Source organism: Dermacentor andersoni, chromosome 9, assembly GCF_023375885.2.
Source record: "Dermacentor andersoni chromosome 9, qqDerAnde1_hic_scaffold, whole genome shotgun sequence".
NCBI classification, from domain to species: Eukaryota; Metazoa; Arthropoda; class Arachnida; order Ixodida; family Ixodidae; genus Dermacentor; species Dermacentor andersoni.
In genome coordinates this window covers 119,673,625-119,961,982 of record NC_092822.1, presented here as the reverse complement: position 1 = coordinate 119,961,982, position 288,358 = coordinate 119,673,625, and the positions used below count along the sequence as shown (strand labels likewise).

The 288,358-nt window shown below is 46.9% G+C and overlaps 1 protein-coding gene and 1 long non-coding RNA gene across 2 annotated transcripts; one reads left to right on the top strand and one right to left on the bottom strand.

Annotated features, from left to right (window-relative positions):
• The first annotated feature begins 74,455 nt into the window (after positions 1-74,455).
• Positions 74,456-261,945, top strand: LOC129384468 (uncharacterized). The gene is made up of 7 exons (XM_055069932.1): positions 74,456-74,638; positions 107,000-107,100; positions 139,878-140,076; positions 153,638-153,790; positions 223,704-223,798; positions 244,939-245,170; positions 261,831-261,945. Exons 1-7 carry the CDS (start codon positions 74,543-74,545, stop codon positions 261,855-261,857), a joined length of 903 nt encoding a protein of 300 aa, XP_054925907.1. The 5' UTR covers positions 74,456-74,542; the 3' UTR covers positions 261,858-261,945.
• On the bottom strand, positions 195,142-198,533 carry LOC126529657 (uncharacterized). The gene is made up of 2 exons (XR_008612190.2): positions 198,191-198,533; positions 195,142-195,308 (listed from the first exon to the last, which is right to left on the bottom strand). It is a non-coding gene; the product is annotated as an uncharacterized lncRNA (long non-coding RNA).
• Positions 261,946-288,358: the final 26,413 nt, after the last annotated feature.

The window sequence follows — 288,358 nt, the reverse complement described above, 5'->3', positions numbered from 1 at the left end:
CCTGACCGCGATTTACCCCTTCCCCGCCAAAGCCTTCGTCAAGTTTCTGACCGCCGTTCTCCTTCTCCTCGTCGTCGCTCGCCCTCCCCGATGCGTCGACGTCCCTCTCCTGCTGACACGGAAAACTAAGTGGCGCAGTTCCTGAGGCAAGAACTGCGTCATCGCCGCAACGCTTAAGCCCTCTTCTTTCGCCGCCTAACGTTATTGATGTCGCTGTTGAAGGTGTCTCTGTGCTTGCCCTCATTGACACAGGTGCCGCCATATCTGTAATTGCCGAAAAACTTTGCCGCTCAATACGAAAAGTCACGACGCCTTTCTTCGGTCCTTTACTCCGCACGGTCACAGCACAGCACGTCCAGCCGGTGGCTGCGTGTACCGCCAGACTTGAAATTCAAGGTGTGCTCTACACAGTCGAGTTCGTCGTTCTTCCCCACTGTTCCCACGATATTATTTTAGGTTGGGACTTTCTCTCCCGTCACCAAGCTGTTATTGATTGCTCCCGTGCAGAAGTCGCCTTCTCTTCGCTTGGCAATGCCATATTTGATGACGTTTCGCTTTCCTGCACCAAGTTGTCCCTCACTGACGACATCCTAATACCTCCACACGCATCCGTTCTGGCATCTGTATCCTGTTACGTTGCCTCCGACGCCACCGTACTCTTTATACCTTCGACTGCTTTCGTTCATCGCCACCTCTCACCACTCCCAACTGCGCTGCTTGGCCTTCAAGCTGGCGCGACTCACCTTCCTGTATACAATTACTTCCCGTTCCCGATTACGTTGCTTCGCGGTGAATCTCTCGGCACTGTGGAGCCTTACGACACCATTGCTACGTTGCAACTTCCTATTGGATCGTCAGAAGTCAGCACCCTCTATTGTAGTCCCGTGACTGCCACATCGCCTGAAGACGTTTTCAACCATGTCATCGACAATGCCTTAAACCCCAAGCAACGCCATGACCTTCTTCGTCTCCTCGAGAAATTTCGTCCTGCTTTTGACAGCCATACCACTTCTCTGGGCCGAACGACGACTGTATGTCACCGGATTGACACCGGTTCTCACTCACCGCTACGGCAGCGACCATACCGCGTATCGTCGACCGAACGGCGCGTCATTGACGAGCAAGTAGGTGACATACTAAAGCGTGGTGTCATTGAACCATCCGACAGCCCATGGGCATCGCCAGTAGTTTTAGTTAAAAAGAAAGATGGCTCGATCCGCTTTTGTGTAGATTACCGTCGCCTAAACAAAATAACCCGAAAGGATGTTTATCCATTGCCGTGGATCGACGACGCCCTAGACTGCTTACAAGGCGCAGAGTTCTTTTCCTCCCTCGATCTGCGCTCTGGTTATTGGCAGGTGCCTATGGCTGCAGACGATAAGCCTAAAACTGCTTTCATCACACCAGATGGCCTATACGAATTTCGTGTGATGCCATTCGGACTTTGCAACGCGCCCGCGACTTTTGAGCGGATGATGGACAGTTTCTCCGAGGCCTCAAATGGAACACGTGCCTGTGTTATTTGGATGATGTAGTAGTGTTTGCACCCGATTTTCCTACTCACCTACGTCGCTTGGAGCAGGTTTTACGCTGTCTCAGTGACGCTGGCCTCCAACTAAACCTGAAGAAATGTCACTTTGGCGCACGCAAGCTGACAATTCTCGGACATGTCGTGTCGAAGGACGGCGTTCTCCCTGATGCCGCTAAGCTCCGTGCTGTTACAGAATTCCCGAGGCCAACGTCACTAAAAGACTTGCGTAGTTTCATTGGCCTCTGCTCGTATTTCCGCGGCTTTATTCGAAATTTCGCTTCGATTATGGCACCACTGACAGAGCTTCTTCGAGGAGACCCCAATCTTTCCTTATGGTCCCCGGCTTGCGATCATGCCTTTGCGACGCTACGTCGCCTCCTCACAACACCACCGATACTACGCCATTTCGATCCAACTGCTCCCACAGAAATCCATACGGATGCTAGCGGTGTTGGTCTTGGCGCTGTGCTCGCCCAGCGAAAGCCCGGCTGCCAAGAATATGTTGTTGCTTACGCGAGCCGCACCCTGACGAAAGCTGAAGCCAACTATTCCGTCACGGAAAAAGAATGTCTCGCGATCATCTGGGCCATCACAAAATTTCGCCCATACCTGTACGGCCGGTCCTTCGATGTCGTTACCGATCACCACGCACTTTGCTGGTTGTCGTCTCTCAAGGATCCCTGCGGCCGCCTAGCCCGGTGGGCACTGAGGCTCCAAGAGTACGATATCCGGGTTGTCTACCGCTCAGGCAAGAAGCACGCCGATGCCGATGCTCTTTCGCGCTCGCCTGTCCACGCCGACATTGTCAGTGTGTCCGTCCTAGACGACCCACTTCTCCCATTCGCTTCTGTCGACATGGCTTTGGAGCAGCGCAAGGACTCCTGGATTTTATCTTTGATTGATTACATCTCTAATTCACCTACACGCCCACCATCCCGAGCGTTACGCCGACAAGCTTCGCACTTCGCCATCCGCGACGCAATTGTCTATCGCCGTAACTACAGTTCCGACGGCCGCAAATGGCTGCTTGTAATACCTCGGCAGCTCCGCACTGATGTATGCGCCGCTTTCCACGCCGACCCTCAGTGCGCACACGCTGGTCTCTTAAAGACCTACACCAGACTACGTCATAGGTTTTATTGGCGTGGTATGTACACATTTGTGCAAAAGTACATTCGCTCTTGCACAGAATGTCAACGCCGGAAGCCTGATCCTTGCCGCCCTTCTGGACCAATGCAACCTTTGCCGTGCCCTTCGCGACCCTTTGACCGGGTTGGGATAGACCTCTACGGGCCTCTGCCATACACAGCTGCTGGCAATCGCTGGGTCATTGTAGCTGTAGACCATCTCACGAGGTATGCAGAAACGGCCGCTCTGCCAGCCGCGACGGCTCGTGACGTTGCCTCCTTTCTCCTTCAACGCTTCGTTCTACGTCACGGCGCTCCCCGCGAACTCCTGAGCGACCGTGGCCGCGTCGTTCTCGCCGATGTCATTCAAGAACTTCTCGCTGAAAGCCGCATTATTCATCGCTGTACCACCGCATATCACCCGCAAACAAACGGATTGACAGAGCGCTTTAACCGAACTCTTGGCGACATGCTTTCGATGTATGTCGCCTCCAACCACACCAACTGGGACCTCATCCTTCCCTATGTCACGTACGCCTACAACACGGCACCCCAGTCAACGACGGGCTTTTCTCCCTTCTTTCTTCTATATGGCCGCGAACCATCATTTCCCATTGACACTATTCTCCCTTACCGTCCCGACTTATCAGAAGGTACACCGGTTTCCGAAGCCGCCCGGTATGCAGAAGAATGTCGGCAACTAGCTCGCTCCCTTACAACGCAAGAACAAGCGCTACAGAAATTTCGTCATGACGACGGGCGCCCCCACCACCAGTTTTCGCCTGACGCTCTTGTTTGGTTGTGGGTGCCTCCTACTTCGACACAAGGTGTCTCTTCCAAGTTTGTATCCCGATACCATGGACCTTACCGGGTTCTACGCCAAACTTCTCCGGTGAACTACGTTATCGAACCTCTGACGCCCCTACGGACCTGCGTCGCCGAGGCCGTGAAATTGTGCACGCAGATCGGCTCAAGCCGTATCACGAGCCCTTCGTCCTCACGACGCCTTAGGCCTCCTGTGCAGCTCCGTCTTCAGCGAGGGGGGAAGTTGTAAGGAAGAAGAAGTGCGCCGTGCCGAGCTCCGCAGCCGGATCGCCAGCGCTACTGAAGTGGGGCTCGGGCTAGACGCTGTTCCTGGTGTGACTGGCTAAGCCTACGCTGCTGCGTCTTCTTGTCCGCGTCCTTCGTGTCGTCCACAGCCGTGTCGGACTTCTTTGCCATAGCAGCATCAATGGTAACCCAACAACCATTCAACAAAATGAACACAACGAGTCGTTTAAGCGCGATGGAATTTCAATGGTACCTTAATAATTATTCAACATTGAGACACCCAATGGTGTTTCAAATAAATTTTAGTGGCCAATATTCAAAACTACGCAACAGTCAGCCCAACAATTCTCCAACAAAATTTCCACAATTCCTCAATGGAAAACTCAACATTGACCAATAATAATTCTATGCCTTCCCAATAATTTTTTTGTACGGGATCACGCAAGCTATTTTATCTCCGAAGATGTCTCCGCCTTGCACCGACGTCGACTAAGCTTCTCGCGTATACCACTTTCGTTAGACCGGTTTTGGAGTACGCTAACACAGTTTGGTTTCCCCACTCAGTAACTAACAACGAAACTGGAAAAAGTACAGCGAAAAGCGCTGCGGTTTATTCACAACAAGTATAAGCGCACAGATTCGCCCACTAACCTTGCGGCTATATCGGATTTAGCGACGCTCTCATCAAGGGCGAAGCAAGCACGGCTCAAATTTTTATTTAACTTGATTCACAACTATTATAACATTGACCCAACAAAATACATGCGTTTTTCGCATTAGCGATCATCGAGACATAAACATGCACACGCTTTAACAGAATATTCATGCCATAATGACACATTCATGTACTCTTATTTCCCCCTCGTGATAAGGGAATGGAATCGCCTCGATCCGTCAGTCATTTCTGCAGACTCATTATGTCAGTTCACATCACAGTTAGAATCCACATCTAGTAATCAGTAACGCAGTCTTATTCACATAATATGCTTTGCAATTCTTGTAAGCCATGCTGATTATCGTGAAGGTGTTTACTGTTATTTTTGTTCCCGTTTGCTGTTCTTTTCATGACGTATTCTCTCTATTGCTGCGCATGTCTCCTAGAAATGTGATAACTACATTTGTTTTGCTTTTTTATGTATTCTTACCTTGTTTCTTTACTTTCCTTGTTTGGCTTATTGACACGCAATTTGTATGTGCATGTTTATTACCATGTCTTTCATTTCTGTATGTCCACCTGCTATGGTGCCTGATGGGACTGGCAGTATTGAAAAGAAATAAATAAATAACTTTCCTTCACATGCTACTACCACGTCGACCCAAGAGGCCAGTGTATCAATTCCTTTTTGCAGGATTGTGCCAACTCGTTGGATTATTTCCCTTGCCGTCAGATCCTTGGATTTCTAAGTACTTGTGCACTCCTTGATTTAGCAAATAAATAAGCACACAATCGTGACAGAATATAAGAAATTGTATTATATTAGCTTGATCACTTAGGGGAGCTTTCTGTATCCTTGGTATTGAGATTTGTCAGCAGCCATTTGTATTATTGGAAAACAGGATTAGTTGTATTTTAAACCAATGCACATGATGCAACAAAATAGCATCACTCTGTTGCTTCCAATGGCCGTATGTTTTCTCTATTTTCTCATAATTTCATCCTTTGCTCATGTCGCTATGAACTTTAGCGCAGCAATTAAAATTAATCCAGGTTATTTTAAGTGTCATGTTCTCATACGATTCTATGTACAATGCACTTAGAATATTCTGCTTCTAAGATGCCTTACGAACCACCTGAATTGAGTATTTTGCAACTGATTATATGGCAGGCATGTTGTAATATACACATATTGTAATATCAATTATTAATAATGGCTGAACAAGGTAAGCCTCAGCCCGGAACGAGCCTTCCATTGTGTGACCCTTTTTAATGTTTTGGATATCAGTTATATTGCTTATTCTTTGTGTTGTTTATTATTAGCTGTGATACTTCCGTTTATTACATGTCACTTCCACTGTAATTTATCTGCCCAGTATGCAGTAAAAGTAATTACCACTTAATTAAAACTGGAAGGCCTTTTTTTCCAGGTTATTGCACCAAACAAGCAGGCAGCGACCATTGTGTGTGCAAAGGACTCCAGATCATCGGGCAGCCAGTGTTTCTGAAAATGCATTTCGGGATGGCAACCTAAGCATGTTACCAGACATGGCTGCTAGTTGCCTTGATGATGAACCGCCAATGCCTTATGCCAGCAACACATGTTAAAGAGACGAGAGAGACGAAATTGAATGCTCTGTTCCTGCCCCCAGTGTTGCCATGCAGGATGTCAGCTCTGAAACAGAAGAGGCCGACCATAGACAGGTGCAACATGACAGCGAAGGTGACAGTGCAGCCGAAGAAGGTTGTGACACGGAACAGTTCGGTTTGGATGATGCCCCTGAGCAGTACTTCTTGAAACTCTCAAAGGAAACGCTCCCTTCGCAGTCGACGACAAAGCCAGAGGCACTTGCTCATCTTAGCTTATGTTGTCAGTGCTGGACTGACGTGGGCTCAAATTAGAGGTCTGCTAATTTTGATAAATGCCCTTTTAGGAAGCAATGTGGTGCCTGGAAGCACATATTTCTTCCGAAAGCTCTGGAAAGACAAGAAAGAACTGATAAAGCTACATTTTTTTGTCACATTTGTCATGAATATTTGGGAAAGTTCTCAAAATCTGAAGAAAATGTGTCAGTGACTTGTCAGTCATGTGGCACAGAGAAGACGCTTCAGAGCCTGAAGCATTCTGGGAGTTTCTTCTTGATGTTTGATATGAGGCAGCGGATGCTGGATATATTGAAGAACGTTGGTGGTGCACTGCTTCAGAACTTTTTGTTGCTGGCGTCGCGACGCTGTATACCAGGAACATACAGTGACATCACTGACGGTGATTTGCATAGAAGCATAAGGAAACAGTTTAATATGAGTTGGTCAGATTTGACACTGTGCTTCTTACAGATGGTGCACCAGTTTTTGAATCGAGCAAATTTGGCCAATTCAAATTCTTTTGAACGAGCTTCCTGCTCAAGTCCGGTGGCAAAATATAGCAATTGGCACTCTGTGGTTTTCAAAAGTTCACCCTCCAATGCATCTTTTCATTGGCAAATTTGTTGAAGAGCTTGCCAATATTGGGACTCTTACATGGTCCCAGGGTGGAAGACGAATTAAATCAGCGGTCCATGCAGTTTCTTGCTGTGTTGATTCGCCAGCTAGAGCTGCAGTTCTGAACATGAAGCAATTCAACGGCTACTTTGGCTGCAGTTGGTGTTTGGAGAGAGGCACAGCTGTAGAAGGTGAATGCATGCATGGTACTTAGTGCCCATAGCTACAAAGCAGTTTGAATTGCTGTTGTCAAACTCTTATTGGCAACAGAAACAAAAATATTGAGTGAGTACTATGAACCAGCAAGTGGAGGGCAAATTGAGTGCAAGCTTAAGTTTACACATTTATCCTAGAAAGTGCATTTATTTGTCCAGCACTGAGGCTAGAGCTGGAGACCTATCTTGATAGATGGAAAAGCTGGGTGGGTGAAGTTTTGTTGCATATGTTCCCATCTACTAAATGGTCTGTATAGTTGCGATGTTTTTGTGCCACATTGGGCAATTTTTTACTAGTTTTTCTCAAAGCAGTGCATATATTGTTTTTCACAGGACATTTTCTATAGAACATTTCTTTAGAGAACTGTTAGTGGAATTTAACATAATTTATCTCTGTATGAGCAAGTTATTTGTGGCTTAGAAGTATGGTTCTTTGGGCTAGTTGCTTAGATACATCAATGGGGATTATAGCGATATAGGACATAGACTAGAGTGAGACAACAGGACAAGCGCTCACGGTATTGCCTCCGTCTTCTCCGTGTCCTATAGCGCTATGATCCCCATGGATTAATTTGTGGCTTCAGCCAGACGATATACAAATTTATTACTTGCAGAACATACAATTCAGCTGAACCTGTCAGTGATGGCAATATGACAGCATGCTATCAAGCCACAGGAACATTAGTATTCCTGAGCCAATTGACGTTTGTATTTTTTTCAAAGTACTTTTTTCAGAAGGTACTTGAAAGCCCTTTTTAGGACTAGTGTGTAGGTCAGCAGAAAAGTTAAGTGCTTTTGTCTGTGCATGGAACGGGAGTTTAAGCAGTGCCGCTTGCAATATTGATGCATCTGAGCACCTATGCTGCTCCATTCACAAGCTCAATGGTCTTGGTAAGCCGACAATTCTAGATGCATTGCAAAAACTGTGGCGAAATTCGCATGTAATTTTAGGTCTTGTTGCCCTCGTTTATGGAGCAAATCGCAATGGTTGCTCTCCGATGTGGCTTTGGTTGGCGTGGTGCAAAGCGTGGAGTAGGCATGCTTAGCTCGGAGATCACAGAGGGCATGCATAGAGAAGCTACTGCCCTACAAGTTGCAGATGCTTTCTGTTCAGGAAGGGCTCGTCTTCATTGCAGAGTACAGCTCTTAGGCGCTTGTTCTGCGGTGAGTATCGGCGTTGGCGTAACTGAGCAAATGACCGCAGTGTAGGATGAAATAGTGAATACGGACTGCAGCAGGGGACGAGATGCGAGGAGGAAGGCTGTGGAGGAGGGTATGGCGAATGCATGAGAAGAAAAGTGTAGTGTAGCGATGATGGCTACGAGTCGGTGCCAGAGTTGTGCGCGTCGTCTAGGAGGTCTGCCGGCGGCTGCTGCTGTGAATCGCAAGCACGCGTCACACACGCGCTGGCTCCCGCAATCTCTAAATTAGCAAGGCAGTCGCGCCATACTTCACTCTGTTTGCAGTGGGCTGGACAAGACAGATTGTCTGTGCCAGCCAATATATTGCGAAATTGCAATTCCAATTCTGCATTAGGGAGTATCCTGATCGTCGGTGAATTTTTCTTTCTTTCTTCATGCATTGCACTTTTTCTTTTCAATGTGCCATGCTGGAGTGATCCAGAAGAAACTTCCAAAAAATAAGCCAAAAGATGGTAATGACAGTAGTTGTGCTGCGATAAGTTATGTTGTTGGGTTGAATAGTTGCTTCCCACTAAAAAAGACCAAGGTTTGAGTCTCAGCAGAACATTGGTTCTTTTGCTTTATTACTTTATATTTATATCTTACTTTATATGCTGGTGCTTGATACTTGTTTCCATTGTTTCCATTGCTATGCAATGTCAAAATAAATCAAGCAGAAATTGCAGAAAAAAAGTGATACGTTTTAGTAGCACGAGCACCGAGTGACACTCTAGTTTCTTGCGCAGCACTTCCGATCACCTCCTGGGATGACCGGGAACGAAATTGAATATAAAAAAATTTAAAAAAAAACATGGTACAGTGCAAAATTCATGCGTACAATTATAGGTATGATATCAAAGCATATGTTTAGAAACAAGTTGAGTTACTGAAATGTCTGGACCGCGCAAACGTATGCACAAGTTGCCGCAGTTACTCCAATCATCGTTCCACCGATGCCTTCAAAACCAACGCCGGCCCACGTGGCTTCCATGACTACCAGCGCACCTAGCCAAACCAGATATCCGCAGTGGCATCCTCCTCGTCCCATCTGCTACTACTGCGGCTATCGTGGCCACATAGCACATTTTTGCCGCAAGCGCCAGCAAGACGAGCGTCGCGGATATGACGTATACGAACGGAATGACTTTTAGCCGAAAGCTACTTTCCATTGTCTAGGGAGCCTCCATGACCAATGCCATCCTTATGCTCCATCACGCGGCCGCTCACCATCGCCTACTGTAGCATCCAAGACGGCTCGGACGTACCGTCCTGCAAGACGCTGCTCGCCATCACCCCTTCGCCACTCTACGTCCCCACTTGGACCTGCTTCTCAATTCGCAGAGCGTCGTCCGGCTTTTGGAGGAAAAGCTGCATCGAACGCCAGGACAGAAATTCCTCCATCGCGTCCGTGCAACATGATATTGGTTGTAGTAGAAGGTGTACAAGTAGAAGCTTTGATAGACGCTGGTGCTAGTGTTTCAGTTATTCACCGTGAATTGTGTTCACGACTTCGGAAAGTTACGACCCCCTATCATGGACCTACGCTACTCGCTGCTGAAGGGGCCGCCATTCGACCTACCGCCATGTGCATTGCTCGTATATCCATCGATGGACTTCTGCATTACGTATAATTTGCAGTGCTAAGTTCGTGGGTGCAGCAGCTCATATTGGATGGGATTTTCTTTCTATGGCCTCCGCCTCCATCTGCTGCGGGCAACGCGTTCTCCACATGACCGACACGACCTATTCACTTCATGCAGATGATGCTCCACTTCACTTGCTTCCTGCAGAAGATACTGCGCTACCTCCTCGCCATCAAAGCATTGTTATTATCACGTCTGATGTCATTGACTGCGGCGACGTGCTCGTATTACCATCTGCAAGCGGTCTCGCAAGAGGGATAGCCTTTGCATCAGGGCTGGTTTGGTTTTATCATGGCTCTGCACTTCTCTACGCTACAAACATGACATCTGAAGATATTCTCATCCCTAAAGGCACTACATTGGCTTGCACCATTGAATTGGAGTCTATCTCTGTTCTTTCCTTTGACAGTTGTTTACTGCAGGTTTAGCTGCCACATGTATGCGAATAAAGTGGGAATGCACTGAAAGGTAATGTTTTAAATGATTGAAATGTAGATGAAAAATAAGTGGTTCATTACTTGGGCATGGTAGCTATCTGCCTAAAAAGCGCACATCAATTTATGCTGAATGCTTGGATTTTGGAGCTAGTGTGCTAAACCACTTATAGAAACATAAAAATCATTGTGGTTTAAACAGTGGTGCATTAACTGCAGAGTCCATCAAGAATTCATTTAACCCTCTTATTTACATCGCTGATCATTTTCCCACTGTACTGCCAAAAGCACCATTGCTGCAATGCTCTGTGCTGCCAGCAGTAGTACTGGTACCACATCACATTATCTGCGTAGGTGGCATGCTCTGCATGCTTTACCAATTTTAATAGCTGCAATCACCATATTTCATCTGGTTTTGTTAGGCTATATGGACAAAGGCCGATTGCTGAGTCACTTATTTTGCAGGAATACTTACTGCATGTGAGTGAAGACTTACTAAAGCTGAATGCTGATACTGCCATATGATGTAATTCATAGCTTATTCTGATGCATTCAGGAGATGACCTTTGCATTTGTGCGCTTATATTTGCAGGAACACTGAAGTACTTGTGCCATGCAGAGCCAGCCCCAGAAAAGACGCATGAAGGTGTTTTCAAGGCGATGCTTCAAGCTGTACACCAGAGAACTACAGTCGCTGCTATTAAGGGCATATACTAAGGGCTGGCAACTGCTACACTTGCCGAAGTCAACGCCCATGTTTGGTCCACTTTGGGCAACATTGACATTTCCCTTTGAAGATGGGAATGGCTTTGTATTGCGTCTTATTTCTGCGGCGAAGTTTGTGCCAATGCTGAGAGGTGCATTATGCGAGAGATGTATCGTAACTTGGAAAGAACAGTGACTATGTCTGCTCGCATAGCATCTGCGAAAGCGAAGATGGAAATTCATTTCAAGGCATGCTTTCAGACATGTGCTCTTGGTGTGCCCCAGCCATTTTCAGGGATGTCAGAAACTCTGCAGGAATTGTTTATTTCTAAATTTGAAAAAGTACCTGAAGTTTCAAGGTTCTTCCGAGCACAGGTTGGCACAGTAGTCGTACATGCTGCAAACTATTTAGTTCCGCGAAAAACCTCTTCATATTATGTCAGCATGAAGGATGGCAAGTACGTGTATGTCTTGGGAATTTATGCGGACACAAGCTGCATATATTTTCATTGTCAGCACATGCTCATTGGTGCTTGTGCTTTGGATGTACCTCACATTATGCACTGCCAACACCCACCGCCCTCAGAAAATCACTGCCTGTACAGCAGTGATGACTTGCAGGCATAGTGTGTATTCTTCACTGTAGGCAGCTCATCCTACATCTGTGATGTTGGGAACTCTAGAGAAGTTTTGATTCCACCTGTAGATGTACAAGGCCTACAGGGACTGACTACTAATCTTCTAAAGGAATCCTTTGTGGTGAAATGGCGAGTTTACGAAATGTGTTCAGCGAGCTGAAAGTATTCTTGCCTGCAGTAGTTAATCGTATGAACTTTCTTGATGTGCATCAACACTAGCAATGTTTGAACTGAGAGAGCATTGGGGACTTCATTCTGCATAATTTACACCATAGTCTCTTGTATAGTTTCTGTGCCGCCTCGCATATCAATCCAGGCTTGCAGCGCTCTCTCTGTCGAAGCATCTATGCGGAAAAGTCGCAATGGCAGTGTATGCACTTCTGGAAATCTTAAAATGTGATAAAACCTGTTTGCCTTACTAAAACTGTGGCTTGGGATTAAGGATATAGTAATGGAGCAGTGACTGGGGGGGGGGGGGGGGCGCTGTCTGTAAAGTAAAGCACAGGCATATCCCTCACAGTAAAAGTACACATTAGCCTGTCATAGCAAATTTGTTGTTTTGCATTCAAGAGCCCCTTACTTCGCTGTAGAGTTCCAGTGGCTTGCTTTTGTACAATGAACTAGCTGCATTGGCCGAGAGCCCCAGTCGTGTGCCACATGCAAAAAAAATATATATCGGTTAGTGTTCTTGTTTTGCACATTGTCAACAAGTAGCAAGGTTAATGTGCTTGTGTTTCAACGTGTAATGGAGTCATCGTCGACTGTGTACCGGGTTTGAAAGCTTAGATTTCTAATTATTCTTGCTGATGGATGCCATTTTGCGATCAATGCAATTTGATCAATGCGGCACCATAAGCAATGGTGTGTGATATTGGCAAAAATGGTGCTCAAGTGCGGCGACAGCATTACGTCTTAAGTATTCAGGCCCCAGCGATCACGAGAAGTTGTTCAGACAACTGTGACTACGTTTTTACCCCCTATGCCAACTAACTTTGCCCTGGAGGTCGTAGACAAGAATGACATTGCCAGAATGTTTGCACAGAAGCTCCTGTCATGAATGGTCTAGAAGCTGTAGATGCAAATGATAGCAATACCTTTGTTTGTGTCGCACTTCATATTGACTTTTTGCTAGGCAAGCTTGCAATATTGTTTCCAAGTGAAACTAAAGCACAAGGAACCATCTTATGATAAATGAGGACAATCTCTTACATTTGTTCCTGTACACATATTTTTTGCAGCAGATTCAATTTTTATTTGTGGCAATCTCTTTGTTCTTGCCAGTGGGGATTACAGGCACGTAGATTCAGTGAAGTGAAGCTGCGCAAAAAAAATGCTAACTATTAGGTGTCTGTTCTACTCTGAGCTTTTATTGCTGAGTGGTATAATCGAAGCCTATATTTCTTTTGGACATGGTGGAAAGATTAACATCGCGACATTTGAAAATTGAAAATTGCCTTTATTTTTCCCATATAACAAAAATCGGGAAAGTACCACAGACTAAAAGCTGCGAAAGTGTTTTCAACTTTTGTTAGGAATGTTATCTGCTGATGCTGCATGCATGTTGGCCACTCATTTGTCAGGGGTTCTGTTTTCTGTCATTGTGGGCGAACTACAGTTTGTTTATTTTGCCTGGCAGTGGCAAGCAGGCAGGCTGTCATGGCTATTGGCTTGCGCTATGTGCAGTGCTCAATTGCTCTTTAGCACGGCCAAAGTTTAGCCGCCCGTTCTAGTTCTCAGGAATCTTTTCTATTTCACCATACAGCCATGGATTGCTTGAAAACTGTGCCCAGTATACTATTGATGTTGGTGACTCTAGAGGCAGGCATGTCCTCCTTTTGGCATCTGCACATCCATGTTCTTGTAGAAATCTAACTGCAATGGTTCTGCGCCAAGTCTTGTAGACTGCTGCTGAGAAGGGAGCTGCCTTGTTACGTGCATGTGCTCTGGTCATAAAATTGAGTTTTTCTACCTTATTGATAGCTTTGAATTGGGGCTTGTTGGTCTGGCCACAAGCTGAAGTAATGTGAGAGTATAATTAATTTTTTCCCCTTTCTCGATCACCGATGTGGCATTTTTATTTATTTGTATTTTGCATCTGGTCATCAACATGCTTAAAAACTGATCAATAGTCATGTCTGCTGACATTGTTTGCAAAGTGTCTATAGTAGAACACTTTGTACAAACCATTGGACTGTTTATTTTATTATGTATTTTTCACTGTTATTGTGTGCGAGTAATGACATGTGAAAGCTGTTGTTAGTGAAGTGTGTCAATCATGGTATGCCTTGTACAAACTGTTTTAATGCTCTTTTTTTCTCAGTGCCTTACACTGCTGTATTGCTACTTCGTTTCTATGCGGCATTGCATGGTGTGTCCTGAGCTTTTGCAGAATAGCTAGTTTTCTATTGCTGTTTCTTGTTTATTGTATCATTTACTTCTAGTGGTCCTTTTAGAAAATGAGAATCGATCAATATGTAATTGTTTATCTAATTTATTAACCGATATTCCACAAGTTGTATTTCTTTTTTTACACCTGTATTAAGAAAGGCTCTTTTCATGCATTGCATTACCTAGATATGTACAGTGCTCACGGATTGAAACACGACACTGTGAGAGCGTGGCCGCCAGTACATGCAGCACTGCTCGTGGAAGCAAGGTGTTCCATTGTGGTACTTCGCGAGAGAGTTTGTTTTGAGCGTATGCTTACTGCTTCTGGCTGCCTATTAATGGGTCTGCGGTTCTCTGCAGCGCCGGAGGGGCACTGCAAGCCTGGTGCGCTGGAGCGTGCTTGCGTGCCGATGGTTTCGCGACATTATTTGCTCACGCACTCTTTTTATACGTGCATGCGGCAGGTGTGTTGTCCACGTAATGCACATTTACGTTCATCTGAATAGAACGAATGTCTGCACGAAGGAATAGCAAACTTTATTGCAGAATGTAACCTTCTAGAAAAAAAAAGAAAGAATAACATTTGCTATTCCTTCATGCAGACATTCATTTTATTAAGATGAACGTAAATGCGCCTCACGTGCACAGAATATCTGCCATATTGGAAGTGCATGTGTAACAAGAGCATGCGAGCAGACAGTGTGACGATAGTGGCGGTACACTCTAGCGCGCCAGGCATGCACCATCAGTGGGGGCGCTGCGGGGAACCGCAGTCTCATTCATTGCCAGCTGGAAGCAGTAAGCCTATGCAGAAAACACTCTCACCCTCGCAGTATACCACACTGCATCACCTTGCTCCCACGCGACATTGCATATACCGGCGGCCACCTTCTTGCAGTGTTGCGTTTCAACCTGTGAGCACCATACATCATGCTTGCCATGTAATAGGGTGTGCAGACCTCATCAAGCCTTTGTTGCTTCTTGTCTGTTTCCTCGTCAGTGCCTGTTACTGAAATCACATTGGAACTTGGAATGGTCGGATAAAAGAAACTTGAAGTAAGCATTTCAACAACAGGACCTAATCGGGATGGCAAATGTAGCAGCTCATGTTCCAGCACTCTTGACGTAGATGCACCAAGGTGCAGGAGCTGTGTGCCTCTATTACTATGCCAATTTCTGGTAAGGCGGGCGAGCGGATGCATCTCCATAAGATTCACTAATGGCTGCTCGGTAGCAATTTCATCAAGTGTGCCATGCCTGTCATTGTGACCTGTCTAGAATAGCAAGCAGAGCCGGCTTTTATGCCACCACATGTAACAAATGGGACCATGGCAGATGAGAAAACTGGTTGTGGGAATGCCATGAAGGCTATTACTGGTTGTATGGGATTATGGATCACTTATGATGCATGCAAAGAGTGCAGCCATTGCCTCCTCTTACGACATGTAGAATAATGCCATAGGCTGCTAACCAAGACAGAGTTGAAAAGCATGTGGAGGCATTTGAGCAGAGGGAGTTGCCACGGTCACGGTTCGTCGAAGCCAACCAGCCTTGAAGCTGAGAGCATTTCGCAAGTACAGCTGCACAGGCCAGTTGTGCTAGCATTTTATACATGTACAAATTTGCATACAGCTTTCTTCGTCCTTGGCAATAATGTAGCTGATTGGTGGATTTCTGCTAAGGTACTTCCCCTATCATGCAGTGCGATTGAATAATATATACGGAAGAAACACTCGAACAAGAGAGTGCGTACACATGGTGGCAGTTCATAGGGCCAATTGGGCTGTCCTGGTCGAGTTCATGTTGGGGTGAATGGTACATACGGTTCTTTAGAGGTCAAGGCTGAGAGTGGTGCTAGGGATCGGCAGTGTGTTGCATAGATTCAAGAAGTACGTACATGCCGGTGGTATTTGCCTATCTGAAGGTTGTCAGCTGCGGGCCTGCAGGAGGACATAGCCATGGGAAGACCAAGCCTGTGGCCATACATGAAACGTGCAGTCTTGCCCACTGACAGTGTTATGTTGAATATACATCTGTTTTTCCAGTGTGAGGGATCTTGGAATCGGGGCCGAGGTGCACCAGGCAGGTGTATGCTGAGGGCAAGGGTCCAGCAAGGGCTGATGTTGAGGACCGTGTAATCCATTGGTGCTCTGATGGCACTGGCATAGTACAGCAAAAGCTGGTGTCTGCACGATCAGTCGCAGCTGATGCACGCTATTTCACAAGCTTAGGTGCAGGTACAATGCGAAGGACAGGTGGAGGTGGCTGGTGCGAGAAGCCGTCGGGAGTGGTGTCTTGGTGTGGTAATCTCGGTGTATCTGCAGTATCAATGTCTCTTGAGGGATTCTGATTGCTGTCATTGCTTAATTAAGAGCAGGTTTACTTGTTGCTGCGGACATGAATATAGAGTACATGAATTTGGCGGCAGCAGTGATACCAGAAAAAGCGGCACTTGTGTAGGGCTTGCAGCTGCAGCATGGTGGCATGGTGCCTTACTCATGCTGAGGTAGAATTGACACTCAAGCTGAATGAATACATGGCAAGGCTACATCTGTGAAACTTTTGCAGTTCAGGCATCTGTGGGGATCAAGAGCACTGCTCTTCAGAAGATGGTCTACTTGCTACTGCTTGCTAGGAGAATTCCTATGACAACAAAGTTGGGGCGGTGGTGGTGGTCGCCATTCCGTGAAGGTGGTTAGGGAGAGGTAGCAGTCAGGTGCAACTGTTCATTGAATTCACCAGCCATGGTACCAATAGTTTGTGAGAGTGGTTGGCAAACTCTGCTGCCTAGGCTGAACATGCTAATGTGTTTTATTGATGTGCAAATCTGCATGTGGCATTCTCCTTCCTCAGTAGAGCTGTAGCCGATTGGCGCACCGCTGCGATCCAAACCCAAGCTTGTGCGTTTATTTGCTTTCGTGAAGTGCCTAATAAAATGAATGCCCCTCAACATGCTCTGATGTAAAAAAAGTGCTTACTTAGAGACAAGCATGGTAAGAAAATTTAACAATCATATCACTACATGCACATTATCTGACAAAGGCTAAGTGACATTTACCTATACATTGGTGCATTTTTTGTAGGCTTAACTGTTGGGTCGCACAGTTATGCAAGTTTATTTATTCGCGTTGCCCCTAAGGGCCCAGGAGAGGGTATTACATAGGCGGGGGAGGGGGTACCCTTGCAAGTACTCTTGCATGCCTATTTATGACACTACCACTGAGTGCTAGCATACATGTTGCATTATCTGCGGTGTTTGTTTGCATAGTGCTTGGTCTGACTGATGTGGATTTTAAATAGGCTATGTTGCTCATTTTTGAGACGTTCTTAAGAAAATTGCTTTATCACCTCTAAGCAACTGTTTTGTTAATGTATCTTGTCACCTCATGGCAATTGTTTAGCCCGTGCTTTGTTGATGTACATCTGTGGATAATTTTTATTCACCAATAAAAAGTGAAATTTTTTGAACATATTGTGTTCTTTAAAATGAAGCGTGTGAGACACCGACAAATGAGGAAAGACAAACACAGTACTGTGTCTTTCTGTCTCTTGTGGTGTTTTTATTTTGAACATGTACTACCAACATGCCCAAGGCGACCCTTGATATTTTCTTTTAGCTCTCTGCAAGCCTGTAGGATAGTTGTAGACCTGTCGAGACGAGAGGAAAGGTACGACCTTCGGCTGGACGGGCAACAAACGAAGTGCCTGGTACTGTTTATTGACACAATATATTCACAAATGCCCGGAACCACTATGGTGGTGTCCTCTATTAGATGGGTAAGCCGCATTAGTGTTGTCAGTGGTGTTCGTGGCACCCCGTGGATTAAATGCAACGACGCACTAGATCTTACTTTCCGTGATCGGATTTATAAGTTCAGTCTCTTGGGTGGCACCACGCACCTCCCAGGTCTTGTAACCTTTCCGGGGATGCCACCCAATATAGAGTAGATATTTGATTTGAGCTTACTCTAACTTGCAGGTGCAAGTTAGAATTGGCTAGCCCAAGACGTGTATTTGGATATAGCAGGGAGAGGCCTTCTTCCTGCAGTGGACACCAAAATAGGCTGATGATGACGAGAATGAACATATATGTAAAGAATCCACTATGAGTGCACTGTATTTCCTGTAAAATATTTCACGTAAAATGTTTAACAAACTGTACAGTTACGGGATATTTGTTGTAGACCATTGTGAATTAGCGGACTATTGGGATAATCTCCATGTAAGATCAACAGATTTTCAAGTGAGACCATATGTTTTACGAGCTGGTTCAACACGAACGACTACAGACTATGCTGGCAGAACAGGGTTGAACGGGGATGTAAGGATAAATGTGCTAAACTTGCAGCAAGTATTCTAAAAGAATCGATATGACAATTGGTGAAGCATCCTTCATCAAACGTGTGATGGGAGATGAAAAAAAAAGAGAAAAATTATATTTTCCTTGAAGAAACAAAAGCAGCTTGAAGTGATCACAGAAATGAAAGCTGAATATAAACAAAAAAGAGGGGCAGTTGAATAAGCTGCCACTAGCAAGTGTTTGTGAAATATTTTTGTTCAAAGACTATCAGGTACAACAAAAGTTCTTGCAGTTAACAAGGGGAAATACTGATGCAAAGTGAGGCTTGATGCAAATGAGGTGTGCAATGGTATGATTCTAATTTAGCAGAACCACAGTTGTATAGAGACACGAGTTTCTGGATAAACACATGGAGGGGGTCACTTATGCGTAATAGTTAACAGCCCTTGAGTGAGCATGTCTTGCTTTAGGCTGCCTATAATTTCACTGTCTCGATCTAGACACCAATTTATTATTTGGGAAATCTTGCTACATTTGGATTCCTTCAAAATGATGAATGCTGCTTTATATTGCACTTAGCTCTCAACGAGAACTACACACTAATATCTATATATGCATCTGGCATGTGCTGTTCCTTTTTTCTTGACTCTAATGGCACTACATCTATAAAATGTGAACAAGCCATTTATTTCTGCACAGACACCATGAAACTTTTTTAGGTTTTGTTCATACATTGGGCCTGTTTGATATTTGAAGGTGGTTTTTCTTCAATATTTGTATCCAATACAATGATAAAATATTGCTCTTTGTACACTATTAGTTAAAATGAAAAGCATGAAGCCAAAGGGAAAGCTCGTACAATATATTGCACATGCTGCAGCGACGGAGCTGAAGCCATCTAGTGTTTGAGGCATGCCTGCCTAATAGCAATCCTGTTTGTATCTGCTGCTGAATTCAAACATGAAACCTGTTTTTCATGCATTTATCACCTTCCTAAAGTACTGTGGGGCAAAGCTGTTGCTACATTAAGCACTGATTGACATTGAAGCAGCACTTGTAACATCTGTGTCAAATTTATTTAAGAAGCATCAATTGCTGAAATTCTGCAGGCATGTTGGTAAAGTGCCGTGGTATCAGGCAGCATGAAATTGATGAGTACACAGGGTAAATGTAGATGCAAGCGAGCACTGACTTCAACCAATTTTATTACACAGTACTAAAATGCTGAAGTCTTGTGCACCTTACTGATGATCTATACATACAATTTCTGATATACAACACTGCTACAACTACCAGCAAAAAGAGTTTGTCACAGCCTTTGCTTAAATACTGAACACATTACACATTATGCATTAATTATTTTGGTGCACTTTTTTTGGGGGCATTGACATGGTCACCAGGCTGCTTCATTATTGTCACTTGATAATAATGAAGCAGCCTGTAGAGGTTGCTAAAATTTACCAGAAGATATAATTGTGGGCTGCATGTATAGATAACAGCCTTTATCATGGAAAAAGTAAGTCGGCTAGCTGTTACAGCATTTGCCAGTGTATGTGGCATATGGCATATTCTTCAGGCTCACATATGCATCTTGGGGGCTTTAGAGCATATTTTCACCGGCTGGCTGTGTGTTATATGTTAACCTTGCAGTTTACACATTTTGTGACAGTTGCATTGCATGGGTGTGCTACATGTCTACCAATAATCAATTGATGCACTGACTCAAAGCTAGACTAAACACACAATGTCTGCAGGAACATTGAGCCTACTGCCTGAAGATAGCTCGGTGCACCCACAGCAACGATATGAGAACCGTATCCAATTGCTGTATATCCTGATGAAAATTTGTTAGATGTTAAATTGTTGTGCTGATAAAAATTTTGTTAACTAGCTTCAGGATGAAAGGCGTGCAATAGAAGTCTGTTCATGCAGCATTTGGCGCTCATGCATGCAGAACTATCGCATATGCTATAATTATAGGCGATAGCATATATAGCCCAGTTAAGTACATACAGACATATAATTTCCCGTTTGTAATCGAATTGGGCCGTACGCAACATACGGCAGTGCGTATACATTGGGAATGCTCTTCGTTTTTCTAGCGGACGTATGTTTGGTGCATGAGGCATACATCACACAACTGCACAATCGCTCGCGCTTAGGGAGGTCGCGTTTCGACCACAATTCTGCTTGTGAACTGCGCCCCGCAGCTGTCGCAGCACTGCATTCAGATGGTGCTTTCATACACTCGATTCGCTGTAAGACGTCGACAGCCGTTTACGCCAGTTCTGGACCGTTTCTTCACTAAATGATGCCTTGCCGATATACCGCTCCTCGCCGTCACGGGAATGTTTTGATCTTTTACTGAAAACGTGTTTGTTTAGCTGCCAAAGCTAGGCACGCGCCGCCGCGGCCTTATTGCAGTGTATATATAGCGCAGTGACGTTGTCAGAGCGGACGGTTCGGAAAGACGCGCACACGGAGAAAACAATTAAGCGAGAAGCGAAGTCGCAACGCATAGATGCATGGTGTATTGCTCGGCAGCCGCAAAAATAGAGTACGAGATCTTAATCACCCGCTGAGCTTTTGAGTTGATGACAAGTCACCGAAAAAATTCAGTTTGTAGCGCAGCCTTCATTCTGCTTCTAACTGGCCCAAGTTTGTAATGTCGCTTATATATGCTATATATGCATAATATAGTCACGCGGTAACTGTGCTAACAGCGGCAATTAGTTTCTGCTGTCCTCGACACTCTTAAGGTAGCGCAACTCATGTTATCGTAACTGTAATTAACATGAGGTGAAGAAACCCTTCGCCTAGTGTGCTGTGGAAAGCCACTCGGTTGCGAGTTGCCTCACGCATCTGCCGATCTCGGCAACACAAAGAGTAAATAAAAGTAAAAGCACCAAACAAAGACTGATCGCTTTTGATGACTGCAGCTTTTTCACGAGGTTTTTACACATTCAGCTCAGTTAATCGGCCGCGCGGACGCTTTTGTTTCGGACGGCCATGATGCCCGTAGAAATCTATCTAACCTTTAGGCACCCTATTGGTCTACGAAAGCTACATGTAAAGTATCTCTAATAAATGACAAGACTCTTAGTTGCATTGGAAGGTTGCCTGTACGAGTTTTTACATGACTTTTAAGAGCCCTATTTGTATTGGGAGGGTGCATATAGACACTCTTCACTTACCTTTAAGAATCTTATTGGTATTGGGAGTGTGCCTGTAAGAATTCCTGAGTGAACTTTAGGAATCCTATTAGTATTGGGAGAGTGCCTGTAGGAATGCCTGACTGACCTTCAAGAATTCTGTTTGTATTGGGAGAGTGCCTGTAGGAATGCCTGACTGACCTTTAAGAATTCTATTTGTATTGGGAGAGTGCCTGTAGGAATGCCTGACTGACCTTTAAGAATCCTATTTGTATTGGGAGAGTGCCTGTAGGAATTCCTGACTGACCTTTAAGAATCCTATTGGTACTGGGAGAGCGCCTGTAGAAATTCCTGACGGACCTTCAAGAATTCTACCAGTCCATCAAGATAGCCCTGACGGATTTTTTGACCGGAACGGGAGAGCGCAAATCCGCACTGCTCTAGCCATGGTCAACGCCCCTCGCAATGCTTTGTTTTGAATGGAGACTCGGAATCCCCTGTCCATGCCAGATGAAGCACACTGAACCGTGCAAAGCTGCACTGCTCTAGCCATACGTCAAAGGAGTCATAGTCACTCCTGCCGTTTAGCCGTACCTTGTTGAATTTCCTCACGTTGACATTTAGAGCAATGGGCAGAAATCACATTGCGTCAGCACGATCAATGGCCAACGCAGTGCTGTTTTTTATTTAGACAGTCGGATTCCCCCGGTTCATGCCTGTAGAAGTATCCCGGAGGGCGCAAAGCCACACTGCTCTAGCCATGGTCAACGGCCCTCGCAATGCTTTGCTTTATATGCACAGTCAGATTCCCCCGGTCCATGCCACTTGAAGCTCACCGGACCGTGCAAAGCCGCACTGCTTTAGCCATAGAAACGATTTTTATTCATTTTCCCCTTTAAGGTGGTGAAGGCGTAGCATCCGTCCGCCGGTAGGCAAATCGTGGCAAAAAGCCGACGTCACTTGGGGCTGCAGGGATCCTGAAGCCACCATTGTTTTTTTTTTTTCCTTGAAACCTTGGTGGGAGGGCCAGTGAACCGGACAGACGGCACGAACAGCCGCTTTAGCAGGACGTACTAGAATAAACAAAAATTTAAACGAGAAAAGACAAAAGGCACCAAAAAGAGAAGCATGCAAAAAATATTTTTAAATGAAGAACGCTCAGGCGGCTTAAAGGGCTGGGGTCGACTTCCACGCTGTATTAGCTGGAAGCCTCTGTATACGTATTAATATCCAAGCTATTTCCCCAGTCAGGCCATGAAAATTGGCCAGAAGATAATGCAGCATTGTACTGCAAGAATAATAAAGATAAAATCGATAAAAGAATAAGGGTAAAGATAAAAGCCGATAAAAAGAAAAAAAAAGATAAAAGCGTTAAGAGGAATATAGAATACATGTATAAAGAAAAAATACATGAAATTATGGGGTGAAAATGAAATGACATGAAAAACATGGAATGCAGATGTGCGATTATGGATGATCAGATGCAAGCACGTAAATGGGCTGCCAATACCCAGTCATCAAACGACGACTTGTTTTGAAAACCGGTTAAGGCACACTAACTGCCCACCAGTGTTCTGGCTGCTAACCAAGCCAGTTCCCCTTCCCGAAGTCCAATTTCCTTGGCAGCCCGCTTGGTGCTTGGACAAATTAAACCACGTGCACCGAACGCCAGGCCCAGGACCTTCACCTCCTTCTGAGGCTGACGCTCTCGAAAAAGTGACACAAGGGGCAAATATTTGCGCTTCTTGTGGGTGCACATGGCCTCAAGGGTGTCAGTCCTGGCATCCCAAGCAATCGCCACATCCAATATGAATGTTTTATCCCTGAGGTCAACCACGATGTCAGGCCGGAGCCTGACACCGTCATGGGCCACAATGAGGCGTTCACTTGAGATGTCAGCATATGGATGACGTGCCTGAAGTTTGTTAGTTATAGCTTTCGCAATGAAGTTATGCCGTGAGCAACGCGGCTCGTGGACTGCCTCACACACCTGGAGGATATGATAAGTTGTTTCTTGGGCCTTATGGCATCGCCTGCATAGTTTTGCCGAATCATCACTACTATGCCGATTGGAGAGTGTCCGCGTAGGGAATAGGTTAGACCTCAGTAGAAGGGCCTTGATGCGGTCCCCGTTACTCATAAACTTTGCATTCGGACTGAGCCACCTATTCCCGATTGGATCACTCTCAAAAGCAAAAAGGCTTTTGTTGGTGTATCTTTTCTTGACATCAACCAAGTGCGATTTTCGGGCTGTATGCAATGCCCTATCCAGAGACGCCGACTCGACGATCCCCGACGGCACGCCCACCTTCTCCTCTAGTTGCTGCCGGAAACCGGCAAGTGCGCCATCCAGAACGGCGTCCACGACCGGAGTGCCTAGACGCTGGAGCCTCGCGAAGGACTTGACTTGAGATTCGGCCGATACGCGAGAGAGCTCCAAGACGCCCAGGCCACCTACTCGATGCGGGGCATGAACCATGAAGTCGGGAAATGATGCCGGCAGGTGCAGAATTTGCTTGATCGCCTGCCGGACAGACCTATCAATGTTTGCAGAGATAGGTAGAACTGAGAGGGAGCTTGACGTGGCATATAACAATTTTGGGACCAGTAAGGTCGAAATGCAGTGTAATTTCTGGAAAGGCTTCAATTTGGCCGAATTAATGAATGCCAATTCTTTCTCAATTACTGTAATTGAAGCCTTCGGAGGTTTATTAACGAAGAGGTCAAGACCCAGATACCTGATAGGTTCATTTCGGCTCTTGGGGCTGACCACGGCATCCCCCAGATGAAGCTGGGGAACGCCGTAGTCAAACCACTTGAGCCGATGGGCCTCGTACCTCCACCCAAAATACTGGGTTTTGTTAGGATTTAGAGCCAATCCAATCTTTTTGAAGTGTTGTAAAGCCACGTCGAGGTTCCTCACCAGTTCTTCATAGCTAGAAGCCGTTAAAATTAGGTCGTCGGCATAGGCAAGGGCCGACACAGTCTCTCCCTCCACTTTATACCCGCATCCGGACGAGTTGAGGCTGTGCAGAAGGGGATCAAGGGCCAGATTAAACAAAAACGGTGACAGGGGATCACCCTGTTTGATCCCCCTCTGCACAAACACTCTGATCCCGTCGGACCTGCCTCGGTAAGAAAAGGTAGTGGATTGACCGTAGTATTGGTCAGCGATCGACAGTACGTAGTCATCATGCGCCCCTCACTCTCGCAAGGAAGAGAGAAGCGCATTATGACTGACGGAGTCGAAAGCCTTCCGAAGGTCAAGCGAGGCAGCATAAAAGTGGCGATTGAAGCTTTTTGCATGCTTCATCAATCCTTGCAACAGCAGAAGGTTAGACTGCGCCGACCGATCCCTGGAAAAGCCACTCTGTAATGGATGAAATTTGTAAGGTTCTTGCAATCTGGCCAGAAGCACACGGGCGTACAAACGTAATAAGGCAGATGAAATTGTGATCGGCCTCAGTTCTGACGCAGAGGACACATCGGGTGACTTCGGTACAAAGACTGTGCGCGAGATTCGGAGCTCATCAGGAATGTTGTGGTGAGTCAGCCAATTGGACATTATTAAAGCTAGGACCTCCGACGGAATCTTTCGAAGTTCGCGCACAGTAATTCCGTCGGGACCAGGGGCCGACGAAGCAACCATACCTTTAAGTGCCAGAACCACCTCCTCTGCTGAAACTCTAGGACAGCTCCGGGGTAGTCCGCCCTTCACACCGACTTCCTCAACGCGAGGAGACTCACAGGAGAAAATCTTGTCAAAAGCGTCATGTATGTCCTCTAGAGTTACAGGTTGCAGAGAACCGGCGCCAGAGATTAGTTCTTCCATAAGAACTTTTGGGCCCAAGGCATAAAGGCGCTGATGTTCAGCGTACAGTCGCCGTTTAAATGAGCGTGCACTCTCGTTAGGGCGCCTCAGTACCTTAGCATTTAAATCGTCTAGCCTCCCACCCCGCCTCCGGCCGCGTCGAGTTTTTAATCCAAAGTACTCATAAATTAAGCGAAGGTCGGTCATTGTAAGAGGGGAATTTTGACAAGATTCACTGCTAGGCCACGGTCATCGACGCCACAGGATAAAAGCAAGTCCTGAACCTCATCGGTCCAGAGACTCAGGCCGTCAGAGAGCACATTATCAGTGCTAGTGTCGCTCTGTCCAGCATCGTGCTCAGTAGACCCCAACGGCACTGGAGTGACAGCCCGTGCTGACTCCTCGGCCAGAATCTCCCGATACCTAGTTTGCCTCCGCAGGCACTTAATGGCGTCAAGGGAACGTGTGGTATATATTGCGGCCAGAGCCGCATTAACCAGGCGCTCGCCGGGCGGCAACCCAGCCTCAGCCTGGGCCAGAATGCGGATTTGCTGCTCGGTCCAGGGTTGGTATGCGCTTGCAGTAGCAGCTGCACGGGACCGTGACCTTCTTATCGGCTCCGCCGGATCGCTGGGACTGGCACTCTCGGGAGATGAGCCAACTGGAACCTGAGGCCCATTGGAGAAATCTCTAATGTCCTTGCTGATGCGGACATCTTGTGGCAGCGCATCCAGATCCACCCGATCCCCCTCAGCAAGCTGTGACAAGCAAACAGTTTCGTCGTCATGCGGCAAGCTCTCAGCCGTTCCTTCTCCGCCCTCCTTTTCCTGAAATTCTTGAGCTTCATAGAAGCGATCCTCTCGCTCAGGTGCCACAAAAACACCTCCCCCCATGAAGCCGGTTTGGGGATCTGGTGAGGCGGGCGACGTCGGCCGGGGCCTAAGTCCACTGCACTCTAGCACGTCCCTCCCGGCAGAGGGCGGCGAGTGCGCAGTAGTAGCACCGTACCCCGGCGACGTACGGCCAGACCCACCACTCATCCCAGTGGGTGGTGACTGGGGAACCCCCTGGCGATCAGCTATGTCCACCTCTTTAGTCTCGCCCCCTGGTGGCACCCCAGCATCGCTGGCAGGGGAAACAGTTTGGCCCTTAGCACCACAGTTGTCACTGGGTAGCTGCCCAGGGGTGGGTGGCGGCTCTTCCCTGCCCAAAGAGGAGGAGGAAAATAACGGCATACGAGCGTGTAGAGGAGCTTTAAACTTCCCAGATTGCCTGCCGTGAGAGGCTAAGCCAGCATTACGGTTTTGAAGTTGAGGGGGGTCGGATTTCTCTTTCAACGCGCCTCGGGAATATTCCGCCGAATGCCCTAACCTTAATTGTTTTTCGACTTCTCCATACTGGGCCGAGGAAAGGAGGGCGTCGATCTCCACGGCAGTCCTCCCAGCGATCCAGAAACTAATGGCATAACCTGTAGCACCTACACCCAGCTTAAGCCGAACAGAGGCCACTTTGCGCAACTCCGAGGGGCTCCAGTCCCGAGCAGAGGCATTCGCCCGGAGAGTTCCATCACCAGTAACTGCCCCAGTAGTTCCAGTGCGACCAGGAGGGATAGTCTTAGTACTTGTGGCGCCAGCACGACCGGTGGCACTTTTGTTGGCCAATGCCCCCCCTTCAACCTCCGCAATGGAGGGGGTCTTTTTTCTACATTTAGAAAAATGCGCGGAGGCCGAGTGGGAGGTTATATAAGTGGCCCGGGAGCAGGATGAACAGAACCAGCGAACCGCAACGCCATGCTTTTTCTTATAGTGTACCTCAAGGGCCACTCTGGAGGAAAATAGCGTTAGGCACCGGCTACACTCGTTTCTGAGTGGAGGATATGCTAGAGTGATGTCATTGACACTGGTATTAGAGCCAGGATCAGCTTGTAGTCCTGAGGTAGATAATTCCACTCCCGTTTTGTCCAAGGAGACCTCGTTAACACTATCGACTTGACTAGAGGTCTCAGCTGCAGAACTCGCTCTACTAGAACAGTGCCAACGATGTGCCGCAACGCTTCGCGAGCTCCGAAAAACGCATGCACACACCGAACATTTCCAGGTAATAATAAGGCCGTGCTTCTGCTCATAGTGACGCTCCAGAGATGCCAGCCGACGATCCGAGTACAAACACAAATGACACTTTATATTTTCCAAGGGATAAGGGAGTCATGGTCACTCCTGCCGTTTACCCGTGCCTTGTTGAATTTCCTCACGTTGACATTTAGAGCACTCTGCAGAAATCACATTGCGTCAGCATGATCAACGGCCAACGCAATGCTCTTTTTTTATTATGCAGTCGGTTTTCCCCGGTTCATGCCTGTAGAAGCCCACCGGAGATCGCAAAGCCGCACTGCTCTAGCCATGGTCAACAGCCCTCGCAATGTTTTGTTTTAATTCGAGAGTCGGACTCCCCCGGTCCATGCCAGTTGAAGCACACCGGACCGTGCAAAGCCGCATTGCTCTAGCCATAGTTACTCATTTATTCATTTTCACCTTTAAGGTGGTGAAGGGGTAGCATCCATCCGCCGGTAGGCAAATACGTGGCAGGAGGCCAGCGCCGTTGGGGCTACAGGAATCCTGAAGCCTCCATGTTTTCCTTGTTTCTTGAGGACTTGGTGAGGGGGGCCAGTATACCAGACGGATGGCACAAGCAGCCACTATAGCAGGACATTCTCTAGAAAAAAGAAAAGTTAAAGCGAAGAGACAGACGGCACCAAAAAAAGAAAATCATGCAATTAGAACTAATTAAACAACGCTGAAGCGGCTTTGGGGCTGGGGTCGACTTCCACGCTATATTTGCTGGAAGCCTCTGTAAACATATGTTTATACAAGATATTTCCCCAAATGGGGCCACAAAAAATGGCCAGAAAATAAATGCAGCATTGTACTGCTAAAATAATAAAGATAAAAGCGTTAAAGAAAACGAGGAGGGTAAAGGTAAAAAGCGATAAAAAAGAAAGATAAAAACGTTAAGAAGAGTATAGAGTACATGTATAAAGAAAAAACACATAAAATTATGGCGTGAAAATGGAATGACACGAAAAACATGGAATGGAGATGTGCGATTATGGATGATCAGATGCAAGCACGTAAACGGGCTGCCAGTTCGCTGGTCATCAAGCGATGACTTGTTTCGAAAACCGGTTAAGGCAGATTAAACTGCCCACCAGTGTTCTCGCCGCTAACCACGCCAGTTCCCCTTCCCGAAGTCCAATTTCCTTGGCAGCCTGTTTGGTGCTTGGATATATTAGACCACGTGCACCGAACGCCAGGCCCAGGACCTTCACCTCCTTCTGAGGCAGACGCTCTCGAAAAAGTGACACAAGGGGCAAATACTTGCGCCTCTTGTGGGTGCACATGGCCTCAAGGGTGTCGCTCCTGGCACCCCAAGCAACCGCCACATCCAATAAGAACGTTTTATCCTTGAGATCTACCACGATGTCGGGCCGGAGCCTGACACCGTCATGGGCCACAATGAGGCGTTCACTTGAGATGTCAGCATCTGGGTGACGTGCCTGAAGTTTGTTAACTATGGCTTTCGCAATGAAGTTATGCCGTGAGCAACGCGGCTCGTGGACGGCCTCGCACACCTGGAGGATATGATAGGTGGTTTCTTGAGCCTTATGGCATCGTCTGCATAGTTTTGCCGAATCATCACTACTATGCCGATTGGAGAGTGTCCGCGTAGGGAATAGGTTAGACCGCAGTCGAAGGGCCTTAATGCGGTCCCTGTCACTCATAAACATGGTATTCGGACTATGCCACCTATTCCCAATTGGATCACTCGCAAACGCAAAAAGGCTTTTGTTCGTATATTTTTTCTTGGCCTTCTCCAAGTGTGATTTTCGGGCTGTACTTTGCGCCCTATCCAGAGACGGAGGCTCAACGATCCCCGACGGCACGCCCATCTTCTCCAGCTGCCGCCGGAAGCCGTCAAGCGCGCCATCCAGAATGGCATCCACGATAGGAGAGACTAGACGCTGGAGCCTCGCGATGGACTTAACTTGTGATTCGGCTGATACGCGAGAGAGCTCCAAGACCCCCGGTCCACCTGCTCAATGCAGGGCATGAACCATGAAATCAGGAAATGATGCCGGCAGGTGCAAAATTCGCTTAATAGCCTGCCGGACAGACCTATCAATATTTGCAGAGATAGGCAGAACTGAGAGGGAGCTGGACGTGGCATATAACAATTTCGGGACCAATAAGGTCGAAATGCAATGTAGTTTCTGACAAGGCTTCAATTTGGCCGAATTGATAAATGCGAATTCTTTCTCGATTAGTGTAATTGAAGCATTCGGGGGTTTAATAAAAAAGAGGTCGAGAACCAGATACCTGATAGGTTCGTTTCGGCTCTTTGCGCTGACCACGGCATCCCCCAGCAGAAGCTGGGGAATGTCGTAGTCAAACCGCTTGAGCCGATGGGCCTCGTACCTCCACCCAAAATACTGGGTTTTCTTGGGGTTTAGGGGCAATCCAATCTTTTTGAAATGTTGTTGAGCCACGTACAGGTTCCTCACCAGTTCTTCACAACTAGAAGCGGTTAAAATTAGGTTGTCGGCGTACGCAAGGGTCGACACAGTCGCGCCTTCCACTTTATACCCGTATCCGGCCGAGTTGAGGTCGTGCAGAAGGGGATCAAGGGCCAAGTTAAACAAAAATGGAGACAGGGGATCGCCCTGTTGATCCCCCTCTGCACGAACACTCTAATCCCACCGGACCTGCCTCGATAAGAGAAGGTAGTCGATTGACCGTAATATTGGTCAGCTATCGACAACACGTAGTCAACGGGCGCCCCTCCCTCCTGCAAGAAAGAGAGAAGCGCACGATGACTGACGGAGTCGAAAGCCTTGCGAAGGTCAAGTGAGGCAGCATAAAAATGGCGGTTGAAGCGTTTAGCATGCTTCGTGAGTCCTTGTAATAGTAGCACCTTCGACTGTGCCGGCCGATCGCTCTAGAAGCCACTCTGTCATCATCATCATCATCATCAGCCTGATTACGCCCACTGCAGGGCAAAGGCCTCTCCCATACTTCTCCAACTACCCCGGTCATGTACTAATTGTGGCCATGTTGACCCTCCAAACTTCCTAATCTCATCCGCCCACCTAACTTTCTGTCGCCCCCTGCTACGCTTCCCTTCCCTCGGAATCCAGTCCGTAACCCTTAATGACCATCGGTTATCTTCCCTCCTCATTACATGTCCTGCCCATGCCCATTTCTTTTTCTTGATTTCAACTAAGATGTCATTAACGCGCGTTTGTTTCCTCACCCAATCTGCTCTTTTCTTATCCCTTAACGTTACACCTATCATTCTTCTTTCCATAGCTCGTTGCGTCGTCCTCAATTTAAGTAGAACCCTTTTCGTAAGCCTCCAGGTTTCTGCCCCGTACGTGAGTACTGGTAAGACACAGCTGTTATACACTTTTCTCTTGAGGGATAATGGCAACCTGCTGTTCATGATCTGCGAATGCCTGCCAAACGCACCCCAGCCCATTCTTATTCTTCTGATTATTTCACTCTCATGATCTGGATCAGCAGTCACTACCTGTCCTAAGTAGATGTATTCTCTTACCACTTCCAGTGCCTCGCTACCTATCGTAAACTGCTGTTCCCTTCCGAGACTGTTAAACATTACTTTAGTTTTCTGCAGATTCATTTTTAGTCCCACCCTTCTGCTCTGCCTCTCCAGATCAGTGAGCATGCATTGCAGTTGGTCCCCTGAGTTACTAAGCAAGGCAATATCATCAGCGAAGCGCAAGTTACTAAGGTATTCTCCATTTACTCTTATCCCCAATTCTTCCCAATCCAGGTCTCTGAATACCTCCTGTAAACACGCTGTGAATAGCATTGGAGAGATCGTATCTCCCTGCCTGACGCCTTTCTTTATTGGGATTTTGTTGCTTTCTTTATGGAGGAGTACAGTGGCTGTGGAGCCGCTATAGATATCTTTCAGTATTTTTACATACGGCTCGTCTACACCCTGATTCCGCAATGCCTCCATGACTGCTGAGGTTTCGACTGAATCAAACGCTTTCTCGTAATCAATGAAAGCTATATATAATGGTTGGTTATATTCCGCACATTTCTCTATCACCTGATTGATAGTGTGAATATGATCTATTGTTGAGTAGCCTTTACGGAATCCTGCCTGGTCCTTTGGTTGACGGAAGTCTAAGGTGTTCCGGATTCTATTTGCAATTACCTTAGTAAATACTTTGTAGGCAACGGACAGTAAGCTGATTGGTCTATAATTTTTCAAGTCTTTGGCGTCGCCTTTCTTATGGATTAGGATTATGGATTAGGATTAGGGTGCAGCGGTGGCGTAGAGGTAGAACACCCGCCTCGCGTGCAAGAGGTCCGTGGTTCGAATCCCGGTGCCGCGCAATTTTCCACCGGATTTAAAAAAAAAAAAAAAAAAATCCGCGTGTTGATAAAATTGCATAAACAGGCCTGGAGTGTGGCCTGATGCCGGTGACCAGAACCGGTAACGCACTCCCTCACCAGAGCAGGATTGGCCACCCTGGTGCAGTACTTGGCCACAACCTCCTATATGAACACAACAATCAAAGCCACTCTGTACCCGGTGACATGTGTAAGATTCTTGCAGTCTGACCAGAAGCAAACGGGAATACAAACGTAATAAGGTGCATGAAATTGTAATCGGCCTAAGTTCTGACGCGAAGGACACATCGGGTGGTTTCGGTGTAAAAACCGTGCGTGAGATCCGGAGCTCTTCGGGAATATTATGGTGAGTAAGCCACTTGGAGATTATTAGAGCCACGACCTCCAAAGGGATCTTTCGTAGTTCGCGCACCGTAATTCCGTCGGGACCAGGGGCCGACGAAGCAGCCATCCCTTTAATAGCTAGAATCACCTCCTCCGCCGAGATTCTAGGACAGTTCCTGGGTAATCCGCCCTTTACTCCGACTTCCTTAACGACAGGAGACTCACAAGAGAAGATGTCATCAAATGTATCGTGAATATCCTCCAGAGATACAGGTTGCAAAGTGCTAGCGCCAGAGATTAACTCTTCCATTAGCACCTTTGGATCCAAGGCGTAGAGGCGCTGATGTTCGGCGTACAGTCGCCGTTTAACTGAACGTGCGCTCTCGTCAGGGCGCCTCAGTACCCTAGCGTTTAAATCATCTAGCCTCCCACCCCGCCTTCGACCGCGTCGAATTTTTACTCCAAAATACTCATAGATTGAGCGTAGAACAGTCATCGTAAGGGAGAATTAACCAGATTCACGGCCAAGCCTCGGTCATCGACACCACAGGACAAGAGTAAGTCACGGACCTCATCGGTCGAGAGATTCTGGCCGTCATAGCCCCCACTATCAGAGCTAGTGTCGTTCTGTCCGACATCGTGCACAGGAGACCCCAGCGAGGCTAGAGTGACAGCCCGTGCTGACTCCTCGGCCAGGATCTCCTGATGCCTTGTTTGCTTCCGCAGCCACTTTATGGCATCAAGCGAACGACTGGTATAGATTGCGGCCAAAGCCGCGTTAACAAGGCGCTCGCTGGGCGCCAACCTAGCGTCGGCCTGGGCCAGAATACGAATTTGCTGCTCCGTCCAGGGCTGGTAGAAGCTTGCAGTAGCAACTGCACAGGACCTCAACTTTCTTATCTGTTCCACCCGATCACTGGGACAGGCACTCTCGGGAGAGGCGCCAACTGAAACCTCAAACCCATCGGAGAAATCTCCAGTGCCATTACTGACGCGGACATCTTCTGGCAGCGCATCCGGATCCACCCGATCCCCCACAGTAAGCTGTGGCGTGCAAACAGTATCGTAGCAATACGGCTGGCTCTCAGCTGTTCACTCTCCGCCTTCCTGTTCTTCTGATTCTTGATCTTCGTAGAAGCGAGCCTCCCCCTCAGGTGACACAAAAACAACCTCCCCCCATAAAGCCGGTTTGGGGATCTGGTGAGGCGGGCGACGTTGGCCGGGGCCTAAGTCTACTGCACCCCAGCGCATCTCTCTCCGCAGAGGGCGGTGAGTGCGCCGTAGTATTACTCTACCCCGGCGACGTACGGCCAGACCCACCGCTCATCCCAGTGGGTGGTAGCTGGGAAACCCCCTGGCAGTCAGCTATGTCCACCTCTTTAGTTTCACCCCCTGATGGAACCCCAGCATCGCTGGCATTGGAGTCATTCGGGCTCTTAGCTCCACATTTGTTACTGGGTGACTGCTCAGGGGTGGGTGGCGGTTCTACCCTGCCCAAAGAGGAGGAGGACGATGAAGACAAGAAAAACTGCGGCATACGAGCAGGTAGAGGAGTTTTAAACTCGCAAGATTGCCTGCCGCGAGAAGCTATGCCAGCTTTACTTTTTGAAGGTCGAGGGGGGTCGCATTTCTCTTTCGGCGTGTCTTTATATTAGCCCACTGAATGCTCTGATCTCAATTCTTTTTCGACCTCTCCGTACTGGGCCGAGGAAAGAAGGGCGTCAATCTCCGAAGCAGTTCTCCCAGCGATCCAAAAACTATTCGCAGAACTAGTAGCACCTGCGCCCAGCTTAAGCCTGACAGAAGCTACCTTGCGTAACTCCGAGGGGCTCCACTCTCGAGGAGAGGCATTAGCCCGGAGAGTGCAACCACTTGTAGCTGCCCTGGTAGCACCAGAGCGTACAGGAGGGATACTCGTAGTCCTGATGGCGCTAGTACGACCGGTGGCGCTTTTATTGGTCAATGCGCCCCTTTCATCCTCTGTAGTGGGAAGAGTCTTCCGACATTTGGAGAAATGCGCGGAGGCTGAGTGAGAAGTTGTAAAAGTGGCGTGAGAACAAGATGAGCACTTCCAATAGGCCACTACGCCATGCTTATTTTTGTAGTGTACCTCTAGGGCCACTGTGGAGGACACCAACGTAAGACACCTACTGCACTCGTTCCTGACTGGCGGATATGCTAGAATAATGTCCGTGTCGCAGGTACCCGCATTAGAGCTAGGATCAGGTTGTAGTCTCGAGTTAGATAGGTGCGCTCCCGTTGTGTCCACAGAGACATCGTTAACACTGTCAATGTACTCGATTTACTAGCGCAATGCCAGTGATGGGCCGCAACGCTTCGAGAGCCCTGAAAAGCACATCCACATACCGAACATTTCCAGTTAATAATAAGTCCGTACTTCTGGTCATAGTGGCGCTCCAGAGATGCCAGCCGACTATCTGAATACAAACAAAAGTGTCATTTTATATTTGCCATGGGGTAAACAAGAACGTGAACGTTGCTGGCCATAACAAAGAAATTGGGGATCTGTTACTAAATATAGGCTTCCAAACAAATAGCGCCCCTGTGCCATCCATCAATACCCAGCCGCAATGCCCAGTCCATAAAAGAAAGAAAAAAAATTTCCGAGCAGCAGGATTTGCAATCTTGCCCTGCGGGTTGACGATAGCGCAGACGGCTAAACGCACACGTCCGTAGGTACTTTGCGAGCGTGTAACTTGCATCCAGTGAAGTTTACTGTATGGGAAACAAGCTAGGAATGTCTGCGATAAGAGATTTTTGCTGATCGCAATACGTAGGACGACTGTGTTCGGACGGTTACTAAGAGAATGGGATTGTTCGCGCCGCTGGCCGCTTACGCATACCTGCATAGCTAGAACCTCTGGGCGCGCAGTCATGAACTGCGCGCGCTCAGATCGCTTTTAAGCGACGGCGGGCTTTACACTTTAACAAGGATGTATCTGTGACAAAGATAGATAATGTAAATTAGCGTTGTTACAAAGCGAAGACCATTCAAAAATGTAAACAGCCACGGTGCTGAACAAGGACCTTATCGTAATTTATTATAAACCTGTTATTATAGCTAACTATTCCTTAAACACTACTGTACCCTAACACGGCACGTAACCGCATTACGCGTCCTGAGGGCCATCACACTCTCTTCCAACTCATAATTAAAGAAAGACAAACACTACTAATTATTAATTAGAAAAAAAAATTGTTGGACTTGGCCGCCGCTCTCACCATACACTGCGAGCACACACGGCACGGGGACGCAGACCACAGCTCAGCAACTCATGAAGCCTGAAGGGCCAGTACCGTCACGCCGCTGGCAACAGGCGTGCTGTAATGTACTCGGCCGCCGGCCAACGCCCCCTTAAGTAGCGTGCAGCTCGTGTAGAAGCATACACTGCGAGCACGCACGGCACGGGGACGCAGGCCGCAGCTCAGCAACTCACGAAGCCTGAAGGGCCAGTACCGTCACGCCGCTGGCAACAGGCGTGCTGTACTGAACTCGGCCGCCGGCCAACGCCCCCTTAAGTAGCGTGCAGCTCGTTTAGAAGCATACACTGCGAGCACGCACGGCACGGGGACGCAGGCCGCAGCTCAGCAACTCATGAAGCCTGAAGGGCCAGTACCGTCACGCCGCTGGCAACAGGCGTGCTGTAATGTACTCGGCCACCGGCCAACGCTCCCTTAAGTAGCGTGCAGCTCGTGTATAAGCGTACACTGTGAGCACGCACGGTACGGGGACGCAGGCCGCAGCTCAGCAACTCATGAAGCCTGAAGGGCCAGGACCGTCACGCCGCTGGCAACAGGCGTGCTGTACTGAACTCGGCCGCCGGCCAACGCCCCCTTAAGTAGCGTGCAGCTCGTGTATAAGCGTACACTGTGAGCACGCACGGCACGTGGACGCAGACCGCAGCTCAGCAACTCATGAAGCCTGAAGGGCCAGTACCGTCACGCCGCTGGCAACAGGCGTGCTGTAATGTACTTGGCCGCCGGCCAACGCCCCCTTAAGTAGCGTGCAGCTCGTTTAGAACTATACACTGCGAGCACGCACGGCACGGGGACGCAGGCCGCAGCTCAGCAACTCATGAAGCCTGAAGGGCCAGTACTGTCACGCCGCTGGCAACAGGCGTGCTGTAATGTACTCGGCCGCCGGCCAACGCTCCCCTAAGTAGCGTGCAGCTCGTGTATAAGCGTACACTGTGAGCACGCACGGCACGGGGACGCAGGCCGCAGCTCAGCAACTCATGAAGCCTGAAGGGCCAGGACCGTCACGCCGCTGGCAACAGGCGTGCTGTACTGAACTCGGCCGCCGGCCAACGCCCCCTTAAGTAGCGTGCTGCTCGTGTATAAGCGTACACTGTGAGCACGCACGGCACGGGGACGCAGACCGCAGCTCAGCAACTCATGAAGCCTGAAGGACCAGTACCGTCACGCCGCTGGCAACAGGCGTGCTGTAATGTACTCGGCCGCCGGCCAACGCCCCCTTAAGTAGCGTGCAGCTCGTGTAGAAGCATACACTGCGAGCACGCACGGCACGGGGACGCAGGCCGCAGCTCAGCAACTCATGAAGCCTGAAGGGCCAGCACCGTCACGCCGCTGGCAACAGGCATGCTGTACTGAACTCGGCCGCCGGCCAACGCCCCCTTAAGTAGCGTGCAGCTCGTCTATAAGCGTACACTGTGAGCACGCACGGCACGGGGACGCAGGCCGCAGCTCAGCAACTCATGAAGCCTGAAGGGCCAGGACCGTCACGCCGCTGGCAACAGGCGTGCTGTACTGAACTCGGCCGCTCGCCAACGCCCCCTTAAGTAGCGTGCAGCTCGTGTATAAGCGTACACTGTGAGCACGCACGGCACGGGGAGGCAGACCGCAGCTCAGCAACTCATGAAGCCTGAAGGGCCAGTACCGTCACGCCGCTGGCAACAGGCGTGCTGTAATGTACTCGGCCGCCGGCCAACGCTCCCTTAAGTAGCGTGCAGCTCGAGTAGAAGTATACACTGCGAGCACGCACAGCACGGGGACGCAGGCCGCAGCTCAGCAACTCATGAAGCCTGAAGGGCCAGTACCGTCACGCCGCTGGCAACAGGCGTGCTGTACTGAACTCGGCCGCCCGCCAACGCCCCCTTAAGTAGCGTGCACCTCGTGTATAAGCGTACACTGTGAGCACGCACGGCATGGGGACGCAGGCCGCAGCTCAGCAACTCATGAAGCCTGAAGGTCCAGGACCGTCACGCCGCTGGCAACAGGCGTGCTGTACTGAACTCGGCCGCCGGTCCTGCCGTTTACCCGTACCTTGTTGAATTTCCTGACGTTGACATTTAGAGCACTTGGCAGAAATCACATTGCATCCGCATGATAAACGGCTAACGCAATGCTCTTTTTTTTATTTAGACAGTCGGATTCCCCCGGTTCATGCCTATAGAAGCACACCGGAGAACGCTAAGCCGCACTGCTCTAGCGAAGTCAACGGCCCTCACAATGATTTGTTTTAATTGGAGAGTCGGATTCCACCGGTCCATGCCAGTTGAAGCACACCGGACCGTGCAAAGCCGCACTTCTCTAGCAAAGTCAACGGCCCTCACAATGCTTTGTTTTAATTGGAGAGTAGGATTCCCACGGTCCATGCCAGTTGAAGCCCACCGGACCGTGCAAAGCCGCACTGCTCTAGCCATAGAAACGATCTTTATTCATTTTCCCTTTTAAGGTGGTGAAGGGGTAGCATCCGTCCGCCGGTAGGCAAATCGTGGCAGAAACGCAACGTCACTTGGGGCTGCAGGGATCCTGAAGCCACCACTTTCTTTTTTTTTTTCTTGAGGTCTTGGTGGGAAGGCCAGTATACCGGACAGACGGCACAAACAGCCGCTTTAGCAGGACATACTCTAAAGAAACAAAAAGTTAAAGAGAAAAGACAAAAGGCCCCGAAAGGAAAAGCATGCAAAAAAAAGTTAAACACACAACGCTCAAGCGGCTTTAAGGGCTGGGGTCGACTTCCACGCGGTCTTAGCTGGAAGCCTCTGTAAACATGTACTTATACAAGATATTTCCCTAGTTGGGCCATAAGAAATGGCCAGAAAATATATGCAGCATTGTACTGCAAGAATAATAAAGATAAAAGCGTTAAGAAGAATATAGAGTACATGTATAAAGAAAAAATACATGAAATTATGGGGTGAAAATGAAATGACATGAAAAACATGGAATGCAGATGTGCGATTATGGATGATCAGATGCAAGCACGTAAATGGGCTGCCAATACCCAGTCATCAAACGACGACTTGTTTTGAAAACCGGTTAAGGCACACTAACTGCCCACCAGTGTTCTGGCTGCTAACCAAGCCAGTTCCCCTTCCCGAAGTCCAATTTCCTTGGCAGCCCGCTTGGTGCTTGGACAAATTAAACCACGTGCACCGAACGCCAGGCCCAGGACTTTCACCTCCTTCTGAGGCTGACGCTCTCGAAAAAGTGACACAAGGAGCAAATATTTGCGCCTCTTTTTGGTGCACATGGCCTCAAGGGTGTTCGTCCTGGCATCCAAACAACCGCCACATCCAATATGAATGTTTTATCCTTGAGGTCTACCACGATGTCAGGCCGAAGCCTGACACCGTCATGGGCCACAAGGAGGCGTTCACTTGAGATGTCAGCATCTGGGTGACGTGCCTGAAGTTTGTTAACTATGGCTTTCGCAATGAAGTTATGCCGTGAGCAACGCGGCTCGTGGACGGCCTCGCACACCTGGAGGATATGATAGGTGGTTTCTTGAGCCTTATGGCATCGTCTGCATAGTTTTGCCGAATCATCACTACTATGCCGATTAGAGAGTGTCCGCGTAGGGAATAGGTTAGACCGCAGTCGAAGGGCCTTAATGCGGTCCCCGTCACTCATAAACTTGCTATTCGGACTGAGCCACCTATTCCCAATTGGACCACTCTCAAACGCAAAAAGGCTTTTGTTCGTATATTTTTTCTTGACCTCCTCCAAGTGTGATTTTCGGGCTGTACGTAGCGCCCTATCCAGAGACGGAGGCTCAACGATCCCCGACGGCCCATCTTCTCCTCCAGCTGCCGCCGGAAGCCGTCAAGTGCGCCATCCAGAACGGCATCCACGATCGGAGAGCGTAGACGCTAGAGCCTAGCGAGGGACTTAACTTGTGATTCGGCCGATACGCGAGAGAGCTTCAAGACGCCCAGGCCACCTGCTCGATGCGGGGCATGAACCATGAAGTCAGTAAATGATGCCGGCAAGTGCAAAATTCGCTTAATAGCCTGGCGGACAGACCTATGAATATTTGCAGAGATAGACAGAACTTAGAGGGAGCTGGACGTGGCATATAACAATTTCGGGACCAATAAGGTCGAAAGGCAATGCAATTTCTGAAAAGGCTTCAATTTCGCCGAATTATTAAGTGCTAATTCATTATCAATTAGTGTAATTGAAGCCTTCGAAGGTTTATTACCAAAAAGGTCGAGACCCAGATACCTGATAGGTTCGTTTCGGCTTTTGGGGCTGACCACGGCATCCCCCAGCAGAAGCTGGGGAATGTCGTAGTCAAAACACTTGAACCGAAGGGCCTCGTACCTCCACTCTAGATACTGTGTTTTCTTAGGGTTTAAAGCCAATCCAATCTTTTTGAAATGTTGTTGAGCCACGTCCAGGTTCCTCACCAGTTCTTCATAGCTAGAAGCGGTTAAAATTAGGTCGTCGGCGTACGCGAGGGCCGACACAGTCGTGCCTTCCACTTTATACCCGTATCCGGACGAGTTGAGGTCGTGCAGAAGGGGATCAAGAGCCAAGTTAAACAGAAATGGAGACGGGGGATCACCCTGTTTGATCCCCCTCTGCACGAACACTCTAATCCCATCGGAACTGCCTCGGTAAGAGAAGGCAGTGGATTGACCGTAATATTGGTCAGCGATCGATAACACGTAGTCATCATGCGCCCCTCCCTACCACAAGGAAGAGAGAAGCGCACGATGACTGACGGAGTCGAAAGCCTTACGAAGGTCAAGTGAGGCAGCATAAACGTGGCGGTTGAAGCGTTTAGCATGCTTCATGAGTCCTTGCAAAAGTAGCAGGTTCGACTGTGCCGACCGATCGCTGGAAAAGCCACTCTGTAATGGGTGAAATTTGTAAGATTCTTGCAGTCTGACCAGAAGCAAACGGGAATACAAACGTAATAAGGTGCATGAAATTGTAATCGGCCTAAGTTCTGACGCGAAGGACACATCGGGTGGTTTCGGTGTAAAAACCGTGCGTGAGATCCGGAGCTCTTCGGGAATATTATGGTGAGTAAGCCACTTGGAGATTATTAGAGCCACGACCTCCAAAGGGATCTTTCGTAGTTCGCGCACCGTAATTCCGTCGGGACCAGGGGCCGACGAAGCAGCCATCCCTTTAATAGCTAGAATCACCTCCTCCGCCGAGATTCACCTCCTCCGCCGAAATTGTAATCGGCCTAAGTTCTGCCGCGGAGGACACATCGGGTGATTTCAGTAGAAAAACCGTGTGCGAGATCCGGAGCTCATCGGGAATGTTATGGTGAGTCAGCCAGTTAGACATTATTAGAGCTAAGACTTCCGACGGGATCTTTCGTAGTTCGAGCACAGTAATTCCGTCGGGACCAAGGGCCGACGAAGCCATTCCTTTAAGAGCCAGAATCACCTCCTCTGCTGAGATTCTAGGACAGTTCCGGGGTAATCCTCCCTTTACTCCGACTTCCTTAACGACAGGAGACTCACAGGGGAAGATGTCATCAAATGTATCATGTATATTCTCCATGGATGCAGGTTGCAGAGTGCCAGCGCCAGAGATTAGCTCTTCCATAAGTACCGTTCGGCCGAAGGCATAGAGGCTCTGATGTTCGGCGCACAGTCGCCGTTTAAACGAACGTGCGCTCTCGTCAGGGCGCCTCAGAACCCTAGCGTTTAAATCATCCAGCCTCCCACCCCGCCTCCGACCGCGTCAAATTTGAACTCCGAAATGCTAATAAATTGAGCGTACATCGGTCATTGTAAGGGAGGAATTAACCAGATTCACGGCCAAACCTCGATCATGGACACCACAGGACAAGAGTAAGTCCTCGACCTCATGGGTCGAGAGATTCTGGCCGTCAGAGACCACACTATCAGAGCTAGTGTCACTCTGTCCGACATCGTGCGCAGGAGACCCCAACGAGGCTGGAGTGACAGCCCGTGCTGACTCCTCGGCCGGAATCTCCAGATACCTTGTTTGCCTCCGCAGGCCCTTTATGGCATCAAGGGCACGAGTGGTATATATTGCGGCCAGAGCCGCATTAACAAGGCGCTCGCCGGGCGGTAACCTAACCTCGGCCTGGGGCAGAATACGAATTAGCTGTTCTGTCCAAGGCTGGTAGGCGCTTGCAGTAGGAACTGCACAGGACCGCAACTTTCTTGGAGGTTCCACCCGATCACTGGGACAGGCACTCTCGGGAGAGGCGCCAACTGAAACCTGAGACCCATCGAAGAAATCTCCAGTGCCATTACTGACGCGCACATCTTTCGGCAGCGCATCCGGATCCACCCGATCCCCCACTTTAAGCTGTGGCGAGCAAACAATATCGTCGTGATGCGGCAGGCGCTCAGCTGTTCCCTCTCCGCCCTCCTGTTCCTGTGATTCTTGAGCTTCGTAGAAGCGATCCTCCCCCTCAGGTGCCACAAAAACATCTCCCCCCATAAAGCCGGTTTGGGGATCTGGTGAGGCGGGCAACGTTGGTCGGGGCCTAAGTCTACTGCACTCCAGGGCATCCCTACCGGCAGAGGGCGGCGAGTGCGCCATTGAAGCACTCTACCCCGGCGACGTACGGCCAGGCCCACCACTCATCCCAGCGGATGGTAACTGGGGAACCCCCTGGCAGTCAGCTATGTCCACCTCTTTAGTTTCACCCTCTGATGGCACCACAGTACCGCTGGCAGGGGAATCATTTTGGCTCTTAGCTCCACAGTTGTTACTGGGTGATGCTCAGGGGTGGTTGGCGGCTCTTCCCTGCCCAAAGAGGAGGAGGATGACGAATACAGTGAAAACAGCTGCATACAAGCAGTTTTAAACTTGCAAGATTGCCTGCCGCGAGAAGCTAGTCCAAGTAGAGAAGGGAGTCCTAGTCACTCCTGCCGTTTACTCGTACCTTGTTGAATTTCCTCACGTAGAAATTTAGAGCACTGGGCAGAAATCACATTGCATCACGATGATCAACGACCAACGCAATGCTCTTTCTTTATTTAAACAGTCGGTTTCCGCCGGTTCATGCCTGTAGAAGCACACCAGAGAGCGCAAAGCCGCACTGCTCTAGCAAAGTCAACGGCCCTCACAATGCTTTGTTTTAATTGGAGAGTCGGATTCCCCCGGTCCATGCCAGTTGAAGCACGCTGGACCGTGCAAAGCCGCACTGCTTTAGCCATTGATACTCTTTATTCTCTTCCCCTTTGATGTTACAGGGGTAGCCTTGTAGAAGCCAGGAACAATAAAGGAGGCCGAAGTTGGCCACTTCCAGAAGGCGTCTTGAAATTTTCCAAGTCACCTTAACTTGCAGTTGGTATGTGTTTCTTGCTGTCGTCCACTGTTGGCCAAAACTGGCTCACAAAAAGCCTTCCTGGGTTTACTAAAAATAAAAAAGAGTTAAAAGACAAAAGGCACAAAAAGTGAAGCATGCTGAAAAAAAGTGAAAAAGGACGAGCCGAGGGGACTATAACATCGGGGCGATGCTCTCGCGCAGATGGCAGAGTACCGGAGAGGCATTGTGCACAATCGTTTCTTCCCGATGGGGCCAGCAAAGTAGCCGTAAATATAGAAGGTATTTGACCAAGAAAAACAATGCAGCAGCTGAAAAAATGTAGGAACGTGAAAGCAACAAGGAGTGTAGATGTTTATATAGGCACATATTTGTGTACCTTTTAGAAAGACTATTGTAGACCTAAAGTTATGTAAATTGCGAGTAAGGATCATACTGATTTAACCTTGATCCCTAAGTTGTAGACAAAGATCACCAGGAGACCTATAAAGTTATTTCTATCTATGATGCCATAAAGCTGTGCCTGTTGTCGTTACCTGTCACATTATTACCTAGAAAAACCTATTAAATTAAGTTACCTATTATGAATACCTATACTGCATACCTATTACCATTAGTTATGCCTATTACCATTACCTATTACCGTTACCTAGCACAGGAGCTGAACGAATTTTTAGTAAGTTAGGGTGGGGTTTCAAAAAAAACTAGTCAGTATTACACGATCTAAGAAAATTGATACGCTGGTTGAAACACAAGGATGGCCTCAAGAGTGCTGCCAGTTCCCCAGATCATGTGATCACTTTTTTGGAAAAACGGTTGAGACAGGTGAGACTGCCAACCAAAGTGCGTGCCGCAAACCAGGCCAATTCCCACTCCTTTAAGCCAATTTCTTTGGCAGCCCTCTTGGTGCTGGGACAAACGAGACCGCGTGCGCCAAACGCCAGCCCTAAGACCTTCACCTCCTTTCCAGGGCACTTGGCCTGTAGTACCGGCACGAAGGCCTGGTACTTTTGGCGTTTAGCAGCACACATGCCTTCCAGTGTTTCTGTTCTGGCATCCCAAGCGATTGCCACAACCAAAATGAATGCTTTTTCCTTGAGCTCGAGAAGAATCTCGGGCCTAAGCCTGACACCGTCCCCGGTCACAAGGAGGCGATCGCTCGAAATCTCAGCATCCTTGTGCTTTTCCCGCAGTTCATTGATGATTGCCTGAGAAATGAAGTTATGCCGAGAGCAACGCGGCTCGTTGACGGACGGACACACCTGGAGGATGTGATACGTGGTTTCTTGTGCCTCATGGCACCTTCTACAAAGCGTGGCCGAATCTTCATTCGAATGTCGATTAGAGAGCGTCCTAGTTGGAAATAGGTTGGTACGCAGGCGCAGGGAGCGGATGCGATCACCATCTTCCAAAGGCTTTGGCAGGCCTGCATGAATGTACTGATTTGATTATTGGCAATAAAAGTATTATTATTATTATTATTATTAAGTGTGTTTTACGTGCCTGCTGTAGAGCTTTTTGCAGTGATTTTGGCTCAACGAGGCCGGTTGCTATGCCCATATTTTCCTCGAGTGCCTCCCGGTCTCCACGTAGTGATCCTTCTAACACCGCATGCACGATTGGAGACCCTAGACGTTGGAGCCGTGCGAATGCTTTTACCTGGCATTAAGCCACCACTCGCGAAAGCTCCAGCACGTCAAGGCCCCCTGCTCGATGAGGAGTATGTATGATAATGCCTGGAAAGGATGCCTGGAGATGTAGGATGCTTTTAATCTCCTGGCGTATGTCGCGGTCTAATCTTCTGGTTAACGGTAGAACTGTGAGAGAGCTGGAGGCTGCATACATCAATTTCGGAACCAATAAGGTTGAGATGCAGTTACGTTTTTGAAATGGCTTCAACTGGGCCGAATTAATCAGATTGAGATCGCGTCGAATAGTGTCAATTGAAGCCGTCAGGTGTTTGTTTAGGAAAAGGTCAACTCCCAGGTATCGAATGGGTTCGTTACGACCCTTTGGGACGATTACAGCATCCCCAACTGTTAGGTCAGGAATGCCATAGTCGAACCATTTTAGCCTGTGGGAGTCGAACCGCCATCCAAAATATTGGGTTTTTCGTGGATTTAAGGTCAATCCGATTTTTTGAAGTGACTTTCTGCAACCTCCAGGTTTCTCTTCAGTTCTTCGTATGATGAGGCGACAAATAACAGATAATCCGCGTAGGCCATTGCAGCGATCGTCTGACCATTGATGACATAGCCAAATGCCGGGCAGTTTAGATGGTTTAAGAAAGGGTCCAGAGTAAGATTAAAGAGAAACAGAGACAAAGGGTCCCCCTGTTCAATCCCCCTCTGGACGTACACCCTGACATTGTCACTTCTTCCTCTGTAGGTGAATGTGGTAGCCGGCGAGATGTGCATATCCCTAATGCTGTCCAAATAAGCAGCATGGCAGCCGCCTTCCTCCAGAGCCGCAAAGAGTGCGTGATGACTGATGGAATCGATTGCCTTCCGCAGATCGAGAGAGGCTGCTAAAAGCGGCCTGTGAAATTCGCGTGCTTCATGACGCCCTGTAAGAGGAGGAGATTTGATTGCGCAGCCCTGTCTGGTGAAAAACCACTTTGCAATTTATTGAAGTTATAGGAATCTTGTAATCTTAAAAGAATCAGTCTGGAGAAGGTCCGAACAATCACCGAAGAAACGGTTATCGGACGAAGCTCAGCCGCAGAGGCCGCATCGCAATCTTTAGGAATAAAGACTGTTCTAGATAGACGGAAATCATCAGGCAGACGCCGGAAGCAGAGAAAATTATTAAAAATGATTGTCCATATGGCGCTCGGAATTTTTTTTATTTCCCGGACGGTTAGGCCATCCGGACCTGGTGCCGAGCCTACGGCCATGTTCTTCAGTACTATCTGAATTTCGTCCTCATAAAGCGGTTGGCCTCATGAGGCATGGAATGCTCTTCTATACCAACTCTATCTACAGAAATTGACTCTGCTCCCAGGATGTCGTCAACGACATCGTGGACGTCACTCATTTCAATTACCCCCAACTCGCCCTGCTGACATATTAATTCTTCTAAAAGAACTTTTGGATCAAGGTTGTATAAGCGCTGATGTCCTTTATATTGTCGCCTTTGAATGCTCTAGCCTTTTCATTTTTGTTTCGAGTGAGGCGGATTTTGGCGTGCTTCACCTGTTTCGATTTGCATGGTTTAATTCCAAAATGTTTATATATAATGGCTAGATCCGGCATTGTTATTGGAGTATTCCATATGTTTTCTGCCAATCCTGGAAAATTAATGTTGTAGTCTAAGAGGATCTGAGTGACGTCCGCAACATCCAATGAGTCTACCGTGGGGGGCATTTCATCATCATGGTTCTGCTCGGGGGACAAGGTGCTAGGCTCATTGTCATCGTAAGTTTGGCACAGCTCACTCTCTGGCCAGAATCTCTCTGTAGCGTTTACTCTTCCGTAGACCCTTAATTGCGTCTAGAGATCTAGATGGATAAACGGCAGCTAGCTGTTGGTTTATATATTTCCCACCGGGGGTAAGGGACAGCTCGGCCCTGGCCAGAATGAGCACCTGCGGCGTCGTCCACCTGCAATAAGAGCTTGCAACCGGTACAGCTGCTGACCTTGCCCGACCCTGCCCATCTGAGTACGGATTCGGAGGCTCACCTGCAACTGACCCGGGCGGCTGCATAAGATTAAGCTTATTAAATGAGTTATCAGTACTCATACTAGGAAGTTTACTTGATTCGGAGGTAGTTCGAGCCGATGACGTAGGGCCGCACTCTTCCTGGAAAGAGAGCCCGTCGTACGAGCTGGAAGCAGATACTGGCCCTAGGCCATGTTCGTGGATTGAGGTGACGTCACTATCACGCTCCTTACTCTGTGCCCCATTCCTAAGACCATCGTTGCGGCCGGCTGATGTGGTCAGAGGGTGGGGAGCAGGCGTACTCAGCTGAGCCGGGTGCTCATCGAGCCCTCCTCCGGCCAGAGTGGGCGAGAGATATCCAGCAGCGCTGTCCCCGGCTAGCTGGCACACCCGTTCGTCATCATCATGGCTTTGTGGTATTGACGAGGAATACTCTGCCAGAACCCCCTGGGCCGCTCCAGCGATCTCTAGGTCGCGAGCATCTTCATTGTCTGCACACCCTGGGGGCACACCGGCATCATCGGCAGGGGGCAATGGTCGTGGGACATTGTCTCCACTTGGTGTTTGACACACCGGCCCATGGGTAGATGACGACATGTCCCCACTAGAGGTAGAGGAGAGTGAAATGTACAAGTCCACAGGTAGGTCTGGCTTCCTGTGTGCATTTGCTCCCACCGATAGATTCCAGCCCCGCCTCCTTGGTTCGCTACGCAAAGGGATTTGAAGTCTCTCTGATTCCGGTATCCTAGATTCAAATTGCTAAAATTCAGCCGACCGAATCAAGCATGCCACGTCCGCCGCCGAACGAGCCGGTAGGTTTAAACTTAATTGATAGGCGCTGGCAAGCGAGCCCAACTGTGCCCTTGCGGCGACAACAGCACGCATCTCCCGCTCCGACCAAGCCGCCTGATCTCTCTCTACCGGAGCGCCCTTCCCCAAATTACCCCTATTTTTATTTTGGCGACCGACTACTTGAGCCACGCCACCCCTGTCTCTCGAGCTTCCTGAAGCAATGTGCCCGGAGTTAGTCGAAGTGTCTTTATTCTGAGTTATTCTACTTACACTGTGGTCTCCCCCAGACGAGGGCTGCGAAGAGGAAACTTTTTACGGCATTTGGTAAAGTGGACGGATGCCGATTGTGAGGTTTTGATTTGTAACTAAATGTGTTGGAGCTGCTGCACTGCCAAGTTACAGATAGCCCGTGCTTGCTGATGACATGCTGCTTAACTTTTATTCTTGAGGAAAATTTGCCGAGCACATTTGACAAACGTTGCGGGAAGGTGGATAGCTAAGTGTTAGTTCCTTATTTTGGGTTTTAGCCTGTGAAGAAACATCCTTCCTCTCTGCAGAATCGACTTGCGATTTGTGCTGGCTAACCAGACTTTCCGCACTTGAACTTTTAACGGTTAGGGAAGATTCTTTATTCTGGAAGCAGTAAGTGAAATGAGCAGCAACCGATCGTGATGAACCCAGGAACGCACATAGACTGCATCGCCACTTAATGATTAACCAATGATTACTTGTATACTGCCTCTCCAGTGGTGCCATTCTGCGCTCGCTAAAGTTGCATAGGTGGCAGTCCAAATGAAAGTGGGGGTACATAGTACGTGGACGTTAGAGGCCATTTTAACTGTTATTTGGGAAAGTGAGAACCAGGGTGAGCCCAGTGCTCCATATCCGCCCCCGATTAGTGAGTTACAAGTTAGAGGTAGAGGCGGGGGAGAAGAAGGAATAGTCATTACTGGGAAGTAAGGAAAAAAAATAAGGGAAATGAAAAGTGTAAAAAAATGAATTTCCTTTTTTTCTTAGCGGGGATCGAACCTATAACCTCAAGGTTTAACGGAGAAATGGTGGCCTAGCAGGTTAATGCAGTACGTCGGCAGTACCTTCAAAGTTTATTTTCTTTTATCTGGGGACGTTTCAATAAAACCTGCGAGCGTCAGAATGTCGGGAATGTCGACAAGGAAAAGAAAAATTATTTTAGGCTACGTGCGGGATGCAACAGTACGTGAATGTTTAATTCTTTTTTATTCCCCTCTTTTTTGCTCTAATAGCATTGGCAGCAGAACCATTTAAACGAAGTGCTCAACGCCTTGGGAAAAAAAACAGAGGGCGCGAGGGGTCGCAAGCCATACTTTGCAGGAAAGGACTGTTAACAGCATAGCAGTGCCGGATTCCGGACAACTAAAGTGAGTTAACGTTGCCAGCGCCACGTCTCGCCTTACGCGTGCACTACGGTGGCTTCTGGTGTGGCTTTGGCGTCCATCAGACACCAGATAGCGCTCTCCTCACTAACCGTCAAATTGCGTAATTACGAGGAAGTGTAATTACAGGCATGAAATGTTACACAGCGACATGGCGACTCGGCAGAAAACGTTCAAAAACAGAAGAACGCATGAATGCTCGCCCCCGAGCCGCCAGTGCTGTGTTTACTTAATGCAGTTGCACGCCCTTTATGCGCTTAACACAACTGGAATGAGACCATGATTCTTCTAAGAATTAGGCTGCCACGAGCCATAGATAGCAAGTGCTTGAGCATTCCGACGGGATGTGTTTTACCTTGAAATAAAATTATTTGTTTGAGACATTCGAGAGCCTCGAATAAATGACACGGCCGAGGGAAAAAAAAGATGAGCAGTCGCACTTGAGACAATTAATCGGACTGTTATTTAACCCATAACTTTAAGAGCTGAAAAATAAGGAAAGCAAAGTTGCTGTCTCTCACGTCATCGGGAGCGGATACCAGGCCCAGGGCATGACCTGCAGGCTTCAGCCGCACATGGGTCCAGACGACTTCAGCGTGTGGCAAAACACAGAAGACTGAGACTGCCAACGTACATGCCTGGCTTATGTATACCCCCTGGCTCCGCCCCACGACGCGTGAGTGGACAGAAATTCCTATGCCCTGTTATCTATTAAAAAATCAGATAAAGGCAAGATTAAGTTTCAATTATTTTACGGAGTGTAGCCGTTGCGTGGCGGCCGGAGGAAAAATGAGTCTGCTTAAACGTAGCCATCACAAAAAAAATGAAGGGAAAAGGACAGGAAAAGAAAGATGATTTTAGGCTACGTGCAGGATGCAACAGTACGTGAATGCTTAATTCTTTTTTATTCCCCTCTTTTTTTGCTCTAATAGCATTCATTGGCAGCAGAACCATTTAAACCAAGTGCTCAACGCCTTGGCAAAAAAACAAAGGGCGCGAGGGGTCGCAAGCCTTTGTCACTCATTGTCACTCCTGCCGTTTACCCGTACCTTGGTGAATTTCCTCACGCTGACATTTGGAGCACTGGGCAGAAATCACATTGAGTCAGCATGATCAACGGCCAACGCAATGTCCTTTTTTTATTTAGACAGACGGATTCCACCGGTTCATGTCTGTAGAAGCGCACCGGAGAGCGCAAAGTCGCACTGCTCTAACAATATCAAATGCCCTCACGATGCTTTTTTTTAATTGGTGAGTCGCATTACCCCGGTCCATGCCAGTTGAAGCACACCGGACCGTGCAAAGCCGCACTGCTCTAGCCATAAACTCTTTATTTCCTTCCCCTTTGGTGGGCAGGGGTAGCCGTGCTGGAACCAGGAACCGAAGGTCGGCCGAAGTTAGCCGGTTTTAGAAGGCTTCGTGGAGTTCCAGTTGACCTTTGTAGCAGGTATACGTTGTTGCGTTTGGTCCACTGTTGGCTCCAACAGGCTTTAAAATGTCTTCCTCGGATTACTATATAAAAAAAAGATAGTAGTAAAGACAAAAGACACAAAAAGTAAAGCATGCAAGAAAAGGGTTAAAGGGACATGCCGAAGAGACTGTGCATCGGGGCGATGCTCTCGCACAGTTAGCAGAGCACCGGAGAGGCAATTGTGCACGGACGTTTCCCGATGGGGCCAGCTAAGTGGCCAGAATATATATATGGTATTTAACCATGAAAACAATGCAGCAGCTGGGAAAAAGGTAGGAATATGAAAGTGACATGAAGTGTACATGTTTATTAAATATTTTAACCAAGTACCCCTAAAAACACTGTAAGCGAGGATCTAGAGATTATGTAGATTGCTGAAAAAACGGAAAAAAAGTAAAAACCTCGCTATGCCGAGGTTGAAGGTATAAGAACCCTTGCTATGAAACCTCGATATCCCTAAGTTGAGGTATTATAAGACCCGAAGGGATGTATTATAAGTACCCTATAAGCTTAATAATTGCGGATGTATATTTCGCCTATTACATGACCTAATACATAATGTGTGATACCTATCACCCTATGCTTTTCATTTACTTTGATCATTACGTTTATCTTTAGGGTAACGTACAGGAGTTCAATTGATTTTAGTAAGTTACGGCGGGGGGGATGCAAAAAAAAAAGGAAAGGTTAAGTATTAGGCGATTACAAATAAATAAATAAAAAAAGAAAAAAAATATAAATCAAAAATAATAATAATAAAAATAAAAATAAATCAGTGATTTGCGGGCTGAAATACAAGGATGGCCTCAAGAGAGCTGCCGTTTCCCCAGATCAAGCGATCACTTTTTTAGAAAAACGGTTGAGGCAGATAAGGCTGCCAACCATTCTGCTTGCCACAAGCCAGGCTAGTTCCCACTCCTTTAAGCCAATTTCTTTGGCAGCTCTCTCGGTGCTGGGACAAAGGAGACCGCGTGCGCCAAACGCCAGCCCTAGGACCTTCACCTCCTTTCCAGGGCACTTGGCCTGAAGTACCGGCACCAAGGCCTGGTACTTTTGGCGCTTAGCAGCACACATGCGTTCCAATGTTGCTGTTCTGGCATCCCAAGCGATCGCCACATCCAAAATGAATGCTTTTTCCTTGAGCTCGAGAACAATGTCGGGCCTAAGCCTTGTGTTGTTCTTGGTCACCAGGAGGCGCTCCCTCGAAATCTCAGCATCCTTGTGCATTCCGAATCGTGGACGTGGTCTTAGAGGGCGCACTCGACGGTTCCCGACGAACTCTAGAGGAGAGGATCGGGGTCCCGGCGGGAATCGTCGAAAGTTCATCCCTGGATAAAGCCCTATGGACCGCTAGGAAAACACACCTGGAGGAAGTAAGATCCAAGTATAACAACAAAAGCCTATTCGCTTTTGAGAATAATCCACTGGGGAATAGGTGGCTCAGACCTGACTCCAGGTTCATGAGTGATGGAGACCACATCAAAGCCTTGCGGCTGCACTCCAACCTATTCCCAACTCAGACACTCTCCAACGGCATAGTAACGATGATTCGGCCAAGCTTTGCAGAAGGTGCCACAAGGGACAAGAAACAACATTCCACATCCTCCAGATGTGCGAATCCGTCCACGAGCCGCGTTCCTCACGGCATAATTTCATCAGGAATGCCATTATTAACAAGCTTAAAAAGCATCATCCAGATGCCGACGTTTGAGGCGAGCGCCTCCTTGTGGCCAAGTGCGGCACCAGGCTTTGGCCTGATATCGTGCTTGACCTGAAGGACAAAACATTCATTTTGGATGTGGCTGTCGCCTGGGATGCCAGGAAAGATACACTGGAGAAAATGTGCACGCACAAGAGGGACAAATACGAACCCCTTGTGCCCGTTTTGAACGAACGCCATCCTCAGAAGAAGTTTAAGGTCCTAGGCCTTGCGTTCGGTGCACGTGGTCTACTCTGTCCAAGCACCAAACAGGCTGCCAAGGAAATTGGATTACGCTAAGGGGAATTGGCCTGGCTTGCGGCCAGGCCACTGGTGGGCAGTCTGATCTGCCTCAACCGGCTCTCGAAACGAGTGGTCTCTTGAACTTGGGGAATTGGCAGCCTGGTTGATGCCTGCATCAGCTCTCATCTCTAGCAGCTTTCTTTTGCTCTTTATCTCTTTTACCTTGCATTTTTTCCTTTATCATTTTATTTTATTATTATCAATTTTGTATTTATTTTTTTCCTTCCTCTTTGTGTCTCCTTTTTAAACGTTCCTACTCTTCCGCGCGTCTCTCCTGATTCTTTTTTGTTTTTGTAGCACAATGCTACCGATTCTTCCGGTCCATACATGGCCTCAGCAGGGGAAACAAAGGGCAACCCAACTCTTAGGCTCCCAGAAAAACTAGCGTGGGAGCCAACCCCAGCCTGAATACCACTACGGTTCATCTTTCCATAACTAATATTTTGCATGCAATTCATTCTTGTACCTTATATTTATCGTGTTTCTCCTGTTCGTGTTCTCTCTCTGTCGTCTCTTTTTTTTTCTTTTTGACCAAGTGACTGCCAAGCAAGGATGCCTGGATCTACGCCACACCGAATCCAATTCATCACCTCAAAAGGAGCAAAGGGAAACCCCGCCGCCCTTCACAGACCACGCTGCCCGCTGGTCATCTTGGAAGTCCAGGCCTTCCTCTACAGCCCCTGACCACCAGTGGGGGAAATTGAATAAAAGTGTATATGGCTAGAGCAGTGCGGCTTTGCACGGTCCGGTGTGCTTCAACTGGCATGGACCGGTGGAATGCGACTCTCCATTTAAAACAGAGCATTGCGAGGGCCTTTGACCATGGCTTGAGCAGTGCTGATTTGCGCTCTCGAGTCTGCTTCTACAGGCATGAACCGGGGGAATCCGACTGTCTAAATAAAAAAGAGCATTGTGTTGGCCGTTGATGATGCTGATGCAATGTGATTTCTGGCCAGTGCTCTAAATGTCAAAGTGAGGACACTCAACAAGGTACGGGTAAACGGCAGGAGTGACAATGACTCCCTTGAGGTATGGCTAGAGCAGTGCAGCTTTGCGCGTTCCGTTGTGCTTCAATTGGCATGGACCGGGGAATCCGACTCTCCATTTAAAACAAAACTTTGCGAGGGCCGTTGACCATGGCTAGAGCAGTGCGGCTTTGCGCACTCCGGTGTGCTTCTACAGGCACGAGCCGTGGGAATCCGTCTGTCTAAATAAAAGAAGAGCATCTCGTTGGCCGTTGATCATGCTGACGCAATGTGATTTCTGCCCAGTGGTCTAAATGTCAATGTGAGCAAATTCACCAAGGTACGGGTAAACGGCAGGAGTGACTATGACTCCCATGAGGAATGGCTAGAGCAGCATGGCTTTGCACGGTCCGGTGTGCTTCAACTGGCATGGACCGGGGGAATCCGACTCTCCATTTAAAACAAAGCATTGCGAGGGCCGTTGACCATGGCTAGAACAGTGGGGCTTTGCGCTCTCCAGTGTTCTTCTATAGGGATGAACCGGGAGAATCCGACTGTGTAAATAAAAAAGGAGCATTGCGTTGGCCGTTCATCATGGTGACGCAATGTGATTTCTGCCCAGTGCTCTAAATGTTAACGTGAGGAAATTCAACAAGGTACGGGTAAACGGCAGGAGTGACTACGACTCATTTCGTCTAGCCGTCTACACGCGGGCCTATAATTTTGCAACAAGGGTCCATGTGTCAGTAAGGCTCGTGCGGCAGTCCTGTGCGGATGTGTTCTCCCTTGTTACGGGCGACCAGCGCGCTCAGGGCTTTTGTCTGGCCGTCTACACGCGGACTTATGCTTTTGCAATAAGCGTCCTTGTGTCAGTAAGGCTCGTGCGGCAGTCTTGTGCGGATGTGTTCTCCCTTGGTGAGCGAAATGGCCATCTTATACCTCTTCAAATTTAAGACTCTTAATAATTAGAAGCATTTCCCTCGGAATTCCGAACTAGTTCTAGGCTCATTTCCATCTATCAATACCTTGTCCTGTCGTATTCGAGTGCTGTTTCGCTGTGTTGTCAGTTTTGAACTTAGCCTTTTTTTTGTTTTCCCAATTTATCTAATACCAAATATTAGCTTCTCTTGCGTGCCATGCACGTGTTTATTTGTTTCGGCGCTTGCGCTTCCAAGCCTAGCCGTCGCAATCACTTTTTGAGTAACTTTTGCTTATTATATGTATTTTATATATCTTTTTTATTCTCCCTCTTAAATTCTGCTTTTTTTATCCCTCTTTCTAATTAACTATATTAACTAGTACACGCACTCGCGTTCGCATCCGTAAAAGGAAGAAACAAAAAATATACGTTTAACATATAATCGTTTCTAGCACTAGGCGTGTGGTACTTCGGCCACCGCCGCTCTCCAAGATAGTCAAAGTAGGCCCATATTAATTAGATAAAGCATTAGACTCGCCTCAGACCCACTCTCCGGGATAGCAGTTCTAGCCTCCTTCTCACACTATAGGCGCTAGGCAGGTGTCGTGCGCCGGCGCACCTGTTCAGGATTTTCCTAGCATTTCGAGCAGTTCATGCTCGCTCCATTCCAATTAGATGCCATCCACGCAGTTACGGGCGACCAGCGCGCTCAGGGCTTTCGTGTGGCCGTCTACACGCGGGCATATGCTTTTGCAACGAGGGTCCATGTGTCAGTAAGGGCCCGTACATGGTCACTCCACCCGTCCGTTCCGCCCTCGTCCGCCCGCGGGCTGATGGCTCTGTACTGGTGAGCGAGGAGCGGTCGCAACTTTCCCGTCCGCACGGCTGCTCGTCTCTCATTGGCTGGTCCGAGGCGGATGGTTCGGCTGTCGTCACAGCAAACATGGCGCGTGCTCGAAGCGAAGCGGGGACGTAAGGCCTAAGGTACAGCCGCGTCAGAAACACTCTTTTTCTCCTTTTTGTGATTCTCACTAGTTATCTGGCACCCACGGAGATAGTCATCGAAAGCAGCAAGCCGGTGTACCCTTCCAGACCTGATCAGTGCGTGCGATCGCCAATAGAAACAGACGGAGCGCAGGAAGTGCGTGTTGTGTTTACGAGAGCGTCTGAAGAAATATTTGCAGCCGTCGACTTCGTGATTTCTTGTGGCATGCTTCGCGTGTGCGTCGCTGACGAGAACTCCATCACATACACGTGCATTCTGAGCAGCACACATGTTCAAGGCGTGGCGAAAGAAGTAGCGTCCGATTGGCGCACCCAGCGTACACGTTTGGTTTCTGCTCTGTGTATGCGGATCGTTGCCGCGAAGTGGTGAACGCCAGCCCTTCGCAACTTTCAGAAGCAATGATACGATCAGTAGCGATAAGTTTTTATCGCCTCGTTATCGCTGCCATTCTGCGTGTGTTATACTGCGTGTGAGCCGTTTGGCCGGCTGCGACGCGCCGTGATGACCGCGACGTTCGAGCTGTGCTCTTGCTGTTATGAAGTGCGTTTGCAAGCTACAAATCGTGGTATATATGTGCGATGTGTTGCAGCGTTACTGGGTGTAGAAGTGGTCGCACTACGCGATGTTCGTGTGCTCAGAAGTGAACTTAGCATAAGTGTTGCCGATTGCGTTTTCTTATGTAGTCGCCCGATAGAGAGGCCCTATCACACCGGCCTTTTCTGCTTCGTACATCTATCGTTTGTTTCAAAAGTTGTTACTGCACGGTTAAGGATGCTTCTATCGGTGGGGGGAAATTAGGGAACATCATTATAATTGCATACGTCAAGACGTTCAGCGCTCTCGTGAAATGTGGACGCGCCTGAGAGCACTAATGCCATGAATGCAATTAAAAATTCCTTAGACAGTGTTAAGAGAACGGTTTAAAAAGAAAACCTATGAGAAGGTAGGCACAGCAGCTTGTGAACCCGCTCCTATAATACCTCTACCCGCGTCTGTTTGTAAGTGTATGTTTTCTGGCGTTTGTCAATTTTTGTTCTATTTCCCACATTTCTTTATATTGGAGTTTTTCTTAGTTTTCGCGTTTATGTACGAATACGTGCCTGCTTTCATGCGTGTTTGCCCTTACCCTTATTTCTGTCCTTTTATATTATATTAGCATTTGCTTTTGCTAGTTTTCTTTCAGCAAAGTCTTTGCACGTTTTCATTAACCAATCTCATTCAAAGCACTAACTCATGTACACGGCAGGGCTGGCCTCTTCCATCTCATTAAAACCTTTCTCACTGGTCTACCTCGTCTTCTCAATCTGCCTACTCGCTGTGGTATCTGTCCTTGCTTCTTGTGTTGTTACTGCAATGTGATTAACCAACTTGCTCAAAACAGATTTTGATCGCCTATGAAAACAGAAAGGTTTAGAGATAGATTTTTTTAATAGCGTCATGGGGGTTGCACAGCAACTTTGCCTCTTACCTCTGTTCATTTTTGTGCATCAGTGCATGTGGCAGCTCGCCAGAAGTGCACATGAAAGGGTGCCATATTGTGAAACAACACCTTGCTATGCTGTTGCATTTTTCATGCAATCAGTCCTAGTGAACGGATGGTTTCGCTGCCAATCACATATGATGGTAAAAATTTTCAACGCGAATAACATTGTGCAGTGGGGTGTCATTTCCTCTCTGATGCTTTTGTCGTTGCAAAGACATTCTTGAGTGACTGGAGCCCAGCAAAGCAGTGCACTGAGAGCTTTTGCAACTTTCACCATTTCTTACTTCACAAATGTCATTGTCTGAACCTGGCCGTCGATCGCTATTCCAATGGCTTGTGAATTAAATAATTGCCTCAATAAAACACATTCAACTTCACTCAGCATTTTTTTGTACAAACAATGCTAGCAAAGCTATTTAGGGTGAATAATTGTGCTTACATTGGTGTTACTTGCCCAGTCAGATAAACAAATACAACAATGGCTGCGACATGACCGTGATTTGATGTGCAGACTGCTAATGGTGCCTTTCAAGCGTGCCCTCGACTACTGCTATTAATAGCTACCCGACTGAGTATTTCGGGCCTAACTAAGCTAATTACGTTTGATAGTTGTTCTGCTATTCGCATTACTTGCCTGGGCCAGGTAACCAAAATATACAATGCCACCACATGAATGTGTGTTTGCATGCAAGCTGCCAACAGTGGCTGTCAGCCGTTTCATCAACAGTGGCGACGACTTGACTAAGCTTTGACGTGCAGACTGCTAATGGTGCCTTTCAAGCGTGCCCTCGACTACTGCTATTAATAGTTACCCGAATTAGTATTTTGGGCCTCACTAAGCTAAATATGTTTGATAATTGTTCTCTTATTCACATTAGTTGCCTGGGTCAGGTAACCAAAAGAAACAATGCCACCACATGAATGTGCGTTTGCATGCGAACTGCTAAAAGTGGCGGCCAATGTCGCGTTGACTACTTCTGTTTCATCTACAATGTATACGACATGGCTGCGGTTTGAAGTACAGATGCTAAAGGTGCCTTTCAAGCATGCCCCTATGACTGTTATTTCATGGTGTACTTGATGTACACAAACGTGTACAGCTATTCTTAAAATTAAAATAGCGTTACAACATGGGCTCATGTCATTTAGAACATACTCAAATTTTTACAAGTGGAAACAAAGTTTTCACTTACGGTATGCTCATCGGATACAAAGGCTCAACTCTTTGTATCCCAGCTGCAACACATGTTGCCATTAGGAAGTGCTGCACCACAACTTCTGTGCGCTAGTTAGACCCCACTGAAACACATGTGCTACATCGGTGCTTTGATACAGTCACACAGATTGCACAACCTGAGGAGCAGTTACCAGCCCTGTTTCCTTAGTGGTTGTGGTGTTGGGCTGCTAAGCACGAGGTTACGGGATCGACTGCCAGCCACGGTGGCTGCATTTTGATGGGGGCGAAATGCGAAAACATCTGCATACTTACATTTAGGTGCATGTTAAACCCCAGGTGGCCCCAATTTTCAGTCCCCCACTACGGTGTGCCTCATATTCATATCCTGGTTTTCCCGCATAAAACCCCATAATTTAATCTTTCTTCGAGCAGTCATTATTTGTGAGAAAGAAATTATAATGTCTGACAGGAAGGAAGTATATTGGTACATTCGCACATTGCATTTTCTTTTTGTTTCATAAACATGTCAGCTATGCCTCATAGTTGCGCGTCCCATTGGATTGTAGCGCAAGTGCTCGGCGCAGCTAGGCAGTGAATGTTCGGATTCGTAGCAAAAGACACGCATTGATGTCTCAGCCACGGCTATTCATATTTCATTCTCTAAATGCATAAACAGATGCATAGAGAAATTAATTATAGATCGAACTTAATAAAGGGGGGAAATTACGCAGAACTATTACGTCAAACTTGAACTTGCATCCACAAAAAGATGCCAGTGTCGTCTGCTGTCAAAATTCGTTGCCAACCTTGAACACGTTTGCTCCGCCGAATGGTTGCCAGCTGTCAATAGACCGCGTCGTCCAATAGGAGTGCGCCTGCGATCCGCTCGTGCGGATGGAGCATGGCTGGTCCGAGGCGGGCAGACGGTGTCGGGTGTTGTCACAGAAAACATGGCGCTTGCTCGAAACTAATGGTATCTTCGACTGGTCGCGTCCATCTGCCGAAGCAGGGTCGGGCAGATCCGGCTTTCCCTGTGCTCAGAGGCAGAGGACAAGCGCGCAAGCCGAATGGGTGACTCGCTCTCGGAGGAGGAAATGTCAGATGCAAAACCACGTCAGTACTGCCAACGTGCGATGTTTCGGCCATCCAAAGCTCCTGGCGCTGCCGAAAAAACCGGTGCACGCGCCGGCGGGACGAGTGTTCGTCGAGACGCCAGCATGTAGTGGCATAGGTTGCTAAGGTCATGGTGGGCCGTCGCCAACAGCATCGACGCGGCGCTGTGATGACCTTTCATTCTCGACGACTGTTCCGACGACAGGGCTCGGAGCGCCTCAGAGCGCTCTAAGATGGAGGAGAGCAATCGAGAAGAACCAGCCGAACGCAGAGCGCGCACTCTCTTTCAACCAGCCGAAGACAACGCCGCTCGCGAGAGCGCTCCAGAGCGCCCAGAAACGACCAGTCGAAGATGGCATAAGCGAAGCGGGGCACGCGAGGCGTAAGGCACAGCCGCGTCAGAAACAGTCTATTTTTCTCCTTACGATTTTTACTAGAGTTATCTGGCACCCACGGAGATAGTCACCGAAGGCATCAAGCCGGTGCACCCTTCCAGGCATCGTCAGTGCGTGCGATCGCCGAAAGAAACAGACGGAGCGCAGGAAGTGTGTTGTGTTTAAGATAGCGTCGGAAGAAATATTTGAAGCCGTCGACTTCGTGATTTTTTGTTCCATGCTTCGCGTGCGGGTCGCAAACGAGAAGTCCATCACATACACGTGCATTCTGAGGAGCAGGACACATGTTCAGTGCGTGGCGAAATAAGTAGCGTCCGATTGGGGCACCCAGCGTACACGTTTGGTTTCTGCTCTGTGTATTCGGATCGTTGCCGCGAAGTGGTGAACACCAGCCCTTCGCAAATTTCAGAAGTGATGATACGATCAGTAGCGATAAATTTTTATCGCTTTGTTATTGCTGCCATTCCGCGTGTGGTATACTGCGCGTGAGCGGTTTTGCCGGCTGCGACGCGCCGAGGTGACCGCGACGTTCGAGCTGTGTTCGTGCTGTGATGAAGTGTGTTCTATTCTGCGTGTGAGCCATTTTCCCGGCTGCGACGCGTCAAGGTGACCGCGACGTTCGAGCTGTGTTCTTGCTGTTACGAAGTGCGTTTGCCAGCTACAAACCATGATATGTATGTGCGATGTGTCGCAGCGTTGCTGGGTGTAGAAGTGCTCGTTCTACGCGATGTGCGTTTGCTCGGAAGTGAACTGTGCAGAAGTGTTGCCGATCGCGTTTTCATATTTAGTACCCTTACAGAGAAGCCCTACCACACCGGCCTTTTCTGCTTCGTACATCTATCGTTTCTTTCAAAAGTTGTTACTATACGGTTGAAGGTGCTTCGATCGGTGGGGGGAAATTAGGGAACATCATAATAATTGAATACGTCAAAACGTTCAGCGTTGTCGTGAAATGTGGACGCGCCTGAGAGCCCTAATGTCATGAATGCAAATTTTGACAGCCTTGATTTTCATAATGTGGACACTAGTGTGAAGATCAAAAATTTCTGGATTTCACGAAGTAAATTGCTTTGTATTTTGTGATGCAAGGGGCTTACATAGCCAAAAATCTGAGCTGCTTGTTTTTGACTAGTTACTAAGCACAGAGTCTGTCTGTGAAGACACCAGTGGCATGGTAGATGAATATGTTATACGTAAGAACTGGATACTACCTTCTTATTGACTAAATATTTTACGCTTGCTGACAAAAAGCAGTATGAATGTAAAAATTGTAGGACGTAGGACAAGTAGTAACAAGTAAGTGTCACAGGTATGGGGTGATATAATATTCTGCTAGCAGCCAGCAGAACTGCGTGAAATAAATTTTGCCCAGAGTTCTTCCTCACTGGCCAGCCATGATCACGTTACTAATGCAGGCAGAATTGGGTAAGTGAAAGTTTGTGGTTACTTTGTTTATCCACCCTATTTGATTCTCTTGTTCGTGTCGCCTGTTTTGGCAGGAGCCTTCAGTTTACAGCGAACAATAGCACAAGTACCAGCATTATATGCCTGATAAATGCTTTATTTTCTTTCCTCGTGTTCATTCTGTCAACAGTCATTAGCAAGTAATGTGCACTAAACTGACTTGGGCCTGTAAAGAATGTCCATTAAATGTTTTGCCAGTGCACTTTCATGTGCCAGTAAGTTTACTGCTACCTATCATTCGTGGGTGTGGGATGTTGGACGCTATAAGTGGCTATCTGACTGATCTTTATTTTGAATAGGCCACGGTTCCACTCATTAAGTGAACCGTTTTCAGCTACGCTGCCAGACCATAGAAAGGGGGACCTCGCCTCTTGTCATTCTTTAGCATGTTCATGGCCACAGTGCGTTGTCCCTGAGAAGTCAGCTGCTATCACAATATAAAACGTGCCTATTGGCTGCTATGAGTTTAACCTGAACACGAATTTTCACAGTTATGTAAGCATTAGTTATGTGACCGAAGCCAGCCAATGAGCATGAACTGCTGGCAAAATTTTCAAGTGACTCTGCAGCCAGAGTGTCTGCTCCCTATATTATGTTAGGCACACTGCTTTGTCAGTGTGCTGAATTGCTCTTTTTTGACAGAAATTCTCTACGCAGCCAGACAAGATATTGCCAAACCATCAATTTTAGGCCCGTACACATGGTCACTTCTTTATTTTATGATATTCTGGACATGTCACCCATGTCTAGCTTATATTAGCAACATCAGCTTAACTTATGCACGGAGTTGAGTTGCTGCATGTGAGAAAAAAACATAACTACGTAGCTAATAGGAATTAAACTGGTACGAAAAAATTATTTGTCTTTATGGCTTGTAGTATAAGTGGTGGTGTTCATTTGATGCACATAGTACCACGTGAACCAAAATGTATGTGTACCTTGCATTTATGTGCATGTGTGTGTGAATAAAACAGCACAACTTCTAATATCAAGGCACGTTCTACCAACTATACCCATTTAAGATATTCTATGTGGTATTCAGCTGATTTTATTGAAATTTTATCACATGGTGCAGTTACAACATTTCGTACCTGTATGTAAACCAATTTAAGAATTGTATTCACTGCATGTGAGAATGCATATTTTAGGCCAATGCAGTACCTGGGGTAGCAGCTTTTTAGTTAGCTTTTGCCACAGCTCATTAGAGGGATCTTGTTGATTATGCCATCCAAACAACTCATATAAAGGTTTGTGTTTAGTGTACCAGCAGTGAAATACTGAATGCAGCTGCAATTCTTTGTATACTAGTGAGATTAATTCCACTGCTAATTGTTCTGTAACATGTTGTTCTTCAGTCACACATGGTGACAGTATTTGGCGTCATGGGTTCTAGGCTAATTTTCACATGGGCCTTTCGATGAAGTGAAATCTGCGTCTTCAACAGTCAGTTTAGTGGAAAGCCACCACTGAACCAATAGCTCAAAGACCAAGTCCTGCATGCTTTTCGCCAATTGGGTGGTGTGCGGAAACTATGTGTGATACATCACTTCAGCTACACCAATAATCGCACAGCTAAACCTGCCACATATAGTTAAGTCATTGATATAGGCAGAGGAAGATGCACTTATGTAACAGTTACTCATCCCTTGAAATGTGAATGACACAAACCTTCGCGAGCACATCAGTCACAACCATCCAGCAGCGCAAGTGGGAACACTTGTGCTATCACAAGCGAAGACAAGTAGAATAGTACCGCCATCTCAGCTGGTTTGTCGTGATTACCTTGCCTGTAAGTTTCTTGTTTGTATTGGATAGGCTTCCTACTTTACGAATTAACGGTTTTCACAACATTTACTGCGCTAATGAAGACACAGCACAGATACCAGTACTGAAGGAGGTATATACAAGTAGGGCAGAGAACTTGTGGGTAAGTTCCAAAATAAGCAGGTAAAACTATGTCGAACAAACCATTTTCACATTAGAAGATATACCATCGGCAATTAATGCACATTCAGAACATTCAATAAGTGCCCTGTGTGGGAGATTGAGACCTGTGATGCCAAAAGCCTGTTTGCCTTTTAAATATTGCCATAAAGAAAAATTCTAGTCTGTACTTCTGTGTCGGAGGGTAGAATATCAAAGGAGAGGTGAAAAAAGAATTTTGCCTGTAGTAGCCCCTCATAAATGTGCTACTCAAGTTGTGCCAAGCATAGGTATCTGTGTGCAAAGCATTGGACAAGGTCCCATATGTATGTCTGACCCATTAAAAATATTTTCCATTGAACATTACGGCTTTGCACATGCGCACCAGCTTTTCGGGGGCAATAAACATAACGTCCAGGCCGCACTTCTCTCCAACTTTCCTGAGCCGGTGCGATAGCTGGTGCACGTACGGTATAGCTGTACGTTTCAGCTTCTTGCAGCATTTTCCGCTGCTACGCCAGGGCGTCCACCTGCTCTGATTTCTTTCAGGAGGCATTCCGCCACAGCCTTCACGATATCTTTCGGAAAACCGGCGTTCTGCAACCGGAGCACTTGCATCTGTAAGCTAACCTCAATTTTATGGTGGCAGGACTTTTTGAGAGCACCACGCAGGCAATTTTTAGCAATGCCCCTCTTAACCAATTTTGAGTCAGCCGAATTGTATGCTAGAATATCCTTTTTTGTGCGTGGCTGGTACGACCAGCAGATGTGCCCTGTGTCCTGCCCCCGAAAAGCTGGTGCGCAGTGCAAAGCCGTAAACGAGAAGAAAAAACCGGTCTGCGACATAAAACATGCATGCAAGTTTGTACCCTGCATTGTTAGGGTCGTATACCGCATACCTCTCTCTTGCGGTAGATGCTACGTGGGGCAGACTGGCCGCTGCCTAAATGAACGGCTACGAGAGCACCGAACGCTGGTAGATTCACTAGCGGGGGGCGGCCATTTCGCTATGCACTGTAAGCGATGCGGGTGCGTGCCCGCGTTTGACACCACGTGTTAGCTTGGTAGGGGAGGCACAAGGTGGGGCCGCGAGATTTGTGAGGCATATCACATTCACAGGGAAGGTGATAACTGTGTCAGCACGGCTTCACTTGCCTTTTATAAAAAAGAAAAAAATGTACTTACAGAAGTCTGCCACATTTTGATTAGAATGTGCTTCTAATGTTTTAACCCTGTGTGCGCATGCACCAACGAAATGTATATATGTACCTTCGCTCGCAGTAAAAACCTCAGTTGATGTTTAGCGCCCATCCTGTCGTCTTCTCTGTCTTTGTCCCTGCTATTTTGCGCTAGTCTTTTGAATAATGATGACACACCAACTAGCCCAGCTTTCTGCCTTGAACGCACTGCTCTAGCCATGGTCAATGGCCCTCGCAATCCTTTGTTTTCATTGGCGAGTCGGATTCCCGCAGTCCATGCCAGTTAAGCACACCGGACAGTGCAAAGCCACAGTGCTCTAGCCGTACATAAAGTGAGTCATAGTCACTCCTGTCGTATACCCGTACCTTGTTGCATTTCCTCACGTTGACATATAAAGCACTGGGCAGAAATCACATTGCATCAGCATGATCAACGGCCTACGCAATGCTCTTTTTTTATTTAGACAGTCGGATTCCACCGTTTCATGCCAGTAGAAGCACACCTGAGAGGCACTGCTCTAGCCATGGTCAATGGCCCTCGCAATGCATTGTTGAAATTGGATAGTCGGATTCCCCCGCTCCATGCCAGTTGATGCACACCGGACAGTGCAAAGGCGCACTGCTCTAGCAGCACCTCAAGTGATTCATAGTCACTCCTGTCGTTTACCCGTACCTAGTTGTATTTCCTCACGTTGACATTTAGAGAACTGGGCAGAAATCACACTGCGCCAGCATGATCAAAGGCCAATGCAAAGCTCTTTTTTTTATTTAGACAGTCGGATTCCCCCGGTCCATGCCAGTTGAAGCACACTGGACAGTGGAAAGCCGCACTGCTGTAGCCGCACCTCCAGGGAGTCATCGTCACTCATGTCGTTTACCTGTAGCTTGATGCATTTCCTTATGTTGACATTTAGAGCACTGGGCAGAAATCACATTGCGTCAGCATGATCAACGGCCAACGCAATGCTCTTTCTTTATTTAGACAGTCGGATTCCTCGGTTCATGCCAGTAGAGGCACACCAGACAGTGCAAAGCCACAGTGCTCTAGACGCACGTAAAGGGAGTCATAGTCACTCCTGTCGTTCACTCGTACCTTGTTGCATTTTTTCACGTTGATATTTAGAGCACTGGGCAGAATTCACATTGCGTCAGCATGATCAACGGCCAACGCAATGCTCTTTTTTTATTTAGACAGTCGAATTACCCCGGTTCATTCCAGTAGAAGCACACGGGAGAGCGCAAAGCCGCACTGCTCTAGCCATGGTCAACGGCCCTCGCAATGCTTTGTTTTCATTGGAGTGCCGGATTCCCCCAGTCCATGCCAGTTGAAGCACACCGAACAGTGCAAAGCCACAGTGCTCTAGCCGCACCTCAAGGGATTCATAGCCATTCCTGTCATTTACCCGTACCTTGTTGCATTTTTTCACGTTGACATTTAGAGCCCTGGGCAGAAATGACATTGCGTCAGCATGATCGACGGCCAACGCAATGCTCTTTTCTTTATTTACACAGTCGGATGCCCCCGGTTCATGCCAGTAGAAGCACACGGGAGAACGCGTAGCCGCACTGCTCTAGCCATGGGCAACGCCCCTCGCAATGCTTTGTTGAAATTGGATAGTCGGATTCCGCCGGTCCATGCCAGTTGAAGCACACACTGGACAGTGCAAAGCCGCACTGCTCTAGCCTCACTTCAAATGAGTCATAGTGACTCCTGTCGTTTACCCGCACCTTGTTGCATTTCCTCACGTTGACATCTAGAGCACTGAGCAGAAATCACATTGCGTCAGCATGATCAACGGCCAACGCAATGCTCTTTCTTTATTTAGACAGTCGGATTCCTCGGTTCATAGCAGTAGAGGCACACCAGACAGTGCAAAGCCACAGTGCTCTGGACGCACCTCAAGAGAGTCATAGTGACTCCAGTCGTTTACCCGTACCTTGCTGCATTTCCTCACGTGGACATCCAGGTCATATGTAGACGCCGTGCGCCGGGGGGCCGAGCGGCGTCTGGTGAGAGTGGGCACACAGTACACCATTGTTGATGTGTGCCTGCCCCGTCCCCCACCCGAACGGCACTCCGATGTCGGCACCATTGACATCCCGGATGTGCACCTGACGGCGGCCTCTGGCGGAATGAAAGTTAGTGGGAGTGGCGACACACCACTCCAACTTCAGGCCACTGCCCAGGCAGGGCCATCCACAACTATGACAGGTGCAGCCAAGGCTGCCATACTATCACACAACAAAGGCTCGCTAGCCCCTGAGCCGGTAGGCCGCAGGGCTTCCCCCCATCGGGAGAAGCCCCAAATCCGTACCCCCGCGGGTTCCCCGCGGAAACCCATCACCTCGCTGGAGGCGATGGATATAAGCAGTAGCTCGCCTCCGCAGCAGCGGCGGTGCAACTCCCCTGATTACAAAAAGGGAGGAAAAACTCCAATAACGGGCGCTACAAAACCGGGAGCATAGCTTGTGGAATAAATCCGTCAAAGTTATTAGATATGGCGTTCCTAATTCACTGGAACTGTCCAGGAATATTAAAAAACTACGGTGACATAAAGGATATTCTTGCTGTATATTCCCCGGTTGGTTTGTGCCTCCAGGAGAAAAACTTGGGATCAAAACATAAAAATATTTTAAGTAAATATAAAGTCTATCGTCACGACCGAGAGCAAGCAAATAGGCTCTCTGGAGGTACTGCCATAGTTGTTCAAAGTAGTGTGGCTACTCGTGAAGTCAAGCTTCAGACTACATTTGAAGCCGTTGCAGTATCTGTAGTACACTTTAAAACAATTACAGTATGCTCCGTATATATTCAACCACACCTGACAATAACACTCCATGACTTAGAAGACTTTTTAAAACAATTACCAGAGCCATATCTGTTAGTCGGCGGTTTTGATGCTCACTCCAATTTGTGGGGAAGCGAACAAACGGACACTAGAGGCCGTAGTTTAGAAGACTTTATTCTCTGCAATAATATATGCCTGTTCAACAGGGGCAAACACACATAGTACTGCTCTCCAAGCTCCGGAAAGTGGAGCTGCATAGATTTGTCTCTTACATCGCCTTCTGTTTTTAATGCTTTTAAATGGGATGTCTTGGACAACCTGTATGGTAGCGATCATTTACTTGTTCTTATCAACCTAACATCATCTCCGCAAATCATTCCTACAAAACCACGACGTTGGAGGCTCCATTTGGCCGACTGGGCGCTGTTTCAAGAAAATGCCAGCTTAGAAAAAATAGATCCACATAATTTAGGTATAGATGAACTTAATGAAATTGTCACAAACTACATTATTTCTGCCGCGCTCCGGGCCATACCTCAATCTTTTGGAGTGGTGAAACAAAACCACAAAACCTGGTATACAGAAGAATGTAGATTAGCAAAAAAGAAACAGAACAAAGCATGGGGAAACTTTCGAAGGTATCCCACGCAGAAAAATCTCATAGGCTTTAAAAAGGCAAGAGCACAAGCCCGATATATCCGCTGTAGAACCGAAAAGACTTCGTGGCAAAACTACGTGACTTGCATAAATAGCTCAACCACATCAAAAGAAATGTGGGAGAAGGTACGAAAGCTAGATGGTAAATACTCCCCTTTCACACTTCCCCTTCTAACAGCCCCTGGTATACAGACAAACATCGAAGAACAGGCAGACATTTTAGGTGAATATTTTTCGGCAGTTACCAGCTCATCAAACTACACAGAATCATTTCTTACGTACAAAAACACAGCCGAGAAACAAAGACTCCCTACAAGTGGATATACAAATGAACCATATAATAAATTATTCACAGTTCAAGAAATCAACAGTCTTGTCCGCTGGTAAACAGACTGCACCCGGCCCTGACGGAATACACTATCAAATGCTGTCCCACCTCTCCTAACCTGCCGTAGAGGCACTCATACGTTTCTTTAATAAGGTGTGGGTATCGGGTAAACTACCCGAAGCCTGGAAGAAGGCCATCATCGTTCCATTTTTGAAACCCGAAAAACCACCAACCTCTCCGAGTAGTTACAGGCCTATAGCACTCACCAGCTGCCTCGCAAAATCCTATGAAAGCACCGTGAATATGAGATTGACCTTCGTGCTAGAAGCCCGTGAGCTTCTCGATGTCCATCAGTGCGGTTTCAAAAAGGCATGCTCCACAACAGACCACCTGGTTCGTCTTGAAAATACTGTCCGTGAAGCCTTTATACACAAACAACAATGTCTTGCTGTTTTTTTTTTCGATTTAGAGAAAGCTTATGACACAACCTGGAGGTACGGAATTCTTCACGATTTGGCTGAACTTGGCATTCGTGGCAGGATGCTGAACTGCCTAAAAGACTTCCTGTCAAACAGTTCATTCCATGTACGCCTCGGTTCAATCCTGTCGAGATTTCTCATTCAAGAAAATGGAGTGCCCCAAGGGAGTGTTTTAAGCACGACCCTCTTTGTTGTTAAAATGAATTCAATCAGTAAAATAATTCCAAGGTCAATTATGTATTCAATCTATGTCGACGATCTTCAGATAGCTTGCACATCCTCAAATATAGCAACATGCGAAAGACAAGTGCAGTTAACAATAAATAAACTTTCAACGTGGGCTGACCGATATGGTTTCCGGTTCTCCCCACAGAAAACAGTGGCCATCCTTTTTTCACTCAAACGTGGCCTACAGACAGATCCTAGGCTATACCTGAACGAAGCGGAATTGCCCGTAAAAAGAGAACACAAATTTCTGGGCATAACTTTTGACAGAAAACTGACCTTCTTGCCACACATAAAGAACCTGAAGAAGAAAACCTCCCAATCATTAAACATATTAAAGGTGCTTTCACATAAACGCTGGGGGGCTGATAGGACCTGCCTTTTACACATCTACCGCAGTATAGTTCGCTCTTGCCTCGATTACGGGTGCATACTATACAACTCAGCTCGACCGTCCTACTTGAAGCAATTAGATCCAGTTCATAACTCAGGTCTGCGCCTTGCAAGTGGAGCATACAGGACATCACCCATAAACAGCCTAAATGTCGAATGTAACGAACCAGCCCTCGCAAATAGAAGAGCCATGCTCACATGTGCATATGTCCTAAAACCCCGTTCACTACCAAAACATCTCTGCTACTCCATAGTTACGGAGTGCCCGTCTAAGCAGCTTTTTAACAACAAACCGAATGATACGAGACCCCTTATTCTCAGATTTGAAGAAATTTGCCAGGAATTAGGTATTCTAGACACACTGCCTGATGTTGCCCAGAGACCCGAACCACTACCACCTTGGCACACCTTTCCCAGTGTAGGTGACTACACACTGACACAATTTCATAAAAAGCAAACTCCACGTGAACATACAATACAAGAATTTTTGGCGCTAGACAAAAAGTACAAAGAACACACCGCATTTTATACCGACGGTTCTAAAACATCACTTTACGTCGGAAGTGCTGTAGTGCAAGATAAATGGGAAAAGGTAGTCAGATTGCCTCAGTGCGCGTCAATTTTCTCAGCCGAATGTCATGCCATTTCGGTGGCTGTATCAAAAATAGTCGAGATGAACATTCAAAACAGCATTATCTACACGGACTCGCTAAGTGCAATCACATCACTGAAAGCCAGAAACGTAAGGGAACCTTTTTTAGGAAATATAATCTATAACTTAATAACTGCTCAAACACAAGGACACGAAATTAAGCTTTGTTGGATACCAAGCCATCAAGGAATTAGAGGCAACGAGAGAGCTCACGTGTGCGCCGCTCAAGCCTGCCATAAGGATGTCAGTACTGTAAATATACCATATGCAGATTGCATGAAGTTAGTAAAAAACAAGCTTAAAGAAAAATGGCAGCGTACATGGAATAGCGAAGAAAATAACAAACTACATTTAGTAAAACCTATTCTAGGAGAATGGAGATTATGCAGGCATCAGGAACGTTTCATAGAAGTAATTTTATGCCGCCTGCGCGTCGAACACACACACCTAACACATAACTTTCTACTGACAAAACAAGACAAACTCTTATGTGTGAAATGTGGAGATGAACTCACTGTAAATCACATTTTATTCTCGTGCACACAATTCGAACGGCTAAGGAAAAAATATTTTACTGTATTTTACAATGAACGCATTCCCTTTCATCCCAGTCTGCTTTTAGGAGATAAACCACTAGTAGAAACTTCATCTGTTTTTAGTTTTTTGAAAGACGCAGCGATCCTAAGCGAAATATAATATACCACAGAACTACTAATTCTGAAATTTATTACCCAGTTTTTTCAAGCATCTTATGATGCACCTCACCCATATTCTCAGTCCTGAGAAGAAGGCTGAGGTCTTCATTTGGTTTCTTGGGCTCCTCAGAGTCCTTGTCCAGACAAGGACCTTCGCTGAAGATACCCAATTTTTGAAATAAATTATACCATGTGTTTGGCGCATGATAGCCTCAGTTGCTTATGCGCCATAAAACCCAATACAATGCAATACAATACAATAGAATACTTTTTTTTTATTTAGACAGTCGGATTCCCCCGGTTCGTGCCAGTAGAAGCACACCGGAGAGCGCAAAGCCGCGCTGCTCGAGCCATGGTCAACGGCCCTCGCAATGGTTTGCTTTAATTGGAGAGTCTGATTCCCCAGGTCCATGCCAGTTGAAGCACATCGGACATTGCAAAGCCGCACTGCTCTAGCCACACTTCAGGTTCAAGGAAGTCATAGTCACTCCAGTCGTATACCCGTACCTTGTTGCATTTTGCACGTTGACATTTATAGCACTGGGCAGAATTCACATTGCGTCAGCATGATCAACGGCCAACGCAATGCATTATTTTGTTTAGACAGTCGGATTCCCCTGGTTCACGCCAGTAGAAGCACACCGGTGAGCGGAAAGCCGCCCTGCTCTAGCCATGGTCAATGGCCCTCGCAATGCTTTGTTTTAACTGAAGAGTCGAATTCGCCCGGTCCATGCCAGTTGAAGCGCACCGGACAGTGCAAAGCCGCACTGCGTTAGCCGCACCTCAAGGGAGTCATAGTCATTCCTGTCATTTACCCGTACCTTGTTGCATTTCATCACGTTGACATTTAGAGCCCTGGGCAGAAATGACATTGCGTCAGCATGATAAAACGGCCAACGCAATGCTCTTTTTTTTATTTAGACAGTCGGATTCCGCCAGTTCATGCCAGTAAAGCACACGGGAGAGCGCGAAGCCGCACTTCTCTAGCCATGGTCAACGGCCCTCGCAATGCTTTGTTGAAATTGGATAGTCGCATTCTGCCGGTCCATGCCAGTTGAAGCACACCGGACAGTGCAAAGCCGCACTGCTCTAGCCTCACCTCAAGTGAGTCATAGTCACTCCTGTCGTTAACCCGTACCTTGCTGGATTTCCTCACGTTGACATTTAGAGCACTGGGCAGAAATCACATTGCGTCAGCATGATCAACGGCCAACGCAATGCTCCTTTCTTTACTTAGACAGTCGGATTCTCCCGGTTTGTGCCAGTAGAAGCAGACCGGAGAGCGCAAAGCCGCGTTGCTCTAGCCATGGTGAACGGCCCTCGCCATGCTTTGTTTTAATTGGAGAGTCGGATTCCCCAGATCCATGCCAGTTGAAGCACACCGGACAGTGCAAAGCCGCACTGCTCTAGCCACACCTCATGAGAGTCATAGTCACTCCTATCGCTTACCCGTACCTTGCTGCATTTCCTCACGTTGACATTTTGAGCATTTGGGTAGAAATCAAATTGCGTTAGCATGATCAACGGCCAACGCAATGCTCTATTTTGATTTTGATAGCCAGATTCCTCCGGTTCATGCCAGTAGAAGCACAGTGGAGAGCACAAAGCCGCACTGCTCTAGCCATGGTCAACGGCCCTCGCAATGCTTTGTTTTAATTGGAGAGTCGGATTCCCCGGTCCATGCCAGTTGAAGCACACTGGACAGTGCAAAGCCGCCCTGCTCTAGCCGCACGTCCAGGGAGTCATCGTCACTCCTGTCGTTTACCCGTACCTTGTTGCGTTTCCTCACGTTGACATTTAGAGCACTGGGCAGAAATCACATTGCGTCAGCATGATCAACGGCCAACGCAATGCTCTTATTTTATTTAGACAGTCGGATCCCCCCGGTTCATACCAGTTGAAGCACACCGGACAGTGCAAAGCCGCACTGCTCCAGCCACACCTCACGCGAGTCATAGTCACTCCTATCGCTTACCCGTACCTTCCTGCATTTCCTCACGTTGACATTTTTGAGCATTTGGGCAGAAATCAAATTGCGTTAGCATGATCAACGGCCAACGCAATGCTCTATTTTTATTTTGATAGCCAGATTCCTCCGGTTCATGCCAGTAGAAGCACAGTGGAGAGCACAAAGCCGCACTGCTGTAGCCATGGTCAACGGCCCTCGCAATGCTTTGTTTTAATTGGAGAGTCGGATTCCCCCGGTCCATGCCGGTTGAAGCACACTGGACAGTGCAAAGCCGCACTGCTCTAGCCGCACCTCCAGGGAGTCATCGTCACTCTTGTCGTTTACCCGCACCTTGTTGCATTTCCCCACGTTGACATTTACAGCACTGGGCAGAAATCACATTGCGTCAGCATGATCAACGGCTAACGCAATGCTCTTTTTTATGTAGACAGTCGGATTCCCCCGGTTCATGCCAGTTGAAGCACGCCGGACAGTGCAAAGCCGCACTGCTCTAGCCGCACCTCAAGGGAGTCATGGTCACTCCATTCGTTTACCCGTACCTTGTTGCATTTCCTCACACACATACATACATACGTACATACATACATGCATACATACATACATACATACATACATACATACATACATACATACATACATACATCTTTATTTCAGCAGCTCACAACCTATTACACATATTGTGCCCGCATAAGCGCAAGTCACTTGTGGGCTGGTCATGGCAGACATGAAGTGCTAGCTCGCTGGTTACAAAAGAAGTATGACGTATATGTTACATATCGCAACAGCTTGAAGAGAACACTGAACTGGAATATTTTACTGTGTTAGTAGCATGAGGAAAAACTAACCTTAAAAATAATATTTCCCTCTATTTCTTTGGGAAAGGTAAAGAAACACATAAATAAAAAAGAACACAATCTTTTTGTTTACAAGACAATAGTGCAAATAATGATAGGAACTATTCAAAAAACATAAGCACACAATACCTGTCAAGTATTTTGAGGATGAAATAACCATGCTTTAATTTATTGTTTGGCTTTTTTGGGGGATGCTGATCTTGCCAGATATGCCATATTGCAGTGACACTTGCAAAGATCCGTGTGCATAAAGGCTGATATACAAATATAACATAAAGCTAACAATCTGTGACCTAAAGAAGCCCCGGGAAGGCATGCCGACATTGGTGCACATCGCTGGCCACAGTGCCTATGCTGCTTTGAAGCACCAGCCTTGCAATGACTGCTGTGATTTATTCACAATTACTGAGAGAGAGCTTGAACCCAGTGAGCATGTGCTGATAGATAATATGAGCGAAGGCGGCTTGACATTTTCACAGCCATGTGTCGTTCATGTGGTGCTGTGTACCAAGATTGTGCTAGACCACATTACAGGCAAAGAAAATGAGAACATGTTTCATGCAGAGATTAATCAGAGCCCTGTACTTCTAAGTGTGATGAAGTATTTGCTCTGGGACAGTGAAGGCTTTGACACTGGTAAAACTGGTCACAGTCACGAGTCAATGTAAAGAACATCCTTAATCCAGCAGTAAACACTCTGCTAAAGAATTACGCAGCCTTTAAGAACGACCAGAAAAATAAAGAAAATATAATGGGAAAAAGAGAAACTTGATCACCCTCATGTGAAAACGATGTGTGCTGTTTTCGCGAATGTGTATGCTGCAATACATACAATATATGAACAGTGTGTTATGTTGTCTTGACTCCTCTGGAAACTTTAAGTTATTAAGTATTGTGATGTGCAGCAGATTTTTCTTAATAAGCTAGTGGGATTGGTGTATATCATATTTTATTGATGTGAGTGTTGTGTGTTCGAATGTCATTCTGTGATAATTGAAACCAATGCCAAATAAAATTTGTGTTATGAATTGTACAGCTGTCGGTGACAGACTGAAAAAAGAAAAATGTTTGCCGGCGCATCGTCTTTCTAGACCCAAATTCTGTAGTGCGTCTTGTTGTATGGGGGCCATTGTCAGCTTTGCTCCTAACGCCGAAATTGACGTGGAAGGAACTTGTCTTAGTTCCTTAAATCACGTCAGTGCTCAATTTATACTGGATGCAAATAAATTCCGGAGGTATACTCTCGAATACGCTGCAGTGTTGTGCTTTTCTATTTCTTTCGATAGCACCTCAAGCCGAGGCGCACGTTCTGAGTATGGTGACGTCGCGGGAGGAATGCCGAGGCCTTCTCCTAGTCTAGCTGGTTCTGGCCTACCTCGCTTGTACACGCGAGATTGAGCTGCGTTTTCCGGCTCACCCTCCGACGCCTAAACTAACATATGAAACATATGAGGCGCGTCGATGATTTTATCGCCTTTGGACTTTATACAGAACCTCATGGAGACTGCTTCGGCAACGGCTACGGTAGAAATGCGCCTGCAGTGTCCATATAATACCTACAGCAATAACATATTTCAATATATTGACTGAGTGCTTCGTTTTTCTAGATATCGCAACATTTCCCCTAAGTCTTAGCGCTGACAGTGAAGGAAAATTATCGGGGCAGCTATAGAATCATCGCAAAATTATTGCACACGCCTGCTCTGCGTGGACTAGCCTTATAAATAAAGGGTGCGCTATGCAATAAAAAAAGTATAGACGAACGGTGGCGCCCCGTAAATTAGGGCTGTCAGCGATTGTGCTGCAGTACAAAGAAGGCTGTGCACAGAGCGCAGTCGTCCTAGATAACAGGATCGCTCAGCCAGAGAAGAAACCAATTTCCACTGCGCAGCAGGCAAAGCAGGCATTATGAATTTTGAGCAAGTTACGCCAAAAATTTCATTGGCCGCTTTAAGCGCTTTAAATGAATTCAACAACAAGTATGGTATTCATATAATCTACAATGTGAGTATTCTGTTAGATTCTGAAGGATGATGAAGAATTGATACTTTCGTGGTGTAAATATAACCAACTGCTACTGAAGTACTAAAGCGCCAAACACACGACACAAGATCATCTGTTTGTGTCAATAAAGCATCAGTTGTTAGTAAGCGCTCGTCCGTGTCTCTTCTTGTGTCGTCTGTTTGGCACTTTAGTACTTCAGTAGCATGCACCAACTAGCCCAACAAAAAGTTCTGCTTGAGCAATCAACTACGCTGTTTTATGTTTTTGCTTATTCTCCACGAAGAACTATTGTTAGTATGTTCCTTTCCTTTTCACCACATGTTAACTGATCCTGACTACAATGGATAGTTGACCTTAAATTGCGCTCTCAATGTCCAGACGCGGGTTGGTATTCATGTTTGCAATATGCAACGGCACTCCACGACGATATAGAAACAAAATTACCTGCAAGTACTATTACTGTCATCGCCTTTTTTATCATTCTCATCCTATTATGTGTCAACTGCAGGACAGATGTCTAAAACGCAATATCGATTGCCCTGCCATTATAAGCTGGCTCCATCTTATGCACGGTAATTACTGAACCTCATCACACGATTTAATCACGTGCCATACTTGACAGCTCCTTGATACCATTCATATTAATCTGACAGACCACATACTATGAACTCAACATGTTAAATGAACTATCGCACTCATCTTCGTACTCGAAGTCTCAGTTAGTGTACGCCTTACACTTCCTTGCTTTCTAATTCACACTCATATTTACATGTTTGTGACTCGCCCACCGTTCCTTCAGTCTAGTTGTCACGTGCAACCAAGTATATTGCCAGTGATCGCGACAACCCTTGAAACCAATCGCACAGAAGCAGACGCTGACAGTAAAAAACTCACGGGCCAAGCACTTCGTACAGATGGTTACCCAGCGAAGCTGAAACATGCGGCCCCTGTGTTTATCACCGGGTGACTCCCGACGATTCATTTAAGTACGGCTTGGCAGGCTGTCGGATTCTCCCTACACAGTTGCTGCTTGCGCTCGGCTGCACGAGCATGTTCTTGTGCCAAGGCTGCAGCGTCGGCACGGCTTAGAAGAGGTCCTTCCCGTTTCTGCACGCCGCTTTGCTGATCGAAAGCTGCCTGCTCCTCAGGATCACGTATGATGCGTGGCGTACCGATTTTTGAACCGGAGAGAACCTTCTACGCGTGCGCTCGGCTCGGTGTTGCCAGGTCTGACTAGGTGGCGTAGCCCAAACTAGAGAAATTGTAGCCCAAATGTAGCCAAATACAAAAAAAAGAGGAAAAAATACTGTAGCCAAATATAGCATTTTTTATTTGTTCTTTTTTAGGTTAATCTGCATTTTCTCATTCGATTAGGGCAATATTTAGGCACAATCCGTAGCAAGAAAATGTACGTGTCGCCATGACGGTCGGCCCTTGACATCAACAGTAGCTACATGAAGCTTGCACGCAGAACACCTTCTTGTTTGCCCTGCAAAATCTTAAGTTCCAGCGAATCGCTTCAGAGGGCGACAATCATCGACCCCGCCATAGAAACAACTACCTACACTACTCAGGCCTGATGTGAGCGCACAATTACCCACTAGAGGCGCGTAGCAAGCACACATTTAGCCACAAATAAACTTTCTCTCAAGCCTATGATATTGTTTTTATTATATTACAGATAGTCCGTAAATATTATTTCAGTCATATAAATAATGTTACCTACGAAACTTGGTCTTTAGCTTTCGTGAACGCAAAATAACGTTCATCATCATGCGCCTAGGGTAGCCTAGAACACAACTGGAGGGTTCCCAGCTACATAAGTCGCAGGTACGTGACGCCTGTGGCAGAAAGGATGTTCCACATCTACCGCCAAGGTCTGCTAATGGTGGCACTGGCTAATTATCACCCCCAGAGTTCTACTAGGAAATATAAATAGCCAAGAAAGTGGATTGACAAACAGCGCCGCGGTAGCTCTGTTGGTAGAACACCGCACACGAAATGCGAAGGTTGTGCGATCGTTCCCTACCTGCGGCAAGTTCTTTTTTCATCCACTTTCATTTCCATTGATTTATCGTTGCTGCATTTCCTTCTTAAAGCACAAGTAGTTTCACCTGTGTTGTCGCTGGTATGAGTGTTTGTAGGCTTCTCATAATATGGGGATGGAAGAATCTCGTAGTTTTGTACAGCACGTCGCGCACACATGTCAGAACATACGCTGGCCCAAATGATACGACAAAAAAGAATACAGTAGCAGCTTGGTGGGGGCCACCGTGTGTGACAGGTAGTGCCATTTAGTTAGAAATGCGTAAAATTGTTCCGGTATTGGAGCCTTACGCTGTTTTACTAATATTCTTGCAATCACAATTACAAAAAGGAAACGAAAACCGCAGACGAAGCTTAAGCGACATGGTTAATTGCCGAAGGCACGTGACAGGTGTTTAATCAAAAGTCAACAGCAACAAACGTTCCGATTTACTAAAAATACAACCTGCGAACGAGCAATACTCTACCAAATAGATAAAGTTTCGATCGTTACAGACAGTTCAGACGTAAGCATGACTTCACCACCATGCTAGCATGCACCCTGCAACATGTGAATAAGCAGTGCTTTAAGAAGTCGCCACCCTAAAGTTTCGTTATTCCGATAAATGCACGTGCACAGCATTGTTTGACACGAGAAATACGCCAACTTAAAAGAAATTGCTGTCTCTCGCGTTATCGAGGGTAGACGTAAGCATAAAATGGCAACCGGGAAAGCAGATTAGTTCCATAGGATACCAGCCAAAATCTTAAATGGGTGTAGTGCATGTTCGCAAGGATATACACCATCACATTGCACTAGGCCATACTGTGCACTTGGCTATATAGACGCTGCCCAGCTAGAAGGAAACCCGCCGTAGGCGCCACGACCGGAAACGAAAGACGCCAGCGAGATAGAGCGCACAGTCCAGCTAGAAGAAGAAAACCGCCTGAAGGAGGCGCCACGCAGCGTGACGCCATCTCTCCAGGCAACGCAAGACCCACGCCACGGAATGCACGAACCGCTGACGTTCCAAAGAGCACAGTATCGCAATGAGCCAAAAGATGATCATGAAATGTATGGTATCTGCCTTTTGAGTAACGCTATTGGAAATGCCAAATAAAAGATCAGCGTACTACAAGTTTCAGCTTGAAGGATATTGTGAACAAACATTAGGAAGGACTAGGAACCAATATTCTTTTGTAATTTGTTTTGGAAGTAGCTAGTGTATGTGATGGTACGCGGGCCTGTACAAAAGGTTAAGGGCCAGAGACCGAGTTTTCCTAAGTTCGCGCTAGTTGTACGGATGATCTCGTTTTTTTCTCGCAGCTTGCCCGAATGCTCTCTTTTGATTGCCCGGATAACGGCTCGGGCTTTTGGCTCAATGTCACTTGAAGGTCGCCTACAACAGGAGCTAGAAGCATTTCACGCTTAAAACGCGTGGGAAATTCAGCAGCGCGGCCAGCCAACCTTCACGTGCAGCACGTGCCCCGATTGTGATATAAATGCCTACAAAATGTTAGTTATTCCAACCTTATCCTGTTTCACAATGGCTATCGCAAGGGCAGTCACCCAAACGAAACGTAAACCGCAGGCTATGCTTAAGCGGCATGGTGAAGCAATGAGGCCGGATGCGAAGCACAAATTCAACAGCCAACACAGGCAAACGTTCCTCTTTACTGAAAAAAAGTTCCGCGTGCGCACGAGCAGTAGTCTAAGAAGCATAAATATTTCGATCATTACCTGAACCTGAGAGGTAATTTTGATCTCACCATCATAATAGTGTAACGTAGGTTGAAGACGGAGTCTTACAAAATAGACGCTTCGCTTTAATGGCGGGCCAGAAGAAGAGCGTGCAGCTTACGCGCTTCGTCGTCTTTCATGGTGCCGGCTTTTGCGCGCGCCGTCCCGCGGTGCGGAAGCCCCACATCATTGTGTCAATTGCCCCCTATGCGAAAAGCGACCGTCTCAGTCGCATGAAAAAGTTTTTTCAGCATCTCGGCGTTCACGTACGCGCATAGTATGGTTTCATGCGCACTACATGAACGACTTCAGCGCGAGGACGACGACAGGGCGAACCGGGGTCAGAACTGCAGGGGACGACTTCGTAGGTCACGTCACTGAGGCGGCGTGTAACCTTGTAGGAACCAAAATACCGGCGGAGCAACTTTTCCGAGAGTCCACGGCGACGGATGGGCGTCCAGACCCCGACGAAGGCACCGGTACTGTAATGGGCGTCGCGTCGACCCTGATTGTATCGAAGGGTGTCGGTATGCTGTTGGCTCCGGATACGATGCCGAGCAAGCTGGCGTGCTTCGGCTCTTTGTACGAACTCTTCTACGTGTTCGCTGGTCGGGCTATTCTCAGCCACACGAAGCATGGCGTCAAGTGTGGACGTGACGTGGCGCCCATTTACAAGTTCGAATGGCGTAAGCTGTGTAGTCTCCTGTACAGCAGTGTTATACGCGAAGGTCACTGTCACGGATCTCCTCCGGAGAACACTCTGGCCGAAAGAATGGACGGGGCGACAGGTGTACCCACACAGATGCACATTTAATACAACCCACGCGGCACGAACAGCAGCACACAAACCTAACAAAACTAACACGCAAGATACAAAGACTGTCAGTACACACGTCCCAGTAACACTACACTAGCGTTCTACTGATAGTGGTTGGCGTTCGTGCTCACGTCTGGTTCGATGCGGATGTGGTGTGGCGCGGGTCCCGTAGCCGACGTCGGAGTGGCGTTCGACGTTCTAGGGCTGGCGTCGCTGGAGGCGTCGTTGGTTGCGTCGTACACACTCCCGGTCCAAACGCCCGTGGAGGTGTGGCCGATGATGTTGGCGTTGGGGCACCACCCGGAAGGGTGGCAACAGCGGTAGACACACCCCTGGCCGTAGCAGGTGGTAGCGTCCTCCGTGGACTCCCCGGGACGGGCTCAGGAACGGCAGGAAGTCTGCGGTGCAAAGCCGTAGATCACGAGCACACCGGAGCAGTAGCCGGCGTCGCTCTCTTCTGGTCGAACCGTCCCTGGCCCGCCGAGTCTCCACTGCTTTCTTCTTCCCCCCCGTGTCTCGCCCTTCCTCGGCCTTTTATAGCCTTGACGTTAGTCCACGTAATCCTCCTCTTCGTCTTCTTCTCTTCTCCACCAATCATCGCTTTCCATCTCACCGGATACTTCTCCACCAATCATCTCTTGTCACCTCACTGTGAACCTCTTCTTTATCTTCTTTCGTCTTCGATTAATCCACGTCATTCTTAACGCCATCCTCGTCGTCTTCTTGAAACCTTTCTTCGTCTAGCATTTTATTTTATCTTCCCTCTTATATGTGACACTCACATAGAGTAAAATCTCGTCCCACGTCGTGTGCTCTACGTCACTATACATGGAGAGCATATCAGCCAGCGTTCTGTTCAGACGTTTCGTTAACCCATTGGTTTGAGGGTGATACGCAGTGCTCTTCCGGTGAGAGCAATGCGTCAGCTGGAGAACGTCCTGTCTAAGTTCGGCTGTAAATGCTGTACCACGGTCGGTGATGACAACAGACAGGGCACCATGTCGTAGGACGATCTGGCGTACAAAGAACGTGGTACAAAGAAGTTTGCTTGCGGAATAGCTTCGGTTTCGGCGTATCGAGTTAAGTAGTTGGTAGCAACGACTATCCCTTTCTTGCGCGATGAGGTCACTGGGAATGGCCCAAGTAGATCCATTCCTATTTGTTGGAACGGTGCTTGAGGAGGGTCTACATGGTGAAGAAAGCCAGCCGGTTTAACTGGTGATTTCTTGCGGCGCTGACAATCGCGGCTGGTCTTCACGTATCGTTTGACAGAAGAATAAAGCCGGGGCCAGTAATACTTCTGTCGTATCCTTGCTAACGTCTTAGCGAATCCCAAGTGTCCCGCGCATGGCCCATCATGGCAGGCTTGCAAAATGTCTTGGCGCAACACCGACGGCACGACAATCAGGTACGTATTGGGACCGCCTCCGCAGTTTTTCCTGTAAAGGACGTTGTTCTGCAAGTAGTACGATGATGTCGCGCACGAGCGAGCGGGATAAAACACCTTCAACTCCTTGAAGGTGCTGGATCAGCGGCAGCAGCGCAGGGTCAGCGCACTGGTGCTCAACCATCTAAATGGCGTCGATAACACCGACAAATGGCAAGTCATGGTCAGGGTCCGATAACGTCGTAGGGAATGGTGCACGTGACAAACAGTCAGCGTCGCTGTGCTTCCTCCCAGATCGGTAGACAACTGCTATGTCGTACTCTTGTAAGCGCAGGCTCCAACAGGCTAGTCTGCCTGAAGGATCCTTGAGGCTGGCAAGCCAGCATAGGACGTGGTGATCGCTGACAGCCTTAAAGGGTCTACCGTATAAGTAGGGTCGGAATTTACCAATTGCCCACACAACCGCTAAGCATTCATTTTCAGTGGTTGAGTAGTTTTTCTCACCCTTGGTGAGACTGCAGCTTCCATAAGCAATGGGGCGTTCCGCACAAGCTTGCCACTGCACAAGAACTGCACCGAGACCCGTATTGCTGGCGTCAGTAGGGATTTCAGTGTCAGCGTCTTCGTCGATATGAGCAAGTACTGGGGCCGCTTGCAAACGCTTGTGCAATTCCTTGAACGACTGCTGCTGCTTGTCTGCCCAAATGAAAGACGCATTGTCGCGTGTAAGCCGTGTCAGAGGCTCAGCAATTCTCGAGAATCCCTCGACGAAGCACCTACAATATGCGCACAAACCAAGAAAGCGTTGGACAGCCTTCTTGCCTGTGGGTGGCGAAAACTCGGCGACGGCAGCTAACTTGTGCGGCTCTGGTCTGACGCCTGTAGGACCGACGACATGGCCAAGAAATTTGACCTCGTGCAACCTGAAGTAGCATTTTTCAGGCTTGATGGTAAGGCCGGCGGTACGGATCGCAGCGAGGACACTCTCGAGTCGTGCGAGATGTTCGTCAAACGTGCTCGAGAACACGACGACGTTGTCCAAGTATACGAGGCAGGTTTGCCATTTGAGTTCAGTAAGCACGGTATCCATCATCCGCTGAAAGGTGGCAGATGCGGAACAGAGACCGAAGGGGAGAAGTTTGAACTCATAAAGCCCGTCAGGTGACACAAACGCTGTTTTTTCACGATCCTGTTCATCAACTTCGATTTGCCAATACCCTGATTTAAGATCCAACGAAGAAAAAAACTTGGCATGCCGTAGACGATTCAATGCGTCGTCGATGCGTGGCAATGGATAAACATCGCGTTTGGTGACACGGTTCAACTTTCTATAACCTACACAGAAGCGTAGTGTGTGTAGAGCGTAGAGCGGGCAGCTTACGCGCTTCGTCGTCTTTCATCACGCCGGCCTTTCCGCGCGCCGTCCCGCGGTGCGGGAGCCCCACATCATTGTGTCAATAGCATACATCGAACCACGTGCAAATAGACAGCAGTATAACAAGCCGCCCAAAAGTTTCGTTATTGCATGAAGCTTGAACGGCGCTTTTTGCCACCGATATGTCAGCCCTGCAGGCTTGGAGTGACGCGTGACACGGGCGAAAGATGCCGAGAGTGAGTGGGGCTATCCTAACCCTGGTACAACTAAATTAGGAAATTTCACACTAAGCTTCAAAAAAGACACTCCCTCACCAGAACAGGAATTTGCCTCCCTGGTGAAGTATTCGGCCACTACCTGCCGAATGATTCCTACAATTAATTCATGCCCCTCAGCCCCCAGCAGCTGCGGAGCACCTAACCAAGGTGGCGGTCAGACCTGTAACGTTGCACAGAGGGCTAAAAATCTCTGGGTCCGGACAGGCCACCAATGGAAACTGACCCTTTCAACCTTGAATTGCCGAACTCTGTCGAGTGAGGCTAGCTTGGCAGTACAGTTCGAGGAACTATCAGACATTGTTTGAGATATCATCGTCCTTAGTGCGATTACAAGAACTGGTTAGGCTTATACATTGCTCAATTATGCACATGTCCTCTGCTATAGAGGCCTCCCAGTTAAGAAGCAATGCGCGGCAGCATACCTAATCCATAACGACGTATCGTGCAACATTGACGAATTCTACAGCATTAATGAGAGGGTAGCTGTAGTCGTAATAAACTTAATAAGAGGCATAGAGTAAGAGAAGAACAAGCCTAGGCTCCGATATCCAGTCACGATTATGATAAAGTAGGTCAGCTTTATGAAAACCTTGAATTCGCGATGAGAGAAGTGCAAACTCAGTATACTATTGACACGTGTACTTATCTTTATCGGGCAACCACGTTTCGCCGCCTAACAAATGTAATCGCACAGCGTGGGACGCGCCTGCATGTATCCGAAGTTTCTGAAAAGTTACCGATGCTTCTATCCGCTGTCTGTTGTCGCCGAACCTTATGTTACCTGATTTCATCACCTGACGCGAATGGTGTAGAACTTTGTAGAAGGCACGCGGGTTCGAACGATTAGCCTCGAACATTCGACGACTGTTCTTTAAAAGCCGGCGCGCTTGACCCGCTGATCAGATTTTCGACGATCGCCGACCGTGTTCGCCGCTATCGTTGTGCTATAAGTGTAGCCTGTTTTGTGGGCACAGGTTCGCCCAGTAAAAGTTATTTTTGTCGTTCACAGTATTGCTACTGTGTCATTCAACGTCACCACCACGTGACACTATAGTAATCGGCGACTTCAATGCAAAAGATGGGAAAACAGGCTGGTGAACAAGCAGTTGGCAACTATGGTGCTGATTTTAGGAACGCTGGAGGAGTGATGCTGGTACAATTCGCAGAAAGGAATAAGCTTCGAATAATGAACACCTTCTTCAAGAAGCGTAGCAACAGAAAGTAGACTTGGAAAAGCCCTAAGGGTGAAACGAGAAATGAAATTCATTTGATACTTTCTGCTGATGCCAGCGTAGTGAAGGTGTAGAAGTGTTAGGTAGGGTAAAGTGCAGAGATAAAAGTTTAGTAAGTGCTAGGATTCACCTCAATGTGAAGAGAGATGGAGTAAAATAAGTGAAGAAGAAACAGGTCAACCTAGAGTCAGTAAGCGTAAAAGCAGACAAATTCAATCTGGTACTTGCAAAAAATATGCAGCCTTAGAACATAGAGATGAAGATGACATAAAGGTAATAATGGAACAGTAACTACGCTGGCTTCAGGGGCAGCAATTGAAGTGGGAGGCAAGGCACCAAGGCAACCAGTAGGCAAGCACTCGTAACTAACTACGGACCTAATAAAAAACCGACAAAGAATGAAAGTGTCAAGCTCATGACATCGAATTAAATACGTGGAACTGTCTAAACTGATCAGCAAGGCGAAAATACGTGATATCCGAAATTCGGACGTTAGAAAGACTGAAGAAGCCCTAAAAATGGACGCAGCCTCGAATCAGCGAGAAAGAAACTTGGCATAGGCAAACCAAGTTGTGTGCACTGAAAGAGTAGCAGGGTAATATCACCAGCAATCTCGAAGATATAGTGAAAGCAACGAAAGTATTGTACGCTGACCTTTACAGTACTCAGAGGAGTCAGGATACCTCAATTAGGAACAGTAATAAACAGGACACCGAAAATACTATACCTAGCGATGAGGTAAGAAGGGCGTTATAAGACATGAAACGAGGAAGAGCGGCGGGAGAAGAGGGAATAACAGTCGATTTAATGAAAATTGGAGGAGACCTAATGCTTGGAAAACTGGCGGCTCTTTATGCGAAGTGTCTGTCCTATGCAGGGGTGCCAAACAACTGGGAGAATGCAAATAATATACTAATTTACAAAACGGGAGACGGTAAAGATTTAAAAAGTTATAGGCCCATTAATTTACTCCCATTATTATATAAAATATTTACACAAATAATCTCCAATAGAATAAGGGCAACACTGAACTTAAGTCAACCAAGGGAACAGGCTGACTTCAGTGATACTCCACAATGGATTGCGTCCGTGTTATTATTCAGGTTATCGAGAAATCGGCAGAGTACAAAAAGCTTCTTATATGGTTTTCGTCCAATAAGAAAAAGCATTTGAATCAGTAGAGATGCCAGCAGTCATAGAGGCATTACGTAATCAAGGAGTAAGGACCGCTCACGTAAATACCTTGGGAAATATCTACAGAAGTTCCAAGGTACCTTAATTCTACACAAGAAAAGCAGGAAGATACCTATAAAGAAAGGGGACAGACAGGGAGACACAATCTCCCCAATGCTATTCACTGCGTGCTTCGAAGTGTTCACGCTATTAAACTGGGAAGGCTTAAGAGCAAGGATCGATGGCAAATATCTCAGCAACCTTCGGTTGGCCTATGATATTGTTATATTCAGCAACACTGCAGACGAAATTACATCAAATGATTGAGGACCTTAACAGAGCTAATGTGAGAATGGGGTTGAAGAATAATATGCAGAATGCAAAGATGATCATGAATAGATTGGCAAGGGAACAGGAGTTCAAGATCGCCATTCAGTCTCTAGAGTCTATGCAGGAGTACGTTAGCCTAGGTCAATTAATCACAGGGAACCCTAATCATGAGAAGGAAATTAAGAGAAAACTTAAAATGAGTTGGATCGCATACAGCAGATATTGTCAGTTCCTGTGGAAGCTTACCATTATCATTGAAAAGGAAGATGTAAAGTCAGTGCATTTTACCAGTGCTGATCTATGTGCTTAGAGGCTAACAAAGAAGCTTCGGAACAAGTTAACGACCGTGCAAAGAGCGATGGAATGAATATTGCTATGCATAACGTTAAGAGACAGGAAGAGAGTGGTTTGGATCAGAGAGCAAACGCGTATAGCCGATATTCTAATTGACATTAAGAGAAAAAATGGAGCTGGGCAGGTCATGTAATGCGCCGGTTAGATAATCGTTTGACCATTAGGGTTACAGAATGGGTACCAAACGCGGTCGAAGATCGTTTGACCATTAGGGTTACAGAATGGGTACCAAACGCGGTCGAAGACGGCAGAAAACTAGGTGGAGCGATGAAATTAGGAAATTCGTGGGCGCTACTCGGAATCGCTTGCGCAGGACAGGTATAATAATTCTTATGGAGAGGCCTTTGTCCTGCAGTGGCCATAAAACAGGCTTGTGATGATGATGACGACGACGACGATGATGATGATGATACCAGCCTTAAAGACAAGCGCGGTAAAATTCAGCAACGTGGCCGGCCAATTGACAATCACGCTCAGTAGTGCTCTGATTGTGATACAAACGGCTAGAGAAGTTCAGTTATTCCAACCTTACGCAGTTTTACGATTACTTTCGAATCGAGATTACGCAAACAAAATTCCAACAGCACGCATGTGGAGCTTAAGCTACATAGTTAATCACAACGAGCGCGTGAGAGAAGCATTCACTTCAAAGAAACTCACTGTTATCTAATAAAAACACGACCACATTCGAAGTAGCAAACAAGTCAGCCCAAACGTTTCGATCGTCACGGACAGCTGAGGCATAACGTTAATGTCACCACCATAGTAGCATCCGATCGCGTGGAACTAAAAAGCAAACACGCCGCGCAAAAGTTTTCCGAAATTCCGTTTTTTTTCCAAAATACGTGCACGGCACAGTTTCGCAGGAACAATATACCGGCCCTCAAGACACACGTGGTAATATTCCACAAACCGGCGAGCGATAACGCGCAAGTGCGAATGCCTACAAAAGCCAAAAATTCAGTTATTCCAGCCTTACGCAGTTGTAAGATTGCCCGTGCAATCGCGGTTATGCAAACAAATCACAAACGAAGCTGAAATAAGGTTATTTATGACAATGCGTATCGCGAATTATTATTATTATTATTATTATTATTATTATTATTATTCGCCACTGTTCAAGAAAGGCACAGTACGCTTCCTGTGGGCTACATAGAAGGAGTTATCGGTCCTAAAGTTTCGCCATCTGAAATTTTTTTATGGCGGATTTTAGTGATGCAGATTGACAGCACAAGGAAGAGTGGCAATTCTTCAGGAGAGCGGTCCGATGTGCCCAAACGCAGTATTGCGGGAGCGAAAGGGATGGTCAATCGCCGATTGTTGTTACCGGTGCCACAAACCAGTAACAACGATTGGCACTGTTTGGCAGGAACAATCGGCACAACAGCAAGGCACTGTTTGGCAGGAACAATATACCGACCCTCAAGACACACTTGGCAAAATTCAACAGCTCGGCTGCCATAATGTGCAAATGCGAATACCTACAAAAGTCAAAAATTCCGCTATTCCAACCTTACGCATTTGTAAGATAGCTCTTGCAATGGCGGTTACTCAAACATATCACAAACGAAGATCAAACAAGGTTATTCCACACAGTGCGCGCCATGAATTATTATTATTATTATTATTATTATTCAGCCTGGTTACGCCCACTGCAAGGCAAAGGCCTCCCCCATACTTCTCCAACTACCCCGGTCATGTACTAATTGTGGCCAGGTTGTCCCTGCAAACTTCTTAATATCGTCCGCCCACCTAACTTTCTGCCGCCCCCTGCTACGCTTCCCTTCCCTTGGAATCCAGTCCGTAACCCTTAATGATCATCGGTTATCTTCCCTCCTCTTTACATGACCTGCCCATGGCCATTTCTTTTTCTTGATTTCAACTAAGATGTCATTAACCTGCGTTTGTTCCCTAACTCAATCTGCTCTTTTCTTATCCCATAACGTTACACCCATCATTCTTCTTTCCATAGCTCGTTGCGTTGTCCTCAATTTAAGCAGAACCATTTTCGTAAGCCTCCAGGTTTCTGCCCCATACGTGAGTACTGGTAAGACGCAGCTGTTATACACTTTTCTCTTGACGGATAGTGGCAACCTGCTGTTCATGAATTGAGAATGCCTGCCAAACGCACCCCAGCTTATTCTTATTCTTCTGATTATTTCAGTCTCATGATCCGGATCCGCGGTCACTACCTGCCCTAAGTAGATGTATCTCTTTACCACTTCCAGTGCCTCGCTACCTATCGTAAACTGCTGTTCTCTTCCGAGACTGTTAAACATAACTTTAATTTTCTGCAGAATAATTATCAGACCCACCCTTCTGCTTTGCCTTTCCAGGTCAATGAGCATGCATTGCTATTGGTCTCTTGAGTTACTAAGCAAGGCAATATCATCAGCGAATCGCAAGTTGCTAAGGTATTCTCCATCCACTTTTATCCCCAATTCTTTCCACTCCAGGTCTCTGAATACCTCCTGTAAGCACGCTGTGAATAGCATTGGAGAGATCGTATCTCCCTATCTGACGCCTTTCTTTATTGGGATTTTGTCGCTTTCTTTATGGAGGACTACGGTGGCTGTGGTTCCGCTATAGATATCTTTCAGTACTTTTACATATGGCTCATCTACACCCTGATTCCGTAATGCCTCCATGACTGCTGAGGTTTCGACTGAATCAAACGCTTTTTCGTAATCAATGAAATCTATATATGAGGGTTGGTTATATTCCGCACATTTCTCTATCACCTGATTGATAGTGTGAATATGGTCTATTGTTGAGTAACCTTTACGGAATCCTGCCTGGTACATTGGTTGACAGAAGTCTAAGGTGTTCTTGATTCTATTTGCGATCACCTTAGTAAATACTTTGTAGGCAACGGACAGTAAGCTGATCGGTCGATAATTTTTCAAGTCCTTGGCGTCCCCTTTCTTATGGATTAGGATTATGTTAGCGTTCTTCCAGGATTCCGGTACGCTCGAGGTCATGAAGCATTGCGTATAGACGGTGGCCAGTCTTTCTAGAACAATGTTCCCACCATCCTTCAACAAATCTGCTGTTACCTGATCCTCCCCAGCTGTCTTCACACTTTGCATAGCTCCCAAGGCGTTCTTTACTTCTTCCGGCGTTACTAGTGCGATTTCAAATTCCTCTTGACTATTCTTTCATATTATCGTCGTGGGTGCTACTGGTACTGTATAACTCTCTGTAGAACTCCTCAGCCACTTGAACTATGTTATCCATATTAGTAACGATATTGCCGGCTTTGTCTCTTAACGCATACATCTGATTCTTCCCTATTCATAGTTTATTCTTCACTACTTTCAGGCTTCCCTGGTTACTTAGAGCATGTTCAATTCCATCCATATTATACTTCCTTATGTCAGCTGTCTTACGCTTGTTGATTAACTTCGGAAGTTCTGCCAGTTCTATTCTAGCTGTAGGGTTAGAGGCTTTCATACATTGGCGTTTCTTGATCAGATCTTTCGTCGCCTGCGATAGCTTACTGGTATCCTGTCTAACAGAGTTACCGCCGACTTCTATTGCCCGCTCCTTAATGATGCCCACAAGATTGTCGTTCATCGCTTCAACACTAAGGTCCTTTTCCTGAGTCAAAGCCGAATACCTGTTTTGTAGCTTGATCCGGAATTCCTCTAGTTTCCCACTTACCACTAACCCACTAATTGGCTTCTTATGTATCAATTTCTTTCGTTCCCTCCTCAAGTCTAGGCTAATTCGAGTTCTTACCATCCTATGGTCACTGCAGCGTACCTTCCCGAGCACGTCCACATCTTGTATGATGCCAGGGTTAGCGCAGAGTATGAAGTCTATTTCATTTCTAGTCTCGCCATTTGGGCTCCTCCACGTCCACTTCGGCTAACCCGCTTGCGGAAGAAGGTATTCATTATCCGCATATTATTCCGTTCTGCAAATTCTACTACTAACTCTCCCCTGCTATTCCTAGAGCCTATGCCATATTCCCCCACTGACTTGTCTCCAGCCAGCTTGTTGCCTTACTTGGCGTTGAAGTCGCCCATCAGTATAGTGTATTTTGTTTTGACTTTACCCATCGCCGATTCCACGTCTTCATAAAAGCTTTCGACTTCCTGGTCATCATGACTGGATGTAGGAGCGTAGACCTGTACTACCTTCAATTTGTACGTCTTATTAAGTTTCACAACAAGACCTGCTACTCTCTCGTTAATGCTATAGAATTCCTGTATGTTACTGTGATGCCCAAATATGGGGACAACGGTTCGTGTACTCAAAGGTTTTAACGGTTCTCTTAGGCGGAGCCTCCGAGAACCCAATTGAAGACAAAGCCGTTAGTTTCGAACACACACACAAACTTTTAATGGAACTAAAAAAACGCTTAAAATAAATGGTAGAAAGAAATAGAAAGAATAAAATAAACACTCAAGTAGACATCACGGCGGTAAGACACATTTGGGGCTAGTGTGAAGCTAAATAGTGCGCGAGTCCGGGCTTGCCACGACGGCAGGGACGCGTAACAGTCTCGATGCGGAGACGCGGCGACAAGTTGGCGCAAGGAGTTGCGCCGGTCTCACCAAGGTCGTGGTGTAAGTTGACTGACCGGGCGACCGGAGCGCGCCAGCTCTGGCTTGGAGAGGTAAAGCAGGCGGCTTGGTGGCACGAGCAGACGGCGGCGGCGTTCTGGCCGGGCAGCTGGGTGTAAGTTCGGGCCCGTAGCCCGACTGCTATTGTCCTGCCTACGGGGACAGAAGCTCGAACGCCGGCCTCGGGCAGCGGGTGGCACGACAGACGTGGGCGGCGTTCTGGCCGGGCAGCTGGAGTAGAACTCGGGCCCGTAGCCCGAATGTTCTCGTCCCGCCCACGGGCGCAGAAGCTCACCGGCCTTGAGGAGCTGACGGCACGCTCGGGTAGACGGGCGACGCACAGGAACGGGCTGGCAGGAGGCCCCGGTCGGGTGAAGTCCTGGTGCCTCTGGTCCGGAACCCGACGGCCCGTCTTCAACTCCCGGTGGTTGACCTCCTCCTGGCGTCGCTTCCTGGAACTCTCCCGGCGTCTACCCGGCGTCTCCTCTCTTCTGCCAGCGCACCACGCTTTTTCTTCTCTCTGGCCGATTAGGCGTTCTCCTATTGGCTGCCTGACGCCCCGTGGTCTTTCCTAATTGGTTTGATTTTCGTCTTTTAGTTGTTTTTCTTGCGCCGCGCGTTCACGTGCCGGACGCTCTTCGGCGTTGTCTCCAGCACGGAATTTCCCTCGGCGCGCGCACTTCTTGTCGTCTGCTCCTGACCGTCCCGATCACCGCACCATGTCGCGCATCACACATCACATAAGCCCCTTTTTTAACAAGTTTTTCTCAAGAAAAACTGCCGCTCAGTGTGCGACATAGTTCACAACACTACAGTCATGGTCCGTTCACAAGAACGCACTGTATGGTTCCATGGCACAGTTCACTGAGCACACAGATAAAAACGTTCAAGGAAAACACTAATTCAAAGAAAGCACATCCATGAAAAAAGAAAAAAAAACTAGCATCAAAGACTAATAGCCTGGCATTGCGATGACACAAGCTTGCTATAGTAACGGTAACATCAAGAGGCGCAGGGTTGCAGCCCCCCCCCCCTTTATTCTACTGATGTAGTCCGCCCTACGAAGTTCCGCACGTTGGCTTTCTTGAAGGTCATCGCCAGGTTCAATTGCTTCTAAACCCGAGCCCTCATTTGTTATGAAGGTAGGTATAGGGGTGTCCGTCTCCTCCTCCTCCACCACGATGAATGATACTGACTGTGGGGACCTTTCCGGTTCACGCTCTTCATAGCGCTTCAGCATGTTAATATGGAACAGTTTTGTAGTATGTCCCAAGTCCAACCAGTAATCGAAGTTGCTTTCTTTTCCTGTGACCACGAAAGGCCCCTTCCAGTGCATCAACAGTTTGTTTGCCGTCGTTGGAAGCAGTACAAGGGCGCGGTCACCAGCTTTCAGCTGGCGTATCTTACTTGCCCGGTCGTAGTAATTTTTCTGGTTCGTTTTAGATAGCAACAAGTTCTCTTGTGCCTAGTTCTCTTGTGCCGTAGTGTCTTTTCCAGATGATCTCGGAGATCCAAGACATACCCGTATGTGGTTTTGATTTCTTCGCATAGGTGGTCTCCTGTCCATAGTTCCTTGAGTAGACTGAGTGGGCCTCGGACGTATCGACCGTAGATCAACTCGAAAGGAGAAAATCCCATGCTGGCTTGAGGCACTTCACGATACGCAAACAAGAGGGGTGCTAGTAATCGGTCCCATGACTTTGGTTCTTCTTGGCACATCTTCCGTAGCATTTGTTTCAACGTGCCATTAAATCGCTCCACCAGACCACACATGGGATGGTACGGCGTCGAGCTTAGATGTTTGATAGCCAGCAAGTCATTTATCTCTCTGATTAAGTCCGACGTGAAACAGGAGGCCTGGTCGCACAGTATCTCACGTGTAAATCCAATGCGAGAAAACATTTCTACCAGTCCTTCGGCCACCGTAGCCGCATTGATCGTCGGCAAAGCTATCGCATCTGGATATTGTGTAGCGAAGTCCACCAGGGTCAGTATGTATCGGTTACCCTTATTTGACGTAGGCTTTAAGGGTCCAATTATGTCCACCGCCACTCTTTCAAAAGGGGTGTCTATTAAAGGCACGCGACATAGAGGTGCCTTGCCCACGTTGCTCATAGGATACGTTCGCTGGCAAGTGTTGCAAGAGCGCACGTATCTTCTCACTGCTTCTTGGACTCCTGGCCAGTAGAAGGATTCCAGAACCCAATCAATTGTTCTCTTAATTCCTTGGTGCCCTGACATAAGGCTTTCGTGTGCCAAAGTGAACACTTGGCAGCGTAATCTTTGAGGTACTACCACTTGTTCGGTCATTTTGCCCGCGGGTAGCCGGTAACGACGATACAGCACTCCCCTTACTACTTCAAATGAGTAGGATGCTAATCCTTTGCCTTGGAACACTTGACCCACTTTGTTCCTGCAAGATTCTAAGGTCTTATCTTCGTTATGGGCCGTGGTAAGCTCCTTCCCGGTTATTATCAAGGCGCTGATATTGATCGTGGATGTTTTCGGCTGTTTGTCTCTGCTCTTGATGCCGACCAGCAAAGCATCCGGGGAATGGTCTACTCCCTTCGTTCTTTTCCCACTTGCTATACCATCTTCGGTCCGTCTTCATAGAAGCTTTCGACTTCCTGGTCATCATTACTGGATGTAGGGGCGTAGACCTGTACAATCTTCATTTTGTACCTCTTATTAAGTTTAACAACAAGACCTGCCACCCTCTTGTTAATGCTATAGAACTGCTGTATGTTACCAGCTATATTCTTATTAATCAGGAATCCGACTCCTAGTTCTCGTTTCTGCGCTAAGGCCCGGTAGCATAATACGTGCCCGCTTTTTAGCACTGTATATGCTTATTTTGTCCTCCTAACCTCACTGAGCCCTATTATATCGCATTTACTACCCTCTAATTCCTCCAATAACACAGCTACACTCGCCTCACTAGATAACGTTCTAACGTTAAACGTTGCCAGGTTCAGATTCCAATAGTGGCCTGTCCGGATGCCAGGGATTCCTAGCACCCTCTGCTGCATCACAGATCTGAGCGCCGCCGTGGTCAGTTGCTTCGCGGCTGCTGGGGACTGAGGGCCGGGGTTTGGTTGTTGTATTCATATAGGAGGTTGTGGCCAAGTACTGCACCAGGGTGGCCAATCCTGCTCTGGTGAGAGAGTGCGTTACCGGTTCTGGTCACCGGGATCAGGCCGCACTCCAGGCCGGTTTATGCAATTTTCTCAACACGTCTTTTTCTTTTTGGTGGAAAATTGCGCGGCACCGGGATTCGGACCACGCTCCTCTTGCACGCGAGGCGGATACTGTACCGCCACCGAAGGAGTTTTACGCCTCATTTAACCTACAGTGGTGCCTTCTTTGATCAGGCAAGGTGGACCAGTCAAGGTGGATCTATATATAATCTGAGCTCGGTTAAACCGCACAGATGGCACTCAACTCGAGAAACCTGGTATTTATGACCTGCACATGTGTGGCCATACATATTAAGGATTTTTAGAGGGTCCCCGTATAGGGGTAAACTAAAAGAAATATTAAAAAGGGGGGGAAGAAAAAAAAGAAGGAAAACCAAAAAAAAACAAGGAAGAGAACAGAAGATTTGAACTCGTTACCCTCGAATGTTGGCCGGAGAAATAGCTCAGTCGGTTGGTCCGTCAGGCGCCAGGCCACGTTGAAGCGCAATAGCTCCTGTCCGGAGCGTCATACTTACGTGGTAAGAGCCTGATGTTGTCCGAAATGGTCGATTTTTGCTGGGAAGCTAGCCCGAGTAACTATCTCAAGGACTGCTGCTCACGAGCGCGAAATACCTTTGTGTAATTACAATCACCCTCATAAGACTACTTTCGAAAAGTGAACGGCCCAGGGGGCTGTACTTCGACTGCTATGACTGATACTTCTATATATATATATATATATATATATATATATATATATATATATATATATATATATATATATATAGTTGAAGTAGCGCCCGTGGTGTCGTCGTCTTTCTTGTGTGTGTTGTTTCTTGGCGCAAAATCTTTTCAGCATGCAAGATCACCAACTAGCCCGGCACTTAACTCTTCTAAAATATATTTATTTATATATATATATATATATATATATATATATATATATATATATAGATTCATCTTATCTATAGGATCGAATGCGAGCGCTGTTGCTTTGTTTCTGCGTGTAGTAGTTAAGAGAACGAGTTTAAGGGGGGAGAAAAAAAAGGAACGGAAAATTACGGAAGCATAATTGCAGCGCCGTGGTTTTAAAGCGCACCCGCGATAGAGAACGGAAGGACATATAAACGTGCGTGGCTATGGTACGCACGCGAAAGACTGCCTTAGTAAGTTTACAGACTTGAGAAAAAGTTTCGTTAGCAACCGATAACATGGCAATCAGCACTCGAATACGACGAAATGATTTTTTTAGACATGGAAAATTACCTTGAACTAAGCATGGTTTGCGAGAGAAATGCTTGTAAGTATTGAAAATATTAAAAGATGAGGGAATATCAGATAGGCTCCGCGCTTAGCGAGAGGATGGCGTCCGCACGAGACTACACCAGGCACCTTACTGAGACATGGAGCACTCTGTCGCCGGAACAAAGCCCCCTTCTCTGCCGGCCAAGCACAGATAACCTGCGTTCCGATAGCTCAAGGCTGCGCGGACATAGTTTAGTTTGAATCGAGCTAACTCGAGCGGCTCCAGAGTCGAGGAAAAGCTTACGCAGGTACGAGCGCGGCACGCATAGCGTAGGAAGCTAGCCCGAGTAACTATCTCAAGGACTGCTACTCACGAGGGCGAAATACCTCTTTGTAATTTCAAACACCCTAATAAGACTACTTTCGAAAAGTGAACAGCCCAGAGGGCTGTACTACGAGTGATGACTCATAATTTTCTATATGTATATATATATATATATATATATATATATATATATATATATATATATATATATATATATATATATATATATATATATAATACGCGTGGAACGACACAGACGAAAGATGCTATTTACATGCTATTTATACTGGCGCCAGGCAGCCAGGCTGACACTCGCTCGTGCCAAGGGCACCGACCACCTTCTTCGTCATTCTCGCGGCGGCTCGTCTCTTGAGCATCGCTCGATGATATCGTAATATTACCCCCGGCGGCAAAAGCACCATCTCGGTGCTGTTCAATATCCAAGGTGCATGGAGAGGTGTAGGGCTTGAGTCGGGCAACGTGGACAATGTCACTGGTTGTTACAGCGGAGGACGTAGTGGGCGGGGCTAGAACGATTTCATAGGTGACATCGGTCACTTTGTGTATCACGCGATATGGGCCTGTCTAACAGGAAAGCAGTTTTTCACAAAGGCCGACTTTACGCGATGGTGACCAAAGCAATGCGAGGGCGCCGGGCACAAAATGGACATCACGGTGACGGAGGTCGTAGCGTTGTTTCTGCTTGTCTTGGGACACTTGTAGACGGGCGTGCGCAAGTTGGCGAGCATGGTCAGCATGGGCGATTGCATCACGGGCATAATCGCTAGTTTAAGCTGCGGCGGACGGAAGCACAGTGTCCAGTGGTAGCATCGGTTCGTGGCCATACAAAAGGTAAAACAGGGAAAAGCCAGCAGTTTAGAGACGGGAAGAGTTGTATGCAAAGGTAATGTAAGGTAGAGCCAGGTCCCAGTAATGGTGGTCGTCTGAAACGCATTTGGATAGCATGTCTGTAAGGGTGCTGTTCAAACGCTCAGTGAGGCTGTTCGTTTGGGGGTGGTAGGAGGTGGTAAATTTATGCTGTATTGAGCAGGCACGCATGATGTCGTCAATGACTTTGGTCAAAAAGGTGCGGCCGCGGTCTGTAAGCAATTGTCGAGGAGCACCATGCATCGAAATGACATCATGTAGGAGGAAGTCCGCAACATCAGTTGCGCAACTGGTCGGAAGAGCATGGGTTACAGCGTAGCGGGTCGCGCAGTCTGCCGCGACTGCAACCCACTTGTTTCCTGATCTGGATTCCGGAAATGGGCCGAGAAGGTCCAAGCCGACACGATGGAAGGGCTCGGCAGGGATGTCGAGCGGCTGCAGGTAACCAGCGGGGAGCTGGGAAGGCTTTTTGCGTCGTTGGCAAAGTTCACAAGCGGCGACGTAACGTCGTACGGAACCCGCAAGGCCCGGCCAGAAAAAATGGCGACGTACACGGCCATAGGTTCGAGATACGCCGAGGTGTCCTGCCGTTGGTGCGTCGTGAAGCTCATCTAGAACGGTGGAGCGGAGGTGTTTAGGTATTACAAGCAGGAACTCAGAGCCGTCCGGATGAAGGTTACGACGGTACAGAGTACCGTCGCGGAGGACGAATAGGCGTAGAGCAGCATCGGCCGGAGAGTGTTCAAAACGGTCGATGAGTGCTCTGATGTAGGCGTCACGGCATTGCTCGTCGGCGAAATGAAGCAGCTGGGATACAGATAATACGCAAGAAGCACTGGAAATATTGGAGGAGTCAGAGTCGTCAACAGGGTAACGCGAGAAACTGTCAGCGTCTTGGTGCAGGCGGTTAGACTTGTACACCACGGAATATGAAAGTTCCTGTAGCCTCAAAGCCCATCGACCAAGTCGGCCTGTAGGATCTTTTAGCCATGAGAGCCAGCAGAGAACATGATGGTCAGTGACTACGGAAAAAGGGCGACCGTAAGGGTAAGGACGAAACTTCGCAACCGCCCAGACAACAGGAAGACATTGGCGTTCCGTAATGGAATAGTTGCGCTCCGATGGTGCTAGGAGGCGGCTCGCATAAGCAATAATGCGATCCTTGCCACGCTGACGCTGGGCTAAGATGGCACCTACGCCATGACCGCATGAATCTCTACGTAATTCTGTAGGGCCATCAGGGTCGCAGTGGGATAGAATGGGTGGTGAGGTTAGAAGAGTGACGAGACGAGAGAAGGCGGCGGCCTCTGCAGTACCCCACGAGAATTGTACGCCTTTCTTCAAAAGATTAGTTAGGGTCCTAGCAATTGTCGCAAAATCTGCAACAAAACGACGAAAGTACCAGCACAGCCCTACAAAACTTCGAACGTCTGCGGCTGTCTTCGGAACCGAAAACTCTCGGACAGCGCGAGTTTTGTGGGATCAGGCTGTACTCCGGAAGCGTCAACGAGATGGCCCAGAAGAGTAATTTGTCGGTGGCCAAAACGACATTTGGACGAGTTAAGTTGCAGCTTCGCCTTTCGAAATACATCAAGTACAGTTGTGAGACGCTCAAGGTGAGTGTCGAACGTTGGCGAGAAGACGATGACGTCGTCGAGGTAGCAGAGGCATGTGGACCATTTGAAACCTTGGAGCAAGGAATCCATCATACGCTCAAAGGTGGCAGGGGCGTGGCACAATCCAAACGGCATTACTTTAAATTGGTATAGGCCATCAGGGGTGATGAAGGTTGTTTTTTCTCTGTCCATATCGTCAACAGCAATCTGCCAATATCCCGAACGACGATCAATAGACGAGAAATAGCTGGAACCGTGCAGGCAGTCAAGGGCGTCGTCTATACGTGGGAGCGGGTAGACGTCCTTCTTTGTAATGCTGTTCAGATGACCGTAGTCTACACAGAAGCGCCACGTGCCGTCCTTCTTCTTAACCAACACCACAGGTGACGCCCAGGGACTCGATGAAGGCTCAATGATGTTTTATTGCGAAAGCAATACTGCTCGCACTTTCGGCCCATCGGTGGTCGTGGCGCCTCCTTACACAGCTGCGCGTCACGCGACCGTGTGACGTCACGCCAGACCGAGAGACGGGGCCCCAGCTCACGGCTTCGATGGTGGAGGCGAAGATTTGCGCGCCGCTGCTGCGGCGCTACCGAGAGAGGGCGCTCGCTGGTGTGAAGTCACGCTAGGAGGATAAATGGGTCTACAGCTTGGCTCCTCGCCGTGGTCGGCGCGCTGCCTTGCGCTATGTCGGAAGATGTATAGCCATAAGTTTAACAAAGGGCAGCCATGTCCACACCATCAGCCGAACCAAGGCGCAGCCAAGGGTATTGCTTTCGCAATCTTCCGGGCTTAACCAAACTAAGCATTCAGCCAATTTTTTATCGAGCATTTTGTTCACTTCATCTTGAATTACTCGGCGTTCCGACGCAGAAACTCGATACGGTCGTCGATGAATAGGCGCAGCATCGCCAGTAAGAATCCGATGCTTGACCGCGAGCGTCTGGCCTAAAGGGCGATCGTCGAAGTCGAAAATATCTCGGTAGGACGATAATACTTCGCAAAGGTCTTCAGCCTGCGTAGTGGACAGGTCCGTCGCAACCATTTTCATTATGTTGGGATCGACGCCCGAGGCTGGCGCGAGGGGCATGCTAAGCTAGCGAGAACCATCGGTCGATAACGCTGCCACGTACTGGTCGCCGAGACAATGAATGGTGGCAAGGCAAATACCTTGCGGTAGAATTTGCTTTGCCAATCCAAAGTTACAGACAGGCATGCGAGTGTGGTTCGCAGTAATAGTAAGTATACTGTGAGGCACATTGACGTCATGCTGTATTGGGATGTCGGGAAGGGGAGTGACGAGGTACTCGCCATCAGGAACTGGTGGGAAAGACAACAGTTCAATGTAGGCTATGTACTTTGGCGGCAGGCGAAGAACTCCGGTGGGGCGTAAGCGGCAGTGGGGTGCGTCAGAAGGTTCTGCGAGCATCGGCAACTAAATGCGAAGGGTACTGGAAGAGCAGTCAATAAGAGCAGAATGGGCGGAGAAAAAATCGAGGTCGAGAATGAGCTCGTGGGGAGAATGAGCAATTACGGTGAAGAGGACAGGAGTGTGGCGGCCGGTGATGCTGACACGTGCCGTACACATGCCGATGATAGGCACAGTATCGCCATCCGCAACGCGGACGACGCGTGCCGACGCTGCAGTGAGGAGCTTGTTAAGTCGTCGTCGGAAGGCAGCACTCATAATAGAAAGATGTGCTCCTGTATCGATGAGTGCCGTGACAGGATAGCCGTCAACGTCAAGAAGGTTTCGGTTAGTAGGTAACGTGAGCAGAGGATTTGAGGGCAGTGTCGACAACGCAGCTTTACCTCCAGAAGCTGCAGTGCCTTTGCGAAGTGCAGAAGCCAGTTTCCGGCTGGGTCCGGGAGGTGATAGGCGGCGAAGAGAAGCGGCGGGGTTGGGGCGAACGACACTGGTGGCGTCGAGGTGAGGGTGAGCGGCTGTAGCGAAGGTTCGGAAGAGGGGCATCAGCGGTAGTGGGTTCATGGCGGGTGGCATAGGGTACAGAAGGTCCAAAGGGGCAGGAATAAGTGGCGGCGTAAGTCCGAGGAGGTGGTGGCCATCGGTTGCGGCAGTGACGGGCGACGTGGCCGATGCGACAGTAGTGGACGCAGATCGGCCTGTTATCAGGGGTACGCCATTCGGACGGGTTGCCGCGAGATGTAGCAGAAAAGGACTGCCGGGGACGATTAGGGCCGCTAGATAACTGGGGAACGCTGGGTCAAGACGTGGAACACACGGTGTTCAGACCCATGTTTTCAAACTCCTGTCTGACGACGGCTTGAATTATCGCAATGGTGGTTTCTGGCGGATCGGGAGGCGTAGTGGAGAAGGCTGGTGAACAGGCAGCCTCGAGTTCGCGGCGAACAATACGGGTGACGTCGTCACAGGTGGTGGTCTGACGCGGTCGACCCTCACATGTTGACGTAGCAGCAGTGTTGGGTAGCCGTGCAATGTGGTGTGAGAGACGGCGGCTCTTAGCCTGTTCAAGCCAACGGCATTCTTTTATAATGGCGTCGATAGTCGAGGCGTTGCCTAAAACAAGCAAATTGAAAGCGTCGTCGGCGATGCCTTTTAGCACATGTGCCACTTTATCTGCTTCGGACATATCGTCGGCTTTACGGCATAGAGCCAAGACATCGAGGATGTAGGAAGCGTACGGCTCTGTAGATGACTGAACACGAGACGCAAGAGCCTTTCTCGCGGCAGCCTTGCGCCCAAATAGGTCGCCGACCAGTTCCCGTAGCCTTTCTTTGAAACTGTCCCAACTGGTTATTTCGTCATCATGCGTTTGGTGCCACACGCGTGGGGTAACGCCGAGTCGAAAGATGCTATTTACACGCTATTTACACTGGAGCCAGGCAGCCAGGCTGAGACTCGCTCGTGCCAAGGGCACCGGCCAACTTCTTCGTCGTTCTCGCGGCGACTCGTCTCTTGAGCATCGCTCGATGATATCGTATTATATATATATATATATATATATATATATATATATATATATATATTTCATCTCATCTATGGGATCGAATGCTAGCGCTGTTGCTTTATTTCTGCGTGTAGTAGTTAAGAGAACGAGTTTAAGGGAGGAGAAAAAAAAGGAAAGGAAAATTATGGAAGCATAATTGCAGCGCCGTGGTTTTAAAGCGCACCCGCGATAGAGAACGGAAGGAGATATAAACGTGCGTGGCTATGGTACGCATGCGAAAAACTGCCTTAATAAATTTACAGACTTGTGAAAAAGTTTCGTTAGCAACCGATAACACGGCAATCAGCACTCGAATACGACAAGAGAAATTATTGAGACATGGAAAATTCCCTTTAACTAAGTATGGTTTGCGAGAGAAGTGCTTGTAAGTATTGAACATTTTAAAAGATGAGGGATTTCAAATAGCCTCCGCGCTTACCGAGAGGATGGCGTCCGCACGAGACTACACCAGGCACCCTACTGAGATATGGAGCACTCTGTGGCCGGAACAAAGCCCCCTTCTCTGCCGGCCAAGCGCAGATAACGTGCGTTCCGATCGCTTAAGGCGAGAAGATTATTATTGCTTATATTATTGCTTATTATTGGTTAAAATTGCTTAAAGGGAAGCTGAAAGTTTTTCCAGAAAAAATGAGTGAACATCTGCACATAATGGTTTTCAACCCTCCGAATTCGAATATCGTATCGAAATTGAGCGAAAGAAAGCTCAAATATATTTTATTTCGACGAAAAGTGCAGCAGCGGACACGCCCAGCTCGCGCGTCTCGTTTCCGCCTGTGATTGGTCGGGCGCCTCGTGACGTCAACACTAGTGTTCGTCCGAACCGACCACTGCCGCTACACATGAAGCGCGGTGCCAGGTAGTAGGGTGGTGTTTTTCTGAGACGGTAATGGAAAATTTAGAGAGACTGCGTTTTTCTGCGGAGTTCGGCGTTACTCCCTACATGTACGAGCCGATTGCGAAGAGCCGGCCTCTCGAAGAAGCAAACGATGCTGGTGCGAGCAGTGCTTTCGACGCGAACGAAAGCGAAGTCTTCGGACCTCCTCGTGTTGGAAATGCTCTTTGGTGAGTATATTTTTTGCAAAGCGATCTAGTGATGTCGCCGATCTTTCGCCGATCTAGTGAGCTCGTTTCCGGTCAAACAACTGTAGTCTTGTGTTCCTGCATGCCTCCTCGTGGAACGTAAGCGGGGATGCGATCGTCGGCATTTGTGCGTTGTCCAAAGCTGTCGGCAATCTACAAAGACGGTTTAAACGCGTGAAAAGCTTCCCGGTTCATGCAGTACGCGTAGTGACCTTCATCTGTGCGCCATCCGCACACTACTCGTAACCGAAGTCGCAAAGGCGGCGAATTCCGTCGGCTACGTGAGACGGTCGGTTTCTCGCTGTGCGCGAGAGGAGGGAGCGTAGCGTCCTGGCGTTTCTAACATATTTTGGCCACAGAGGACTACACATGAATCCTACAATGCTTGAACTTAAATAGGACCAAGCGAACGCGTCTGCGTATCACGTCTTCACACGTACGAGCTTTCCGAGTAGAATTACGCGCGGCGCGCAGTCTCCGGTTGCAAATTTCGCATAGCGTAGCCGCAGTCTCGATATGTGATATGATGGGAGAGCTGCGCATGAGCCTAACCTTGAAACGCTTTTTTAGTACGGTGCCGTTTGCTACCGTTCTCGTACAAGCGCCGTTTAATTCAGGCGTAACGACTCACTGTTACCAAAAAGCGGTACAGCAGCTCAAACTTCATTTATCTGAAAAAAGCATTGTAGCAATCACTAGCTTACACGTATTAAACTACAGTGAACAATGGTTCGCGCAGTCAGGTTCTTACCTCAAGCTTCCTTCTTTGCGCGAAAGCTGGCCTTGACAGTGGTGACGAGCTCCTTGTGTACGCGAACACTGACTGCACTGCACCGGGCCTTAGACGAGCTGACTTGACTGGCAAACCCAACGCACGTTTTAATGATAAATTTTGGTGATAATCGTCGTCACGGAAGTGGTTGGAGCACAGCACTGTTGTTCGTGAGGGCTTGAAATTCTTTCGCTTCACAGCAGCCTCCACTTCGTTAAAAGCTTCTTGTCTTGTGGGAAGTAATGGAAGACAACATCGTCACGGCCGCTGGTGTTCGTGCAACCGTAGGCTGCACAGAAAGCCGGCATGATCGGCCCACCACTTCCGTTGATGCTGCGCACGTTGACTACCACTCTACATACACGCAGACGCACCAACAAAGAAATGCAGGGTCGATCGAAGCAGATTACGATGGTGCGCACGCAGAAACAAGCACGGTCAGGCACGGTCGCGGAGGCTGCGAAGGAACGGAACACTAGTGTTGACGTCACAACACCGCGGTTTCCGGTCTCCGCTCGCATCGTCAGCGTCAGCAGCAGCGCGCGGCATTCGACGGGGGGCGGTGCTACAGCGCAATTTTAACCGACGATTACGTCGCTCCTAATTGAAAAAAAAAAAAAAAACTTTTACCTACATGGTTTATAAGATTCCCGCATCCGTATATGAGCGTCTTATTGAATTCCACAGACTCTTCAGCTTCCCTTTAAGAAGAATGGCAGCTACTGTCAGTGAGTTATATAATTTCACCTATTTTCAGAAATCGTTTGGGCGTACGTCACCACGCGATTTTACACTCGTGAACATAAACTTTAGGAGTCTACATAAATACGGGGAGGAAATAAAAGTGCTAGCTGAATCTTTGCTTGATTTTGTAGACGCTTTTGTGGTCAAAGAAACCAACGTGTCAGAATATTTCCTAGACATGTCGTTCATTGGAGGCAGGGGTTGCAGCAAAACACGGACTAACTGTAGAGGCAGAAGCATTCCTATATCTGTAAATTCAAAATGTGACACTTCACTGGAAGACCTTACGTTCACGCATGCGGAATGCCTCGCCATAAAGGTTCATTGTATAAATTATATACGGTTATTGTTAGCGGTGTACCGGTCCCCCAGTAATAGTGCTACTCGTTTTGTGTTGGAACTGGAAAAAGCGTTGAAGAGCTAGTCATCAATGGATCAAGTTCGCCTGGCAGGGGATTTCAATATTACCATTATATGTCCACCGAACACCTTAGTATCAGATTATTTATCCGTTTTGGTATCTTATGGTTTCACGTCAACGGTGATTGCCCCGACAAGAGAGGAAATTTTGTATAGCCGTTTTATAACGTCTTGCTTAGACGATATTGAGGTTCGAGCGCCTAATCATTCGCTAACTTCTTGTGTTCTCACTCATAGATTATCTGACCACTATGCTGTTGCTAGCCGTGTATTCATGAGTGTATCGTTCGTTGGCACGCAGTATTCAAGTGATAAGGTTAGAACCACGTCAGAATGTCAGATTAAGTTTGTGGATCAAAAGAAACTTGATAGTCTTGTGAATTTTAGCTGGTCTTCCTTGATCGACGGTAGGCCCCCGGACCAAGTGTACCATAGTTTTTGTGAGCGTCTAGCACATTTCGAAAGGTGCTGCACATTTTTCAGAAATAAAAAATGCAGGAAAAGCTATCCATGGATTAATTCCGATCTTATGCGAGCCACATCTCACAGAGATTGGCTTTGGAAAACAATCAAACGCACTCCTAACAATAAAGACCTCCAATTAGAACATAATATTGCGAGAAATGAAGTAGTGTCTCTTCTCCGCGCTCCAAAACGTTGGTTTTTCTTACAAAATTTAATCAATCCTCCAAAAGTGCTAGCAAAACTTGGTAGCTGATAAACCATCTCAGAGGAAAATCCGAGTCTGTAAAATCTCTGATATAACATTTTGCCGGAAACCCTGTTGAAACAGCTGGCTTGTTCAATCATTTACTCAGTCAGGGTTCAACAGAGGCGTTATCTATGCCTAGGCATGATGTGACGCTTGGTGATTCTTTGACAGCATCTGCATTTTTACCGCGGCTTTCGAAATCTGACCTTGCCCGGATCATTTCCAGCTTTCGAACGAATAAACCACCTGGAGTAGATGGAAGATCTGTAAGCTTACTGAGAAGAAACTTTGAGGTGCTTTCAGATATTGTGCTTCTCATGTTAAATGGCTTCCTGGATGCTGGAACTATGCCAGAAAATCTAAAAACTGCTTTAGTTACACCACTCTATAAGGCAGGAAATAAATCTATTATTGAAAACGACCGGCCTATATCCATTTTGCCCCCATTATATCAGGTTATAGAAAAGTTTTGCTTCAGGTTATGACTTCTATCATTCAGAAGTTTTCAATTTTGTCTGACCGACAATTTGGTTTCATGCAAGGCCGGGATACCGTTTCGCTCCTGGAGGAATTTGCAGATGATTTGTATTCTACTTTTGAACACAATCTCTTTAGCTGTGCTTTGTTTCTCGAAGTATCCAAAGCTTTTGTTTCAGTGGGCCATGACATATTACTTCGCAAATTTAATCTTTCCGGTTTTAGGGGCCCCTTCTATACTGTACTTCAAAACTATCTCACCGACAGGTCACAAATGGTTGTTATAGGTATCAAATACTATAGCAGCAAGTTATCCCTTGGTGCTGGTGCCCTCAAGGGTCAATTTTATCGCCTCTTGTCTTTGATGTATTTGTGGAGGATTTCATTTCAGTAATGCCAAATGGTAAATTGTATGAGTTCGTGGACGATATCATCCTTCTAACAAAGCACGTTAATTGCAAAAAGGCTGTTGAATATCTGTAGCAATCGGTGCATGAAGCTATTGTCTGGCTTTCTAAAAACAAACTTACCGTTAATCAAAACAGACAAAAATTATATGCTTTAAAAATCCCCTTAAGATTGGAACCACGGTCATTCAAGTGTATATTCGTACTCAAGACAGCTTATCCTATCAGTGTACTCCTGTCGAAAATACAATCTCAGTTAAGTATCTCGTCATTCATTTCGATAGTGACTTGTCGTGGCATAATCACATGCATACTCGCATGCATACTCCAAACTAAAATCTGTCGCATGAGTACTTTTTAACATTAAAGGTTTCGTGCCGTTTCAGACTAAAAAATGATAGTACATTCCCTTGCATACAGCACCTTATGGTATCGTATAACAGTTTTCGCTTCCTGCTCCCAACGTTGGCAGGACCGATTTGATAACCGCTTAAAAAATATATTAAAAAGTGTGGCGTGTAATCGTGTGACACCATCAAGCAAAGGTATTTTTCATGATCTCGGTTTCCCCTCCTATCAATCTTTATTCATTTCCACGGTTGTGCTGTGCCATTTCTGGATGGATGAATTTAAGCATCCGCACGCCTCCCCGCGACCGCTGCGCAAAGAAAGGCGCTTCGTTGTACCGTGCGTATCTACTTGACGTGGAGCAGCAAGACGCTGCGTGTACGTACTCAAGATATTTAATAATTTGTCAGACGACTATTTTTCTGTGGACTCTCGGTCTAAATTGAACAGTCTATTGAACATGTTGTAATACAAATGCATGTACTCAGTTTCCTGTCGTTTGTCGCGGTTTAGCTGTGATTACTCTATGATTTTGTTTCGATGCCTTGGAAACCTGATCTACCTTTATCACTCTCATTTGTTTCCTTTTTCTTTGTTGGTTTTAAATCTGTGCTTGTATACTACAACCACATCGCTTAGCTGACAAGGCAAGGTAAAGTTGTGGAACACGTCTTTTGCGTGTGCAATGCCATTTTTGTACTCGGGTTCAGCACAGTTGTACGCGTGCGATTGTTCGGGCGTCATCGCCGCTTTCGCTCGGCGGAATATCCGTTTCTTTTTGTTTAACAAGCGCTTCAGATAGTCTTAAACCAAGAAGCTTTGGGAGAAGAAAGAATGCATTTTATAGGAATGTAGCTATCGATCAAGTAGGCAAGTTCTTCTTTAAAGAGAGACCAATTTCTTTGAACAGTGCGACTGTAAAAGGTTGGCATAAAGTCAGTGATAATTTCTTCAAGTTCGTTTTCTATGGCGGAGAAATTCGTGTTTTTATAATATTTAACGAATGTAGCCTGCCTCTTGTGAGGCGTACAGGCCTGAATACTGCGGTTAATAAAGCAATTATAGCTCCGGCCAGCCAAAATACTAGGGGTACACATCCAGCAGACAAGCTGTTCCCGCGAAAGCAGCAATCACCGATTCTATAGCTGACTTCTTGTTCTTGATAATTTGGTTACGTCGCTATACAAAAACAGCGCCATTAGCTGCTAACAAGTCTAATACTTCTGAGAGATTCCGGTTCACGTTTACCTCACGGGCTGAACCCCTCAAGCACGCGAGGTGCGATGAAATAAACGGGCTCACCGGATTCGATGCAGACTCAGAGAAGATGACTAGGTCTCGAACGCACTTCAAAACTGATGAACAGCAAATAATATCACTGTGACCAAATTGGCGTACCTCGGTGATTGTCTAAAAAGGGAAGTAGCCTTTCGAAGCTTCACTGAATTCCTTGCTGGTTCTTCATCTGTATCGTATGCATTGATAAACATGAGAGGCAAAGGGACACTGTTGATGTCACGGCGTAAATTTGAGCCAATCGGCCATTTGCGGGCAGGCATAGAGCTAGCCAAGGGGAAAGCACTTAAGCAGTAGAAGAAAGAGACCTCAGATTAGACTGACCAGCTTGAACTCGCCGTACAATAAAAAGCAAGGTGAATGAAACAAAACAAGACACAAAGCAAAAAATTAGAAATGCTAAACGAAAAGCAGGATACCGTTACACAATACTTCACCACACCAACCAGTTCGAACGACCAAGTCTTCGTTCTTCCTTTCACTGCTTCCTCACAGGAATTCTTGCAGTTTACTTTTAAGTAAACCTTTTCTTTTGCTCTACTTGTTGGTTTTTATAAAATGCATATTTTTTACTTTGAACAGGCAGAAAGAACCGTGCACGACAAACAAGAAAAAACCAGTATAAAGCCTTTTCCAGGATACAATATACATCACTTGGTGCGCTTTACGAAGCCCGATAAAAGGTAAGAACTTGTATTCAGGTATTTATCACAAAATAAGTATGTCCAAAACTATTGTTTCTTTGGGAGAAATTCGAGACATATTGCGGGCGATGTGAAGGAATATCGTCATGTTTATTACTACTTAGGGACTAAATAAAATTTGCTAAACCCTTGGTTCTGCGTTCCTAAAGGCCTTTTTTACGATACGCGTACAAAATTTCCCCATTGTCATAAGAGAACGAAAGGAGGAAGAAATGGTGCACTTGCAGAGAATAGGGGCCATGTAATTTGTTTACTTTGTTGTGTGGAATATAATTACAGCCTTTGTAGAAGATTACTTGAACAAGCGTTCCAGAGGGTTACGCATGAAGGAACTGAGCAATAAGTTTTACCAAAGTCTTTGAATTACTCCGTACGCCACAAAACTGGCATTCTTATGGAACAACGCGCGGGTGATCTTGTGCATGCTGGGAAAACAAAATCTTGAGTCCATTAAATAATTATATCCTTTGCGAAACATTGCTTAAGTGCTCTAAAGCATTTTACGGCAAGTATTAGATATGTTTCCCAGTCAAGCGTGAGAAATCTACGCGACATCAAGTTTACATTTGGTTTTGTGAGGCTAGTGCAATGTTAAGTGTAATTTGTGGTGTGTAACTGTTGAAAAATATTGGCACTTGCGCCCGAAGGGGAAGTATATCAAACGATAGGGAGGGGCGGAATTCACCGAGATGCGCAGTTCGTACGCAATTTGTCAGCCAAAAAGTTTCTACGCTGTGATAACGGCACAACCAACTTGCGGCGTCGTATTGAAGAGAGGAAGTCAAGCTCGGAATAAACAAAATGAAAGTGCGCTCAACTGGTAGCACGATCTCATACCTGCCTCTGTGGTTAGGCCAACATATATGTACACATGGTAGCGAAGGTGTGTAGAAGTCCATACGCCCTGCAATGGGCGCTTGTGGAGGCACGGCAGAGCCATCTACATTTCGCGGGACCAACAACAGGGTGAAAAAAAAAAAGTCAACGTTTGCCCTTCGAGGCTTGGTTCGCCAAGTGGTCTACTGCGCCAGCTCAGATCACATCGCATATGCAAAGCACACAACAGCACATGTACAAGAATACAAGTTGTATTCAAATTGCGTGAGTGACTCGAATGCATTTAAATCTGTACCAATAAATTGTTTGGTACAGCCACATGTTCGTATGCACCTTCACACATCTTTTTTTCTTTTTTTACTGCCAAGCTGTATATGGCTCGCCGATTCGTCCATCCGTCCATCCGTCTGTCGGTCACCTGTACGCTGAAAACTCCTCCGGCGCAACCACATGCGCATACGAGAAAAAAAAAAGACAAAGAGAGAGGCGCGTGATTGGTCAATACTACCTAGATGGTACAATGCCTGCTTTCTCCAATCCGTGATGTCACACTACCTGGCTCGGTATTTCCACTGAAAGGCTGGCGCGACGAACGCGGTGATGTCAAAATCACTGTTGCCTACTCGTGAGCATCCCCATCACATTCTATGGCAGTCGGGCCAGGTAACAAGGCGTCACGCATCGGAGTGAAAATGCCTTGCCGTCGAGGTGGTGTTAGATTAGCTGCGCCAGTAATGACGTCGTTGCTCTCCGCCGAAGCCGAGCGCGCCCGCAGCAGACCCTCTCCGGCTCAGAAATCAGTAGGCCACGCATCACACGTGCTCGTGAGCACGCAGCTTTCGATCAGCAACGCCGCCACCAGAACCGGGAAGGAGCTCGCCTACGCCGTCCCGGTGCTGCAGACCGGGCACAAGAAGAGGCTCGTGCAGCCAAGCGCAAGCAGCAAGTGCGTACCGAGGGTCCGGCAGCCTACCCAGCTGTCGTTTATTGAACCATCGGGATTAACCCAGTGATACACAACGCGGCCGCACGTTTCAGTTTCTCTGGTTAACCATCTATACGGAATGCTTGGGCGGTGGTTTTTTTTCTTTTTACATCTTGTTTTTAATGGATTGTTGTTCGACATATGTTGAAGACGTTCATATGCGATTGGGATAAATGCATTGTTTCTGAAATAATATTGTTGATATCAATGTATTGTACTAGGTAATAATCACGAATACAAATTATGATTAGAATGTAAATACATGTTCATATATTAGGTAATATTTAGTTATTACAATGTCAGATATAATTATATGTTTCATGTATATCACGTATGTTTTTCACTGCCAAATACAATCAGGGCCATAGCCCTTGTGGTGCTGCAAGCAGCTTTTTTGCTGCAGTCCTGGCATTTTGTCTTCTTTGTAAGGCCTGAATGCCAAATAAACTGTCTGTCTGTCAAGGTAAGCGAGAAGATTCGCCACGACATCACGTCACAATGTAACCTGAAAACACCCATCTGTATTTGTAGGCCTCATTCTATAATGGCACACATTACACTGGGGAGCCTTGAGAGTTTTCCGCGAATGCACAGCAATCGGTTCACAGACATCTCGAACTAAGTCACATATGCGTGCATCCTTAGCACCAAGACACATATGTTATTTCGGTGTTAGGATAAAATCAACATTACACTGAACTAATTCACTAGAACCACACTTTAGTCTTCACTGCCACAGCACGCGTGCCACGTGTACTCTAGTACTGCAGACATATCTAAAACATAATATATAGTGAAATGGCGGTTAAAAAGTAAGGGTACTGATCAAACCTCATAAGGTTACAACATATACAGTGTGTCCCATGTAACTTGACGTAAGAATTTGAAAATGAAAGGCGCGTCGGAAGCGAATTGAACCGAACGCATACTATTCGCACTGGGCTGTAGTAACTCAGGCAATTTTTCCCCCATAATTCACCCATTGCTTAAGTTTAATGACCCAACCTTTTATTTACTGGCTAAGAACCCCAAGTATGATACGCAGGTTTGTAGATCACCTTCAGAAACCATCGATCGAGTTGTTTCCTATAGGATACATCTCATGTAGTCCTTTTTTTACGGGTTGCAACTATAGACCGCGAAATATTAAAAGAAAGCCACGTGACGGAGCGCTTGTGCTTTGGTACCGTGCTGCGCTCAAGCGTGCATTCGGTGAAGGATGGCTGCATCGGGACTGGCGACGGGGAAGCGGCCGGCCGTTCTTTATCGCCTCGGTAGTGCTCGGCCAGCAGCATGTATTTGCGTAGTCTTCTGACGGGAGCCGCTTGACCCAGCTGCCTACAACTATCTAACACTCTGCCACGTCCCCGTCGCCACTGCAGCCGACCTTGTTCACCGAATGCACGTTTGAGAGGAGCACGATACCCCATCGCATAAAATCCCTCAGTGCCTAAATGTAGCGCAAACCATTTCCCTCGCCCTCCGCTCCGCTGACCCTATCGGCGCGGCCTCAACAGTCGCGCCACCTATGACAACCCTACCGCAGCGGAGAACGCCTAAAACGCGACCGGAGGAAATCTGCGGAAAACTTCGTTTTAGACTTGCGGAGGAGTTTTTGAGGCGAGGTTTTGCTACATCGGCCAGTAACTGGCCTCAGTAATGCCGTGTTCTAATTGCGCAATAGAATACAGAAAATGACGATTATTTAAGGCGTAAAGCTCCCGCAGGTTGCGAGTTCGTGTTGCTGAGGCGCAACGCATCCACGCGGAATGCTCAAGCACTCGCGAAATGCCAAAGGTTCAAGTTTTGACTGCTGAAAGTATGGGAATGAGGTTTCGTAGGTTCGTTTACGCACCTGCGGGATGCTTTTTTTCTGCCGGCGCGTGAGAGATTCCAACTGTCTGGGGGCAGCAATGCCTAGCAACTGTGCCGTTTCTGTTCTGCGTCTTTTACAGATGTGTGTAGCTGAAGCACGGGTTCTGGTGGCCATGAGCAACGTTTTCATACGTAGACGGTATTGATACTGTGAACGACCTAGCACTAGTTTTCGGAGCAGATGAAATCGCGTTTTTTTATTTATTATATTTGTTACACCGCAAGAGGCTGGAATTTCATAGCAAGAACGAACGAGATGGGAAAAATGAAGAGAGGTTCCAATAATAATTACACTGCCCCTATTAGCACCAGCAATACTTTAGCTGAACTGCAAATTTTATATTTGTATAGTGCGTGCGTCTGTATTCTTTTGCATTGTAAGTTTTCGCAGGGAGCCAGCGTCCCTGGAACTCGAACAGCACGAACAACAGAGTAAAAATTAATTCTTGGGCTTTACATGCCAAACCCACGATCTGATTATGAGGCACGCCGTAATCGTGGACTCGGTATTAATTTTGACGAGCTGGGGTACTTTAACATGCCCCCAATGCACGTGGGAGGGCCGTTTTTGTATTTCGCCCCCATCGAAATCTGACCGCACCGGCTGCGGTTTGATCCCGCGGCTCTCGTGCTTAGAAGCGTCACGACACAGCCGCTAAGCCACCGCGGCGGGTATAGAGACAGATAGAACAATAGGGTTGTAGGACCAAAGAGTCCTCAAATAGGTATAATCAAAGTGCTTATCACAGTCTCAGCGACAAGGAACGTATACAGCACCAATTTACACAATCCCCTGAGCTGCCCGGCTCGCACAAGCAATGAAACCCTAAGAAAAAAGAAGGATTAATTATTAATGCCAATTCCAACAGATGTACTAATTTTTGTCGTGGTACTGGGATGCAAACACACATAACTGATTTACGCGAAGCTTCCACTGCAACTCCGTCCACACTTCATAATCAAAAAGCGCGAAATTATTTGTCGCAAGAGATCGAAGGCCAGGTACAGCGCATTTGACGCATGCGATAGCCATTAGCCATTTGCTTAATCAGACGCATAAAACCTAAACGTTAAGCTGTAAAAATGTTCATCCTTATCAGGAGGCCTGTGGTCCTTTGCGGCCTTTCTCTGCTACAATAAGCATGCACACAAAACGTACCAGTAGCCGCTCCTAATACTGAGGACGCGTCCTGCAGCAGCCGGGATAGAGGCTAAATGCAAGAAGCCCGGTGCGCAGATTCCTGCTTGGCGTTCCGTAATTTCGTCTCGCAGGCGGGGCGCTTTTTACGTTGCGAGGTGCTTTTGTTGTCGCCACGATAGGTGCCTTTTTTATACAAGTACTGCTCACGAAGGGCACATGTAACCACTAAAAGGGACCTCAGGAGAGTACCTGAGGTTAGAAGATAGACCTGAGATAATGCAGGCACCGTAAGGTGTGTTCGTACACAAAATTGGCTGTCCGCGAGGCGACAGCGGGCAGCCGATTTTATACCCCCTTGGCACACACAGGTCTCGGCGAGCCCCAACACAAGGACCAGGCCTGGTTCTATATTTGGCGTTCTCGTTGTCGCTTTGATGTCCTGGAGACGCCGCCAATAATACGAAATAATGACACGTTCTTACAACTAGTACAAAAATATATTAAAGAAATACAATCACACCCAGGCACCAACTTCTGACGCAGCGCTTCTGACGCTTCTGACGCTACTGCGCCTGTGCGGGGTCAATTACGGAACGCCAACGAGGAATTTACCGGCCCTTGTACTGCACGGTGGAAGTGCACGTTAAGCATCCTCAAGTGACCTAAATAAAGTTATACCGAGTAATCCACCGCGACCTCACTCACAGCCTCAGTCGCTTCAGGATATAAAATATGTTAAACACCTCAAACAATATTAACACGTGCGAGCGTACTTTGGAGCTGAACGAATGCTTCGTAAGCGTTAGTGAGCCTTGGAAAAGCGTCGACAATGTGCTAATTTCCGTTAGACCTGAAAAAAATTGCCTGAATAAGGTCGCTTTTATGTCACAGTAAACTTAAGCGCTCTAAAAACGGCGCACGACATAGGCGCATATGCAAGCACTTTTTCTAAAGAGGCAGGCTTAAACTAGGTTCGAAATAAGCGGTAGTGAGGAACCGTGTCTCTTCGCAAACCGTGCGCTTTTTGCAACCTCCTTGCAGTCAGCCCGTCCAGCGCTATGCATCCACGATTTTCTTTGTGCGTTGCGATAGCCGGATGGTCAACAAAAAAGCATTTTCCACCCGCCTTGTCGGTTGCGGCAACCGGAGGCGCAGCAGCACGACATCACGGTGAAGTCCTCTTCCCTAACACACTTGATTTGGTCCACTAACGCGCTCGGTCAATCGGTTTGCGCTTACTTTCGTCGCCCTACGCCGACAATGGCGGTCGGATCGCGTTGAAAAGAAAAAAAAATGTACCAAAGCGTAACGCGTGCCTCCACATGACACGGGTTGGACAATGGGGGAGCGGAAGATGCTGGCGCGACAGGAGACGGCGAGGAGGAAACGCCGGGGAGAGCGGGGTGGCGGAAAGATCTAAGGATGGCAGTACAAATGAAAGATGAAGGGGCTTTAACTGCGCAAGCGCTCCCTCACATGACTTCCCCTTTTTTTGCAATATTTCGCGGGCTCTCTTTGCAACCTGAAAAAAGGACTACGCGAGACATCGTAGAGCAAACAACTCGATCGGCGGTTTCTTAAGGTGCTCTACAAACCTGCATTTGGGCTCCTCAGCCAATAATGAAATAGTTGGGTAATTTAACTTAATTATTTAGTTACGGCTAAAACGAAAAACTTGCCTGAGTTACTATAGGTTATTACGAATACTATGCTCTCAGTTCAATTCACTTCCGACGCGCCTTTCATTCTTATAGTCCTGGCTCGTGTTACGCGGCGTACCCTGTATATTGCCATTGCTTTTTATGATTAAGAATAAGAGAGTAGTAACCATATTACTGCGTTAAATACGGTAATTCAATCTCGGCATATCCCACCCCGCATCACCACGAGCAAACTTCAGGAAGTCTGCGCAGTTTAGTAATCATAATTATTCGCGGATGGAAGAAAACAGCCTGTGACTCTACATTTTCTTATTCTAATGACATTGTACTTCTTCAAATGGTTCCACTGGTGATGTAATGGATGCACAATGATCATAAACTAAGTGTTTTGCCCCGCGAGAAGCATTCGAGCTCCAATCGCACCACCTTAATTGATGATGCTGCTCATTGGTTTGTAAGCACATTTCAGCCTCGCCATCGCGACCATGTGACTTGACCTTGGTTTACGCTATATTCTTAACAGAAAATTAATGCACTCCGTTATTTGGCAGCTGCCTTTTATGGCGTCTGCTCCATAGCCGACAAATGGCAACCACCCTCACCCGTTCGCCGCACAGCCGTCAAAAGAATGGAAAAAGAAGCGTCATGCATTCTTCTTACATTTCGACGAGACAGGAGTGATGGACACACGGTGACATATATGGTATAGAAAAAGAGGCCTAGCGGAGCAACTGCTGACCATGTCGGGCATGATAACTCTGCCTGTAAAGGGCTACAAAGCAACACCACCACGACTATATTATTACGCGACTAAATGCCATTATTTCGATAGAAAATACGGAAATGAAAAAAAAAGCTGCACAATAAACAGTTCATATAGTATGAAGCAAAAATTTAAAGAAAAGATAGATTACGTGGTTTTACGTGCCCAAACCACTTTCTGATTATTAGGCACGCCGTAGTGGGGAACTCCGAAAATTTGGACAACTTGGGGTTCTTTAACGTGCACCTAAATCTAAGTACACGGGTGTTTTCGCATTTCGCCCCCATCTAAATGCAGCCGCCGTGGCCGGGATTCCATCTCGCGACCTCGTCCTTAGCAGTCCAACACCATAGCCACTAAGCAATCACGGCGGGTATCCTCATGGCAAGGCGACCAGTACACGTATGTTCATCGGTGTGGTATGTGGTCGCGCGGTGCACAGTTGCATGTGTGGTTCTAATGCTGTGCATAGGGTATATATTAGTACATAGGGTATATAACCGGTCAATTGAAATTTATTGAAATTGAAGTCTAAGAGTCCGGTCAACGATGGAGGCGAGCGTCAACTGACGACGAAATGCGCATAGGACCCCTGTCGATGACACGGAGAGTTATGAAAGAACCCCTAAACAGATGCAGAAAGAAGCCACGGCTACCAACCCTCCCAAATTATGACAGAAAACGACACTACCTAACATCCGTACGCGCAACTTTCGCTGCCTATCATGCTTTAACATCGTATCAGCATTCATTGCTTCTTCTTCTTGGCTCCTTCCTCAGCTGATAAAAGACGATGAGGCCTCGCACCATGCCAAGCGCTTGTCTTGCAGGTTCAGGCGGTCGCATTCCGACAGAAGCGAAATGCTCAAAGGAGGGCGCACATCAATTTTCGAAACAGGTAATAAATCATATGTTGGTGATGTCAGGGTCTCGAGCCCCTAACAGCATTATCTGTCATAGCTCAAGTGGCATCTCACATAAGTCAAGGCTAATCGGTCGACATCGCCACAATCATCAGCGGCAACGTTTCGATAAATTTGCTAGCCTCATTAAACACGCGATCAACTGCACGTCGAAATTATGCAGAGCACCTTAAACGAAGTGCGTAATGGTTCAGCATTATGCCTGGTTTCGGATCAAATCGATTCAAGTCGTCCATCTTGCGACCCTGACGGACTTAGTTTAAAGTAGTAACTGCCCAAATAGTGCGATGCCAAGGTGGCGGTGGTGGTATCCAGGCGGCGCCCGACGCCGTTCTGTAGACACGTGTATGCGGCCTCGCAGTACGAAGCGAACTGCGACTCCAGAGCAACAGTCCGTTAATATTTCGTATGAACTTTGGATGTGGTAAAATGCCATGAGCCTATTTTTATGTTCACTGCAGGATGAAGGTCTCTCCCATTGATGTCTAATTACTGCTGACGTGCGCTGATCCCAAGTTATGCCTGTAAATTTCGTTATTTCATTACCCTACCGCATTTTCTGCTGTGTTCGCCAGTTTCCTTTCCCCCAGTAAACCCACGATGTATTTGGAATGAACCACCGATTACCTGCCCTACGAATTACGCGGCCTCCCCAGCTCCATTTTTTCGTCTTAATATATACAAGAACTACTCTTTGGTCTCTCATCCACACCACTCGCTTCCTGTCTCTTGGCGTTAGGCCTAACATTTTTCGTTCCATTGCTTCTTTAAGCGGTCCTTACCTTGTTCTCAAACTTAACTTTTAACCTCTAAGTTTCTGGCCCATAGGACAGTACTTCAAGAATAGAATGATAGTGCACTTTTCTTTTCAATGAAAGTGGTGATCTCCCGGTCATGATTTGCGATGCCAGTCGTATGAGCTTCGACCAATTTTTCACTCTTCTCTAAATTTCCGCCTCATGATCATGGTTCCCTGTGAGTAATTGATCCAGATAAGCTTACTCCTGTACACACTCTAGAGGCTGAGTGGACATAATGAATTGTTGTTCCCTTGACAATTTATTCAATACCTTCGCCTTCTGAATATTATTCATCAATCTAATCTTGCATTTTCTTGGTTAAGATCCTCAATCAATTGCTGCCATGTGTCCCCAGTTGCTCTGCAGGGCAATGTCAGCGGTAAGCTGAACGCTGTCGACATATTGGCCTTCGATCGTCGCTCCTAATCCTTGCCAGTCTGACAGCTTGAATATGTTGAACGGGATTGGTGACGTCGGAATGACGACGAGGGATTGTTCCAGGAAGCACGAGCGCCATTGTTTGGTTCTTGCGATGCCAATGGAGGCTGGTAACAACGCTCGCTGTGTTCGGGTCGACAATAACTGGCGAATGGCGGACGCAGAGGGGAGGAAGCAGTACGGTTGTTACAATGGCGAGCAATGTGACCAATACGCCAGCAGGCAGAACAGATTGGACGATCATCTGCGGTTCGCCACTGCGCTTCATTTCGGTAGCGTGCAGGATACCGCTTACCAGTCGATGCACCTGGAACATGAGATGAGAGCACATGCAGAATGAACTACAAGATTAGCCAGTTCTCGGAATATTGCATGCACAATTGTGCTCTAGGCAACGTTTACCGTTAGAAGGTTATCTAGTGAGGCGAGTCTAGCAGTGTTATTGGAGGAAATAGAGGGTAGTAAATGCGATATGATAGGGCTCACTGAAGTTAGGAGGCCAAAAGAAGCATACACAGTGCTAAAAAGCGGGCACGTCCTGTGCTACCGGGGTTTAAATGAGAGACGAGAACTAGGAGTCGGATTCCTGATTAATAAGAACATAGCTGGTAACATACAGGAATTCTATAGCATTAACGAGAGAGTGGCAGGTCTTGTTGTGAAACTTAATAAGAGGTACAAAATGAAGGTTGTACAGGTCTACGCCTCTACATCCAGTCATGATGACCAGGAAGTCGAAAGCTTCTATGAAGACGTGGAATCGGCGTTGGGTAAAGTCAAAACAAAATACAGTACACTGATGGGCGACTTCACTGCCAAGGTAATCAAGAAGCAGGCTGGAGACAAGGCAGTGCGGGAATATGGCATAGGCACTAGGAATGGCAGGGGAGAGTTATTAGTACAGTTTGCGGAACAAAATCATATGCGGATAATGAATACCTTCTTCCGCTAGCGAGATAGCCGAAAGTGGACGTTGAGGAGCCCGAACGGCGAGACTAGAAATGAAATAGACCTCATACTCTGCGCTAACCCTGGCATCATACAAGATGTGGACGTGCTCAGTAAGGTGCGCTGCAGTGACCATAGGATGGTAAGAACTCGAATTAGCCTAGGCCTGAGGAGGGAACGGAAGCAACTGGTACATAAGAAGTCGATCAATGAGTTAGCGGTAAGAGGGAAAACAGAGGAATTCCAGATCAAGCTACAGAACAGGTATTCGGCTTTAACTCAAGAAGAGGACCTTAGTGTTGAAGCAATGAACGGCAATCTTGTGGGCATCATTAAGGAATGTGCAATAGAAGTCGGTGGTAACTCCGTTAGACAGGATACCAGTAAGCTATCGCAGGAGACGAAAGATCTGATCAAGAAACGCGAATGTATGAGAGCCTCTAACCCTACAGCTAGAATAGAACTGGCAGAACTTTCGAAGTTAATCAACAAGCGTGAGACAGCTGACATAAGGAAGTATAATATGGATAGAATTGAACATGCTCTCAGGAACGGAGGAAGCCTAAAAGCAGTGAAGAAGAAACTAGGAATTGGTAAGAATCAGATGTATGCGTTAAGAGACAAAGCCGGCAGTATCATTACTAATATGGATGAGATAGTTCAAGTGGCTGAGGAGTTCTATAGAGATTTATACAGTACCAGTGGCACCCACGACGATAATGCAAGAGAGAATAGTCTAGAGGAATTCGAAATCCCACAGGTAACACCGGAAGAAGTAAAGAAAGCCTTGGAAGCTATGCAAAGGGGGAAGACAGCTGGGGAGGATCAGGTAACAGCAGATTTGTTGAAGGATGGTGGGCAGATTGTTCTAGAGAAACTTGCCACCCTATATACGCAATGCCTCATGACTTTGAGCGTACCGGAATCTTGGAAAACGCTAATATAATCCTAATCCATAAGAAAGGGGACGCCAAAGACTTGAAAAATTATAGACCGCTCAGTTTACTGTCCGTTGCCTACAAAGTATTTACTAAGGTAATTGCAAATAGAATCAGGAACACCTTAGACTTCCGTCAACCAAAGGACCAGGCAGGATTCCGTAAAGGCTACTCAACAATAGACCATATTCACACTATCAATCAGGTGATAGAAAAATGTCCGGAATATAATCAACCTTTATATATAGCTTTCATTGATTACGAGAAAGCGTTTGATTCAGTCGAAACCTCAGCAGTCATGGAGGCATTGCGTAATCAGGGTGTAGACGAGCCGTATGTAAAAATACTGAAAGATATCTATAGCGGCTCCACAGCCATCGTAGTCCTCCATAAAGAAAGCAACAAAATCCTAATAAAGAAAGGCGTCAGGCAGGGAGATACGATCTCTCCGATGCTATTCACAGCGTGTTTACAGGAGGTATTCAGAGACCTGGATTGGGAAGAATTGGGGATAAGAGTTAATGGAGAATACCTTAGTAACTTGCCATGCGCTGATGATATTGCCTTGCTTAGTAACTCAGGGGACCAACTGCAATGCATGCTCACTGACCTGGAGAGGCAAAGCCGAAGGGTTGGTCTAAAAATTAATCTGCAGAAAACTAAAGTAATGTTTAACAGTCTCGGAAGGGAACAGCAGTTTACAATAGGTAGTGAGGCACTGGAAGCGGTAAGAAAATACATCTACTTAGGACAGGTAGTGACTGCGGATCCGGATCATGAGACTGAAATAATCAGAAGAATAAGAATGGGCCGGGGTGCGTTTGGCAGGCATTCTCAGATCATGAACAGCAGGTTGCCATTATCGCTCAAGAGAAAAGTTTATAACAGCTGTGTCTTACTAGTACTCATGTACGGGGCAGAAATCTGGAGGCTTACGAAAAGGGTTCTACTTAAACTGAGGACGACGCAACGAGCTATGGAAAGAAGAATGATTGGTATGACGTTAAGGGATAAGAAAAGAGCAGATTGGGTGAGGGAACAAACGCGAGTTAATGATATCTTAGTTGAAATCAAGAAAAAGAAATGGGCAATGGCAGGACACGTAATGAGGAGGGAAGATAACCGATGGTCATTAAGAGTCACGGAATGGATTCCAAGGGAAGGAAAGCGTAGCCGAGGGCGGCAGAAAGTTAGGTGGTCGGATGAGATTAAGAAGTTTGCAGGGACAACATGGCCACAATTAGTACATGACCGGGGTAGTTGGAGAAGTATGGGAGAGGCCTTTGCCCTGCAGTAGGCATAACCAGGCTGATGATGATGATGATGACACGCTCATACGTGGCGATCCAGTCTTCCTCGTCGAGGTGGTGGATGCCGCAGAACGTTCCTGGATCCGACGGCTGAGCCAGCACAACCGTCGGGTTGATAGGTGGTGTGGGTCGCGCCATGTCGGGTCCTGTTTCGAACATCATATTGTCCGGTCTTAGCTGACGACCACTGCGGAGCTCCATTGTTGTTTCTCATGGGCAACGGCACTTCTCACCAATTGGTCTCGTGGAAGATGCCATATATAATGGTGTATTTACAATATTTACAAGAGAGACAACGATGCATACACAAGATGGATATCGAGGCCGATTTCGCCTCTACACGTCAAATCGTCTTCTGATTGGTGCCACTCTTGGTTGCGTCGTAATATCAAGGGTGTTGTCAATCTCAGTGATGTCATTGACGTATAACAAAAACAGGGTAGGACCCAATATCGATCCTTGTGTACTCCATTTCTTAAATTTACCTGTGTAGAGGAATAATTAGTAACATTTGTAGATTAGAAGCTTTTCTCGGGATAGTTTATTAATTTCAACGACGTGGCACGTATTCCATAACATTGCTATTTTAATAGTATAGTGTGATTAACGGAATAAACGCTTTTCGCAATTCTAGCAACAGCCCTAATGTGTAATCCTTTCCTTACTTCTCCTTTGCATCAAGTAGCGTTTACCCAGTTGACTTAATTGAGCTTTGAAATCCAAACAGCGAACTGTATATGATATTATTTCTCCAGGAACTTGTTTCTGCGATTATTAATTGCCCTCTCAAAGACCTTCCAGAAACAGGCAATACCGATATTGGCCGATAATTTGTAAGGATGTTTTTGTCTCCGGATTTGGATGTTGGAACAAACCTTGCTATATTCACTTGATCAGAGAACATGCCAGTGTCGAACATTAAGATAATAATTTGAGCGAGAGCGTTTTCTAGTAACACGGAAACATACTTTACTGGCTGAGCACTAAATTCATCTTAACCAGCGGCGACTCCATTTTTTTATTCTATTAAGTGACTCTTCAGTCTCTTGCGGGGAGACGTGAGGCAAAACAAGAGAATTTAGTGAGGAACTGAAATGCCTTGTGCTTGTTGACTGCCTATAGTTAGTTGCGCTCTCTGCCTTTTATGACTGTATAAAATACTCATTGATGGTGTTGCAAAATAAATCGAATAGAACTTTATTCCAACATTCGGGATGCTGAGGGCCGTGGTCAGAAAGCCGCTACACGGGCTTGACTCGGACCACGACCCAGTACAAAGGGCAGGGACAAGCGAACACTGCAACATAAGGCTGCATTTAAGGGGAAAAAATAAGAAATTGTGCATAGTAAGCCAAACAATAATCTCAGACATATTGCTACGGAACAATATGTGCGATCACGAAAAGGCGAGCAGTGTGAAGACGACGACGACAATTACAAGCTAGCGCGGGCTGTTGCCTCTTGGCCAAGCGCAGCGTATTTTCTTGTAAATATACTTGTACATAGCTTTTCCTCTGCGTCTTCCTACGTAACATATCTGGTGGAGGTGGACGTTCCCTGTACCTCGTCACCGAGCTTCGCAGTGGACGGTACGTCGAGCCTTCCTTCATGGCTCCCGGTGACGAGAACCCGACTCCGCCGGCTCCCACACCTGCTGCCACTTCGACAACCTACATCACTCTCCCCGCTCCCCGTGATCCTAGCGTATTCTCGGGCAAAGATGGGGAAGACGTCGATGACTGGATCAGCCTGTATGAACACGTCAGCCGCAATAACCGGTGGGACCCTACTATTATGCTCGCCAACGTAGTCTTTTACCTCGGTGGCACACCTAGAGTTTGGTATCGCACGCACGAAGATGAGCTCACCAGTTGGGATTCATTTAAGGCACAGCTTCGAGGCTTGCTCGGCAACCCCTACGGTCACCAACTTGCCGCGCAGAAGGCGCTTTCCGGGCGTGTGCAGACGTCAAAAGAGCCAAGACGTACATTCAGGACGTCTTCGCTCTGTGCCGCAAAGTTCACACCCACATTACTCAGTCAGACAAGGTTGCCCACATCCTCAAAGGCATTGCCGATGACGCCTTCAACTTGCTCGTTTGCAACAACGTAACGACGGTGGATGCTGTTATAAAAGAGTGCCGCCACCTGGAACTCGCTAAAAGCCGACGCATTGACCAGCAGTTTGCCCGTCTGCCCAACACGCCAGCGACATCTTCCTGTGCCGACACTCCTCGTCCCAACAACACTGCCGATGTTACCAGGATCATCCGGTGTGAGATCGAGGCCGCCTATCCGGCTGCCTTCGACTCCAGTCCCACCAACACATCTGCAGTCACGGTCTCACTGATCCAGGCAGTTGCCCGCCAAGAGTTCGAAAACATGGGTCTTCACACCATCTGCTCGGCCCATCGTCCTGATACCCGCCCGGCTTCTTCGATTCCGCACCGTCCCGCATCGTATTACCCACCACGTTTCCGCAACCCATCTGAATGGCGCACTGCTAACGACAAGCCCATTTGTTTCCACTGCCATCGAATCGGGCACATTTCTCGACACTGTCGCAGTCGCTGGAGTTCCCCGACCCGGTCTACTTATACTATCTACTCTCGCCCCCCAGGTGGCCCTTCTCGTCCCTATGCCGCACGCTCCGATAACGCCGCCGCTGATTCTCCTGCACCGAACCGCTCCTATTCTCGTTCGTCTTCGCCCCAACGACGACAATCTCGCTCTCCCCAGCCCCGTCGCTCCTATTCGCCGACTCCCTTTGGACGCCGCTCCCAGCCGGAAAACTAGACCATGCAGCGCCTCGAGGTGACGCTGCATTGCTCCCTACGCTGCCAAATCCTCTACTGACGTTTCCCACTCATCTGAACCTTCTTGACGTGCAAGTCGATGGTCTTTCTGTGTCTACACTCATAGACACTGGGGCGCATTTGTCCGTAATGAGCGCTGACCTTCGTAACCGGCTCAAGAAAATTATCACGCCCGCCACGACGCCTGTTGTCGGTGTCGCCGATGGCGCAACAGCCCCGGGTGGTATGTGTACCACCCGCGTCTCGTTCGCCGACCGCTCAACAATCGTGCTATTCACAGTCATCGCCCACTGTCCCCACGACATCATCCTCGGCTTAGACTTCCTCTCCGCACATTTTGCTCTCATCGATTGTTCCGCCAGTACTCTCCGCCTTGACCTGCCTGTTCTGGATCCTGCTGAACCACACCCCAGTCGCCTCAGTTCCGTCGACTTCGTTCGCTTGCCACCTTCGGCACTGACCTGCGTTGACCTAGTGTCATCCCCACCAGTCCCCGACGGTCACTACATCGCGGTTCCTATGCAAGCCGTCCTCCTTACGCACGGGATCACAGTACCTCATACAGTTTTATCTATTACGGCGAACTGCGTCTGCCTGCCAGTGGTCAACTTTGGCTTGACGACACAAGTGCTGCTACGCGGGATGTCTCTGGCCCAGCTTTGCTCATTCGAGGATCACTCAGTAGCATCCATTGCAGTAGACGACACTTCATGCGATACTCTTCTACCATCGCAGTCGGCAAATTGTCCCATCGCTGACTTACAGAAAATGATTGCGCCCGACTTGCCGTCCGAGCACGCTCGTGAACTCTACCGCGTTCTGTTTTCCTACCACGATATTTTTGACTTTAACGATCGTCCTTTGGCCCCAACTACAGCTGTTAAATATCGCATTAATACCGGCGATGCCCCTCCTATTCATCGCCGCCCGTATCGAGTGTCACCGGCTGAGCGTCAAGTTATTCACGCCGAAGTTCGCAAAATGCTTGCCAAGAACATAATTGAACCGTCATGTAGTCCATGGGCGTCACCTGTTGTACTGGTCAAAAAGAAGGATGGCTCATGGCGATTTTGCGTGGATTATCGGCACCTTAACAGGGTTACCAAAAAGGACGTGTATCCCCTACCTCGGATTGATGACGCCCTTGACTGCCTCCACGGTGCTCGCTACTTCTCCTCTATTGACCTTCGCTCCGGCTACTGGCAGATTGCCGTGTACGATATCGACCGCGAAAAGACAGCTTTTGTAACACCCGACGGTGTTTATCAATTCAGAGTGATACTGTTCGATCTATGTAACGCCCCTGCCACTTTTGAACGCATGATGGACTCCCTTCTTCACGGTTTCAAATGGTCCACGTGCCTGTGCTACTGGGATGACGTTATGGTATTCTCCCCAACGTTCGCTACGCACCTCGAGCGCCTCTCAGCAGTCCTGGACATTTTTCGTCGAGCCGGTCTGCAACTCAATGCATCCAAGTGCCAATTCGGCCGTCGCCAGATTACCGTCCTTGGACACCTCGTTGACGCGAACGGAGTGCAACCGGACCCAGGCAAGATCCATGCTGTTACTCACTTCCCTGTTCCGAAGTGTTTCAAGGATGTGCGCAGCTTCGTCGGCCTTTCTTCGTACTTCCGCCCTTTCATGAAAAATTTCTCCGCCATAGCGCGACCACTAACCGAGCTTTTGAAAAAAGACGCCCCTTTCCAGTGGGGCGATAACGAGGCCTCTGCATTCTCGCGTCTAATGGACCTTCTCACAACGCCTCCCGTTCTGGCCCATTTCCATCCTTCTGTGCCTACCGAAGTCCGTACTGATGCCAGCGGTAACGGAATTGGCGCAGTACTGGCACAACGCCAGCGCGGCCACGACCGTGTTATCGCTTCGCCAGCAGGCTCATCTCACCCGCGGAGCGCAACTATTCCATTACTGAGCGTGAGTGTCTGGCTCTAGTTTGGGCGGTTGCGAAATTCCGTCCATACTTATATGGCCGACCCTTTTCCGTTGTCACAGACCATCACGCGCTTTGTTGGTTATGTTCACTGAAAGATCCTACAGGAAGACTTGGTCGCTGGGCCTTACACGTGCAAGAATATTCGTATACTGTCACCTATAAATCTGGCCGACTACACAAGGACGCTGACCGCCTGTCTCGCTGCTCGGTAGACGAGCCTGACCACGCCGACAGTAGTAGCGCCAACAGCATTTTCTCTGTGCCTGCCTTCGCTAACATCGCCGATGAGCAGTACCGAGACCTATCGCTGCGAGCACTCATCGAGCGTCTGCGCTCTACACCTACCGACGCTTCCGTTCGCCGATATGTCCTCCAGGGCGGCATTCTGTATCGAAGGAACTTCCTCCCTGACGGCTCTGATCTTCTTCTTGACGTGCGAAAACATCTACGACAGACTGTGCTCTTTTAGGTGCATGACGCACCCACTGCAGGACATCTTGGGGTAACCCGCACGTACGACCGCGTCCGCCGCCCCTTCTATTGGCCTGGTCTCGCTCGCTCCGTCCGACGCTATGCTGCTGCCTGTGATCCCTGCCAGCGTCGGAAAACACCTCAGGTGCTACCTGCCGGTCATCTCCAGCCGATCACCGTCCCTGTGGAACCGTTCGTTCGTGTTGGATTAAACCTCCTCGGTCCCTTTCCCACGTCATCCTCTGGAAAGAAATGGGTAGCCGTCGCAACTTATTATACCACCCGATACGCTATCACGCGGGTTCTCCCTACCAGTTGCGCCACTGACGTCACGGACTTTCTTTTTCGTGGCATTATCCTGCGTCATGGCACCCCCCGACAGCTGCTTACTGACCGTGGTCGAAACTTCCTCTCGAAAGTTATCGCCGACATTGTTCGTTCCTGCTCCATTCAACACAAGCTGACTACCTGATACCATCCTCAAACCAATGGCCTGACAGAGCGGTGAAACCGTACTCTTACCGATATGCTCCCCAAGTACGTTTCCAAGGACCACCACGACTTGGACATTGTCCTTCCTTAAGTAACATTTGCGTACAATTCTTCCCGACACGACACCGCCAGATTTTTTCCATTTTATCTACTGTACGGTCGCGAACCTACCTTGCCCCTATACACGGCACTTCCTCCTGCTGCGATCTCAACAAACGAGTATGCGCGCGACGCCATCGCTCTCGCCGGCCATGCACGCCAGCTTGCCCGTGCTCGACTGACAGCCTCACAAACCACTCAGCAGTGTCAGTACAACGCCCACCATCGTGACGTACCGATTTCGCCTGGTGCGCTCGTGCTCCTGTGGTCGCCCTGTCGTCACGTCGGACTTTCGGAGAAGCTCCTTTCGCGATGCACAGGGCCCTACCTTGTGCTGCGCCAGGTGACGCCTGTGACGTACGAAATTGCTCCTGTGGGTTCAACCTCGTCCTCCCCTCTGGTATCTAGTGATGTCGTGCATGTCAATAGGCTCAAGGCCTACTACACTACTTCCGAGTCCAGGCTTTAGTCGCTCCGGAACCGCGCTTTTGCCGCCGGGGGTAGTGCTACGGAACAGTATTTGCGATAACGAAGAGGCGAGCAGCGTGAAGACGACGACGATTAGAGGCTAGCGCGGGCTGTTGCCTCTTGGCCAAGCGCGGCGTATCTTCTTGTAAATATACTTGTATATAAATATACTTGTAAATATACTTGTATATATATACTTCATACGTAACAATATTATTAATGAACACATCAATTAATGTCGCGATGTCTTTCTCAATTCGGGTGGGGAGGGTGATAACATTTCTAAAACCATTACATTCAATAGTTTGACACAATTCAAATTGCTGAGGCTACGATTTAGCATGATCGATATTCAAATCTTCGGCAAGGACTAGCTTACAATCATTGCCATTTACCCAAATAAGTACGTTTCTAGGGATTCTAGAAATTTCGACCGGTTACCCCTAAGAGGACGGTATGAAGCACTAAAAACAGAACGGTCATATTGTATAGTCAAAACTGCCCATAGCCAAACACTGCCCTGCCAACGCATTTCCATTTATCTCACTCTCTTGTACGCTGGTTGTTGCATTTTTTTCTGCTTGGTAATCTGTTTGCTGTTTCCCATATCTTTTTTACGTTATTTACGCGTTAGGCCGGACATCAGCAGCGAGAGAGTTGCCTACAAAGATTGTTGACGCACCTGACGGGTTCTCTGTGACTTTCGCAGCCACAACGGAGACGGCTAATTTGAATACCATGAACAGACAGCGGCTGTGCCAATTTTTCGACCAGCTGATTCCGGGACAAGTCCAAGAGGACCGAATCAACGCTTCGAAGAATGTCCTTACGGTAGATGTGAAATTTCGGGCGTCCGTGGACAATATAAGAGAAATTGGAGTGTTAGGCGGTATGCTTGTCCGCCCTTATCTCTCTCACGGAAAACGGACTTACGCTGGAGTTATTACAGATGTAGACCCTGAAATAACGGACAGCGACCTGCGGACACTCATCAATTCTACGGCCAGGATAGTCGACATTCATCGTTTCGGCCTATTACAGTGTGTTAAAGTAGTTTTTGAAGCCGACTCTATCCCATCCCACGTCATGGTGGGCTATGTACGGCATCCTGTCCGTCTGTATGTTCCCAAGCCTGTTCAATGCCAGAAATGCAATAGGATTGGCCATGTGAGTGCTGTTTGCAAAAACGAAATATTGTGCCGTCGATGCGATGGCTCACACCAGCATGACACTTGCAAGACGGAGACAGTAAAGTGCACGAACTGCTTCGGCGCTCATGAGGCGACGGCTAAAGACTGTCCTAGGATGAAGAACGAGAGGCTTATCCTGAAGAAGATTGTAAAAGACAACTGAAGGGGTCACCACGAAGCGGCCGCGTCTATTCGTCGCCGCAAACATCGTTCCCGATGCCGACGCCCAGAGCCACACGTCTCTAGTCTGTCTCAGCCGCCGTCACAGCAACTCTCAGCTCCGTTGCCTCAACGTCTTGAGCCGCAGAATGATAAGACGCCGCCTGCTGCAGCGCCCCATGTTACCACAGTGGTTCAGAAAGATGCGAGTATATTATCCACCTCCTCTGATGTGGAATGGCCTGCTCTGCCATCCAAAGTCGTCGGACCAACGCGTCCATCATTCCATGGTGTTCCAGCGGACAATAAGAACAAGCCGGAAGGCCAGTAGGTGAACGTTCTTCTGAAACAACTTTTACATTCCATGCGCACGCTGCTTTCAGGCCTCAATACACCAACAGCAGGGGTTGTTGTTCAGTTTTTGGACGCAATTGAGCCGCTCTTGGCGGCACTGCAGTAATTCATTATGGCGCTACCACACAACCCCTCCTCTGTGTCGATGCACATACGTCGCAGTGTAGTGATGCAGTGGAATGCCCGAGGCCTGCGTGGTCGCCTAAGTGACTTCCGACAGCACGTCCAGAAATACCGCTTCCCCGTGATTGTGATATGTGAGCCCAACATGCCTTCTGCTTTCCGCCTTTCTGGATATGCATTGCTGCGGTCTCGAGAAGCTGATGAAACCAGCAAGGTATTAGTGTGCGTACGCCGAGATATTCCACACTACCGCCATGTCCTCCAGCCCCATAACACGAACTACTACATTTGCTTGACGTTAACGCTTAAAGGACGCGTCTTCTCGATACTCGGCAGCTACATTCCACCCAGAGATCATGTTGATTTCTCGTACCTATCCTCAGCAATCCAGAGTTGCACAGCTCCTCATGTTATTGTGGGCGACTTCAATGCTCATCACCCCCAATGGGGAAGTACAGTAATGAATAACCGAGGCAAAGCCTTGTCCGACTTTATGCAATCACAGGATATCGTCAATATTAACGATGGCTGTCCTACGTTTCTGCGTGGCACGTCCTATAGTAGCTGCTTGGACCTGACGTTTGTTTCCTCACGACTACAGTCTTATATTAGCTGGTTCAGTGATGTGGAAACACATGGCAGTGATTACATACCAACGTATATCTGCGTAAAGTAGTTCGCACCTACCACTTCGTCTCATGTGCGGTGCACAGACTGGCCCACTTTTAAGACATTCGTGGAGAATTCCTGTGCGAATCTCGAGACACCAACCCAAATAGAGGACTTGATCACGTACGCCCTCGGTGAGGCCACGCGCAACATATGTGCACCTACGCCGGGGTCTCCTATCAACGTGGAATTCGAGAGGTTGCGCGTATTCCGACTAATAAAGCGCCATCTCGAGAAATTGGGAAGGAAGCGCTGGAGAAAGTTCTGCTCATCACAGGATCCTCGCAAGCCGCTTTCACGTATTTGGCATGTAGTCAGGAGCCTACGTTTTCCCCCACAAGAAAGGTACCCTTTCAGTGCTCTGGCCCTTTACCAATACAGCAATGATGTAGAAGTAGCGGACGACTTCTGCAAAACGATTGTGGGCACAACTCAACCAGCCTCAATCAAATTCGAAGTTTTTTACGCCACCTTCCTCAAGTGATCACTACGACTTGCTCTTTACGATGCCCGAATTAGAGACTGCTCTTGCGTCGTGTGGGCATTCATCTGCTCCTGGCCCTGACGGGATTTCGTGCTCGTCTCTCTCTCATCTTGGCAGGGCTGGTCACACTGCGCTGCTCGATTATTACAACGACACATGGGTCTCCGGTACTGTTCCGCATCAGTGGAAGATCAGCCGCCTGGTTGCTCTCTTGAAGCCTGGAAAGACTCCTTATGAGCTTACCTCATATCGGCCATTTGCATTAGCCAGCTGTGTTGGAAAAGTTATGGAACGAATGGTCCTGGCGAGGCTCGAATGGTTTCTGGAGAGAAATAATCTTTATTCGAACATGATGACCGGTTTTCGGCGGGGTCGTTCTTCAATTGACGGCGTCATTGACCTCGTTACGACAGTGGAACATGAAAAACGTCAACGCCGACTCGTCGCCGCCGTTTTCTTAGATATCAAAGGGGCCTACGACAACATCCTTCATGAAGCCATTCTCGATGCCCTAGATGACTTGAGTGTTGGCGGCCGGCTCTACCTGTGGATTGTGAGCTACCTCAGCACCCGTTTCGTTTACATGTCCACGCCTGGCGGAGAGACTAACCGTCATCAGGTATGCCGTGGAGTTCCTCAGGGAGGAGTTCTCAGCCCAACATTATTTAATGTGGCACTGATTGGCCTGGTGAGCGAACTTCCACCTCACATCCACATCAGTGCATATGCAGATGACATCTGTATCTGGGCTTCTGGTACAACACACCCACAACTACTTGCGACATTACAACGGGCTGTGTCATCTACTTCACGATACATGCGGCGTCAGAGTTTGCTCTTAGGTGCCGAAAAATGTGCTGTGGTTGCATTCACGCGCAAATCCGTCTGCCGCTACCCGATCTCCATTAACGGTGTCATAATACCTTATGTCTCACACCACAGATTCTTGGGCATTATCACCGACCGCGGTTTGTCATGGTCGAGGCATGTTAATATGTTGAAGCAAAAACTTAATCTCTTTTGCAATGTTCTTCGCTTCGCAGCAGGCATGAAATGGGGCCCCACGGAAGGCTCATTACTAAGACTTTATCAGCCTCTTTTCGTAGGGTACATTCGATACAGCCTTCCGATACTCTCAAACATGAGCATTTCCTGCTTACGGACATTAGAGAACGTTCAAGCGCAGGCACTCAAAATATGCCTCGGGTTGCCACGGCGTGCCTCCAACAAAGGCACAATTGAGGAAGCCCGCGTATGCCCGCTATCGATATGCCTGTCCCACGAACCACTTCGTGTGTATTTGCGCTTACTGACACGACACCATTGCCGTCCATTGACGCCGGTTCTGCATGAGCGGCTGGACAGCAGTTTCACCAGTGCACTCCGCTGCCATCTACCCCACATAACATCAGGCTACCCAGGTAGCACAAAAGAGATACCTAACGTTTTCGAAGCGTTTATCCAAGACGATAAAAACGGGTTAAAGAAGACACGAATGAGAGAACTTCGGCGGGAAAACGTCGTATATCTCTGCTAATGTCCGGCTTAATTACTTTCTTGAGACGATCTAGAACAGGTCTGCAAGACGTATTCGAAAAGCTGGTCTAGAAATAGGATTGGGAAAGACACAAGTAATCCCTTTCGCAAAACTATTCGTAACCAATTTCTAAACGTTTTTAGGACGTTATCAAAAAGCTGGTCTAGAAGCGGTCTTGAAAGGTTTACGATCATCTGAAGCTAATTTTCGCGGGTGACGGGCGCGATCAGACATCGTTGTTCAAAACACGCGTTTAGTTTCGCCTCACACTACTGGCCTATGCCGCGCAGACGTCGTCAGCCGCACCCGTTGGCACGGCCTAGGCCAATCGCGTGAGGTGAAAATGATCGGGCGTTTCGAACAACGATCTCCAATCGCGCCCCAGATGAGTAGAAGCGTCGGTGTTGACTGTAAGAGCCACGGCGCAGTGCCAAGCACTGTTCCCCGCATGGCCGGCGCATCCTCTACCAAGTCGCACGAAAATGAGCCTGTTAGGAATAATAAATCCTTAATACCGCCTTTAGTAAGCTACGATGCTTACAACCACAATGGGAATGACATCCTGCAAAGAACAAATGGCCACGTCTTGGCAGGTGGCCAGACCAAGCCCTTCATGCCAAGAGTGCATGAAATGAGAACATTGTGACAAAGCAAAAACACTTTATTAAAATGTAATGCTTATGCAAGGTTCGAACAAACTGTGTGAGAAATGCAAATAGAAGTAAAGGTACATCAACAATGACAAAAGTCGCAGAAAGGATTCGTAATGAACTCGAAAGTGAACATTCACTAGCACATAAACAAAATTCCAAGTACATAAACAAAAATGAGCAGAAAAACCTGGAGTGTACTAAAGTGTCTAATTTATCATAGTAAAGTGCACGTGCTATTAGATGGACTAGAGTTATGCAGAAGTGACATCGGAGCGAATGGAAGAAGTAGACTGAAAAATGTAAGAGTATGAATCGGATGGTAACTGCCTCCAAGCAATGTTACCTATCAGCTAGAAGCTTGAAAAGAGCACAAAAAGAAATACCACCGCATACCATTCCTGTGACAGAAATAAAAAAAATGGGAACAATGCAAAAGTGGAAATATTGCCTTTAGGATATATCAAAGAAGGTAATGGCGAGAAAAAATAACCATACAACAGAAAAGCAAAAAGTGAAATTAGTACAGGATACTTAAACGGGGGATTCAGTCTAACAAGTGAACACTACTGTAGTACAGCGAACGATGAGACAGTAATGCTGCATCTTGCCACTCCAGAACGTGCGAAATGAATATGCAAGCCTCATATTAGAAACTTACATAAACCTGGAAATAAACTGGAATGCACTGGAAGCTGCATTTGTGTAACAAAGGAAGCAATGGTCATAATAAATAGTATGTGTTTTATCTAAAAAGCCCTTTACAAGAGGCAAAGTTGTACCTCTCTGGCAAAAACAAAGTTGCAACGAATAATTTGCAAACCAGCAAATACATTAATTAGCACACTGACATGTCACACTTTGCGCACATCTCCAGTCTCCTAAAGTAAAAAAAAGCACTCTGAATGAGAAAAACGTTTAACACATGTAGCCCAGAGCAAATTCTTTGCCAGTTCACTCACACTTTCACATCCAAAAACATTTGCCACAAAGTCCAGGCACAGTTCCACTGATGTTTACCAATTCAGCCCCACTTTCACGTCCAAAAATATTTGGCACACAGTCCAGGCAGAGCTTCATAGATAAACAGCTTGAGAGCACCCTACCGATTATTGTGCAGTCCCGCTGCTGGAAATAGAACTGCCGCACATGCTGGTAGTGGTTTCAGTGTAGACACACTTGCTGCCCTGGACAGGTATGCTCAGATATCTGCACTGGTGCTCCATTTTGTCGAAGTAGACACATTGATGCACTACGCTGGTAATTGAAATGTATTGAATGCACAAGTATTGGCTTCACCAGAGAGACTTGCCCTCATACCACCACTGGCATATATATGCACTTGCTCTTCACTCAGTAGCATTGAACTTAAAGTGTTCCCTATGTGGGAGCCATGTGTAAAACCGGTGTCACACGACCACTCTCGATCGCGATCACGCCCGATCCGGATCCATATTATCGATGCGACTGGCTCACTCTCGTAGCTTGCGCAGAGGAGCCAATCACGACCGAGAAATTCGATTTGTAACGGACTGGATAGCGGCTAAAAGAGCCCCGTGTGAAACCGGTATTAAATAATGCACAGACGTACGCTAGGAAAATGTGTTGCACAAGGACAAAGAACTGCGACATGCCCTGTTGTGCGAAGCGCGCGAACAGAACACATGTATATCTACATATATATATATATATATATATATATATATATATACATATATAAAACTGCGAGAGCGCTTCGCGAACTCCATGCGCACACATGGCACCCGCACGAACTCGGCAGGCCGCCGTAAAGCGCGAAGGGCGCACAGCGTACATTCAGACACATGTCCCAAACTGCAAACAATCGTACTACCTAAAGCATACAAGTTATTTTATACCAAGGGCATACTCGACTCACGTATGCAGTATCCACAAGCGAGTTATGCAGCGTACATGCTGTATCCATTCGCCAAATAGTAAAATTGATAACAAGCACAAAGCTACAAGGGCCTCAATACATTACTGCCATTTGAGGCGTCAAATAAAATCGAATTTGGCCGTTTCATATATTGAACACAATATGTGGACACATGTGGTACCCGATAATACAATGAAATACCCATCACGTGGGTAAAGGGGGCGAAAACACAATCGAGGACCTGAAGCGCAAACGATAAAAGCACGGTATGGTGCACGCAAAATTCTGTCAGTGCGCTGCGCGAGGGAAGAAAATAGGGCGAGCGCTTGACTTCACCTTTTGGGATGCCGCACTAGTACTGAATCATTAAAAAAAAGCCTGTTTGAACCAGTTCCCTTGTCTGCAACACTCTTGCTAAACAGGAGACTAAAATACCACGATGACGGCTCGATTGCGGAGAGCGGCAAGGTGCGCACAGACAGAAATTTTGCCGCCTTTCTTCGCGTTCTGCAAAATGCTTTCTTGTTAGGATCACGCATAGCGGCCGATCCCGACGCTAGGGACACACAAGCACGATTTCGTCCCTCTAACTTTCGTCCTTATACTGCCCTTAACGCCTTAATTACAGCGTCAGTGAAAAGGCGCCTCACATAACATGACAATGAACTTGAAGAGCTCATTAGTGCCCTCCACTCCGCGTCCTCCAATTGAAAACACTACTGATTTCCAAATTAAACTACACAAACAGATCGCACAACCCAAACTAATCACAGAACGTCGTTTTCTTGACGGCAAAACCCTGCAACACTTACATGACAAAGGGCAGCGGCAGCACATTCAGAACAGCCGCTATCATACCACAGCGCAATGCAAGTGCGATAACGCTATTATGCCCGGCTCAAATAGATCGCACAACCCAAACTAATCACAGAATGTCGTTTTCTTGACAGCAAAGCACTGCAACACTTACGTGACAAAGGGCAGCGGCAGCACATTCAGAACAGTCGCGAACAGACCATAGTGCCATGCGAGTGCGATAACGCAACTATGCCCGGCTTCACGAATAACATGGCCGCCTTGGTCACATAACAATTGAAAACACTACTTAATTCCAAATTAAAACCACACAAACATATCGCACAACCCAAACTGATCACAGAATATCGTTTTCTTGACAGCAAAACACTGCAACACTTACATAGCAAAGGGCAGCGGCAGCACATTCAGAACAGCCGCAAACACACCACAGCGCAATACGAGTGCGGTGACGCGACGACGCCATAACGACGCGACTATGCCCGGCTCGCCCGGCATCACGAATCACGTGGCCTCCTTGGTCACATGATTTGACGACGGTATCGCCACCTTGCGCAAGGTTGGATCGCGTTGATGGCAGGGTTGCCAGATTTGGCTACTTTGCGCCAAATCGGCTACTTTTCGGCGCTGTTGGCGGGGAAAAAAATGCCTTGGCTACTTGGCTACTTTTTTGGCTACTTTTGAAATAGCTTGACTATTGTAAAAATTGAAAGAAACATGTGTGGCTCATATTATGCAGCAACATTAGCAAATATTTAGGCCAATGCACGATGACGACACTTCAAATCTTTTCAAGCTGGTCCATCATCATCGTCAATCTGACTCGGGCGCTTTCATTTCATGCAAAGGATTTCGCACTGGTGACGTCACAGCGTGTTCCATCTTCGCATTGACGTTCCGCGTGAGGCCTTCCGCACATTGGGCTTCTTCGATTTTCGGAGTTCTGGCAGCCCGCTGGCAGCCAGACGGTAGCCAGCTAGTGCCGGTCCTGATGGGAAGTCAACGTGAGGTGGGATCCTAAGAAAACCCGAAGCCGCCCGAAGTTTGCAAAATCGAACACTTGGACAGCTGACCGCGGGATAAACGTAAACAGGCTATACCAGCATGTCAGCGGCCGGTCTGGCCGGCGCGCTCTCGGCGTAGTCGGTCCATTTATGTGTTCCCAGCTTGAAAATATACAGCTGTATTCATGAATACGATCACTTTTGCGAGATTTCGCGCGACTGGGCATCTCACTTTGCAGAGCGTAACAAAAGGCCTGCGACGCGTCCGATGCCAAGACGCAAAATCGCACGTAAATAATCGCGAAAGCGATCGCTCGAGGATGCCTCGAGCTTTGACATTCTTCGAGAAATGTGTGCCAAGATTAACTCAGACATTTACACCTGTACTGGAGCTGTGATTCTGATTTGTGATAATATTTTAGTCATATTACATGCTGATCAAAGCGCTCTTAGCTGTAGTCATTTATACACATTTCATAATATTTTTTGTATGTTCCTACATTTACTAAAAGCAGCTTTAAGTGCTGGCTGTGATAATGTCTTCAGAGTTGCATAATAAATGAAAATGCAACGTTTTTCCATTACGTGGCAACTTTTTTGGCTACATTTCTGTATGTCGCCAAAGTTGGCTACTTTTCTGGCTACTTTCCCAGATTTTTTGGCTACTTTTCACATTTTGGACCTGGCAACCCTGGTTGATGGGTTGTTGAATATTGTAGAAGCCGCAGAAGAGGCTGACGCGCCGTGGCGTGGCGGTGGCGCCTTGAGTCGTTTTCAAAACGTATTCACCCCTCGTTTTTAAGCTGCCTGGCTTCCAACGTTATGAAAACGTATTCACCCCTCGTTTTTAAGCTGTCTTGTTTGGAACGTCTTTGATGCGTCGATTTTGGTCAAAAATCCGTTTCAGACGTTGAATCCCTTAATACGACGTTTTCAAGACTTTGTGTGCTACCTGGGTATGCCCTTCCATATCACCCCGTCAAACCACCGTGGGTGATGGTTCAACCTTCCGTATGCGTACATGTCCCCGGCATACTAAAGAAACCATTGGTTCCCGTCAGTGGACTACAACAACTTGCTCTCGCGTGCATCTGGTCAGAATACCAGACATATGTTCATGTTTACACAGACGGCTCCGCGTCACCAAAGGCATCAACAGCAGCTGTGGTGATACCAGCCGAACAGATGACTCGAGGTTTCATACTAGACCATAATTCTACATCAACCGCTGCAGAGCTTGTGGCTATTCGGGAAGCGAATCGCCACATCTGCGGGGAAATACCTCAAGAGTGGTGCATTTTCACGGACTCAAAACCCGCGCTGCAAATTTTGCGATGCTTCCTGCGCCACACCGCATATCAGGTTCTGGCACTGCAGATCACAGAGCTACTTTCATGCGCTCAAGAAAAACACCACCGCATAGTGTTCCAATGGATCCCGGGACACTGTGGGCTCAACGGTAATGAGATGGCCGATGCTGCAGCAAGGCGCGCCCTCAGCAATGGCCTGCGAAGTGTAGTGTCATTCTACAGACCGGACATCATATGCCTCCTGTCGGAATTAATGAGGAGTGCGACGAGGAGATACTGGGCCCAGCCAGACGCTCGCCACGTCCGCCTTAAAAGGCTGGATACCGATATCAAATTTCCTATTCTTCGTGGAATTCCTCGCCCTCATACATGCCTGATACACAGACTGCGATTAGGCGTCGCCTTCACGCGCAAATATTTGTACATTATTAGACGGACAGACTTCCCGGACTGTTCAGTGTGTGGCGCTGTAGAGACTATAAAGTATGTGCTCGTGGTGTGCCCTGAGTATGCGCGCGAAAGAGTGACAATGGCAGATACCTTGAGACATTTGCACAATGGACCAATGTCGGAGGACCTCTTGCTAGGCGCATGGCCACAGAGTTCGCAGACGACAGAGACAATGCGTGCTCTTTCACGTTTCCTAGGTGACACGGGCCTGGACTCACGCCTGTGATACCAGTTGTGTAATGTGTCCTTCACCTCGTTCTTCCCATTATCATCCCCCATTGTGAACCTTTTTCTTCCCCTCTTCCCCTTTCCTTACGTAGGGTAGCAGGCCAGATGCTCCATTATCCGGCCGACCTCTATACTTTTTCGAGTCATTAAAATACTTTTTCTTCTTGATGGCGAAGAACCAAACTTTCATAATCATTTTCTTTTGCTTTCTTTACGTCTGAAGTGAGTTTATTTCGAACCTTTTTGAACTCCTTGAATAGCTTTAATCCGCGCTTAGCGATTAAAGTGTGATATGTCGTGTTATTTCTCCTATTTTTATGTATTGTGCACGGCAAATCCACGGTTTTCTTATTGCTTTATTATTCCTTCGGCCACATTATAAACGAAACTCATCATCATAACTAACTTTTGACTTGCTGTAGAAGTTCTTGTAAGCAACATTCAGTTCGTTGCAGTCATACGCACTAGTCCAGTTTATTGCCTCCACCAACGAAAAAACATTTTCACGCGATTTTTCGTTTAACATTTGACATTTGCTTACTTGAGGATGTTGCCTGCGTGTGAAGTGAACAGTAACACAAAACACGGGCAGATGATCGCTTCCGTCGCTATCACTCCACCCATCAGTTCTGATACACTGACATTCGTAACACAGACGTCTATAATTTAGATTTTTTTAGAACCAATGTGTGTGGGAATAGAAACCAAATTCTCACATCCGTATTACTTAATCAGACTATTATAGTTCACTGCGTACTGGTTATAACTAACCTTATTTATATTTATATCACCACCAACAAAAAAGGTAACATGTTTGCCTGAAAAAACTCTGCAGCAATTGCTCAAGAAAGTCTAAAGTGAGACGGTTAGAACCAGCTGGTTGTCTATATACGGCATCAAGCTGAAATTAAGATGTTTTCATAAATAATCATTCAACATTCAGATTTGTAATTGTGTACTCCTCAATGATGTAAGCTTAGCGGTGACTGATATACACCGCCACACCCCCTCCTCTTTTTCCTACGTGGTCCAAGCATATCCATGTGTAATTGCTAATGACAGGTCTATCATCGGTAATAGTCAGCCAAGTCTCCGTAAAAACAATGACTTCAAATCACAGCACAGCAGACTCCAAGAAATTTTGTAAGCTGTCAAGCTTGTTTTTATACATCTAATGTTGAAATGAATCAAAGAGAAAATAGATTGATTAGTCCTAGATGTGGTGTTATATACTTCTGATGTGTATAGGCTACACGTAATTATCTACAGTAAAGAGAAAACAAGCTTATAATTAGATGATGGAATGTTTAGATCATTTTTGCAAGGTCATCGGAACAGGATAGCCACAAAATACGACTATCTTCGCTTTCCTTGCTAGGACCTTGCCACCGGCTGTCCACACGAACTTTCCTTTGAGCTCATTCTTCTTTGCCACTGTTGCTCCAAGCAACTACTTGTCGTGCCGCGTGAAATGTCCCTCTGGTCACCACGCGCGTGCTATGCATACACGTCTATACCACGATAGCGGCTGTGCAAACACGCCTCAAGTGCACGTGCACATATAGTTACTATCGTAATAATAAGTGCTCAATACCCGTATTCTGCCTATTTTCCTGAGTTCCACGAGGCACGTGCCTGATGGGTTTCCTTGCTCTGCTCAGGGAGCTAAAAGAGGACTTCTGTTATTTCGTTCTGCAGCTACCGTTACGACAAGCGCTGTGTTTAACACTGTTAGGCCTAACAAGAGGCGACACCCAGCCGACAAATTTCTTTCTTTCTACGACAAAAGTGCGCCAGTTTACGAAATCAGCTTTGCGGCTTGTGCTATCGCCCCGTTTAACAGGGTATGCTCGCATCATGACCTATGTCATGTGATGCTTTGGTTGTATGGGCAGTTCCGAAAACCCGATTATTCACTGTATAAATAATTTACGCCTACAAGCTCTAGTACGGTATGCGTTGATGGTACCCTAAAACCTAGATCTCAGCATGTCTATCACGGCCCACCTAAGAGACGGCGTATGCATTCGCACTAGCGTTTCACGCAACCAGAATAAGCTTACAGAGCAAGGGCAAAGATTGACAGATACAGGAAACAAGAAACAATACAGGATAGCGTTGTTCATATTGATTCTTGTTTCTTATCTCTGTCCATGCGTACCCTTGTCCTGCAAGCATACTCAGGGTGACTCGACAACTAGCCGCAACTTTTACCTCATATAAATATTATTTCCGCGGGCATAGTTGCACATGGACGCACGCGTAACTAGCGGTAGCGCAAACACGTGGACAGCCGAGAGCAGTTAGAAGCTTTGTTATTGTGTCGAGCACCATCGGAGGCGGGAGCCAAACTTACAGCCGAGGGAAAACATAATTGTTCTTGAGCCGCACGAAAAAGAGGGTCACCAGCTGAGAAGCGCGCTCCCCGAAACCGGTTCGGAGCAGTAGTCGCTTGCGTCAGTGACGAGACGGGCCCAAGCAGAACAGGACAAAACTACCAAGCAGCGGGGAAAGATAATATACTCCGTTATACGCATTTGTGCGAAGAGGCCGCAGCTGGCCGGTTAGACCAGTTATTTGAACAAAACATTTTTGCGTGTAGCCTGTGCACGTCCCACTCTGGCAAATGTCGAACTCGTCTGTACGTTGCTTCAGAGCTCGAAGCAACACGCTACGGGCGCCCTCCCATGCACTCAAACTCGCACGAATGCCCGAAGTCCCAACACTTCTCACAGACACTTTTTCACAGAGCACTTGTGTGGAAAAATCGGGGTGAGGGAGTCCATTCTTGGAGTGTTCGTGTGCGCGAGGGCGTGCGTGCGTACTTGTGAGTGTTTCTTTGCACTCACGAGCCTAGCTACAATATCCCCAGAAAAGTATTTTGGTAGTTCCAAACGCGTTCTCGAAGCAACAAATTTTAAACGCCTCTGCGTTTGAGTTTCTAACATGCCGCCCCCTTCTTTCCAGGTACTCGGTCCGAGCTGGGTCAGACAAGATGGTTGAAGTAGGATTTCGTGATTTCATAAATAATAGCTTTTACATTCACCATTGCCTCAAAAATTGCTGGGCAGACAATGAAAATAAGCTTTTCAATCCCAGAGGTGCGCCTGCCCAACAAGAAGCCATGTGGATTGGCTTGTCTTTTGAAAGTGGCAACGCGATAAAGGTAAGGTTTCTGGCATGGTCTTACATCAAGAGTACAAAGACAAAAGAACGTGAACTTGAAGGGAGAGAAAGGGAAAATCTTCGCTTGCGCCTCCGTCTCGTACACGCAGTCATTCAAATAATGTATTCTTTGTTTCTAGCGCGAAGTGACACGCACACAAACTAGAAGACAGGACGAGCGCTAACTCTCAACTAAACCTTTATTGAAACTATCAACATATATTTAAGTTAAAGCAAATACCACTGCATACGAACATGACAAAGGTCTGAACACTATCAGTTAAGCACATTAAGAGGTAGGGGAGCGATAGAAACAAAAGGCCCTACTCGACATGACACACGCGCTGAGAAGATATTGAAATTCCGTTACTCATAAAGATATTGATGCTTAGCAAGGCTGATTCTACGGCTAGTTGGTACGGTTTACTCATAATGACGAGGCCTTTAGTGCAATTCAATAAACAGGGATGTGACAGAGACACAGGACAGCGCTAACTTTCAGCTGACGTTTATTGAAACACAGAGGCAGATATATAGCGAAGCAGGTATGAAAGATGCAAAAAATACAAAAGATAACTCACACTCTACGCATGCGCACGCCAATACCGTCCAGGAACGCGATTTCCTTGTCAGAAAGATGAACTGACGGTGTACTGACACAGTCCGCTGCCTTTTTTTTTTTAATCTGCCAGGCTTCGATTATTTCACGCATACAGAAGTCTTTGCTTCTGGCCTCCACTGTGCATACACTTAAAATTGGCTTGTACGTTTTCCTGGTACAATTATGGCAATGTTCAAAAAGGTTCTCATCCCTTGGTATTGCCAAATTTCGCTTGTGTTCTGCAAGCCTTTAATTGAGGCATCTGCCAGTTTGCCCTATGTATCTCCGACCGCAAATTAACGGAATACGGTAAACCACCTCTTGCGTGCACTCCAGGAATTTATTTCTGTGCTTCACTTTATATCCCCTTGATCATTTGAGAAAACGGTCCGCCAACTTAAGCAAATTTGATAGCTTGTCTGGAGCCGAGAATGTCTACTTCCCATTCGCCTTATTGGCAACCTCTTCAGCCTATGGGAGATACCGTGCATGTACGGAATCACCGCCGCCACCACCACATTCTCTAAAAACTTTTAAACTATCCGTAGATTTCTTGCTGTAGTTATCGCATGAACAAAACACCAGATAATCAATTACATATCGAAAGGTACGCACAGCCAATTCTTTAAGGTTGTTTTGTAGTGTTCTATTGACACGACTTATATAACTATCACTCACAAATGGCGCCACTTTTGAACTAATGCAAACTCCTCATTTCTCTGCATACATAGAACTACCCCACTTTTTCGAAGGTTTTGTCTAGATAAAAAAAGAAAAGCTCTAAAAAAGATTCCAAAGGCATCTCACAGTCCTGAGTAAACCAGAACTCTTCGTTGTAGACTTTCACCGCTTCTTTAACACTGCACGTTAGTTCCATTTGCGGAAGCGAAAAAGAAAGGTCTTGTACATCTACACTGATTGCGGAGCATTTACCTGGATTATTTTCGGTTAGGAAGACTACAATTTCTTGAGAATGTCTTATCAGCACGGGGTCTTCAAGGCAAGCTGAAGATAGAACATTATGCAAAAAGGTTGACACAATGTAGTGCCACGTTCCTTTCTCCTGCCTTCTATTCTGTGTGTGTGTCACTTCTCGCTACAAACCAAGAATATGTTACCGTACCAACTCGCCCAAGTTTCTATCCTTTTCAATGAGATAACACTAAGAGCCAGTGTGGCAGATAAAGTAACTGACAGAGGTCTCGCAGCACAGAACACTTAAATTTCGGTAAGGAACTTTGCATGCACAGACGCGTTCTGCATAGTTTGTAAGCTTTTCGGATTGCGAAGAACAGTGGCCGTCGAACGCATGTACACCAGTTATGAATATGCTGGCCCGCCCGAGCCCAACCCGGTGACATAAAAAAAGGGGGCCCGCACCCGGCCCGCGTCCAAATCGTTCCGGTCCTACCCGGCCCGATTTGGCCCTTTAGTCCATGAGCCCAAGACACCAGTTCCCACTGAGAAAACATGCTAGAGAAAGATTTGACTATTGGCAGCCTTACCAATGAAATTTTCCTCACAAATGAGCAGATAAAGGTGAAGTTACAGAATTACACTGTGTGTTCATTATTCTCGTGCGTATGACGTGAATGAACAGCTGTGCTACACATATTGGTCAAATAATCCAGTGCAGTCTAATAGTACAAATTCTACAGCAGGCATAGGTGACTATGCTCTTGTACAAACTGCTGCCCATTTCATCTCACTTTGGAATCTCGAAGAACTATTACGCCGTTCGATGGTTGTATTCGAGCAAATACAATTGGCGGTAATATAAATTTACGTGGGCTGGTCTGTTAGCTTTTACCATTTCATAACACACCGCTGCAGTTTCTCACATTGCTGTTATAAACAGGTGACACGTGAGAGTAATGCCATGTGCCGAAATAGTTTCCCGTGGAAGTAAAAAGTCTTACTGCTTTATTCGGCTTCACGTTGTTGTCATAAATTCTTTCGCACAAGAAGTGAAGCCTTCGTGCTGTTTAATATGAAGGAAGTTCGGCTCTCTCTACTTTTATCACCAGTCCACTTACAGCGTAGACAAGGTAGTTCCTTTTTCTTCTGCTCTCAATTTATGATGGCAGGCTTCTTCATTGGCGCCAATTTTCAGCGAACCCGCTTACTGCAAGAAAAAATGTATTAACGAAAACGAACAAGAACGCCGCAACATTTCGTATCCCAAAATTTTGTTCAACTAAGATGCTCTTAGAGGTTGGATATGTCGGCGTTCTCTCTTATTTTACACATCCCCTTCATTGACGATGGAATATTTTGCAGCATTCGCGTTTGTTTGCAATATTAAAGCAAAAGGTTCTTTGAGAACACTCCGGGACTTTTCTGACTGCCTTGTCGAATAGCTGACACTTAGACAATGAATTACATGTCTTGTGCTGTGATCCAACCTGTACGCAGGACCTCAATGCTTTAACCATTAGACCACGATCGCTTTCTACTTGAGGTAAAAGCCTTAAGTGCTCTACCTTAGTGAAATAGAATTGCTAGAGGGATGCAAAGAGCACATTTTGATCGATGGGAAAAGAATCTAAACACGCCGCGAGGACAAATAAATGCCTACCAAGCACCTGATTTTGACATTTGGCTCTAGCAGACTTGTCGAGTATCCTGAAATAGGATACATGGAAGTACGCGTCAGGCCATACATACAAAACCCTCGGAGATGTTTCAAGTGCCAGAGGCCACGGATCTCTGAGCTGCCGAAGGCGGCTCATTTGTGCAATGTGCGGCGGCCATGATTATCCTGCTGACGACTGTAACAACGCACCCCACTGAGCGAACTGCGACGGTAGGCAGCGTTCAAACTCTTTTAAGGCAAAAGCCTTACAGGGAAGCTGAAACACTTTTCGAAAAAAATGAGTTCTCTGCGGCATTCTACAGTTTTGAGCCCCCTGAACACGAATATCTGGTTCAAAAAGGGCGGAAACAAAAGCAAGCGGCTGTTTTTTTTCGAGAAAACGCGCACCAGCGCCCCAGGGCATCGCGCGAACGCCGCTGTTGCCCGTGATTGGTCGGGGCCGCTGTGACGTCATTCGCGGCAGTCGCCGGTCGGCACCGCCGTTTCGGAGCGTAGCACGCTGTTCTGTTCTGGCTTCATAGCTGAGTTGTAAGCATTACGGAACGTTCTCGAGGTCTCAGACAGCTTGTATTTTCGCCATACATGTTCGAACCGACAGCCGATACGGAAAACGATGGCGGTAACGGCGGCAACCACGATGTTGAGTGTGCCAACAGCGAGAGCGATGTGTGCACCTTCTCGCGCGTTGGAAATCTTAGCTGGTACTTACGTTTTTTTTTTTTTTTTCATGTAGCTGCACGTTCCAATGACGGGAGAAAAATGCGCTAAAGTGTCACTGGGAACTTGCTGCTGGAAGAATGCCGAAGCACTAACTTCTCATTAGATTGTAAACACGGGTGCAATTCCGCGATGTCAAGCACGTTGCCGCTGCTTGTCTAAAGTCGCGTGGTTTTTTGAGTGTTGATACACGATCGTGAACATAAGTGCCGCGTTTCAAAGCGCGCACATGCAGTGCTGCGAGGTACAGTCATGGAAGTTGCTTATCATACACACCCAGAGATGGCCAGAGGTATTATATGTGCAATATTCATACTATGGTTCGACGACTTCGCGATTGTGGCTCGATCAAGTATCGGTATGCGTGCTCCATGCTAGTGTTGACATAAAGATATTAGGCAGTTTTACCACCGCCGTGTGGTAAACACGATAACTGCAACCGTACGTCGAATGTCACTAGGCAAGCCTACTCCATTTCATAGCTCAGGTGCAACGCTGTCGAAGCTACGCACGAAGTCCGGTCACCAAAATTTATTACTGCGCGCGTTTCCGTCTATGCTTCGCAGCGTGCCAGCGGCGTTTGCTCGCGCGAGCATGCACGTGAAGCTGCCGCGACGGGCTTCAATTAAAAAAATACCGAAAAGAAAATTGATTTGAAAGAACGTGTTAGCAGCCGTATAAGTACACGGTTTGTTTCCATGGGTAAATTATTTTTTTTCATTCAGAACTGAGCTTATATATGGAAAGTTTTCTCTAAAATCGGGTCAAGAAATACCGAACCTTTTCTAAGTGCGAACGCAGCCACTGCAAGAAGTATCTCAAGCGGAACAACGGAACAATGCTCGGCTTCAGTCGCGCCGATTTAACTGGAATACCGATTGCCCGCATCGTTGTCAAGCTCCGATGATAGTCACTGTCGCGGAAATGGTCCGAGCACAGCACAGTTCATTTCGTCGGCACGAACTTATCTCTCCTCACCGCACGGACCCACTGCGCTGCAAGCTTCTTGTCCATCGGGAACCTGTGAAACACCACATCGTCTCGCCCGCCTGTGTTCACGCATCCGAATGCTGCACAGAACGAGGGCATGTTGGGCGCCCTTGGCTGTAGGCACTCACGCAGCACAGAAGGAAAGAACCAGCTTACGAAAATCGCAAAAGAAAACGAACGTGAGCGGCGACGGCGGCAGATATCTCGTAGCGTCGTTCAGTAAAGCGCAGGACGGAAAGAGGCATGCCAGCACATGCCAGCACGCCACTCCGGCAGCTCGGGCGCCGCGAATGACGTCACTTTTGCCGGTTCTCTCCTCTGGCAACCACCTCACCCGGCGCTCCGGGAAGCGATGGGGGGTGGTCCGCGGGGGTGATTTAGAAAGCGATTTCCGCCCCTTCTATTAACAAAACGAAGAAAAAAATTTCGGAACCGTAAATTATTAGGTCTGTTCTTCCCAATCCCAGCAATTCATGGAAATTGAAAACCGTTTCAGCTTCCCTTTAAGGCCCAACCCCTGGCATACGTCGGTACGCTACGGCACGCGCCGACAAGCGAACGCGTTGTTTCGCGTCGGTAGGCGGAAAAGGGGACGCAACCACTGAACACAAGCTTTGACGCGCGCCGACGCTCGCTCCTCGCCTGCTGCGCACTGTTGCCGGACTATTTTGCCTTCATCCGTCAAAGTCCGGCCAAAAACAGCCTGCTCTAAACTGAGCTTGCAACAATAGGTTAGTAATTTGCATGCTCTTTTAGATATAAAAAACAGGTTTTATTAATGAATGTACGCATGCAGCAACGGTTTCTTTTTACCTTTGAAGTAACAACAGTCCACAAAATATTGACATCAGCGCTTGCACTCGCGTCGTCGTCTGTCTACAAGATCGCTTTCCAAACAGCTGTATGGCCCTGCCATTCAGATGAGAAGCTGTCCTACGCTTTCATTTGTGGTGGCGCATTGCAACAATTAGGCGTGCAAAGTATAATTGAAACATTTGTATTAGAAATATTGTCACGTTGTAGTGACTGCGAAGAATGATGCAGAGTCAGAACTGGGAGTTACAAATTTAACGCTTCGTTGGGCGAACTTGTGGCCAGCAAAACTATAATGCTCCATCGCAACGAAAGCGGCAAGCAAAGTCAGCGATCGTCGAATATCTGGTCCGCGGGGCAAGCGCGTCGGCTTTCATACATCAGTCGTTAAAAGTAGCAACGTATTCGCCGATGCCCGTGTGCCTTCGAGCTACTGTACGAGTAGTGCGCGCCGATGGATGCGCCACTGGTGGCGGCTTTGCGCAGAACACACGGGAGAGGAGCCAGCCGCGCGCCGTAGTTTGTTGTGGCGTTGACAGTGTTTCTGGGTCTTATTCACGTTTTTAGAGCAAAATAGGCAACATCCTTCGCATGTGCGGGGTGGCCAAAGCTTCAGAAAATGTTGAAGAAGAATTGTTGCAGGTGTGGGTCTCAAATACCGGCGAATACGTGCCGGCGATATGGTTCTAATCACTCCTCGCAAAGCCTCATCAGTGGGAGCAACGGTAGCAATGGATCGTCGCTTCGGCGGGAAATTTCTCGTCTCATCCTTTCCTTTCTCGTATCAGTGTTTTTTTTTTTTCACTCGATAATAGTTAGACGCGTAAGTGACGAAGTTCGTCTGTAGTGCAGCATGCGGTTCAAAGGCATTTCACTAAAGTTCGGAATGCCGTTTGCCGCTTATATTGTTTTCCGCTTCTTTACCGCGTTGAGCTATCTAGGCAGCCCGGCTGCACGGTAGAGCGTATAAGCGCGACTGGACGAGGACGTAGAAAGGAACAGATTCACAGACACAGCGCTTCACTTTCAACTACAGATTTTATTTTCGCACGCATCGATAAATATAAGCCGTGCGAGGGGAAACAAACGTAACAGAAAAAGAAAGAACATTGAGTGGTGCATTTCGTTGAACCGAACACGTGTGCAAGGCAAGGGAAAAACATGTACTACAATGGTCACAAAGATAAACCCAGGAATCGTATCTCCTTTTCCGATAGTGACACCGAAGGCTTGCTTACGCACTTTTGCTCAAATTTTGCAATCTCGTAGGCCTCTACAATCTCCCTCGTCATCCTGCTATGAGCCTTGTACAGAATGGAAGTGCTTTCAAACATGGGTTTGCAGGAACAATCTCGGCAGTGAATACCCAAATGACCCGAGATTACCTTAGTGACGTTATATTGATGCTCTTTTAATCTCTCGTTGATGCATCTGCCGGTTTGACCAATATACGTTCTTCCGCATGAAAGTGGGATGGCATAGACAACGTTATGAGTACAGGTTACAAATTGTTTGCGATGTTGGGTAGAACATGTGTGCCTTTTGTTATTCTCTGTGTTAACCTGTTTGCATAGCTTCTGTAGACGCTCAGGGGCAGAGAAAATCATGTCTACCCCCCATTTCGCCGCTATTATTCTGAGATTATGTGAAATCCAATGAATGTATGGTACCACAGCAACTTTCTTTGCGCTAGCATTGGCACTGCTTGCATTCGACGCGTTTTTGCACTTCTTGCTTAAGCCCTCCGCGACAGAAGTTAGCATACGTATCTGGTAACCAGAATCTGCCAGGCGCTTGGCCTGCTCTTTGAAACTGGCTTACATTTTGTGGTCACACGACTTCGTCAGAGAATTGTTGAAACACGATGTTACCACTGCGCGTTTTACAAGTTTTGAATGAGCGGAATGAAATGGTAGGACTGTCTTATTGCCTCTCGGCTGATAACTCCAGCATGTCATTTGTGGAGAAAAGTACAATCCTAAGTCTAAAAACATCATGAAATCGCCTATGGGGACTTCATGTGTCAAAGACAAAGGGGACACCCCTTTAGTGAATGAGGTCACGGTTATAGAAACCAGCGAGTCAAAATTGTCTGATTTGTTATTTAAAATGGTTAGAAAATCGTCAACGAATCTGAACACTTTGGCGAAATCGGTGTCATTTTTCAGGCGTTCATCAAGAACCTGGTCGTGGTTAGCTAGAGACAAGTCACTTAAGCAGGGACCAATACATGACCCAATGCATATGCCATCTTTTTGTTTGACAACATTTCCTTCCCAAGTCGCCTGAGTCGAATTAACATAAAAACAAAGAAGTTCTAAAAATCTGTCGCTAGTCAGACTACAAGCATTTTGAAAACGAACCGCTCCAAACTTGTCAATGCAGTCAGATACACATTTCATCACGTCATTCTGTGGGAGAGAATAGGACAGGTCTTTTAAGTCAATGCAAAAAGCGACAAGATCCCTGTCTTGACAGTCTTTAAAGAATTCCACTTGTTCTGACTTGGTTACCGAAAATGGGTCGTCGATTGGCAAGAGCTTTAAGTGCTTTTGTAAGTACGTCGCTACGTGTTCTTGCCAAGTAGCATTCTCTGACACTATCACTCTGAGGGGGGCATTCCGTCTTGTGCGTTTTTGTTAAGAAAAACAATTCTAGGTCCCCCTTTGTGCTTTTTTCAATCGACCGGGATAAGCCATCTAGTTTGACAGCCATATGCGACGAAGACAATGTCCGCCGTCGGTGAGGAGGGGGGAACGCGCGTTCTACTCGGGGAGGCGAGCCCTACCCGGACCGCTGTATCTTGAAAACCACATGCGACGAAGACAATGTCTGCCGTGGGTAAGGATGGAGGGAGGGCGCGTTATACTCGGGGAGGCGCGCCCCACCCGCACCACTGTATCTGGGAAGCCATATGCGACGAAAACCACGTCTACCATGGGGTAAGTATGGGGGAGGGCGCGTTCTACTCGGGGAGGCGCGCCCCGCTCGGTGCACTGTGTCTTGAAGTCCATCTGCGACGTGTAGAGAGCCAGCCAAGCGCAAGCGCAACCGGCGATCGCGGCTCAATCTCGCGCGACATATATGGAGGAAAGCTGGAAGGCAGCGCAGGAGGAGGGAAAGTGCCGGAGGGCTGCTTCGACTGAACCTAGAAGTGCGTAGTTTGCACAGCCGCGCGCAGTCGTGTGCCGTTTCTTGAAAGAAATCTCCAGACGGCTCACACCTGTGTTCGCGTTGTGTTCTCGGCGCTATTGCGGTGAAGCGATAGAGCGCAGGGCCACTTTGCTGGCTGGTGCTGCCGCGTTTGCTGACATGAACGTTTTTACGACTGGCCGCATCCACCGAGTGTGATGCGTTCATGTTTGCTCGCGGGCGCTAGCACCATGCTTGTTAATTCAGTTAGTAATCGAATGTTTCCAAGTGTATACGGTCGATAAAGCTACTATCCTTACTTCGTACAGCTGTCCACGAATTTGATATTGCAGTCGATGCTTCGCCTATCGGACGAAACTGCGACTCTTTAAAACGATATCTGCGCATTGCACGTTGTATACCCAAGCAATCCGTGGTACAGCCTCTTATCAAGGGCTGCTGGTGCGATAATATTTAGAGCACTTATTTTAAGGCCTTTGCTCTCAGGGGCCACAGTGGGCCATTAGTGCTACTTGCATATTGTTATAATATATGATCCGGTCGCAACAAATATTTCATGGTCATAGCACACCACATTTTTCATTGTCATGCTGTAGTGCATGTATACTTTACGGGATCCTAGGAATCTTTACAGTCATATTACATCCTTCACACCATGTACCATTGTCAACTTAGTCCACCATGTATTTGGCACTCTTTGGCCAGCACTTGCCCCTGCGCCATTGAAACTCATTAATAATTTAATCATGCCACCCGTCTTGTAAGTACTTCCGTAGTTCTTTGCTGTCACCTACCTGATACTCGCTGCTCAGAGTTCGTCTAAGCTATAGATTAATTTAATTTAATTATGGGGTTTTACGTGCCAAAACCACTTTCTGATTATGAGGCACGCCGTAGTGGGGGACTCCGGAAATTTCGACCACCTGGGGTTCTTTACCGTGCACCTAAATCTAAGCACACGGGTGTTTTCGCATTTCGCCCCCATCGAAATGCGGCCGCCATGGCCGGGATTTGATCCCGCGACCTCGTGCTCAGCAGCCCAACACCATAGCCACTGAGCAACCACGGCGGGTCTAAGCTATAGATTATTTTACCCGTCTAGAGATGGGGGGGGGGGGGGGGGGGGGGTACAGAGCAAGCGCATTAAAAATGTAGGCGCATGACATCTACCGTGGGCATGGCAGTATGGTAGCTTTTTTTAATACCAATTTTCACTTGCCATTCACACCTCACTGCTCATGTGTACTTATTGGACAAGGTTGGCAGTGTATTTGTCGATATTTGCATATGTGCGAGGCGCAGTGACCCCAGGTGCTAGATATCTTCACTATGTGTTCTCCTAAGCGGGTCTTGACAGTGGCCTTGATTGTTCTCGGGTGCAGCGGTGGCGTAGAGGTAGAGCATCTGGCTCGCGTGCAAGAGAACCATGGTTCGAATCCCGGTGCTGCGCAATTTCGTACCGGATTTTAAAAAATTCGCGTGTTGATAAAATTGCGTAAAGACGCCTGGAGTGCGGCGTGATTTCGGTGACCAGAATCGGTAACGCACTCCCTCACCAGAGCAGGATTAGCCAGCCCGCTGGAGCACTTGGCCACAACCTCCTATATGAATACAACAATCAAACCCCGGCCCTCAGTCCTCAGCGGCTGCGAAGCAACTGACCACGACGGCCGTCAGACCTGTTACGCAGGAGAGGGTGCTAAGAATACCTGGGTCCGAACACGCCCCCATTGGAATCTGAACCTAGTAACGTTTAACGCTACAACGTTATCTAGTGAGGCGAATCTAGCAGTGCTATTGGAGGAATTAGAGGGCAGTAAATGGGATATAATAGGGCTCAGTGAAGTTAGGAGGACAAAAGCAGCATACGTATACAGTGCTAAATAACGAGCACGTCCGGCGCTACCGGGGCTTAGCGGAGAGGCATGAACTAGGAGTCGGATTCCTGATTAAAAAGGATATAGCTGGTAACATACATGAATTTTATACCATTAACGAGAGGGTGGCAGGCCTTGTGAAACTTAATAAGAGGTACAAATTGATGTCGCACAAGTCTACCCCCCCACATCTAGTCATGATGACCAGGAAGTCGAAATCTTCTCTGGAGACGTGGAATCATCAGCGATTGGTAAAGTCAAAACAAAATTCACTATGCTGATGGGCGACTTCAATGCCAGCGTAGGCAAGAAGCAGGCTGGAGACAAGTCAGTGGGCGAATATCGCATAGGCTATAGTAATAGCAGTAGAGATTTATTCGTAGAGATTGCAGAACAGAATAATATGCGGATAATGAATACTTTTTTCCGCAAGCGGGACAGCCGAAAGTGGACGTGGAGGAGCCCGAATGGCGAGACCAGAAATGAAATAGACCTTATACTCAGCGCTAACCCTGGCATCATACAAGACGTGGACGTGCTCGGGAAGGTGCGATGCAGTGACCATAGTATGGTAAGAACTCGAGTTAGCCTAGACTTCAGGAGGGAATGGAAGAAACTGGTACATAAGAAGCCGATCAGTGAGTTAGTGTTAAGAGGGGAAAATAGAGGAATTCCGGATCACGCTACAGAACAGTTATTCGGCTTTAACTCAGGAAGAGGACCTTAGTGTTGAAGCAATGAACGACAATGTTATGGGCATCATTAAGGAGTGTGCAATAGGAGTCGGTGGTAACTCCGTTAGACAGAATACCAGTAAGCTATCGCTGGAGACGAAACATCTGAAGAAGAAGCGCCAATGTATGTAACCCTATAACCCTGCAGCTAGAATAGAACTGGCAGAACTTTCGAAGTTAATCAACAAGCGTAAGAGAGCTGGCATGAAGAAGTATAATATGGATAGAATTGAACATGCTCTCGGGAACGGAGGAAGCCTAAAAGCAGTGAAGAAGCTAGGAATAGGCAAGGATCAAATGTGTGCGTTAAGAGACAAAGCCGGCAATATCATTCCTAATATGGATAATATAGTTCAAGTGGCTGAGGAGTTCCATAGAGATTTATACAGTACCAGTGGCACCCACGACGATAATGGAAGAGGTAATAGTCTAGAGGAATTTGAAATCCCTCAAGTAACACCGGAAGAAGCAAAGAAAGCCTTGGGAGCTATGCAAAGGGGGAAGGCAGCTCGGGAGGATGAGGTAAGAGCAGATTTGTTGAAGGATGGTGGGAAGATTGTTCTAGAACACCTGGCCACCCTGTATACGCAATGCCTCATGACCTCGAGCCTATCTGAATCTTGAAAGAACGCTAGCATAATACTAATGCATAAAAAACGGGACGCCAATTACTTCAAAAATTATAGACCGATCAGCTTACTGTCCATTGCCTACAAAGTATTTACTAAGGTAATCGCAAATAGAATCAGGAACACCTTATACTTCTGTCAACCAAAGGACCAGGCAGGATTTCGTAAAGGCTACTCAACAATAGACCATGTTCACACTATCAATCAGGTAATAGAGAAATGTGCCGAATATAACTAACCCTTATATATAGCTCACATTTATTACGAGGAAGCGTTTCAGTCGAAACCTCAGCTGTCATGGAGGCATTACGGAATCAGGGTGTAGACAAGCCGTATGTTAAAATACCGAAAGATATCTGTAGCGGCTCCACAGCCACCGTAGTTCACCATAAAGAAATCAACAAAATCCCAATAAAGAAAGGCGACAGGCAGGGAGATACGATCTCCCCAATGCTATTCATAGCGCGTTTACAGGAGGTATTCAGAGACCTGGATAGGGAAGAATTGGGGATAAGATTTAACGGAGAATACCTTATAACATGCGATTCGCTCATGATATTGCCTTGCTTGGTAACTCAGGAGACCAATTGCAATGCATGCTCACTGACATGGAGAGGCAAATCAGAAGGGTGGGCCTAAAGATTAATCTGCAGAAAACTAAAGTAATGTTTAACAGTCTCGGAAGAGAACAGCAGTTTACGATATGTACTGGGGCTCTGGAAGTCGTAAGGGAATACATCTACTTAGGGCAGCTAGTGATCGCGGATGCGGATCATGAGACTGAAATAATCAGAAGAATAAGAATGGGCTGGGGTGCGCTTGGCAGGCATTCTCAGATCATGAACAGGTTGCCATTATCCCTCGAGAGAAAAGTGCATAACAGCTGTGCCTTACCAGTTCTCACGCACGGGGCAGAAACCTGGAGACTTACGAAAAGGGTGCTACTTAAATTGAGGACGACGCAACGTGCTATGGAAAGAAGAATGCTGGTGTAACGTTAAAGGGTAAGAAAAGAGCAGATTAGGTGAGGGAACAAACGCGAGTAAATGACATCTTGGTTGAAATAAAAAAACGAATGGGCATGGGCAGGGCATGTAATGAGGACGGCAGATAATCGATGGTCAATAAGGGTTACAGAGGAGATTCCAAGGGAAGGGAAGCGTAGCAGGGGGCGGCAGAAAGTTAGGTGGACGGATGAGATTAAGAAGTTTGCAGGGACGACATGACCACAATTATTACATGACTGAGGCAGTTGGAGAAGTATGGGAGAGGCTTTTGCCCTGCAATGGGAGTAACCAGGATGATTATTATTATTATTACTATTATATTATTATTATTATTATTGTTATTATTATTATTATTATTATTATTATTATTATTAAGAAGAAGAAGCGGGTCTTGAAGACACGTACTGCCTAAACCAACATGCAACATTTTGTTTTCGTTACACAGGGCTATCAGAATGGACTAGAGTTCGGCCGCTACGACGGACTAGATTGGAGTATTGTAGATGAGCACATCCACTTTCATACCGCTAATTTCAACACCTGCAAAGTAATGCAGATACATCTTTTCGCATATGATGCTACACAACTTTTCTTCAACGTGAGTATTCTGTCTGACCTAATAACGGATGCTTTTTTTATTAAACGTATGTAAGGAGGTATTTAAGCATAGGAAAGAAGACGATGTTTCCAGTGAAAACATTTTGTTGTCTGACATATTTCGTGTATGCTTTTTTTATTAAATGTACGTAAACAGTAGTAAAAGGTAACACAAAATCAGTGAGAACACTACTTAGCGTAGAAATGAGCAAGATGATTGCCATGAAAGATAGGCCCGGCAGTGTCATCAGCAATGTTGATGTATATTACAAAAAGCAGAGCAATTTTATACTCAAATTCAGAGCACACAGTTCAACTACGCCATCTTAACGACGTAGCAACAACGAGGATTCAGAAGACAGATGTGTAACTAGCCATGAGCTTAGAAGAGCTTTGTAAGACGTGTCCCAGGGAAAAGTGGCAGAAAATCATGGAATAATAGTCCTTTTACCTAATGATGCAGAGGCTAGCATACTCGAAAAGCATGCGGCCATTTATACGCAATGCCTTAAGGCTTCAAGTATACGAGAGAGTTGGAAGACTGTCAACATCACGCTAATCAATATGAAGGAAGGCGTTAAAGAATTGAACTATACGCCCATTAAGAGGAGGCGGGTACTTGCTTTCAGTATTGTACAAAATATTCGCCAAGGTAGTTTCCAATAGACTCAGGGCTATACATAACTTCATTCAAGCCTGAGAACTCGCTAGCTTCAGGAAGTGGCATTCTACAATGAATCAGATGAATGACATCAATGAGGTATTTCTGAGATTGACGACTTCTTTGTATGACTTTCGGAGATTGGACAAATGCATTAGGTTGAAGGGCGATACCAGTAGTCATGGAGGCATGGAATATTATATGAGTAAATGAAGCATACGTGAATGCCTTAGCAAGTGTCGATAAGGACTCCAAAGCTACGTTCATTTTCCTCAAGAAAAATGAAAAGATGCCTATCGAAGAGGCCTCAGGCAAGAATAGACCTCTCCAATGCTAAGCACTGCATGCTTAGAAGTATTCTAGGAATTTAAGTGCGAAAGATTACGAGTGAAGGTCAACGGCGAATATTTATGCAACCAACGGTGTGCTCATGGCATTATCCTGTTTAGCATCGCTAGAGATGACTAGCAATAAAAGATTGAGGACGTGATCAGACAAAGTGTTAAAGCAGGACTGAAGATTAACGTGCAGCAGAAGACAAGGTAATGTTCAATAGCCTTGCCAGAAAACGAGAATACATGATTTACAGTCTACCTTTATCATATATGCAAGAGTATGTTTATATAGGTCAATTACTCAAAGGGGACTGTCATCATGAAAAGGAAATGTACAGAATACGTTCAACAACATCTATTACGCATAACAAAATCATTAGCGGGAGCTTATCGATGCAAAAGCGTCAAATGTACCATGAGTTATAAAGCCGGCGGCGTCTGTAGCAGCGAAACGGCACCTAAATTCCCATTGGAGGTGACACCACGTCAAGAGCGCGCCTGCACGGAGCAGGGCGGGTCATTAGCGTAGCGCAAAACTGGAGGACCGCTCAGCCACGTTCAATTGGACAATAATGCTTTCGCATTCACAACTCATAGATGTTTAGGCAACCTAAACACCTAAGCGAGAAAATTCGCATTCCGCCCCATCCAGGTGGGTTCGCCGCGGCCGGGATTCGATCGCGCGACCTAGTGCTTAGTGGCGCAGCGCCGTAGTGACTAAGCAACCACGCCGTTTTCGCCAATATTTGTCGGCAAATCTGGACCCGCCGGCTACTCTGGACCCTCAACTTATGGACCCGCAGGGGCATCTGCGTCAGCAGGTGTTTGGTGTATCCGGACACATGAGGGCTGGACCCTACTGCGTCTAACCGTGCGGGGCTTAGCAGTGTCCGCGGAAAAGGGGGATCCCGGGGGTTGAGTTGATGCTGTGTGTTTGGACCTTTAAGGGCCCTCGGTTACGCAACGCACCCCTTTGGCCTCGGCTTCACGCAGATGGCACCTCAGGACTTACGGATCCGGGGGAAATCACTAGTTGCCTTTTCTTATCCTCCTCTGCAATCTTCGTCTTTCTGTCTCACTTTTCACCTTCCCTCTTTTCTCCTCTCTTTTGGATTACTTCCCATTTTCTAGGTAGCCAGAGTTAACCCTGTATGAGTAGCATACTTAGGTTAAGTCATATTCGGTTATAGTGGTAACGTACAGCTGGCGTTTGAAGGACCTGTTTCACAGCTGCCGCAGCGTACCCTTGCAGGACTCCATGGTGGGTGGCTGGCGTTGCTGCTGAAATTTCCAAATATTCTTATGGGTAGTTCCTTCCCTCCACTCCCTGATGGCCCTCAAAAAGAGGGTGCATGGAAGATGTGTTCCTGTTCTTTGGATGTCAAAGACCAAAATTCTCGCGATTCCACCGTTATTCACTCAGAAAAAACAGATAAACAAGTACGAAAAATCATCTTTTCTAGTTTCCAAGTCTCTAACTGAGGTTACTGAGGTTCTTAGACCAAGTTGCAAGGCATCAAGCAAGACAAATGGCGGTCTCCTATTGAAGGTCTATGATCAGAAACAGTCCGGAAAGCTGTCCAGTCTAGTGTCATTTGGGGACGCTCAAGTGCCAGTAACCCCTCACCGCACGGCTTTATCTTGGACGAAGATTTGCTAGAGCTCACAGAGGCTGAGCTCTTAAAGGGCTTCAGTGAGCAGAATGTTGTCAATGTCAAAAGAATTATGAGGCTGGATGGCAAAGAAATCCAGACCAAGCACCTAATCCTCACCTTCGCTTCAAGTGTCCTGCCCGGCTTTATCAAGGCCGGGTACATCAAGCTCCGTGTTAAGCCACACGTGCCAAATCTCCCCAGATGTTTCAAATGCGAGCGTTTTGGCCATGGTTCGCATAGCTGCCGAGAGCGCCAAACTTGTGCGAAATCCAGTGACCATCAACACAGCTATGAATCTTGCGAGTTATATTGACTTGTTTGCTCGAGCCGAGCGTTATGCAATTTCTCACGAGCAGCAGTGATAGCAGTTGTAAGCCGGTTACGTCGTGCATTGACGAAATCGCCATTAGCAGAATAGGCCAAATGCGACGGTACCAATGTATGGGTTAGCGGAAATGAAATTTCCCTGCCAAAGTTCAGATATGTAGGTTTAAAACTAGTGGATCTGTTGACCGTAGTACGCGCTGCAAATGATATTGTTGCGGGAAGAAAGCAGGCCCACGAGTGTAAAATAACCTATATTTACAAATGATGGATATGGCGTTCAGGCCCCTGCCAGACTTCGTCTTTCTCTAGTCCAATTCAACTTCTTCCTTCTCTTCTCCGTAACATCACACTCCCGGCGGGGTAGCTCCGTCCCGGTGCAAGTTATACAGCCTCACTTAATAGGGGGACATAGGGCTTGAGCCTGGTGACGTGAACAACATCGCTGGTTACCTTGAAGGGCACTGAAGGCTGACCGACTGGGGCGATCTCGTATGTCACATCGGACAGTTGGCGTAAGATCTGGTACGGACCAGAAAAACGGGACAGTAGTTTTTGCGACAAGCCGACGCGACGTGAAGGCGTCCAGAAAAGGACAAGAGAACCAGGTGGAAAATGGTGGTCTCGGTGCCGAAGGTCGTAGCGTCGCTTTTGAGAAGCTTGCGAGACTTTGAGGCGATGACGGACGACTTCTCGGGCCTGGGCGGCTAAGTCAATAGCATCGCTAGCGTAACCATTGCTGGGTGACTGTACTGCGGAAGGTAGCAACGTGTCAAAAGGCAAGGTGGGGTCGCGGCCATACAAAAGGAAAAATGGTGAAAATCCGGCAGTGTCGTGACGGGACGAGTTGTATGCGAAAGTGACGTATGGTAAAGCGACGTCCCAGTCGCGGTGATCGTTGGAAACGTACATGGCGAGCATTTCAGTGAGTGTGCGGTTGAGTCGCTCGGTGAGGCCGTTAGTTTGAGGGTGGTACGCGGTAGCAATCTGATGTTCTGTAGAACAGGAGCGGAGCAGATCATCGACGACCTTCGATAGGAAGTAGCGGCCGCGATTCGTCAGCAACTGGCGAGGGGCGCCGTGGTGCAGGAGGACGTCTTTTAGTAAGAAGTCGGCGACATCTGTAGCGCAGCTGGTTGGCAGCGCCCATGCGATGGCATATCTAGTGGCATAATCGGTTGCTACAGCAATCCATTTGTTCCCTTTGATGGAAATTGGAAACGGGCCAAGGAGGTCGAGGCCCACACGGAAGAAGGGCTCTGTAGGTATATCAATTGGTTGAAGCAAACCAGCGGGAGGCATAGCAGGCGTCTTCCGGCGCTGACACAGGTCGCAAGAAGCGACATAACGGCGCACAGAGCGATAAATGCCGGGCCAGAAGAAGCGGCGCCGCAGGTGCTCGTAAGTACGAGTGACGCCCAGATTTCCAGCAGTAGGAGTGTCATGAAGTTGCTGGAGCACGGCGAGTCGAAGGTGCTTGGGGACGACTAAGAGGAGCTCCGGACCGTCAGGACGAACGCTGCGACGGTATAAAGTTCCATCGCGCAAGGTGAACATCCGAAGGGACGGGTCATTGGGCGAAGAGCTTAGGCGTTCCATAAGAGTTCGGAGCACAGGATCCTTGCGCTGCTCGTTGCCAATATGGAGGAAGCCGGAGAGGGACAGAACACTGATGTCCGAGTCTGCATCGGTATCGTCCGGTTGATCCACGGGATTGCGGGACAGGCAGTCAGCGTCTTTATGCAGGCGCCCTGACTTATATATAATAGAAAATGTATATTCTTGTAGGCGCAATGCCCAACGTGCAAGTCGTCCAGTTGGGTCCTTCAAAGAGGAGAGCCAGCAGAGGGCGTGATGATCGGTTACAACGCAGAAGCTCCGACCGAAAAGGTACGGTCGAAATTTCGCGACCGCCCATACGAGCGCGAGACATTCTCTCTCAGTAATGGAGTAATTTCGCTCGGGCGTGGAAAGAAGGCGGCTAGCGTAAGCGATGACACGGTCTTGGCCCTGTTGACGCTGAGCGAGGACAGCGCCGATACCATGACCACTCGCGTCGGTTCGTACTTCAGTGGGCGCAGAAAGGCCAAAGTGTGAGAGAATCGGGGAAGTTGTTAGCCGCTCAATCAGGGTAGAGAAGGCTTTCTCCTGTAGTGGTCCCCAAGAGAAAGAGGCGTCTTTCTTCAGAAGGTCAGTGAGAGGGTGAGCGATGTCGGCAAAATTTTTCACAAATCGCCGGAAAGAGCATAAGCCCAGAAAACCACGGACATCGTTCGTTGAACAAGGTACAGGAAAATTTCGCACGGCGTGAACTTTCTGTGGATCAGGTTGGATTCCGGCGGCGTTTACGAGATGACCAAGCATGTTAATTTCACGGCGACCGAAATGGCACTTGGAGGAGTTTAGCTGAAGGCCAGCCCTGCGAAACACGAAGAGTATGGTTGTGAGGCGCCGCAGGTGGCTCTCAAAGTTCGGCGAAAACACAATCACATCGTCGAGGTAACACAGGCATGTAGACCACTTTAAGCCGTGCAAGAGAGAGTCCGTCATGCGCTCGAGTGTAGCTGGCGCATTGCATAATCCAAAGGGCATGACTTAAAATTGGTACAGACCGTCCGGTGTGACGAAGGCGGTTTTCTCGCGGTCCATCTCATCGACGCTAATCTGCCAATAGCCGGAGCGGAGGTCAATTGATGAAAAGTATTAGGATCCGTGAAGGCAGTCAAGAGCGTCATCAATGCGAGGCAGGGGATAAACATCCTTCTTTGTTATCCGGTTGAGGTGACGGTAGTCAACGCAGAAGCGCCACGAGTTGTCTTTTTTCTTTACTAAGACAACCGGTGATGCCCACGGGCTACTGCAAGGTTCAATGATGTCCTTGTCCATCATCCTGTCTACCTCTTTCTGTATGATGGCCCTTTCTGCTGCCGAGACACGATATGGCCGCCTATGAATGGGGCTGGCGTCACCGGTGTTGCTGCGATGAGTGACAACAGATGTCTGGCCAAGTGGACGGTCGTCCAAATCAAAGATGTCCCGATAAGATGACAGGAGGTGACGAAGAGCTGTTGTTTGCTCGGAAGGAAGGTCGGTCGCGATCATCTTAGAAACATCGTCCGCAGGCGTCGAGTACGAAGGAGTGGATGACAAAGGTCCGTTCGTACTGAGGAAGGATTCAGAGGTCAAAAAAGAAATCTGAAAGTCTTCCAAAGGAGTGATATGCGCTATGGCGATACCGTGTGGCAACACATGTGACGAAAACCCAAAATTGAGGATGGGCACGCGAGCGCAGTTTTCGCGGATCCGAATTAAGGTGCTCGGTAGGGAAATATTACGCGACAAAACCACGTCAGTAAGCGGCGACACGACGTACTCGCCATTAGGTACGGGAGGACAGGGCGTCAGGAGGACATTTGTAGCCGCCTGTGGAGACAGCCTTGCAAATTCAGCAGAACATAAGCGGTGTGGAGCACAAGTGGTTGCGTCGGCAGGAAGCGGCAGATCCAACTGTACAACACCTGCGGAGCAGTCAATTGGGCAGAGTGTTTCGAAAGGAAGTCGAGGCCGAGAATTAGGTCGTGCGGACAGTGTTCAAGGACGATAAATTGAACGACGGTATAATGGTCCCCAATGGTCACACGTGCTGTGCACATTCCAAGGACAGGTGACGTACTCCCATCGGCGACTCGCACGGTGCACGGTACGGCGGGGGTCAGAACCTTTTTGAGCATTCGGCGGAGAGCAGCGCTCATAACTGAAAGCTGCGCTCCTGTATCGACGAGAGATCTAACAGGAACGCCATCAACTTCAATGTCCAGTAGGTTTCGACATGTAGGCAGGATCAACAGAGGATTTGTGGGCCGGGTCGGAGTTGCAGCTTCACCTCCGGGAGCTGCACCGCCTAGTTTCCCGAAGCGAAGCGACCGGTTGCAGAAGGGGAGGAAGAGCGGTGAACGAGACGCGAACGGGACCTACGACCTTGTGGAGACGGGGAGCGGCTGGAGCGGCTGGACTTGGCAGTAGCGACGAGCCTGTTCCGGACACGCTAATCACGTTCTGCCTGTGCTGCAGGTGACTCCCACGCAGCCGCACTGCGCGCCTACGAGGATCAAGCTCCCGGCCCACGCTACGCGCGGAACCGTCAAGTTTGCATCGTCTGCCACCAGGAAGGTGTTATCGTCGGCTGCACCGGTGATTTGCCGCGTCGGCCTCTACGTCACAGCATCGGCAGTACAAAAGCACCTTCTTCGTCTTGGCCCCGACACTTGGCAGTAGCGACGAGCCTGTTCCGGACACGCTAATCACGTTCTGCCTGTGCTGCAGGTGACTCCCACGCAGCCGCACTGCGCGCCTACGAGGATCAAGCTCCCGGCCCACGCTACGCGCGGAACCGTCAAGTTTGCATCGTCTACCACCAGGAAGGTGTTATCGTCGGCTGCACCGGTGACCTGCCGCGTCGGCCTCTACGTCACAGCATCGGCAGTACAAAAGCACCTTCTTCGTCTTGGCCCCGACACTTGGCAGTAGCGACGAGCCTGTTCCGGACACGCTAATCACGTTCTGCCTGTGCTGCAGGTTAGTACCAATAACACACGAATCGCACAACTTTCTCTTTACGCTCGTCGCTCCTGCCAAGGAATTGTTCTTGTAAATCCTCGCCGACTTTGTGTTGCTTACCGTCGTGTATGAACTTTCAGAATGGCTAAAGAAATAGGTAAAATGAAGGAGGAGATGAAGGCAGAGTTTTTGAAACTAAAAGAAGAAATGAGGGCAGAGCTGAGAGAACACCGCGAAGCGGTCGAGCGCCAAATACGGAGCGAGGTCCGTGAATTGAAAATCGAACAACAAGCTTTGGCTAAGAGCCTTGAGTATGCTCACGGAAGCATTAAAGAGCTAACAAAAAAACCGAACGCTGAGACTACAAGAAATGCTAGGTTTGCATCTGAGAACGAGGCGCTTCACGCAAAGCACGCAGCGATGGAAAGCACGCTGCAAGACTTAGAAAGGCGCCTTGTTCACATGGAGCAGTACTCGAGGAAGGCCAATCTAGAGATACAGGGAGTAATCAGAAAAGACAATGAATCTGTAACTGAAATCCTTTCCAAAGTTGGCTCTGCAATAAACGAGCCTATTGACGACGGTGATATCGAGGTCTGCCACCGCGTGCCTACGCGCAACGCTGATAGGTCTCATATTATTGTCCAGTTCAAATCGCGCACAAAACGCGACTCTGTGCTTAAGAAAGCGAAAAAAACTCGACTAACGAACAATGACCTTGGCCTTCAGAACACAACACCAGTTTACGTGAACGAACATCTTTGCCCCGCCCTAAAGAAATTACTTGCCATGGCTGTCAAAAGGAAACATGAATACCACTGGAAAAGCGTTTGGTCATACAATGGGAGGATTTTCGCGAAAGAAGCTGATGATTCACCCATTGTGTCGATAACGAATGTAAATGATCTCGGCAAGATCTGTGCTCGTCTGGTTACCGGTACACCAAGCGAAGTGCCCGCCGACGTGCGAGGCTCTGCTGTGGTGCAGTGAAGGAAGTTCCGCTTCTGCTTGAAACAGCGAAGACGCGATGAACTATCACGAGTTTTGTTTGCCACACACAGTTCAGCTTTATGATGTATCGTGTGAATCAGCCCTACACATTAATATACGTTCTGTCAACAACAAACAGGATTCCATCGCTTTCTTCTTAGACCAATTTTCTTTCAAGTTCAGCATAATCATGTTTTCGGAGACCTGGTATCAAAATGATTCCCAAATATTAAATCTAGCCGGTTACAATGCTTTCTACATAAATCGGAATAGTAAATGAGGAGGTGGAGTTGCCACCTATGTTACAGATCGAAAAAAATGCGAAATGGTTTCAGAATTTACCAGAATCACCGACGACTATGAAATTCTTACTCTGGTATGCAAAAAGCAAATTTTCTCCGTTATCTATCGCCCTCCGACAGGGGATGTGCTGCGTTTTTTAGATTTATTCGAACAGTTGCTAGATTACATAAGTAAGAACAACTATTACCTAGTTTGTGGTGGGGACTTTAATTTAAATATCCTGGACCAAGATTGGTCTGTCCGTGAGTTCAACACCACGCTGTCTTCATACGGTTTTGTCAACTTAATTACCACTGCAACCCGAGTAACACAATGTAGCTCTACTGCGCTTGACCTTCTTATTACCGATATTGACACTACCATTTGCAGTGCTGGCACAGTAACATCAGATTTAAGCGATCATTGCCCAGTCTTTCTTATTTACTCCTCTCGTTCCGCGGAAAGGGATGCCAGATCTGAGCCTTTGATTGTTCAGCGAGTTACCCAGGACAGGCTCGTTTCATTTAAACAAGACGTCATGAACCATGATTGGTCATCTGTGTTTCATAAAACCAATGTAAATGATGCGTACACAGAATTCCTGCAGGCTTTTGTGCGCATTTACACACGACATTTCCCACTCATAGTGATGAAGGTATCTAAAAAAATACGGAAGCCTTGGGTGACTCAAGAACATATAAACATGATAAAAAGTAAAAATCGCCTCTATCATTCTTTTTTGCGGACGCGTTCAGAAAAAACGCTCAAACAATTTAAGAGATTTAGAAATCAGCTTAACACAGAGTTGCGGCGATCCAAGATAAACTATTATCAACACATTTTTGGACATATTACTCGGCAACGCCCTGATGTTGCTTGGAAGACAATAAATGATGTTCTCGGTCGTAATACCAGTATGCCTTCTATCAAAACGTTAACTGTAGGCCACCGTGAACTTAAAGGCAAAGAGCTTGCAGACTATTTTAATACTCACTTTGTTAATGTAAATGTAGCCGATAATAGCCCACCAGATATCGGCACACAATATAGCAATTTTGTTGACAGTATATTTCTCGAACCAACCAACGAACATGAAATCCACAGCACGTTTATGATATTGCGAAATAGTAAGGCTCTAGATATCGACAACATCCAAGTTGAACCCGTTAAGCATGTTTTGCCCTTCATCACTTCCCCACTTACCTACATCTTTAACTTAGCGATGGAGAGCGGAATTTTTCCCGATGCCATGAAAAAGGCTAGAGTATCAGTAATATACAAGGGGGGAGACAAAAACAATGCATCGAATTACAGACCAATCTCTGTTCTATCTGTTTTTTCTAAGGGGCTGGAAAAAATCATATTTTCACGCTTAACGAAATTCTTCGACATAAAAAATGTAATAACAGATTCTCAATTTGGCTTCCGAGCGGGAAGATCTACAGAATTAGCGTTATTGTCCTTAAAGGAAACCATCCTCCGAAACATTGAACAACAATTGTATACAGTAGGTCTTTTTCTGGATTTTAGTAAGGCTTTTGATTCCATTGACCACGACGTTCTTACGACAAAGCTTACACAATACGGGATTCGCGGGAAACCTTTGGCCTTGCTTGAGTCATACCTGCGTGACCGACAGCAATGTGTTTTTATTAACAATAACAAATCATCTTTTTTACCCATCACGCACGGAGTGCCACAGGGTAGCGTACTGGGTCCACTTTTATTTAATATTTACATTAATGACATTGTCCTGATAGACACCGAAATTAAATTTATGATATACGCTGATGATACCACTTTTACTGTCTGCGGTTCTAATTTAGATCAAACAATTATGAAATGCAATGAAGTTCTCAATAAGGTGTCTTTATGGTCAAAAAAAAATATACTCAGGATTAATGCAACTAAAACGAAGGCGATCATATTCTGTGCAAACAACAAAAAGGTTTCCTCGTCCCATCAGCTTAGTTACGAACACCAGCCTGTTGCCATTGTCAGTGACCACAAAACTCTAGGAATATATTTTTCTTCAACTTTGAAATGGGATACTCACATCTCATTTCTTTGTCGAAAGTTATCTGCAGTTACAGGGGTACTATCGCGCTGTCGTAGTATTCTTCCACTACAAGCAAAGCTTCAAATTTACTACGCTCTGTTTTACTCACACATAAACTACTGCAACCTGGTTTGGGCTACCACAACAAAAACTAATATAAATAAGATTGTCACCATACAAAAAAGAATTATACGGCAAATTTCAAATCTTGAACGCACAGATACCACGAAGGAAGCATTTCTAGAGCATAATTTACTTCGCGCGGATAAAATGTATGAATTTCGGTTATTGCAGTTGTTTAATTTTTCATCAACTAAAATCGTTAATTACCTCTCTTCTCTGGCATCGTTACAACGTTACTCGTCGACTGTTAAAACGCGCTGCACTGATATGTGGGCGATACCACACTTTCGTACGAATTACAAACTTCAGTCACTTGCTCACAATGTTCCCCTAATACTTAACAAGCACCAAAATACTGCTGGATATAGTAGAAGGCAGCTTCGAACATATGTTGTGCAATTATAACTAAATAAAAGATCCAGCATATTGTGAGTGACCATATTGTGAGTGACCATTTGGTTTGATATCGTGTTTCTGGCCTATTATGTATTGTTATGTACCGAGTGTTTGCGATTGCTTATGTATCGTGTTGTAAGACATTTTTTTTTTCCATTATGTGTTTTCATGCCCACTGATTGCGTACAGTGCATTTTGAAATTATTTGAGAATGAACTTCAACTTTGTGTCTTTTCGTTACCTGTTCTCAACTTTGTTTCTTTCTTTCATTACTTAATTTGCTGTTCTTTGGCGTATCTTGCAAAACTGATTTCTTAAACTGAAATCGTGTTTGATTCCATTGCTTGCGATTATACCTGTTTTTTTTTTTTTTTATGTGACTTGTCCGCTATGCCTTGTAACGGCTTCCTGCGCCTTTTGTCAAGCTGCTCTAGCAGCTTTTAGCCAGGAAGCCGTCCAGATGCTTCTGGGAAATAAAATTGAATTGAAAAAAAAAAAAAATCTTGGTGGAGCACTGTCTGCGTTGATGTTCCTAGTCGGCGTATAGCGCGAGAAAGTACGATTGTCTGGTACTTGGCGGTAGTGACTCGGAGACGACCACCGAGGAGGCGACGACCAGTGGTTGCGGCAATGACGGGCGATGTGTCCAATACCAGAACAATTTGGGTTTATCATCCGCTGTGCGCCATTCAGCTGGGTTGCGACGGAGTGGTTGAAAGCTTTGCGTCTGGGAGCGAGCGGTCGGAGAAATTTGGTAGGTGTTTGTATGGCGCACCGAGCAGAGAGATGGAATGCCCAAACTTGCTATTTCCTCCCGAACGACCGCTTGTATAAGGGAGATAGCGGGCACGCTTTCCCGACAGTCAGAACGGACTGGAGCCGGGGCCATCGCCTCAAACTCACGGCGAACGATGCGCGTTATTTCTTCCGGTCCTGTGGGCTGAACGAACCGCGGCGGGTCTTCGCAAGATGTCGCGGCGGTATTGGGCAATCGGTCGAAAGTTTGAGTGACACGGCGGCCCTTCGCTTGTTCGAAGCGCCGGCACTCCTTAATAATTGCATCCACAGTGGCACAATCCTTACACATCAAGAGATTGAAGGCATCGTCTGCAATACCTTTCAATATATGGCCAATCTTGTCTGCCTCGGTCATGTTGTCATCAGCCTTGCGACAGAGGGCCAGCACATCCTGTATGTACACGACATAGGATTCTGTGGACGTCTGAGCGCGGCACGCAAGTTCTTTTTTTTTTTTGCTGCCAGCTGACGACCGACAGGTCTGCCAAACAGGTCTCGCATTTTTTCTTTGCAGACATCCCAGCTCGTTAGGTCAGCTTCATGTGTGTCATACCATTGCTTCGCAGTTCCCCTCAGATAAAATATTACGTTTGCAAGCATCATTGTAGGATCCCACCTGTTGTTGTCGCACACTCGCTCGTACATCGTAAGCCAGTCCTCGACGTCGGCGTTGTCCGTGCCACAAAATGTTCCCGGGTCCCGTGGGTGAGTGAGGATGACCGTTGGCACGGGCTGCCGAGGCGTTGTCGCTTGTGTCGGTTGATTTGCCATTGTAGCGGCAGGTAGATGACGTCCGCTGCGAAGTTCTGTGGTTGTACCCCGCACCTTCCACCAAAATGTTGCGGGAAGAAAGCAGGCCCACGAGTGTAAAATAACGTATATTTACAAATGATGGATATGGCGTTCAGGCCACTGCCAGACTTCGTCTTTCTCTAGTCCAATTCAACTTCTTCCTTCTCTTCCCCGTAACAATATTTCCGAAAGCTTAGCATCCAGTTTCGTATGATCGGTCGTATGTGTCATTAGCATGGACCTCAGGTTCCTCTAGATGCGTTCTGTTATGTTAGCCCTCGGATGGTATGGCGTTGTCTTTTTGTGTTTGATGCCAAAGTCACAGCGTATCTTCGAGAATGTGCGACTCGTCAAGTGAGTGGCGTCGTCGGTTATCAGTTGTGGTGCGAAACGAAAACGCCAGAAGACACCAAGGAGACAGCGCTAAATGTTCCGTGAAGTAAGTGCACGCAATGGGTATAAGTCGACCAACTTCGCAAAGTGGTCAGTAGCCACCAATAAGTAGCGGTTGCCCTGAGGTGTACGGGGGAAAGGGCACATTACCTCACACGCGACACTTTGACAGGGGCTTTGAGTAAGAACTGGCTGCATCAAGCCCGGTGGCAGGCCAACACGTGTTTTTACTCTTTCACAAATTCAACGACTTTGCGGATATAATAAAACGTCCTGCCGCATGCCTGGCCAAGTAGAACTCAACTGGCAAGTAGCAACTCAACTGGGAAGTAGCGCGCAACTGGCTGCGACTCACCCTCCGATTTTTGTAGTAGAACAGCGCCTAGATCGTAGTAGATATCGTCTGTTTGTAGCACAAACGGCTTGTTTAAGTCTAGGAGTTTTAGAACTTTGGTCTCAGCAATTACACTGATCAGTGTTCTAAATGCGTTGTGCTGAGAGTCACCCCAACTCCATTTTACGCCTTTCCGCAGTAGTTGATTAAGCGGAATTGTGAGATCTGCGTAGCGTGGTATGAAAGAACGGTAGAATCTAATCATTCCTAATAAACGCTGCAAGATCTCGACTTCGTGCGGGCAAGGATAGTCTGCAATGACGCGAAGCTGCACGTCATTAGGAAGAAGCTGACCATCGTTCACAATAAAACCGAGCAAGTCTACTCTTGAGCACGCTAACTGGGATTTTTTGGGGGTTCTCGGTAAATCCAACTCTGCATTTTCTTAATAACGATGGCAAGGTGTTCTAAGTGCTCCTCAATATTGCGCGAGAAGATGACATCATCCTTACATACTATAGTACGACTGTACCGCCCTTCGTAGAGAATATTCATTAGGCGTAGGAAACCACTAGGTGAGTTCTTCAAGACAAATGGCATGCGGACACATTCAAAGAGTCCTTTATAGCAAGTGAATTTAGGGATGTCAGTGGGTTCCATTTCAGTTCGCGAAAATCACCGAGAGCACTCGACTGTAGTGAACACCGTTGCACTACCCATACCTGACAGGATCGACTGAATTAAGGGAAAGGGATAAGCATCCCCAACCGTGGCATCTTTTAAGCGTCGATAGTCTACGCATAATCGAGCTGTGCCATCTTTTTGAGGCGCTAGAACGACACGAGAAGCCGAAGGGCTCTCAGACAGTCTCACCACATCGGTGTCAATCATCTCCTCCAGGAACGCCCACTTGTGCGCACTCAGTAATTCTGGGTTGCATTTCCAAGGTTGTGCGTTTCGTTTATAGATGAGGTGATGCAGTACATGAGTGCCGCCTGGTTTTTCCGTGAACATGGCTGCGAACGGCTCCAGCGTGCGCACGGGCTGTCGTTTCTGCGCATCCTCAAAAGCGCATTTCTCGACAAGAACTCGCAAGCCACCGTTTCTCAAATCCAACACTGTTTTCACCGGAATAAAATTCCCGCCCAGTAGCATGGGTATTGCAAACCCCGAGCAATAATTAAAACGCTCTCGGCATGTCTTGCTCCTTAGCGCACCGCAACTCGTGCTGTTATTAATGCTCCGGCAGCAGCTCTCAAGCGCGTATTACATTGTGTGAGTTCGTCGGGCACACGCGAAAACTGTCATCTCAATAGAGGCACTGCCACCAGTATACAGAAGTGCGGATATCTCCGTGCCTAAAACATGTACCTTGATATATGGTACTGAACAAGAGCTAGCAAAGCTAGCGCGCTCTATGCTGCAAACAGAAAGAAGGTCAGTTTGCTCATCCTCGATAAGTTCGGCCTCCGGCGGTGTTGAGGAGCTAGTTACCAGCGCGGGCAGTAGCTGTTTCCCCAGGTGGAAAAACACCATGTCGAGGGCATCATTGGACATTCATGCCGGTATTGTTTATGCTGACCACAACTGTAGCATGAGCCAGCCTGGTGTGCATCTTCCCAGTACCCTGTGAGTGCCTGCGGCCTATAGGTGGAACGAAAGGGACCTCCGGTGCCCAGATGATTTCGTTTCCGGTCTGAGGGAGCGAACCGGTGTAGTGGTTGCAGAACGTTGTCGCGCGAATCCCTGACCGTGCAGGGCCTCCGCCGCCGTGAAGTTTCCGCTAACGGGGCCAAGAGAACCGAGTTGTCCATGCGGGCCCGCCAGGCAAGTTCAGGGCCGGGGACAGTACAACGCTGCTGTCTCAGTATTTGTCGCCCTCAGGGCACAGGCTGGCTTGAGGGCAGCGTCGACAGGTGGTGGTGGAGGAGCGTAGTGTTGCTCCCAAAGGTGCGTCTTCGTGATTACTTGGGCAAAGCCCGCAAATTCCTCAAGGGAGGGAAAGGAATAACCAACGAGATATGGTCTGAAGCGAGGGTGGCACCTTCATAAAACATGTGAGACCTTAGTGGACTCGGTGGAGCTGAGATCAGTGCGTCGAAAGAGTTCCTGCATGGCCCGAACCTATCCTCGCAGACCCTCATCTGGGTTTTGCGTTCGGGAGTCCAGCTCGCGTCGGATGCGGTAGCCATAGTATATTGGCAGGAACTCTGCTCGGAACACAGCGACTAACTGGTCTCTGGACAGGAACGGAGGCTGCAGGCACAGCCACTGTGCCGCGATACCACAAAGAGCAATGGGCAGGACTCCTTCGAGCAAGTTAAGCTTCGATCCGAGACACGCGAAACCGTCCCGTAAAAGGCCAAATCATCCAGAAAACCAGTGACCGATTTCCCGGCGCCGCAGTCGCTAAACGTTGGAACGCACAACGTCAGCTTCGTCAGCATCACGGGCTGCGCGCGCTTGTGTCCCGTGCGCGTGGCGGCGGCGATGTCTGCGAGCCGATCTGTTAGTCTGGCACAGCGTGGTGGTCTGGCCCAAAGGCGATTAGACCATTGCACACTGGCTTCACCAGCTCCAGCTGCGGTCACAATCGAGACTCTGGGATGCTGTTCATCGGCTTCGGAGATTGCATTGCGTGCCGAAGAGCGCGTCTCCATAGAAAACCAGAAAGCAAATCAAAGACAAGACGCAAAATATATGGGCTGTAAGGAAGCAGAAGTGCGCCGTGCCGAGCTCCGCAGCGGGATCGCCCGCGCTACTGAAGTGGGGCTCGGGCTAGACGCTGTTCCTGGTTTTGACTGGCTAAGCCTACGCTGTTGCGTCTTCTTGTCCGCGTCCTTCGTGTCATCCACAGCCGTGTCGGACTTCTTTGCCATAGGGCACACAAATGACACCACACAAGAAGCCGAAACCCAACCGCGAAAGACGCTACAGACGCTGCCGTCAAAATGCCAGAAACTCTAGCTAACGGACAAGAAGCCCCTGATGCCTACCTTCTGAGAACCACCAGCTGGCCCCACGTTGGGCGGCAAATGTGTGCTCAGGACCGGGGCTTCAGAGCCAGTAGCCGAGGCTCTCGGGGACGGCATAGGGTGCAAGATCCATAGAACATGCAACCTTTACTGGCCGAAGCCTCAAAAGAAGTGGACTGCATCCTGGTCGCCGTTCCTCGCACTCCGGCAACAGGGTGGCTGCGCGTGTTACGGGCGCGTGAGCCAGGTCCAGGTGATGATGATGGCGGCAAAGCGGCGCCGCCATTCGGCCGGCCTCCACACAATATATAACCCTACGTGACTGCGTGGACGTGGTCCGCGAAAAGGTCAGGCAGCTGGTACAACCGTTTCTCGCGCCAGCAGGCCATGCCCCTCTCCTGACCTAAGCCGAAGCCTTAAGAGCTCCTATGTCGGCAGTTGGCTATCCGTCCTATACATCTGCGCAACCGGCGGCACAATACGTTCCAGCCGTCTACGCAAGCCCAAGTCTGAGCGTGCGCAAATTTAATGTGTGGTGCGCTCCCGAGAATCGGCCGCTCTGCTACTATTGTGATGAATCTAGTAGACTGTAGAGAGAGTGCACAAACGCAGATGCGCTTTCCTGGGTTTCGCCGAGATACGCGTCGACCCCATAATGGTGAGCATATCTGAGCTATCGCCGAGTACTTCGCGAGCCACCAGTCCCCTACTTTGCAGCGGCGTCAGTCCCGCTCTCGTCCTCGTCGACGTTCTACATCACCTGGTCATCACTCAGCCTTTGTTCATGGCACTGGGAGTAGACAACGTCTCCAAGCCCACTCCTGAAAAACTAGGAGGAGCGGCCTCAAGAGGTGAGGCTGCTGGTGACCGATCAATAAAACACGCTCTTCCTTCGGCACGCCAGCCGAAGGCCAATGATTCCCTTTCAGAGGCGCATGTCATCGACGACAAAAGTATTTCCGCGAACATTCCCATCCAGGTCGACAAAGACCCGGTCACTGCCCTCGTGGGCACTGGCGCTTCAGTAGTGAGTCCCGAACTAGCTGCCGAACTGAGAAAACTTGCGGAGCCAAGTAATCGACCATGCATCCGGACAGCATGAAATCATCGCTTGACGCCGACTAGGAGATACACTCATAATCATCATCATCAGCCTGGCTACGCCTATTGCAGGGCAAAGGCCTCTACCATACTTCTCAAACTACGCCGGTCATGCGCTAATTGTGGCCATGTTATCCCTGCAACTTTCTTAATCTCATCCGCCCACCTAACTTTCTGGCACCCCTGCTATGCGGTCTTCTCTTGGAATCCAGTCCGTAACCCTTAATCACCATCGGTTATCTTCCCTCCTCATTACATGTCCTGCCCACGCTCATTTCTTTTTCTTGATTTAAACTAAGATATCATTACCTGGCATTTGTTCCGTCACCCAATCCACTCCTTTCTTATCCCTTAACGTTACACCCATCATTCTTCCTTCCAAAGCTCGTTGCGGCGTCCTCAACTTAAGTAGAACCCTTCTCGTAAGCCTCCAGGTTTCTGCCCCGTAGGTGAGTACTGATGAGACACAGCTGTTATACGCTTTTCTTTGGAGAGATAATGGCAACCTGCTGTTCATGATCTCAGAATGCCTGCCAAACGCACCCCAGCCCATTCTTATTCTTCTGATTATTTCAGTCTCATGGTCCGGATCTGCGGTCACTACTTGCCCTAAGTCGATGTATTCCCTTACCACTTCCAGTGCCTCGCTACCTATCGTAAACTGCTAATCTCTTCCGAGACTGTTAAGCATTACTTTAGTTTTCTACAGATTAACTTTTAGACCCACACTTCTGCTTTGCCTCGCCAGGTCAGTGAGCATGCATTGCAATTGGTCCCCTGAGTTACTAAGCAAGGCAATATCATGAGCGAATCGCATGTTATAAGGTATTCTCCATTAACTCTTATCCCCAATTCTTCCCTATCCAGGTCTCTGAATACCTCCTGTAAACACGCTCTGAATAGCATTGGGGAGATCGTATCTCCCTGCCTGTCACCTTTCTTTATTGGGATTTTGTTGCTTTCTTTATAGTGAACTACGGCGGCTGTGGAGCCGCTATAGATATCTTTCATTATTTTAACATACGGCTTGTCTACACACTGATTCCGTAATGCCTCCATGACAGCTGAGGTTTCGACTGAAACGCTTCCTCGTAATCAATGTGAGCTATATATAAGGGTTAGTTATATTCGGCACATTTCTCTATTACCTGATTGATAGTGTGAACATGGTCTATTGTTGAGTAGCCTTTACGAAATCCTGCCTGGTCCTTTGGTTGACAGAAGTGTAAGGTGCGCCTGATTCTATTTACCATTACCTTAGTAAATACTTTGTAGGCAACGGACAGTAAGCTGATGGGTCTCTAATTTTTCAAATCTTTGGCGTCCCCTTTCTTATGAATTAGGATTATCTTGGCGTCCTTCCAAGATTTCGGTACGCTCGAGGATATGAGGCATTGCGTATACAGGCTGGCCAGTTTTTCTAGAACAATCTGCCCACCTTCCTTCAACACATCTGCTGTTACCTGATCCTCCCCAGCTGCTTTCCTCTTTTGCATAACTCCCAAGGCTTTCTTTACTTCTACCGGCGTTACTTGTGAGATTTCAAATTCGTATAGACTATTCTTTCTTCCATTATCTTCGTGGGGGCCGCTGGTACTGTACAAATCTCGATAGAACTCCTCAGCCACTTGAACTATCTCATCCATATTAGTAATGATATTGCCGGCTTTGTCTCTTGCCTTGGCTCTTGATTCTTGCCTGTTGACCCTTGCGTCTTGACTCTTGCCTATTGCTAGTTTCTTCTTCACTGCTTTTAGGCTTCCTCCATTCCTGAGAGCATGTTCAATTCTATTCATATTATACTTCCTTATGTCAGCTGTCTTACGCTTGCTGGTTAACTTCGAAAGTTCATCCAGTGCTGTTCTAGCTGTAGGGTTAGAGGCTTTCATACAATGGCGTTTCCTAATCAGATCTTTCGTCTCCTGCGGTAGCTTACCGGTATCCTGTCTAACGAAGTTACCACCGACTTCTATTGCACACTCCTTAATGATGCCCATAAGATTGTCGTTCGTTGCTTCAACACTAAGGTCCTCTTCCTGAGTTAAAGCCGAATACCTGTTATGTAGCTTGATCCCGAATTCCTCTATTCTACCTCTTACCGCTAGCTCATTGATCGGCTTCTTATGTACCAGTTTCTTTCGTTGCAACCTCAAGTCTAGGCTAATTCGAGTTCTTACAATCCTATGGTCACAGCAGTGCACCTTGCCGAGCACGGACTAATCTTGTATGATGCCAGGGTTAGCGCAGGGTATAAGGTCTATTTCATTTCTAATGTCATCATTAGGGCTCCTCCACGTCCACTTGCGGCTCTCCCGCTTGCGGAGAAGGTGTTCATTATCCGCATATATTTCCGTTCTGGAAACTCTACTAATAACTCTCCCCTGCTGTTCCTAGGCCCTATGCCATATTCCCCCAGTGATTTGTATCCCGCCTGCTTCTTGCCTACCCTGGCATTGAAGTCGCCCATCAGTAGAGTGTATTTTGTTTTGACTTTACTCATCGCCGATTCAACGCCTTCATAGAAGCTTTCGACTTCCTGATCATCATGACTGGATGTAGGGGTGTAGACCTGTATACGACCTTCAATTTGTACCTCTTATTAAGTTTCACAACGAGACCTGCCACCCTCTCATAAATGCTATAGATTTTTGGTATGTTACCAGCTATATCCTTATTAATCAGGAATCCGACTCCTAGTTCTCGTTTCTCCACTAAACTGCGGTAGCACAGGATGTTCCCGCTTTTTAGCACTGTATATGCTTCTTTTGTCCTCCTATCCTCACTGAGCCCTATTATATTCCATTTACTGTTCTCTAATTCCTCCAATAGCACTGCTAGACCCCCTCACTAGATAATGTTGTAGCGTTGAACGTTGCCAGGTTCAGATTCCAATGGCGGCCTGTCGGGACCCAGAGATTCTTATCACCCTCTGCTGCGTCACAGGTCTGGCCGCCGCCGTGGTCAGTTGATTCGCAGCTGCTGGGGTCTGAGGGCCGGAGTTTGATTGTTGTATTCATGTAGGAGGTTGTAGACAAGTGCCGCACTCCAGGCCTGTTTAGCAATTTTATCAACACACGGATTTTTTTTATTCGGTGTAAAATTGCGCGGCACCGGTATTCGAACCACGGTCCTCTTGCACTCGAGGTGGATGCTCTACCTCTAGGCCACCGCTGCGCTACCCGACTCTGCCGGACTCCAAATTCGTCAGTCAGCGCGCGTTGCCTCTCTCATCGTGTTGCTCGAGTGCTCCCGAAAACTGGTCCTTCACCACTGCCTTGGCGCTCTTTGGCCACACTTGGCCCTTGCGCCAATAAACACTACATTTCATCATCAACTGACCCTTGCGAAGGATTTTCTTCGCGAGCACGGAGCTTTCACCCAATTTCGGGAGCTGTTAACGTTTTCGGACGACTAGGCGCCCAGAATGCAAGATAGTAACACGCGCAAGGCAGCAAGGCGTTTTGCTGACGACATTATGACAGTCCCGCCACGAATTAGTATGTTCATTAGTTTTGAAAGCGACGGTTACCATAAGAGTAGCCGAATCGGTGCTCTTGGCTCGGCCAGTCAGTGTCACCCGCTGCAATATTGAACTGAACCGCAGCATGACTGAGGTTTTTGATACCAAATTAGTGGCGGGTACCAACACATGGTAAAGCTAAAGGCCATTGCTCTCTTTGAAAGCGTGGGGAAGCAATAAGTACCACGCCTGCTGAGCTTTTTGTAGCTATGAAGCGTAACACCGAGGTTGTCATTACAATCAATAGAAATCCTGAGCACTCATCCACACAGAAAGAACGTATGCGCAGTATTATATGCATGTTCAGTGACTGCTTTGCACCCAGGTCGAATTAAAATAGACCCTCATCGCGAAGCACCGTACTAATACGAAACCGACTGAGCACTACGTGCGTCTGCCACAAATCCACTGTCACAAAAGGAGCAAGAGGCGATCTGTTGTCAAGTAAAGCGAATACTCAGCGACGACGTAATTAAGCTCGCAACCAGCCCGTGGGCCTCTGGCACCCTTTGGTTTTTTGTGGATTACCGCAAACAACAAGGTGACGAAAAAAGTTAGCTGCCCTCTTCCCTGCATATATGACTCTTGAGAGCGTCTTCGACAGGTCCGATATGTCTGCTGAATGTATTTATGAAGCGGATACTGGCAGATCGAAGCTGATGAACGGGATGACGAAACGAGTGCGTTAGTAACTCCTGATGGCTTGTACGAATTTATGGTGCAGTCCTCGGGATTAGGCTCAGCTACCATGACCTTTAAAAGGATGATGTGCACCGTGCTGTCATGTCTTAAGTAGGAATCATGTCTTCTCTATTTAGACGAAGTCGTTGTTTTTTCAGACATTTGAGCAACACTTTCAGCAACTTCAGTCCATGTTTCTTGCAATTTCTTCTTAGGCATATCATTAAAATCTGATAAATGTGATTTCAGTAATTAGCAGCGAAAATTCCTCGGCGACGTTGTAAGCCACGATGGTGTTCGGCCAGGCCGAGAAAAAATCATGGCTGTTGCCACATTCCACCACCAGGGGCGCTAAAACTTAAAACTATTCCAAACTTTTCTATTCCAATTCTGCAATCTGCCCATCGCGATTGGTCAAAAACTTTTGTGGACCACCCCCACTTCACCTGTCTGTCACGCGACGTCACGAAAACCGCGATAGCTCCCCTTCTGATATGACGTGTACACACTGATTATGCATAATTTGACCGAACAAAACAAACACAGTTATTTCTGATTCGACATCTTTTTGCCATTAGCCCTCGGCTATTTGTCAAAAGTTTTCGGGCTGCACCCACTTTACCTGCCTGTCACGCGACGTCACAAAACCGCAAAAACTCTCCGCATCAAACTGACGTGTACGCGTTGAAGATTCATTAATATGCCGAACAAAACTGAATGTTCTTCTTAATAGCCGCAGGTTGTCCCGCTCCGAAAGGAATAACAGATGGCTACCGCCAATCGCTCAGGCACTGGCTACTAGCACCTGCTGGAGAGCATGGGTATATTTATTTATTTATTTATTTATTCATTTCCTCAAAGGTCTCTGTTGAGACATTACATGAGGGAGTGGGGAGTTAGTGACAAAGGTAGATACTACAAATTACAAAGGGATATTTTCGATGAGTCGCTTGAATGCAAGTGGGTCGATGATAGTGGCAACTTCGGCAGGCAGGCCATTCCAGTCTCGAGTTGTGCGCAGAAAAAATGATTGCTGGCCTTTTGCGTGGACGTGTGAAGTTTTCGAGCACTTTCGGCACGTTTACGACCTCGTTCTGCCTACTCTTCTTGCCGAGCATCCGTCCTAGCGTCGTTTTTAATTGCATGCCGCCGCGATTTTCGACCAGCTACCGCAACCTAAGCAAGGGAAAGCTGACCAATCGCGAACGCCGGCACCACCCTCTTCATCCTGTTATCGATTTTCAGTGCTGTGACTCGGCCCCATCGAACCCCCTCTCCACTTGAGCGTGTTGCTCGCCTCTTGTGAGCAAATTAGATAAAGCAAACCGCTCAGTCTGGACAATGTTATTCGTTTTTCAAGCATACAAAAGTGTTCTATGAACGAGGAGAGCGTTTTATTGGTCTGTTCAGACAATCATGCGGGTGACCGCCTGATGCTTGCGTCGGCGGTTACGCAAATTTGACGTCAGGAGATTGTAATAAAAACATATTGGAATAGTTTTACGTAATAGGGCCTCAAAGCTGTGAAACCGCTTTGCACCTTAACGCCCACTCGGTAGGTAACAAGCAAGACGATATCGCTCGGCTTCCAAAACAATTTTTGTTTCGAAATTACGGTTTTTATGTTCACTGAAACATGGCATCAATCTCATAGCAAGATCCGAAATGTTTTTTTTTTCTTAACAGACCTAACAAGTGGTAGCGGTGTCGTTATCTTTACTCTGGCATGCAAAAGGTGTCACTTTCTGCTTGATGTTAGTGACGTTGCGGATTAATATGAAGTTCTAACCTTAAAAAATTCAAATCAAATCATTTTGTGGTATACCGCCCCGAAATGGTAACATGAAAAATTTTAAGGATTATTTAAACCAGATTCTAGGATGTGCGTCACTAAATAAACGTTTGTTTTTGTGCAGTGCTGGTTTTAATATTAATATTCTTGACCATAACGCTACTGTACATGATTTCAAGATGAAGATTCTCGCCTGTGGGTTTGTCAACTTAATAGAAACAGCATCACGAGTCACATGCATTACTGCATCGGCACTAGATCTAATAATTACGAATATTGAAACGAGTGGGATCTCTCGTGGTACAATCCCTTCTAATGTGAGCAATCACTATCCGGTGTTTGTCGTCTTTCGGAATGAGCATGCTAAACGAAACAATATGAAAGAGTGTATTACTGTGCAGAGCATAACAGATGCCTCTTTGGGAGCATTTCAGCACGACATTATAAACTTCGACTGGTCCTGTGTACTGCAGAAAACTGATGTCGATACAAATACAAATACCTTTATTTCAACATCAGGGATGTTAGGGGTGCGGCCAAAAAGCATATGACTGGCTTGACAGAGGGGAGCACCCCCGTACATAAAAACCGGCAGCAACAGAACACGGAAGAACAATAAAAAGAAGACTACAGTGCATAGGTAAACATCACATTCAATAAAAATTAGTGAACATCCTCTTGTAATAACAAATAAATGAAGGCGGCAGAATTAACACGAAAAGCTCAGGACCACTAAAGAATGCAAAACGAAGAATAACAATAAGAAAAGAAAAAGGGAGATAGGAGGCGCAAACTTGCAGTAAAAACAAAAAGCAACAAGAAAACCGTATCGTTAGGTCCTCCTGCAGTGCTCATTGCGCCGATTTAGAAGAGTTGGAATTATATGTCGGAGCATTTGACGACCGTAATTAGTACGAAAGGATGGCACATGCCAGACGTCGTTGTTACGTGTTGGGTAGTAATTAGCTTTGGGCCGTAAGTTAGCTGTGTCATCAAAGAATGCGTCATGATTTTTTCGTTTTCTTTCATATCGTTTACTTAGCAATAAATTATATAGGTCGTTAATTGGTGTTACTTTTAATGATTCGAAAAGAGGTTGAGTGTGAGCACTAAACGGGGCCTTCGCAATGATACGAATGACCTTTTTCTGTATTTTCTGTAACCTATATGTATTTGACCATGTTGTTGTACCCCACACCAGATGACAATATGAAAGGTTAGATAAAAATAGTGCATTATAAACTAAAAGTCTAACACTCAGAGGTAGTAGAGGGTGGACTCTCTATAACATGCCTGTGCATTTTGCAAGTTTTTCAACTAGGTTGTCGATGTGCATGTCCCATGAGAGATTACACTGCAGTGCCACACCTAGGCACTTTACTGACTCCGCTATTTCAATGCTTTGAAAACCAAGCTTAGTGTAGGTAAATATTCTAGTGGTTTGTTCTTAGGTCTAAAAAGTACAGCTTTAGTTTTTGTAGGGTTAATTTTCAATAAAGATCCAGTACTCCATTCGACCAATTTGCGCAGAGTTTCATTAGCGTTTAATGCCAAGTCATTAAGTGTTCTAGCCCTAAAAATATGCTGACATCATCTGCATACATTATACATTTAGCGCTGTTGTCAATGTTCACAATGTCGTTAATATAGATGTTAAAGAGTGTAGGTCCAAGAATACTGCCTTGCGGCACTCCAGAATGAATGGATCTAAAGGGCGATGAAGAATTGTTAATTACAACCCGTTGCTGGCAGTGCTCTAAATATGTTATTAAAAGCTGAAGGAATGTGCCGCGAAATCCAAAGTGCTCAAGTTTAAGGAATAATAGTTCGTGATTTATGGAGTCGAATGCTTTGGAAAAATCCACGAAAACCCAGAGAGTTAGTTATTTTTCTTCAAATGACTCTAATATAATTTCCTTCATGGTTAATAATGCTGTTTCTCTTGATTGTCCTGCGACAAAACCAAACTGGGAAGCTGATATGACTTTGTGTTTGTTAATGAAGCTTGTAATGCGCACTAGTAAAAGCTTTTCAGAACATTTCGAAAAAACTGGCAAGATCGATATAGGTCGGTAGTTTGAGAAATTATTTTCGTCTCCTCCTTTAAAAATTACGGTAATCTTGGCAACCTGTAGCTTTTTCGGGAAAGTTCCTGAGGAAAATGCCAAGTTTATTATGTATTTTAATATCGGTGCAAGTATGTGCGATGTGTACTTCGCCGGCAATATTTGGAGGTCGTCAATGTCTTTACTTTTACTATTTTTCAGCGACTGTAGGACAGACAGAACTTCGTTAGCTGTAATAGGGGTTAAAAACGCGGTTTCGCTAACCTTTTGACTCATGCTGTTGAGGTATTGGTTGGGCTGCGTGCCGTCTGCAACGGACACGAAGAAATTATTGAAAGCATCTGCTAGTTGAGAACCGGACAAGTGAGTGCCATGTGTGAATATTTCTTCTACTACAGTCTTCTCTTTTAAGTTTAGCAAATTATTGAGCCTCCCCCAAACAATATCGGAGTGCTTTATTACTTCGTCGTTAAATTGGTTACTCATATAGTTTCTTTTGGCTTGCCGATTAATACTGTTAGCTTTATTTCTCGCAGCCTTAAACTTCTTCAAATCGTCAATATCTTTTGTTTTTAGAAAGCGCTTAAAAAGTATGTTTTTAATTCGTACAGCCTTTAGGCATTCCTTAGTTATCCACGGCTTACACGCCTTCGAAGCTCGCACTCTTGTTTTGTATGGAAAAGACTCACAATACAGCTGTTTGTAGGTGGAAATAAAAGTGCCATAAGTTTTATCAACATTGGTTTCCTCATAGACGCTGCTCCAGTTTACTTGCGACAGTTTATCATAATACGTCTGTAAAGTAGTCTGGTTTATGTCTTGAACACGCATAGCAAACTTTGTTGCAGGTTTGTTAGGGGGAACTGTGAGATTTGTAATTAAATAAATTGGTAGGCGATCACTAATATCAGCTCCCAGTGCACCGGATAATGACAATTCATCACATGCATTAGTAATGAAGGTGTCTAGTAACGTTGATATTTCGGGCGTAATGCGTGTTGGTTGATTTATGATATTGAAAAATGCGTTTGTCTCTTGTATAGTATAGAACTTTGTTGAAGTGCTGACTTTTCAAGCAAGTTTATGTTCAAGTCCCCGCCTAATATGAGTGTGTATTTATGATCATTTACCCAGCTGAAGTACTCGTCCATAAAATGGAGAAATTTGTTACTGCTTCCCCTGGGTGGGCGGTAGGTGACAGTAAAAAGCGAGGAATCAGATTTCAGGGTAAGCACCTCGTAGTCGTCGGTTACAACACAAAAACTGTCAAGTAATTCGCATTTTAAAAACGTTTTCGACAGCATCGCAACTCCCCCACCTCTCTTAGAGCTCCGGTTAAGGAAAAATGTGGAGTATTCAGGCAGATTAAGAACAGCAGAGTGGCTTTCGTACCATGTCTCAGAGATCATGACAACGTCAAACATAAAGCTAAAGCTGGAAAGAAAGGCCCATATATCATCGCTTTTGTTTCGCGCTGATTGCAGAAACGAAATATTACCCCTTTTTGTTTGATAACGTGTGCTCAGCTCGTGAGGTGTCAAGAAATCATAACTTGAAGCGTTCATTGATGCCATGATCTCGGAGAAGCGGTATGTTGCAGTCTATTAACGATGGCCATACGAAGAAGCCAAAAGAGTTTAAAGAACGAAGCTTTGAAAAAGAAATGCCAATGTAAACTGCAATGGGCATACTTATAGCATGGCACAGAAACAATTTTTTATCACGTCTGTGTACAAGTTGTACACTTTACAGAACACGGCATAAAAGTCAGTAAATGTTAAATCTACGTCGAGGAAGAAGGCACTACAGACGGTCTTAGTACAGCCATCACACAGGTATTTACAAACCTCATTATTGGTTAGTTTAGTGTCACTGGCAGAAGCAAGGGTTAAGATCAAGAAGCAGTAAACAGCTGTTTTAAATGTCAAAGTGTCAAAATATTTATACCGAAGAACACAAACAAGAGGAGTCATATGCAAATGTCTCCAGTGTTATACTTGTCAAGTAACATTCTATTTTGGTGGTCCATGTGCTGATAAGAAAAACACTTAAGCGACCTTCGCCAGGTCATCCTCACAGGTAACATGCAGGATTTAAGAGTTCTCACTTTTGTGCATTAAAATCTTGGCCGCCGTTCCTGCGACCCGGTCGACGGAGTGGAAAGGGGGGGTAAGCGTTATAGTGCCCTGGTCGTTCGAACGCTTAGGGCCCGAAAGCGTTAGGTTCACCCAAATAGACGCTAAATAATGGTTTGGCTTGGCTCCGTATATTATTTTTAAATAGGTGGCGCTAAAGCGATGAACGCGACGAGAGCCCTGAATCGGTGCTTCCGTTCTGCCCGTGCGGTATGGTGCGGTCGTCGCTTGTGTCCGTGGCTGTGGAGAAGTGATTTTAGCTGTTTGATGTCGTTAAATGTGAGAGCTTGTGGCGAAGTCATTGAGTATGGCCGTAGTAGTTCTGCCCATGTAGTGTTTTGCGGACTTCACCTGTGCCTGTGACTGATCGTGTTGCCCAATAGCTTTGTGGAAAGCGACGTGGTTTGTGTGGATGTCATCGCAGCGTTTGCCAGCTCCTGGGTGGCCCCTGTGCCAGTTGTTGATGGCGTTGCGCAGTAGCTTTGTGGAAGTTGATGTACCTTGTGTGGATTTCGTTGGCGCTTATGACTGCCTTAATTATAGGTGGTCACGCTGCCTTTTGAAGCGCGTCCGAGCGCGAGAAACTTCACCGAATTTTTTGTAAACAACGTGGACGTCTCGAAATGTTAGCTAGAAATCAACCAGCAGCAACCAAGTCTGTATTTTGTGGCTTTTCGAGCTTATGCTCATGCGAGCAGCAGAAGGACAAAAGATCCGTTACATAATGTCAGTTCCATAAAATCAGCTTTGCCGCAATGCAGTCATGTTATGCGGTGAAGCATACGTAATGTATTGCGGTAAAGTGTATGAAAAAGTAGGCAGGGACCACTGCGTTACTGGGGCGATTTTCTTGTATTATGATTATGGCCGTGCGCAAACAAGGAAGAATCACAGTCGACGCGTATGGCAGAAACCTTGCCAATGCTTTAATTGGAAAAAAAAAAGAAAACGAATTGGAGTGGGTGATGCCAAAAACAAAGCCTTGACTTTTGTATTATCAAAGCAGTTCCGAGAATAGTCAATCATATTCCAAGCTCCTGCATTATTTATGATTGTTTAAAGTATATGCATATATTGTGCACCAGCCTTAGCACCAATTCTAATGTACTTTAATAATGTAAGTTTAATAACACGTGGCAAATTATAATTTGTGCTGTATGGTGTTGTGCTGTTTATAAGCTGCTGCTTTCATGTGGTAATGTGTACATTGGCTGGAAGAGTTGATGCATCCTCCTTATAGAACTCATTGAAAGGTGAACCACCTGTCAAGCCATCATTGTTCTTGCGGTTGTACACCAGATTTCACAAACATGGGGATAGTTATACAGAAAGAGTAGCTGAGGCTTAACATATCCACATGCATGCACAGGAGTGCGGGAGTCGACCATCTATCTCTCTAACTCAGGTTGAATGTGCGTACTTGAGTAACATGTAACACTTGTTGGGTGTCAGGTTTCTTTTATTGTTAGCCTTGTTTGTGTTCTTTCTCCCATCTGTAGGTTTTAGTGTGTGTGGCTGTGTATGTATATAATTGCTTCCAGAGTGGCTTTCGTGTTGCTAATAAATTTAGAGAAGGCAGCGTTCTTCATTTTGTGCATCAGACAGCAAGCGAGCATGTTTCAAAGGATGTTGGATTTTGTTGCCATAAGCAACAAAAAGGCATAAGCATATAGACTGCTTGCTAGAGGTACTCTTTATAGCATTAAGGATATTATCATGCTGATAACTCTGTGCACAATAACTAGAAAGATCACATCATGTCTGTCTTCTTGCCACCATGAAATCTTGTCAGATGCATAACACGGGACATACACGACAGATCTTGGCCAGCCATTCTCATTTGTGTTCTCGACCTCCTACCAATGAGCAGACTGGTCCAAGAGACAAAACATGCACCTTTTATCTGATTAAATGTAGTGCATGTTGCACAAAATTAGGTATCAGGTGTTATTGTTGACACGGATACATATCTGTGAGCCTCATAAACTAATGTCAAAAGAAAGAGAGTAATACCCATGAAATGCACTCTTGGTAGGATGGCAGGACCATTCTCTTGCAGAGTTAAATAACAACCATGCAGCAGTATCATGATATCAAGCTGAACAATAATTCACTCCAAGAATAGGTTTCGTCATGCAACATTGCACTGATAGTCTTGAAATACAATACCCATTGCTAACAGAAGGCCTTCCAAATTATGCATGACAGGAGGGCATATTTTAGGAAGCAAGAATGAAAACGGAGCCGGTTAACTATGAAAGTTGTGAATGCAACTCTGCAGAAGTTAGAAAAATGAACCAAATGGAATAGTTTAAAAGTAAGTGGTTTAGAGACAAAAGGCCGTTATATTCCATGCCAGAAAAGCAAGCATAGGTTGAAATGCTTTCCATATACATACCTTCAAAGTGCATGTACAGGGTCTGTCCTGAGAGTAGTGTCAGTAAGGTGATTAAAAATCATTTATTGAATTTGTTGTTACAAAAAGTTAAAAAATCTTCAAAATACTCTCCTTTTGCGTCAATACATCGGCTCCAGCGAGACTTGCAGCTCTCGAATGCGTTGCGGTAGTCCTCCTCCAGAATGGCCTTTAATGCTGTGGTGCTAGCTGCTTTGATCACGTCCGCTGTCCCAAAATGATTGCCTTTCAGGGGTGTTTTGAGGCATGGAAACAGAAAAAAGTCGGGGGGGAGCCAAGCCCGGGCTGTACGGGGGCTGGGGGATCGTTGGCACCCCTGCTTTAACCAGGTAGTCGGTGACGATGAAGGCACTGTGGGCCAGCACATTATCGTGGTGCAACTTCCAGTTGTGTGCAATGTCCGGCCGGATGTGTTGAACCCTGCGTTTCAGTCTTTCGAGGACATCCACATAAAATTTGGAGTTCACAGTGGTTCCAGGTTCTTCAAACTCATGATGAACCAGTCTGTGGATGTAAAAAAAAACGATGAGCATGATCTTGATCTTTGATTTGCTCATCCTGGCTTTCTTCTGGGGAGGGGACGAGTGTGTGTGCCACTCAGATGACTGCCTTTTGGTCTCCAGGTCATATTCAAATACCCAAGTCTCGTCTTCTGTAATGACGTTGTCCAAAAATTTTCGCTCACGTTTGCACATGTTGAGATTTTCTTGGCACGTTTCAACACGGCGTGACTTTTCGTTTTCAGTTAGCACTTTTGGAACCATTTTTGTGCACGCCTTCTGCATGCCAATATCGTTTGTAACAATTTCATGAACTTGAGTTTTCGGAACGTTTGACATGTCGGCCATTAAACGAACACTTAATCCTTGGTCTGAGTTCAACAATTCCCTCGCTCGTGTCACATTGTCAGTCGTAGTGGTCGTGGATGGCCATCCAGCGCAGTTCTTGTCGTCGCCCTCTTCCCGGCCTTCCAAAAGGCCTTGTGCCACCGGAACACTTGCCGATCTGACAGGGCATGTTCTTTATAAGCAGTCTTGAGCATAGTAACGGTTTCCGCAGCGGTAATGCCAAGTTTCACACAAAACTTGATCGCAAATCTTTGTTTTAATGAGTGTTGCATATTCACTTGCACAAGAATAAAAAACAGCTCTCACGGACAGGCCCGTCCAACACTCTCCGATGTTCGGAGCACAGTGAGTGACGGACCGCTGCTTAGCTGGATTCTGTCACTACTAGTTTCAACCAGTTAGACCGCTCTGACATACAGTCACATCACAATAAATTTACTGACATTACTTTCAGGACAGACCCTGTATGTGGTGATAGACAAGCTTTTTAGATATGGGAACCTAGATGGAGGTGAGGGACATGTACAGTAAAAACAAGATGTATAAGGTCAAAAATTAATTCTTTTAGTCAGAAATTGGTCAGTGGTGTCTGGCTTCTCTTGTTCCCTGGCCCTGGATGGTGAATACAAAGTATATACACAAAGTATATAGCCGCGCTCAGCCGCGTCTCGGCCAGTCATGGCCGAGACGCGCGCCAACTTACCCCCCCCCCCACTCCGCCCCCTCGCGCGCGCTTGATCGCGTTACCGCGAGCTCGCTTTCCTTCCCCACTTTGCCATTGCTCGCGTGGGAAGGCCGCACTTATGAAGCCACCATCTTTCTTGTCTCACCCTCGCACACTTTCACTCGCACCTAAAGCACAAGTGCGCGGGGCGCGATAGGATCTGATCGCACTTGGATTTAATTTATACGGAACATGATGCGGCTCCAAGCTGTTGTTGTTGTCGCGCTGCACGCAGTTTGAGAGGTGCGTTTGCAAGGAGCCGCTTGTAATTCAGTCATTTGACTATCTGCGTCCGCGGAAGTTACCATTGATTGTCTCAATTGGCACTCCTCTGCGGCAGAAGCGAAATTTCGTTATATTGAAATTGCACACAAACACACTTCTTTATATTGAGGCTCTAAATGCATGGTGTTCTATGGAGAAGAGGTTATGAAAAGTTAAATTCTTCGTTATATCGAGAATTTCGTTATACTGAGGTTTACCTGTATAGAGATTTGAATTTATATACCTTGTTGTGCAGCTCCTTGGGTCATGGTTTCTATGACTATGACTCATATGACTCTGTATCTGTTGCGTAGGAAACCTCTCTCACCCCGTTTCCCTACGGTTCTCCTTTTGGAGGAGGCCCCCTTTTGATGCTATCCTTGTTCCACTCTTGGCCCACATCATTTCATAATCGAGGCATCTAAGGCCACAGTTCCTTATGCTATGCAGCTCTGACATCATGCGTACCATACAGAATTGTACATGAGCCTGAGCCCATGCATAACCATTCTTCTGATCAAATGTTAATTTTTAGACTGACGTCCTTTCCTCTTGCATGACAGTTATCTCTGCTGTATTGTTGCTGCTCTCTCATGTACGTATACCAATAAATTATCTTAGTCAATTTCTTCTTGAACATTGAGTCCAATCTTTGCCAACTTAAGTATGTGTTGAATGTTAATTTTTTAAGACCTGTCTTCACAATCTGCCTCCACCTCATCCATTTTAGCATCCTCAATTCAGTCACTTCTCCATCCTGACTTCTAGGTGACTTTATTAAACTTGTTTAGGTTCCATACAGTATTGCTGGTCATGTATTGTCTTATAAGTTTATTAGACAGTAAAAATATTCAACTTGACTGGAACCTGTGTAACATCAATATCATAATGCATCTTTTCAGTTTTTCCAAACTATGCCAATTCTGCTGATTCTGGGGGCTGTCCAAATTTTCCATGTTGGTGTTTTCAGTTATCATTGAACCAAGGTATCCGTCTTCTCTATGGTTTACCCTCAAGGCTTCCCTTTCATCTATCTGAGAAATTGGCATGCGGCTACCAGATGTGGGCAGCTTGCCTCACAACACATGCACATGCTCAGCTACTTTCGCCAACCTTTGTGCTAGATTTCAATCAGCATGAGTGAAGCAGTGAGAATGGGGAATTATGAAATTAAGGCAGAGGTTCGAGCATTAAGGGAAGTCATACTTATGAGGTGAGTACATGTGAAGAAAAGTATTCAGAAATGTTGGGAATTTGCAGTTTCCTGTTTATTGGTCTATTAAACTCTCCCTAGCTGCAGCAGCAGCAAACGACTTTATTGGGGTCCTGAGGAGCTAAGCGGGGGCCTGTAGGTCCCTACCCAGCCGTTGGCTAGCCCCATGTCGGAACAGAGAGGCCATGCCTCTCCGCTCGTTCACGGGCCCTCTGGACAGCCAGGAGCTGGACGTCCTACCTCGGGTCTGTAATGGCCTTCGTCCAGTCTTCTTCTGTATTAAAATCCTGTAACACAGGGCACTGCCAGAGCATGTGATTTAATGAGCTAAATTCAGTGCCACAATCTGGGCAGAGTGGATCGATGTCCGGGTGGAGGATGTTCAAAAAGCCCCTAGAGGGGTAGGACCCTGTCTGGAGCATGCGAAGCGTGCTAGCTTGTGGCCTGTTGAGTTTATGATGGGGGAAAGAAAAACTCCGCCTATTCCCTCTGTAATGAGAGGTGATTTCATGAAAAGTAACCAGTGGATCACTGTGGACGAGCTCTCCCGAACTCTCCCGAGACACCATCCCGTCGCGGCATACAAAACCTCGCGCACGGTCGTGGGCTATCTCATTGGGGTTCAGGTGACCCGGTAATACATCTGGTCCCATGTGAGCTGGGAACCAGACTATGTGGTGAACAATGTCAGAGGGGTGTTTGCCGTTTAGAATCCTGGCTGCTTCTTTGGCTATCAATCCCGATGCGAACGCTCTAACAGCTGCTCGGGAGTCCGTGTACACCGTAGTGCGTTTTGAGTCCAGTAATCCGAGAGCTATAGCAGCCTGTTCTGCAACATCGACCGAGGAGGTTTTCAGCGAGGCTGCCGAGAGGAGTTCTCCCCTGTCATCGACTACGGCTACGGAGAACCTGTTGGCACTGGCGTGTCGCGCCGCGTCAACAAAGATCTCTGTTCCGGATATGTTCTTTAGGAAAGCTCTAGCCATCGCTAACCTTCGACCTTTATTGTGTTGGGGGTGGACATTTCTTGGAAAAGGGTCTACAATAAAGGAGTTCCTTGTCTGAATATCAAGTTGCGTGATATTTCCCTGATTGAAGCTAGGACGGAGGCCTGCCGCATCCAGAAGTCTTCTGCCTGCTTTGGAGTTTGATAATCTAATAATTTGTGCTGATCTTTGTGCCTCTATTAATTCCGAAGTTGTGTTGTGTACTCCCAATGTCATGAGTTTCTCTGTGCTAGCCGTGATTGGCACGCCGATCACCCTTTTGATACTTTTGCGCATAAGCGTGTCTAATTTATCCATTTCTGTTTTCGTCCAATTGAGGGCCGCGACTATGTAAATGACATGGCTGATCAGGAAAGCATGGTGAGCCCTAAGGAGTATATCCTCGCCTATGCCACCTTTCTTGTTGGACACTCTCATAATTAATCTAATAATGTTTTCAGTTTTCGTGGTGAGTTGGGCTATAGTCTTAGCGTTGCATCCCTTTGAGTTTATTGAAAGCCCTAGTATTTTGATAGAGTCGACTCTCGGGATGGTGTGCCCATCTCTGGTACGAACGCTAATGGGCACCTGATCGAGTGGGGTGAGTCCCCTAGCACCTCGTCTAGCCTGTCTGTACAGCAGGAGTTCCGACTTTCCAGGCGAGAGTGCCAGTCCCGTACCTTTCAAGAAAGACTCTGTAACATCCAGAGCCTCCTGTAGAGCTTGTTCGACCGTAGCCTCCGATCCTCCAGGACACCAGATTGTAATATCGTCAGCATATAATGCATGACCTACGTAAGGAATTGCTGCAAGGCTTTCCGACAACTTGCGCATTGCTATATTAAACAGAGGGGGTGAGATAACTGCCCCTTGGGGAGTACCCCTGTTTCCGAGTGTGAAATATTCCGAGACTGATTGCCTCAACTTTATCGCCGCCGTCCTGCTCTCGAGAAAGGATGCAACGAAGGAGAAGGATTTAACTCCTAAGTTCAAGGCCGATATCTCCTGAAGGATATAGTCATGTGCAATTGTATCGAATGCCTTGGATAGATCCAGTGCGAGGACCCCTTTTACATCTTTGCTTTGAGAGTCGATTATCTGTGTTTTGAGCAGGAGCATGACATCCTGCGTTGAAAGCAAGGGCCTGAAATCAACCATATTGTACGGGAATAGTTCGTTGCGCTCAATATGTCTCGATATCCTGTTATGCACTGCATGTACCGCTACTTTGCTAATGCAAGAAGTAAGGGAGATAGGACGGAGGTTCTCCAAGCTGGGTGATTTACCTGGCTTGGGGATTAAGACCACTGTGGCCTTCTTCCAACTCTCTGGTACAACGCCCTCCTCCCATACCTCATTTATCTCCTTCACTAAAGCTTGAATTGCTTTGTCGTCCAAATTTCTTAAGAGCCGGTTAGTAACTCTGTCGGGGCCTGGGGCAGATCTTCCGTTTAAATTGTGCAGCACTTCCCTGATCTCAGCTTCCGAGAAGGGGACGTCCAGCTCTGGGGCAGGCGCGCCCTCATACTGAGGGAGGGGAGAACCTGGGCTTTGGCCAATTGGAAGGTATTTGTTCGCTAGTTTCCGAAATATGGAGGCCTCTGAGATGCCTTCCATTTTTTCCTTATTAATTAATCGGCTATGACTAGTCTCTGATTACATTTGGATTGCCCATCGTCTAAGAGATGTTTAAAGAGGGTCCATTTGCCTCCTTTGCGCATTTTTCCATCCGCTGCCGAGCAGGCGTCTCTCCATTGCTGTTTATTAAGTTCGGAGCAATGCTCCTCAATGAGTTTATTGAGCTCCGCGATCTTTTTCCGTAGCCTGCGATTGAGTCTTTGTGTCTTCCATCTCTCGAGGAGAGAGCGCTTGGCTTCCAGGAGATGCGCTAACCTTGCGTCCATCCCTGGGGCATCAAAATCCGTAACTATTTCCTTGGTGGCCTTCTCGACATCCATTTGTATCTGTACAAGCAGTTCACTGAACGTGTCGTATACTGCCTCATCTTCACCTCTTATTTTCCTAAAGAGGTCCCAGTCTGTGTATTTATAGGTTTTGGGAGGAGCTGCTATTATTTCCATCCTGAGTTCTGTTATGTAGTGGTCGCTCCCCAAGTTCTCCTGTAAGTTGGACCACGTGGCCACAGCATTTCTAGTGAAGCTGAGATCAGGGGTCGTGTCTCTGGCGACCGAGTTTCCCAGCCTCGTGGGGAAACGTGGGTCCGAGACCAGCGTCAGGTTTAGGTCTGTACTCGCTGCAACTAGGTTGGCTCCTTTCTTTGTTCGTGTTACATAACCCCAGGCCGGGTGGGGAGCGTTGAAATCTCCTGCGACTATTAAGGGCTGTGATTTCGCAGCGGTTGCGACCCCATTTAGTAGTGACCGGAGATTATGCTTATGAGCGGAAGGAGAGCTGCACAAGTTGAGAATGAAAATGTTTCGTCGAATTTTTCCGTGGGGGATGATTTCAATTAACTGTGCCTCGAGACCGGATTTCTTATCCGAGTTACAAATTTTGACTTCGTGCTCCTGAAAAGAGGTGTCTTTCCTGACGAATGTGGCGATACCTCTGCCATTTTCTCCTTTTTGGCTAACCGAACGGTAGCCCGATAAATTTACCTTCTCACTAAGTGTTTCTTGCAAGAGCAGGACGTGCGGCATTATCGCTTGTGCTTTGATGAGCTGCAATAGAGCAGCCTTGCGCCTTAAGAAGCTGGCGCAATTCCACTGCCAGATAATTAGGTTTCCGGTTTGTCCCGCCATTTTGATTTCTATTGAACTAGCAGAGCCTGCAGGGGAGTCGTGTTATCGGGATCCTGCTGTACTTTCTTAGCTTTTGCAGTGGTGTCAGTGGAGATGCTTTTGATTTTGCTAGCGTCTATCATTTTCATTTTAGACTCGAGGATGCCAACTCTACGTGTTAGGTGAGAGATGTTACTGTCCATATGCTCGACAGTGCTAGATTGAATAGCTAAGGCCTCTCTCATCTGCGTGAGCGATTCCTCAATTACCCTCAAAGACGCGAGTATGTTTGGCTCTGGCTTAGGGTCCTGAGCGGGGGACTCGTCAGTTTGCATTGGCTCTCTTTCCGTGGTCGCGGGGGGGGGAAATAGCTTTGCGCTTATTCGACCCTTCTGCTTGAACTGGGATGGGTAAGGCTACTTCGCGGGGTTCACGCGAGTTACGGAAGAGCTCGAACTCAGCCCTCAGCGTTCGTAGTGCCTCTTTTAGCTCTGCATTTTCCTTCTTAAGCATTAAAATCTCAGATTGCTCTCTTTTATGCTCCGGCGAGATGCCCTGTGTTACCTTTTTGCCGCTTGAGATGTTCACCCTGGCCTTGTCTGCCCAGGACATTGGTTCCTGGATTCGGACCCTGGAACCCGATCGTCCTCTCGAACGGGAGCGTCCGCTGCTATTGTCGCGCCCTCTGGAGCGAGAGCGCGATCTGCTGGATCGCCCTCTGGCTATTTCGGTTATTTCATCATGTGTTGCAATTTTTAGTTGCAATATGTTTTTCTTAAGTGCTGCCACACTTACTACTAGAAGTTTGAGAACCTATATTTCTTATTCACTTGGTTCATTCATACCTACAAGCAGCAGTCTTTTCACTTTACATCAGCTATTGAATGCAATGCCCAGATATGTTCTCAGTCTACTTCAGTGGGAGTCACTAACACAGTGAATGATCATGAAGCATGTGTGTTCTTAGAAAGTGCCTTCACGTGATGCAGCTGTAAGTTAAGGTAGGGGATGCTTTGGAAAGCATGTTATGTGGCTTACATGATAATTATTTTATGCCAGAAAGCACACAAATATTCGTGTTTATTTCTGGTGTTCTTCTTCCTTAATTACCTTCTTGATTCAGCGCACATATATGAAGCAAGAGATCCTGGCTTGTTCTTTCTTTACATTAGCAAATTACATTAATCATATAATAGCACACTTTACATAATTGAGCACACTAAAAGTCACTTGGCGAGCAAAACATGTACTTGTCTTTTTGAATATCCCAGCTTAATGTTTTAGTGTGTGCAGTTTGGACGTGATTCTTCAGAAGCACTACATCTGCTTCAAGTATATGAGGTTAAAAAAAGGTTTGCTTAAAAATAATCCTAATCTTCCTTGATAGCTGTCCTTTTTTTACTAGACAATATAAGCATGGTGCTTAATTCCAAGATAAATATGCCAGCTGTAACTGTATGCATCAGTGTTTGACTATTCGTTACCTACTATTCCTATTATAAAAATGTATTTGCCAACCTCCAATTATTTGCATTGAACTAGTGAAGAGTTTGATGGCAGCCTGTCTGGTTTGGTCGAAAGAGGCACGGTAAGTAGTTTAAAATTAGATGCCAACCATAAAAATGAAAAATAAGAACTGGTTCAACTGGAGCTTTGTTCACAATCTTTTTGAACAAGGCTTTCAAGTGGGAGCCGAAACACCTATCTTGTATGCCCAATCTTCATTTGCTTATTATTATTATTTGAATTCATCTAGCCCTAAAGAGGTGGCAATTTATTTCGAATACTACTCCTTGCATTTTGTTTCCATTGCTGAGTTGTTGTTTTTTAAAGTAACTTCATGCACCACACAAGTACAACTCAAACATTTTCATTCTTTCAAGGACGTCACAACTAGTGGAAGGTATTCTGCACTAACATAATTATTTTGAGATTTCCAGTAAATATGTAGTCCTCATAAAAAGTATCTAAATAATTTTGGCCTAAGCGGTTATACATTAACCATGTAGGCTTCATCAACTTCTGATATCACTTGGTCTTGGCAAACTTCTGAGCTGACAAGTTTGAGCATGCAGTCACTTCCCTCCATATTTGTTTCGATGAAGGCTTGCCCTTTGGTGCTACTCTGGATCCACCCCCGTTTCCTGTGATTACCACTACGGGCTTCAAGGCACACACCCTCAGGAAAACTTTTCATGCACAAACCTGGTTCTTTCACACTTTTACTAAGACAGACATTGAAAGCAAGGGTGGCATAGCAGGCATGTTGGTTACAGAAGTACTTTATTAAATAGCTTTGTAAGTATTCATCTAGTGGATATGTCCATATCCTCTTCTGCTGAAGTGCAAAGTAGCTGGGGGAGCATGTCTCCTTCTCATGCATACGCCAGCCCAGCCAATCAGAACTTCAGGAGCGGATGAAATGGACATTTCCACTAGGTGGACACAGAATACATCCCCTGTTCTCTGTCCTATCTTTCCACCCTTCTCCATGTATTTTACTCAGTAAACTACTGGTTCAGCATGTTGGTCACCTTAATCAATCTTCCAGTAGCTCAGCACTTAAAAGGTATACAATACAAATAAGGCACTGTAAACCCAAGCAGTTAGGCTGGCGATTGCTGCTGTTATGCACCATACAGGCTGAAGCAATGGCTTCACCGTAGCTTTCTAAGTTAACTTTACTGAACTTTGAATTTAGAGAAAACAGAATATAAAAACAGACTAGCATTTTTTTATGTGCTTCACCACTCTGCTTTTTTGTGTTACTAAAATAAGTATATTGAACCTAAATGAAGTAAAAAGACAAGGAAATTGTGTCACTAATTTCATTTCACTGTCTTTTTAAAAGTATAGCAAGATTTTTTAATTGCATTATGAGTTGTTACTTATGTTTCGATCTTAATGTTCATTTCTCATGCTCCAAATAAGGCTACAACTGTTCCCTCATCCACAGCCATCAAGGCCTTATGGCAACATTGGAAGCTCTCTGAACTGAGTAAATGCTATGCATTGCATAATTTCTTAATACATTTCCATGGCTGCCTTAAACCTCTATAGTTTCTCATTAAAGCCAGTATCTCTCTTGTGGCCACCTTTAAAGACCTTGTAGTAATGTATGCCTAACAAGAAAGATGGGTGCTTTGTAGCGCTAGTATGCTCTAAGTAAATCATTTTATGCAAAAATTGCTGACATAATTGTCTGACAAATACTGCATCATGTTTGCTATTTTGCCTTCTGTTTCAATTTCACTGCATCTATACATTTTACCAGTGCACGAGTAGGGTTCAAGGCTGCTCTTTAAAATGCTCATGAGCACTTATCATCATCAGTTCCCCATATAAGTGGTTTTGCTGAAGAGAATACAGGAATATGAGCAAAATTGACATGGAACCAACATATAGATAACGTCTGCATAACTGCCTATCAAAAGTTATATTTTCTTAGAAAAAAAAACTGGAACGTGCATCGCGTAATGTAAAACTTATTGCATACACCGCCTTCATTAGGATGATACTAGAATATTCAGCGTTGTTTGGAGTCCCCATCAAGTGACGCTTAAGAGGAAGTTGGAAAGAGTCTGGCGGCGCGTTTTATTTGTTCGACATACCGAAGGAAGGAATCGGTCACACTTATGTTACAGCGTTGCAACTTCGATCTTCTTGAGGTACGTAGGAAAAAATATAGGCTGAAGGTGCTTTATCAAATAGTGCAGGATCAACTTAAGATTGATAAGCTCAAATATCTACATGCTCCAGGCAAAAGATACCCGCGAACTAACCACGAGTACGTCATAAAGCCGGACCATACCAACAGTGATACATATCGATACTCGTTTTTCCTGGATGCGATAGAAATGTGGAACCAATTGCCAAACGCTATTGTTAGCCTAAAAGATGTCACCGACTTTGAAAATGCTGCTGAGGCATATTTATGGGAGTTTTCGATTTAGTTTTGAAGTGCCAAGTGATATGTGCGACTTGATATTCATTGTACGTATTTTGATAAATGTCAGAAGTGTGCTGAACAGCATTCAAGTGAACATCTTATTAACTGTGAATTGACAAGTGTTAAGCAACTTTACATACATTGACATTGTCCATATTTGATTTATGTAATTGTATTGTCCTCTCTGTTATGACCCTCTATGAGAGTTGACAGTATTAATAAATAAATAAATAGACGAGGAATGTGGGTAAGAACACTTTATTTTCAGCACACATGTTTTTTTAATGAACGGCTGTTATACTGCTAAAATCTGCACATTTAATAAAAGTACACTGCTCTGCTTCATCACTCCATGCTAAGTGCAAGTATTCTGTACCAGGAAGTCAAACCAAGACGTGGGATGTTCAGTCTGTGAAAATAAAAACGAGTTTGAAACATTAACGTGCAAAAACTAAAGCACACTCAAGAAAATAAACACAGCACAGGAACATATCCAATGAATCAGAATTACCTTTGAGAGCAAACATATAGTTTCTATGGCACAGTGAAGAAACCTTATTTCTCCGGCTTTTTTTTTGTGCGCGAGAAAATATGAAAGTGCATGCGTTCTCCCCATATTGTGTATCTGTCACCTTTTCACACACAACAAAAATGTTGTCTCAATGTGCCCAACTGTCTTTGCATATCCATTTCTCTGCTCTCATACCATGATACCTACAGTTAAAGGCTGTAGCAATGCTTAGCTTGAATGAACCAACACAAGCTACATGCACTGTGCTGTTGAACATGGCATTGTAAATTAGATTCATGCACAGCACATTCATGTGCCATAAACATTTGATTGTGATTGTAGGCGAGATAAATAAAAAGAAGGTATGTAAATAAGAATATTCCCTAATAAGCTGTGCAGAAGTGCTCTCCCGTTTGGACAGAAGCCGAGCACAGCTGCAGTGAACAAGAAGCCAACTTATACAGCATTTAAAATCTAGGTTCTAAATGTGCTACAGATTTTTCTGAATTCATGGTCGAAAATCTAGGTGTTAAAGGTGACAAACATTTAAACAGGTCTCTATTCAGACTGGTAATGCTATGTGTCCTCTAGTTTGATAAAAATTGCCATATCACTGGTCTCCCAAGCTACGGCTGCTGTCCAGTTGCAAGTGCAAATCACTCAATTATGTCTAGGGCACGTTTGAGCAAAAGGCAGCTAAGATTACTGTGCCATTGAGATCTATTTCCTGACATCTGATTTCTTCTCAGAAAGCTACCTCTCAAAAAAAGAACCTTCACAACAACATAACCCAAACCTTTCTTGAGTAAAGCCATCACACTGGTCCTTGAACACTGATTACGCAGTGGCTCCTTGTGATGTAATGTTATGTACGTCAGCAGCTTACAAAGTACAGGAAAATCTAATAATGGCAACATGACAGGTACACAACAAAGTAAAGGGATAAAACATCACACAGGCTGCCATCAGTGTTCATATCTCCATTTCAATGTGGATGTTTTTAGCAGTGAATACATGTTCTCATTAAACTGAGTCCTATTATTACAAAAGCGAAGGGCAAGGGTCTTTACATTCTAAAGTGACAAATGCGCTTTATTACGATTCACCGCAATACAGGAGGTGTTTTGCAGTGAACCATCACATAAGGTTTTGGCTAACTACGGCGGGCGTGTCCTGCAGCGGGGCCTCTTGTGTATTGCGGTAAAGCGTATTATTGTGACAAGAGCTAACCTGACACGTATGGCTTTAGCCAACAAAAGTTCTCAAGACATCATGCATCCTGCCACGAAAATCTGCTTTGATGAGAGTAGAACATTAGGTTAGTCGCTGACAGAAACCATACATTCCAGATTCACGTAAATCTTTCCCAATATCGGCATGCTTCACCGCAACACACAAATATGTTGCGGTGATAACGGTGGTCGAACAGGCTGGTGCAAAAGTTTCGACAGGGGAGCGTGCCTTCATCAGGGCAACTGCTTTCCTTGGCAGTTTTCATATACGTGAGTCCCCCCAACTCCCAACAGGGGAGATTTACCTTGACCTTTGCCAAGAGACGTACCGACAAGCGTTTGGTAGTGGCTGGTAGAGATGCAGGAGTCTAAAAAGCGTTGCGAAATTCGGTTCCGTAAGGTTAGCTTCACCGCAATACAAATGTGTTAAGCGGTTAGACATACAAAATATGTTGCGGTGAATCATAGCAAGGGTACCTGGCCTTTGATGCAAAGCAACTTCCCAAGAGGCACGGTAATCCCGTGGCTAGTTATGCAGTTCCCCGCATGCGAGTGAGTTCCCTGCGTTCGGCGGTTTCCCAGTGACATACAAAATTACATTGATTAACTGTGTTGTAAATGGGCGACGGCACTATATGCTGATGCAAAAGCGTCGTTTCGCTTTCGAAAACTGCGCTCGGCTAAAGAGAACAACCTTGACTCGCATATGACCAAAGCAGTTGAACAGGAAACTACTAAATTACGTAGCTATTATGGAAGAAATCAACAGCTCATAAAAAAAATGGCCGTGTAAACATTAACTGGCTTACGAGGTCGACAAACCAACGGTTCAAAGCATCACAGCCACGTCCGAAATAGCGCTGAAGGCCGGCCAGTACACTTAGGCGCCTCGGCGCGCGTAATGTAACAGGAGACGGCAGGTGCACGCGTACATCATTAAGTAACACATAATATTTATGTCGGTGAAAGCGGTCACTCTTCAGTTCCGACATGCTTCAGCGCGTAACACTAGTATACTGCGGCGAAGCTGACTTCAGGACGCCGATTTCTTCAACTCATCTAGCGAGGCAGGTCCGTTTATCACGCTTGGCAACGTTTGACATTTTCTGCCTTAATTTCGTTTGTTCTTTTTAATTTTCTTATCACAGTGACCCTGTATCACGCAGTAGCAGAGCTAGTGCCGCGTCTTAACTGCGTTAGGAAAGGCAAGCGTGTATGCAGCAGGCACGGCAGCATTGGCTCTTGTTTGGAAACTTAAAGAGACGCTCTTCCGCGCAGCGATGTCATTTGTATTATTAAAAGAATGCAGGTGATGATTAAATGAGCCGCAGCAAAGCTGTAAAAAAGCAGTAGTAATGCTGTTCTAAGATCCTCTCGCTCGAGCGAGATGGTCTTAAAAGAAAGCGCGATGTAACGCGATCTGACGGAACAGCTCGTCATGCCAGTGTTTTCTTACGTCCTCGTTCTTTCGCGCATCCTCCCCTGAACCAGACTACTGAATGGTTCTGTGCACGCACTGACGATCCTGACGGAGGCAATACCACTCACATGAGCAGCTCCATATAAGATGCCACGGCCCATTCCACATGCCGGCTGCAATTTGACGCGGCCAGGAGGCAAAATATGCGCACAAGGTACCTAATGGTAACGCATCAAACTGCTCACAGCCCCAATCCTTTATTACACGCATATAGCGTGGAAAGATGAATTACTCACGCTCTAAGTGGGCACGGAATACGGACCGTTTCGCAGCGCAGCCGGCTCCGTAAGACGGCCGCCATGGAAATGAGCGGATGTGACATCATGGGTTATAGCGGACGTGACGTCATGGGTGAACGTAGACATTTCGGGCACCTTTCGTCTGCTGTGCCCCGGGCACAGCAGACACGGCCTAAAATCTTTCCTTGTGATACCCACACGTTATTTCCAATTTCTCTCCTCTTTGAGCTTTCGAGCTTTACCCAGTAGCATTTTGTTCTCGACACACAAATGCTCATTTATGTACAAGAGGTCGCTTGTGTCAAATCCCAGTCTATCTGCTTTCAAAGTTTTCTTCCGAGCAGCTGACAGCAACTTTTCACGAGCAGTTCTTGAGACGAACTTTATGCATACGACCTCGTTTTTTTTCACAATTTACTTCGTTTCTATTCGAAGCACTTTGCACTTGAAACGCACACGAAAAATAATCCGAAAAAGATAAGAAAACCATGGGTAACAAGATAACCTTTGAAAATGATAAAGGACAAAAATCGTCTCTGTCAAATGTTCCTTCGAACACGTGCACAGGATACACTCCTTCCACTTTAAAAGTTAAGAAACCGATTAAACTCCCAGCTACGGAAAATTAAACAACATATTATCAGCAGGTCTTTTCTAGCGTCAGTTCAAGGAGACCAGATACTGCCTGGGAAGCTTTAAACGATGTCCTAGGTCGCCGTGCGAATAACTCTGTCACAATATATATGCTAGTAAACGGCAACGAAATAAAAGAGAAGGCACTTGCCGAATAGTTTAACATTTTCTTAATAACATTTCTTCATCTCAAGACCTTAGAGACACTACAATCTCCACTTATTCTAGTCAGCTTAGTGAGACTATATTTTTCGAGCCTACTGATGCAAATGAAGTTGATAACACGTACAGGAGACTTAGTAACAGCAAAGCCTTAGATATCAACAGCATGCAGATGAAACCATTGAAATATGTATTGCCCATAATTTGTCTCTTGATTTCACACATCTACAATCTTGCATTTGAGTGCGGGGTTTTCCCTAACGCAATGAAAACTGCAAAAGTATCTGTCATTTTTAAAGGGGGCGACCAATATGTACCAGCAAATTATAGGCCGATTTCAGTACTCCCCGTGTTTTCCAAAGGTCTGTCAAAACTCATTTCTTTTTTGACAAGCCTAAGGTACTATCTGAGTCACAATTTAGTTTCCGGACAGGTCAATCTACAGAAACAGCATTATTAACATAGAAGGAAATTATTTTGAACAATATTAATGAGTACTCGTATATCGGCGGCCTTTTCCTTGATTTTAGTAAGGCTTTTGACTGCTTAAATCATGATTCTTGTTAACAAACTTAAAATGTACGGAATCCGTGGTAGACCATTCACATTGCTTCAAGGATATCTCAAAAAAAACTTTCATCCCTTTTGCTATCAGTTGTGGTGTCCCACAAGGGAGCGCATTGGGACCCCTTTTGTTCAATACGCACATAAATTATATTGTAAGTATAGATCCTTCAATTTATTTTGTGATATACGCAGATGAGAGCACACTACTTCTTGCAGGCCCTAACCTTAACGATTTAATGGTAAAATGTAATCACCTACTAATTAAATTGTCTAGGTTGTGAAGGATGAATAAGTTAAAAAGAAATCCTACAAAGTCCAAGGTTATAATATTTCGTTCAAGAAACAGCCCGATGATACCGCACTGCATGCTTGGCTTTGAAGATCATCAAATAGAAATAGTTGAAATGGACGAGATACTTGAAGTATTTCTTTCGTGTTATTTAAACTGGGATGCCCACACTAACCTTGTTTGCAAGAAACTCTTTTCCGTCTGCGGTGTCCCGTCGCGATGTCGTGTAACATTAACTTTGAAATATAAATTACAAGTTTATTTCGCACTTTATTTTCTCCCCTTAACTACTGCAGTTTACTATGGGCCACAATGACCAACACAAACATAAATAAGGTTCTCGAATTGTAAAAGAAAATTGTTGGAATAATCGCCAATTTTGATAACACTACCTCCAAGTATGCTTTTGAAGCACACAGCATTGTCTGCTGTATTTGTGCAACTATAAGTTGTTACAAAACATGTATTTTTCGCCGGCATCCATTGCCTATCTTTGTTCTACTCTGGCATCTTTGAACATGGGTGGTGCTAACATACACACAAGAACTAATAATACATGGAACATACGGCGGTTCCCGCACTAATTATAAATGACAAATGTTGTCCTATAACCTGCCCCATATTATAAACACGCATAAACATAAAATAGGATATACCAAAGCTGAGCTGCGCAAATATTTTGTTGAAATGTGATTTTATGTCTTCGCTCATAGATGCCGCATGTTTGCTTGGTTATTACTATTATTACTTCTGAACATAATATGTATGATCATTTCAGCGTTTCAATTTTCAATTTTATTGTTCAAATTTTGTGTAAAGATTATTACACCCTGTATACATAAATGCTGAATGTTTTTCTTTATTGAATGTGACTGTTGTATGTGTGTCTGTTGAAGATTTCCTGTACGGTTCTCGTGCTACTGCGTGTAGGTGTTTTCTGGACACAGTCAAGCTGCGCGGGTAGCTTTTTTCCAGAAAACCCTCCATTTGAACCCGGAAAATAAACTTAAACTTATACTTATACCTTGTGCAGGGCTAAGGCGGCGTTTAACGTGTCATTGCTTACGGTAGGCGGATTTTAACATTTGTAGAAACGAACTACTCTACCACTGAGGATTGTTTAATTGTAGTCTGGGCGATATCTAAGTTCTGGCCATAGTTATACGGCCGGCCGCTCAGAGTTGTTAGCGCCCATCATGCCCTTTGCTGACTATCCAGTCTCACGGACCCTTCAGGGCGTCTCACCATGTGGAGCCTTCTTCAAGAATTTCACGTAACATTCGTCTACAAGCCTGACCGGACGTATATTAATGCTCACTGAATTTCGCGCGCTCCAGTTGAAACAGATTCAAGCGATACCGACGACGATTTCTCCCTTGCGCTCTCAATATATCTGACTTGGCTCAGCAGCAGTTGGACGATTTAGAACTCGGCCAAGATATCAAATATCTTGAAGGCAGGAGTTCGCATCGTCTGTGGACATCCGCGCATTCAACATCTTCGTTCTGTAGCCGCAGCAATTCCTTGTGCAGACAGAACTACCGATTATAGAGCGGGCATCTCCTGGTTGTTGTGTCCGCGCTGCGTTCTGATATTTTGTCCGCCTGCGACGATGAGCCCTCTTCATGCCATTTAGGATTCGCGCGTGCCTTGGCCTGAATTCATCAACGCTACTGGCCTTAATTCGCCCAGAAAATGAAGCATTAGATCAAAGCGTGCAGCTACTGCCAGCGCCGAAAGCCTCCACCTGAACGACCAGCCGGTTTCTGAAACCTGTTATCCCGCCAGCGCAACCATGGCCGACTTGCTTGGGCCCTTCCCTAAATTGTTTGCTGAAAACAGTTACATCGTTGTTGCTACTGGTTATCTTACACAATACTGTAAAGTTACAGCCCTTCATCGAGCCACTGCCAGTGATGTTGCACAATTTTTCGCCCAGAACATTGTCTTCCATCATGGTGGCCCAGCAGTACTCATAACATATCCTGGTACAGCTTTCACAACACAGGTGATGCGAGACGTCATGACGCTTAGTGCAACAGCTCATCGCCGAGGCATTTCATGCCATCCTTATACCAACAGCATTACGGATAGACTAAATGAGGCAATCGCTGGCATGCTTTCCATGTGTGTCGACAGTGACCACAAGAACTGGGACGATGTTTTGCCTTTCGTTACATTCGCATACAGCACTGCTGTTCAAGAACCTACTGAGTTCACTCTTCCGATTGATCCACAGCCGCGAGGCAACAACCATGATGAACGTCATGCTCCTACTCGAGTATTATGACTTTACTATAGACGCGGATGAATTTACTCGGCTCGCAGACGCAGCTCTGAAGCTTGCCCGTGAGAAAATTCATAATCGTGAATACATAGGCTCCCAAAGGTACAACTCTCGCCATCGCTAGGTTACCTACCAACCCAGTGATCAAGTTTAGGTATGTACCTCAGTTTCTCAACGCGGCCGGTCGGAAAAGTTAGCGCACTGTTACTTCGCTCCCTACAGAGTCCTGCGTCGCCTCAGCAAGGTCAACTACGAAGTTCTCCCACGACTTGGTGTTCCCGTCGCACGCAGCAGACGGAAATTGTCAATGTTTCCAGGATGAAACCGTACCACCGCCTTCACGAGTCAGTTTTCACGTCCACTCGCCCTAATCGCCGCCTTAGGGTTGGTAATATCGATGAATGATTAATCGATAAAATGAATCCCACAAAACGATTAATCTTCATCGATGTCCACCTGCCATTTATTCCACCTAACTGGTTATACCTGTTAGATTAATCGTTTTCCAGAGTTTGATAGGAGTGACGTGAAAATTTTCAAAACGTACCGGAATACCGGCCCACGAGCAGCGACGGTGCGACTCTGGTAGAGCGAATCGTCAACAACGTTTCCGGTCTTCTATCTTCCCTCACACCGCACACTCCACTACGCCACCCGAATCCAGAGGCTTGAAATGCTCTCGCAATTGAAGGCATAGTATATCAATGCAGTCGTTTATCGTTAGTCCATGATCCAGTCCATTAAAGACGTAGCACAGCATGCGCTCCGGTTTGGAGCATGTGTTTGACATAGCCATGGAGTGCATGTCAATTCCAGCAGATCTATAGCGTCCGATCATCCATTCTCGCATGCTATTGTGTGGCCATTCAAAGAAGGGGACGGTTTCGCCCAAACCTCCCAGCCAATTGACAATCCTTCGCTCTGTAGAAAAGAGCATGTGGTTAGAAGTCCTAAACCAGTAATTTTCTTTTCCCCTTAGCATATTGCAATTTTTTGCATACTTCAGTTGGACTTCACCTTTCACTTGTGCCGTTTTTTTTTCTTCTTTAACTGCCATGTTCAGGGGCTCACTAGTGTAGTGTATCTTATTTAATTCTGCACGAAGTTCCATTGCATAAAACATATTGTTTCTCTTTCCAAGCGCCACTAGTGCTAACTATATTTAGTTTTTACCAAGTGAAATATTATCCTTTGTCACACGTTTTTACACTTCCTTCAATCTTGCTTCAACCGCTCAAACTAAAATTTGGTCCTACACAATGTACCTGTATTCAGCCCTTTATAAAAGTGCCCGGCCAACATTTCTATTAATCAACTAATCGAATAAAAATCTGCATCGAAAGCAATTCATCGATGGAAGGCTAAAATGATGAATGATTAATCAATTAAACAAGTAAATCAACCATCCCTACCCTGTTATGTGACCCTTTCCTCTTCACTACCTTCGATAGGTTTACAATAGAAACTGTATGAGATTTATAGTGTGTGGTGCTTTGTATTTTTTGTTTTTTTTTCCTCTATTTCACGTTTGAAGTACTGAGACGATGTTTCTGGAAGGGGGAAATGGCACGTGGATAACAGTTGGCTGTCAAGTGGTTTTGCCGCTTTTTGCGGAAGCTGAGCACGACAAAGTGAACTGGGTGTAGACGACAACGAAGACGTGGTCTCGGTGAAGGTGTTGGACTGATACTCTGTGCGTTCGTTAGATTAACCTTAATAGTTCTTGCCATATGCGAGGTGTTGCCCGAAAGTTCGCGGACCCGTGTCATTAGTGGGAAGTTATAAAGCACGCCATTGTACTGCTGAATATAGCTGCACGCATATCACACGAGTGACGCAGATGACTGAGAGTGATCAAGTAACAGCGTGACAGGAGAATTGATTCGCCGGCAGCGCGCGCTACAGCGATAAATTGTCAGAAACCATAGGCGTTTCGGGAAATGAACGGGCAACAGAAACACTGGTTTTGCGTGAGATCTTTCGTCAAGTTGGAAAGATCCACCCCGGTAACTTTGAAAATGCTTCGTCACGCGCGCGGTTTTGCTCCTATGGGACGCAGTCAATGTTTAGTGTGTAATTATTGGTTAAAGGCCAGTCAAACCTCAGTGGAAGACGGCGAGCGTTCACAACGGCCGTGAGCCAGCACTACAGCGGAGAATGTGGCGAAAATTGTAGAAATTAATCGAGAAGATCTTCGCTGAACCATTGAGGACGCTTTTTCGAATGTGTGAAGCAACGCGTGCAATCTTGCATTGCGTCTGCAATTATGTCTTCTAATCTGCGTGCGATATGTTTCTTGCAGGTGTCTTCTACTCGATCTTGAAAGACTGACCAATCGATTTGACGAGATACATCCGGTAATGCGGCGTCTAGACCATTGATTCTTACATAGGTCGGATTATGATCACTTCCATGTGTTTCAATATCAGTGAACCACTGCACGCTCGAAGTCAGGCAACGTGACACCAAAGTCAAGTCAAGGCAGCTACTGTACGTTGTTCCTCGCAGAAATGTCGGACTTCCGTCATTTAGAAGACACAGGTTGTGGCCTGATGCAAAGGATATTAATGACCTGCCCCTCGAATTTATCCTGGAGCTTCCCCATATATGCTGGTGAGCGTTGAAGTCCCCTGTTATTATCCAAGGACCGGGAGTAGTAGCCATAATATCTTCTAGTCTTTTGCTGTCAAACTGACTTGTTGGGGATAGGTAGACGCCAATAATAGTAAAAGACAGCCTCTTCTTTTTCACACTAACACAGACGTATTGGTTACCGTCATGTGGCGCTACGGGTTGCGAAAAATACGTTAGGTCCTTGCGAATATAAACCAGAACCTTACTACTACGGGCACACGTTGTTGAAACAAAAGGTTCATATCCTGATAGTCTTATGGAGGACTTATGAAGTTCGGTTCACAGATCACCAGTATCGGAAAGTGGTAGTCAAACACGAACTGTCGAAAATCTGAAATACGTGACCTTAGGCCTCTCGCATACCATTGGAATATGGAGGCACTTCTGACATCATCCCGGAACGATCGCTGTTGCTGTCGATGAGCCATGGTTCTGCTGTGGAAGTTCTCAAGCACTGGACTTCTGAAGGCTCGCTAGAACCGGATTGATGGCATCCAGCACTTGCAACGCACTTCGAGCTGTTGGTGTCTGTATCTTGTCCAGAAGAACACGAATAGCACTCACCAGAGAGCTGATCACGACAACAATTTGTTGATCTAGGTCCGTCAGTTTATCAGGAACAGTCGAAGTGTCCCTTGCTGTAGAAGTCTGATTTCGCTCAGTAGGAGCATGTAGCCTCGGGAGTGCAGGCCACGCGCCAGCAGCAGGGCTGTTCGTTGCATCTTTGTCCTTTGAGCTGACTGCGTTTGGCCTGGGCGGAAGAGTGGGTGGTAGTGTACGTGGTTGGCGCTCTGTAGAGGCTTTGGAGGTTTGTTATCGACGTCGGCGACGCGATCGTCGCCACCTAATAGATGTTGCTGCTTCTTGGTGAGACGAGTGGTCTCTAACCATTTTCCTCAATATTGCCATTTCCTTGCGAACGGGCATTCTTTCGAGAAGGCATCGTGAGGGCCGCTGCAGTTTGTGCACTTCAGCACACTGGCTTCGCACGTGTTAGTGGTGTGGGGCCCAGTGCAGCGAGAACAGACGGTAGTGTTCTTTCACACACTACTCACATGCCCAAACTTCATGCACTTCCAGCACTGCAGCGGTTTTGGTATGAAAGGGCAAACTGCGTGTCGGAAGTGGCCCACTTTTACATGCGATGGTAGGGATTCGCCTTTAAATATGATTTTGACACACCGTGACGTGCCGAGACGAAACGCGTTTGTGATGATGGTGTTATCTGTAGCTGGCTTGATTAAGATCGACAGATCGGCGTCGACAGTGGTCTCATCAACATCGTAAATTACGCCACTACTGATATGTTTGCCCAGCGGAATATGAGGGCGGACTTTCATCCCGTCAAGTTCCGTGACATTGCGCAAAGAATCCAACGCAGCCGCGTGTTCTACGTCAATTGCTAGGACGTTCTTACGGGTGTTCACTCTGATGTCTTTGATTTAATTCGGAACCAGTGCCTCTAGATGTGAAGACACGGCTTGCCTGTTGAGGCGTCTCAGGTTGTCAGTAGCGAGAACTGGCGTGAACAGGATGGTGAGCTCCTCGGTATTCCGCGAAGATCTCACGGTGGACTCACTCGAATTCGAGGATGCGCTGAGAAACCTTCGTTTTGCTTTACGACTCCGCACCAGCTCGAAAGCGTCGTCACAAGAATCTTCACCGCTAACATAGTACTGCATGGTGTCGTCGCTGTAAGTGTCGCTCTCGGTGCCATTGCGCTTCCTGGAGGCAGCCGCCGTGGGCACTGCCGACTCCGGCGGACGCGCGTGAGACTCCATCCCAATCGCACTTAAGGAGGAAATAGCAGTTCACTGGCAAAGTCTAAAAAAATCCACAAATTAAGTAGAGCTGGAAGACTCGGTGTTCTGCCTGAAAGGCACTTCGTGTGAAATGCTAATATAGGTCATGCGCAGTCCCAAGCAGTTTTCCCTGAATATCTGCAAATGCAGCGCTTCACCGCGAAGTTCGTTCCCCGAGTCTTCACGGACGGCCAGAAGCAACGGCGTGCTGATCTGTGCATCGAGCTTCGTGCCACTGCACGCGCATACGCAACCTTCTGTAACAGTCATCACTCCTGATGAATCGCGGGTTTATGCGTACGGCCCCGAAATGAAGGAGCAATCTTCCCAATGGAAGAGCCCGAGTTCACTGATACAAAACGGACGACACCTGAGGAGTGCTACCAAAACCATGCTCACCGTTTTATTCAACGCAAAAGCGCTCGTCCACAGGCAATTTGTTCCCAACGAGCAGACTGTTAATTCAGATTTCTACTGCGGCATTCGAGAACTCCTGCAAAACGATGTCCACCGGAAGTGACCTGAACGTAGCCGAAACAAAACCTGGCAGTTGCATCATAATAACGCACCCCTTAACACTTCCCCCACGACCACTTATATTTCGAAAGAATAGCATTAAATCGTACCCCATCCTCCACACTCGCCAAAGCTTACCTCCCCCGACTGTGTTCTGTTTCCGCAAATGAAGTTAACGCTCAAAGGGCATCGCTCCGACACCATGAACATCAACAAGAAAGACAGAAGGTCATTGACAGCGTCACGGAAAATGACGGCGTGAAAGTGTTCGAAGACTGGCGAAGGCGCAGGACCAGATGCATTTAGTTCCACGAGAACTACTTCGAAGGCCGCTAAGCATAGAGCTATTTATGATAACAATGAACTGTTCTGTACAACAAATCCGGGAACATTCGGACGCCACATCGTATAGTAACGTGATTTTATCGTCCTCGAGCATCTCGCTACCTGGTTCTTGTTATTCTTCCTTTGGCAAAGCTCGATACGGATGCGCCGAAGAGGCCTATTGCCTCCTCTGTTATATTTCGTTGTTTTACAATCGTCGTACTCCACACCTTTGAAGAAATGGAGAAACACTGCGCAAAATCAGGTACGAGGTTGTGCAACTGTCGTCTTTCACTCACAGAAGGGTTCAGTTTGGCAGCAATTACCTTACTGAATCTGTACGCGAGTAGGCTTATCTATGTGAATTACTCACAGGAGCCCTGATGATAGAAGCAAATCTAAAGGGGAATAAAAATTAGGCGGACCTCGCGCACTGTGAGAATCGATGTAAGCAAAGCTTTCTCTACTGTTTGCGTTGACTGACGATAATGAGCGGTGATGTTGACGTCTATTGTTTAATTTCATCAACGCTTAGTCCAATACGAGAGTGGTGAGTTGATGTTAAACGTTACCTTGCATGCACCACTGTTGATTGTCTGCATAATATACAGAACACACCGGGAGATGTGTTTGCTCGAGGCGTTGTGCACCATTGTTCATAACCTCTAAGAGGGTTGAGCATTGTCATTGCCTGACATAGCAATAACAATGCTCAACCTCTGAAAAGTGTCAAACTTTGATAAAATTATGGCGCTATACGTCCCGAAACTACCATAAAATTATGAGACACGCCATAGTGGAGTACTCCGGACTGATTTCGACACCTTACCGTTTTTCAACGTCCACCTAAATATTAGTACAGGAGCGTTCTTTTTATTTTGCTCCCGTCGAAAGGCGGCTGCCGTGGTCGGGATCGAACCCGCGACATATTGAAATTCCATAGCCGCAGTGCTACTGCGGCGGGCTCAGAAGAGAAGACTTGACGCGCGACCGCTTCCGTAGTGCCCCGCTTGTCAAAATGGTATGGTGTTTAGTTTTCAGAAATGGCAGAAATGTAGTGTACCTTACCTTCAGTTTTCCCGCAAGCACTGTCGTGCTTCCTTTCTCCTGCCGTGCCCCCTCACCCTTTCCTATATGGGAACTGCCAGGTAAAAGTGGCAAGGCTGTTATTTACTCGTTTCACGACGGCGTCGGTTCTATCCATTATCCGCCTCCTCTCCCTAACTTCTCTCTACCATTATATCCACCTCCCCTCTTGACTTGCACGTGAGTAGAAGGGTTAGCGCTGCAGTTTCTGAAATGTCTTTGGGTGTGTTGAAGATGGGAAAGGGGGTCAAGATAATTAAAGCCGTCTGGAGGTTAATGCAGCGTTACCTGTGGAGCTCTAAAGGCCATTGTGCACATGCGACGCGATAAAGCCTCCAATTGAGGTTATTGTGCCGCGTTTCTTCTCTGCCACGCTCCTTTCATGTATATACACGCTCTGAAGCACCCCGCACGCGGCGTGCAAGACAGCCGCAGTACGGGAAAGGTTGAAGGAAGAGGCCAGGAAAGCTTCACTGTAAAAGGTTCTACCGCATACGGAAGTCGTAACCAAATGTCGCAGTGGTTCCGGTATGCATTACCAAAGCTGCTCCTCACCAGGCCCCATAGCAAATTTTGGTTATACGCTGGAAGTTGTTACGTGTCCTCTAGGGAGCGTTCTACCACAAAAATGTTTCAAATCGGCTCATTAATAGTCGAGATGGAAATATTTCAGTGTCGCGAATCCATGATTTCAGCAGGTGGGCTCCACTGCCAAGGAAGACGCTTTCTCCACTCGCTCCGTCTAGCCTTCGCAAGCGAACTTCCTTCCCTGCGTTCTCCCATACCGGACCTCGAGGATCGCGTGACGTTAACGTCGCTGGCCCCGCCTTCATTTTTTTTTTTTCGCCACGCTTTTTTTTTTTTTCCGGCGCTACCCATTTCCGATGACGGCGTCGCACGCGAGCTGTTGTCTTGTTCGCGCAGCGAACGACTTTGCGCGCTGTACACAAGGAAACAAGACTAGCGGTATAATTCAGTGCTACACGAATATTGAGGCCGAACAAGCGGAACGCAGAGCATGATCACGCGCTGGAGCACGGTAGAAAATGGTATAGTTTCGGTTCCTACGCACGTGACCGCACGACCATGGGAACAAGCAGACGAAGCGGATGTACATCTCTCTTCGGTGCGAAGTAAAATAAAAAACACGCAGACATTCGATTTGTGTGTTTTATTATTTCTCCAAACTTCAATTCGTCAATTCAAGCAACAGATCGCACAGATAACAGATGTTATCTTGAATAATTTTTGAAGTCACTTGTCACCACGAGTGGCGTCACACTGCGAACACAACTACGTAGGCGCAGGGGCACGACTACGTCACCGTCAGGCTTGGAGCGCGGCGGCCGCGAGGAGAAGGAAAAATGGCGCTCGGTTTGAAATTTCAGGTCTTTCCGCGGTGTGTAGCGATGTAATACTTTGCAGACACTACCGTTATCTCTCAGTGTATGCTCTGCGCTTGTCAGCTCAAAATGGCCCCACCTAGTGAGGGGCCCTTTAAGAAGGAAAAGTCAATAATGAGAGATTCGTGCGTAATATCTTCTACAAACTGCACCAGAGCAAATGAAACACCTAGCTAAATTACTGCAGAGCAGGTATTTCTGACGCGACCAACAGCAGTGAGGATATTCCTATTCTAAAGGTGTTTATTTGGCAGAGCACGGAGCAGCGCAACGTCGACGGGCAGGGCAGCCACATCTTCCAAGCACGAGAGCCGTTGCTGAGCAGGAGCGCTCGACCCACTAGCGTTTCGAGCCAGTAGCGCTGAACCCACTAGCGTCTCCCTTCGCTACAATCACCCCCCGGGAGCGAGAAGGGAGCCGTCCGGCGACCTAACAGCTCGTCACGGTGAGCGGGTCGAAGTAACGCTTTAAACGGTCGACATGGACAATGTCTCGTCCACGGCGGCGCATGTCTGAAGATGGCTCAACTGGTTCTATGACATAGTTCACAGGAGATGCGCGTTCGAGAACACGATAAGGGCCTTCATACTTAGGGACCGGGTTTGATGAGAGGCCAGGGACAGTTAAAGGGACTGAGAGCCACGCGAGCGCTCCCGGATCGAAGGTGACCATGGCAGTGGCGTCACCGCGAGTTCTCCTCTGACGCTCTTGATCATCGAAAGTAAAGGCCCGTGCGAGGTCGCGGCACTCTTCTGCATGTCTGACCGTGGCAGAAATAGGCACGCACTCGGATGCATCCGGCCGGTACGGAAGAATGGTGTCGATGGTGTGCGAAGGGTGTCGACCATACAGCAAGAAAAAGGGTGAAAATCCAGTGGTGCTCTGCGTAGCGGTATTACACGCGTAGGTGACGAATGGCAGAATGGCGTCCCAATTCGTGTGGTCGGAGGCAACGTACATTGAAAGCATGTCGCCGAGCGTACGGTTGAAGCGTTCTGTGAGGCCATTCGTTTGAGGGTGGTACGCTGTAGTCGTAGGATGAACAACGTGGCACTCTTTGAGAATCGCTTCAACTACTTCCGACAGGAAGACGCGTCCGCGATCGCTGAGCAGTTCTTGAGGTGGACCATGCCGCAGGATGAAGCGGTGAAGCAGGAATGAGGCAACATCGCGCGCTGTAGCTGCTGGGAGAGCGGCGGTTTCAGCGTATCGTGTAAGGTGATCTACTGCCACAATGGCCCAGCGGTTACCAGCCGACGTCAGGGGAAGTGACCCATACAAATCGATGCCAACGCGCCCGAACGGCCGGGTAGGGCAGGGTAGAGGCTGCAGACCAGCTCGCGAGAGGTGGGTTGAAGATTTTCGGCGCTGGCAGTCGGGGCATGAGCGAACGAAATTTTGAATGTAGTTGTACATTCCTCGCCAGTAGTAGCGTCGTTGGAGGCGCTGGTAGGTTTCGATAAGTCCCGAGTGAGCACACTGTGGATCAGAGTGGAACGATGCGCAGATTTCAGAACGCAGGCTTCGAGGTACAACTAATAACCACTGGCGGCCGTCAGAGGTGCAATTGCGTCGGTGAAGCAGGTCGTCACGAATGGCGAAATGGCGAGCTTGACGGAGCAATGCACGAGTGGTTGGCTGCGATGAGGAATCAGCAAGACAGTCTATGATGGAGGCAATCCAAGGGTCCTTGCGCTGCTCAGAAGCGATGGTCCCAATGTCGACGGAAGAAACGTCAAGCAGGAATATTGTGCAGCAGGCATTGTCGTCTGGCAAGGGAGTACGTGAGAGGGCGTCAGCATCAGCATACTGGCGTCCGTTGCGGTACACTACGCGGATATCGTAATCCTGTAAGCGAAGCGCCCAGCGGGCGACACGGCCTGAGGGATCCTTCAATGACGACAGCCAGCATAGTGCATGGTGGTCCGTGGCGACATCAAATTGGAGACCATACAAATAGGGCCGGAACTTGGTAAGCGCCCAGATGATCGCCAGGCATTCTTTTTCCGTGACGGTGTAATTGGTCTCGGCTTTAGTAAGCATACGGCTTGCATATGCCACAACATATTCAGGAAACCCTTCTTTGCGCTGCGCTAGAACAGCGCCGAGGCCAACACCGCTGGCCTCTGTGTGTACCTCAATAGGTGCCGTTGGGTCGTTGTGGCGCAAAATGGGAGGAGACGTCAGCAAACGACGGAGCCGATACAGGGTACCGATAGAATACATCAGTTACCAGCACTGTACTGCTGCTCTTCCTCTTGCACCACACATGTTTGGTGTCAAGTAGTTAAGGAACCGTAGAAAAACTTGTCGTACTTAATGAACGCTGCAAGCCCCATCGTTGACCTGTAACCTTATCGTCTGGAAGCTTACTACCAAGTAACCCAGCGGCACAAACTCGTCATTAGCGATTGATCGATTGATTTATCCAGGCTACGGTACATAAACCGTTGCTCTGATATAACATTCCTGGAGTCAATCAAGTGAAGTTTCCTTATTAGGTGCACTGCATGCGTTAATGAATACTCCTAAGAACGTCAGTCTCTGCCTCGGAATAGCGATTTCTAGGAGGCCTTTACTGTCGATTTCTTGTTAAGATTTTACTTGAATTCTGGGGTTTTACGTGCCAACACCACTATTTGATTATGAGGCAAGCTGTAGTGTGGGTCTCCGGATTCATTCTGACAACCAGGGGATCTTTAACATGCCCCCAATTCACGGAACACGTTCGTTCATGCGTTTCACCCCTATCGAAATGCAGCCACCACGACCGGAATTAGATCCCCCTGCCTCGTGCTTAGTAGCGCAACCCTACAGCCACTAAGCCACCGTGGCGGCATTTTCTACCATTTCACAGATATCTAGCCATATTGTTACGGCGAAGAGAAGGAAGAAGTTGAATTGGACTAGAGGAAGACGAAGTCTGGCAGTTGCCTGAACGCCATATACCTCTGTTGTAAATATACATTATTTGACACTCGTGGGCCACCTTTCTTCCTGCAACATTTTGGTGGAAGGTGCGGGGTACAATGACAGAACTTCGCAGCGGACGTCATCTACCTGCCGCCACAATGGCAAATCAACCGACACAAGCGAGAGCACCTCAGCTGCCCGTGCCAACGGTCATCCTCACTCATCCGCGGGACCCAGGGACATTTTGTGGCACGGACAACGCCTACGTCGAGGACTGGCTTACGATGTACGAGCGTGTGTGCGACAACAACAGGTGGGATCCGACAACGATGCTAGCAAACGTGATATCTTATCTAAGAGGAACTGCGAAGCAATGGTACGACACACACGAAGCTAACCTAACGAGCTGGGATGTCTGCAAATTAAAAATGCGAGACCTGTTTGGCAGACCTGTCGGTCGTCAGCTGGCCGCAAAAAAAAGAACTTGCGTGCCGCGCTCAGACGTCCACAGAATCCTATGTCATGTATGTACAGGATGTGCTGGCCCTCTATCGCAAGGTTGATAACATGACCGAGGCAGACAAGATTGGTCCCATACTGAAAGGTATTGCAGACGGTGCCTTCAATCTCCTGATGTGCAAGGATTGTGCTACTGTGGATGCAATTATAAAGGAGTGCCGGCGCTTTGAACAAGCGAAGGGCCGCCGCGTCGCTCAAACTTTCGACCGATTGCCCAATACCGCCGCGACATCTTGCGAAGACCCGCCGCGGTTCGTTCAGCCCACAGGAGCGGAAGATATCACGCGCATCGTTCGCCGTGAGCTTGAAGGCCGGAATACATGGAGCGAATATGCGACGAATAGTCGGCGTTCGACGCCCGGCGGCGTACGCGCGACGCGCGGCGGCGGAGAAAACGTCGTTCGCCGCCGATCCAGCTGGCGCAGAAAAGTTCGTCGGGCGGCGACGATACCGGTAGCGGCAAACGAGCGGCGCCCCAAAGCAAGCCAATAAGGTCTCACTATCCGCCCCAACTTCCGGCTACGCTTCCCCGCGTATCCCGATCCCGCGCTATCGTTCACGCCGGTCTCCCGCTTTTCGTATTCATGGCATCCAAAGCGGCGCGGCTGGAATTTAACAAGTTAATAACAGCCATGGTTAGACAAGCTCACGTGCGCTACTTTCGGGTCTGCTTGTTTCTGCCGCGCGCGCGTTGAGCCACAGAACAGAACCGCGGAGTTGAAGGAGCCGAAAGTTGTTTACCCACCCAGTGTTGCCACAACGCATAGCATCGCCGCTTTCTTTAAACTACATCGGCACATGAATGTCTCAAACACATAAAAAAGACTAGAAATCATTTCTAAACAAAATATTACGCGTTTTTAGTGTTCTGTAATTCAAAAGCGATAATAATTGTCGTTAAAGTTTTTTTTTTTTTTTTTTGTCATGTGTTTCACGACAGCGCATTTGCCTCGTCTAGCCACACTGATAACAACGCAGCGACTCGCCCAGGCCCCGCACACTCTCAAGTTCAGCAAATGGCCACAGAGGGCGAAAAATCAATCGAGGCGTGTTTCAGCGTAAGCGCGCAAGTGGAGCTACTGTAATTTGGTCGAATACTTTAATTTGTTCATTTTCTGCTAGGGGCGCTAAACATGCTGAATTTTTTACTTTACACAAATCATTGACATAAACAATCGAGGTGTCTAAGGATGTTTTTTTACCTGAGGCAAATAAGCAGTTGATTTTTTTTTAATTTGATTGTTGAAGCTGCTTTTGTCATAGCGTCAAGGTTTTTGTACTTGATTAACCACCGACAGCCGACAGCCTATTGGTATCGATGTGTTTCCTGGCCGTTGGCGTTCAAATACTACGGCGGTAAAACATTTTCGAAAGCATGCTGGTTTCGTCTGCGAGTCATTACATAGACTTGCAGTAAAGAGGTCTACTCTTGGCAAAAAATAGTGCCTCATTTTGTTTAGGCATTGATTATCGTAATGAATGCGGCGGAGGTTGAGGGAGTACGCTTGAAGGTACGTTTTTATGCCGTTGATCTCCATAACTCCGTAAGTACGCAAACCGATGTCAGAGAACACCCGATGCATCATCGTGTGTTCTCCGTCATCGCTTGTTTGCTGTACGCCTACTAATTCTTCATTTCTTCTTCAAGTGTTGTATCCTCCTTTTGTCCTTGTTCTCTTGTGCTTCACTTACAGTATGTCGTTCCGTCAGCTGTAATGCGCATTTGCAAAACCAATACATGTTTGATAAGTCGCAGTGGTTATCATAATTTCACTACACATGTATTAAGCTGGCACATATGGTTCAGATACAGATACCTGTATGCGGATTTGCACGACGTTGATGCGGAGGTTAGGATAATTATGACACCCGTAAGGAAGAGGCAGCTGACGGCCGTAAGCTGTTGCGTTCTTTCCGCCAAACTACCCGGCCTGGTAGTGCTGTAAAGATGCTGTATAAAAGTGACACGCGGTGGCAGGGAAATTATTATACTTAGCAGCCGACCGTACGTTTTGTAGCTTAGGTCTTCTTCCTTGTGCGTTTGTGCTAGCTACCCTTATTAATGAGCCATTTCTTGACTATGTTCTTGACTATGTAACCGCGTTTGTGTGGATGCGTAGACGTGTGCATTTTGTTGTACTTGTAAAATGCAAATAAAATATTTTCAGGCTTACTCAATCTTTGGTGTCGTGTGCGTTTATTCCAGTCGAGGTCATCGTGCCACCTGGAAACCGCATTCTGTCAGTAGCCCTACACGAAATGCAACAGCTGGAGCGCGGCGGCACAACTCGGGGTAACGGCGGCGTAATAAACGAAAAACCGCTCGGGATGCCCTTAAAAATCAGTTCAGAGTGTGCCTTAACTCGATATGACTCAGCGCTACATGTTTTCTGCTGCGCCTCGATCGTGCTCCCGCCAGTTTGGTTGCTGTGTGGCAAACGTAGCGCCTACATAAATATGTAGGCGCTACGTTTGCTACACAGCAACTAAACTGGCGGGAGCACGATCGAGGCGCAGCAGCCAGAAACCCAGTAAAGCCACAGAACAACTGGTAAAGCGGCCATACTGTGCAAAATCCCGTTTCCGTTTCCTGTTGTACAGCGCCACCTGTGGTCGCATACTTTAGTTCACGACGCCACCGCTACGCTTATTTCCGTAGCACTGTGGAAGGTACAGTTTCCCTTCTCTAAGTTTGTATAGGTGTTCTGTGACTCGCCGGCGGCGGCCGGCCTGTCTTCGCTCCATGTAGCGCAGCCCGACGAACATGCGGCGTCGCGCCGCGGCAGATTTTCTGACGCCCGAACTTCGTCGTGAAAGTTCGCTCCATGTATTCTGGCCTTGAGGCCATGGCTCCGGCTCCAGCTCGTTCCGACTGTCGGGAAAGCGTGCCCACTATCTCCCTTATACAAGCGGTCGTTCGGGAGGAAATAGCAAGTTTGGGCATTCCATCTCTCTGCTCGGCCCGCCATACAAACACCTACCAGATTCCTCCGGCCGCTCGCTCCCAGACGCAAAGCTTTCCGCCACTCCGTCGCAACCCAGCTGACTTGCGCACAGCGGATGATAAACCCATCTCTTTTAATTGCTCCGGTATCGGACACATCGCCCGTCATTGCCGCAACCACTGGTCGTCGCGTCCTGGGTGGTCGTCTCCGAGTCACTACCCCCAAGTACCAGACAATCGTAGTTTCTCGCCCTACACGCCGACTAGGAACATCAATGCCGACAGTGCTCCACCAAGATCCAGCCGCTCCCCGTCTCCGCAAAGTCGTAGGTCGCGTTCGCCTCTCGTTCATCGCTATTCGTCCCCTTCTGCAAGCGGTCGCTTCGCTTCGGGAAACTAGGCGGTGCAGCTCCCAGAGGTGAAGCTGCAACTCCGACCCGGCCCACAAATCCTCTGTTGATCCTGCCTACATGTGGAAACCTGCTGGACATTGAAGTTGATGGCGTTCCTGTTAGATCTCTCGCTGATACAGGAGCGCAGCTTTCAGTTATGAGCGCTGCTCTCCGCCGAAGGCTCAGAAAGGTTCTGACACCCACCGTACCGGGCATTGTGCGAGTCGCCGATGGGAGTACTTCACCCGTCCTTGAAATGTGCACAGCACGTGTGACCAAAGGGGGCCATTATACCGTTGTTCTATTTATCGTCCTTGAACACTGTCCGCACGACCTAATTCTCGGCCTCGACTTCCTTTCGAAACACTCTGCCCAAGTTGACTGCTCCGCAAGTGTTGTACAGTTGGACCTGCCGCTTCCTGCCGACGCAACAACTTGTGCTTCACGCCGCTTATGTTCTGCTGAGTTTGCAAGGCTGTCTCCACAGGTGGCTACAAATGTCCTCCTGACGCCCTGCCCTCTCGTACCTGATGGCGAGTACGTCGTGTCGCCCCTTACTGACGTGGTTTTGCCGCGCAATATTGCCCTGCCGAGCACCTTAATCCGGACCCACTCCTCCCAACTCGACGCCCGCGAACGATGTTTCTAAGATGATCGCCCCTGGCCTTCCTTCCGAGCAAACAGCAGCTCTTAGTCACCTGCTCTCATCTTATCGGGACATCTTTGATTTGGACGACCGTCCAATTGGCCAGACATCTGGAGTCACGCATCGCATGAACACCGGTGACGCCAGCCCCATTCATAGGCGGCCATATCATGTCTCCGCAACAGAAAGGGCCATCATACAGACAGGGGTAGACAGGATGATGGACAACGACATCAGTGAACCTTCCAGTAGCCCGTGGGAATCACCGGTTGTCTTAGTAGAGAAAGACAACTCGTGGCGCTTCTGCGTTGACTACCGTCACCTCAACAGGATAAAAAAGAAGGATGTTTATGCCCTGCCTCGCATTGATGACGCTCTTGACTGCCTTCACGGATCCCAATACTTTTCATCAATTGACCTCAGCTCCGGATATTCGCAGATTAGCGTCGATGAGATGGACCGCGAGAAAACCGCCTTCGTCACAACGGACGGTCTGTACCAATTTAAAGTCATGCCCTTTGGTTTATGCAATGCGCCAGCTACATTCGAGTGAATGATGGACTCTCTCTTGCGCGGCTTGAACTGGTCCACATGCCTCTGTTACCTCGACGATGTGATTGTGTTTTCGCCGTGTTTTCTCCGTGTTTCGCAGGGCTGGCCTTCAGCTAAACTCCTCAAAGTGCCATTTCGGTCGCCGTGAAATTAACATGCTCGGCCATCTCGTAAACGCCGCCGGAATCAAACCTGATCCACAGAAAGTTCACGCCGTGCGCAGTTTTCCCGTATCTTGTTCAACAAACGATGTCCTTAGTTTTCTGGGCTTATGCTCTAATTTCTGGCGATTTGTGAAAAATTTTGCCGACATCGCTCACCCTCTCACTGACCTTCTTAAGAAAGACGTCTCTTTCTCTTGGCGACCACTGCAGGAGAAAGCCTTCTCTACCCTGATTGAGCGACTTACAACTTCTCCAATTCTGTCACACTTTGACCCTTCTGCGCCCACTGAAGTACGAACTGACGCGAGTGGTCATTGCATCGGCGCTGTCCTCGCTCAGCGTCAACAGGGCCAAGACCGTGTCATCCCTTACGCTAGCCGCCTTCTTTCCACGGCCGAGCGAAATTACTCCATTACTGAGAGAGACTGTCTCGCGCTCGTATGGGCGGTCGCGAAATTTCGGCTGTACCTTTTCGGTCGGAGCTTCTGCGTCGTAACCGATCATCACGCCCTCTGCTGGCTCTCCTCTTTGAAGACCCAACTGGACGACTTGCACGTTGGGCATTGCGTCTACAAATATATATGTTTTCTATTATGTATAAGTCAGGGCGCCTGCATAAAGACGCTGACTGCCTGTCCCGCAATCCCGTGGATCAACCGGACGATACCGATGCAGACTCGGACATCAGTGTTCTATCCCTCTCCGGCTTCCTCCATATTGGCGACGAGCAGCGCAAAGATCCTGTTCTTCGAACACTTATGGTACGCCTCAGCTCCTCACCCAACGACCCGTCCCTCCGGATGTTCACCTTGCGCGATGGAACTTTATACCGTCGTAGCGTTCATCCTGACAGCCCGGAGCTCTTCCTAGTCGTTCCCAAGGATCTTCGACTCGCCATGCTCCAGCAATTTCACGACGCTCCTAGTGCTGGACATCTGGGCATCACTCGTACATACGACCGCCTGCGGCGCCGCTTCTTCTGGCCCGGCATTTATCGCTCTGTGCGCCGTTATGTCGCTTCTTGCGACCTGTGTCAGCGCCGGAAGACGCCTGCTATGCTTCCCGCTGGTTTGCTGCACCCAGTTCATATCCCTACAGAGCCCTTCTTTTGTGTGGGCCTAGACCTCCTTGGCCCCTTTCCAATTTCCATCAAAGGAAACAAATGGATTGCTGTAGCAACCGATTCTGCCACGAGATATGCCATCGCAAGAGTGTTACCAACCAGCTGCGCTACCGATGTCGCCGACTTCTTACTATACGACGTCATCCTGCACCACGGCGCCCCTCACCAGTTGCTGACGGATCGCGGCCGCTACTTTTTATCGAAGGTAGTCGATGATCTGCTCCACTCCTGTTCTACAGAACACCGGATTGCTACCGCGTACCACCCTCAAACGAATGGCCTCACCGAGCGACTCAACCGTACGCTAACTGAAATACTGGCCATGTACGTTTCCGACGATCACCGCGACTGGGACGTCGCTTTACCGTACATCACTTTCGCATACAACTCGTCCCGTCATGACACTGCCGGATTTTCACTATTTTACCTGTTGTATGGCCGCGACCCCACCTTGCCCTTTGACACGTTGCTACCTTCCGCAGTACAATCACGCAACACTGGTTACGCTCGCGATGCTATTGACTTAGCCGCCCAGGCCCGAGAAGTCGCCCGTCATCGCCTCACAGTCTCGCAAGCTTCTCAAAAGCGACGCTACGACCTTCGGCACCGAGACTCCCATTTTTCACCTGGTTCCCTCCTTCTCTGGACGCCTTCACGTCGCGTCGGCTTGCCGGAAAAACTACTTTCGCGTTATTCTGGTCCGTACCAGATCTTACGCCAACTGTCCGACGTGGCATACGAGATCTCCCCAGTTGGTAAGCCTCCAGTGCCTCCCAACGTCACTAGCGATGTTGCTCACGTCGTCAGGCTCAAGCCCTATGTCCCCCCATTAAGTGAGGCTCTATAACTTCCGCCGGGAGGGTGATGTTACGGTGAAGAGAAGGAAGAAGTTGAATTAGACTAGATGAAGACGAAGTCTGGCAGTTGCCTGAACGCCATATACCTCTGTTGTAAATATCCATTATTTTACACTCGTGGGCCAGCTTCCTGCAACAATATCGATTAGAAGCTCGTCATGCTGTAGCCGCGTGCTGCTGGCTTCTTTCCTGAGCTGGACATAACGCTGCGACAGCTCTTCGCGAATATGCCAGAGTCGCATAGAAGTATTTTCTTATGAGTACATCAGTGCCTTAAAGCTTCCGATCTTTCCCCAATATATCAACTTAGTTGTGTAGTCAAGTTTCAACATAATAGTTTTCTCTCTTTGCGCGCACTAAGCCTGTCTAAGCACTCAACCATGTGACACTGCACTTCTAATTAAGAGAGAAATCATTTATTGATAGATTCGCGTATTTGATGAGAGATCTCAAATCTGGGTTCAGAACAGCCGATTATAGTTCTTTCTTCCGAATTCGTTTTCTAACTTATTGTTTTGCTGTCAGGTAACTTCGCTACTTCCTGGACCATTGGGCAAATACTTTCTTAATTCAAAGGCTTGTTTCGGTAGAAAGTTCCGCACTCCCCCTGACGATGGAAGTTATTTGTTCATGAAATGTAGTCACGTTAGCGCTCGATCTTCCTGAATAATACCGCCTTGACCTACCAGTGAAATAAAAGCATTTATTGATAAAGCCCAGACTTTGTCACAACACCACCCGATACCCGGAAGATACAAGAAAACATTTGCGAGGTCCACCAGCAACACAGTAAGAGGTCATTATGTCTTAAGCATTTAACAATTTGTGGTGTTTACCTGAAAAATGTAGCAGTTACTCTGCCACAGCTACGGCAATTACAAATGTTTCTCTTTGTAAACAAAGAGTAGTAGTGGCGCGTAAAGCCGTCGCTGAACCCACTGAAGGACGTTGCCGAGGGCTTTTTCATATCCTCATGTGAGAACGCAACGGACACCTAAGCACAATGGCGCACCTAACCCAATCTGCTCAGAACAGGCGCGCAGGCAGGCGAGCAGATTCCGCGGTCGTGCGCAGGCCGAGAAACTGGAGAACACGTGAACAAAATATCGAGCTAGCCGCCTAGTTGCTTGGACCTCTGCAAAAAAATGTTTTGTGTGGGAATGCTTTCGAAGCGATAATGTTAACCGACGCTAATGATAATGTTAACGAAAATGAAATCCGGCGAAACAAGCTGCCACGGTTGCACGCCATACTACTGCCGGACCCACGCAAATGAATACCTGTCGAGCGAACATCTCGTTTTAGCACTAGAATAGTTGAGAAGATCACAATCGCAGTCGATACACGCAAGGAATATGAATGATTGTCTCAGAGAAAGCTTTAGCTAGGGTCAGCTCGAGCCATCTTTGAGTTTTCTGCACCATTAAATGTAAAACGCAGAAATCCTCTTTTGGATATTCGCTGGGCCAGTTCCCGTATACTCCGTTGCATATGAGAGAGAAAGCTATATTCTAGCAACTCTAGGCAGCATAAATTTGACTTAAGGCCTTGCATGCTTTACAAAAAATAGCTGAAAACACGATCGTAGAAGAGTAAAAAAAGCTGAAGGCACAAAGTTTACAAATGCGCATGTCTGCGACCAAAAGCTGGCATTTCGGTTCTGTAAACCTGAACTGTTGGAGTATAACAAGCGGACGAACTTGATGTTTAATTTATAACTTGCGTGAACCTGTCACATTGTGTGTGATTCTTTATAGAAACCCCTACTCGCAAATTAATGGTATATTTTAGAGCGGTGTATAGTACAATCACTTTGTCCCCTATAGATATGTTATTAGGTGCAACTTAGAAAATTACTTTTTTTTTAGTTACAGAGCTCTACATTTGACACGCCGGATTTAATAAAACTGCAGTTTTTAAGAATTCGCGTATATGGAGATATACGACTTCAATTGAATATCCAGCTGCACCACTTACTAGATTTTACATTTTCCTTTGAATATAACAAACTTCATCACAATCAATGCAGCGCTTGCACACAAAAACTATGTCATCGATGCCATGTACTTAGCTTGTCCCGAAATGTAGTTTTCCTTATGGGAACGTTTCTCCAAAATGTGACGGTGTAAAAATGTCGGAACCGAATCAGCTGGTTCCTTACACAGTTGTGCTCATGCTTCGATCTCTACCCAGGAACCAAACAGAACGACGGTACCAGTTGATATGCTCAAAAGTTCTTAATTGCATAAAGAGGCTATGATGAGTGTCGCTTACAAAGACTGTACGAAATATTTATAGCACGGGCTGTAAGAAGGGTTGCTGACAATACGGTTTGATGTAAGCGTATTGAGTGTGTTAAGTGGTTCAAAAACAAAAACGCTGATCGTGCTTTATTGATTGAGTAATGAACGGATGAAGCAGCCAACGTTAGTTTTGTAGTAAACATTTTTCTTTCTTTTTTTTTTTTTTTTGATGATCTGACGACTGTTTCTTGCGCAACGCTGCTGGTGTGCATCAAAAAGCAAATGACCTATCAGTACGTGCATTCGGCCCATGTAGCCTATACGAAGCCGTTGGTTGCAGATGTAGGCGACGTTTGATGGTTGATGTTTACTTAGGTACAGCGGTGGTCAGAAGTTTCCGGGCCACAGCGTGTTCAACTGCGTTCACTGCCAATCAAGTTGCGGAGCTCCTGGAGTAATTGTGCCACTCGGAAGCTGTGGGCGGTGAGAAACAGCGTCGCTTACCTCTTCACGAAAACATTGGGGCTCGCATAATCCGATATATGACACGCCACTGGGCACGAAGTCAACCTGTTTGCGCAAGCTGCGGCCTGGAAACTTCGGTCCAGCCCTGTATGTAGGATCATGTTATGCTGAATCTTCTCAAGTAAAATGAGAACGCGATAACAAAGGCAATATTTCGCTAATATATTAGGCATATTGTAAGCAAACGAATACGGCAAGTAAAAGATAGCTCGAAGTGTGGTATATTGATCAACAATATTATACGATAGTGGGAAGGGATCCATTTTTCAGCAAGTAATAATTCCGTGTGGGATACGCAAATTTATGAAGGCAAGATACTAAGTCGGAAATTGGTGCAATACAATGATATAGCTTACTTTCTGAAGTGCAGCAGTTTTTGTACTCTGTGTGTGATGTTGTTGATGTTTATAAGCCAAAGTAGTTTAGATTAAAATTTCGGATCATTTGCTGCTATAGTTTAAAGATTCACTGTTCGTTATCAACAAGCTCTTTCGTGACGTAGAATATGTAGTTGCGTTTAGCTACGTTTGTTCGCAGATAACTAGAGCCTGGCCAGTTCCACACTTTTCGTAGAATACCAATAGATGTCTTGTAAATTTCACTTTTACTTTCGATTATTAAGATATTTATATTCAGACAATGACGCTGAAAGCTAGCAATTCTTTTATTCCTTAGTCTGTACGTACATAGAAACAGCTACCACAGAAAAGCTGGTCTGTGATGCAGCTGTAATACCCGTTCGGGTTTATTTCCTTATGTAGGGGTCATGGGGAGATTGCGACGCCTATCATCTCTACTGTGGATCGGTTGTGACAATAAAGTGCAGATACACCTATAACACTTCATCGTACAAAGGGTGAGTAGTATGTTTCATGGAAACATCTTTTTTCTTTGAACATTGAAGTTATGTTCTTTCTACGGGGTGTAGCCCTATTAAGACTTATGGCAAGTGTCCGGATTTGTATAAATGTACAATGTATAAGTTATATAAGAACCCAGCAAAAGATAAAATGAACTGACGAGTATTTTCAAGTTCAATCAAAAAATTATTATCCAGTGTGGTATTTATTTATTTATTTATTTATTTTTACATACTGCAGCGCAATAAGCGCTATAGCAGGAGTGGATTAACACCGAAAAATTACGCAGATAAATATGCGGTACAACGATGAGGGTGATGTGCTGAATATTTGAATAGATTAACTCGTGGTTGCTTACTATATATTGATTAATTCCGACAAATTTTCTGTTTTCAAATTTTTGTAATCAACCGGGAACATTCGGCATGAAAAACACCGCTAGCGATTTAGTAGAAACACGACAGCACTCATCACATAGAATCATGTGCTATCTAGTTCGCCATCCATATGCATAAACTGTAAATAAATATTGGTCCGCTTCATGCTGTTAACAAACATGCTTATTGCTAGAAAAGTATTCGCCTCGGCTTTTCAATGCAGTAATGTATGCATATTCAATTACCAGTGAAGTGTAGTCATTACTACTGAAGTTCCTGTTTTTTTTTTTTTTTACTTTGCTCACCGCCGATTTATGCAACCTCTGTGTCATACATGGAAGATGTGACCTTACGCTTGAGAAAAGCAGCATTTGTTTATCAGTTTGCTCACAATGCGAGGCACGTAGAGCTCCCCGCATACGTTCCCAGGCACAGATTACTATCGCGCAAGCTGCCGCTGCAAGGGCAGCTTGCGACGTGGGCAGTAACGTCACTAGCTTTTCATATATAAGAGAACCAGCCTAGCAAATGATTTCGTTGCTGCTGCAGCAAAGCTATGGGTAGGCAACGCCTGCTAGGTCTCCCGAGGAGTAGCTTGAACACGAGGAGCTGCATAGGGTCAAGAAACGGCAGTATGACCAGTGGCGGCGTGCTGTCGCCGGTCGTATTGCCGCGGAATTCCAGCACAGGGGAAGTCCGCCCATCCACATTCTCCTGTGGCTGAATAATGCGTCGGAGGAGGAATTGACAAATACAGCATTGGCATACCCCTGGAGCAGCTGTAGTGGGGGTCTTCGCTGGAAATCCACTTCCGCAGGGCCGGCATTGTGAGTCAATTTTCTTTTTATTTTGCCGACCTAAACACACAGAAAAACATAGCTAAATTTGCGGAGTGGACGGCGATACCATACTGGATGCATCACACGAGTAAAGAAAGCAAGATTAAGCACGGCAATACGCAGCTCTGCGCTTACAAGCGAGACTTCCCCTTCACCATAACATTGTCTCGATAGGTATCAATTCCCCCAAAATCCGTCGCTCCCTAGGGAGGGCTTGCATTACAGACTGGACTGTATATCGAGATAAACAAGAGCAGCTCATTTTCACAGAAGATATTGAAACCTGGGTGGAACAAATACGCGAAACACGCGAAAGAGCAACGAGGGAGATTGCTACAACATCGGATATAACAGCGGTAGACAGCCGCCTCATACATTTATGGGAAGCACGCAGAAGCCTGACGAGACGATGGAAAAGACAAAGATTAAATAGAAAGCTCAAAGTACGTATAGCTCAACTAACACAGGAGGCTAATGCTTATGCACAAACACTAGAAAGCAATAATTGGCACCAATTCTGTGAATCTCTACAAGGAACCGTACACACAAAAAATACATGGGCCATTTTGAGAAGCATGATAGATCCTGCAAGTACAAAAACAGCGACGAACCGAGATCTGCGATTACTTGAATGCGAATTTCGAGACGCTGATACCCATCTCCTAGACACACTAGAAGACATGTATATAGGAGCAAATTCCACGCAAAACTATGATACTCCCACATATTTAGGAGGGAACAATGAGGAGCTAGATGCCTCTATGTCGGTGGCAGAGGTTTTCGCGGCAGCGCAAACTTTCAAGAAAAATACGGCGCCTGGACCGGACAAAATAACAAACGCCATGATTCGCAATCTCAGCCTCAATGCTTTAACAGGGCTAACAGATCTTTTTAACAAACATGTATGGACTGAAGGAGGTCAAATCCCACAGGCATGGAAGCATGCAGAGATAATTCTAATACCGAAACCAGGGAAACCGAGGGACATAAAAAAACATCCGACCCATATCCCTTACCTCATGTCTGGGTAAGCTTTTCGAAAAGGTTATACAGATGAGACTCACTAAGTACATAGAAAACAGCAACGTTTTCCCGGAAACTATGTTCGGCTTTAGACAGCATATGTCGGCACAGGACGTGTTTCTCCTACTGAAAGAAGAAGTATTAAACACAGAGAGAGGAAATGCAGACAGATTCATAGTGGCATTAGATATAAAGGAAGCTTTCGATACCATCTCGCACGAAAGCATTTTAACGGAACTATCGAACATGCACTGCGGACAGCGCACATATGAATACATAAAATCCTTTCTAGACAACCGCACAGCCACGATAGGGCTAGGATCCACCCGCTCAGATGTTCTACAGACCCCCAAAAGAGGAACGCCGCAAGGTTCAATTCTTTCACCGCTACTCTTCAATATAGGGATGAAAGGACTAGCGGTGAAACTACAAGGGATCCCAAACTTAGGACATGCGATTTACGCGGACGACGTAACTCTCTGGACCGCAAAGGGATCTTTAGGGGAACGTCAGGAAACCCTCCAGAAGGTAATTAGCATTGTTGAGGATCATGTAACAAAAGCTGGCATGAATTGCGCCCCGGAGAAGTCCGAACTAATCCGAGTAAGAGCACCTTATACGCGAAAGGACGATAGACTTCCGATAAAGCTTGCTCTGGGAGGTCAAACAATACAGGAGGTATCTAAAGCTCGGATACTCGGACTATGGATACAGGAAAATGGAGCAGTAGGGCACACGATCGCAAATCTCCGGAAAACGGTTAACAGCGTGTCTAGGATGATAAACAGAGTAGCAAGAAACAGAAAAGGCTTCAAGGAGGAAGAGACAATAAGGCTCGTACAGGCATTTATCATAAGCCGTGTAACCTTTGGCCTTCCTTTCCAAAAAGTATCAAACTCAGAGGAAACTAAAATAAACGCCCTCATACGCACAGCTTATAAGGCGGCGCTTGGTCTACCGATTTGCACTAGCACGACCCTTTTTAATGCAATGGGTATTAGCAACACATTTGAAGAACTCGTGGCTGCAACACTGATTGCACAACGAGAAAGGCTCAATTCCACGGAGCAAGGTCGAACACTTCTCCGTCGATTAGGGTATCCACTCAGACCGGCACATTGTAACGACCAAACAGAACTCCTCCCACCGAACATACGAGCTCAGATCTCTGTGTCCCCAATCCCTAAAAAAACATGAGCGAGAAATACCACAGACAACGGCGCCTTGCACGGGCCAGGAGACTCGAACGCAGGTTCGGTAGAAATCCGGAGGTTTATTACACGGACGCGTGCAAACAGGATAGCAAAACTTTTACTGTGGTAGCCACAAACGCACAAACTACTATTTCCGCAACAGTCAGAACAGAGTCGGTGGCCACAGCAGAGGCTACTGCGGTGGCTCTGGCTATACGTGACGCTGAAAATAGAGCACGTTCTGCGTTAATACTAACCGACTCGCAATCGGCATGTCGCCTTTTCATGGCAGGCACCCTGCCCAAACTCACCATCAAAATCCTAGGAAGAAATCTCACGGAACACCACGCTATTACGTCGTGTCCGGCGCACGCCGGAGTGAGGGGTAACGAGAGGGCGGACCGCCTCGCTCGAGAATATAGCATCCGAGCGACGGAACGCACTCTCGTAGAATCTCCGATCACAGCAAAAGATATCTTGGAGGCACAGAGACGAGGAAGGCAACGGTATAGCTTTCCAGACACATCCTTGGACTCAGCGCAAATGCGGGACTGGCGCCGACTACAAACCCGTACATACCCACACCTACTCCTACTACACCACATACACCCCACCCGGTACCCCAACACTTGCCCTTGGTGCGGAGGGCGGCCATCTCTTGACCATATCACATGGTCGTGCCAGAGTCGGCCACAAGAAATCCAATCACCCCTTATGGGGCAAAACTCCAACAGTAGGCAGTGGGAGGTGTGGCTAGCCAGCACGGTGCGGGAGGACCAATTGGCCCTTCTCGACCAAGCCCGGCGTGCCGTGATCGCCAGTGGGGCCCTGGACTGAGGGACCCACCCACTGGACCTGAATGTGATTTTTTTTTTTAATAAAAGTTTATACTACTACTACTTCCCGAACGCGCGCCTCCAATTTTACCCGCGCAGAGCACGGGCAGCGAAAGTAGGCGCCGCTGCGTCCGGACTATCGGCACCGCACTTCCACCCCCCTCCCCCCAAAGTACTTCCCCTGTTCGAGTTTGAGCAGGCTTGGAGAGAAAGCGGGGGAAGGACCGCTGCAAAGCGCGAAGTTCTCCGGGCGCTTCGAGTCTAGTGTATGCCGCGTAAGCCTGCCCTTTCTCTCTTGCGGCCAAGGTGGAAGGAGGCGCGCTGCTGGCGGCGTTGTTGCGACAAGCGAGCAAGTTCGACGCTGTCACCGTTTCTCCACTTTTGTAGGTTTCGTCAGTGCACTTACCATTCTTGTTCGGCGTTCGTTCCAACCCTCCCCTGTTTTGCTTCGATGTTCGGCCTTCGTGCGAAAGCAGTTGCGGCTGCCGTTCAGCGTGGCTTGATATCATAGCACTGCTCGTTCGTTGGTCATGCTGCTGCTAAACTACGCTTGTGGCAATGTCTATGATGAGTGGTACTACTGTTGCCTCTGTGGAGTGACCGGTCATTCCAACTGCTCAGCTGCCAGCGCAAGCTTCGAGAAGGACGAGGCGAAGCAGAGTTATAGAATTACTATCGTCGATCGTACACTTCGACTGAACGTCGATTTAGCTGATTTTGATTTAGAGCTGATTTAGAGATCTGCTGAGTTTGAATCTGAGTGAGCCTCGCTGAGTGGAATTTAGGTGAGTCGGAGTACGAGTGAGCCCTTAGCAAAAAGTATAAGTTGTGAGCGAGTCTGAGTGAGCTACGTTTATTTTGCCGACCTATGGACAAGCGCCTGAAAGCAAAGCAGTGTGGCACGCTTTGACGATAGACAGTTTTATTACTGCGCCATGACGATACGTACGCAGCACGCAAGTGTTTTGCGGAACGTAGGAGAGCGTCTCGCGGTAGGGCTTTTAGTACTGCGAATGCCGACGTACGTAAGCGGGCGTTAGACGCCGGGTGGGCGGGGCGCATTGGCCGCGTCCGCCAGTACGTCGAACCGTCGGTCGAGCTAGACGCTGTTAATCTTGCAAACGTGATGTAACGTGTGGGCGCGTTCGCGCTTCGTCGAACTATATTTAGGCCTTTAAGAGACTGTACTTGTAGTACGGATGAAATACACGAATCATATCGAGAAAAAATAAAAAAATTGCCTGGGGCTTAGCTAAGGTTAAGCCTGGACATCTCGAAGCGAAAAGGTTCGGTGATGCTTATGGTCTAGCTTATGGTTGTGCTTTATGATTTAGCCTATGGTTATGCTTACGGTTTCACTTATGGATATGCTTTGGTTAGCTTATGGTTATGCTATACGTGTGCCTTGTGTACTTATGCAAATTGCTTATCAATGATATATAACATAAGTTATGCAGGATTATTAAACATCTTTATTCCTCATTGTTGAGCACATTGTCTTGCGATTTCTGTACAGCCATAAACACAGCTATCTGTATCGGTAGTATCACTCTCTTCTCCTTCCATGTTGAATGCGCACGCCTATTCTCTGGCAAGCGGTAATGTAGTCGGCCTCCGCGATAAACACGCGCTTGCGGCGAACGTCAAACGATGACGCATAGCGCGCGGCGGTGGCCACCTGCGCCGACTTCAAACACGCTTACGGAGCCATCCCTACATACGCCGGCTCGGGCGAAGCGCGGTGTTGACTAGCGTAGTGAAGCTTTTCGCTTCAAAACCGAGTACTTGTTTTCTGACGCTGGCACGGTCATTTGCGACGAACTGCGCCAGAAAGCAGGTCAAGCACACACAGCACACACTGAACACTTTCTCAGAAAACAAAGTTCCTATTCTTGCTATGCATTCCCACCGTGCAGGTTCCGGGAATGGCTTCTGCGCGTTCACTTCACGCAGCAAAGCCAAATCGTAGGCCATTGAAAAGTGCAGCCTTCAGCTGGTCGCCTTTGACGCTGCCATTTAGGGAAACGCTTTTGTCTCCCGAACAAACGAGAGCCACGAGAGCAGAAAGCAAGGCTCCCCACGTAGGCACGCAAGAATGCGTGCGTACGCAGCGGCCGCGTACGCATCCCGTACCGTTCGCGTTGCGTTCGGCACATGCACACTTTGCAGAACTTGGCGATCTTACGTACGCAGTACTAAAACTGTCTAATAGGACTAGCCCTAGACAATCATTGCTCCAAACTGAGCTCGCGGGTAGAGCAAATTGTCTATTTGATATTGTAGAAAACGGAAGGTAAGAGAATCATGGTATCCTTTTGAGCATGAGGGTAAGGAAGGGCGGATAATTGCTCTATAAGCGAGAACGAGGGTGAGGCAGGGCCGCCAAATTTCGCAATGTGAGGGCGAGGTCAGGAAGATACTTGCGGTGGAAAAAAAAAGGAAAACAAAAAAATGAGGGTATTTGCCCACCTCTGGCCAAACGTGAATGCGCGCTAGGAAACATGCAAGTGGTCTGACTTGTCTTGATTTAGCACAACTCGATTCAAGTATGAAGGAAGAGGAGAAGTAACAGGAGGAGCGATTTAATAGTGCTCATTCTTTCACCTCTCCTTTTCCTTCATACTCACCCATTAAGCAATACTTGTGTGGTCTGACCTTACGTTTCGCGTGGTACGAGCTAGTCGAGTATTCGAACCTAATCAAAATTAGTGATACAAAGCGGCAGCGACACCGATAAGCAGGGTGGCGAAATTTTAATTAGTACGCCGGCGGCAGCGGCCGAGCGTGAGGAAACAATAGTTTGCTTCTTCAGAAAGTGTGTAATTCTTACCGATATTCGGAAGCAGATTTTTCCTTACTTCAATCAGTTGATTAAATTGCATCAATAAATAAACGCATAAACAGCATATGAAGAAGCGTACTGATCCAAACATTATGCGTGATCGATGTAGGCTATCAGGCTCAGCCGATAGTAGCCGTCTATGGGAACCTTGCACTCACGACATGAGCAAGCTGCCAACAGCTTCAAAGCCTTCGAGGAGCAGGCCTCGGTTGAAGAGAGAGTGTATGAGAAATATGTCAACTCGTGCTCCGCTTCAGTTCCACGCACCGCCCACGACTGCAACATGTGGCTGAAATTTTCAGAGTGGCGTATGCCATTCGCAGACTGCGTTTTTCCAGCACGCTCGATGAGTGATGCAGCATCCCTTTAAGCTTGAAAGAATCGATGTGGTTTCACACTTATTAATGTTGAGCCTCACTACCTAGTAAGGTATCATCACACCATTCAGAAATATTAGCAAGGTTAGACTGAAGGGATATTTGGACAGTAGTGTTATGCGGCGTGATAATTTCTAAGTTTGATGAAATCTTTAAAAATCGGCTGTTACAGATGCCATAATTCTATTCCTCGAACTGGATTGTTCAGCAAAGCGGACATTGCTTGCACGTAAAGTCTAAACACATATTCAAGTAATTAACAACAATCAACACTTAACTTCCTAATTAATGTTTATATGCCAGATATTGCAATTAAGATTTGTACCCCGTGATAACGTCAAACTCATTCATTTGGCATGAATTTCCAAAATAACACCAGTTTGTGGATATGCGCCATAAAACTCACCTGTACTGTTGGTCCACTTAACTTTTTTAACAAGACGATATTTTATGCTTTCAAGCACGCAAGAAACTAGAACGCCCATTTGTTTTGTCACTCATTTTGCAAAATAATATTTGGAAGCTGGTGTAATCCTAGAAATTTATTTCACTTGTATGCGTCTTGCAAACACGGAAACCACAATTCGTAAATTGCAATATGTACCGTAAAGTGATTAGTTAGAAATTGAATGAGTGAATGTTCGCTAATTAGTTTGGTATGATTCGATCTCTCGCGATACTAATACCCGCCTCGGCGAATCATCACCACCATCATCAGCCTATTTCTTGTCCACTGCAGGACGAAGGCTTCGCCCTGCGATCTCCAATTGGCACTGTCCTCCGCCATCCAATTAGTGCCTGCAAATTTCTTAATTTCATCACCCCACCTAGTCTTCTGCCGTCCTCGACTGCCCTTTTCTTCTCTTCGCACCCATTCTCTAACTCCAATAGTCCACCGGTTATCTAACCTGCGCATTGCATGACCTGCCCAGCTCCATTTTTGCTCTTAATATTAATTAGAATAGCGCCTATCCCCGTTTGCTCTCTGATCCACACTGCTCTGTTTCTGTCTCTTAACGTTACGCCTAACATTCTTATTGTTCCATCGTTGTTTGCGCGGCCCTTAACTTGTTCTCAAGCTTTCTTGTCAGTCTCCAAGTCTCTGCCCCATATGTCAGCACTGGTAAAATGCACTGATTGTACACCTCCCTTTTCAATGATAATGGTAAGCTTCACAGTCAAGAGCTGGCGTTGCCTTCCGTATGCGGTCCAACCCATTTTCATTCTTCTATGAATTTCCTTCTCATGAACAGGGTTCCCTGTGATTAATTGACCTAGGTAAACGTACTCCTTCACGGACTGTACAGGCTGACTGGCGATCCTGAACTCTTGTTCCCTTACCAGGCTATTGATCATTATATTTGCCTTCCGAATATAAATCTTCAACCCTACTCTTACACTGTCTGTAAAGGTCCTTAGTGATTCGTCGTCACTCGTCCCCAGTGTTGCTGAACAGGACAATGTCATCTGCAAACAGAAGGTTGCTGAGACATTCGCCGTTGATCCTTACTCCTAAGCCTACCCAGTTTAATAGCTCGAATACTTCTTCCAAGCCTGCAGTGAATAGCATTGGAGAGATTGTGTCTCCTTGTCTGACCCCTTTCTTTATAGGCATCTTCCTACTTCTCTTGTTTAGAAATAATGTAGCTGTGGAATCTCTGTAAATATATTCCAAGATATTTGCGTAAGCCTCCTGTACTCCTTCGTAACGTCAATGCCTCTGTATGACTGCTGGTATCGCTAATGAATCAAACGCATTTTCCTAATCTACGAAAGCCATACAGAGAGGCTAGTTGTACTCTGTAGATTTCTCGATTGCCTGAGTGATGACATGGATGTGAACCCTTCTGTGGGAGCATACCTTCCTGAGGCGAGCCTGTTTTCTTGCATACTGAAAAAGCTTGCGCGGAGGCACGAGCACAATGCCGAGAAAAGACAGGGACGAGCGCTAACTCACAACTGAAGTTCATTCCAAACGCACACACCAATAAATAGAAAACCAAAACAGAACAAAACAAGATTTGCATATTGAACATCACGTGTTACCCCACGTACCTGTTCTCTTGGTTGACTAAGCCCAGTGTTGGCATTATTCTATTATAAATTCTCTTGATGAATATTTTATACAATACTGAAAGTAAACTAATGGGTCTATAATTTTTCAATTCTTTAACATCTCCTTTGTGAGCCTAGCTTAGCAGGACTCTTTGAGGAACTATCAGACATTGCTCGGGATATCATCGGCCTTAGTGAGATTAGAAGAAATGGTGAAGCTTATACATTGCTGAATAACGGACATGTCCTCTGCGATAGAGGTCTCCTAGATAAGAAGCAATACGGGGTAGGATTCCTAATCCATAATGGCAAAGCGGTCAACATTGACGAATTCTGCAGCTATAATAAGAGGATAGCCGTAGTCGTAGTCAAACTTAATAAGAGGTAACAATAATAAGGATTTACCATTCAATTCAGCCTACGATCCAACATCCAGCCACGATGATAAGGAAGTAGATCAGATTTATGAAGATGTCGAATTAACGATGAGAAAAGTGCAAACTCAGTATACTGTAGTAATGGGCGACTTCAGCGCAAAAGTGAGGAAAATGCAGGCTGTCGAACAAGGAATTGGCAACTACCGCGTCGATTCTAGGAACGCTAGTGGAGAGATGCTGGTTGAATTCGCAGAAAGGAATAAGCTTCGAATAATGAACACCTTCTTCAGGAAGCGTAGCAACAGAAAGTGGACCTGCAAAAGCCCTAATGGTGAAGCAAGAAATGAAATTGGCTTCATACTTTGTGCTGATCCCAGCATAGTGAAGGATGTAGAAGTGATAGTTAGGGTAAAGTGCAGTGATCATAGGTTACTGAGGGCTAGGATTTACTTCAATTTGAAGAGAGAAAGAGCAAAATTGTTCAAGAAGAAACAGGTCTACATAGAGGCAGTAAGGGTAAAAGCAGACAATTTCAGCCTGGTACTCGCAAACAAATATGCAGCCTTAGAACAGAGAGATGACGATCACATAGAGCTAATGAATGAAGCCGTAACTAAGCTGGCTTAAGCAGCAATTGAAGTGGGAGGCAAGGCACCAAGGCAAACAGTACGCAAGCTCTCCCAAGTAACAAAGGATCTAATAAAGAAACGACAAAAAATGAAGGTGTCCAACTCAACAGATAATATAGAATTCGCGGAACTGTCAAAATTGATCGACAAGGCGCAAATAAGTGATATTCGAAAATATAACATGAGAAAGACTGAAGAAGCAGTAAAAAATGGACGCAGCCGGAAATCAGTGAGAAAGAAACTTGGCATAGGACAAATGAAGATGTATGCACTGAAAGATAAGCAGTGTAATATCATCAGCAATCTCGAAGATACAGTAAAAGAAACGGAAGAATTCTATGCTGACCTGTACAATACCCAGACGAATCAGGATACCTCCATTAGTAATAGCAATGAACAGGATACAGAAACTCCTCCTATAGCTAGCGATGAGGTCATAGGGGCCTTGCAAGACATGAAACGAGGAAGAGCGGCAGCAGAAGATGGAATAACAGTCGATTTCATCAAAGATGGAGGAGGCATAATGCTTGGAAAACTGGCGGGTCTTTATACGAAGTGCCCATCGACTGTAAGGGACCTAGAAAACTGGAAGAATGCAAACATTATACTAATCCAGGAAAATGGAGACGTGAAATAATTGAAAAATTAGAGGCCCATTAGTTTACTCCCAGTATTATATAAAATATTTACCAAAATAATCTAGAATAGAATAACGGCAACACCTGACTTTCGTCAACCGAAGGAATAGGCTGGCTTCAGGAAGGGATACACTACAATAGATCACATCCATGTCATTAATCAGGTTATAGAGAAATCCCCAGAGCATCTCTATAAGCCTCTCTATATGTCTTTCATTGGTTACGATAAGGCAGTTCATTTAGTAGAGATACCAGCAGTCATAGAGGCATTAGATAATCAAGGAGTACAGAACGCTTACGTAAATACCTTTGAAAATATCTGCAGAGGTTAAACAGCTACCTTAATTCTACTCAAGCAGGAAGATACCTATAAATAAAGGGGTCAGACATGGAGACACAATCTCTCCAATGCTATTCACTGCATGCTTGGAAGAAGTATTCAAGCTACTAAACTGGGATGGCTTAAGGGCAAGGATCGACGGCGAATATCTCAGCAACCTTCGTTTTGCCGATGACATAGTTCTATTCAGCAGCAATGCAGACGAGTTACAATAAATGACAGAAGACCTTAACAGAGAGAGTGCAAAGAGTGGGGTTGAACATTCGTATGCAGAAGACAAAAATAATGATGAATACCTGGGCAAAGGAACAAGAGGTCAGGATCGCCAGTCAGCATCTAGAGTCTGTGAAGGAGTATGTTTACCTAGTTCAATTAATCACAAGGAACCCTGATCATGAGAAGGAAATTCATAGAAGAATAAAGATGGGTTGGACCTCATACGGCAAGCACTGCCAGCTCCTGACTGGAAGCTTACCATTATCATTGAAAAGGAAGGTGTACAATCAGTGCATTTTACCAGTGCTGACATATGGAGCAGAGACTTGGAGACTGACAAAGAAGCTCGAGAACAAGTTAAGGACCGCGCAAAGAACGATGGAACATAAGAATGTTAGGCGTAACGTTAAGAGACAGGAAGAGAGCAGTGTGGATCAGAGAGCAAACGGGGATAGGCGCTATTCTAATTAATATTAAGAGCAAAAATGGAGCTGGGCAGGTCATGTAAAGCGTAGGTTAGATAACCGGTCGACCATTGGGGTTAAAGAATGGGTACCAAGAGAAGAGAAGCGCAGTCGAGGACGCCAGAATATTAGGTGGAGCGATGGATGGATGAATAACTTTCTTGAGGCCCGTCGGTGCGCGCGATTAGTGCGCAGCGGGCCGCTCCCACGTTCATCCCACGAGCGATGAAATTAGGAAATTCGCGGGCGGTAGTTGGAATCGGTTGGCGCAGGACAGGAGTAATTGGAGATCGCAGGGAGAGGCCTTCGTCTTGTAGTGGACATAAAACAGGCTGATGATGATTATGTGATGATGATGACGATTATGTCATGATGACATCCTTCCAGTTCTCTGGGACCGTTGAAGTCGATAGACAGTTTGTATAAAGGGCCGCTAGTTCTTCAAGCATTATGTCTCCTCCATCTTTGATTCATTCGACTGTTATTCCATCTTGTCCTGCCGCTTTTCGCTGTTTCATGTGTTTTAAGGCCCTTCTAACTTCATCGTTTATTATAGAAGGAGCCTCTGTAACCTGTTCATTATTACTTCGAATGGAAATATCGGGGCTGCTCTAGGTAGAATACAGGTCAATATAGAATTCTTCCGCTGCTTTTGCTTTTACCATATCTTCAATATTGCTGATGGTATTACCCTGTTTATCTTTCAGTGCATACATCTTGGCTTGTCCTATGCCAAGTTTTCTTCCCACTGATTTCACGCTGCGTCCATTTTGAACTGCTTCCTTAGCCTTTCTGCCGTGATAATTTCGAATATCCCTTATTTTGTCCTTGTTGATCAGTTTTGACAGTTCCCCCAATTCTATCTAATCTCTTGAGTTGGACGATATCATTCTTTGTAGTTTCTTTATTATGTCCTTCGTTATTTTGGAGAACTTGCCTACTGGTTGACTTGGTGCTTTATCTCCCACTTCAACTGCTGCTTGTGAAGCCAGCCTTGTTACGGTTTCATTCATTACCTTGATGTCATCTTTATTTCTCTGTTCTAAGTCTGCATATTTGTTTGCAAGTAACAGAGCGAATTGGTCTGCTTTTACCCTTACTGCGCCTAGGTTAGCCTATTTCGTCGTGACCAATTTTACTCTTTCTCTCTTCAAAGTGGGATGAATTCTAGCCCTCACTGGCCTATGATCACTGCACTATACCCTACCTAACACTTCTACATCCTGAACCATGCTGCGATTGGCAGAAAGTATGAAATCGATTACATTTCTCGTTTCACCATTAGGATTTTTCCAGGTCCACTTTTTGTTCCAATGCTCCCTGAAGAAGGCGATCATGATTCTCAACTTATTCCTTTCCGCGAATTCTACCATTATCTCTCCTCTAGTGTTCCTATAATCGGCATCGTAGTTGCCTAATCCATCTCAATCACAAAGATTATCCCATGTGCCAAAGGCGATTTTCAAAAATTCCATAGAACCTAAAAATCACCGCCCTGTATTTACGGTGATAGATGACGCATTCGTCGATAAACGTGCGGATATCGCAGTATATGCCTAAATGAAATGGTGTCAATGACATATGGTAATAAAGAAACGTGTACTTACAATTATTTTTGAGCAACAAACGGATACACGTGAAAAACAGAGAACAAGATCGTTTTAGTCACTTAAATAACGCCAAAACGCCTTTATCGTTTTCAGCCCCGTGACACAAGTTCCCGGAGTCGGGGACGCCAACCCAGTGCTCGTTAGGATCCGGAAGCATAAGCCGGCACACACGGCTTAAAGTGACACTAAAGGTTACTATTAAGTCAACGTGGACTGTTTAAATACCATCCCAGAAAACTCGAAACTCTTGTTTCGTGCCAAGGAGAGACTTATTTTAAAAGAAAATGCGTTCTGAAGCGTCCGCGTACCTCTAGCGCAGTTCAAATCGCCCGCCCTCCGATCGAGGAGTACTGACATCATGGTCTCATAGTGACGTTGCGCCATCGGTGAGTAGAACGGCGTCCGCAGACGGCGCTACGGCTTTTCTGCGCAAAACGCAAACGCGCGGCCAGAAACAGAGCCAAGACAGAGCCGACAGCAGAGCGAAAGCGGGAGTATGGTGGCTAGCGGAAGGAGAAACGCGCGACCATATGTTTGCATTGCCCAGGGGGCGCTGCGATAAAGGTGCTAAAAAGCGCCCTCTGTCTTAAAATGGGTCGTACCAAATCTAGTAGCGATGCCAAGCTCGGTCGTCTGCTTCGGAAAGCACGTTTACAATATGGACCCGCCACTTTCGGTTGTGTTGTAGCACGGCCTGCTGCGTATATCGGGCGCCGAAGATTTTTTCAGGGGTGGCACGCTGCGTAAAGGCAAGAAATTATGCAGTGCCGAATACGTGTACGCCGTTCAAGAATTAGGCGGCGAAGTTTTAGCACAGTGTCAATCGCAAGTGAAGCGAGTCGCGTACGAAGTGGAACTACAGGTAAGGTTTGCACGCTAGCTGCTAGATTCAGGCGCACAAACGCGAGGAAATGCGTGCTATAAAAGAATCCACAGCAGCGATAAGCAGACATCATGTGTACGGAACTGCTCGAGCGCACGATCGTACGCGCCGCAACGGCAGCGGTCTTTCGACATGCCGCCAAACGGCGGGCCTCCTGCAATCGTTGTTGACTGCATGCCGCTAAACTGATGCAATGGATATGATCTTGCACGTACGTGCGAATCGCGCTGTAGCGCGAGCTTGTGCGCTGCTCGCTTGATGTAGCTTTCAATGACAGCGCTCGAACATCGATGTGCTGCAATCAATACTGCCTTGCTGCGCTGCCTCAACGTGCTGGCTTGAGATCAAGGATGTGCGCATTTAACTCTCTTAACCTGTGCTGCTCGTAGTGGAGTAGTGAATTGTCATCGAATGAGCCCGACCATTTGTGCTCATTTGCACACACTTCGCACTCACAACAGGGCATAAAAAAGTGCGAATCGACGCAAAACTCGGCCTAGAAACGTGCTTCGCCACAGCCAGGGCTCAATACGACCCAAGCTGTACGACCCAGATGTCGTTTCCCGCACCGCCACCAGGCGCCGCTACTATACCTCAAACTCCAGCGCAAGACGCCCATATGCTGGTACTTCATTCTATGACGCAAACTTCGACGCTCGTAGCAATGGAACCTGACACCGACAGATTGGCTCGCGATGGTGGGCTCAACTTCAGCGATTTGAGCACTGACGAGCGCGACCTGCTGCTGAGGGCTGGCGCTGCCGGCGTCGTTGCGTACTACGACGGCGGCCTCGACACCGGCTCTCCGGAGCGGGAAAGCAACGAGGGCTTCCCACGACATCACATGGACGTGGCATTCTCGCTGCTTGTTCCAAATGAAAATTTCGCGAGCCAGCAGAACCCTCACAGCACGACGCGATAACCAAACTACTGAAACTCCAAAGCGTGCGCGGCGCAGAGTCGAGCGCGCAGAGTCGAGCGAAAACGAAACCTTTCGAACACCCATATTACTGAAGGGTAACGTCAAAATGTTATTTTTTCTTAGAATCGAATAGACGTAGACAACTAGCATTTTTTCCGTCTTATAATCGAATGAAATGATATTTTTAATACGAGTAGTTGAGTATTAGTAACACAAATTATGATTGTTGTATTCATATAGGAGGTTGTGGCCAAGTACTGCACCAGGGTGGCCAATCCTGCTCTGGTGAGAGAGTGCGTTACCGGTTCTGGTCACCGGGATCAGGCCGCACTCCAGGCCTGTTTGTGCAATTTTCTCAACACACGTTTTTTTTTTGTATTTTCCGGTGGAGAATAGCGCGGCACCGGGATTTGAATCACGGTCCTCTTGCACTGGAGACGGATACTCTACCGTCCCCGTAGGAGTTAAATTAAAAATTAATTTATGGGGTTTTACGTGACAAAACCACTTTCTGATTATGCACGCCGTAGTGGAGGACTCCGAAAATTTCGACCACCTGGGGTTCTTTAACGTGCACCTAATTCTAAGTACACGGGTGTTTTCGCATTTCGCCCCCATCGAAATGCGGCCGCCGTGGTCGGGGTCCGATCCCGCGACCTCGTGCTCAGCAGTCCAACACCATAACCTCTGAGCAACCACGGCGGGTCCCGCAGGAGTTGTACGCCTCATTTAACCTACAGTGGTGCCCTACTTGGTCAGTCAAGGTGGACCAATCTGAGCTCGGTTATACCGCATGGATGGCACTCGGCTAGAGAACCTGGTATTTATGACCTGCACATGTGAGTGTGAGGCCATAAATATTTGAAGATCTATATAAATATATATATATATATTTTTTTTAGGAGGATTCCCATACAGTGATAAAATAAAGGAAAAGACATTAAAAGAAAGAAAAAAAAAGAAAAAAAAAGAAAGAAAAAGGGGCAGAAAAAAAAAGGAACATAACAGGTGATTTGAACTCGTGACCCTTCGATGTTGCCCAGAAAGATAGCTCAGTCGGTTGGTTCGTCAGGCCCCAGGCTACTTTCAAGCGCCACAGCTCCTGCTCCGAGCCTCACACTTACGTGGAAAGAGACTCATGTTAGTTGGACTCAGTAGTTGGAAGGCATACTTTCTAGGAAAAATGGCCGCTCAAGGAGAAGAGCCAACTCGAGCGGCTTTAGAGGCTAGGAAAACTGCCTTAAAATATTTAGACTTGAGGGAAAGCTTCGTTAACAAACTATAACACGGCAATCAGCACTCGAATACGACGAGAGAAATTACTGAGACGTGGAAAATTCCCTTGAAAAAAAAAAATCTGGTTTGCTAGGCAAATGCTTGTATGTATTGAACCTCTTAAAAGATGAGGGGTGAAATATGCGCTCACCGAGAGGGCATCTTCGGCACGAGACATCCCCAAGGCACCTTACAGAGATGTGGAGAGCTTCGCGGCCGGAACGAAGCTTCCCTTCTCCGCCGGCCAAGAGGGGGAAACGCGCTTTCCGATCGCTCAAGGTTGCGCGGACAAAGCCTAACTCTAGCGTCTAGGAAAAGCTTAACCAGGTGCGATGGCGGCACGCATAGCGTGGGAAGCTAGCCGCCAGAATAACTACACCAAGGACTGCTGCTGATGAGGGCGAAATACCTTCGTGTAATTATAATAACCCTAATAGGACTACTTTCGAAAAAAAAGGAAACGGCCCAGAGGGCTATACTACGAGAGCTATGACTGATAGTTTTCTCTCTCTCTCTCTCTATATATATATATATATATATATATATTCATCTCATCTATGGGATCGCGTGCGCGCGCTGTTTCTTTGTCTCTGCGTGTAGTACAGTGAAGAGAGCCAGTTTAAGGGCGGAGAAGAAGAAAGAAGAGAAAAGCAAAAACTGCAGCGCCGTGGTTTTAAAGCGCACCCGTGGTAGAGAAACGGAATGCGATATAAGCGTGCGTAGCCATGATACGCACACGACAAACTGCCTTAAAATATTTAGACTTCAGGGAAAGCTTCCTCAGCAAACGATAGCACGGCAATCAGCACTCGAATATAATTATAACCCTAATACTAATTGTAAATATTCATCTCATCTATGGGATCTAATGCGCGCGCTGTTGCTTTGTCTCTGCGTGTAGTAGTTGAGAGAGCCAGTTTAAGGGCGGAGAAGAAGAAAGAAGAGAAAAGCAAAAACTGCAGCGCCGTGGTTTTAAAGCGCACCCGTGGTAGAGAAACGGAATGCGATATAAGCGTGCGTAGCCATGATACGCACACGACAAACTGCCTTAAAATATTTAGACTTGAGGGAAAGCTTCGTTAGCAAACGATAGCACGGCAATCAGCACTCGAATATAATTATAACCCTAATACTAATTGTAAATATTCATCTCATCTATGGGATCTAATGCGCGCGCTGTTGCTTTGTCTCTGCGTGTAGTAGTTGAGAGAGCCAGTTTAAGGGCGGAGAAGAAGAAAGAAGAGAAAAGCAACGACGCAACGAGCTATGGAAAGAAGAATGATGGGTGTAACGTTAAGGGATAAGAAAAGAGCAGATTGGGTGAGGCAACAAACGCGGGTAAACGACATCTTAGTTGAAATCAAGAAAAAGAAATGGGCATGGGCCGGACATGTAATGAGGAGGGAAGATAACCGATGGTCACTAAGAGCTACGGACTGGATTCCAAGAGAAGGGAAGCGTAGCAGGGGGCGGCAGAGAGTTAGGTGGGCAGATGACATTAAGACGTTTGCAGGGACAACATGGCCACAATTAGTACATGACCGGGGTAGTTGGAGAAGTATGGGAGAGGCCTTTGCCCTGCAGTGGGCGTAACTAGGCTGATGATGATGATGATGATGATGAACACAAATTATGAGGTGTGCTTTCGTCATCGGGCTAGTAGCGGAATATCGCTGGGGGGTCTCAAATCGTGTCATGCATTTACCTCAATTTCTCGGTTACTAAAGCTCTGTTCGCGATTATATTGACGCCTTAGACGTTCTAGAACATTGCTCTACCACTTTAACTTGAGTTTCTGGTAACCTTTAGTGTCCCTTTAAGTCACATGACGTGTACAATGTCCGTCGCAAAGTGTAAAAAGGCCAGCTTGAGTACGACTAGGCCAATTCTATCAATCAGTGGTGTGGCTGGGAGCAAAACGCAGTTCGGACTTTGGAAGTGGAGCAGGAGCTTCTCTCATAGGTAGTAATACCAGAGACCCACGGGGATAAGGACTCGTATGGCGGTGGTCATACAGGAATTTCTGACATCCGTACAGCATCACAGATCGCTTGCGTGCCACAACGCTTTCTGCGGCGTCCCGGACTATTATTTTGTTTCAGTAGTAATTATTGTACAAATGCATCCTCTACGTCCTGACTGTGTCGCACTTTGCGATGTCCTTGTCACCCTACTGCTGAGATCTCCACTTTACATAGGCACTAAACGTTCAAGCAAAGCCCATGTCAGGATGACGGCCAAAGTTAATGCGATTAGCACTGAAGCAACATAGCAAGGCGCCCTGTTGCTTAAGACACCGTTATTTACAATGTGCAATGGTCAATTTCCACTGCTTCGTGTTCACTGCACACACAAGCTCGGCAGCTGGGGTGGCCGTCTTCGATAGCATCTCCTAACTGTTGAAATACTTTAGCTGCTATTCTAGTCATAGCGGAAACAACGGGGGAATCTAGTATATCGCATTGGATTACTATGCGCACCTTCGAACTCCAAAAGAAGGATTCACTAATTGTGGCTTCCTAACCACAGCCGGTCTTGTCCCACCGGTCCTATAGTATGTAGGGATTGGGCACAGAACGACAGAAAGCTGAGCTAGTTGGTAAGGATTCATTATGCAAAAAGGACACAGGCCAGGCAGGATATTCTGCCAGGCAAACTATGCGAAGAAGATCGTTAGGCAGACGAATTAGGCGCTGCAGCTCGGACCCGAGAATTCTGCTAATTCGTTTCACATGTCCCCAAGATGGTTTTTCGGAACTCTGCCGGTATTTTTATTGAAGACTTTTTAGCCCTTTTAATATTTTACTTAGAGTCCACTTGTACAACTTTTGACCAGCAGTTCCTTCTGCAGAAATCTGGCACATGCATTGGATCCTGCCTAGCGCGAGTGCTATGTAATATGTTTCTTTCACAAATGAACCAAATTCTGCATCAGGTTTTACCAACTAACAAGCTTTTAAAAGTCTTTAGATATGTGGACGATTTCTTCATAATTTTAACCAAGGACGCATGCTTGAACTTCACAGAAGGCGTGGGCGCGGCTTGATCACCATTTAGGAAACCGGAAAAGGCTTGGATATTACGAGTGAACTGCCTGAGGGTAAATTATTGCAGTTTCTTGTTCTGAAAATTGAGTTCTGTTATGATCAGCTTTGTTGGGGTTATGCTCCGTGTGCAGAGAATGGCTTCTGCCATTCGTATCATCTAGTTCAAAACTGGTAAAAAGAGCAATTGCTCCACTCTACCTTGAATCCGCACTCAGGAAATCTTGTATTCACAAGATGCAGTCGACTTTCGAAAACCAATTGGCCAGGCTGGCTTCAGCTGGGTTCCCTGCTTCGCTCGTAACGGGGACTCCGGAAAGCGTCTTGCAAAAAAAAGTGAAGAGAAGGGCGGTGAGAGCTGCAGCAGAGGTCCCTCAAGAAGAGGTCATACCCGTGGCCGTGTCGTATGCGCACAAGTTGGCCCACAATTTGAAGGTAGCGAGTAGGCATCGTTTTCCGCTCGGAGGCCTTTTCTCTCGAATGGGAAAAGGAAAGGAAAAAGAAAAAGAAAGAGGCTACGGAACCAAGCGTTGGTGACAGCTTATGAAATGAGCCGAAGGGGTAGTATATGAAATTCCCCTCTTCTGTGTCTTTTCCTATATAGATCATACTGGGCGCTGTGTAATTGAGCGGATCAGGGAACATGAACGAACCGCTGAGCAAAATAAAGAGGGCCCTAATATACCTAAACATATTAGAAACTAAGCCTGGCGCTCTTGTGAGGCATACTTTTCGGACGCACGGATTCTGGCCAGTAGCAAAAATACGAAAACTAGGGAAATATACAAGCGTTTTATATCAGTAAGAAAGGTAGCTTGTGTGTTAGTCAAACGTCCTTATCATTGTACAAGTCAGAAAAAAAAGTTTGTTGAAAGTTCCTTGTCTTACCGCACTTGACACTTAAGTGTGCTTGTTGTGCGAGCGCTGACTGAGAGTATATATGCGCGTGTCTTCTGTAAAAATAAAGTAGTAGTGAGTGGCGCTCTCTTCCGTTGTTCTCTCTTGTGTGTTGTTTTTGGCGTTTTGTGGTCACAGCAGGAAACTTTCGAGATTTAGTGTGGCGTCAAAGAAGTAGAAGCTGAACCAATCGGCTTGGGGCATCGTGCCATTTGTATTCGGAGATCTATTACAGTCTGGTGCCGTCTCCTCTATTTTTATTTTTATTTTATTTTTATTTTTATTTTTGCTCTGTACAGGCTCAGCTTTGCCATCGGAAACGTCAGTGGAGCCAGAACAGTAGTCAACTTCCCAGCGTATACCAATACTGGCGAATCCTACGTGCTACAAATATTTGTCGGCGAAACTGTATATAATATTGTTTCAAAAAACGAATCTAAAGTAATCAATAACCCGACCTTTAAGAACACCATAACAAGGACTTATCTAGACTTCGCATCACACAACATCGTCTTAGACAACGTCTTCATGGTACGTATACAGACATAATTTGTTTATTCTAAAACATGCAAATTTTTGCACCAAGGACGTTCGCACTGTAAGAGTGGAACGAGAAAGGTATGGGGGAGACCTGAAGAAACTGCAGGTGCATACAGCTGCCTTAACAGCAAACTGCACATATGCGTAATATGCAAACCCTGCACAATACAATGCTGTGAAGGCATTGCTGACGCAGCAAAACTAAGTTGCCCAGATAAAATAAGTTTTCAAGGTAGGGCTATTCCTCCTTACCGGTTCGTTTCGTCCTCCAACCTCCTCCCCATCACTGTACTCACACGCCCCCTAAATGGTTCAAAACCTGTCAGCGTTGCCTATTTGCCAGCGCTGAGCAAGTTTTATTTTACGCCGCTAGCCGTCGGCCCGCGCATGCGCCCGGTTCAATCCAAATTACCGCAGGTTGCTTGCTTTCCGTCGCCACAGCAATCAATCGTGAAACCAGCCATCGCGTACTCTCATCTCATGCTGAGAGCTTAACATTAGGAAAGTTTCACTGTTATTATTAAGATCAGCTCTTCGTTTTGACGTTGTTAGGCCTTTAGAGGCGATGCATAGCTACAGAATTGGTTTGATTTTAACTTACTAAAGGGGAAGGGAGCGGGGCACGCCATTAGCGTTGATGATGCGCTAACGATGCGGAATGCTCAAAACCCTAATTGTTCACTGCGTCAATAATTTACTACGCCGATCTGTTCTTTTACGGTCCGTGATGAGGGTTACGAGCGAACGCCAACTAGACTCCGTGCAGATGATGCGACACGGGGAAAGATGTTAAGAGGGGCGTTCGCTTTTGCTTTGAGTGAAGCAAACTGCAAGAAACTGTTGAGAATTTATATTTTAGATGAAGCAGGGCCCCACTGTAGCATTCAAGTACGTAGCTTATGGTGAGCGCCCCAAAGCTTTTGCTCCGTCAGCGCACCGGGGGAGCATGTATAGACAAGACGACGAGCAGGCGCAGCTGGAGAGAGAGACTCTTTATTAGAAAAACAAAGAATTTTGCCCGGCTCGTTTACAACCGCTGGCATGCTGCTCTGTATAGGATGGGAAGAGGATCAAAAGATTCCAGAGAAGAATGGAAGAATAAGAGAATCAAAAAAATTGGAGGACGTTTAAGCTTCGCCTTCAAGAGTGGAACGCGATAGCGTTATCGCACCCCGTTCGCACAGCCCACTCATTCGCTCGACATGCTCTTGAGCCCCACAAAGACGAAACGTGCGCCTGAGCAAGCGGAACAAACCGAAGAACTCGGTGTCTCGGAGGGAGAATGATTCTACGCGAGCCAAACGTCGTGATCGGCATGGATAGCCGGGCCGCGACGCGCCGTGAAGGCGGACGCGATCATGGGGCTGACGCTTCGATGGGATCATCCTCTAGATGGATGGATGGGTGGATGTATATTATGAGCGTCCTCTTTGGAACGGGGTGGTGGGTTGCGCCACTAAGCTCTTGCTACTATACTGCCTAATATCTTACCTAGGTTAAACAATGAAAAAAGGAAACTCTGAACTACCACGCCCAAATTTTCTGATCCCCTATTGCGAACTGTGCTTTTGTACGTCTCCGTCTTTTGTCGTTTCCCTACTTTTCTTCCACCAATCCTCCAGTCGCCTCTTACTAATGTCTATTGCGGACATGTTTGCTTTACCACTGCTCCCTCTGAACCCAAGGGCTTCAAGGAGGCCAGTGGTGCCTAAATCGACCGCTGAGTAGACGTCTTCACATTCTAATAAAACATGCTCCGTAGTTTCCCTAGCTTTACCGCAGCAAGCACATGCTTCTTCTTCCTTCTTATATCTCGCTTTATAGGTGCGTGTTCTAAGGCATCCCGATCTCGCTTCGAAAAGTAATGAGCTTCCCTTTGAGTTATCATAAATGGTTTCTTTCCTGATTTCGTTTTTTCCTCTTAAGTAATTACTCATGGCAGGTTTCTTTTCCATTGCCGCCACCCATGAGATTAATTCAGCCTCTTTGACTTTCCGCTTGACCTTCTTTGTTGCTGTGTTGTCCACCCTACAGGCCGCATACTTGCTGGTAAGCTTCCCAGTTCTTTTCCTCCACTGTGAATCAATGTTTTTCCTGTACAGATACCTGAACACTCTCCCAGCCCATTTACTTTCTTCCTTATTCCTCAGCCGTTCCTCAGCCGTTCCATATTCCTCAGCCGTTAGAAGCAGGCGAGTGGCGCGCCAGCTGTCGGGGCAGCGCCGTACATTGCAAGGAGGGGGTCTTCTGTGTTTGCCGCAAGATGGCTCTGCCTGCGCGCCCTGCGCAGAAGAATTGTCTCCGTCTCACAGTCCGGAGACCTTGGTTCGATTCCCACCCAGCCCATCTTGCAAGTTGTTTTTATTTATGAATTCCCTTCCGCCATTTTTCGCTCACGGCCAAGGCCGCCGACGTCTTTTCTGCGACACGAACTCCTTAGCGCTATCGCGTTAATAAATAAATAATGCGCAAGTGGACCTGAAACTAATATTTACAGGTGACATGGCGGGTAAGTTTAGGCTTGTGTACATGAAATGTTTAATCTTTAGAGCTTTCCTATTAGACCAATTTCTGACAGATCTTTGAACAATAAATGTAAAACCTGCCACTGTTTTGAAGGGCAGGGCATTGGACCTACTATGCCGGGTAATGTTAACGGATGGTGGCAAATCATGTCCACCTGTTGCTCAAAAAATTCTCTCTCGTCGTGGTACGCGGGGAATTCTAGTAATATGTGATTCATTGTCTGTATGTTGCCACAGTTATCACAGTAAGGGTTAGTGGTAAGCCCTATGCGGTGCAGATAATTGTTCGTGTATGCCACGTTCAGTCGAAGACGATGGCACAATGTCCCTAAGTGTCGAGGTAGTGGTCCTGGAATTTTCGGTCTCATTTCTTGGTCAGTGTAACGCAGGACAAGTAGAGAACAGGTATTCGGCTTTAACTCAGGAAAAGGACCTTAAAGTTGAAGCAATTAACTACAATCTTATGGGCATCGTTAAAGAGTGTGGAATAGAAGTCGGGGTTAACTTCATTAGGCAGGATACCAGTAAGCTATGGCAGGAGACGAAAGATCTGATTAAGAAACGCCAATGTATGAAAGCCTCTAACCCTACAGCTAGAATAGAACTGGCAGAACTTTCGAAGCTAATCAACAAGCGTAAAACAGCTGACATAAACAAGTATAATATGGATAGAATTGAACATGCACTCAGAAACGGAGGAAGCCTAAAAGCAGGGAACAAGAAACTAGGAATAGGCAAGAATCAGATGTATGCGTTAAGAGACAAAGCCGGCAATATCATTACTAATATCGATGAGATAGTTCAAGTGGCTGAGGAGTTCTGTAGAGATTTATACAGTACCAGTGGCACCCACATCCCACAAGTAGCGCCAGAAGAAGTAAAGAAAGCCTTGGGAGCTATGCAAAGGGGGAAGGCAGCTGGGGAGGATCAGGTAACAGCAGATTTGTTGAAGGATGGTGGGCAGATTGTTGTAGAAAAGCTGGCCACCCTGTGTACACAATGCCTCAAGACCTCGAACGTACCGGAATCTTGGAAGAGCGCCAACATAATCTTGATCCATAAGAAGGCTTGCAGACTTGCAAAATTAGAGACCGATCAGGTTACTGTTCATTGCCTACAAAGTATTTACTAAGGTAATCGCAAATAGAATCAGGTACACCTTAGAATTCTGTCAACCAAAGGATCAGGCAGGATTTCGTAAAGGCTACTCAACAATAGGCCATATTCACACTGCCAATCAGGTAATAGAGAAATGTGCGCAATATAGCCAACCCTTATAAATAGCGTTCATTGATTACGAGAAAGCGTTTGCTTAAGTCAAAACCTCAGCAGTCATAGAGGCATTACAGAATCAGAGTGTAGACGAGCCGTACGCAAAAATTCTGAAAGATATGTATACGGCTCCACAGCCACCATAGTTCTCCATAAAGAACGCAACAAAATCCCAATAAAGAAAGGCGTCAAGCAGGGAGATACGATCTCTCCAATGCTATTCACAGCGTGTTTACAGAAGGTATTCAGAGACCTGGATTGGGAAGAATTGGGGATAAGAGTTAATGGAGAATACCTTAGTAACTTGCGATTCGCTGATAATATTGCCAAGCTTAGCAACTCAGGGGACCAATTGCAATGCACGCTCACTGACCTGGAGAGGCAAAGCAGAAGGGTGGGTCTAAAAATTAGTCTCCAGAAAACTAAAGGAATGTTTAACAGTCTCGGAAGAGAACAGCAGTTTACGATAGGTAGCGAGGCACTGGAAGTGGTAAGGGGATGCATCTACTTAGGGCAGGTAGTGACCGCGGATCCGGATCATGAGACTGAAATAATCAGAAGAATAACAATGGGCTGGGGTGCGTTTGGCAGGCATTCTCAGATCATGAACAGCAGGTTGCCATTATCCCTCAAGAGGAAAGTGTATAACAGCTGTGTCTTACCAGTACTCACCTACGGGGCAGAAACCTGGAGACTTACGAAAAGGGCTCTACTTAAAATGAGGACGACGCAACGAGCTGTGGAAAGAAGAATGGTGGGTGTAACGTTAAGGGATAAGAAAAGAACAGATTGGGTCAGAGAACAAATGCGAATTAATGACATCTTAGTAGAAATCGAGAAGAGGAAATGGGCATGGGCAGGACATGCAATGAGGAGGGAAGATAACCGATGGTCATTATGGGTTACGGAGTGGTTTCCAAGAGAACGGAAGCGTAGCAGGGGGTGGCAGAAAGTTAGGTGGGCGGATGAGATTAGAAAGTTTGCAGCGACAACATGGCCACAATTAGCACGTGAATGGGGTAGTTGGAGAAGCATGGGAGAGGCCTTTGCCCTGCAGTGGGCGAAACCAGGTTGATGATGATGATGATGATGATGATGATGATGACAATGATGATGGTGGTGGTGGTGGTAGTGGGGATAATGAGGATGATAACGCAGGAAGTTATCTTGGTGAAGCGGCAGATTCCAGATGCTTCCTTTTTATTGATAGGCATATTTTTGCCATGTTTAAAGCGTGGGCGTTTGCAACATATGTTGTTTTGAAATTGCGGTATTGGAGTCCCTTTCGGGCAGCTTCACCCGCTTTTTCATTTCCCGAAATACCGGCATGGCCAGGTATCCACTAGAACTTGATACAATGCCCAGCAATCTTAGCTTTGTGGTGAAGATAAGCACTGTCAAATGCTGCAGGTTGGTTATTACAACGCTTGTGCCTGACCCACATACTTTGTAGGGCTGCTTGTCAATCCGTGAAAATCACCCATATCCTTGGCGGTTGCTGTCGAAGTACATACACAAGGGCCTCCTTAATGCCATATAGCTCTGCTGAAGTAGATGATGTCGCTCGCTCAAGAGGAAACGAGAATCGTTGCCCTGTAGAGGGAACAAAAAGTCCGCACCATGAGCGATGTGGAGTTGTAGAGCCATCTGTGAAAATGTGCGTTGCAGCTGCGTATTCTTTGTGTATATATTCCAAAGCTATCTGATAAGTCGCTGCTTGAGGCATTTTCTTTTTCGGGCTGATTCCAGGGATATATGGCACGATTTCCAGTGGGGACATTGTCCATGGTGAAACGTTTCGTGGCATAATTTGTGACGCCTGAGAAGGAATCAAAATCGATATGCTTCCGACGGCCTGTCCAAAGCTAGATGTAGCACGGGTTCTAGAGATATCCCTTAAAAAGTGGGTCTTCGTATGAATGACGTGTCGGAGGTGAATCCAAAGTTTCTCCTGCGAAGATAGCACTTCAAGAGGCAGGCATCCAGCTTCTGCTACAGTTCCTGAGCGGGCCTATCCCTACAGAAGGCTAAGGCATATGCGAATGCAGTTGTTCAATGTTGCCTCAAGGTTTCTCTAGCTTGTGGGAGACACTTTGTGCAGGATCTAGAGGTAATCCCGTAGTGTTACGTCGACGTAGGCCTTATGGAGGAGCACCATTGATCGACAGCTGCTCCCGCACTGTAATCCGGCTAAAAATCGGAATACGTGCGACGCCGAGGAAATCTGCTCACTCAGTTTTTTCACTTGAGGCGACCATGTGAGGTTCCTATCGATCATCACTCTAAGAAACCTTTGCGTCTTGATGTGTGGGAGGGTACGACCACCCAACACTAGTGGGTATTATTCCGTACGCCTCCGCGTGAAAGCCATAGCAACGCTTTTGTCGAGGGACAATTTCAGACCCCTTGGATTTAGGTAGGCCGTTATATCTGCCAGCGCTTTCTGGAGACGTTGTTGGGTGGTACTGCGGGAACTCGCCAGACTCCACATGCAGATGTCGTCCGCATGCAGTCTGATTCTGACGCTACGGGGCAGGTTTCTTCTCAGATGGATGAGGACTAAATTAAATAATACCGGGCTTAACACAGCTTCATGTGGCACTCCCTTCTCGATGTCATAAAGCGCCGTGGGACAATCCGGGGTACGCATGAAAAGTTGGCGTCCTTGAAGATAGTCTGCAATCCATGCGTAAAACCGTCCTCCAAGTCCAAGGGTTTCCAAAGCGTCAAGTTTTGCATTCTCATAGACCGAATCATATGCTGCCCTAATGTCCAAAAATAATGCAGTAGGTGTGTTTCCACAGACCAATTCCTCTTCGAATGATGAGACCAATGCAATGACATTATCAATTGCGGACCTATTTTGCCGGAAGCCATTCATTTCCTCCGGGTAAACTTTTGTAGTTTCCAGGAACCAATTTAGTCGTTTGTGAATCAGTTTTTCGAATAGCTTCCCTACACAGCTAAGCAGAGATATAGGTCTGAAAGAGGCGTAATTTGTAGGCTGCTTCCCTGGCTTCAATATAGTAATAACTCACACAAGCTTCCATTCCGTGGGAAACTCCCCAGTTGTCCATGAGGCGTAGTAGTTAGTACTAGAGATGTGTGGCATAGATTTGCGAGGGCTCCATACTCACACCGTCATGGACATGTGATGATTGCTTGTTTGAGTCACTGATTACTGCCGTGAGCTCTTCAATTGTAAATGGTAACTCTAAGTCAGGAAGGGTCGCTCGAGGTGAACTAGGCTGATGACTTGCGATTTACTGAGAAGGTTGTGCCCCGCTGGAAAGGAGCCTACACTAATGCTCTGCCACCTCTTTCAGGGATGCGCGCTCATGTAATTTGAGGGCTATAAAAGGATAAAACTGTTGTGGCTCTTTGCGAATGCCTCTGACGACTCGCCAGATTTTGATCAGTGGTTTTCGCATGTCCAGTGTCCCACAAGAGTCTCTCCACCTTTTTTCGATTCAGTTTGATGAGGTAACGCCGTATGTCTTTGTGCCCGTCGACAGGTCTGAGGTCTTCGATATTCCTAGTACGTAGAGCCTTCCTTTCGGCACGCCTTCGAATGGCACATAACCTTTCGAATTCCTCGTACCTAGTAATGTACCTAGTAGGTACATTACAATGCTTAGTGGCAGAGCGGGTACTTTGTTTGAGGCAATGAGTTACTGTCGGTATTAATTCTGCATTCGTAGTCGAGGCTGTGATATCTTTGTCTACGGCTGCCTGTGTAAGCTTCCCAGTCTACCCACTTCAGTTTCATTTTTCTGGGCGACATCGGAAAATGAAGGGCAGAGATTAGGACCGGGTAGTGATCACTACCTCGAGTTTCGAAATCTGTGCACGATCCGAACATAGGGGCAACTTCACTTGATACGAATGTGACGTCAATGCAGCTAATAGTCTTTGAATTTTTCAGGTATTTTATGATGTGATCGTTCAAGGGCACTATATTGTATCTTGCAAAAAGCTTCGCGAGCTTAGCACCCCGAGCACATGTATGTGAACTGCCCCAGATGTCGTTATCTGCGTTAAAATCGCCACAAATAATATGCGGAGATTGCTTGTCAACAAGTTTTCCAATTTTGACACGTCGAAAGGCCATCCTGCTTCCAAGTAGACGCCGATCAGGGTAAACACTTTAGATGCAATCACTGTGGTTGTGCAAATATATTCATTCTTATGGGCAGACACGTCGTTGTCAATCACAAAGGCAGACACGTCGTTGCTAAATCCAACGAGCAGTCGGCTAATTCCGTTTTGTCGCCTTGAATGATGAAAATAATAACCATTTATCATAAACTGCTCGTCGACGCAAGACTCAGAAATGACCATAAAAGGTAATCGGGTACACTCGCGCAAGATACTGCATGTCTGCTAACTTCGAGGCAAATCGCGAGCGTTGCACTGGAATATACTACATGTGCGTAAGTGTTTGTTGCTGGACAGCGCTTGTGAGACGATTGATGGCGAAGCCATCGTTGCTACTTCGAAGAATCACGGCGCTTCGCCGCGAAAGACGACACCAGTGGTTCCAAAGCCAGGGTGTGAGACCAAGGTAGTTGGTATTCCATTGCTGAAGTGACTAGTGCAAGAGTAGACACGGGACACAAAAGGGCGACAAGGTGAAGCGTTTGTCCTTGTCGCCCTTTTCTGTCCCGTGTCCACTCTTGCGCTAGTCACTTCTCCAAAGCCAGGACGGCCTCCGCCTCAGGGATGTTTTTAAACGATGGAGCGGCACGAAGAATAGCTTTGATTGCTGCGAACATAATGGGAATCAGCATACTTGATATCTCATTTACAGCGCTACCATCCAACACCTTTTCTTGGTTCTTCCTGTTCTTCTGCAGCAACCTTGGGGACACTTGTTGTGGGCTTTTGGCTATGTCATTTGAGGGCTTTGATTGACTCTTTACAGATGAAGGCATCTGCTAGTTTTCTGTCACGACTAAGGCGAAGGACTTTTTCGAAGCCGTGTCGCTGCGCTGTACCGTGTCTTGCTGCTTTCCCTTTGTAGATGTATATATATATCACATCTGAATTCGGTGGTGGTTCTCGTCGTTTACTCACTTTTCCCTGGATTTGCTCCATTGCCCATGCAAGAGTGGCTGATTTCTTTTTGGGACACTCTCCGTATAATGCTGCATGCTCAGCTCCACAGTTTGCACATCGAGGCTGGGAACGTGACCTACACTCCTTATGCGTGTGTGCACCAACGCATATCTTGTACACGATGAGGCCGTTACAATATTTCACTATATGTCCATGTCTTTTACATCTGACGCATTGAGTAGCGGACCCTATGTATTCCGTCACGGGATAACTGCAGAATCCAAGCGACACTCGGTTTGGTAAAGCTGCGTCCTTTAAGAATTCGAGGATGACCGAGCATCTTCGGGTTTCCGTTACCACGCCATCTTAGTTAGGGACGTACATAAATTGCCTTTTAGCAGATGTGGCTCCTTGTTCGCTCAAATACTCCTTGAGGTCGTCATCCAAGTACTCAACAGGAACGTCCTGTATCCTCCCGTACGTGGCAGAGTAGGAGTATGGAACTCGAGCTTCTACAGTAATACCCGAAAGATCTGTCACCGGAAGGAAGGCGATTAGCTGTAAGAAGTGTAGACACTGTCACCATGAGGCTGCCATCCTTGTTGAGACGATGGCTGAGTATCTTTTCTTGGGCCGTTGTCATGACCGCAGAAGCCAGAAGATTTGGGTTTACTTTGTATAGGCTGCTGTCAGGCTGAGTTGGCTTGAATATAGCAGGGACAACTGCGGCTCTTTTCTCTTTGCAAGAGACAACAGTGAAGGCTGTCTGGTCCATCTCTTCGTTGTCTCCTGTAGATTCCCTTGCGTCGATCTCATCTTCACGTAGCCTTTTCCTTGCTTGCTCACGTTCTCTGTGGTCTGCAGAAAGAACATGCTGACCTGATTGCTGATTGCTTGCGATGGATGCCATCTGAGTATCACGAGGGGGGGGGGGGGGGGGGGGAGGGGTGCGAAGAAGGAGGCTCGCCACGCTGCTGCTTCGGTGCGGTGCGCTTCGGTAGCCGTTTGATGTGCTTCTCTCGCAGGACGGTGACCCCCAGACCGGCGTTGGGTGAGAGCGAGGCACAAAAAGCAAAAATTAACTCTACACTTGCTAAAAAAGTACTTAAAATTAGAGGCGGGCGTTCGAAAACGAGCCTATCATTCGTCGTCTTCAGGGGTCGGCACGGCTGGAACGCTGCAAACTATGACCCTCAGTGCATTCGGGACGTATGTATTGGAAGCGGGGCGACACTCTCACTTCGAGGAGAGCGGGCGCATGGCCCACTACCGACTACATTATTGCGAAAGCATTACTCGTCCCATGAGGCAGCAAAGCCGGCGTTGTCCTCAAGAAGTGGCAGAAGAAATCATCACCAGCATGGATTAAGCTGGAATAGGGTACATTAACGTGGATTAAGATAAATTAAAGTGTATTAAGTGGAATGAAGGTGGATTAACGTGAATTGAGGTAGACTGATGTGGATTAAAGAGGATTAAGGTTGGTACAAATTAGAGCAAGGTGGATTAATTTAGAGATTTAATTTAAGATGATAACGTAGAGAAGTCATAATGCTATCGCATTGGAATCACGTCAGGTTGCTTAAGTGACTGCCAATTTTTATCTCTGGGCTACAACTACATCTTTGGTTCGGGTAAAAATTTAGACTGGATAAAGGGCGCACGCGCCCTAATTGGCGACCTTCTGCGAAGTAACAGATATCACCGCTAGCTGTTCGAAATATTAGGCATCATCAAGGCCGCAATCACAGATGCGAGAAAGGAGAAAGGAGAGTAAGTACGAGAGTGAGGAGGACGGCACCAAGATAAAAGAATGGCGATTTCTTGGTAATTTTTATCTACTGACCTTAAGCAACACCAAGGTCCCTAGATAATGCAAGTTTTAGGGACCTTAGTGTTGCTTAAGGTTCCTAAAAGTGGAGCTATTGGCCTATCGCATTTCATTTGAGCAACTTTGAAATCGACCGGAAGCCTTCGTGCACGCCATGATTGGCGAACCTCATCACAAAGGACCTTGTGTGGGCTTTCCTTGTCAACATAAGAGATTGATCTCAACAAGATAGAGCGGTCGCTCCTAATGGTGAACTGTAAGCACCAATACTGTAGAGTTTCTTATAGGTAAAGAAACTGCCCCTTTTGGTATCCTATTGTCTTTGCAGCCATTTAGCCAGGTGTCCTATTTTCCTTGCAGAATCAAAGCATTGTTGAAGATATTTTTTTCTCTCCCGTCTGGATGCTTGTTTGGGCAATGTGAAGGCACAGAAATTCCCGCCATAACAAATTTAGGAATATATATGCAGCGAAAGCAGAATGATGCCGCCGCCGGTTTTAAATACTTCCTCAAAAGTAAACGTCCGCTCGAGGACATTTGTCATATCTATCATACTTTTATTCGTTAAAGACACCGGTATCAATTATAGCGAGCGAACGCACGTTGAATGCTGTCAGCAGCATGTCCCCCCCCCCCCCACTTTATTAGAGTGGCAAGCAGGGTCACATCATCGCCCTCGCCAACAAACTGGACGGTCAGGGCAAACGTCCCATCGCAGAGGCCGTATTCCAAACACGAGACGGGTGCTCCAGACCGGCCATGGCTCGAGTCACCCGAGCTCGACGAAACGTCGCGTGCTGCAGAGCTCTGCATGCCCAGAGGTGGAGGAAAGGGCGTTTCCTGAACAGAAGTGGGGTCATCAATCAGAGACGACGTGCCCAGTAGTTGGTAAGGCGGCGCTGCGAGCTTCTGCGTGCTCGATGCAGAGGACAGCTGTGTCTGCACCGAAGCCTCAGTATCTCGCTCGTCGTATAGGGGAACTTGGGCCGCACGGGCAGGCCATTGATAATAACGGCCTCAGCAGTGTTCGTGGCACTGGCTTCCTTAGCGAGACATTGCTCGGCAGGAGGGGGCGAGCAGTGAACTTCTGCGCCTTCAGCCAGTGACAGCACTGACTCCGAGGATGTGGTTCTAATGGTTCAGGACATGTCTCCTTGCTGGGGTCCGTGGACATATTTGCTCCAGGAGGAGTAGCGCTCCATCATCCAAGTTCGACGATACGTCGCGTGCGGTTGAGCTGTCCATTCTTGAGGGTGGAATACTACGTAACGATTGGTCAGGAGTAGTGACACTGGGAGATGGTAACGGGCGTGCCAATTCTACTTGGGTAGATGGCCATCGCTCGCGAACTTCACTTGGGCCACCCATCGTTGTGGAGTGAACGAAGCTACTGGAAAGTGTGAGCCCGGGCGCCGCCTCACGGTGGGTAAAAGCAGGAGCAGCGGTTGCCGGGTGATTCAGAGCGGCTGGAGTGAAGCCGACGGCGTCACCCGACGGGGCGGCGCCTCCACGTGCCCAAATTATGGAAAGCTTGTAGGCCGCGTCACTGACTGCTGTGGACGGAAATCCACTTCGCGAGGCGCGCCCTCGAAGCAGTGCTGGTCAGAGTCAGTGCAGTCATAGGAGCGCCGGCCGAAAGCACCTACCAAAGTTGCACACCATTCAGGCCAGGACCATTACTTGATTTCTCGTACTATACTTTTGCGGCATCACGAAATCTGTTTGCTGCAGCCGGCCATTCTTTTCGTGGTCGGCCTAAGCATGGTGAAAGCCGAACGCCGAGCGTTGACTGCTTCCACTCAAATTATGGCGCCATCCCGGAACCCGCGCAACTACTCTAGTTCTCCAACACCTCGCCATAGTAAGGCTGCAGGCGAGAACCCGCAGCTTACTGAGGTGACGTAGTGCGCTTGTGATGAGAGCAGCGACATGTGTCGCATGACGTCCTGGAGTCTGTCGGGCGAGCGTGTCTAGGAGCCACATAGGCGGCGTCTGTGGCCTATCGGTGGCCTCGGTACTATCAGTGGCGCGGTTAATGGCCAAAGACGCTTGTCCACTATTCCTTGGCTACTCAAAAGTGAATGGTCTTTTGCGCTAAATATTCATGCCAGGAGAAGTGTGGACGGCGTTCCCTTGCCGCAGGAGGCACCCAGGACGCCGAGGTTTCACGAGTGCTGTCATTAAGGCTGGGCTGCTTTATGCGGCGCTTTCGTATACGGTGCCATTGCCAGAAACAGAAAGCAGTCATTACGCCAGAACGCCTGTGTTCATCTAACTTCTTTCTTCTCGGGTTACTTGTTCCAGCTGTTTCCAGTACCACGTAAAAGCAGTCGCGTATGTATCGAATACTTCATTTCAGAGTTCTGCAGAGACGTAGCCAATCATAATGTTATATAGACAATTACCGAAGCTCAAATGATCTCTTAACGTAGACACGCCCGTAAATGCAACACTCTCCGTGAGACGAGAGCCGCTTATGAGCCACATTCGAGCCGAGAAACGCCAGAGAGCTTCCAGCACAAAACAGGCGCAGGTGCGCTATGATCACATCGTACAGCGGCAACTTACAAAGACAGCGACGTGTAAACTGAGTACCGCGGACGCATGGTCACAATTATGGCTAAATATGGTGGATCTTCTGTGATTAGGGAATGGCTGGACCCGAATAATTGGTGTGTGAGCTGTACGACGTATAAAGCTGCCTGAGATACACAGGAGAAAAAATTCGCACAGAAATTCCACTGGAGTTTTCTTAGTATGCGTAAACTTGTGCCACTTGCTCACCTGCTCGCAGGCCGCTGTCATTATTACTCCTATCCAACTTTATTCGACCAATGTAAACACTTATCACTCCTTTCTGTCCTTATCAAACTTATCGGACATGATCCTACCCATATCAAGTGTCATCGGTCCTTAAGAACCTTATCGGTCTCTATCCGACCCTTATCAACCCTTATCTGTCCTTATCAACCTGATCAGAATTTTCCAGATCATTAGAGGCCCTTAACGCGTTTCAGCACCTTATGCATCCGCGTCGAACCATTATGAACCGTGATGAGAACCATATAATCCCTCTTCACTCCGTCTTACCTTTATCAATTCATTCACTGATTATCTGCCAGTGTTGTGCGACGCAAAGTGCATGAGTCCTTAGAGACTGGTCGCAATTCGGTCGTTGAAGGAACGCCCCAACGGAATGCGCATCCCACGACCACCGAAACGCATTGGAGATGTGGCGTCATTGGTAGTAAACTTTCGCAGTCGCAATTTTTCTGGTTCTAAAGTGCTCCAAGTAGGCTGTACATGTGGTCCTAGACGTGGGCTTTATTCCACCATCACCAAATCTTTCAGCGTCGCCTTCATACAAACTATTCTCTGTTGACATTTGTTTTCTTACTGCCAGTACAACATAACCATGTGGTTCAGATAAATTCGCCTTCTGCAAGCGTGGGTGTGCAAGCCCAGGGGCGTGGAAAAAAAAGCCGCTTGGAACGGCAGTGTTCAGAATGTGCTCTGCTGGAAATAGCGCATCGGCCGTAGGCCGAAGATGTCTTGCAGCGACTACCGTTACCGATAATTACAAGATCGTTCTTTTTCCTTTGCCATTAGGAAGCACCGTTCTCGACCCCTCCGAAACTTTCTCGCATTTGTGCGCGCCTGTCTTCCCCTAAAGGGGCCGAATGGGTAAAAAGCCACGTAAAGTGTTTCTTCGAAAAACGTTCCGATGTCGTCTTGTATAAGATTCCATTAGACTGCGGCAAGGTGTACAACGGCCAGACTGGGCGCTGTATAAATGACCACCTGCGAGAGCATGCTCTATTAACCAAGAATGGGACTGGGTCGCATTTGCCGTATCACTGCAAAATGTGCACATGTAAACCTTTGCTTGAAAACACATGCATATTACGAAAAAGTAAGGATACGGTGACACCAATCGTGCATCGACTTAACATTCGGGAAAAACATTAAACAAAGTGCAACCACTTGCCGTGTACCGCAGTGATCACAAGGCAATGATTACAATGGTCAAGAAGTAAATTATGACAATGGGGATCTTTGAGTAAATGTCTCTTTATTCGCCCAATACTAAACTCATAATTGTAAAACTGAACATAGCAAATCCCCAACATAGGAAAACCCCAACATAGCAAAACCAACCATAGCGCCAGCTTCATTGGACTTTCTTCTTCAGTGGGTGGAAAGCTGTGATTTTTTTTTTTTTTTCGTGGGCATCGGTACAAAACTGCCGCGCGACTGGCCGCTCGAGGCACTTGGTGCGTATTCGCTGGCTTCTTTCACACTCGGAAGAACACTTTTATGTAGCATATATTCAGCAACAGAAAGCCGTATCGAAAGTTTTTCGTGTTCCTTTACAATTTTCTCATTAACATTGTTCATCTAATTATAATATCAGAGAAGTTGTTTAAATAAGTAGGTCAAATGCTGTAATTAGGCGGAATGCAAAAATAATCTGAGTATCTCCAAGCGACGGCAAACAACAGTACCTTGGTTCTGTCCAGCTACGTACCGTTTGCATATTTTCAAACCTTGGTGCGTGATAGTTGGGACACCCCGTATAACCGTCAATAAATGCATAAAACCGACAGAAAAAATATTTATTAATGCACCGAACATCTTGGAAACATGCCTCTTACTAGTTGGGCATGAATGTCAGCCTACGCTTTCATTAGTTCCCCTAGGAAGTGAGCTGAACTTGTGTGTTAGGAATTATTCGCCAGCTTCTGTATCGTAGTGAGTGGAGAATCCTAATTTCGTGCGAATAGTGGCCTTGAATTTTCCTGAAGGGCGGCCTAGTGTCTTCACATGCTTGAAGATATATATATATATATATATATATATATATATATATATATATATATATATATATATATATATATATATATATATATATATATATATATATATATACCGTATTTACTCGCATAATGCTCGCACTCGCGTAATGCTCGCACCCCCCACATTGGCTATCAAAAATTGGAAAATTTTTTTCCCCGCATAATCATCGCACCCCCAAAATTGCTGCCGCGAGCCGTCTGCTCGTCGTAGCGATCGCCATGGTTGGGCGCGCGTGCTACTAGGCGGCGGTACTGTGCTATCATCCGCTGCCACCGCCGCTACCGATCATCCACTCACCAGCGCTACGCCATTTTGCGAAGGTGTCTCCAGCTCTCCGGTGTCTCGTAGGCCTCGTTTGCCTTGTTCGCGTGTTGCACCGTGCTCTTTGTGCCACTTCGCCATGGGACGCTACGCAAGCTACACAGCTGCTTTTGAGCGAAAAGCTATTGAGTATGCGTTGGAACATGGCAACCGCGCCGCCAGCAGACACTTCGGCGTCAACGAGTTTTGCGTCCGGCATTGGAGACGGCAGCACGACGAACTCAAGACGACTGGTAAGACGCAGAAACCATCGGAAGATGAAGAAACCATCGATTCCAGTGTCGACACGGACTATGATGAAGAGTACAAATGCCTGCAGGACGTACGCAACGCGAGTAGTGACGGGGAGGTTGCGTGCGGCAAATAAAGTGCTTTAGCAGCTTGAGCTTACGTTCACCTTGTACTTTCATAACGAAGGTAAGTTACGCTTGAAAGTAATGTTTTCGTTATATTTACAATTGCGGACCTGACAATCCTGATCTTGTACCCATTCATCTTTGCATTTAACACTCCAAAACATTTGCTTGAAAATTTTCCCCGCATAATTACCGCACCCCCAAACTTCGCGTTGATGTTCAGGGAAAAAAAGTGCGAGGATTACGCGAGTAAATACGGTATATATATATATATATCCAGGCTACAGATTCACTGCACAACACCTTCTGTGAATTAGCTCAAAACGCGCTGACTTGTCTACATCGAGACGCGTAATATTTAGTGCCTGTTTATTGAACAACAAGAACTATTCTAATCCCTTTGGATGTTGTTCTCTTTTTTTTTTTTTCAGGAAACAAGTGGGAGTCCATGGAATTAGTATGGGAAAAGAACGTTTTTCTACACTGATGTTCCTGTTTTACCATCGAATACTTCCGGATAATGAAAATAAACATGTTCTTACCGGCTGGATAGCGTTTTAATCTAAATGTTAAGCATATGAAAGAAGAAATCTGATGCTTCAGCAAGATGTACATCGCAGCCAGCACTACGGTGGCTACGTTCAGCAGATGCCATCTTTAACAACAGCGCAAGAAAGTGCGTGCATAGCAAGAGCGATAATATATGCCCTTGGTGGAACGCTTTCACATAGGTAATATGGAAAAGGATCGTCGTTCTATTTTTGGCATGCGCGAAAGAATGCGTGTGTAATAATTCTATAAGGAGCCATGAAGACTCATCATTTTCTTCGGTGATAATAGAGGCTGAATTCGAATTTACCTTAACACCTGATCAGTGGCGTAGCCAGAAATTTCGTTCGGGGGGGGCTCATGTTGCAGTTCGGCCTCCTCCTTAAGAGGAAGCTTTAGCTCGAGTGCTCCTATCTAAATACATGTAAAAGGAGAATTCGTTTTTCTCGGCAACCACTGCACCAAATTTGACGAGGTTTGTTGCATTTAAACGACAAACTTAAACTCTAGTGACTGTTGGTTTCGAATTTTTTAGTTAGGTTGTGAATTTTTTATTAAAAATTGCCAAAAATCAAAAATTTTCAAAAAACGAAACTATCAAGTTTACAACTCTGTAACTCAACCACTAAACATGATAATCCGATTCTGTGAATTGCATCTAATAGTACATCTAAAGCGGACAAAATTGATGTGTTACACATGAATATAAAAAAAAATTTAATCATAGGGAAATACAACTTTTGCGAAACCGTTGTAACCGACGCAACAAATTCACGTAAGTTGTAAAATGACATATTGAATTTGTCCGCTTTGAATGATCTAATGGATGCCGTTTACAGAACCGCGATATCAGTTCTTGATGCAGAGCTATGAATTTGTAAACTTCGTGCTTCCATTTTTTTCAAACGGTCAAATATTTCAAAATTGATTTAAGAAAATTCAAGCCCTAAATCGAAATTCCGCTTCCTACAGTCACTAGAATTTAACTTTCTCTTTGAAATGCAACAAATTTCATCAAAATCGGTCCAGGGGTTATCTCATAAAAACGTTTTTGCGTTTTACATGTATTTGAATAGGCCGCGTCGGAGTTGGGCCCGAGCTAAAGCTTCCTCTTAAGAGGAATCTTTAGCACGAGTGCTGCTATTTAAATACATGTAGAAGGGTAATTCGTTTTCCCTCGCAACAACTGCACCAAATTTGACGATGTTTGTTGAATTTAAAAGAAAAACTTAAATACTAGTGACTGTTGGTTTCGAATTTTCAGTAAACGGAACTATCAAGTTTAAAACTCCGTAGCTCGACAATGAAAAATGATAGCACAATTCTGTGAATTGCATCTAATAGTACATCTACAGCGGACAAAATAGCTATGTTAAACATGAATCTAAAAAAAATTAGTATTATCGAAATACGGCTTTTGCAGAACCCTTGTACGCAACGTAACCAATTCACGCAAGATACAAATTGACACACCAAATTTGTCCGCATTGACTTTCCTAATAGTTGCCGTTTACAGAACCGAGATATCTGTTCTTGGTACATAGCTATTATTTTGTAAACGTCGTGCTTCTATTTTTTCGAAATTTCAAATTTTTAAAACTATTTTGTACAAAATTCAGGCCGTAAATCGATATTCCGTTTCCAACAGACACTATAATTTACCTTCTCCATCAAATGCAACAACTTTCATTAAAAGCGATAAGCAGGATTATCTCAGAAAAGCGTTTCTACGTTTTACATGTATTTGAATAGGCCGCGTCGGATTGGGCCCCAGCTAAAGCTTCCTCTTAAACAATTTGTCGAGGGATCAAATACATGAATAATAACTGCATAACCATTGTCAAAAATGCTGTAAACGAAGTATTGAACGCTACGCACTGTCCAAACAAGTAAAATGTGTATTTTTTCATAAAAGAATATTCTCGTAAGTGCTAAAAATCGTGCCCAAAGTGACTGATATCAATGATTCCATGTTTTTGTCAATTTAATAAGTAACGAAAATATCACACGAACTTTAGAACTATGTCAGTTCGAAACCAGGAAAGCAGCGCATGCCGCTGATATGAAAAATGAAACGGCTATGAAATGAACAAGTTGAGGACAAATATATTAATTAAACTTAATCATTCAAGAACCGTGTTTACATTCTTGTATATATGAAATGGCCAGTGAAAAATCTCCATGACGCTGTCATTTGCTCCAATGTATTACGCAGGAGCAGCTGTCACCGGTCGTGAATCGTGAGTAATTGCACCGAAATTATAGTCGCAACAGAGAGCACGTATATAAAGCAGGAGTTCTGAAAGCTATACGAGGGCGAGTCAAACGAGTGTGAGCCAATGCGAATATATGACAAACGGGGTACTTTATTAAAAAGTAGTCTTGAGAAATTAGACATTTGCCCCATCGACTAACGAGTCGCGTGATTCCCGTCTGATGAAACTCCTTAGGTTGCTGCTTCAAAAAGTCTGTAACTGACTATTTCACGTCACCGTCCGGCACGAATCTAGTTCCGTTGAGCTGTTTTTCGGTTGCCCCAAAATGTGGAAGCCGCAAGGGGACAGGTCTGAGCTGTATGGCGGATGTTGCAGGGTTTCCCACTTGAACTTTGCCAGTTTTGTATTAACCACATCAGCGACGTGGGGACGGGCATTGTCGTGGAACAAGATGACCCAATTCGTCAATTTTCCACGTAGTTTGTTCTTGATTGCGACACGCAGTGGTTCCGGCGTTTCACAATATCGGAAAGAATTGATGGTCTCTCAAGATTGAGCAAATTCTATCAGTAATGGCCCCTCACGATCGAAAAAGAAGTCAACAACACCTTTCCGGCGAAAATGACGGCCTTTGCCTTCTTTGGCCGTGGTAAATTCGAATGTTTCCAGTGTAAGCTTTGCCGTCGTGTTTCAGACTCGTAGTAGTGGCACCATGGTTCGTCCCCGATCACAACAGCAAGCAAAAAATCGTCATCCTCATTGTGATACCAGAGCAGATTAGTCAAAGCAGCGCCAAACTTCCACGTCTTCTGGCGGTGGATCAAAATCTTGGGCATCCATTGCGCACACAAGAGCCGATAACCGAGGTGCTCATGAATTATGGCGTGAACCGAACCGTGACTGATTTTCACACAGTCTGCCAGTTCAGCGATGCTTATCCTTCATTCTTGTTTCATCAGCTCATCAACCTTTGAAATTGTGTGGGGGGTGATTGCACGATGGCTTTGGCCCGGTCTTGGAATGTCTTTGCAACTTTCCCATTCTTCTTTGAACCGTTTGCTCCCACGCATTACAGTGGCCAATGAAATGCAATGTTCAACGTACACGGCAGCCATACGGCAATTAATTTCTTTTTGGGAAACACCTTTAGCTGTTAAAAACTTCGCGACACCACGCTGTTCAGCTTTTGTGGTGTCCATTATGTTAGGCAACTATGTTCAACCCAGTGTATGAGACCATTAAAGAACATTTATCCTCACACATGCGTACCACTTTTGTAAATGAGAGATGCCACTCTGCTACGCGCATGCCTCGCAGATAATGAACCGAACCATTATTGCGACTCGCAATCATGCATTAGAAATGCGAAGATACAATGGGATATACAAATGCCAAGATAGAGCTTAATAAAGGGCAAAAAGTGTGACTGGAAACAAAGTTCACTGGACTTATACACGAAACCTCGTAACAAGATATTTAAATATACGTATAAGTCTCCATTAAATCTACGTATCTAAGATAAAGTCGCAATATATAATGCGTCAAACAAAGCAAATAAACATGTTGCGCGATCACAGATTCACAGAATCCTAGATTCCGCCCCAATTCCATCCACTCACCCCGATGTATCGCACGCGATGGAAGCCGGCGCGCTTGCTCCCCCGCTTTTCTCCTTTGCGCACACACGACTGAGCCACCATGGTCGGCTCAGCCATTCCACCACCCCCCCCCCCTCTACGCTTTCACTCGCACATACAGCACGCGGCACGCGGTCACGATTTTTATCAACCTTGGACTTTATACGAAACATGAGGGCGACGGCGACGGCAGGAATGCGCCTTGAGTGTCCATATAATTACTATCGCAATAATATAATAAGAGTATCTGGCAACTGAAGCGTCCCGTGACTCATTACTTTCCACAAAAGAAGTAACAAAATCGAACTTTACCCATGCGACAATTCGCTGCGCCGCAACAATGTATTTTCTTTTTTCCTTCTCTGGGGCGGGGGCACCGAAAGGAAAAAACGCATAGGAAAGTATCTTGGTCACAATCGAATGCCTACTTTGGGCACCTAATTTAGCTACGGAAGGAATATCGAAGAAAATATGAGACGCTTGGTCCACTGAGAACCAACCATACGCATACTGCTCGGTATCCTACACCGGTGAGACAAGTCTTTCAGGAGAAGTTCTGCAAAAGCGAACGCGGTGCAATCCGTCGAGTCCCCACAGTGATGGCGGCGAGCGACCATTATTTCTTTTTCTCTTCTGCAAGCCAGAAAGTGTCCAAAACTCTGCCAGGCAAAAATCCACTCGGCCAGAGAAAATCGAACGCGCACCGAAGTGCGCCGTGCAGTGGTCGGGGCCACGCGAGAAAAACGTATGCGCTCTGGCTGGCTCTGGCAGCCCGCGGTTATGGTAGCGAGAACAAAGAAAAATTGAAGAGGCTCAATGTGTTCTCGCGAATAAAAGTCAAAGTAGAAAAAATAAATAAGAACGTAGTTAGCTTGGCTGGCTTGAGTGTTTTGACATGGATGTTTTGGCGCAGGTTAAAAAAAAATTGATATTTCTTTTATGTGACATGGCGGCACGAATGAACCACCACAACGCTTCGTCCCACTGAACCTCCCTGCGTGCTTTGTCAACTTGTCTGCTAGTGTGTTGATTTGACTTGTCTCGTTGTGTGTTTCGATGTAAGACTTTAGAAAAGTCAATGGACCTTTGGCGTTAAATGTTTATAACAACAGTAAACCCACAAAGTTCCGGAATTGAAAATCTAAAGCACAACTTTGGAAATGTCAATGCACCTTTCACATCAAGAGTTTATGAGATTTATACCCATAAATTTTCGGAACTGACATCCATGCGCTCCATAGATTCCGCGGCCTCAGCGAGATGCCGCGGCGAGCCCGCTCACCATCAAAACGCCCTTGAAACTTTGGGGTCGGATGGGGCTGCTTGGCGTTATGTGACTCTCTGTGCATGGGCGTTGCCGCGAAATCAAGCCCATGTCCGCTATCTTCGCGGTTAAATGTCTTTTCGAGAGTCAAAAAGACATTCTAGACAAAATCCAGAATGATTTCCGGCGCCGGGGGTTGCTTTCGTCGGCGGTGCATGGACAGCACGAAAAAATTTCGGGGGGGGGCTAAAGCCCCATAAGCCCCCCCCCCCCTGGCTACGCCCCTGCACCTGATCTTTCTGGGTGCTTGGCCAGGGGTTTCAAGGAAAATTGTGTTTTGCCACGTGATCCTGTTACTGTTTTAGTATTTTGAGTTTTCTGGCTTCATCAATGTAGGTCTGCCTGGAAGTCTTACCACGGGATTCTATCGACAAAACAGGGAAGGTTATTGCATTGTTGTCGAATTCTAACGGGGTGGTTCTTGAGCATCTTTATAGGAACAAGTCAGACTCGACGTTATAGTCTGAAAATTCTTGACAGTTATTAAATCTCTCAAGAGACCTAAGTGATTGAAGCCCGCTTATATTGTTTTGCACTTACTGCAGGGATGCTAGCAGTGCGTATTTGTGGAGGCCAATTAGTTGATGAGTGTAAGCGTTGTTAGCCAAGTCGTTTCTACCTTTTCGCAAAGCATTGTCGCGCACGTCAGCTGTGGAGGACGGGTGAGTAGTGCCGCTGCTACTGTGCTGGAAAGAGAAGTTGGGATGGGGTCCGTAAGGTTTGCCGGTGTGTTAAGCTTTTCGGTGGACGCTCCTCCTTTTTGCCGTGGTTTCAGCAGGACGCGAAATTGGGCGTGGTTGCAACAGCGTGACTATGCTAAGCAACAGGAGGGGACGCCACATGACGCTCACCATCAAAGGAGGTTTATTTCAGGAAAACATTATATGTGATACGTAACTGTCGCATGATTTTCTCCCGACTCCTGGGTGTACACTAAGATCATTATCAAAAACAACCTTCAAGTTGCACAGCATTCGAAGGTGTCACATGCGTCGAAAAATAAAAGCACATGGAAATGCAAATAACAGCACCAGGAAAAAGAAAACCCAGTAGTGGTTAAAAAACCATCAATAAGTGCTGTCACACCTACGTCGGCTCAATAGGCATGCAGAAGCCGCGCAAGTGCCTTCCATTCACCGTTTCGTACTTTCCTACTCCCCTTCCCTATATATTATCCTAGACTAAGATAAAGCTAGCCATTATGCCCGGAGACATTTTCTCATTGACTTCCGGATGCTTGGAGGTGGCGGACCAGCGGTGACGGCGACACAAACGAAACAAAAGCATGGGCCTGCAGGACGTCACAACTGCACGGACCAAACGCCAGTCATGGGCCACGTTCTACTAGAATTCGATAACATTAAAGGTAAGTGGCAACCGTATCTTGCGAAAATCGAAGCGCACGTTGAAGCGAACAGTATTACGGAAGATGCGAAAAACAGAGCCTTGCTTGTAGCTGCTCATGGAACGTCCACAGTCGAAGTCTTACTTGGGTAAGCTGCGGAACTAACGCCAAGTTCTTTGAGTTACAATGACGTTCTGACGACCTTGAACAGCTACTATAGCCCACAGCCAAATGAACTTACCGAGTGGTTGCAGTAATATAGCCGCTGCTTGCAAGAAGGAGAGCATTTGAATGCATATATTACGGCAATATTACAAGTGGGCCCCAAATGCAAATTCTCGTATATGCAGGGCGGCATGATAAGGGAACCGTATGGTGTGAGGTCGAACAACTTGCAGAGACAGCTTCTAGCATGAAGGCCTTATTTTTGGCAGACACAGATGTGCTTGCCCTTGCCGCGGGAACGGCAGAACAAGATTCATAAGGCCACAGACGGCGAGCTGATGAAAGCACTCAAGTTACCGGAGCGCTACGAACGTTCCACGAAGAAAGGGAAACCGTTATCGACGCAAGTACAGTGCAAATATTGTGGAAGCTACGGACACCACGCACTGTCGTGCAGACTGTAACCGAAACAGGCCTAGTTGGTTTACTTGCACTTTGAAGCTGTAAAAGCGCACGTAGACGGGAACGAACGGAGTGGACAGGACGAGGTGCTCACTCACAACTGAAAAATTTTATTGAAAGGAAACAATTATGTACACACAAACGGAGTAGGACGGCTGCACCTGCGTGTCAAGGATAACGGGTTAAATCATATCAAAGGCAACGTTAAAAGTTAAAGAAAGTCTAACTATCAAGGAACTTGAACTCCTTATCATTTAGCAAGACCGAGGGGTGACTGACGGAGTTATCTCCTCTTTTCTTTATGTGAAAGGCCTCTGGCATTTCACGCGTTATCTGGTTAGTGCTTTTGAGGATAATCTTACTATCTTCGCAAACAGGATAACAGCCGCAAACCCTACAGTGGGTGGCTAGATGCGTCGTTCCTGATGAATTATATGCCGCCAGGTGCTCTCTCAGCCTCGCGTTGACGCAACGCCCAGAGTGCCCTATGTAAACCAATGTAAACCTATGTAAACCTATGTAACCAATTATCTCAGACTACTCTTTCAACCGCTTCATGACTGCTGGTACAGCCAACCCATGTCTATTAATCCTACCCTTAACTACAGGTCGGACCATTACAAATTGTGAAAAGAGGAATAATAAAGTCCAGCAAAAATTCCGCATTGAAAAAAAATTCTGTCAACACATGATGAAAACGACCTTTCTCAACCAGATCGACAAGCTCCAACAAGCAGGCTATCCCAGACTGTCATTAAATGAGTGCGCGCTAACACTTTGAAAGAAATAAAAAGCAAAGAAGATAGTCAGATCACCCGGGAAGATCGTTGTAAAGATAATAAAATAGCCGTCGTTCCATACATACATAGAACATCGCACGAATTAAAATATATAGGCACTAGGTATAAGGTCCAGCTTTTTTTTTTTTTTTTCAGCGAAAAACAAACTTCAGACAATTTCTACTGTTATTCGCCGGAAGCCATCGCAGTGCAATATTGAGCACACCAAAAAAATTGTAGATTGTGCGACGGGCATAGTGTATATGATCCCGTTAGACTGCGGTATGGTTTACGTAGGCCAGTCTGGCCGTTGCGTCAGGAATGACGCATGAAGCCGCACACTGTAGGGATTGCGGCTGTTATCCTGTTTGCGAAGACAGTCAGATTATCCTCAAAAGCACTAACCAGATAACCCGTGAAATGCCAGAGGCCTTCCACATAAAGAAAAGAGGACATAACTCCGTCAGTCACCCCTCGGTCTCGCTACATGATAAAGAGTTCAAGTTTATTGATAGTTAGACTAACTTTTAATGTTGCCTTTGAAATGATTTAATCCGTGATCCTTGACACGCATGCGCAGCCGTCCTACTCCGTTTTTGTGCACTTAATTGTTTCCTTTCAATAAAATTTTTCAATTATGAGTAAGAGCCTCGTCCTGTCCACTCTCTTCGTACCCGCCTTTGTGCGCTTTTACAGTTCCAACGTGCAAGTAAACACAGAGTGGTGTTTCTGATGCAAAGAAAGTAATAGATACAATGTGCAGGATTGCCAAGGCCACATTGGGCTTTTCTCGCAGAGCATGGCAGGCTGCATACAACCACATTTTTTTAGATAGAACCGTAAATGAACTATTAAATGTACTTCGAGGTGCTAAACCGGAGTTACCAATAACAGTGTGTCCCTACTTCGGTACATGAAGAAAATTGGCAAATAAAGTAGACACGTGTTACTCACAGGTAATCAACCGTAACAACAGTATATTCTGAGCATAGATGCAAAACACTGTGCAAAAACGCACGAATACATACATTTACGACACAATAGACACAATACAAGAACAGAAAAAAAAATGCGTCAGAGAGAGGGAGAAGAAACTTTATTATAAAGTGAAAGTATTTATGTGGTTGGGGCCCTTATAGTCCAGAGCCCCAATGGCTGCCGCTACTGCTCGTACTCGTCGCATCAGGGCCAGCCCGACCTGAGGCTCGGAGCGACGGAGGATCGCCTCCCACTGCGCATATGTTGGTTGGAGGGAATGCATCAGAGACACTTAAGACTGCTTACGTGTAGGAATGCGAAAGCGTTATAGCATTTGGTGAAATGTTTCTTTCAAGCGCGTTCCTTGTCCGCGCCAGCTCTCGCCTGCGTTCTATCTGCGGTAATGTTTGGCCAAAAAATGAATCTTCCTGCCCTCGCTTTACATTTATTAAGGCCCATGTGACTTTCATGCACTCGTGCCATCATCTTGCCTCTCATGGACACAGGCACGATCACTTTCGTACCTTTCAGTAGAATACCTTTCACAATTGACAGCTCGCGTGTGAAAGGTTTCAGCTTTCCTTAAACTTTTTCACCATTGCGAACGGCTTGAATTACGGCGCATAAATAGGGATCTTTATCAGTCTCTTCGTTTAGCCGCTTCAACGTGACGTCGCTGACAAGGGCTGTAACTGCACTCACAGCATCGATTTCCACATCGGCATCAGCATCGTCCTGGTCCGGTATCACGGCTGTGGCTCGCGAGAGCATGTCTGCCAAGATGAGTTCTTTTCCTGGAACGTATCGAAGGACATAGTCATACTTGAGCAGACGCATAAAAAAACTTTTGTACTCTAGGCGGCATATCAGCGATGGCTTTTTGAGCTATAGGTATCAACGGCCGATGACCAGTTTCCAAGACAACATGTCGACCATAGATGAAGTAATGAAACTTCTGGCAGCCGAAAATCACTGCTAATGCTTCCTTTTCTATCTGTGAATAACACTGTTCCGCGTCAGTGAGTATCCTTTATGCGTACGCTACAGAACACCTTTCACTTCTGTGACGCTGCATGAGAGCTGAACCCAACCCATTCATTGATGCATCTGACGTCACTTTCTCTTCTTTCTGAGGGTCAAAGATAGCTAGCAGTGGCTAGTGGCCTAGGCTGTCGCAGATGCTGTGCCATTCATGCGTGTGTGTAGGTGCCCATGCAAATGCTGCAACATGCTTGATTAGGCTGCGCAAAGAAGACGTCCTCTGCGACAAGGAGGGAAGGTACTTGGAAAAATAATTGACTACACTCAAAAGACGCCACACTCCCTGTATAGCGGCCGGAATGAGCATCTGTTTCATGCACTCGATCAGCCGTTGGTTGGGCTTTATGCCGTCTTTCTAGATAACGTCACCCAGAAATTCGATTTTGTGAACACCAACCTTGCACTTCTCAGCATTTATCTTAAGACCAGCTTGCCTAGCAGCTTAGAGTACTGATCTCAACCGATGGTCATGTTGTTCCTGCGATATTCCCCAAATCAAAATCTCATCTACATACACATGAACGCCTGGTAAGTAAACAAATATTTCGCTCAGAGTCTTTTGAAATACTTCTGACGCTGACGCAATTTCAAAGGGCATCCGCAAGAATCTATACCTTCCGAAAGGAGTTGCGAAAGTGCAGATTCTTGACGTTTCTTCATCGAGAGGAATTTGATGAAAACCAGCTTTCGCATCAAGTTGACTGAACACCTTTGCACAGGCCAGTTCTGCCTCTATGCCCTCACGTCTTGGCATTTCGTAATGCTCCCGTTTTATGCTAACGTTGATTATCCTGGGATCCATCCAAACCCTCAACTTTCCACCTTTTTTTTTTTTACAGTTACCAATGGGCTTGCCCATTCAGTCGGTTCGTTGACCTTTGCCACGATGCCCGCTTGCTCCATCCGCTTCAGCTCATTGCGAAGTGGTTTCTTTAGGGCCAAAGGAACTCGTCGGGCCGCTTGAACCATTGGGACAGCACCCGCCGACAGGACCGCCTTGTAGTGTCGCTGTACGCAGCCGGTACCTTCGGATAGCTCGCCGAATCCCTGCATTACTTGTTCGGAGTTGCTTACTGCCACTTTGTCGACTGTCCTGGTAACTAGCCCGAGCAGTTCACTTGCCTTGAGCCCGAGCAGTGCCTGCCTTCCTTTCTTGGAAACGAAGAAGTCCAAATGCTGGCGTCTGTCACCGACAACTACTTCTTGACTGATGACACCTAGGTGTTTGATGCTGGCTCCATCGTATGACCGCAAAGTGGTGTTGCTGCGTTTGACAGGCGGCATTGGCCGCAGCTTCCTGTAGGCTGAATACCGCATGCAATTAGCTTGAGATCCCGTGTCAACTTTGAATTTGAATTCGTCGCCACCAAGGCTCGCTATCACCATCCAATCTCGTTCATTCCGTATGTTACCGGTACACACATCTAAAATTTCAAGGTCGTTGACATCACCGTCATCCTGGAGCTCATCTAAGCGCGCCGCTCTTCTGCAACAAACAGCTAAGTGATTCTTTGCTTTACAGATTCTGCAAGTTTTGCCATAAGGTGGGCAGTCGCGTGGCCTGTGTTCTCTGCCATAACGTCAGCATTTGAACGTTGTTGGATGCTTGGTTGATATCCGAGCAACATTGACAGGATCTACTTGGTTTACTTTATCCGCCCATGCTTCGCATTGCAAAGCAGCTGCCTCTGATGCCTTGCATATTTTTTCGGCTTTGACCATCGTAAGCTCGTTGTCTTGCAGGAGTTGGGCCCTGAGGCTGTCATTTCTCATGCCGATCAGGATTTGGTCGCGAATCATGGAGTCTGTTAGCGGTCCGAAATTGCACGACCGGGCTTGCACCTTCACGTTTCGTGCGAACTGCTCAAAACTCTCCCCCGCTGTCTGCATCAGCTTCCGGAACAGATACTGCTCGTAGACTTCGTTTGTTTGAGCACCCCAGTATGCGTCAAACTTGACAACGACGGTCTCGTAGTCTTCTTTGCTTTTACCTTCGCTGAAAGTAAAGTTGTTGAAAACTTCTAATGCGTCATCCCCTGCTAAGCTCAGTAGTACTGCTGTCTTCGTTGCCTTGCACAGGGGTTTTTCATGCGGCTTTGTTACCGTGAAGTAGAGCTCCAGCACCTGCTTAAATCGTTGCCAATTCCCGCCCATATCACCTGTCATGAGTAGTGGTCCAGGTGGCGTCAGCACATCCATGTCCGCAGCATCCGTAAACACTGGAATAATTTTGCGCTTTAACTTCGCCTTTATGTCTATCTGTGACGTCTTTGTTTTGACAGAAATTAATGCTCCTGCTGACGCCATGTCCTCTTATTTTATACAAGGTTATAAGTTGTTTTCATACACTCGCACGTTGCGTAAAGGAGGGGGCGTGGCCGCATTTGTGAAAGACAACTGGTCTGTATCAGAAATACCGCTTTCCTGTTCGCAAGCTGAAGTTTTTGCTCGGCGACTATGCTCATCTGAGACTTCATTAGCTGTTTTGTCTGTTTACCGGCCGCCTTGTTGCAACGTTCGCTTATTCATCAGAACTTGGCACACCACTATCATCCCTATCTCTTGACGAAAACGTTTGTGTGCTAGGCAATAATAACATCGACACCCTCCGCCCCACTCTGCCACCGGTCACCGGTCACCGACTATTTCGATCTATTATCTAAATGGAGATTAGAAGGCATTATACAACATTTCTGTGCGGAAAGTTGGTTAAATCCTGCATTGACCATATTAATGTTCGGTGCTCCAATTTCGCGATGCAGGCAGCTGTTGTTGAAACCAAGGTCGCTGATCATTATTTCGTCTGTTGCCGTCTTGTAGAAAATGCCAAACCTTCGAAAATCAACAGCATGAAAAAGGAAATTTGCATTGTTGATCCTAAGCTCTTTGACGAATGAGTCACAAAGCATGACTGGCAGTCTATGTTATATACACTCTCTCCAGCTGATTTATACGACCGTTTTGTTCAGATTCTCCACAGTTATAGAAACAAATGCTCCCAGTTTGTAAAAGTCAGATTACGTCGCGAAGAGAACAAATGGTTATCGCCACAAATATTAGCGGCAATTAAGGAAAAAGTCCTTATGTGGGCCCAAGCTAAACGGGCTCCAAAATGTCCAGAGCTACTAATTAAATTTAAAACATGTAGGAATCGAGTAAATTCCATGATTCGGCTAGCAAAGCGAAATCATATTCGCCAAAAATTCAAAGAAGCTCGTTCGGATGTGAAAAAGACGTGCTCTCTCGCAAATGAATTAAGAGGTATATCCAAACGTGGTGACCGCCTGTTACCACTTGAGTCCCATTTTTCTGCAGACGGGACAACTGTTGCAAATGAATTTAATACATACTCTAATGAATAACACATACATTCTCGCACGTTTCTGGTCTGCTAAACCACACCCTGATCACCGTACTTTAGGAAACAGAGTATACAAATCTGCGCACTTTTCTTCTCTATCAGAACTTGATCTCAGATCAATTCTTTTTGACCTAAAAGCTGGTAAATCACCTGGCGTTGATGGCATTTCTGTGGAGAGTTACGCAGAAATTTCTATGCTGTTAAAGGGAAGCTGAAAGGTTTTCCAGAAACAATGAGTGAACACCTGTACATAATGGTTTTCAACCCTCCGAATTCGAGTATCGTATCGAAATTGAGCGAAAGAAAGCGCAAATATATTTTATTTCGACGAAAAGTGCAGCAGCGGACACGCCCAGCTCGCGCGTCTCGTTTCCGCCTGTGATTGGTCGGGAGCCTTGTGACGTTAACACTAGTAACCGACCGCTGCCGCTACACATGAAGCGCGGTGCCAGGTAGTTCGGTGCTGTTTTTGTGAGACGGTAATGGAAAATTTAGAGAGACTGCGTTTTTCTGAGGAGTTCGGCGTTACTCCCTACATGTGCGAGCCGATCGCGAAGAGCCGGCCTCTCGAAGAAGCAAACGATGCTGGTGCGAGCAGTGCTTTCGACGCGAACGAAAGCAAAGTCTTGGGATCTCATCGTGTTGGAAATGCTCTTTGGTGAGTATGTTTTTTGCAAAGCGATCTAGTGATCTCGTCGATCTTTCGCCGATCTAGTGAGCTCGTTTCCGGTCAAACAACTGTAGTGTTGTGTTCCTGCATGCCTCCTCGTGGAACGTAAGCGGGGATGCGATCGTCGGCATTTGTGCGCTGTCCAAAGCTGTCGACAATCTACAAAGACGGTTTAAACGCGTGAAAAGCTTCCCGGTTCATGCAGTACGTGTAGCGACCTCCATCTGTTGACTACCACGTTGACTACCACTCACGTTGATTACCACTCACGTTGACTACCACGCACTTTGACTACCACTCTACATACACGCAGACGCACCAACAAAGGAATGCAGGGTCGATCGAAGCAGATTACGATGGCACGCACGCAGAAACAAGCGCGGTCAGGCACGGTCGCGGACGCTGCGAAGGAACGAACTACTAGAGTTGACGTCACAACACCGCGGTTTCCGGTCTCCGCTCGCATCGTCAGCGTCAGCAGCAGCGCGCGGCATTCGACGGGAGGTGGAGCTACAGCGCAATTTCAACCGACGATTACGTTGCTCGTAATTGAAAACAAAAACCCAAATTTTACCTACGTAGTTTATAAGGTTCCCGCATCCGTATATGAGCGTCTTATTGAATTCGACAGACTCTTCAGCTTCCCTTTAAGTATGTGCTGTTATCACTGCTGAATCACATTTTAACCAGTGGCATTATTCCTACAGAAATGAAAAACGCCATAGTCATACCGCTCTTCAAGAGTGGTGCACGAAATAGATACAAAAATTATCGCCCAATTTTAGTTCTGCCGTGTATCTCTCAAATATTAGGAAAACACCTGCTCCAAGTCATGTCGAAGTACCTCGATGCCAGTAGCATTATTTCAAGTATGCAGTATGGTTTTGTCCCAGGCAGAGACACACAGGCTCTCCTACAGGATATTTCAGACATTATAAATTCAGCTTTTGATGCTAACTAGGTCGTATGTGCTTTTTTTCTTGATGTTAGCAAAGCTTTCGACAGTGTTCGCCATAGTCTTTTGTTATATAATCTTTCCTTGATGGGATTTCGTGGGCCTTTCCTAAAACTACTCTCTAACTTTGGTCTCCATTGGGCAGTACCGGAGTAATACTACTTCAATAAAAGCCGGAGTACGTCAGGGATCCATATTAAGTCCACTTCTTTTCAATCTATATGTGAATGACGTCGCCGCTGCTATCCCTGCTTTTACATTTCAGTACGCAGAGGACACAGTTATCTTGTCTCAAGCTCCCCGTTTTTCAGATGCAATCTCCCTTTTACAAGATGCAATGATTAGTGTTATGAACTGGTTCACTAACAATGTCATTAAATTGAACGTCTCGAAAACAGAGCTTATACGTCTTCATAATCCTTTGAAGAAAATCAGTTTAAGCCTTCCATTACTGGCGCACTCTTCATCTTGCTCGCCCTTGCACCTGCTCACCCGTTCCATATGTTTCAACAGTGAAATACCTCGGCGTCTTCCTCGACAGTGACTTCGCATGGAATTCGCATCTGGCCCATATATGCTCAAGATTACGTGCAGTTTCAGGTACATTATACAATATCAGATATTACATGCCACTCTCCATTCGTAAAACGGTTTTACAAGCTTTGGGTTATAGTATGCTTCAATATGGGATTACGGTGCATAGTCACTGCGCGATTCGATGGAAAAATAGAGTCAACCCTATCCTTCGATCTATTCTGAAAATTATTGGTTATGATTTAGGATTAAGCACCAGCATTGACCGTTTCAAAGCCTTAAGGTTGCCAGATTTTAACGCCCTTCTAACGGAAACTGCCATCCTGAGGCATTTCTGGTCGCACAAATACAAGGTCGAATATGTTCCTGCTCGTTGTCTCCGGCCGAAAGACCGTTTTCGGGTACCTCACTGCTCTACCAAGTACGATCAGCGCACTCGTAATTACTTCATCTCTTCCTCCCTCAATAAACTACCAGCAAGTGCCTTTTGCGCGCAATCAAAGTATAAATTAAAACAAATTCTTCGTTGCATTAACCTCTAATCCCTTACACAGTTGTTTCTTTCATGTATATTGAAACCCTACAAAACTTTATGGTACTGGAGCAAGTACATCAATTTATTTATTTCATTATTCACCTACTGATGTGTGTGAATAGAGCGTGAAAAGAGTACGTTTGTTTCAGTGCCCTGCTCCCTGCAGATCTCATATGTATATTCCTGTCTCTTTTTTTGGTTCCCATTTCGATTGTTTTTTGTTGGCTGTTGTCAATACGATAATTGATGGTTTTTAAGCAATATACAAACACCTGATGTATGTTTTCTTGCTCTGTGTTAAAAATGCTGGGTCATGCTACTTTTCAGCGTAGGATACGTGGCTTGTTTTCATTTAGCCTCCTCATTGCTGTTTGTGTTTCTCTTCTGTTTCCGTTCCTGCTAACAATGTTTCTGCATATCTTGGGGTATCCGCGGTACTACATTGTGTTAAACGCTGTCTGTCGGCTCTGCCCTTCAAGCCCAATGCGGCTTTGGCAGGCCTATTATATATTAGTGCTGGCGGAATTCCTGTGTCAATAAAGTATTATTATTATTATTATTATTATTATTATTATTATTATTATTATTATTATTATTATTATTATTATGTCTGTTCCTGGGTGCGCCGGAGGTCTTGCTCCCGCTGGAAGGTGTTGCACCGGGCGGCCACTTCTGACACCATGTAACGTTCTGTGCCTTATGGGAGTGTGCTATGCATTGACCAGGCCGACATGGTGAAGGGCGAAAAACTGCTTGCGTCCTTTATTGCGCTTAAGGGGAAAAAGTAAAGAGAGAGGGCGCGACTCGTGCTGAGTAGAAATAATGACGTGGGTTGCCCTGATAAGCGTACTATCAGATCACGATACACCTTCCAAGAAAAGCAGTCGATGGTTAAAATTGTCACGATCGCACATGCCTCGAAAATCCTGCCGACAGCAAAAATGCAAGTTCAGTGTTTTGCAGTGCCTTCCAGCTGACTGCGGCAAACTCCAGTCAGCGGCAAACCACTGTGGGCGGCAGGGCCAGCTAGGCAGTATGTGCCCCATATAACGCAATGATTTCCTCAGGACATCCTCAGGACTTACAACTGAGCACATTTGGACGTCCTCATCAGGACGTCCTCACAGGAGCTTCAAGATATCACAATTCCATTTGACCAGCCTCTGCATATCCTAAGGCAGGGCGTCCTCAGAAGAGCATTTTGGGATCAGTTCAGTAAGCGTTCAAGACCTTGTAATGACATAAACATTCACGGCGCCAAGTGCGAATCCTTTATTTTGCTAATTGAAGCGACCTGTTTTCCGTCCAGACAGTCAGAAATTCAGGCTTGAAACTTCAGCTTGCCCTTACTGCTAATACTTTTTAGTAAAGCAATGAACGGGGCTAGCTGTCGACGTCCATGATTGTTTTGCGCTTAGTGTTACACTGACGGAACTAATGAACGAACATAAGAAACAAGACGCGTACGTACGTGGCGCAAACTACCAACTTGTTTACTACTGTTAAAGAACACGCTTATATACAAGGTGATGTGCCGCGGGGCGGGGGGGGGGAGGTGAAATATAAAGATATATGATAAGGTGACGACATGTGATGATACGGTGGGCCGGGAAAATATCGTTCACTTGCACCCGTTCGCCCTGGTAGACTGGAACTCATATTTGGAACACGCTCTTCCGTGCGCGTTGGCTGATCCATTAAAATGCTACTTATATATACGTATGCTTCTTCCCGTAACATCTTTGGTGGAAGTGTGGGGTAGTCACCTGCGCAAGAACGTGTTCCGCAGCGGACGTAACCTGGGCGCCATGCCATCCGAAGGAGAGCCTACAATCGCGGACCCGTCGACGCCACTGACGGTCATCCTATCCCAGCGCCGTGACCCTGGGATGTTTTCTGGGATCGCCAACGTTGACGTCGAGGGCTGGTTGCAGAGTTACGAACAAGTCAGCGCACACAACATGGGACGTAACACGCTTATGCTGGTGAACATAATATTCTACTAAAGAAAGCTGCACGGGTATAGTTCGAGACTCGTGTGCGTGTAGAACAGACAACGACTTGGGATCAGTGCATGCGTAAGATTCGGGATTTGTTCGGCAAGCTCTTCAGCCGCCAACGTGCCGCTAAGGACCTTGCGAGCAGTCCACAGAGATTCACAGAATCGTATGTGGCGTGTATTCAGGACGTTCTCGCTCTTTGCCGCAAGGCTGATCATAACATGGAAGAGGCAGATAAAGTCAGGCACGTCCTAAACGGCATTGCGCACGACGCGTTTAACCTGGTTTAAATGACCTTAACGACGATCAATGAGATCATAAAGGAGTGTCGCCACTTTGAAGACGCGAAGAACCACCGCATACTATACCAGTTTATGCGTCTGGCGAATGCCGCTGCTTCGTTGACGTGCGAAGACCTTCGCTTTCCGCGTGAGCCCTCCCCCGAGAACGTCGTACTTATAGTGCGGCAAAAGATAGAAGCAGCGTTTCTGCCACTCCCGCGACACCATGTTTTGATGATTCCCGACCGCTTGTGTCCCCCATTCACCAAGAGCTAGCCAATGTGAGTCTGCTGTCCATCTGCTCCGCCAACCGTCTTTGTCCCTGTTCACCGAAGGCAGTAACGCGCCTACTCCAGCTATCGCAACCCGGCCATATGTCGCATAGACGATGAGATGTTAGACCCATGTGCTTCTACTGCGGACATGTGAGCCTTATCTCTCGCCACTACCGAAGTTCCTGGTCTGTGTACTCTCACCAACCTTTTACACCTGCCGCCGCTCCCCACTGAACCCCCACCCGAATGCACCCTCTGCATATTTCGAAGATGCACCTGACAACGCTCGAGCCACTGAGACTAGCCGATCACCGTCACCATGCACGCAGTCACCGCTCCCGCTCACCCCAGCTGCGTCGCTCCCTGTCCCCATCTTGCTGCCGCCGCTCTCCGACGGGAAACTAACTGGGGCGGCTCCTTGAAGTGACGCTGCTCTAGCACCCAGGCCTGAAATTCGCCTCTTGACCATGCTTACTGATTGGAGCAACCTTCTGGATGCGGACGTGGATGGGTTACCAGATAAATTCAGCACTCTTAATAGACATTCGCGCGCAAATTTCTATCGTGAGTGCGCAGCTTCGAATGCATCTAAAGAAAGAGCTAGCTCCAGCTCCGTCTCGGATGCTACAGGTCGCCGACGCTGAAACTATGGCTGTGCTTGGGATGCGTGCTGCACGTGTCAATGTGGCCGGTCGCCACTCCTACGTTTTGTTTAGTGTACTCGAGCGCTGCCCTCACGATGATATCCTGGGACTTGACTTTTCGGCCGTCCATTCTGCTCTGATTGATTGTTCAGCTGGTGTTTTACAGCTTCACCTACCTCGTTTCACTGACTCCCCTTTCCAAAGCCCAACTCAGCTTTTCTCTGCGAATTTCATTCGTCTTCCACCTCAAGCAGCAACTTGCATTACTACCTTGCGTTACTTGCATGCCTGTGCACCTGTACGTGACAGAGACTATATGCGCTTAATCCCAAAACTTCAGTCTTTTTTTTTTCACAATGTCTTCTTTACACACACTGTCGATTCTGCAGCGGTCAATGAGACATGTCTTCCCATCATATTGGACTATGCCCTCAAGTACTTCGTCGGGGCATATCTCTTGCCACGTTGTCACCGTCCCGCGAGTGCCATATACCATCTCTATCTGTAGAGCCTTCGTCGACCAGCGCTCGTTCTGCGCCTTCTGCATCTGCTTCGCCCAACGACTTTGCATTGATGATTGCGCCGGACCTCCCACCTCAACAAGCCGCAGAGCTCCTTGATCTCCTCGATTCCTACTCAAACATTTTCGACCTCAACGATCGCCCTTCGGATCAGATCACGGTTGTCAAGCATCGTACAAATACCGGCGGCGCAACCCCCGGTCGCCGGCGCCCATATCGAGTATAGCCCTCAGAGCGACAAGTTATACAGACATAAGTAGACAAAATGCTTGCCAAGGGAATTATATAGCACTCTTCCAGCCAGTGTGCTTCGCCTGTTGTTATGGTCAAAAATAATCACAGCTGACTATTATGTGTGGACTATCGTCACCTAAACAAAATCACTAAGAAAAATGTCTAGCCACTTCCACGCATTGCCGACGCTCAGAATTGCCTTCTCCGTGCGATCTATTTTAGAGCGCAGCTGTTAGGCGCCCGTTTCTGTGGCGAGCGTCGACTACCTTCGTAACCGAGCGAATGAACACGGCGATGGATGAAAGAGCGAACGCGGAGCGCAGCGGGAGATAGGGAACAGAGCACGAGGAAGAAAGCGGAGGACGAGGGTACGGCGAAAGCGTGAGAATAAAATTGTAATGCCATGCTAGCCGGTCTGTGCGGCGACGATGGCTACGAGATGGCGCCAGAGTAGAGCGCGTCGTCTGTATGTAAAGAAACCGCTGCATGAGTGGATAGTTTATATAATACTGGGACTAAGCTAATGGGCTTATAATTTTTCAATTCTTTAACGTGTCCCTTAGTGTGGATTAGTATAATGCTCGCATTATTCTAGTTTTCTGGGACCCTTGCAGTCGATAGACAGTTCGTATAAAGAGCCTCCACTTTTCCAAGCATTATGCCTCCTCTATCTTTGATTAAATCGACTGTTATTCTATCCTCCTGCCGCTCTTCCTCGTTTCATGTCTTGCAAGGCCCTTCTGACCTCTTCGCTAGTTATAGGAGGAGTTTTTGTATCCTGTTCATTACTGTTTCTAATGGAGGTATCCTGACTCCTCTGGGTATTGTACAGGTCAGTATAGAATTCTTCCGCTTCTTTTACAATATATTCGAGATTGCTGATGATATTACCCTGTTTATATTTCAGTGCATACATCTTGGTTTATCCTATGCCAAGTTTCTTTCTCACTAATTTCAGGCTGCGTCCATTTTGTACGGCTTCTTCAGTCTTTCTCACGTTATAGTTTCGAATATCACTTATTTTCGCCTTGTTGATCAGTTATCACAGTTCCGTGAATTCTATCTCATCTCCTGGGTTGGACACTTCATTCTTTGTCGCTCCTTTATTAGGTCCTTCGTTACTTGGGAGAGCTTGCCTACTGGTTGCCTTGGTGCCTTTCCTCCCACTTCAATTGCTGCTTAAGCCAGCCTAGTTATGGTTTCATTCTTTACCTCTATGTAATCATCATCTCTCTGTTCTAAGGCTGCATATTTGTTTGCGAGTACCAGCCTGAATTTGTCTGCTTTTACCCTTACTGCCTCTAGCTTGACCGGTTTCTTCTTGACCAGTTTTGCTCTTTCTCTCGTCAAATTGAGGTGAATCCTAGCCCTCACTAACCTACGGTCACGGTGGTGGAATAGGAGAAGCGGCCAAACGAAGCGGCGCAATACGCGGTCCTGGAGGTGCGGCCGCTTGGCGCAAGGTGGCAGCAGGGGTAGTCTGGGCCCGTCTCTCCGCTCAGCCGTACTTGAAAGTGCGTACCCGGCGGGCGTTCGCGAGCACTCAAACTGCATTTTTACGTCTCTGAAAAGAGCTTCGCATCGTAGGGCCGTACACCAGACAGATCTTCAATCACACGGAATAGTTACCGTCGCCTAAAACAGGCTTTTCCCGCGGATTTACGCGTGATTTCCGACGCGTCGTTTATTCCTTGTTTATTTAATTGCTTTATTTCTTTATTTTGCTGGATACAGATTGGTTCTGAGAACTATGCGGTGACTAATGCGTCATTGTCAAATGAATCACGTTTGACACGATTATCCTTTTGATACGTCCACGATCACTAAGTACATCTAGCTGTTTCTTCTTCCTTCTTACAATATTAACAGAAATTTCTTTATTCGCATGTACGGCGATGCTGAAAGTGTCGGGTCCGCTGCCGGAGCGGTGATGCGAGCAAAAGACTCACGCCACTCCGATGTAGCGACGAACCCAAAAAGCCCCGTGTTTATTAGACAGCTGCTTTTTATTCCTTTTCCTTAATGACGTCACAGCCTGCGCACACGAGTGCTTGGTCAGATCAGGGATAGCCGATAACGCTACATCTCCCCTTTTCTTTTTTTTTTTTTTCAGTACATAGAAAACAAATGAACCGCAGACTAACCAAACAGTATGAAATATGCAAATAGAATCAGTATGCATCGCGAATCGCAAGAGCCCCGAGTTGCAGTATGCAGCTCTCAAGTGTGGGCATATCGCTGTGGCGGCCTTACTTAATAATAATAATAATAATAATAATAATAATAATAATAATAATAATAATAATAATGCTTATTTCCCATCAATCATCATTCTCGACCGTAGCGTGTCATATAACCACTCCGTCCTCACATGAGGCAACAGCCGGCGTTGAAACAAGCGCAGAAGGCTCTGCCGAGGCATCGTGTTCCTCGGATGCAGCGTGCGGAGTCGCAGGAAAGCCATAGGACGGGTCATGCGCGCCGGTTCGCTCGCCGTACCGGACCGACGCGCGTCTGTTTCTCTCAAGTTCAACTTCGTCGTCTGTCTGCACCCGACCGAGGCCGCATGGCTGGACTCACGACTTTTGCTGTCTTTTATCCATACCCGGTTTCCTGGGGCGAGTAGCGGTAGCCGCGTTACCGCATGGCGATGGTCGTAGTCGAGTTTTTGCATATTCCGCACTGTCTTGTATTTGTATCGGAGGCTCCTGAGACCACTGGTCATTGACGGTACTAGCTTTATCGGGTGCACGGGAAGCGTAGAGCGCAACCGTCGGTCCATCAATATCTGGGCTGGGCTTGTACCCAACGGTCCTGGGGAATCCCTATAAGCTAGGAGGGCCAGGTAAGAGTCAACCGATTTTTCCAACATCCGTTTTACCGTCTGCACTGTACGTTCCGCCGCTCCATTTCACTGCAGGTACCTGGGGCTGGACGTGACGTGATGTAAGCCATAACTTGTCGCAAACAATGCAAATTCTGCAGAAGCGAATTGAGGACCGTTGTCTGTTATGACAAGTTCTGGAATACCGTGCCTAGCAAGTAAACTCTTGATTTGCACAATAACCGCCGCCGAACTCGTGGAAGATAAAAGGGAAAGCTCTGGGGACGTATTCTGAAACGTTCGCCGCGGCGAAAGTTTCGCACTGGCCACGCCTCCGCTGTTGCGGCGCGCTCTGAATGGCTGCTTTGACAAAACTGGAAATTCAGGGGGCGCAAGTGAATTTCCGGTTTTGTCAAAGCAGCCATTCAGCGCGCGCCGCAACGGCGGAGGCGTGGCCAGTGCGAAACTTTCGCCGCGGCGAACGTTTCAGAATACGTCCCCTGGATAGCGCGAAAAATAGTCTACGACCACAAGGTACGATCTACCGTGCAAATGGAAAAAGTCAGCTCCTACGTTCAGCCAAGGCAAGCTGGGAGACTCTGACGGCATCATGGGCTCGGCTTTTTGAACGCGCAGTCTCGCGCGCTCTCGACAACTGTTTACCAGAGCTCCTAGCTCTGGAGCTGAGACCGGGCCACCGCACAGATTCTCGAGGCCTCGCGCGACATTTCACAGTGCCTTGGTGACCAACATGCAATGAATAAAGTATTTCCCTTCTTAGATTCTAAGGCACCACGAGACGAGACCCATGCAGAAGAACACCATCACATATGGTAAGGTTTGTTCTCTCCGACCAGTAAGGGCTGAGCCAACTGCTCACTTTAGCGCGACGTGGCCAGCCCTGATTACAATACAACCAAAGTTGTTGGCAGGTTCAGTCTTTTTCTTGCGCGAACTTGTTCCAATTTTGTTCCAATGGGCTGAAAATTTCAGTTCGCTGGTACAGCCTTGTACATGGCTCGATAATTCACTGCAATCCAGCTCCCCTATCTCAACATCCGCTTCCATGCAAGGTGCCCGAGAAAGGGCGTCGGTGGTGCCAATCTGCTTTCCTGGGACATAGGAGACTGAAAAGCGATATTGCATGAGCCTCTATCGGAATCTTTGTATTCTAGGGGGAAGCACATCAAGGGGTGACTGACTGAGCAGCGATACGAGCGGTTTGTGATCGATCTCAAATTGAAATTCCAGCCCTATCAAAAACTCTTCCAACCTTTCTGCCGCCCACGTCAGCGCATGCGCTTCCTTTTCTATCTGTGCGTACCGTTGTTCTGTTGGCGTTAATGAACGAGAGTGATATGCAACGGGCCGCCCTTCCCCATCTGATTGCACTTGCATGAGCACACAGCCGAGACCGAATGACGACGCGTCGGTGGACACAATAGTGCGCAGCATAGGGTCGAATTTCGCGACGCATTGCGCCGAGGGGATCAATTCTTTCAGACTCGAATGATTTTTGCTGAGGCAGGCCCCAGTGTCACTCACGGCCTTTCAAGAGAAGACTACGGAGCAGTGCTGACATGTCGGCCAGGTCGTTCACAAACCTTGCCAGATAGTTTATCATGCCCAAAAACCTGCGAACGTCAGCAACACTTGATGGCGTAGCCATTTCGTTTATGGCGCGAACTTTCTTGGCATCCGGCGTGATTCCCGACGCATCGACCACGTAGCCTAAAAACGCTACTCTAGCTGCTAACACAAAAAGAACATTTTGCCCGTTTGAGTGTTACCCCCGCTGCACCCAACCTTTTGACCACTGCGTGCAGCCGTTCATCATGTTCACGCTTCGTAGCTCCGTAAACCAGAACGTCATCCATCAGGTTCACTACTCCTGGAAGGCCATCTAAGATTTCCGCCATTCGCTTTCGAAGGTATTCTGGGGCCGAGGTGATACCGAAAGGCAGTCGCTGGAAGCAGTACCTACCAAATGGGAAAATGTTGTTAGCTCTTCACTTTCTTTCGCCAATTTAACCTGGTGAAATCCTGAATTGGCATCTAATTTTGAAAAGTATGTGGCCCCCGCCATTGGCCCAAGTGCATCGTCTACGGTTGGCAAGACAAACCGTTCACGTAGGACGCTCTTGTTCAGCTGGGTTAGATCCACACAGATTCGAACTTCCCCACTTGGTTTGACTACTGGCACCATTCCTGCACACCATGTAGTCGGGCCATCTACCTTACGAATGACTTTGCTTTTGACCATTTTGGCCAACTCTAGTTTGATGGGGTTCTTTAACGGGATGGGTACCTGCCGCGGCGCGAAAATTGCAAAGGGGGCCACGCCCTCTTTCATGCGAATGGTGTATTCTCCTGACATCATGCCCAGTCCAGAGAAGAGCTGCGTATACATGTGCTCGTACTGCTTATCGCCAACCCCATCAAGAAATTTGACTACACCAAGTGTTTCAATGGCTGGGAGCCCTAACAGGACACACTGCAGTGACTCTACAACGTGCAGTGTTTGTCGCGTTGTTTTGCCTTTAAAAAACAATATCTGATGAAAAACAACCATTCACTTCGAGGCGCTGATTTGCAGCGCTTCTCAACACCGCTTGTGACCTGTCTATACGAGGCGGTACGTCGGGGAAATCGGGCGGAACAACAGTGACTTCTGCTCCTGAATCAATTTTTGCGCTTACGCGTGCATCATTGATAGACACTTCCGCGTATCTGGCATTTGAGCCGTTGAGTGTCCCAACAAAAAAGTTTTGTCCGTCGCCTTCAAGCATAGACACGCCCACCTGGTTGTTTTCTGTTCTCTTGTGGCACACCACGGTGAAATGACCCTCGATTCTACGGTGGTCACAGCGGGCTGAACGTGCAGGGCACCAGGCTCTCGGGTGGCTCGACCATCCGCAGAACTGGCATCCTTGCGGTCGCCGTTGTCCCAGCGACCACCCCTGGAGCGACTGCCGTTGCTGTGCTGTGGCGCCATCTTCCCAGTTGCTGGACAGCTTCCTCGTTGCTCGTTGGACCATGTCAAGTTCGCCTGTATTCACCTCTTTGCTTACGGCCCGGAGTTCCAGTTGCTGTCGGTGAACTGTTTCCTTGAGCCTGGGCCTCACCAGAGCGGCCGCTATTGTAAGAGTGGCATCCATCTGGAGCGCTTCTGACAGCTGTGTGTTGTTACGGTTGACGTCTAGCACCTCGTGCAAAAACGATTCTCGCCCACCATGCCTCATCGAAACAAAGTGCGACTTCCTAATTCGCCATGGTTGTCTCGAGTGTATGCCGGTCTGGCGGAAGCCCCGCAGTGTTTACAGGCCCCTTTTGTGTGTGTGAGACTTTGTAAGGACCCTTTCCTCGAACTGTCAAGCTCTTCAGGAGAACTTCCGCGAACCAGCAACGCGCGAAAGAGAGGAGATCAGCTGCCTAGGATCAGCTGCCCAGGACCGCGGACTGTCCCCTGCGGAGGCGCGCTCGCAAATACGTCAACTGGGAGAATGGATCAGTCGCCCTTCCGCAACTAGACGCACTTTCCGCGAGCCAACGTCGCCTAGAAGACAGGAACAGCGTCTACATTCCCGGGCCTGCAGGCTTGGTGTCTACGGAGGTGGCACGCTTTTTCC

Coding starts and splice junctions, on each gene's coding strand:
- LOC129384468 (XM_055069932.1), top strand. CDS start 74,543: ATGAATTTTGAGCAAGTTACGCCAAAAATTTCATTGGCCGCTTTAAGC. Junction 74,639..106,999: donor GTATTCATATAATCTACAAT/GTGAGTATTCTG, acceptor TACTTTGAACAG/GCAGAAAGAACCGTGCACGA. Junction 153,791..223,703: donor CTACACAACTTTTCTTCAAC/GTGAGTATTCTG, acceptor TTCCTTATGTAG/GGGTCATGGGGAGATTGCGA.